This window comes from Epargyreus clarus, unplaced genomic scaffold (genome assembly GCF_041222505.1).
Source record: "Epargyreus clarus isolate Ecla_fem2 unplaced genomic scaffold, WU_Ecla_fem_2.2 ptg000009l, whole genome shotgun sequence".
Classification (NCBI taxonomy): Eukaryota; Metazoa; Arthropoda; class Insecta; order Lepidoptera; family Hesperiidae; genus Epargyreus; species Epargyreus clarus.
This window is the reverse complement of record NW_027332217.1, coordinates 3,330,162-3,618,519: the sequence shown is the minus strand read 5'-3', so window position 1 is coordinate 3,618,519 and position 288,358 is coordinate 3,330,162. Positions and strand designations below refer to the sequence as shown.

The following is a 288,358-nucleotide window of genomic DNA, read 5'->3' as shown; positions in this document are numbered from 1 at the left end:
ACAGTAATGGGTTGATGATGATGACGAATTTAATAAAGAAATTGGTTCTAAAAAGTTGCCACTTCTGTAGTACCTTCAATGTCATATTTCAGTTAATATCCAACATAATATTATTAAAGCGAGTTGGTTGTTACCGTGTTTTAATTATAGAAATATCGTTTCAGTCGGAACAAAACAGGTACCTACCGTGACTATTAATTTAGCACGCGACGAAATAATCTTCCATTAGCGTACCCATTATGCATATTGGCGGATAGACGCAAATTTACCTACTGTTGTACCTACCTATTTGTACACACTGGGCCGTATTTGGGGAGGGTGAGCGGGGTTACTGCCCCGAAACTACCAGAAGAGAGAGGCCCCACAACAGAGAAAATAATATCCAAACGTTGACGAGTCAGCATATAAGCAACTTATAAGATTTTTCAAAGCATATTGTTTTTCCAGTGCTGAAATCATTTTATTTGTTGTCAGTAACTTTTGAAACTTGACGAAAAAATATATCTTTTATTTCTGAAAATAGTTAGGGGCTTCCCCTCTTTCGGTGCCCCAGGTGCCTCCACCCCTACGCTGCCTTAGGCTGCCTCACACGTCTAAATTTGCCCCTGTATACGCACAATCTTGCCTAGTTACAAAATATTAGCAAAAACACGAAACAATAAGACAAAAATTACGCCTAATTAGCAGTATACAAATCACTCGATAATGTCTCATTGTTTCAAAACTCACTCAACAGAAAAATGTTTATGATTTGTGATGTGAACCTTATTATTGCATAGAGAAACGTATTCGAGGAAGTTATAAGCCGTAATTGTCGTCGTAACAATTTATGAGTCAAAAAAATTACTATGAATTGCCCATTCCCAACCCAACCCATAGCCAAGGAAGCCTTTAGAAGTTTTGAAGGTGGTAGAACACTTTGTGGTTCGACTCCAGCGGCACCACCGCCACACCTATTTCTACCTAATAACAGTAGTGTTAGGCGCTGCTGTGTTCCGGTTTGAAGGGTGTGGTAAGGGAGGCATACTTTTCCGAGGCGTTTCAGCTTAGTCCTCAGGGTAGCGGCGCATCTGTGGCCGACCTCAGGAAGGAATATCTAATCCTATCTGGGGTTGATTACAGATGTCCATGGGCGGCAGCAGCCACTTACCATCAGGTGGACTGCATGCTCGTCTGCTACCCTTATATTAAAAAAAAAGTCCTGATCTGTTCTGAGAAGTACTTAGAAGATGGATGTGGGCCTCGAAAAGTAGTTTGCTGTAGTTTTTGCATTTGATTGTGCGTGTCGGTAAACCCAGTACAGTTAACATCACAAAAAGACTGCCACCGAACTCCCATGGATACTGTCGATATTTTCATAATAGCAAAGAGCATGAAACCAGACTCATAGGATAGAAAGGCTAGGTAGGATTCATAGGTGTGTCTGCTACTAAATATAAAATTGAATCGCTTACATAGGTTTACCTTAGATTAGCTTACCTGTCACATTGCTTAAAACACAAAATTAAAAACACATACACCTTGAATTTTCGACTATGACATTCTATATTAACTGGCTGACATCACTATCACAAAACCGAAACAACAGTAGCCATGATAACCACAAATTCTACCACTTTCGTCAGTGAAATCGATAGTATAAATTATTTAGGACGAACTGGCAATTTATCGATTTCTGGAAAGCTGAAAATATCGATGTTTTAAAAATAACTCGCCACAAGTATAGCTTGACAGCTGACATATGACATATTATCACTTGTTACGTCACTGAAACGCGTCACTGATAGAATGATAGATGGTAAATAATGCAAAGATAAGAGCTAGGTTGTAGATTGATGGGTACATGTCAAGTTAGTACCACACGAGAATCTATATTTAACGCCACATGTTTACCATTGAGGTCAGCCAAATCAATAGAACTATCTTTATGATTCTTGTCATACCCATAGACTTGGATTTTTTTCGCTAAGACATCCTATATCTATGGTCATTCCAAACAATGCCCAACGTTGGGACAGTAATGAGTTAATGATAATCCGCGTTTTGTGGGGTTTTGACGATCCGCGTGGTGGAGCAGTCTCCTCACCAGTATGACGCGCAGAAGGTCCCTGGTTCGATCTCCGGCCAGACATATATAAAGGTGAATTCAGGTTCTGGATCTAGGTGTTTGTGTATTTGTCTCTGTGTCCATAGCACCCACGATACAGGAAATCTTAAGTAAGGGCTGTGACTGTAGAAAGCTTTTTATAACCCACTTTAGATAATAGGTCTCAACTTTTCGCTGATATAAGATTGAAGTAGCCAACTGAAGTCGTTGCCACCTATGGTCACCTGTAACCAACTCTATATAGAACAGGTGTTCTACCCGAATTCAATTACAGATACGTTGCCACTGATGCACTAATATGGCCGACATACATTTCATAGAATTATATCCTTATATTCTTTATTATATCCAGTAGCGATCCAATATGTTTCCTATGAATACGCAATACTCAATTACTACAAATGAACTGTTGACCCGATGTGGGCACAGTAATTGAGCGATTGAACGGTGCAATAGCTCATTTATTTGCAGCCATCAAGGTAAACTTGCAATAACGACATGAATGAGTGGGCAATGAACACAACGACACGTTATTTATGGCTTGGATTGGCAAGATCGGACATTAAAGCTTGTTTGTCTATAAACAAGCATATAATTGTTATCAAACATTTATTTCTTGCGAACAAAAATATTATTGAGTGAAGACTTAAAAGGAAATAGGTTTTAACGTCCATTATTAATACGCAATCTATCCAATATTACCTACCAAAAATAAAGTAAGATTTCTTGTAAGAAATTGTCTAATTTCGATTCTCCATAAGTACTTGGAATATTGACAAAAGCCGTTCTTTGGTTTTCATATAAAACATATAAAACGTTCAAACATTAAAAGTGGAACACAGGAGCGCTTAGCACTGCTGTTAATTCAGCACAGCTGTGTTCTGGTTTGAAGGTTGTGGTTAGGTGTCTCCCTATTTGGTGTATTTACTCGTAATATTTACCCGAGACTTAAACATGAATCTTATTGGGATTGATTACAAATTAGGGTTCATGGGCGGCAGTGGTCACTTACCATCAGGTGGACTGCATTCTTGTTTGATATTCCTATGTAAAAAAACATAAATGATAACAAACTTAACATAAGTCATAGGTGTGTCTATTAGACGTTTATATACAATTCGAAACCAAGCATTTATACCAACTCACCTTCAGCTTCTAGATAGTCTGGATATATAGAAAAAGCGGTAAACACAGCAAACAATAGAGTTTACACGTTTCCTGTTCGAACACAATGAAACGGACTGAATCAATTAACTGGCTTATTACTGCAATTATGCAAATTACTCCATGGTATGGAACTTACATGTTGTTACGGCGTGACTGAAACTCAAAATACTAAATTGCGTTTCAATTTTACATGTGAATCGGTTGCTAATTCACGAATATAAAGAAATAATAAACTAAGTAATAATTAGAGTTACTGAATGGATAGAATTTAAGAATTCATATGTTTAAGTGAGAAATCCAAAAAATGTATAAAAATATTGTCGGAAAATTAAAAAAAGCTGGGTATCGCCAAAGACGCCGCCTAAACTAGCCATGCCCTATGCCTAGGTGTAACTATGGCCAGCAATAATCCAGATGTCCTCATAAAAGCAAAAACAAGATCATCAAAATTTATTAAGCCGTTTCTGGTGAAAAGACTAGGTGGACCTTGAATTTTGACACTTGACATCTGTCACACAGCTTTACTGCTTATTCGGGAGCTGAGGACTAATTAAAACACCTTGTATAACCGTTAATATCTGTACTGGTAATCCACAGCCTGCAAATCAAAGAGAGCGCTTAAAACATTTTGTATTGCAAACAATAGGAAAAAAGATTTAAATAAACAACAACTCAAGTACTGTTTCCTGTTAAATTTAATTGTTACGTGACCAGATAAAACAATTGCATAACAGTATGTGAATGTAATATACGAGTAAATTGCAAGTATGGGAAGATAAGCACACAGTCCAGTTATCAATTACAAACAAATTACTACTGACCGGATGACGCAAAACATTTGCGTTAGCGTACCCCGTCAGATGTTTTTCATACTCGTGACGTAAGCATTAGATGGTATTGCAAGTTGATATTTAAATAAAGAGATATAGACAACGTAATACACTGGTAGACTTTCTTAAATTTCATCGTCATGTGGAAATCCATGGTAAAAAGTGGAAAGATTTCGTGGTTCGACTCCGGAAGCATTGCTGCACCTAATTCTGCCTCGTAGCAACAGTATTAAGTTCTACCGTATTTTAGTTTCACATTTTTTTTCGTGAGGAAACCCTGCATGGATTCGAGGATATGATATAAACATTTAGAACGCGATAGAAAAATGTACAATAATTTAACCAAATTTCCCCTGTGACTCTCCTCACAAAATCTTATTCTACGATCGCGCCTGGATGTAATCACATTTTGTCAGATATTTCACAGTACTTATACTACACTTACTACTCATACTTTCAAAAAGTCATTCAAAACCGGTCTTTAAATAAGATTAGTCGTTATATCTAATACAGGCAGTTAGAAGCGATCTGTGCTTATACCGATTATCTCAAATGCCTGAATCGAGATAAATATTCAACACCCAGTTATCAAGTGCAAACTTGCCAATGACCGAATGACGCAAACGGACGGACGTTACAGCTGTTTATATAGACGACTAGGTAATGGTTTTTGCTTAACACGTGTTTGCAGGTTAATTAGCGGACAGGTGCGGTTATATAGATGCTGATTTCATGTCTCGATAACAGTGCCTTCTACTCGTGTACCTCCTACTTCAATAAAATGTATGCGCTATGTTTGTAACTCTGTACGCGATGCCGATGTAATTGGCTGATTAATAATTTTGCATACAAGTATAAGGTAATTTGAATAACTAGTTTCTATAAGGACTAAATAAAAATGAATATTTTTCGACTGCATGTATGTACGAGTATGTTTCCTTCTTTGGCACGTCCTGTTGCCCAAAATAGATTTTTGTATATTTAATTAAACAGTCTGGCTTTCGCATTACGATTTTTTTAACTAGTATGTCTGATATAAATATGTTTCATCCATTAAACGGATGAGTGAAGGTCGTGCCTAATCCAGGTCTACTCATGATCCCCACTAGGGACATTTAGGATTGCAGTTCAATCTCAAGTTATTTCTTTTCGTATCAAAAATTGTATACCTACCATTAAAGTTGATAATAGATGCCCGTGACAGACAAAAACTTGTAAATCGTGGATTCGTGGAACCGATGTTCATAATACGAGTGAAGTGAACCACGTATCGAGCCAGTCACGACCGACCCTCACGACCCACGGAATCAGAATATTTACAAATTGTTCGTACAATCAAACGAACTTCGCATACTAATCCCATCAGAATAAGTAGATAGTAACTAAACTGTAATTATTTATTATCACACATTAACAAACATTTTAAAGTGGATTTTTGTATTTTCATATAGTGAGAATGTTACCTATTATAAAGTCTGAGCGCAGAAATAAATACCTATGAGTTTAATCACCAAATATGTTTGTTCAATCTAATAAATGTGCTTATACACATTAAAAGGCAGTAATAGCCTAGTGGTTAAGAAACTCGTCCTCTCGATCGAGGGGTCCGAGGTTCAGATCCCAGGCACGCTCTGATTTTTCAAAGTTATGTGCGTATTAGAAATTAATTTCCACTTGCTAAACGGTGAAGGAAAACATCGTGAGGAAACCTGCATACCTGAGAGATTTATAAAAAAAAACATTAGAAGCGATGTTACTCTTATCTAATAATTTTTAACGTATTTTCTAAAATACGTTAAAAATTCCGAAAAAGAAAATTATTTCAAACATTCATTATGTCACATTAAAGCCAGATTTAGATACTCGCGAATAATCGGCCAAGTAACTTGCAGAACAATGACCAGTGCCTATGTAATTGCTGCACACGATATCATCGCGAAATACTTGGACTCGTGCTGATAATCCTATTTACATCCTGCGGAGAACGGACGAGTGGCGTGGCGAGTACAGGGGTCCTACCACCATCTTTTAAAAACCATTATTGTTCAGGAAAGTTGTATCTCAATATTGCATCAACATTATTTTGTTTCGTACCATGATCTCCTTAAAGTTTAGTACTTAGTTTTGTTTTGTTTCTGCCGAGTGATGTAAAATAATGAGTAATTTGTCTATTCCTTATCCAAGAGGAAACGAGACATTTCAACCAACAGAAATTGTCATATTTTGCTTAAAAGTTAAATTTCCTGCAACAAAAGAATTAATAATTCGTCTGCCATCATACAAAACTATACAAAACAAACTTACTTCAACGAGGTCGTGGTACGAAATTTCAATGTATGATTGAAATAATATAGTTTTAAGAGATTGGTAGTAGAATCCCAGTGCGTTATTTACATGTACTTGCAGCTACTCGTCTGTACCCTTACCAGGAGTTTTTACGTTTCGACAAATATGACTGTTTTGGTATTTGTTTACGTATGGGTCAATACAATTTCTTAGTTCTGACACAATCCGCTAGGGGCGCTGATTGGAATTTGTATGGGCAAACACGTAAACAAATACCAAAACAGTCATATTTGTCGAAACGTAAAAACTCCTGGTAAGGGTACTGTACTCTGCGAATATGTAAACCTGGCATAAAACATCTGAGTAGCACGCAAGCGCAATGTGCCCTTATCGAACAAAGGGCAAACAGAGGGTCCCTTGTCGAACGTCGAGTGTACCCAATGCTGCCAAAATTTATTGTAAAACTTGTAGATATCGTAACGCAAGTTTGAAACTATTATTCCGAAGTTATCTGTGTGCCTATCGGTAGTGTCATTCACACTGATCCGATTATCTTAAGCCTACGCGAATTATAATCCATTAGCCGGCATTTTGAGTTTTTTACATAAAATAGCTGTGATAGCATTGTGGTAAGAATTTTAGTCTCATGCTGAAGATCAAAGGTTGAAACCCAAAAATGCAGCGAAGTTATGGGCGTATTAAAAATGTATTACGGAATGATGGAACGATGAAGAAAATGCGAGATTCTCTAAAATATTCCCAAAAGTGTGTACTATCGATCCACACTTAGCCCGAATGGAGGACTGTGGCATCATTTTCAGAAGAGACCCGTGCCCAGTAGGACAATATTGAGTTGATAATGATAACGACACAGACTAAGGTCTAAATAAGCCTAAAAGTTTGTGCTAAGTATTTTATACATACATAATTTTAGACAAAATTCAGGAAGCTTATTCTACATTCTACATCTACAAGTTCGTGGCATAAAAGATTACAAAGCAATTTGAAGACTGCCAATCTGAATTTGTGCTATGAGCCCGCATTGCGTAAAATTGAATTTGTCAAGTATGTGTAACTCCTCGTAATATACTGCTTATTAGAGCCGTAAAATTACTTTAAGAGGTAAAGTTCTTACATTACTTTTTGGATTCCATACCCAAAGGGTAAAAAACTTGGACACTATCACTAAACCTCCGCTGTCTGTCCGTTAGTCACAAGACTCTTTCTCTTGAATCGTAATAGATACGACACTTCGAATTAAAATAAAATTTAAAAATAGCCGCTAACAATAAAAATATTGAAAATAAGAGGAAGGTCATGTATACTCCGCGCCAAGCTAGTCCTTAAGTTGTTGCGAGCAGGTGTAGTCATACAATTTGCTATAGCGATGCGATTCATTCCTATATTCAGAACGGACTAGCAGTTTTACGCGGACTATACCTACGTATGGACAGTGGCGGATTAAAAAAAATAAGGTGTAGGCTGTACAGTTTTTGCGCCCCTGCTTCTACTATTTGTCATGTTTTAGTTTCTCGTTTTTTTTTTGCTCGTCACACGGTTCCCGTTTTTTTTTTTGCTCCTCACGCCCGCTCGTGACATGGTTCCTTTTTTTTTTGCTCGTCGTGCCAGTTCATGACACGTTTAAGGCAGGAACGAACTAGCAAAGAAAATTGGGTCCCCAAATTTGCCGCCCCAAAAATATAAAACATACCGCCCCAAAAAATATGCCGCCCTAGGCTGAAGCCTACTCAGCCTGCTGGTAAATCCGCCACTGCCTATGGACAAGAAATATGTATTTTTCAGCGTTTTATGATTTATCTACTGAACTGTATGTACACTTGTACACTTTTAAATTTCACAATGCACGTATTTCTTCTATAGTTAATGTTATAACAACAACTTCCTTACTAAAAAAACGTGGTGCTTGGTAGTACGGCACCCTCAGTTTGCAAGTTGGACTCACACTTGGATAATTTTATTTATACGTGTGAACTAACTTAAACCCAATAATAGTATACTGAATATTTTATGTGACTAACAAAATAGCCATTATTTGCGTTAAAGGAGAGAAATAAACCTACACACTATAACGTGACTATCAGGAGGCACGGCAGTGCCTCCGCCAAGTCGAGCCAAAGTTAAATTTTCTCACGACCATTCAACTCTTACCGTTCAATAATTCAATATAAGAACATAAACCGTAAGATAAGACGTGCCTAGAAGATTGAATGCCTATTGAAGATATTGTATAAGTTCCACAAAGATGACTTTATTAACTTGGGGAAAATTCTCGGGAAAATGTAAAATAATATTATAGACAAGTCGTCATTGCTTTTCCAACATTAATTTCTAGAAATCTCACGAACCGTTATTAAGATTCTTAGATTCGCATAGGTACATCAAAATAAGATTTTTTTTATAATATGGGAGTAGCAGACGAGCATACAGTCCACCTGATGATAAGTGGCTACAGCCTCTCATGGACATCTGTAATGAACTCTAGATAGGATTAGATATTCCTACCTGAGGTCGGCCACAGTTGCGCCACTCCCACTGAGGACTAAGCTGGAACGCCGCGGAAAGTTATTCTATATGTGCACGCAACGACACCAACACGCGGTATAGTCCTCTACAATATATCTTTTATATAAAATACTCGTGTCACAATGTTAGTTACCGAAACGGCTTTACCGATTTTCACCAAATTTTATATGCATATTCAGTAGGTCTGAGAATCAGCTACTATCTATTTTTGATACCCCTAAGTGATAAGGGTTGTTCACCCTTAACATTTTTTTATTTATATGCCAACACGTTTGCCGGTTCAGCTAGTTAAAATGTGAGAAGTGTATTATTCACCTCTTTGTTAAATACATATAAAAATTGAAAATCTATACAACTAACAAGCACCAATTTGACGAAAACACTCGCGTATGTATATTGTAATGCTAATCTCGATCTTATTGTGAACATTGTTACACTAAATGCTTGAAAATGCGAATAATTATGCTTTTGGTTCCCAATTTTTAGGGTTCCGTACTCAAAGCGTAAAAACGAAACCTATTACCAAGCCTCCACTGTCTGGCCGCCTGTCCGTCTATCATAGGACTCATACCCGTAAATTTCATTACCCGTAAATTTTAGTATGTATAACGGTATTAAAAATAAAATACGCTTCAAAATAAATAGAGGTCGCCATTTAAGGAATCGCTATTTTTTGACGTTTTTCACAATAGATATGTATTTAACTTGGTTTTTCAAATTTTCGCAATGCACTTACTTGTATGGTTGCGATAACAAGTACTAAAAATAAAACAAATGTTAATACAGAACCCTCAGTTTACGAGTTCGGCTCGCACTTGGCTTTTTATTATTCCGTACTGTATTCACGTCACGAGATATTCCGAGCATATTCAGTCAGACAATCGTAAAATGTGTTTTTAGCGGGTTTGTTTAGACTACTCGATATCACGGAGAGACGTGGGAAGTTTAAACTGCACAAATATTCACATTGAGCAAAAAACATTATGAACCGGATGCGCTCGGACTTATGAGGCGACTATCTTTGTCTTGAGGGACAACGCAGCTTTGATCGGCTTCGAATCCCTGTTCTATATGGACTTAGTCTTCTATGGGCGGCGACCTCTTACCATCCCGTGGACTGCATGCTTGTTTTCTACTTCAATGTCATTAAAAATAAATTATGTCTCGCGGTTTCACCCGCTTTTAAAAGCGAATTTTTTTGGGGTTTTAATTTCTTTGCGTGGAACTCTATTTCTTTTTTTTTCTAAAATAAAAATATCCTAAGTTACTCCTTATAACATCAGCTTACTATTAGTGAGTTACTTCAAATTCGGTCCAGCCGTTGTGGAGATTAGCCGGAACAAACAGAAAAATTATTAATGATTGTACTGTTGCATTTATATCTTGAATAACTGTAATTTTGGCATTACAAGCAAACACTTCAGGAAAACATCGTGAGAAAACTGGCATACCTGAGAAAACTTAAAAAAAAAGTTTTCAAAAGGTATGGTGAAGTTTAGCCATTCGCACTTTGGCAACGCGGTGGACTATGGCCTTATTCTTCTCATTCTAAGAGGAGATCCGAGCCCAGCAGTGGGACAGTAATGGGTTGATGATGAAGCAAACACTTTAATTCTATTTATTTTAATATACCTATAACATAAGAATGTAGTCGAGAAACTTGCGTCTGTTGCGTAACACAAGATCCTCCGAACGTGAGAATTGATGTATTCATCCTAACCTCTAACTGTTCAAACATATTCCGTCGTGATTAACAATAGTTAACGAGAGAATAACTGCATCGCGCTTTATTTCCTTAAACAGAGCGAGACACAGCTACTTAGAATGGTGTGGAAACATAAGGTCATGCTCTTCACGTAAGTGATTTCGTGCATGAAATTCTTCCGAACATTCAACTAAGGGTAGTATGAATTTTTACGTTTGTACAAAAATGACTGTTTTTGCTTACGTATTTCACATACATTTCCAATCAGTTCTGATACTAGGGGCGCTGATTGGAAATCCTCTAGGGGCGCTGATTGGAAATGTATGGGCAAATACGTAACCAAATACCAAAACAGTTTTTTTGTAAAAACGTAAAAACTCATACTAAGGGTACAGGATATGACTGTCTAAAATTGTAGAACGCTTGTCGTGCTTCCTCGTATCTATCCATGCTTATGTAATTGATTCCTATATATTTGTCCAGCTAAGTTCATAATTTTAGATCAGAGTAGAGCGACAATGTCTTAGCGCCCATTAGTTGACACTTTTTGGAGGACCTTTATTTGTTAATTCATCTTTGATACAGTTCTAAAATCTTTTGATTTCGCGGCATAAGACTTTGGAACCCCTTTCCACCCGGCACCTAGCTTGACAGCTCCTCACTCTGCCCTAAAGGCGGCCCTGTATTTATTTCATAGAAATAGCAAACAAGCATATAGCCCGACTTTAAGTGGTCATTACCATCAACAAACAATTTTATATACAAGTCCTACCAGAAATCGATCTGTATGATATTTACAGTGACGTATATAGAGAACACAGAAGTATAACTGCTAGTACACAGCAGAAAGTAGCAGCGAAGTATTTAATACCACCTTCTTAAATATAAGTTTCATGTATTGGGCTAACCCATTTGTTACAGAAAAAAGATTACAGAAAACTATAAACGCTTTCTACACTCACAGCCCTACACTAGGATTCCCTGTGTCGTGGGTGCCATGGACACACACACAGACAAATACACAAACACCCAGACCCAGAAACAGAAATCAAAATTCATCATTTAGATAGGCCGGGGATCGAACCCGGGACCCTCTGCGCGTCAGACCGGTATGGTGACCACCCATGCGGGTCGTCAGTAAAACTAACTTGCCTACCATGATTATGTATTTCTTTGTTCTGAATTGATTATATATTTGTTCAATATAACACGACATCCTTAATAGTACAATCAGAGTAGAGACAGTTATAAATAATACAAGAAATTGGATCAATGGATAACATCGTAATATTTTCCTCCCCCGCAACTGAGTAGGGCTTACTGCTCCGTAGAGTCTTATTGTAACAAAAAGTAAATAAAGAAATTGCTTTATGGAGAAAGTAAGGAATAATTTAACTGTCCCAAATCATTAGACTAGGTTTTACGACCCCGCGGCATCAATACGCTATACTTACGGGTTTGAAATATAGAAGGTTATGGGTTCAATTGCGGGCCAGATAAGCCAGTTATTTTGGACGTTTTGTATGTCCTTACATTACGTTTTTAAATATATAAGACAATTACCTAATAATCTCGTCTTTAATTTCAGTTTTTCTGCCTGTAACCCCTTTTTACATCCCACTATTATGCCTAGGTCTCCCCACATATTTGAACATATTCGAGGCATCTATACTATCTTATTTAGGAAATAGTTAAACCTATTTTGATGGATTTAATTGATACTAAATTAAAATTTACAATAATAAATTTTATGTAAGTATCTAGTATAATATACCCAATTTCGTACACATGCTTGAAAACAAACCTTATCGTATAAAGAGTGTTTATTATATCAGATACAAGCAGCTCAGCTGATTTTCCGAAAGATAAAACAGTAGGTACGTATGACAAACAATTTAGTTACATACAGAAGTATATTGCATGATACTAACCGACATATGGAGTCAACGTTCCTCCAACTAAATCCTTATACGGATGGTGTATGAGACCTATTTGCTATAAAAGGTAATCATAAGTAATTAGTGTTGGTAATAGGAGTTTGTTGAAAATTGGTACTATAGAAACCAACAGTTCATAAATTTTGCAATTACTTTACTATATTGTAAGCTATCGAAATATATCCTTAGGAAACTATTCCTTGTAAAATATATATGCTCAAATATTGAAATTTTATCCGAAAAAATATTTTACAGTTTTGGAATTTACATTCAAAGTCTAACTAACTAGTCTAACTAATTTTGTCCTGCTGATATGGTTAGGGAAATATATAGTATAGCAACAACATGTAGTAAATATCGAACAGACGTCAATAAATTCCCAACCTTGGCATCTATGGTTTTTCCCATATTATTAACGATTTCCGGCCAGATTGCCTGAAAGTTAATAATTTACGATATAGTCTAGCGTTAATAGTTTAAACAAATAACCGTGTGGAACGATTTGCTCGTTATGAAACGGAAAAGAACGTTAGGTGAAAGTACTATTCTTATGAAATGCACTACACTAATCTATTGTTGATTGGGATTGATGAACAGAAGTTATAATCAAACCCATTCTACTAAATTATATTCTAATTTAGGTTTCGTGAGAACTGTCTCAACATTAACACGTTACGCCTAATTTTACAAAAACTGTTTTAAGTTTTAAGGTCAGGTGAGAATATTAGATTATCCACCAAGCCAACCAAAGACCAGGCGAATTGACAGACATACTTTTGAGAATATTCTAGAATTAAAAAGAACATTACGAAGTCTCTAACAGCATGAAAGTTTCCTCACAATCTTTTTGTTCAGTATGAAAATAATAAGTTCTTTTTTAATGTGTACTTTAGTAACCAGATCTCCGGAGATAGGAGGCCAAAATCACGCGACTGTCAAATCGTCTCGCCAAAATACGACACGAAGTGCTAATTAATTTTAGACATGTCTATAGAAAAATATAGCATGAAGTAGGAAACAGTTTCAATGCCGCCGCCCACGATACATTTATCTTGAGTTTGCGATCTGGCAACCTCGCCGCACTTAGCGCCGCCAGAGACTGGCATCGCTCGAAACATTCGTTTATCTCCCCGAGATAAAGACCTGGGGAAACCTCACTACAATAATCTGATTAAAATAATAAACTTCACACTACTCTGTACAATAGGATCAAATCCTCGTATAAACATAAACTGTAAGCAATTATCCACAAAATTCTACTTTTTGAATTAATATAAAACTTGTGTGATTCATAGAAGTCAGACAAGTTTTGCGTTACAATATCCAGAGTTGCATAACTTAAGAAATCATACTTATGCGATTAATTAAGTGCAGACTTTGCACATTATTTTAGCTAAAAAAATTAATCACTGAAGAATTTTCATATTTTGACTATTACGGATTTTTATATAAATTTTCTTAACACCTGCTTATGAATGCGTCCAAAAGGCCTTCTGTAAATTCTTTACTTTTGCAATTTCGACCGGCTAGAGTCAATTTTCCTCCAATAAGTGAGGGGACGCCCTAAGCCGGCGTGTTTCGCTTTATTAGGAAGCTGCAGATTATCGCCCCACGTGCACTCTCCGTGAGCTGCCAAATGTGCGATCAGAATGTCTGTACGTTACGTGATGTACGTAATATCTTTAACGTACGTCTTCACGCATTAACCGAATGCAATGGGTGCCTGACGAGCATCAAACGAAACAAAAATAACCTACACAAGAATTACAAATCACTAAAAATATTTCACGGGCATTATTCATAAATCAAACAAAACTTTATACTGTTACATCGATATTTTTAATTTCATCGTAATTTTATGGAAGATCAATACATGGTGACAAATAATTACTGAAATTAACTGACTTTTTACACTTGAAATTCAATGCTGTAGGCACTCGATATAATAGATCTAAACGTGAACATTTTAACATTAATAAATACGCACAAATATAAAAGATTGCTCGCAAATACACAATACTGCCACACTAATGTTTATAATATCCGAAACTATTTTAAAATGTTCACATTAGAACATCCAGAGTGGATGACGATGAGTTATATTCGTGAAGCTACTGAAATTAGCTCTGCGTAGTTCAAAGCGGTATATCGAATCGCCTAATAATTTACCGGGGACACAATCACTCTAGATTTTATATACAATGATAGTGACGAAGGGTATACGTCATAATACCTTATTTATAATGCAATTAAAAAATGAAAGTAGCTCGCGACGCTAAGACGCGCGTTGCGCAAGGAACAGTATACGCGTGTACACATGACTCTAGAAACAAAGTTGAAACACCTTGACAAACAATGTCCAAACGGTGAATATGACTTTCATGAAAAACAAGCCAGTAATTACCTCTCGACTAGACAATAGAAAACAGACTTGTCTCTAAGAAACAATAGTTTGAAAGTGATCTGAGAAACTATTCATATATATTACATGTTCATTGAACATCACTCTAGTCAGCCGATATATTACGAATTTTCGCTTCTCTATATTATGTACAACTTTAAAATTCATTGAAAAGGCAACTACACGATAAATATCTACCAGCTTGCATCACAATCTAAAACACGGCCCAATAACTACACTGATACCTTTTAATATGTTAAGAATGTTGTATTTATAGATAACAATGAATAATTTTGGATTATAATGAGAGATCAAATCAACACTTAATGAATACAAGCTGTTTAATACTGATTGTGACATAGCAAGCATTTCACTGGTCTGGTACGTTTATCAAATGTGTATTTATCATATCAATACCAGTATAACAAACATGGTATGTCCTTGTGAACTATAAATTATGGCACCAATGATATAGTTAAAAAGTTTATTAATATATATATTTCAGAAATATGTTTCACCAGTTGAGACATTGTTTCCAATTATAATTTTAGTGCATATATAGTTATTTAAAGAATTAGTACACATAGGTAACTTATCTCATTTATTTATTTTGTAAATAGATAGCTCATGACTCGTGAATACAAAGCTTGGACAGGCTATATATCCATGAAAAATTTAGTACAATACATTATAGAATGAGAATTATTTTTGAATAGTATAATTTTTGATATGATTCCTTAAACTCTTACACAACTCCCCAGCTATTAGATTTTAAATTTAGAGCAAATACCAAATAAAAGGCAATTAATCATTCTAAGTGCATGTTTGATCACAATCACATTCCCCATAATCATATGCGAGATGAATGTGCCTAACATAGATCCAAATTATAGATATGCCCTTGATTGGATAATGGAATTGATTTTGAACATTATTACCAATCATACTGATGATGTATTTGATTATGTATGATGTATTTGTGGACTAAATTAATAGATTTTGGATTACATTTTTGGTATATTTGAAAATTTTTTTTAGTACTATGTTTATAATTAGATTTCTTATATAAATTGATTAGGATGTTTTGATGGACATAGTAACATTCAAATGTGAATATTAACATCGTTTTATAAAGAAAAATATTTTCCATATTGTATTGAGTATTTGTAATATGCACCAACCCACATTTGCCTGTGTAATAGACATTGGCTTTAGCTCTTCTCATAATGAGAGGAGGCCCGTGTCCAGCAGTGGGACAGTAATGGGTTGATAACATCTTGTTTCATTTAAAGATTTATTTGTATGAGTGTGATACACTATATGAGGGCATATCTATGACTTAAATATATGGTGCCTAAATTGGTTAACCTTTCATGATAATCAACCTAACATATATTTACCACATACGCGCACAATGTTTCACAATGTAAAATTCACTACAAATAACTAGATAGATAATTATTTGTACAGCCTGGATTCAAAGTACTACATCTAATAGCTAACAAATTTTTGTGCCTATCCACACATACCACAACCACATCGCACAACAACAATAGCTGCAATGCAAATTTGGATGAAAATACATACATTTAATAAAGTTGACCACACTTTGCAGTCAAAATCAACAGTGAGGACGAGACAGACCATCATAGCCACAACGAAATTGCTTACCATACTGAGTTTGAGAGAACAGTTACACACACGATTTTAGTCATCACAACATTGCCATTAGAAGGCAATGATGCTTGCTACTAACCACTGCTTGCCAACATTGTATCGTTGCAGTGTGGTGTGATTGTGGTAAACATAATTAGACACTTTATAGTAAACGGCCAGATGATCTCACACACTCCTGTATAATCAGCACTGGAAATTTAGCTTACTACTCTTATTGATAACATCAGTCTCAATGACAAGATACTGCCATGAAGGCATGAAGAATTTATTTCTAGGAAGCTAACACATTCCCACAATTAAAGCGATATTGGAATAAAAAAATTCTCTCTTTATTCAATTTGTGCTACTATAATAAAATATTATTGATACCTAAGCTCCAACGTACTGTTTACTTAAAAATATTTATAGAAATTGAATTTGAAGTAAAAGTTTAAGATGATTTTAGGTAACTTTTATTTCAAGTGATTCAATTTTTATAACAACATTGTTAAGTAAACAATATGTTAAATATTGCTTTAATTCTAGGAATATGTTTGTAAGTAAGTTTATTGCTTTTAAAAAACTGATGCTAGCAATAAGACCTAGTTGTAAAAAGTTATTTGAACTAATTCTATCTGGCTCGAGATGTGTTTACTTCAAAATAATAGTAAATAAAACTACAAAATAAGGAACTATACAAATTACACTTAAAACCCAAACAAATCCTCTCATCAGATCACAAACAGGTTGATTGCACTATGAACACAACTACATTCAAATGTAATAAATTAATCTCTTCAATACTTTGATGTAGTACACAAATACAATTCCCTAATTACAATATCAACTGATTTAACAATATAATTTCAAATAAAACCAATAACAAAATGTCAAATAATTAAATCTATACATAATATAACATTCCATGAATATTAACTTACACATTTTAAGAAATTAATTCAATACCTGACTAAATTAGTGATTGAATCTATAACCATGACTGAAAGTGATGTATTAATAATAAAAGTCGTAATTCAGAAATTCACTTGTGAAGAAGTTAATCTTAAAGCAACGAGAAAACCTTTTAAATATACAAATTGCATTGTTTCCATAAAAACAATAGAAAATACATAATAAAGCTTACCACATCCCAATGCGATAAAGGCAAACTACTATGTACTGAAAATAAATACTTAGTACTGACACCAATGCTCCACGCTCACTGTCACATCCATGGTGTGACACGGGAAGATCACCGAATGGAGGCCGTCCACGGCCTCAGCATCGCTGTCAACTCCAAGGGCACTAAGCAAATGAACGCCACCGAAATATCGGAAATCAGTTCTACTACCATCTCGCTTAAACTCCGAATTTGATACACCTGGCGCGCCAGCCTGGGGGCGCTTCAACGTCTATAATACCCAGAGCTGTCGGCCTAATGACGAACTTTCCTCCCAAGACACGTGTCATGGAAGATTCACTAAACAATACACCTACTCACGGGACCGCCCGGGCGCAGGCTGCAGACGCGAGCTCAGAACTCCGCGAACTCCTTGGCGCACTTCTCCGTCGACGAGATGCGAAGCGCCTCCTCCTCGTAGTCGTCGAAGTTGCTCGTGTCCCCGGGACCCTTGCAGCGGGGGATGAACGGCGCCTCGATCTTCTTCTGGAAGACTGCGATCCAGTCGGTGCTCGAGAACCATTTGTGACCTTTAATATCGTTCACGCCGGCCTTCAGGTTGCCGTACCGCTTCGTCAGGTCCACCTGCAAGAGGTTGCGCAGGAGGTCCTTCAGGTCGGAGCCGAAGTGCGACGGGAAGCGGACCTTGCCCGACACGATCTTTTCGTATATTTGGATCGGCTGGTCGGCGAAGAAAGGCGGGTAGCCGGCCGCCATTTCATAAACTAGAACTCCGAGCGCCCACCAGTCCACGGCCTTATTGTAGCCCTTAGAGAGGATGATCTCCGGCGCAAGGTACTCGGGCGTGCCGCACAGCGTCCACGTGCGGCCCTTGACGCGCTTCGCGAAGCCGAAGTCGGTCACTTTGAGGTAGCCCTGCGAGTCGATCAGCAGGTTCTCGGGCTTCAAGTCCCGGTATATGAGGTCGAGGTAGTGCAGGTATTCGAAGGCGAGCACGATCTGCGCCGCGTAGAAGCGCGAATGAGGCTCCGAGAACCGACCCACCTTCCGCAAATGAGAGAACATTTCACCTCCAGGCACATACTCCAGCACCATGTACAGATTCGAGTTGTCCTTGAAGTGGAACTTCAGGCTCACCAGGAACGGGAAATTGATGGCCTGCAGTATCCGCTTCTCGTTCAGCGTATGCTCCACCTGTTTCAGTTTAACCACTTTTTGTTTATCTAATATTTTCATGGCGTAATATTCCTTGGTCGGTTTATGTTGCACTATCATGACTCGCCCGAATGAGCCCGTCCCGAGCGTTTTTATTCGCTCAAAGTCGTTCAGTCCGGCGGTGTTAGTAGGATTCTTCTTCCATTTCTCCTCAAAATCCTCCTTCGCCTGGTCGAGAAACTCCTTGACGCTTTCGGCGGCGTCCACCTTTTTGTTCGCGGTGGCAGCATTGTTGCCCATGGCTCACACCACAAACTGTTCCTGAGCCTCGATTCGCCGTTATTACGGGCTGCCTTGTTGCACTAATCGATGCCTGCCTGTACGACCGCGTAAGAAACGGGCAGGTCACCACAAACCGATTTGAAACACGTACATTCTCTATTTTGTCAGCACGAACACACGTCACGAAAGACACACAACGCAGGCACACATTGACACCATAAGTTTAAATACGAGATATCCCGTAAAATAATTTTGTCACATTCACAAAAATAAAATGGCTTCCAGTACCGGACTCGATCGACAGAGCGAGACCGAGCAAACGATTTGCTCACGGGTGGCGGTCAATTGTGACAATGTTGCCTAGTTAGAAGACAAAAAAATACTATATTTTTGTAAAATCTACCAAGCACCAACACACCCCCAAAAAATTATTAAAATTAAACATCGTTGAGCATAATACAATACTCCTTAAGTACCAGTGGTTAATATCGTATATGTGGTAAAAGTGGGTCATTGATTTTCGCTTGCTCGCTGATTATCAGAATTTTACAAAACAACGATATATAAAGAATATTTGTCACGTTTGCCTATAATTCTAATAATTAATTTAAAATAATATAAAAGTGCTTAATATTAATGTAATGTAATGTAATGTAATTCAATATATTTAAAAACGAGTATTTCTCTCCGTTGTACTTTAAAAAATATAAACACACGCCATGATCGAAATAAAAAATAGCAAATGTAAAAAAAAATGAAACAAAAATTGCCATATTTACTTGGTTGCTCATCATGTGATATACTATTCAATTTTATAATATTTCATCATATTGTTAATATTTCAAGGATACTACAAAAACGAAAGCAGTCTAGTGCACACGGCAATAACAAAGTAGAATTGCAGTTATTAAATGTTTTTTGCAATAATATAAATATGCACGACTTACACTAAATATATACAAATTAGTTCCAATTAACATTATTTACATTTACACAAGGCATATCAAAATAGAAATATTCATTATAGTTAAGTATTAAAAAAATCATAGCCGTTTAAAATTTAAAATTAACGCCACCTATAAATAAAACACGGTTATGATCCAAAAATCTACCATTTATTATTAGGAACGCATACTATGGCAACCCGAAAATTTGATTACCATAAAGTCTCCTAGGTGGCAGCACTATGTACAAAATGTTCCGATAGGCATAACGCAGATCATTTTAATTTATATATACGCCCTGCAGTTATATGCTAAAAATAGTTTTTTAATAATTAGGATTTATGTGTTTAAAATAATTAATGTTGCAATTTAGGTAAAATTAATTATTTCTAACGTATTTTAATTAAATACATATTACAATTTTTATACCTAAAATATTTTCCTCTAGGCAAGTTCAGGGTTGCCAAATACAGTTGTTAACCATGATAGTCGATAATTATTATATCAGAAGAAATAAATTACTTGTACTTGTTACGTACAAATTTACTTCTTAGAATTTGTGCAATGAAATTATCGTGCTAACTAATAACATAATGAACGCTGCTGTTTTTTTGAATAAGCATAATACTTATCAAAATGTACAAAAAGGAAATAATTATTAAAAATAATAGATATAGATAATGTATGGATAGTAAATACCTAAGTATTATAGATATCTTAGATAGATGAGCAGTCTTAAAAGGGTTCAGATTAATATTATTGTTCTAAATCTGATAGACCAATACAAATATCGGTATTGTTTACGTTCCTTGCTAAAGCGCAAAGGTAAGGGCTGCTAATAAAATAGAACATGACACGGAAACTCAAATGAAATTGAATGAATGAACGATGTCGCGATGTCCGTCCATCGTTTTGCTGTGTCATGTTAGGGATGTCAATAGACCTGGATGTTTCGTTTCTAGGGCGTTCTATATCAAAATGTGCAAGGGATGTTTTGAATTATATTTTGGTCCAGCACTCAGTACAAGCCATTAAATATCCTTATTAAACTTTGAAGACAAATCACCATGTGTATAAAATTCAAACCAAAACATTTTTTTTAAATGTATGTACTTTTAATTTAAAATAAGTTGTTCAAAGACTGCTCGAATAAGACGAGTGTTTTTTTTAACTTTATTTAACCGTCCTCTGCTTTACTGTTTCTCCAAATGTCTTGATTGCTGCGCAATTCTGCATAAATTTTCATCGTAAATCCTGCATTGATGAATAAAGATTTAAGGTCGGCAACCCTAGTATCTACATTTTTTTAACCAAATAAGGTTAAAGGCCGCTAGACTCTAGTCATGAAAACGCCGCTTTTAAATTCTGTTGTGTGGCGCCATCACTACACGCGTAATCTCATAATAACAAGTACCTATAGCATTACTGTGGCTACAATAAAATTATAATATTATGAATTTGGTTCATTTACATTAGTGTAAACACATCTCTGCAACCACTACACTGAAAAATATGAAATAAATGTTGCAATACCGAGAAGGCCTCATAATGTCGTAATCATAGACCTGTATCTGTGGTCGTAATTGCAATTAAATAAAATATTACTTTTTATTATTCTATTCCTTCGATCACTAATAAAAACTTATTAGTGATCGAAGTTCTATTCCGCGAATTTAATCAAATAAATTAAAATGCAAAACAGACTTTCTTATAATTAAATAATCCATCAACCATATAAAAATATACTATTTAACTGAAATTAAATAATTACTTATTGCAAATCTGTGTCTTTAAACACAAAGGTCGTAAGAGGCAATTACTATGAAATGAACGCATTATATTTCCCGCCATACTTTCATAGAAAGAGATGAATGTATCGGCACGTGTAATGCGTCCCGCTTGCGCCTCGAACAGTGACCGCCACGCCACCTGTCATCACATAGAGTTGTTAAAATAAGAAGATGCGAGTCATACAATACACATACATATAATTAAATATATTGTTATCGTGTAGAAATAATGATGAGTTCTTAAAATTATCACTTTGGGCGTAATATTCCAGCGTTGAATTTGAATACGTTTTAAAATAATACTATTCAAATTTAATTTCAAAAGAAGGGTAAGGGTAAAAAGGGTAGAAAATTGGCATGCAAGTGGTCAAATGCGCATGGCGCAGTTGACTTAGATCGAATAAAGTCATGTATCTTTAAATGAAGAGTATATTTGTGGGAGAATGCTTCATTTCATATCTAAATATTCCGTTTTTAAAATCACATGATATTAATTTCGAACTACCGCTCCGTATTAACAATTGGCTACCTGTATCATGGTATAAAAAAGGGGCGCGCAACTGTCAACAGATCAGAAGTTGTCCAATAGTGGGCACGGCACGGTGGTGTTTTGAACTGTTTGGTATTTTGCTTGAGTGTTATTGTTACTGTGGTGGCACTAACGCTTATTCATTTAATTATTTTAACTATATTTTTTTATAAATATTGGTTAAATTAGTTGAATCGAAATACCATTGTAGATCTACCTACCGGCGCGCCCACATATTATATTTTTTTGCGTTGGAAAATGTTACCAGAACCGATGTAAGACACAATTTATTTGTACTATCTACTTTCTTCGTTCTTTATTCTACTTCATTGGCTGTCTTCTCAGTTAATTTTTGTTTTTTTTAATTCATAAGAAATATTATTTACGCGAAGAAAGTATAATTTCTCCGGCGCACACCTATATCTATGTAAAAGCAAACACACAAGCAACAATTTGTTTCCAAGTCACAAACACTTCAGATTAACTTATTAATATACATTCAATATAAACCATGTCTCAAATAAGTGGAATCGCCTATTTGATATACATTTGACCAACTGTTATTATTACTCTTTGTCCTTATGAAGCGTCGCGAGCCGTATTCGTCGTAAGCCCGGCATAACCTTGGGAACAACATAGCAACACAGGTACAGGTAGCAGTTGTACCTTGAAATAATTACAATTTATTAATTACGGAATAGCATTGCTGCATATTATGTAGAAATGTACAAGGCTCGCCTTTCGCTGATTAAGTAAATTATAACTGCATTAGTTAATTTTGTAGACGTCTTTAATTGATAGAAAATAGCACTAAGTACTGGCTGGTTACATAACATGTCGCTCAAGAAAAAATTGAAATTAAAAAAAAATCGAAACGTAATTTCATTATTTTTTCTCTTTTAATTTATGTAATTGTTTTTATCTTTTACAAAATGAATGAATCAACCAATTTATGACACCTAATTGACGCGAAAGTTAAAAAAGCGTAAGTAACTCAAGAATTTACTTTTGGTTTGGTAAAAAGTCGTCAGTCGTAGTTAAAGGGTATTAACACTGTTAACTAGTAAGCGAGTAGGTACCATTTGTAAACAAGAATGGGAAAATAAAAAGTAAGTAAGTACATTCAAACAATAATCACGGTAAATTTTATATTTTGTAGAATGATTTGTAAAAACGAACTAAACTGGGTTAATGGAACCTTTTATTTTTGTAGTTGTAAACATTGATATGTAAAGATACTTCGCCGCCTTGAAATTGAATGAAGTCACTAACGGCTTATTAGTAAGTTCTTTTTTTGAATTCTTGCGAATAAAAACATTTTTAGAGAAAATTTACGAATAAATAACTAATACTGCGTAATTTACATAATAAATAAATAATTATTTCAAATATTTTAGGGACATTTTAGAACGGAAACGTGGCAAAACTTTTTTAGGCAACTATTTCAATTCTCAAAACCGGGTACCTACATTTTCTTGTTAGGAGTGAGTAATCTATATTAATCTATGGTTGTAAAGAAAATCGTAATTGTTTTGCTGTACATAGGAAGGTTAGGTCGTTAAGTATATTTAAGTGACAATATTACTTTGCAATATTGATAATCAATTTACACGACACGCCATTGGCAAAAAAGTCGTACAACAATCCATATTTATAACAAAATAAATTACTCAAAAAATTCGCATATGTACCCATGATCTACCACGATCTACCCTGTACATGTTATAATAAGGTTCGTTTCTGCATGGTTCTTAGCTAGTATAGTTATAGCTATTGTATAGTTGAGTGACCTTTTTAGATAACCTCACATAATTGATTTGCTCTATAACAATTTCGTTCGAGGGTCGGACTCGACCATTCTAAAGATAACGCTTGCTCAAACCTCAGGTAATATAGCACAATACATATTATCTATCTATAGTTTTGTTTTGACCTTATTTGTTTAAATTGCAGGCACCTACCTATAAGTTAGTAATAATAACTCATTATAATTATCTATTAAGGTAAGTTGGGGTAATGTGGCGTTGAAGTAAAATAATGGATTAATTACAGACTAATTAGGCCATATTTAAAAAATGTGTAGAGTCTCATGTTGTTGTTTTGTAAATAAAAAAAGATCCAACTACCCTGCACCCTACACGTCAATTTTTCGAATCATGTCGTGTGGAAAAATCGCCATCTAGCGCAGGTTAAGGTGTATTCACAATGAAAATCTCAGTTAATATACCTTTGATTCCTTTACATAAAAAAATAACAGGAACTAAAATGAGTAGGAAACGATTTTTAGAATTCTTGTATAGTGATGTCTTTGTTCAACACAGATTTTACTTTGAGATGAATTTCTAAGCGCAACTTCTCACTTATTTTGCGAGTCTTACTTACCAATCTGAGATTCGAAGAAAGAAACACTTGAACTAACTTAATATATGTACATTCACTAACGATAGTAACCCTACAACCGTACAATATTATCGTGTTTTCCAAAATTCTATATACATGATTATGTACGGATGTGTTAACTGTGCCTGCACCACAAATTAATAAATAGTTACTACGTAACCTGCACATTAACAAATTCTCAAAGACGCATCAATTACTGCAAATGAAGAATGTTTAGGTCAATATTATATCTATCGAACAGCGTAACTACACATTTTTGGGAAAACATTTGGGTATACAATCCATATTGCACAATGACAAACGCTGCGCTTGCCGCCATCACAGTACCTACGGTTAGCGGTTTTAGCGGGACATCAACCACAAACCTTTATCTGCGGCTCGCAGCAAGAAGTTGTCCCACTAAACCCATATGCATGTTTCTCTACTCTTATTTAATCTGTTTGCGAACAACAGTTGTCTTAAAATGTCTAATAAACACATTTTGTAAGGTGGTAAAACGATATGGAAGTGCCACTGCCACACGTATTTCTAGCTTGAAATAGTTCTTGCATTTTGGTGGAAGGGTTTGGAAGGTGATACATATAATAATAATAAACATAAGCATACATAATATAAAGCGACCGTCTTTGTCTTCAGTAGTGACAACGTACCTGCAACCAACTTCAGATATAACTCCAATAATGTATATGGGCGGCCGTGAGTAGAGACCACCAGATGGACTCCAAGATCGTTTGCCACTTGAAACTTATAAAAAATTGTAATCTGTATCTGTATTACTTACTTATTGTACTTTCAACGTATTATTTTCGTTATCTACTGTTACAGTTATTTTGTAAACATTTTATTATTAGCACTACACATTGGATGACCTAATTGTGACGCAAATGGTAAATTGTTATTGGGTATGCACTTAACTACCAGCGCAAAGGATAATTATGTGTTAAAATTAAAAAAATAAGTAGCTCTGTCTTCTCTATATTCTAAGGTTAATGCCCAATATAATTGACCAACTCTAATTTTAATCATTGTTATACAATTATAACGACATTATTATATGCCTATAAGACAAGTATTAAAACTCTAGTCAAATACAATCTTACGATTAAAAATTGAACTTTTAAAAATAACGCGGATTTTGTAATCATCTGCACCTACTATATGTTTTGCAAAATTGCTCTTTTTAGTCGGGGACCGAGATCCTCCTGAAGCGTTTATGCATCTCATTCTCCCTTCAGGTGAGTAAGTGAGATAGCTACTTGTGCGTCACTTTGAGATATCGAGATTTGGCGCTTGGTGGTTTTCCTTTAATTCTGTGGTTGTCTAAGTTTAATAATTCTTGAATAATAACGAATTATTGTTACTGATGACCAGCTATTTTTGGTGTTTGCATAAACAATATCGAGCTTCATACGAAAACACAAATCTGTACAAAAGAAAAATGAATGGGTTAAAAATATCGATCGACAAAGTTCTATGTTCTAGCGTCTGTGAGCATTGTTCAGCGCCACTAATGGCGGGAAAGGTGTATAAGTAAAGATTCCATTACTTACCCGTCATTAATTATCTGTAAATTCTCAAACACACGAATCTATTTATGTAGTCTATGTACAAGACGCATATAATACATACTTAAATGAATTTTATTTCAAATCTAGCCATTTTTGAGTTGTTTGTTTGACCACGTTGAAGCTAAATATTTATAAAATAGTATCGCTTTCTAAATGCTGAATGTCAACAAAATAATGAAATATGTAGGTCTTTATCAGTGTGATATTAATAATATTGTATTAATAGGTAGTACATGTCGGCACTTCGGCAGTCAGGAGTAGCTACTACTTCTGTTGCTTTTTAGCGTCGCTGCGTTCTATTTCTAAGGGAATCCTAAGGCGAAGTTAGGTATTTCGTCGTAGTTTACCCCTGTGTGGTAGCAACACTAGCAACGCAAATAAGTACGACTCTGATTTACTTAATAATTCCACACCCCATAATCTGTACCTATATACTACAAAACTGTTTAATATCAAAATTCTAATACATACTTATAGGCTGTAGCGCTTCTCTGGATCATTTTTGTTACACGGTAAGTACTGAGCAAAACAAACATTTATGATTATTTACTTTATCGATCCGGACAACATTGTTACGTACCCAACCCAGAAAAAGCGGCGTTACTGGCGCATAAGCCTAGGTAGGTAGATGTAAAACTATTATAGGCAGTCCATTCAACGCAATCATTCATTAAAGCCGGTCATTAAAAGAAGGAAAGTGAACGATACGCTATGAACGATGCGTCGAACATAGAAACGTAGAATTTACAGTAGACAGAAGTAATAATGAGTAACGTGTTGTAGGTATTTGGCCGGAAGTTAACTTTGTAGGGAAGTATAGTCCGCGCCACATTGCTAGTCCACTCTGAATATAGAAACGAGTCTCGTCGAATAGCAAATTGTAGATTTAGCGGGACGAAAACAGCGCGGGATCCCTTCAGGCTTCCGTCCGCTTCCCGCTCTCGCTCACGGGTACGTTAGTATGCTGTGTTAGTATGCCTTTACGTTATTACGTTACTACGGAATTTTAACTTGTAGTTGTGCGCAACAACTTAAGAGTGGACTAGCAGATTGGCGTGGACTATATCTACTATGTCTATGGTTGCTGATTGTGTTTTCATAATGAATTGTACAATTAATGTCTACATACTTAGCTATAAAATATGTTTCTGATATATTTTATAATTTATATTACCCATCGTATTTGTCAAAGATGCACCGCGCGCGATGACGTTGGCGTGCACTAGTGAAGGCCTAATGCAATACAATTTTTTATTTTTATTTTTTTATTTCTTGACCAAATGACAAAGTGAATAAAATGAATGCTTACTTATATTGTCTTGATTACATAGGTAATACATTACATTACATACTAGGATAGCCTAGTAACTAAGTACTTGTTACTGAGGTAGATTGTTAGATTTTATTGTTCGCCTATTTTATTAGATAAACCGTAATAATAACCAATTTTTACTATAAAATTTAAAATAAAGATACAATTTAAAACATCGTTGAAAATACTGATTTTTAAAAGAAACTGCGACGCGAGTCGTAAAAAGATCAATGGAGCCGGAGCTGTTAATGCGAAATGAATTTTAAAGCCTTGTAATAAGTTTTAAAAAATGTGGCCCGGTACAACGTATTAATTACATTTGTGTATGCAAGTGCATGATTTTGGTTGAATCTGCCAAAGTCAAAGACACATCCAAATAGGGTTGTCACACCTGCCACCATTTGCTTTTTTAAAATAGGTAATAATATGGTACCTTTCAACTATTGATATACTTACACTATGTTAAATGTATAATAATAACCAGTAACGACTCAGGAAGTAGGTAGGTACTTAAGATAAGAACATGGTGGTACCTGGTGACTATCAGTTTTACGCTTCATGAATTTGGTAGGAACTGCCTACAACACCTATCCTGCCTACAAGCTATATAACATAGTTACTAGTCATTCGGTGTATTTCGTGTCAACATTTTTTTGTATATTACTCACTGAGCACCTGAAGTTGAATTATTCTTTGCATAACACTTGCCGATGCGTATGAGTGGCAACTGACAGCCCTACATAAGTAGTGAGTGTTCTGGTTAACGAATTCATATTCTGACGAAATCACCAACTAGTGCCAAGATTTCTTTCAAAAGGCAACGACCTATACACGGGCAGCGTTATAGCTGCGATTAGAGGAATCTTATGAGCGTTATCTTATACGATTAAGATTCAAAATTACGAAGCAATGCACCAAGGCCCGCACCGTTCTTGTTTCACGGCAAGGCTTGATGGTTTTCTGGCTCGAGAGGCAAAATCATGCTGGCGGAAAATAAACTCATGCGCATCGCAAATTACCTTTATTCTTAGACAATCTGTAAATAAAAATTAATTAAAAAATCTTTCATGACTAACGAGTATGACGTAGGTATAATGCGAATAAATTCGGGAAGTTCAAAATTTTTACAAGGTAACATGACAGAGACAACAGGTCATTCAACCTCAAAAACTACACGCGCGACTTATTCAACGTTTACTTTAGAATATGAATTATGTCTGGTAATTTTAATTATTTTAGTAATAAAGTATTTTATAGTTACACACCTGTCTCTATAGGGTAGGCATACAGAACTTCGTTGTAAAGACGCTTAATATTATATTGGATGATTAGTAAATTCATATTTCAGATCATATTACCTAACGATATACAAGAAATAAGTAGTCTGGTACAAAGTAAGCTTTATAAAGCAAACAGTGAAAAAACAAGCTCTACGTATGTTACGTAGAGCTTTTTACATAAAATAAGTATCAAATACTGAGTTCAAGAATTATTTTGAATAGTGTACAAATGTAGGCATGATCAGTGTGGCATATGCTTTATTTTATGGGGAGACCGAAACTCACTAGATCAGTAATGGAATTATAGAGGGACCTACCTACATAAATTTTATACTAATCTATGAAATTTTACAATACATACCCAGTAACTTAAATTACAATAAATGACGTAGGTAAGTAGGTAATATACGCAAGTACGTAAATTTTATATTACAATAGAGATTTAAATAATGCTTTGGGGAAATGTACCTACTATCAAGGTACCCACGCTTACTAGCTTGCTTACTACGCCATACTTACTACGCACTTCTAAAGTCAGTACTTATACGGCTTACGTGATTTTGTAATAAAAAGTCTTAATTATAAAAAATATATTAATTCCTACTTTTAAATAATTCGTTCCAATGGTGAAATAATGCTAGAAAATCTCATTTCATTTGGTATTTCCTGCGCGTTTATGTTTTGAAACAGGACAGAGCAAGGTAGATTATTCCCTGCCACCGCTTCAATAGAAATTCAAGGTTGTTTCAAGATGAATGTGAACTTGTATTTATCTCTCTCTCACGAACGCAACGCAGATAGCGTTGTTTCATATCCTGAAGTTGGTGCAAAAACTTCATGGTAAACGCGTTATACCGCGAAACGTTGCGCACGATGTTTTTTTCTGTCTTCCTCCTTCATTTGGTCGCCGGTGTTTGTGCAGTGAACGTTGTTGTACGTAGTGTGTAGCACGTGCAGTGTATATTTAAATTCTAATTTCAAGTTCTCTCTAACCTCATAACAATGGCAGACGCAGCAGTCGAAAAGAAGTAAGTTTTAAAAGTTATTAAGTCATTATTTACAAGTTTGAATTCTTTTACTTTTGGCGGCTTTGTAAACGTGATCAAAATGGCTACCTTTTATTATGTTTTTGTAGTTTTTGTCAGTTTTCTGTAGTATAACAGTGTCGGTTACTCGTCTGTGAATAAATAAGGCATACTTTGTTAGTATTCATATGGTTATCAATAAATTGGTCATACTCTATTTCTTACTAGACGCCGCTAGATTACACGCGGGAAATTCCCGCCATAGATAACTCGTAAGTAGGTAGTTAAGCACTCAGTGAAGGGCTAGTGCGTCGTGTTTTAATTGTGGGTAACTTTATATAGATGCTGTCCCTGTGGTTTAATCGAATCGTAATGTGGTCGTGTGAACGAGGAAATTGAAAGCACGCCGGCGGGCGCGGGCAGTGGTTCGGAATCAAGATGGCGCTGCGTGCGCGGTGCGCGGCGTGCCGGCGCGGTAGCGTCACCGGCGCGCGCTCGTTTCAAATTCGCCGCGACGAAGTTTTGCAACTCTGCATCGGCTTCAACGTTCGGCGGTTACGTTATCACGAGGGCGCGTGTTGTCATTAGTTATTTTTAACGCTTTCGAGTTTGCGTCTCGAGGCAATCTACTGGAGCGAGTAACGTATTCATTCAGAGGTGCTTACATAGGTGTACGTTCGTTTTCCGCGCAACTTTCCCACATGCAGCCTTGCGCAACGGCAGCAGTTTGTTTTTGTTCCGCCACACTTCCTTTTCTATAGTCTCGTTTGTTTGCCGATGTACCCACCTGTAGTTATCGTTGACGCCAAGTAAACGCAAAATGCCGAGCGCGCACAATGTATGTGTGTCTTAACGACTACAATATAAGGTTTAATTTAGAAAATACGAATAACATTTGCATGTATTGATATTCTCGACTATACGTTTACTGCACTCAACTACATTAGTAGCGCGATATAACTAGAAGAGGATAAACAGTTGAAACTTGAGATTCAATGTTATACTTATCACGGCAGTTACCTACATAACAAGGATTTTCGTTGCAACCGCGTAAAAGGTTACGAGCATAAATTAAAGTTAAATACAAATTAAGTAGGTATGTGTAAACTGTGTGAAGTGGCGAGTAGAAACAAAGACCTACTTAACATGTAATAATGGTGATTATGAAACTATATGAGAATGTAATTTTGATTACAGAGACGCCGCCGCACCCGAGGAGGTCACTTCGACTGAAGTGAAGGAGTCGCCAGTGAAGAAATCACCGGCCAAGAAGGTGGCAGAGCCTGCCGAGACCAATGGCAAGGAAGAAAATGGCAGCGGGGATGCTCCAGAAGAGGAAGAAACTCCAGCTGAGAATGGAGATAATGATGATGAAAGCAATGACGCTAGTGAAAACGGCGATGCCACAGGTTGGTAGTATAATAATTTGTACATTGATAGTGTTTTATTCCCTTGAAATTAATATTTGTTTACTAGTCATCAACAACCAATTACTGTCCCACAGCTGGACACTGATCTCCTCTCATAATGAGATGTCCACCGCGCTGGCCAAGTGCGCATTGGTAGGCTTCACATACCTATGAGATTCTTAGGTATGCAGGATTTTTATTGGTAAAACATAATATTTTTTTGTTTTCCAAATTACAGAAAAGACTGCTGTGAAGAGGAAATCTATAGCAGCTGATAATGGTGATGCGGAAGAGAAGTCCACACCAGAGAAGAAGGCGAAAGTAGCGGAGGAAGCGCCCGCGGGGGCAGAGGAGCCCGCCGCCTAAACCCCGCGTCACCAGCTTGGTTTACTGCAATGCATCTACGTTCATTAGGGCTCAACTCCCCACGACATATCCCATTTTTATATACACTTTTCAATACTGCCAAAACCATAGTTTTTATATGACAATATTGTAATTTTGTACTACGAGTTGGGCCCTATTGCGACCGCTAACTTTAGGTTTATAATACATTGTGTATTTAACTTACCTGAGAAGTACCTGTAAAGTGTAAATTTAATGAAACTGTTGTCACATCCGAGATGTGCATCGCAGTGAACTGAACGTTATTCATCATTTGATTTGGTGTTGTATGCTGTTTTTTGCGTATCGGTGTCTATTTCAGCAGACTTGTAGATGGGTTACTGAATTGATGATAAACACGCATCGGTATCGGAAAAATCCGCCAGTAGAGTACTGCCAAAGTAATTCACCCAGTGTGAAATCGATTCACAATCCGTTCTGTGAACGACGCGATTTTTATAAACAGCTTCCGAATACAAGGATTTTAGATAAACTAAGATTAATTAAATTGTTTAGATAATTAATTCAGTTATAAATTTAAGTTAGCAGTAAATGTCGCACATTTATATATTTCATAGGCATTATTACTTAACCATTTAAACATTCCTTTGACTTGGTTACGGTGCACTGTGAACCTTGTGTCGGCCGGAGCACGGCGGTAGTCCATTCGCCGCTCGGTTGGAGAGCGGTTCACATTGTAACACTAATTTTAAGATTGAAATTTAAAGTTCAAAGTTGACAAATAAGGTGATAGTTCATATTGACATACTAATTCTGCGTGTGCTATTTTGTAATTCTATGGGACTTCTATATTTTTTCTTATATCCTTTTTTTTTCTAATTTATTTTGCTTCTCATTTATGTGATAGATACAAACCTCGAATGTAAGGTAACCTTTATGGATACGAATCTTCATTTTATTCCGGTATGTAACACATTGTGTGTTCTAAGTGTGGAATATTAAGATTTTGATTAACTTTTTCAAACTACTTGACCATTGAATTGTTCAAACTTTGATTCGGAAAGTACATTTAGTATTAGAGTTTAGTAGTATGTACAATTTTAACACTACTTCTAAACTTTGGAGTCTAGTGTTTGTAAAACGTTTCTGGCAATAAAATAGTCCAAACAATATACCGTCTTTGTCTTTACTTCACATATACTCACAACGTCACAAGGCTTCATACAAATAATTTCAAAAATGATGGGTAAATATGTTCAACAAATTACACTTCTGTCTTTGATGTTTGACCGATATAAATGGTTCCAGAATATACATGATTACGATCGTTATCTATCGTGTTGTGTATGTACATAAAGTGGTCATAATACATCAATTACTAGGGTGAATCAAGGCCGGGCATCACCTTGGAGACTAGACAGTACACAACACGTGGCGATACTATCGCCACACTATCTAAAAGCGTTGGACGAAGCGGGTCGACGTACAACAAACGTTACTTCGCGGACTGATATTGTTCGCGATATGAAGTTCTTGCTCTTCAGTCAGGTTCTGTTGTCGCTAACGAGCTTATCAGTATCACAAACGACACAAAATATCAACGTTTGTAAGTATGAATTAAAGTAGTTTAAAACTGATTCTTCGTTATTTTGTCTTACCATATGTTTCTTCTAGTATTGATAAATGAGGAGAATAATGCCTTAGCGGAGAAGTCTTTTGAAGTAGCGAAGGAATATGTCAGACGAAATCCTACCTTGGGTCTCGCAGTAGATCCTATAATCGTGGTTGGAAATCGGACAGATGCAAAAGCATTTTTAGAAAATGGTAAGCTTTTAATAATTCAAGTAAATATTTCTAAAGTTACACACAGCAATAAATTCACATACAGCAATAAATTCGTAAAATTATTCGAAATTTATCTATTTGCGTCATGTGGGATGTTTAAATATTGTATGGTGTTGAAAACATTTCAGTAATTACAATACATTAAACAGTGTTGTATGTTAATTTCAGTTTGCAGAAAATACAATGATATGATATCGGCCAAGAAAACCCCACACGTTGTTCTCGATTTTACTATGACCGGGGTCGGGTCCGAAACCATAAAGTCATTTACAGCAGCATTGGCATTGCCAACTATTTCTGGATCGTTCGGCCAAGCGGGCGACTTGCGACAGTGGCGCTCTCTCAACGTCAACCAAACTAAGTTTCTCCTGCAAGTCATGCCTCCAGCAGACGTCCTCCCTGAGGCTATCCGAGCCATTGTCACCAAACAGGACATTACCAATGCTGCAATTATCTTCGACGAATTATTCGGTCGGTAATGATTAATGTAAATATTACTTAGCGAGCACATGTAAATTGTTAAATGCCTACTACATTTGATGACTCATTTACAGTCATGGATCACAAGTATAAATCGCTGTTACAAAATATTCCTACGCGACACGTAATAACGCCCGTAAAGAGCTACAGTAAGGATGAAATCAAGACGCAATTAAGGAGTCTACGGGAGCTAGACATTGTTAACTTTTTCGTTGTGGGAAGTTTACGAACCATAAAAAATGTTTTGGATGCCGCTGACGAAAATCAGTATTTTGGAAGAAAAACAGCGTGGTTCGCTCTATCTTTGGATAAAGGAGATATCGGTTGCGGTTGCAAGGACGCTACAGTTGTTTACATGAAACCTACGCCCGATGCTAAGAGCAGAGATCGTTTAGGAAAAATTAAAACAACGTACAGTATGAACGGGGAGCCAGAAATCACATCTGCCTTTTATTTCGATTTGTCTCTGAAAACATTTTTAGCCGTAAAGTAATAACCTCTTATTTGTAGTCCACGACACTTTATTTCTGTTCTAGTGCACCACGTGGTAATTTGGATCATCTAATTATAACCTGGTATATTCCATGAGTGTTGCGTTTTATGAATTTCCAGATCACTGCTGGATTCTGGCAAGTGGCCAATCGACATGAAATATATCACTTGTGACGAGTATGACGGTAAGAATACCCCAAACAGGACCTTGGACCTTAAAACTGCGTTTCAAGAGGTGAGCTGTCGTTTGATTCGTAAACTACAACACGTCATTACTCACTCGACAGGTACCATTAGGATAGCTTTAACACTTGCCAAAAACTAGTGGAATGTATTATATATTCTGGTACAATTCCATTAGTTCATTGAGATGTTCTGTCTTCGATAGTAACTATGATTCAAGTCAATCTACATGCCATCTTAAGTATGTCAATTATGATGTAATTAATTCAATATTCATTACATTTTAATTTTATAAATTTTGAATTTATATAATAAAAATAGCCTGGAAAAAATCGCGTGTGAGCCTACCCATAGCTGCGTTGATTGTTTTTTTTTTATTATGTACCTAGCTATATTTCGAGAATCAAACAATAAGAGTAGGTGTATCTAGCTAACTACCTCACTCATCTGTGGTTTATTATAATTATTATTAGTCTCTATCACGCAATGTATGCGTATCTAAGTAAAACAAAAATCGCAGGTAAAAGAGACTCCGACATACGCTCCCTTCTACATACCTGAAGACGATCCTATGAATGGGAGAAGTTACATGGAATTCAGCACTGATTTGGCAGCAGTGACTGTCAAAGATGGTGCTTCTATCGGCAGTCGCTCCTTGGGATCTTGGAAGGCTGGTCTGGCCAATCCGTTATCGCTAACCGACCCAGATAACATGAGCGATTATTCAGCGCAAATAGTGTACAGAGTCGTTACAGTCGAGGTGGGTAAATGAACCCTGCTTTTGTTAAAACTGTTGTTAACTTGATAAAATTTCGTCTGTACAGTATTGACACTTGAATAAATATTCGCATCTATTAGCTCTTTGTATGCGATGACTTGTAATTACTGAGGTGTCTGGATATTTTTATTACATTCTTGGCTTACTAAAATATTCCCGTTAAACCTTTCGTAGCAAGAACCATTCATTATACGAGATGACGAAGCGCCCAAAGGTTTCAAAGGGTATTGCATCGATCTTATAGAAGAAATACGGCAAATCGTTAAATTTGATTACGAAATAACGATGTCTCCTGACGGGAATTTCGGAAGTATGGACGAAAATGGAAATTGGAACGGTATTGTGAAGGAACTCATTGAAAAGAGGGCAGATATAGGGCTGACTTCGTTATCGGTGATGGCTGAGAGGGAAAACGTTGTTGACTTTACAGTTCCGTATTACGATTTGGTCGGGATCACGATACTGATGAAACTGCCAAGGACTCCGACATCATTGTTTAAATTCTTAACGGTTTTGGAGAATGACGTATGGTTGTCCATATTGGCAGCATATTTCTTCACAAGGTTAGTTTCTTTGTATCTTATCTTAATCCTTTCATGTATGGGTTTAATTAAAAATGAATTGGTAATTAAACTAATGAACGTCCAACGCACATACAATTGTTCAATAAAATTTAATACCAGAATAATTGTAGGTACCTATTAAGGATACCTACAATTATTCTGTATATGTTATTCCGCCTATATGGCGGAAAAACTAAATTTATCAGTACTTTCGACAAGGCTATTTATATCGCTTGGTAAACGTAAATTATTACTGATTCGGATTCTGCTTAAGGAACGCAGAAATACGAATGTTCCGAGGAGTTCCATCTTAGTTCTGAGTAAAAATAACATTTGGTTTCAGCTTTAGCTAGTAATGGTACTTCTTAATGTTAGCTACCGTAACTGTCTATGTCGCTATAATAAAAATTCAGGTAAATAATAATGTTGCTATCTTTAATTGTGGATAGTCGATGAAGCAATGAAACATGAGTAAGTTATTTCTTCACACATAGGTCATTCAAGTTCTTATAAGCGTATGACAAACCTGTTTACCAAGAGGCCGAATATGTCAGCTTATGTCCATCATAATATTGGTAGCGTGTCGTGGCGTGTGTAAGCTTTATTTATAAAAAGTATTTTTTGTACTGCTTTTGCCTCCTGATTGTGTCCGCTTTTATAATTTACATTCATAAGATAGTTATGTTTGAAATTTTTGAGCCAACTTACTCTATGATGCTCCTTTTTGAAGCCAAACTTGTTGGTGTTGGTATGTGTTGATATGTGAACTATATGTTGGTCACGGATTGTTGTGAAGTAGTTTTATCAATAAGATAGTTTACAACATCTTATCAAGATTAGTTTAGATATAGAGTGATGAAAATGTAACAAACAGACAAATTATCTTTACCATCGGTTATATTGGAGTGTCCTCCGCCACACTGCACAACGGATTGGTTGTGAAATTAAGATTAATAAAAATGAGGTGAGCGTTGTTAAACAAATGAATACCAATCAAGTTAGCTATTATGTTTGTACGTTATTATTATTAAGCGTTTGAAGTTTCTTATATAATCTCTAAATTTTTAAAATCTGAGGAAACATTTTTCCAGTCAGAAACATACTATGTAGGTTCAATGCATATAAGTCGTATAGATAATCTTTACCTGAAATTAAAGGAAAAATGCAGCTAGGCAATTACAAAAGTAACCTTAACATCGTTATCTTAACAAGAAGGTAAACATCGATGAATGATCAAAGATGGATACAATAAAAGACAAAACATTGGGATGCTTTAGCTATATTTATAGCGACATTGGAATACTTTTATATAAAAGAAATACTGAATTCTGTTGGTATTCCGTGAGCGAAGATTTACATGGGTGAAAATTAGGTCGATGGCAGATAGCACGATTTTAGACTCTAATTTATGTGACGCGGATGGAATTGAAGCAGTTTTAGCCTTTGATAATAATACAGTCGTTCTAATTTTATGATTAGACCTCGCAAGATTAAAAATAAATATTAGAGAAAAATGACATAACTTAAATTTTATTATGCTCCGGTGTGGACCGATGTGAAATATTATACTTATTGGTAATAATATTTTTTTCATTATTTTCGAAATTCGAAATACGCTTTTGTATTTGAACATCTGGATTTTGGCTATTGTAGAGAACCAAGTATCATATCAGTCACTCATATGATTCATTATGTAAATACACATAAGAATAGAAGTTATGGACGAGTCATCTCTAGTGTACCTACAGAATAAAATAAATATAGTTCAAAAAACTAAAAAACATGCTTTTATGATAAAATCAACTAAAAAGTAGAAAAGTATTCTATCATACGTGCAGGGTAAGATAAGGATGTATGTTGATCTCTTTCTACTGAAAAACGGAGTTACTCACTGACAAACATACAAGTGAAGCTAATATAAAGAGTGTAAAACACTTATTTTATCGGGTTAAGGTACACAGATGCCTTATAAACATTAATAACTCATCAAGGTAAATGTGATAGGTTATTAAAGTTATTCTTTATGACAAGGAAAATACCTTCCATAATATGTGGTGACATTTCAAGTCTTGTTGATTAAAATTTGCCTAAAAATAATTATGACTAGACCATTGATATAAGATTATTGGACTAGACATAAAGGTTTAATCTAAAATGGCGGCTTCAGTACCTACATGTTTCTCACTCACACATTAGATATACGTAGATACAGACGATTGATAGGTAAATAGAAATGTAACTTTGGATTACAATCTTTTTACAACTAAGAATATATTATTTTTTCAAAGACGATTTAAAAAACCTAATTGTGCGAATGTTTCCATTTATTTTGTTTATGGGACATTTTAATTCCCTCATTTTCTAAAATTCTTTAAGCCGTCGAGCCCAGATAGTATATAATTCTAGTTTAAATTTTGTGCATGCATTTTGTTAATAATAATACATCGCTTTATTGAATCTGCGTCCCCTTCACATCTGCACCCCTGGTCGCCTCTGTTACGCCCCTAGCTACGATGCAGACGGACTAAAAGCTCAATATTATGCATGATTCTGTACGTTTTCATCATTAATCCGTTATTGGTCACGCAGCTGGACACGGTTCTCTTCTCAGGGGTCTAGGCCATCGTCCATCTAACTGGACAAGAGTGAATTGGTACACTTTACTCGAATTTGAGAGCTTTTGTTTTTTTTTGTTATTTTTGAATTCTAAAGGTAAGTTGATTTCTTGCGAAGATTTTCTTCGACAATTCGTCAGTTTTGGAGGTACTTTGCTGGACAAATTTTGGCTCCTACATAGACCTAAGTGATTTACGGCAACTGGGAGCAATCGATTCCATACTTACAACGATGTATGTAATTTAAGTAATCAATTTTAGCCTAAACCAACTCATTGCACTTAGTGTTGAAATAAATTTTAATCCCTTTTTAAAATTCGAAAAAGCTTTGATCTCATATCTATTGGACTCTATTTGGATACTTCGTCCATGTTCTTGACATTTCACACGATTCGATCAATACTACGATGCCCACTGAGTAATTTTTGTGTTATCTGATTTTGGAACGAGGTCAAATAACTAGCCATGTCATGGGGTCGTTCAGTAAGTCGTTCCGTAGATATTTTAGAATGTTTCACTAGTCAAATATACAACACACAACAGGAATAAAATCAAGGTTCTGTTTTGAAATGGAAGACATGGATTGTATTGCATTGATTGACGGATTGTTGTTGTTCTTTTATTAAATCTCAATAAACTTTCTTTACTTTCATGAAAATTACAATTTTATACGTATATATTACTGAGTAATATAACGTGGCAAGCAAAGTAGAAGCGGGTAGCGTTCGAAGGGCCGAAGGAGCGGTCCGCCACAGGTGGCACGGTTTGGGGGCGGCAAACTCTATGTTTTTTAAGTATAATGTACATTTTATGTAAGATTTTTGTAAACTTAATTTTCATTTTAGAATTCCCTGTGTTATGTGAGCTATACACAAACAAGATAACTAAGCACCTAACTAGCACCTAACGCTACAGCACAAATTAAAATTTATCATTTTAATTGCATTCAACCAAACGTTTCAGTCTCCTAATGTGGGTTTTCGACAAATGGAGTCCCTACAGCTACCAAAACAATCGGGAGAAGTACAAGGATGACGAGGAGAAACGGGAGTTCACGTTGAAGGAGTGTCTTTGGTTCTGCATGACGTCACTCACTCCTCAGGGCGGGGGAGAGGCGCCGAAGAACCTCTCTGGCAGGCTCCTGGCTGCGACCTGGTGGCTATTTGGGTGAGAATTGTCATCAGATCAGTTGCATGACACGATATCACTAAACAATCTGCCACACGCCGAATATTATCAACATTTGTGTGAGATAAGTAACCAACAAATGCATTCCATTTGATGTTTAGTTGTAAGTGTGAATTTTATGTAACGGTTCTGTAGAAGCAGACCTCGATACTCGTTTATATCGTAACTGATTGAACAAATGACGTAATGTTAGCAAGTTATGAGTTGCAATTCCTTACAAGGGTACGTTAAACCATCAATCACAGGACAAGGTTAAATCTTCGGAAACGTTATGGGTGGTCAGTAAAAATTCGATATGGGTTGAACATTTACCCATATCGAACATATTTACTCCATGAATCTAATTTCCGTTATTTTTGGATTTGTATCCTTGAGTTGTAATGGTCAAATACAAGAGAAGCAATTATAGAGACACACAAACAACAAATTTCTAATCAACACATTTCTAATCTAAATCTGAATCAATTTTCAGTTTCATCATCATAGCATCGTACACGGCGAATCTTGCAGCTTTCCTGACAGTATCCCGCCTGGATACGCCAATAGAATCTCTGGACGACTTGTCCAAACAATACAAAATACAATACGCACCGTTAAACGGATCCTCCGCAATGACATACTTCGAACGTATGGCGCATATCGAAGTCAAGTTTTATGAGTAAGTTTAAATTATTAATAACAATGGATGGACTAGTAAAATAGCATGTAACTCACCTGAGATGAAGTGGTCACTGTCGTTTATGAAAGTCTGATTATGTTTTCCAACGCAAAAATCTGCGCAAAGGCAGTTGTCCAATTTCGTACCAACATTTCAGGCTACCCTCAAAATCTCTTAAGTACTTTTTGCGGTTGTCCGTTTCATTACTTTATTATGTGGCAGCTGTTCATATATTTCTTATGTTTTAAAATTGTACAATTATGTTATAGTAATTAAAATAATATAATTAGTTATAGTTCTTGTTTTTCATCATGAAACATTTTTTTTAACAAGACAATTTTGTATCGATGCTCTTAATTTATTTATTTTTAATTTATCAAAAAATAAACAAATCACCGCATTCTTTATTTCCACAGATAAAAGAAAAACATGCATTCTCAAGTAATCCGTTATGTGTGTTATCAGTCATGAACCCCTTATCATTGATAACGCCTTGGTATTGTTTCGTCTTATTTTTGGAAATCCTTCCACTTTTCGTTATTATTCAAAATTATTATGCAAATATTGTCTTGTAAAAGAAATATTTGTTAGTATAGGTGTGTAATAATTTTCAATCCGTTCCGTGCGGCACTTTTTGGGGTGGCAAAATATTCGAAATTGCACTTTTAACAGAGACTTTAAAGGTACTTTAAAGTCGTTCACGTATCTAATGATGGGGGCGGCAAATATATATTGCAAGCAACCTGGGTGGCAAACTTATCTTACGATTCATGCAAGGATTGCACCTCGGGCGGCAAATTGACATTGCCGTCCGAAGCGACTAAAACCCACGCTACGTCAGAGGGGCTAACGTTATACCAACCAATTCCAGAATATGGAAGGAAATGAGCCTGAACGATAGTCTAAGCGACGTGGAACGCGCCAAGCTGGCTGTATGGGACTATCCCGTGAGTGACAAGTACAGTAAGATGTGGCAGGCGATGAAGGAGGCAGGACTGCCAAACTCCATCGAGGAGGCCATTCAGCGGGTCCGGGACTCTAAGACATCGAGCGAAGGGTTCGCGTGGCTGGGTGATGCTACGGATGTGAGGTATGTAAAGAAGTAGAAAAATTAAATCACAATGTTGATATTTTTTCTGTTTGTGTCGTAATTTGAGGGGTGTGATAATGCAGAGACATTTGCAACATTAGTTGCAAATGTCTCTGCATTGCTACCCTTATGGATATTAATCCATAAGGGTAGCAATGCAAACAGTTGTGTTGCAATCACAGGGTAGACAACAGGCCTCGAATCCCTTCTGCGGTTGATTACAGAGGGGTGGTAGTTTAGTACTTCGCCAAAGGGAAGAGATCCGTGATTTGTCGCTATTTCAATATCATACAAACACAGTAACTTATGGGCCTTTGTGACAATTAAAAAAGTATTGGAATTCTAAATTGATTTTAACTAAAGACTTTCATCTAAGCTATCTAATCTAAGTATCATTGGCTTGTATACATCAACATAATGTCTATTTTACATTTTTTCCATGTTAAGATACCATGTACTGACCAGCTGCGATCTACAAATGGTTGGAGACGAGTTTTCGAGGAAGCCATATGCAATCGCTGTCCAGCAGGGATCGCCCTTGAAGGACCAGTTTAATAATGCGTAAGTATTTAAGGTGGAAAGGTGCTGAAGCCAATGATTCAAACGACCAGGTATCACTTCCACACCCATTTCCAATGAAAAGAAATTCTGTATTTCTATGGCAGGTTGTGAATGCCAGCTGACTTACTGAGAGTAGACTTACTTAGTACTCAGTAGCGGAAAAGTATCTGTAATCGACTATAGGCAAATTCTGTTCTTTACGGATTTGGTCACAGCTAGGTGGACGCCAATATAAACTCCAACTTTTGGACTTAGTTATTTTTAAACGTTAGTTAAAACATTTACGTAATCTGGGATCAAACCCGGATAATTTTGCATGTTAATTCAGTGAAGTAGGTATACTGCGTCACGCGTAATAAAGCCTTAATAAAGCCCTGTCTTAATAAAGCCCTTTGGTAAGCGCCTGGCAATTTGCCAATCTCACTATTACGCCATTATCATTCCTTTACGTCATTTCCCTGCCCCGAAAACACCTAAGTCATTCCTTGAATCACAGTTGGGGTACCCATTAACTCGTCATCGAGTGTGATAGCGCCATCTAGCTACTTTTAAGAAATATTAACAGTTCAGAGATCCGACAATAGATGGCGTATGAACGTGCAAATAGCGTGTTGAATAAGTACTTGTATGTACGTCCATATCTAATTATACCAACAATAAACGTAAACATAACACGGTGTTGTACGTAACATACGAGTATGCATCGTAAATGAACTAAACATAGATTCATAAAGTAGAATATTTCACATGAATATGTCTCAGCTAACTAAGATTTTGAAAGGTTGCTTTTGATTAGTTCTATTTGACTCATGTCATATTGGAGATTGGATGTATGACTCCTATATTAATTAGAGTCTAATTGTTATATGTTAGACAGAATCGTCACTTTTACGTATATTTTATCAATAGAATAGTTAGAAAATATCACAGGGCTTAACACAAACAAAAGTTCGTGCACAGAAATGCTTGAAAATCATAATATTTTATCACTTTAAGTCACGGTTTAAACAGATTGCGTTAGAATTGTACCAACCGTAAAATATGTAGGTTTACGTCGAACAATGGCTTGTTATACATGACTTGTTTCAATAAATATCAAAAATCCATAGAATGTTTGTTTCTCGCTTATACATTATAGAACATGAGCGAGAGGTGGATGGAACCACTGGTATTTTAGATTACACTCTTTATTAAAATAATGTTTTATGCATATATACGTATGTCGCCGAAAGGTGGCGGTGACCGCGTTGACATTGTCCGTCAATGCCCAGAATAAATGGTTTTATTCCACTGATCTTCAAACAAATAGTCGTTTGTTAAAATAATAGTAGCTAATATCTACACTATTATACAATTTTAACGGGGCTGTGTTTGTACATTGAAGATATTTTTTAAAAAGTCGTCTAAAGTACACTAGTAAGACAAGAACCCGAATAAAATATAATAATATGTTTAGACAATTATTTCTCTCATATAACTCGTTTCTACGTTATATGGAAAGAAGGATATAAATATATACAATTTAGGATTCGCTAGTATTGTAAAAGTACAGACTGACAATTTGTTAATTTTGTTCATTACGATTCTTAATTTTTTACTCATATTTTACAACCATACATGTGGAATGCATTATGATTCATATTGTACTGAAATATATACCTAATACTTTTTACAGATTGAAATATATAAAAGTATTTTACACTAACAGACAAATATTGTAAAAAGTTATTTATTTAAGAGTAAATTATCTAAAATATTGTAAATATTTTAAGATATGTTTAATGTAAAGGATATTTGCGGGATATATGTAATTCCTTTATCAAAAAAATCAAGAAGCCGCATTTATTCAGAAAACTATTATATTGTTGCTGCTTATTATAAGCAATGTTTGCTAACCAAATAAACGGAAATCGCACATAGAGTTCGACGCACTAAGAAGGTCAAATTGCTCATATTCGTAAATATCGCATTATACTAAGCAGTTATAACAGCTGTGATACTTAGTCTTATCACCAGAATAAATGTAATGTTACCTTAAATGGTGCAATATATAATTTGGATGATAAAATGATTCGATTTTAAGGTTTAGTATTAGGCATAGTATTAGACAAGGAAGGAAGGTGGTAGAACCCTTTGTGGTTCGACTCCGGCGGCACCACCGCCACACCTATTTCTGCCTAATAACAGCAGTGTTAAGCGCCGCTGTTCGTTTTCAAGGGTGTGGTAAGGGAGACATATTTTTCCGAGGCGTACCAGCTTAGTCCTCAGGGGTAGCGGCGCATTTGTGGACAACCTCACGTAGAAATATCTAATCCCATCTGAGGTTGATTACAGATGTCCATGGGCGGCAGTAGCCACTTACCATCAGGTGGACTGCACGCTCGTCTGCTACACCTATATTATAAAAAATAAGACGGGCTACCTGTCTGTAAGTAGGTAGTCACCGTCGTTTGTGGACATTTGCAACACCATACCTAATAGCCAATAGCCAATGCGTCGCTGGCCTTGAAGGAGAGATCATTTTGTGCCTTCTTTGAAGAGTACCACTTCATAGCGCTCTGAGAATATGTCAGGAGGATCTATTGTTGTAATGAATATTTTTCTTGTTAGCTAATCTTTCGTCTCTGGTCTACTATCTACCATCTGTACTTCTCGTCCCGTTTTTTCTCTCCACGGCTCTTCTCTCCACTTTTATACTCCCGTATTTGTAGCAATTTCTAGCCCCTATTATCCGCTCTTAGAACTACATGTTTCGTTAGTCCCATTAATATTCACTAAGTCAAATCATTTCTTATACCGTTACTATAAAAACACTTATTCTGTTTCCTATACAGCATCCTCCAACTCCTGAACAAGAGAAAACTTGAGAAGTTGAAAGAGAATTGGTGGAACAACAACCCAAAAGCAATGAAGTGTGAGAAGCAAGACGACCAATCTGACGGCATCTCCATACAAAATATTGGTGGAGTCTTCATTGTGATTTTCATGGGCATCGGCCTGGCCTGCATCACGCTGGGTGTGGAGTACTGGTGGTATAAGTGGCGGAGACGACCTATCATCGGGGATGTCACTCAGGTATTAACCTCGGCGTACTAGAGTATTTAGCCCATCTGATGTTGTGTTTTGAGTTTATAGGGCCATTCCAGATTCGATTGTAGATATAGATGAGGGACTATTGTCAAGTACTATCAACTGATGTAAGGGAGAGATACTGGTATGAGGTGTTTCAACTGGTAAGGTAAATAAACCTAATAATGCGATCTAACGTAGGTCAATGGTAGAAATTTGTGACCGACCTCAGATAGAACTTAAAATCTATTTGGATGTATTATGTGTTCTTTCCATGGGTGGCAGTGACAAATGGTCACTCATGGAAATTGTAAAACCGAAAGATTTTGTAAAAATGAAGAATGCTGTAATTCATTACAATTTTTTTCAGGTGGAGCCTGCAAAGTTAGTACGAAATAACGTCGAGGGCACAGCCAATGCAAATAACAAGCAAAATGACAAGTTCTCATTTCGATCCAGGACTTTTGGACTCTCCAGCTTCCGGAGGAAGCCTTGATTCCCACTGACTTGAAAATTTATCATTGACCTAACAACAATTGGATGTTTATATAATTACGAAAAAAATGTCTAAACAAATCATTTTCGTAAATATCAACATATGAAATCCCTTAAGTTTCTAATATCCATTAATTTGAGTCCTATTTTTATAAACTGTCGAAGTGATAGCTAAGTGATAAGAATTTTAGCCTCTAATATTAGTGGTCCGGGGTTCAAATCCCAGGCCACTCTCTTAGGCCTGAAGCTCCCAGGCCTCGTTCAATCTAGTCCAGGTTCTGATTTTCGAAGTTATGTATTACAAATTTATTATCACTTGTTTTAATGATTATATAAAACACCGTGGACACGTACTTACATGCTTTAGAATTTATCAAAGATGCGTGAAGTCTTAATTAACACTTGGCCAGTACGATGGACTATGGCCTAAACTTCCTCACATCTTGATAGAAGATTTGTGCCCAGCAGTACGAAAATAATTTAAACCGTGATTATTATATAGTAAATACGTCCAAATATAATACATGTAGAATAATGTATAAAAATAGAAACATAGTAATGTATGACTATTTTCACTTTGAAATGTATATTTTGCATTATCAATCTCACGAAAAAGCATTATAAATATTTGTTCCATTTTTCGGGCACATTACAACTATAAGTCCTATTGTAGTACTTTTTCAATTCTATAGCATTTTTACCTGTGACATTTTTGAGAACTAAGTTTTTTGTTGATAGGTCAATGTCATTCGTCTATGATGATTTAAGCGTTAAGAAATTCTCATTGTATGAAATGTATGATCTCACTACAATTAAGTTGTATTGAAGTGTAATTTTGAATGACTTATTTAATTTTGATGAATTTTCACGTGTGTATTATGAACACTACATACATGTGTGTAGTTTGAGTGCAAGTGTGTTATAATACTATAAACAATTTTGCACCTGAAGTATTGTTTCATTTCTTTATATCCTCAAATTTGCCGATTATTTTGTCTAGGAGTATGCGTGCCTCTGACAAAAAACAAAGACAGATGAACTGCCCTTATATGTGTATCTTAAATTCATAATATTAAAATATTTAGGACATGTATATAGATTAACTTGTTTCATTGTTTTTTTATTGCAACCATCTTACTATATTAAGGTAATGGTAAGTGGCAATTGCCCATGGACATCTTTAATCAATCTCAGATAAGATTAGATTCCTATCTTTGTTCGGACACATATGCGTTGCTATCTCTAAAATAATAAATAAATTATACATTTTCAAAATTATACACTTTTAAAGACGTATGAATTATACATTTTCTATTTTTTTATTCAAGGGAAAATGAAAGTCCGTTTACAAATTTTAGAAAATACTTTATTATCTACAATACATAACTCAAAAATATTTGTCGTGAAGTAACACATATGTCTAAGTTAGTTATTTAACAATCTAATGAATGTACAATAATTTAATACGTGATTAGGTGAGTCAGCCGAGTATTATACAAACTAGGGTGGGTTGCATTATGTAACTTTAACGTTAACAAAAGCCTAACAAACCGTCAAATCCATGGTTAAAAACTTAATTAGTTGCAGCATTTTAGTTGAGGTTCTAATTACGTTATAACTAAAACTTAACAGAAACCGCTCGATTTGGATCGGTTAAAGTTTTTTTTATTATTTAATATAGGTGTAGCAGACGAGCATACAGTCCGCCTGATGGTAAGTGGCTACTGCCGCCCGTGGACATCTGTAATCAACCCCAGATAGTATTAGATATCCCTACCTCAAGTCGACCACATATGCGCCGTTACTCCTGAGGAATAAGCTGGAATGCCTCGGTAAAGTATGTTTTCCTTTCCACACTCTTCAAACCAGAAATTAAATATAATTTATTCTATTTTATTTATGAGGCAGAAATAAAATGGATATTGTATTTGTCAAGTTCAAAATTTGTCAACGTCGACTAAAAATTGGTGACAGCGACACAAATGACATTTATAACAACTAAATTGGTGCAACACAGAATGGTTACATCCCATTTCTACTGTTATTTAACATTAACGCCAACTTTAAACGAGCTCGATGCAACCCACCCTTAGGCTAGGTTTAGATAACTGACGACCAGGCAAGATGATATTATAGTCTAGATATTTACAGGTCTTGACTAATGCTCGGTACACAAAGCTATATAATATAAATTTTCTTGTCTTATATAAAAATATATATTTTTTTTTTATTTCTATGTTTCTCTTTTTAAAGTTTACAATTATTGTCATTTGAAGGTAATCGATAAGAAGCGATTGATTTTGTACATATATCTATTTGTATATGTTGGTATAATTGTATAATAATTCAATTTGTTAATATTATTGTATAATAATTCGCTTTGTTTTGAAAAATGATATTTGAAACAGTTAAAAAATATTGGCAAATACTATTAACATATACAAATAATTTGTGTTATACAAAGCCTATTTTTAATGTATTGCCTCCATTGTGTTTTTTTAATAATTTAATATATTTCGTATTAGGTGTATTTATAGTTCATAGTATATTATATATTTAACATGAGTTTAAAATACAGCAGATATTTTGAAATTACAGTTACTTCAATTTATATTTAAATCCATAGATTGCCTTCTAGATAATAATTAATATTTTCATTAAGAGCGAAGCATCGTTAAGAAACTTAAATAATTGATTTTTCATATTTATTTCAAAGCTCAAATCTATTTTTGATCTAAACCCTTTTCATTCCTTAAGACTTTGTAATGTATAATTGTATAATTATCCTACAGTGTGTGTACCGAGCCTAAATAAATATTAAACTCTATTGAATTTGGCATTACAGTTCTATGGTTTTCCCGTGTTTGTTGATATTCTTCATGTTCTTGTTGCAGAGTTCCAGCTCTAGTCTTAAGCCATCCACCTCTGCCTCAAGTGTGCGAGTTCGTTTGAACATTTGCACGTAGTTCAGTTGCAACTGCTTCTGGTATCTTAGCACTTTGTCTTTCTCCTCCGACCATTTTCGCCTTTCGTTGTTAAATTGCGTTTCTTTTGATTCTAGCTCACATTTGAGTCGTTCCACTACTGCTGTGGCGGGACAAGGCCCATTACACGGATCTGGGAGCTCTCCATTGAGTCTTTGAACCTCAGCGTCTTCTAACGCACTGTCACTTGAAGACCAGTGGTACTCGTTCGTCTTACAAACATCGTATATCCCTCTCATGGTTCTCCCGCACTCGATTCCCTCGTATCCGCTGAGGGAAACGTCAGACAACTCCTGTCTTAGTTCCTTCAGCTCTGTTTTCAGTTTCTCTATCTCGTTTCGGCTAGACTCCTTCGTTTTGGTGAGATCTGAAACGCTCTCCATTAAATCGTTGGAGAGTCTGTCCACTTCGGATTGGAGTCGGTTCACGGATTTCTCTTTTTCGTCCGATTCTGCGCGCAATCTCATTATTTCCTTCTCCTTCTTGTCGAGAGCCTCTCGGAGTTGGCGGCAGTCGGCCTTCAGTGTGAGATACTCGTGGCCTTTCGCTGTTTGTTCATTCTGGAAACAGATAATTATTATAATAATTATAACGAATATTAATTATCAATCGACATTAATGTTTAATGAAAGACATTTAAAGGGAAATTTAGTAACTGTTAAAATTATAAATAAAACAAAAATAAGTCCTGTCTTTGAGGAAAAAATCGTAATATATAAAATAAATAATATAAAAATGAAGAAATTGGTAGTTGGAATAATTATGAGACATGACATTGCAAAAAAATTGCATAAATCTATTGACGAAACTCAGTAGGTACTACATATTTGAAGAATTATGTACATACTTATTAAAATTATGGATGAATAATATTTGGAATCTTTTGTATACATTAATGTAACATTTCAAAGTCACGTTCAAATGAGCTATTTCTTTAACTAAATCAACATTTCTCAATTCTACTCCTTTAGTTACTTATTATTTGAGTAAAGAAAATTATTGCTCAATTTATTTTGCGAAAACTTGCGTGTTTTTGTTTTAACCACGTAAATGCCTTATAATGTATATAACTCTTCTTAGAATCCTCGAGTTTCTTTGTAAAATTTCTTTTGAAAAAAATAAACACTGTCTTTCCAAATGGAAGATGAATGAACTGGGTTTTGTCCAAATACTTGTTATTTACAACTTAATTTAACTAGAGCTTCTTCTGCTTTGTCTTCTCCAGCACAAACTTGATGGCTTTAGAAAGTTCTAGCCTTTGCCAATTAAAGTTAGAATAATTTGACACAGTCTTTTTTGGTTGTGATATTAGGAGCGGCTTTCCGAATGCATTTTCTATATGATACCTGAAGCTCTATCTACTCACTCTCCACTTGGCGTACATGATCCGTTTCATATCCATACATCACGTTTACTTTGTACAAGACAACTCTTGTGGTAAAGTAAACGGGTATGTTATCCAACCTGATAGTAAATAGTCATGTGATTCATAGATATCGGTAACTGACTCTATACAGAAGAGGGGATTTACCTGAAGCTGAGAATAGATGTGGTTCTACTTCTGAGGATTATTGTTCTATAGTAAGTAAGCCGGCATTCTCACCCTTCCACTGAAATAAGTGTTGAGGTAATTTCACCTCTCCGGCCAAACTGTACTGGTTTTAGCACGTACGTACGTAGAATCGCGGTTCTAAATAATTAATCGATGCAGCATCAACTTACCCTGATGAAGCTCTATCATACATGTTGGTATTGGACCTATGCGAAGTAGTTTCTTAAATTTCTATCACATTACGTGAGCCTCCTTAAGCTGTGGTGACGTTGACCGGGTGGTGTGTGACGTTTTGGTTAGCGGAGAGGTCACCATACCGGTCTGACATACAGTGTAGTTGTATTCTAAGTTTCCACCAGGTTACCTGAGCCTCGTGTGATTTGATGGCTTGATCATATATATATACCTGAGTCCTCTTTGTTTGGGTGGGGATATAAGTGTACAGGGCGTATTACCTGAGCCTCCTTGAGCTGTGTCTTGAGCAGCGCGATCTCCCCCGCGCGCTGGCACAGGCTCCACTCGGTGTCCTCGAGACGTTGCCTCAGCAGCGCGCGGTCGCGCCGCACGCGCGCGAGCTCGGCGTCGCGCTCGTCGCGGTTCCGCGCGTAGCTCTGCACCATCAGCCGCGGGCCGCGGATACGGGCTTCGTGGCGGAGACGCTCTGTCGAGCTGGAATGTATCGCGGGTTCTTTGGAATACTTTGGCATTTAAGAATTTGGAACCCCCCTCGGAGGAGTAGTTTAATGGAAAATAAAAACCACCTGTTCAGAAGGAAAGCAAAAATCTGATTTGGTGAACGAACAACTTTCAATTTAGAAATGTCGATAGTAAATAGAGAGGCCTGGGCACGTGCCATGTGCCCTTAGAGTAAAGACGAAATCTATGTATCGCTGATATACGACTGCGCATAGGGATCATAAAAATTGTTCTCACAAATTTATTCCATTAAAACAATTTAAATAATATTAAAATAAATCCTTAAGAACCTATTAGTAACACACAACTTATTCGTCATTCAGATGCTTCGGCAAGCTGATATGAAGATGATTATTTCCCCACTAACTGTCGTATACGTATAGTGAATGGTAAAGACGTCATGTAAATAATTATTTCATAAAGATAAATTAGCAGAAATCTGCATTTTAATTAAAGTTGAAGGTTTTGATGACATAGTAGTTGTAATGATAATTATACTGATGAAGAATTATAAAACTTTGATGACTTGGTATTTAGATATATGATCTGGATAATCCAGACATAAAACGTTATAGTTATGGCTCAATATTCGCACTACAAATTGCATTTCCAGACGAGAATAACAATTAGGTACGTAAGGTAAAGACGGTAAAGAAACAAAGGAATAATGTGTCACAGTGCATGCGCAATTCTAAAACAATATGTACCACAAACTGCAATAAATGTACAATAGTAACAAGACGTACGACTCATGAATTTTAAAGCATGTTTACGACTTAATTGAACTTAAAACGTATTACGATTTATATAAATCAAGATTGTTGTTACCAATGTTTATCTACAAGGATCTGAATATTAAAACTTGAACATTGGAAACAAACCTTATATGAACCCTTTGTGGTTTGACTCCGGCGGCACCACCGCCACACCTATTTTGCCTCTTAACAGTAGTACTAAGCGGTGCTGTGATCTGGTTTAAAGGGTGTGGTAAGGGAGATATAGGTACTATTCCGAGGCGGTCCAGCTTAGTCCTTAGGGGTAGCGGCGAATCTGTGGCTGACCACCGGTAGGAATATCTGGGGTTGATTACGGACGTCCATAGGCGGCAGTAGCTTCCCATCAGGAGGTTTTGCATGCTCGTCTGGTACTCTTATATTATTTATAAAAAATATAAGTAGGTACATTCATATTCAAGACATATTTGTATTATAATGTAGTATTTCTCACGTTACATGATCGACTATGATGATACTAAATTCCATAGCATATTAAAAACTGTCCTTGATAAGTAAAGTACCTACTAAAACGTACCTTAGTACTAACTAATAAAGTAGTAACAATCCAGATCCTTTTTAAATTTTGTTGAAACTAGATGATTGGCTGCCGATGGTAAAGAAAGAATGATAGAAGAATTACCTATAGTCATGTTGATCGCGTTCCAACTCTGAGACTCCGGAGTCAGCGGGCGAAGGCGCCGGCACGGGCTCCTTGCTCTCCACGGCCAAACCAGATGTAGATTTTGTTCTGAAAAGACAATATTATAATATTTAGTATTCATTACATATTTTTTCTCTATTGTAATTTATTTTCTGTAATTAAGCATAGGTAGGGCGGCCGCTAGTAATCTATGAATTTGGTTTGTTACATAAAAGTGTGTACTAAAGAAGTATTTTACATAAGTTACAAGATTTTACAATTTTTGTTAATATGGTGTTGGTGAATGCATTGGTGTTGTTGAATTCATTTATAAGCTGTGGAAGTTAAAAGTCTATTACTGGAATGAATTCAATAAATAATTGGTGGTGATGATATTAATAATATCAGGAAAATCACGCACAATTATTATTGGTATGCACATAAAAACTTGGTAGTAGTCATTATTTTTATAAAAGAAAATTCATTGTTGATGCAACAGTACACACGGAGAAAAGGACCCAGATAACTGAAGGTGTGAATTAAGATGATCTTTATCTGAGAATTGCAGCAATCCGGCATGAATGGGAGGCCGAGAAAATAGTCGAATTCCGGTATACCGTTCACATATTCAGCATGCTCTACTGACTATCGATCTCGTTCCAACAGAGATAAGAAGATAAGGACGGCATCAGGTATTCCGTGAAATTCTGAGAGCGCAGGAACGGTGGCGGTACCATCCTCACTACACGTCTTACTCCGTAAAATGTTATCTGCATTTATTCGCTTTTTATCTTTTTAAAGCGTTTTACGATTGTAAATTGTGTAAAGTCGCTGTTTCCTTAAAACGGTAAAGCCTTTTTGAATATTTTATTAGTTTGTTTACGGCCGGTTTCTTTCAAGTTTCCGAGGTGTCCCAAATAGCCTTTTATGTGACAACCGCGACCGTCGGCGTAATTTTTTTCGCACATAACACCAACCTGCACGCTTTCTTTGATATTTTCATCGTGCTTTAATTGAAGCCGTTGATTTTTATGTTTGCTTTCACTGAAAGTATTCGGAGGAACGATATGCTTTTGAATTCGTCGAATAAGGAATGTTTTGTTAAGAAAACAAACCCTAGATTTAAGTAAGATTATATGTTTGTGCTTTGGATGCATAAGATTTACAAGCTTTTGTTCATGACTTCGTCCTCCCTGTTCCTGCCTGTGTTTGTTTCCATTTATGCATACTCAACGGACCTAAAATAGTCAAGAGTTACTGACTACAAAATCTAATCTCTGTATAAAAGTTCTGTCAGAATTTAATTTAATTTTAATAACTCATACAAATGTTACTGTTTTTTTATTTTGAAATCACAATCAAACACTGTAATTTTATATATGTAGATAGATAAAGCGGATATAAAACAAAATGTTGTAACTGATACCTAACTAGAGCATGCAATCTGCACATCCGCCGATGGTACAAATGCTGCAATACTCTGAATACTACACAAAGGAAACAGTATAGGCCTCATTATAAATGTATGAAATTCAAGTTACCAACTATGGGATTTATTTTTGCTATAAACCTATATTACTTAACTTAAAAATGATGTAATGCACGGCTTTTATAACAACGGCTTTGTTTTCCTCTACGAACTAAAATTGTAGTAAAACATTTTATTTACCTACAACATTGTATTATCCATTTCCATAATTTTGAGATATTATTGTTTATTTCTCTCAAGTTTCACAGCTTATAACGGTGCATACCTTATTATATCCACCTTGCTTCACTGTTTGTAAGGATCATACCTTTGTAAGGTGTCCCCTCTGTGTATATTAATCTTTGCGTATGTTATTCTTTGACACTTATGTTACCTTTATATTGGATAGCAAACTATAATAAAGTCAGTGTCATCCCAGCATTCCAGTCTATTATTTCAACACCTCACCGCCTACCTTACATGGCGACCGCGCCAGGGAGGTCTGTCATCCGAGCGCCGCGTATATGACACCAACGGCCGCCCGGTTGGCGCCTTTCCGTATAAGGAACCAAGGAATTTAGCAACGGCCTGGACAATGGAAGAACAATACTATACGACGCGGGACAGAACGGCAGCAAAATGGGCAAGCAGCAATCAAAAGAAGAGACAGTAATAGTGCAAAATGCAGCAGGAGGAGTGAACCAAACGAGCCTCGACGAATTCAAGTTCCATTTGACTACTACAAATCTTCTCCTGGGTATCATCGTGGTAACAATAATATTGGGCATATTGTACGTCGTATATCGTATCTACCATAGATGTCACGTAAGATGGATTCATCGTGAAATAAATGATCAAGTTTTGAGAAGATCGTTCTTTAGAAGACCCGACCCAAGTGCCCCATTCTCCGCCCCGATGCCGCAGTCAGCACCATAATAAGTAGTAGGTACGCGTAATAAGTGGACTATTTAAGTGTCAGTGATGTGCAAAGTGATAGTTGTGGTAAAAATTATGAACTGGTGGTGGTGATCAGAAATAATTATAGACTCATATTTTTAGAATAACTATGATTTTTTAGTTTTACTAGTTTTACATTTTTTAATTCACTTAAAGTTTTTATTATTCAATATTTGATAATTCAGTAAAGTAAATGTCTTTGTGTTAGCACGTACGTAACTGTTAATAATGGTTCAACTGCATTATAAATGTATTGGTAAGTTATGCTTATTAAATTAGAGTCGTTATATAGTGAATTAAAAGAAATAAGGGTTTATTTGATTAAAATTGGTCTCGCAAGAAGACATGGCCCAATATTAATAAGCAAGGCGATTGAGGCTAATAAAATATATGAAAAATATAAGAGTTGGTTATGTGATTTTCAAAGTCAAGTTAAGAAAGAAGATATTAGTACAGAAAATATTTTAAAAATAGATAATAAGTGTAAAGATTTTGAAAAACTTTATAACGAAACATTGCAATTGTGTGAAAGTGAAAAAATTGAATTAAAGTTAACAATGGATACCTTTGATTTAAAGACTGCTATGAGTTTATTAGATCGTATGACGGACGAGGAAGCAAATACAAAGCAATTAATAGATAATATAGAATATTATTCATCAATATTGAAGAGTGACACTTGCAAAGCTAAATTAATTCAATTTGTTCTTAAAAGTAGATTATCTCAGGCCGCTAAACTAAGATTAGATTCAAATTATTCAACTGTGTCTGGTCTAATCAAGGATATGCGTATTCATCTTTTAACACAAAAATCAGCCCCAGCTATTCAAAGTAAATTACAGATGAGTAAGCAAAACGATTTAACTATTCATGATTATGGGAAAGAAATAACTGAAATGTTCACAGAGCTCACGATTTCACAATCCAATGGTAACACGGACAGTTATAAAATTTTAAAACCTATTAATGAAAAATTTGCAATTAAAAAATTTGCGGATGGATTGCGAAATCGTAGGCTTGGCACTATTATTACATCCAGGAATTACACATCATTGAAAGACGCAATACAGGCCGCTAAGGACGAGGAAATTGGGACAGCTTCCACGTCAAGTGACTTCATGGGTATGTACCATCAAAATTCTAAGCGTAATTATTTTTCTTCCACACGGGGAAGACAAAATCCTCGTCATGTCACACGATATAATGCTTCTTATACTAGGAGTTCTTCAAACCCAGTTAGTCGCAACGCCAATTATCGCGGACAATACCGTGCCTCAACCGAAACCCGTCAGCCAGCATGGAAGGACAATGATCGTGGTTCGCACGAAGCTTGGAGGTCTCGGCCAATGTTTGGTGGGAGGCCTTGGCAACAAAGAGGTAGGTACAATTATAGAGGTAGAAATCAGTGGATACGTAACGGTCGTATGCGTTTGTTAAATGAAACTGAAAACTGTAATGACAAACCTTCAGAAATTAAAAACGAGTTTTTTCGTGAATAACTCCATTTTTGCAGCCAATAGTAATTGTTGCATTATATTAAATTTAAACAATATTCCCTACACTTGGTTACTTGACACGGGTGCTACTATTTCCGCTTTAAAGTATAAATATGCACTTGAACAAAATTTGCCGATTTATTATGAAAAGATAATTATAAATGGGATAGGTGGTAAAGTTCAACCAATTGGATATACATACTTACAATTACGTAATGATAATACTATTTTTAGCCATAAGTTTTATATATTTGATACGTTGCCCTGTCGATCTAGTGGTATCATCGGTCAGGATTTTTTAGATAAATATAAAGCATTGATAGATTTTAGAAATAACAATTTAACTCTGTGGACGGATAGAAATATAGAATGTAGGTTGAAACTGGTTCGGGCACTTAGGATTTGGGAAATAGCACCACGATGCGAATCCTTACATTATATTCAAACCGATTTTGAAGAAGAATGCGTAATATGTTCTAAAGAGTTAGACGAAGGGATTTATATGGCTAGTTCTATAGCGACGCCTTTAAATGGTTTGATTCCTATAAAAATATTAAATACCACTGAAAAAATGGTAACTTTGACAAATATAAAACCTACTATTCATAAATTAAGTGATTATACGATATGTTCATTTAAAGAAACAACAAAAAACGCTGATAGGGTAAAGCAATTATTCTCATTATTAAATTTAAAACATTTAAATAAGGAAGAGCAAATATCTATTGAAAATTTATGTGGTAAATATCCTGATATTTTTTATTTAAAAGGAGACAAAATGTCTACTACAGATATTTATGAACATCAAATTACCTTAAAGTCAAACGTAACTCCTGTGTTTACAAAACCTTATAGGTTACCGCGTTCTCAAAAAGAGGAAATTAATAAACAAATTAATAAGTTATTACAGGATGACATAATAGAAAAGTGTAACAGTTCTTGGTCTAGTCCGATACTATTAGTACCAAAAAAGATGGATAATAGCGGTGAAAAGAAACTTAGACTAGTCGTAGATTACCGTAAGTTAAATAATTTGATTGAAGATGATAAATATCCTCTTCCAAATATGTGTGAAATATTAGACGCGTTATCTGGAAGTATATATTTTACTCATTTGGATCTATATAATGGATTTTACAACGTTAAATTAGAAAAGGAAAGTAGAAAATATACTGCATTTAATTCAGGAGCATTTCAAATGACACGTATGCCTATGGGACTAAAAACAAGCCCAGGATCGTTTTCGCGAATGATGAATATGGCTATGGCTGGACTTACATATGAAAAATGTTTTATTTATATGGATGATCTCATAGTTTTCGGAAGTTGTTTAAATAGTCATAATAAAAATTTACAGGATGTATTTGAACGTTTGCGTAAAGTAAATTTGAAATTAAACCCCGCGAAATGTGATTTTTTAAAGAAACAGTTACTTTACTTAGGACATATTGTATCTGATAAAGGAATTCAACCAGATCCGGCAAAAATTGACATTGTGAAAAATTATCCCCAACCACAAACCGTTGACGAAGTTAAAAGATTTGTGGCATTTATTAATTATTATAGAAAATTTGTACCTAATTTTGCAGAAAAAGCAAGTCCATTAAACAGTCTATGTCGGAAAAATGTTCCTTTCATATGGGATGAGTATTGTCAAAAAGCATTTGAACACCTAAAACAATGTATTATCTCACCACCCATATTGCAGTATCCCGATTTTTCGAGAAAAAATGAATTTATTGTTCAAACAGATGCTTCAAATAACGCCATAGGAGCAATTTTATCAAATAAGGATCTAAAACCTATAGCTTATGCAAGTAGGAGCCTAAGTAAAGCTGAAAGAAATTATCCAATAATTGAAAAGGAATTATTGGCAATAGTATGGGCTGTAAAACATTTTCGGCCTTATCTTTACGGTAATTCTTTTAAAATTCGAACTGACCATAGACCATTAGTGTATTTATTTAATATGAGGGATCCGTCGAGTAGGTTGATGAAATTTAGACTCTTATTAGAGGAATATAATTTTTGTGTGGAATATGTGAAGGGTTCAGACAATGCAGCTGCAGATGCTTTGTCTCGAATTTCTTTACAAGACTTGAAAAATATGAATGAAAACATCTTGTCTGTAATGACAAGAGCTCAAAGAAGGAAAGAAGCTCAGTCTGTGCCAGATTCTTTGGATGATATCGACTCTCGTAACGATTGGTCTGATCAACCGAAAGTTGTAGAGGCGCATATCAAACCTCAGGATCACACAGAACTGGCATTTATTTCTAAAGATCAATTAAATAAATTAAGGAAGAAAATCAATATTGATTATGAAATTAAAACGTTTTGCTATAGTAAAGAGAATAAAGTATTGTATATAAAATGCATAGGATCTCCATCACAAATTACGCCAGTCGAATTTGTGAGAGAACTAGATGACGTATGTAAAAGAATAAATATTAAAGAGTTGTATTTTGTTATGGATAAAACAAATAATATTTTTGTTGAAAAATTAAGTAAAGAAATGAAATCAAGCGTAAGTAATACTATTCCTCGATTATGTGTTTTAAAGGATGTTATAAGAATAAATGATAAAGATGACCAAAAAGTAATACTCAACGACTTCCATCTTCTGCCAACAAGTGGCCACGCTGGCATTAGAAGGATGTTGAGCAATATTAAAAAATATTACTTTTGGCCATGTTTAGAAAAAGATGTAATTCAGTTCGTAAAACGTTGTGATAAATGTCAGAAATTTAAACATTCAGTACATGTAAAGGAACCAATGGTCATTACAACTACGGCACATACTGCCTTTGAAAAAATATATCTGGATATTGTAGGACCTCTTGATAGGGACGTAAATAGCTATTCTTATATCTTAACATTACAATGCGATTTATCAAAATACGTCGAAGCATATCCATTGATTTCTAAAACTACCACTGAAGTAGCTCGATCTTTTGTTAATAATTTTATTTTACGTTACGGAGTACCGAAGGATATTGTAACTGACAGAGGGAGTGAATTTATGTCTTCAACTATGAGCGAGGTTTGTAAACTTTTAAATATAAACAAATTAAATTCCACAGCTTATCACCACCAATCCATAGGTTCATTAGAAAATTCTCATAAACATCTCGGTTCATATCTTAGAATACAGTGTAACAACCATTATGAGGCATGGAGCCAGTGGCTTCCATTTTGGTGTTTCTCTTACAATACATCTGTTCACAGAGAAACAAAGTTCACGCCGTTCGAGTTAGTCTTTGGGAAAAAATGCTGCCTTCCTAGTAATTTATTAAATAATGTAGTAGATCCGCTTTATACTTTTGATAATTATCCACTTGAATTAAAGTACCGTTTACAATTATCCCAAAAAGAGGCCAGAGACAATCTACTAAACAGTAAACTAAAAAGAAAATGTAACTATGATTTAAATATGAAACCTGTAGTGTATAAACCTAATGATCTGATTTTAATTAAGAATGAAGTAGGAGGAAAATTGGATAGTATATATTTAGGACCATATGTAGTAATCAGAGATTTATCGCCAAATGTTGAAATTATGAAAGATAATAAAATTGATGTAGTACATAAAAATCGTACCAAAATTTATATTCCTGCTTAAATAATGTAAATTGTATTGTATTCTTGGTTAAAAAAAAAAAATAATAATACTAACTGTATTTTATTTTTTTCTTTTAAGGGGGGAGGTGTAAGGTGTCCCCTCTGTGTATATTAATCTTTGCGTATGTTATTCTTTGACACTTATGTTACCTTTATATTGGATAGCAAACTATAATAAAGTCAGTGTCATCCCAGCATTCCAGTCTATTATTTCAACACCTCACCGCCTACCTTACACCTTATTTTTTCCCACTAGCTACACAACGAATTTTTAAAAATTGCTATAAGCAGCAAATTTTATTTTCTTCCGACGTAGCTTCGTCTGTTTTTAAAACGATACTTCATTTCCCTTTTGTCTAGCTTCACCGTTTATTCATACTTTTTTTTATTTCCACCTAGCTTTACTGATTTTAAGATACATACCTCACCTGTACTTATATACCTTATTATTTCGACCTTGCTTTACCGTTTGTAAAGAGCTAATGTTTTCCCTCTAGCTTCACCGGTTAGTACGTTTTCCACCCGGATTCACCAGTGAGAAGTATACTTTATTCAAGCAGGCGTTTTTCTTTCCACGTCGTTTGAAAGGTACGGTCGCGGTCTGTGGAGCGTCTTGCTCCAGCGGCGAAGCGTGGCGTTTGAGGGCATCGCTTTACATATTAAATATGTTCTGTTATCTCCATTTTTTATTTTTATGCGATGTTATGATCGTTTCGGCTAGTTTACTGGTTAAGATTCGACTTCTAATATCACAAGGAGGCTTTGGGATTATCTACAAATAGATGAAGGCAAAAGAACCGTTTTTTCTTTTTATGGTCTTATTATGGCCTAATTTTGACCGCTGGGTGAACCTCGTCCGAATAAAACAACATCATATATTTATTTGGTACTCCATCACGCTTGTATTATATTTAAAACTATTTAGTTTATTTAGTGTGTTGGAGTTTGTTCAAGAGTATCGTAGACCTTTAGCTGAACGAAGACATTCAGTACTCTACTAAAACCTTACGACCAAAATATTATTTGGTCGTAAGTATAAAAGCGCAAATATCTAATGCCTCCATAAAACATAATAGCCTGTCCGTTTAAGTTTAACTTAATGTAATTGGTGATGTTGCATATTATATCGTTGTACTTTTATTATTAGATAAAATAGGAAACAAAGTTCGGATTAGAAAATGTATGTTTCCGCTTACCGGAATGTGCATAATGGATGTTTTAATGAGCAAATGGTATGCTATTCTTTCGTATGTATTACTAATTTATTAATTACAATCGACACGCACTCTTTTAATTAGGTTTAAATTTTTCAGACACCACATCTATATCTGTTTTCCCCTAAATTGGGGGTGGCCTGGAGCATTTGACGAGGGGTGTACTGTCGGTACAAATGCTACAAGTATTATTCTATTTCTGCTGGCTATCTCGGAATGAAAATCTATGAAAATTTGACACGGACTGACTTCGCAGACAACGTACGAGTATATTTGAATTTTTAGGAGCATAATTTTTTTGTAAAATGGATTATTTTATAAAAAAATATAGAAAATTCGTAAATCATAAACCAAAGCCCAAACCAAAGGTAAGCCCCCTGTTTATGGTCATTATGAAATACACCAGGAATATCTTATTTGAAGTCAAACGTAAAATTGATTCTTTACGCAAAAAAAAAAAATTGAATATTATTATGCATTGACTAACATACTAAAATACATAAGTAGGTCCACTAGGATTTGATCTGGTACTAACGCCCACAATAATTAAGGTCACTCGCGATTCTGAGCATGCGACCCAAATATTTAATTGCCCGACAGCATCGGATTTCGCAAGCAATTAAAATAATTATAATATACGGATAGGCATAGTTTCACTATTGCGTTATGAAAAACACTAGGTCGGGTGTAAGATGACACCAAAAATAGAGTTTTATAATATGGAACTATGTTTATTTCACGCACGATTTTTTTAAATTTTGAAATACATAACATTTTTCGGGCCGAAAAATAACCTTTGTATTGTGTCCTTGTAGTGTGTCCTTGTAGGTAATACCTTTATTTGCATGAAAGTTCTATCGACATCAGTTCTGCCAAATAAATGTTATAACATATTAAAGTTTGGTGTGGTAAGGGAGACATACTTTTTTGTAAGGGGTAGCTGCGCATCTTATCTAATCTTATTTGAGGCTGATTGTAGATGTCCATGGGCGGCAGTACATAATGCTATCCCTGTAGTGATATAAGAAACAAAGTGTATTTTTTTATAATATAGAAGTAGCAGACGAGCATGCAGTCCACCTGATGGTAAGTGGCTACTGCCGCCCATGGATATCTGTAATCAACCCCAGATATGATTAGACATTCCTACCTCAGGTCGACCACAGATGCGCAGCTACCCCTGATGTCTCCCTTACCACACCCTTCAAAACAGAACACAGCAGCGCCTATCACTGCTATTATAAAGCAGAAATAGGTGTGGCGGTGGTGCCGCTGGAGTCGAACCAAAATGGTTTCTACGACCGTAAAAACAACAAACAAACTTGTGTATAACAAACATCTTGTTGTACTTGTTGTATAACAAAATTAACAAACATCACTTATACCAAGGTGACATCAAATTATGAATGTAGGTGACATGAAATGATGATGTTCGCTCTATAGTTACATACTCATATCTGTGTCCTTTGCACCTACTATTTAATTAAATGACAACAAAATTGATTTAGTACAAGGTTTTACACGTTCTATAATAAATGAATTTCCGTCGATTATACTTAGACCATTTTAATATATTCCCCGTGAATACATTATGTTTTAGGGTCGAATCTAGCGAAGTGATATAACCGAGCGAGGCCTTGCGAAACCTCGTTAGCAAATTGTTTATAATTGTTTCGAATGTAGGATAGGGACATGCAAATCAAGCGGCGACGGAGCGTGCTTCCTGCCATCTCGTACAACGTAAATTATTGTTGCAGCTTCACACTCTCGTGTTGTGCTGTTTAATTAATAATTGTGCACTTTTGTTGGCTGAAAACTGGCTTATCACGCTATGTTTCAATAATAATCGTATACAGATACCTGTGCATTTTTTTAAGTTATGTGGCAATAAAAAAAATCGACTCGACTGAAATAGTAACTATTTTGAACGAGAAAATTTGGAATCTACTTGGACTGTTTCATATACAAAAATAACATCAAATTCATATAGTATATACCGACTAGTTTTTAAAATTTGTATTTGCTTGTTTCATGGCAATTATTTAAGTTGCTTTGTTTTCGATTCATCAGCTTTTAATTAAGTAAGTTTTTCTTGTCACGCCTTTTCGTATTCACGTGCGTGCCTTACCCGCACGCGAGAATTAGTTTTCTGCAGTCTCGCAGGCTGGCGTGTATGTATACGGCAAATATGATAGCAAAAGTACGAGTATCTATGAACCGATAAGATGCTAGTGGATGTGGACCAGATCCGTACACAAACCCGCGTGATAAGAAAAGGCCTATATCCTGTTTGAAGATGGTTATCGATAACAGTATTGATACGTTGAATTATCTAATTGAAATTGGTTTTATAATAATACGAATAATAAAAAAAGTTTACAAAGGTATGTGAAGCCTAATTCTACTCATTTTGAGAGGAGGTCTGTGCTCAGTCATGGGACAGCAATGGAATTATGGTATGATAATACGATCGTTGGCACAATTTAAAATATTAGTTTGTTGTGTAATAAGTTCAGTGAGTTGAAACAGAGCAAGTTAAGTAAATATTATAAAGATGTTACATTACATATTATCTGAACCGCAGATCTTTATATAACGTAACATACCGTCCACGTTAACGTAAACAGTAATTTGTTACGTAAGTAGATTAAACTTTCAGGAAACTTTGCACAATTGACGAGGAAGAAACATAGGTATCGGAAGTAGGTAAATGAGGTCTTCTTGGTTTTGTTAAATTAAATTGTGATATAGTTGTGACCACCGGTCTACCGTAATATTCGGTTCAATCTTCAATCAGATCTTCAATCTAGATCATAGATCATGTGAGTGTTCGTAACAACAAGCGTAGTTAATAAATAATCATAATGTGGGGATGATAATTTTTAAGCTTGAATTAAAAAAAAATGTGTATCATGTGTATATAAAATTATTTTTCATACTGTTTACTTGTGATTTATAAACATAAATCCCATAAAAATTGTATGCCAGTCTGTGATTTAAAATTAAGTTTTGTAAGTTTATTTCCACGATACCAAACTTACAAACCAGGTTTTTAAATAATTGTAAGTATTAGATTTTATATTAATAATAAAAAATATAAATTATGTATAATAACTGTCAACATTATTAAAATTTAGCAAAGGAAACGTATATTTAACAAAAAATACCATAGTATGGTTTTATGTCCGGTGTGAAATGATTAAAATATCTATATTTCTATTTTAACAAAATGTTACTTCCATTTTAAGATAGGTGTTAATTTTAAGCTAAAATCAATTCCGACGTTTAAGTTTAAAATACTAAAAACCTGTTTAGAAATTGTCCTCAAATTATTCATGATACACTTATATAGATTTCTATCTTAATTAACAGCTTTTGGACCATACGCTTATAAAGAAACAAGCCGTGCCTCGGGGTTTCACCCGCGTCTAAAAGTACTCTGGAATTTCATGTGGTTATTTTTTTCATGGATTGCTAATTATTTTTCTCAAATTAAATTAGGCTAAGTTACTACTTATAACATCAGCTAACTACCAGTGAAAGTCCTCTCAAAATGTGTCCAGCCGTTTTAAAGATTAGCCGGAACAGACAGATAAAAAAATGTTTTTTTTTGGTTATGAGTACCGTATATATTTTTATATGCAATTAGTAAAAAGTTATTATTTTGACATTACAAACAGACACTTGCATTTTATTTGTTTGTATAGAAATTCGATATAGTTAATTGGCTTGATTAATCGATCGCACTAGTTACAAACAATTATTATAATCGATCAAATTATGTAAAGACCTATTTGCTAAAACGTTTTCTAACATTAACGAGTTTTTTTATAAAATTACCGATCAATCTTTGTATGATTAAATCTTTGACTATGAGCCGTGTATCAAACACGCAGGGGCCAAACCGTTACGTATAGGGGTATTTCATATTATATCAACGTGATTACCGTCAAGAAAACTTTTTGATTAGCTTCAATTAACGACGACGTTAAAATTTAAGGCCGTTTTAACACTACTCCGTTTATTAGCGTTGTACCTACTTAAGTATTTATATATAGAACATAAGCGCGATAAAACACATGATAACGCAGCTCTGTGCGGGATTTATACCTAGATTCAACAGCCCGCGCTCCATCGCGGGGCGCAGAGCCCAAATGCCCTACTGCCGATTTCGTGTCGTTGAATATGGTGAAACCCTAATATGCCCACCCGCCACTATTTGCGTGTACTGTACAGCTTACGTTCGCGGTTTTCAATTTATTTTCGTACTTCCTAAATATGTTTTAAGCTAAAATGCAACTGCCCAATAATCTTAATAATAACGTTATTTTTTAATTAATGACGTTTAATTTTATGTACACTAGATTTATTAAAATACTGACTCTTCATTTTATTTGTATAGAATAGTATAGATGCACTATACAATAAACGGAAATGGGTATCTATAAAGCCCATGATAGTGCAGTGGGTGCTATCAAAGGAAATAACAGAACGATGACAGAGCCACGGTGATTCATTTCTGGGACGCTCTTCAAATTACCATAGAGCATACATATTCCTATGTAGCAACTATTCAATAGTTTTAACATAATGTTACAAACAACTTATATGGCATTGGCATTTTTTAAATTTGACTTAAGCATATTTATTATATAGGAAGCGCCATATATAAAAAGCTTGAACCACTATCCCTATTGTATGTCTAGGAATTAGAAATTGTGTAATTTCATACGAAGCTTTACTTACTGAAAATTTGTTTTTGTAAAATGATTTCCGTCAACTTAATAGTGGTGGTGGTGGTTCGACTGCTGCCACATCTATTTCTGTCGTAAAAGAAGGGTGTAAAACTGCTTTGATTTTTATTGCTACCCCGCCCCTTCACCCTTACCACAGCGAAGTAAAATTGTTGGTTTTTAAGTAAGTCAAGCCAATATATTTCCATCGGAACACCCGAGTCTCATTTTAAAGGAGGTATTCGCCTGGACGAAGTGCGAATTCATACGCTTCACACAATTATATCTTTGAAACGTTTTCCGTTCGAGTTTCAATCATCATCATCATCATCAACCCATTATTGTCCCACTGCTGGGTACAGGTCTCTTCTCAGAATGAGAAGGATTAGGCCATAGTCCACCGCGCTGGCCAAGTGCGTATTGGTAGACTTCACATACCTATGAGATTTTTTTTCTTATATAAATCTCCCAGGTATGCAAATTTCCTCACGATGTTTTCCTTCACTGTTGTTAGCAAATGAGAATAAATTTATGTATTTTTTATTTACTTATTGTAGTAGTTTTAGTTTAGTAATAAGTTTTAATTGTATTTAAAACTATAGTGTGTTTTGTTGTAAATTAAATAAATGTTTTTCTGGGTAGTATTTGATATATTTGTTGAAAGTTAAATTTCAAAGCATAAAAGATGTATTTAAGAAACTAAATTAAACTGTGACATTTAAAGACAATGACTAATTTCTTGGTAAAACAATTGAGTGCTTTAGTCTGATTGACAGTAAAATGCCTGCATTTTTACTGAATTCATTAGTCATTGTATTTCTAGCAAGTTGTTAATTATTATCGGTTTTACCGTTTATTGCCAATAGTAATCAAGGTTTCTTGTAATCTTATTTGTGTTAACGATCTAATTTAATCTTTTATCTGATTACTTAATAAAACGTCATAATTTCCTTTAAGCTATTTTGGTTCAGAATAATTTTCTGATTTATTTTAGAAGCAAATGCCTACCAAATATAGTATCACAAATATATATTAAGCGCAGTTTTTAAACTTTAATTTTACTACGTGCGAACGAATTGATATATTAATTTCATTTTACAAATGTTATAATATCGGAACATCCGTATTAATATGTCACACGGAAATAAAAGTATTATTTTCATCATTTATGTATCGTTTATTCGATATTAATATTATTAATACAATAAATCATGCACATATTTCCATATTTTATTAAATTTCTTTTTCTCATTTTTTAACAAATATATAATCATGCGAACATACGTACACGCGCCACTTTTGCATCTAACCGGCAATCGCATTAGGCATTAATATTTATTTATTTTTAAATATGCGTGACATAATCTTCTAGCCACTGACTTAACTTGCCTTTTATGCTGTTATATGATGCTAGTTATCAGAATACTCGTAATCTTAATAAATGTCAGTAACAAGACAATTAATTATTGTATTTCGAGTATTTCAGTATGTTTATTTCTTTTTAGTGGCATGATATATGTTCTGTTACATAATATACTGGTTGCTACTGAATTAACTTTTTGTATTCGCACATATTAGTCGTCTAAACGTTCATTGACCACAACGCGTGAAGGGTTATTAAACCGATTTTCTCTTGCGAAACGTATGCATAGATAGATAGATTACGGCACAATTCCTACCTGAAGTTATTCAAGGAGGATATCCTGTTAATATATTGGGATTACTCTCTGTACAGTGTTTCTTAAGGTACTTAATAGTTTTTTTTCAAGTTCTAGTATATCTTAAATTACATAATTAACAGTTCATTGATGCTCAGTTCCGAGCATCACCATTCACGCATCACCTCGCATAGTTCATCTAACTACTAAATATGGATTGGTAGACTTCAGATATTTTTGAAAACGTGCAGTGGGTACCTTAGTTTTCCATCCCACCTAAGTTTAACTTTATCTAGCTTCTTTCACCATAAAATTAGGTGATAATTATTTTTATTAACATCGATAAACTTACCTATACATGAGGATAGCCACACCACACTTCAGACTTTTCAATTATGTGCCATCACTGGCCACGATACACTTTCACTCTTAATTATTACTTACAACTCCACAATTATCACTATCACATATAAAACTATTTTATACAAATATCCATATATTTTCAGTGTATACATGTAAGTTCGCAAGTTAGGAGGTACTAGGCGCGCATAGAACTAAAGATGTTTCAGAACACTCGTTCATAAATAGAATTGTAAAATAACATAGGGGCCGTGCACACGCGCCGCGCGAGTCGTACGTGTATGGTGCATGTGCGGTACTGACGCGTGCGGCCGCTAAAATGTCGCTACACTCATCGATTTATCTCATGTTTACATTATTTGTTGATTTAAGATTATAAAGCGTGGGATATGGTTTATCGGTCTATTTTGGTTTTTTGGTTCATATTAAAATGGCTGGCCTATTAAAGTAAATAATAATGGTTACTTCCAATTATCCAAATTCCATCTATCCAAAAGGTACTTACTATCCAAAAAAATAAATTAGTTATAGACTAGCATGTTTACAATGAAGAGTTTTCTTGTTCTGTTAATTTGCAATTTTAATTGTAGAGTTATCTAATAAATAAGAGCTGAGATTCAAATAATTATATTTGAATGAATGAACTTAGTTTAAAAAATAACAATCACATTAATTTTGTTTACAAAACATCTTTATTTGCTTGAGTAAACAAAACTATTTATAAACACTAATTTATTTATAGAATATATTGAACTCAAACACAATTATTTGTTGAAAGCAACATAACAATGCTGTTTGTTTACTGAAAATAGCCATGACGCATGTTTTATATGCAACACAAGCGCTAACTGTTTTAATAATGCATGATCGGAAACCAAGCGGTAATACCCTTTTAAAACAATGGAATGTATCTTACTAGTTTTTGTTTTACGGTTAGACCCGTAACGATTCCTTCCTGCGTGTTTTTCTTGAAAGTTCTTTTGTTGAAGATTCATAATATACCAACATTAAACGATTACTGTTGGTTTACAGTAGGCTGTTTATTCAACTTTTTATTTTACTGTAGTTACGTATGCAAAAATGTAGAGTAATATAAAAGGTGTAAATTTCACGTGCTAGCAGAAATAACAATATATTGTATGAGATTTCTATAAATAAGTTAAGTAGGTACATATAGTGGTATACAAACAGCAACAGAAACGTTGAGTCGTTTTTGTTTTTTTTTTAATTACCTGACTCTCACTGCGTATTTACTTATCATTTTGTTTAATTATGTCTTCATATTTAATTTATTAAAATAGTAAAAGCAAAAAAGGCATTTTATACTCTGTTTTCTTGGGTATTTATGTATAAGAAATATTTTAAATATAAATATTAGGGTGATATGGAGAGAAAATAATATTTTAAGATGATCAAATCAGACATAGCAAACCGGTACTCTTTTATCGGTAATAATAGTCAATGTACACTGGTACATAATACTTTAAGCACTAAATCCGGTTTATGTCTTTTATTTAAGGTTACAATAATTTAGATTAGATTACAAAAAGCGTCATCTTATCGCATGGAGCGCCCATTCACGAATTGTCGTGGTAACGTAGTCACGCAAGTCGCGTTAATAACTTTAATTATGCGCTTAATGGAGAGCATGTAGAGAGCACGAGATGACTATGTGAAGATGTCAACGACAGCATAAAATTACTAAATAATTCCGACAGTTGGTACACACCTATCAGGGCTGTAATTATGATTTTCTGATAATTATAGTTTTGATAGACCTCTGGGAAGATCACCAACTAGGTGTTCTGACCAGATCAAAGGCCTCACCAAGATGTCTGTTACAGAATGCTTTAGAAAAGCAGACGACCGAGCACACTGGCTGGATATGCAGCACACCTGCATAAAAGACTTCCAAAGCAGGCACGAACATCAGCCATGAAGGAACGACTAAGAAGATAGTTTTGTGAAATTTTAGTTTCCTACGATTATTTTTAAACTGGATACATAGTCTATATTTAAAAATATATTATACTATAATTAGTCAATTTAGATATTAGCTATAAACATTAAAAAATACCTTAAAATACTTTTAAAAAAATGTGAGCCGTCACGGGACGCCTGGCAGATGTGAAACATCGATATTATTTTGTAAAAGTAATATGCAGAAAATAACATATTGTGATAGGAACTAAATATGTCATAATGATAAAATAAAATATTACGATTTTTTTCCAGATAACGATGACTATTTATTGAATTCGATTGCGCATGGCGACGCGTCGCCACAGCGTACACACTACTGCATATAGACTGTATATATATACCATCGTATAGCGGCATGCGTCGCCACGCCAGAAATCGGTTTTACGTGCGGCTATAGATGTTTCACATCAAAAATATTAATTTGTAATATTATCATCTATTTTAACAAAAGATTAACTCGTAGAAATAATGTGTATTTACCAAATTGAATTATCTAATAAAGAATACTTTGCAGACAACGCATTATCTAAGCCAGTGGTTCTAGAAGTATGAAGTTTTGCGTAGGAATATTTTAAAAAGTAAGTCTATGCACAACTATGAAAGGATTTTAAAAGATACCCTGAAGAACTAAATAGAATTATAATATTCCTAAAGTTTATATTACTTAATAATTACAAAGTTAACATTACATTACTGTTTCCGGTGACCAAAGAGCTGGCGGCTACTTTGCACAAAGATTAAGTCTTGCCGTGCAGCAAGGTAACGCCGCCAGCGTTTTGGGAACCATGCCTCACACGGCACTTTTAGAAGGCTTGTTTTACTTATAATTTTTAGATTTGTAAATAATTTCTTTTTTTAGTTTATAGGTTTCTTTTGTTACTTTTCTTACTTTAAATTTTTGTACCTATACTTTAAATTTTTTATACCTACTCGTAGTTAAAATCGATTCTGAATCGAATTCAGAAGTAGATAATATTTCATGTAACCGTGGTTACGAAACCCGAAACCGAGCGAGATCGGTAGCGAACTACCGACGATCGTGATCTAAATCATCCTTAGATCAACCATAGCCGCGGTTTGACAACCACTGAACCTGCTACTGTAAGTTAATCGCTCGTAAACCGCCGGTGTAGTTGCGGCTTAAGATTTCTTAGATGCCGCCTGTACGGTACTTAGAAATAGTTGATTGATCTTTGACTTTGACGAGTACAAGAATTTATGTAGTTATTGAATTACATAAACTATTTTTTTCATCAAGAATGTTGAAGAATGTAGAAGATACCTAATATTATGGGTGTATAAGTTTAGTCGTAACGGGCACTGAATTGCAAAATGCATAAACACGTGACTATGCGTGGTTTGTTAAATAAAATATATTTTTATTCTATTTTTACTTATAAACTCATCTCTCGTTTCCATGTGTCCTTCATGTAATGGATACTTAATTATACGGCACACATTTTTTTATTGATATTCATCGGGAATCAGATAAGGAACCTTGTGTATATTTGACGGGCATGATTAACACTACCCTCTGCCATTTGAGGTACGCTAAAATTGTAATTCTTCTTCTTCTTCATGTGCCTCTTCACTACTGAAGGTTGGCAGTTAGTTCCTTGAACCTCTCTCTATCCATGGCCAGGCGAAACAGTTGTTCCACAGAGGTGATGCCTGTCTACTCCCTGATGTTTCTGAGCCACGACTTTTCCGGTGCCCAGCGCGCCTATTTCCTTCCACATAACCCATCATGATGAGTTGCAGAAGATTGTACCTATCGTGTCTAAGGACTTAACCGAGGTATACGATCATGCGCTTCTTGATGGTACGTATCAGCCGGGTCATGTACACGCGCTGGAGTACGATCCGTTCCTGACCTCCCGCGTCCAACTGATGCGAAGCATGCGAGATAACACCACATCTCGAATGCCTCTAGACGTCTTCGAGTGTCTTCTTTAAGTGTCCATGCTTCGCAACCGTACACGATTTTAATTAAAACAACGAAATTTAGTACAAACTGGATCTGTATCAATGACCGCTATACCGATTATTTCGCATTAGAACTGGTATCGGCTGCGGTTTACTATTGATCTACTGGGTGACAGCTAATCGCTTGGCTTCACCGCAAGGTGGTGTTAGACCACAAAATGTACACTGAGGTTATGTTAATTTGATCCCCGTTAAGGCCGATCGACGGTACTGGTAAATATGTACTAGAAATTATACGTCTTTATTACATATTCAATCATCATCTTAACGTAAGGTTATAGATAAAGTTTATAAAACTAATACATATTATCAAAAACGATTACATATGCACAGAAGACGAGAATTATAGTACGATTTCACATTTTAACCATACCGAGTTTACTATACTTGGGTAGGTTTCATAATGATGTTTTTCTTTGCCGGAAAACTGAGTAACTAATATTTTTACTAAGTTTAATTTCGAAAAATTTAAAATTAAAACTGTCGTTCAACCTCTGAATCACGAGCCTATTAGGCTGATATTCCTCACCTTTTATTTTGTGGTAATAAATAAAATAATATACAATACAATACAATACACTTCCGAATATACTATATAGGTAAGTAATGTAGTACCTACTACTACAATAATAACAAACCTAATGTTTAAAGTTTTGTTCACTTTATGTCATTGCTGTTATAATCTATCCTAGATTATAGATAAAGCGATCATATCTGCGGTTAATCATATTCAATGTACATTAGAGATTCTCTGTGGAATCTGATAGATTATGCGCGGATGCTATCACGTAGTTCGCGATAACGCGAGCGGTAGTCGGATCGCGTCCATACCTGTAGCACTACCATGAGTTTACAAAAGTATTACTCGCTAGCGACTGCGTAAAATAAATGTATGAAAAATTGTACAGCGCCTCTGGTGGTTACTCGTAGAAGTAAAATCCGTAGTGGCGTAACTCGATACGTAAAAAACCTATCGAAATCAAATCGCTAGCGAATGTCATTATGATCTATTGCCATACAAATTCGGTCCCATGAGTCATTAATTTGACAGACGTTGTCAAGAAATACCGTAACGATAGTAGTTATGTTATTCACTAGCAAAATGACAATAGTTTTCTATTTACAATTTCTATAGTGGCGTTTCTATGCCAACTCATGGTAGTGCTACTGATGGTATGTTACAATACTTACATTTATTTACAATCATAAGTAAGTGAACGAATTTTTGATATTTTGAAACCCTAGGAATTGTTGTTTAGATAGCTGTAGAGGGAGTTTTAGGAGGTAAAATCCCACATAATGTGACCCCTCGGAGATTTGGCTATCCTTGGTTACTTTTGTCCACATATTAAATCCCGGTAAATATAACTTTGGTATGCATTAATTAACTAAATTTTAAAGATAGATGCTAGAAGCTAAGTGTGTGAAAATTTTTAGATCTAAATTAGAACGTTTCATGTTACACACTCTACTTACTTAAACCGGTAATTATAAGTATATTTCTTTTAAAATTAAAAGATATAAGTTTATATAAATAAAGTCTCCCTTTCAAATTCTGTAGCAATAAAAAGTACAACATAATGTATAACCTAATCCATACACATTCCTATGAACACCACATTCATTGATATGGTTTAGATCAGATAATCCACATTAATATTTATCCTCGCCATCTTGAGTTACGTGTTAAAATGCAGACATCGTCTCCCCATACAAAATTAACTCATTCAGTTTGATGTATGAAAAGTGTCTGGCAGCGTCAATACTACACACGATAGTATATGCACTAGTGTTATTGACGAGCGGAGCGGGTGATGGAGCGAAGTGGGTGACAGCGCGGAGCGGGTGACAGAGTGAGCGGGTGACAGAACGAGGCGGGTGACAAACCGGGACGGGTGATATACTTCATATGTATTGCTTAGTAATTTGAGTTATAAAATTGTGTTGTGTTGAATAGTTTGGTTTTTAATTTTATTTCTAGTAATTTTTGTAAATCCTAATGTATTTCGAGGCTTTTACTCGTTTTTTGGACTGTACAGATATTATTTGAGTAAAATTTTTAAATAATTTTTAATTAAAAAGGAAGTATATGTGATACTGAAATTTATGCTCATTAAAACGAGGGTTACATTGCTCGATTTTAAACTCTGTTGTTAATTTAGTATTTGTTAATTAACTTTAATTATATCATCGTAATTATTCTTACTCACAGTAATACCGACTATTATTATAAAGTAATTTGCGTGAAGTTTCAATAAAAAAAAATCACTTACACGATAGCTGAATGATGTCGCTGGTGAAGCGGTGCCGAGAGCGTGGAAGGCGGAAGAGCGGACAAAGACGCGGGCTGTGGCGACCCGCACCATCTTGCTTCGCGTACGTCTGAGGAACCTGGAATTTACATTATAATTTGATAGGTTTTATATATTTTTACAGCTGTGCTAATAAAAAAATTAAGGTATTGTAACATTTATCACTTTATTGTACCTATGTACCTAGAGTGTTTCCTTAACAAGCTTTATATTATTATTAGTAATTTACGTATGGACGTTTGTTATTCGACAGCGACGATGCCACAGGATTCTGAATCACGCTTTCAAAGGTTTTTAAATACAAACACAAGTTATCACTCTTTAGGCAGGATCTTCACACCTGGTGGTGGTCAAATAGGTATTTGTGATTGATTCTAATACAATATTTATAAAATCTACGTTTTTAAAATTAACTTTTCATGCTAATTTTCTTATTGTTAACCTTTTTGTAATAAACTTTCTAGTAGTAAGTAGCAACATAAAGTTCAGTTTCAATTGTCCATAAAAAATACTTACTACCATATAAAGTCATAAGCGACGGCGGTCGACTAGCCAGTACCGGTGTGGAACCATAGCGTTCACCCCCCGCTGACAAGCGGCCTCCGAGCGGCTTGAACGCTATCGGACGGATTACCGATTTACCCTGCAACAAAAGATAGATTGATTTACAATTGCTGTTGAATGACTAGATGAACTAATATCTTAAATAAACGACAACACTAAAATAATATAATCGTTGACGCTTAAATTTTAAAACAGCAAATTTTCATTATGTATACTTAAGAAATACCGCAGCAACTGATTTACTATAACACAGAGACACAGAACCACCCACCGAACTAAAATACCGATGCAACACATAAATGTGTTAGAAACTTGACACCCATTCAAGTTACTACTAACCTAACCTAACCTAACACATTTTTTTGTATCGAGGTTAAATTGATGAAAACTTGGACCATACATGCTTGCTTCGCTTTTATCGTTAAATCGCTTCGCTCATGTAACATGGACGTACCACAAACGATTTATCTATTCATCAAGCGTAACCAATTCTGAGCTACGTACATACATAATGCACCTTTAATTGTATGTATATGACTATACATGAATGCGTCTGCGTATTCGAAAGGAATGACTCAAGTAGATCATTAGCGATTTTGCAATCGTATTATAATATAATAATCGTATTATAGGTACATACATCATATCATACGTATGATGAGCATACTTTATGACCCATGAAAACGATAGTTGACAAAAGTAAGTTTAAAGGTAGAAATATATTTTCTGTAAGAGTCATATTTTCTACACTAGAACTCCTTATTTTTTATGGATACACAGACACATTGAAAAGAATTTCATCACAAAGATTTCCTTAACACTAAGGATAGGTACATGTTTTCAATTATGTTTAAGAAGACTATAATAGCTTTGTGCCTTTAGATAATAAGTTATACCTAGGTATCCTATTTTATTTAAAAAACGGGCTAAATGACTAAACTATCACGTGGCAGGACGGATGTCGCTTCACTTAGCACACAAAAACAAAAACATGTATCATACACAAGTATACATAGGCTTGTGTGAAATTACCTATGTGTTACACCATTACTCATTAATACTCATAACATGACACTATTTAAAAGCGGCTAGGCGCTCGCATACTTATACCAGACTTCAACTTAATACTTAAGGGTAGCAATACATTTGTGTTCAATATCAGGGGGGTTAATACCATCTCTTAAAACAATATTATTTTAATCATACATTGAAATTTCGTACCTGTTTTAAGGAGGTTGTGGTACGAAACAAAATGATGTTGATGCAATATTGAAATAAAATTTTACTGAAATATGATGGTTTTTAAAAGATGGTGGTAGCCCTCAGGATTCTTCCACTAACACCACCATTCGGTGGCCTGCATGCGCGTTACTTCTAACACAAAAAAACACTAGTTACCTAAGTACCGAATACTTTGTCCTTTTTTATTCGAACGATATACATTAGTTAAGTTCGTGGTTAAGATAATAATCATTTGCGACATATATATAATATTTCGGCATCTTACGTCAGCTGATTTTTCCTTTTATACATTTGTGTAACTGGCAAATTACAACGGTAATATTGTGGTTTTAAACATTCAAAATGTGTGAATACGTTACTTATTACGTAACCTTACTTATTTAGATTTAAGTAAAACAAAATGTCTTTTCAAAAAGTTTTGCAAGGTTGTATTATTCTTTGTGTTAAATTCGTATTCAACCTGTAAGTACCTAGATTAACTTTAAGTTTAGGTGGTTAAGCTTTTCAACGTTCAATTTCCCTAGTGTCACCTTCAAATCGAACATAGTACCTAGGACACTTTTGGAGTGGAACCACGAAGGGTTTTACCATCTACGACCTATTCAACCTTCTAGTAGAAGGCATTTACAACTTAAGTGATTTCACATGCAATGACAGCAATATATGAATTTGAAAGTAAAATGCTTCTGGTTAAGTGTAAGACGAAACATTACTTTATACTAATAGTTCTGCAACGTATTCTTTAAAGGCATCAGATAGGCGTTGTTTTTTGTTCCTACTTCTCTGTTTCATCGATAAACTTAAAAGGTACTTTTCCACTCTCGAACCCGTTCCAATTCATACATAAATTGCATTCGTTACACAGAATTTAAGCTAATAGTCGTCCTAATGTAGTTATCTCGTTCGCGGCGGCACGGAATTGACATTTGGTACGCAGCAGACGCAACGAAATGCCAAACACAAAGGTCAATACAGTTTTACGATGCATCCAACACATGTCTGGTACCGTTAGTGGCGATAGGGACGGCGGTAATGTAGAGTACCCACAAGACAGAGTATATTTATCCATTTTTTTTTTTCAGTTTATGAGGGGGAAACCGTTAAAAGGTACTCGACGACGTGGGAGCGACGCCGGGTTATGTGGGATTTTTACCGAACTAAAACCCCCCGATGGTTTTCACAACGCTTGTTGAAGAACTCCGGGATCTCAGACGGAACACAACCTGAGTCCTCCAAGCGCGATGCCCGGTCAGGTGTTTACGATGGGTATGCGACCACACATGAAGGAAATAGTGCAGATTGAATCCACTTTATCAAGCGTGGGTCCTGTCTGATTTGTGATTTGTGGTGTTGATTTTCAGTTAGCGACTGTTTTACTTCATTTAATATTTTTAAAATATTTCTTTAGGTAGATGTAAATTCGTCTTACCAACCAAACGCATTGATGGTAATGGGAAGCAGCTGGATTCTTAAGCCTGGATTCAAAAAAGGGGATCATGTAGTTACCAAAGGAGATACAGGAACGTCCTCCTTTCATTGGGACCTAAACATAACAGAATTTTCGACATTATTAACATGACCGATGATTGTCAGATGGAAAGACTGGTTCCAAAATTTCCTTAGAGTTAATCTCGTAAAGTATTCATATTTACATTTTATTTAAATGTAAGTAAATGCGTAGCTATGTAGCAAACAAGGATCATTTAAATTTAGACACAACAGAACTGCAAGTTCGCTACTCCCAACACAAAATCAAAAAACTCCAAACTTAAAACGAATCGCAAGCCATCAATCATAGTATTACTGAGTCATACCTAGTAGTGACGATCGGTGATTATGCAAATGGTCCCATTGTACAAGTCGACTTAATGAGAGCGGTGTTTGAAGTAGAGGCACGGTAATTGGATATTATATTTTTAAATTTATCATCGTTCCCAAACATCAAGGTAGGGCGCAGTAAATAAAAAACAGCGGGTGAGCGTATCAAATATCAACAAGAAGAAACCCGCGGGCGGTCGTTACTTATTAGAATAAAAAACGTTTTTAAGTGGTTAATAGCAAAATTTATGATCTTGTTAGAAATAACTCTCGTCAGCCTACGTTCAAAAATAGCGCACACAAATATAAAAATCATTGCAGAGTAACACGCAATCGTAATATATAAATTGAAATATGATTTTATTTTTAAATGTTCGGATTTTAAACACGACTTGGACGCAATACCAATAATAGAGCTCAAACTTCTTTCTTACGTCTGAACCGAATCGAATAAAATGTAAAAAATGTCAAATGTAAAATTCTATTATTATCTAATCTATTAAAATTCTAGTAAGTAGTAAGTCTTTTATCATTTGTGGAAAATGTGTGTCCCTATCCATTGTATGCCAGTACAATTAATTGTCATTAAATTCAATGGTAAAAGAGAACGTAATTAACACTGGTATTACGTGATGATGCTGTATGAAATAAATACTAATTCCAAAGGCATTTTCTAAATTTCTTTGTTACATATTGCACAAATAACATTCTCATATATTTTAGCAGAGTGGTATCTTCAACTTTTCTCATTCTCCCACGCCCAGCAGTGGGACAATAACACGTTGATAATGATCACCACTTATCTAACTTCAAGGCTATATTTCAGAGTTAAGTGGTTGTCAAGTTAGCATAATTGACAATGTTCGGTAGCAACTGACCGATCGAGCGGAATGACGCGCCGCATAAAAAACAAATATCTTGCACCCATTGATGTCGAACAAAGATGACGCTGCCACAAGAATGTTAGTCAGTGACAAAAACATCGACGAACTATTGCAAATGACCGGTTTATAAGGACTACCTACTGCAAAAGTTAGTCCTATTCACTGTTCTATTTCATCCGTGGGTAGGTCATAGATAAGTATAGATATCTCACCGCCTTGTAATTGAAACAAGCCATTCAGGAATGACTTAAATGGCTGAAAAATATGTCAGCCATTTATTGGCTATCATGGTGTAATTTACGTGGAACAATGCCGACATGTGCAGATAAGTGGTGCAAAAACACGAAATCGAAGAAAAAGTGCGGATAAATATCGTGTCATTCGTAAATGATCTAAAAACTAAGTTTTTTAAATATTTGTCAAACACGAAAATAGATGATAGTGGCAATTTCAATTGTCAAAGCTGGTTACATTTTCTTGTTAGGAGTGAGTAATCTTTACTAATCTATGGGGCAGGTATATAAATTGTGTAGCGCCACTGTGTTCTGTTCTGAACGGCGTAGTAATATGTATTTATGTAAGGAAGTATGAATTACATACGAAGTTCCTAATCTTCTCCAGTGCCTCTCCTTCCTTCCTTTTATATTTTTTACAGACTTCAAAAAAGAAGGAGATACGATGTTCGACTTAACGTTTGTAGTACTAAATGTATATAGCAGTAAATCAACATTTATATCAACATTTTTTTACTTTCTACTTACTTCGAAGGGCTAAGCCTGAGGGTTTTATATTTTTTTGTTTAGTCATGATTTGTGTACTTTGAAAAAAAAATGAAAAGAGATCCAATAGATGTTCTATTATTCAAAACATTTCATCAACTCACATTCATAAACTAAGGAAACATAAAACACTACCTGCTTTTGCACTTAACCGCAAAAGCATAGACGGTCAAGACAGACGGTATGAAAAACGCTGGGTGGCAACTGACCACGAGACACGACAAGTTGTCAACCGCAAGGGCAGTAGAATAATACCATTGTATAACGGGAACCAAAACGAAGATAAATAAAATCTTTGCTAACTTAAGAATTTAAGGCGTATTAAAATATTTTTTGCTTATATTTTTACTAGTGGTGCCCGCGGCTTCGCCCGCATTTTAAAGAAATAACAATACATAACATACAATACAAATGACATAAGTACATAAAACGGAAAATTTGTACCTGCATTGGAATGACAGTAGTGCCATCTGTCGAAAATTGGTCTTACCAACTCCCAAACCCTCGTGGGCTCTTGGACAACAACTTTGCTAAAAATCATCACTTGATCAAATGCATAGTTTCCGATGCTATAACTACTGACGAATTAAAAATTAACTAAAAAAATCTTTTCCTACGGACTAAATTGTGAAACTAAACCATTCTTAAAGTCCCCTAAGTCCCCTTGAACACACACAACAAATTTCATCAAAATCAGTCCAGTCGTTTAAAATAGGAGGAGTTCAGTGACATACACACGCACATTAGAAATATATGTATATATAAAGATACGCAATGAACCACGTAGAGTCATCGTTACACGTACAAAGCTCTGGGTTCAACCCCGGACAGAAAATTTTGTAAGTGATATTTTACAGAACAAAACAGACATTCTATCTCGGCTGTTTGAGTGTGTTCTTGAAACCCATAATTTACAGAGTTACTAGTATTATTAGTATGAATCAATTAATAAATCTTATTCATCATCATCATCAACCCATTATCGTCCCACTGCTGGGCACGGGTCTCCTCTCAGAATGAGAAGGTTTAGGCCATAGTCCACCGCGCTGGCCAAGTGCGTATTGGTAGACTTAACATACCTTTGAGATTTTTTTTTTTAATAAAATAAATATATAAATCTCTCAGGTATGCAGGTTGCCTCACGATGTTTTCCTTCACCGTTTAAACATGTGATAATTAATTTCTAATACGCACATAATTTTGAAAAATCAGAGGTGCGTTCCTGGGATTTGAACCTCGGACCTCTCGATTGAGAGGCCGAGTTTCTTAACCACTAGGCTATCACTGCTTGTAAATCTTATTAATTAATTATTAATTACAACTCTGCAATAGACTGCTAAGAGTTTAAGGACTCCTAAAGCCGTAACAAACAATAGTTTAGAATAAGGCGGCAACAGATTAGTCATCGCATTAGTCTTGAGAATTGTGTGGCGCTTGATTTTGCGGACTGACAACCTGTCAAAGATTTGATCATTACTGTGGAAGTTTAGCATTGCATTTAAGTAAAGGATATCAATAAGTGGACATTTAGAGCTTAAACCACTTTCTGCCGTATAGAAGAGCAAAGTAATAGGTATTCATTTTATCAAACTTATGGGAATCACAGATATTCCCTTACAGAGATTATTTACAATAGCTTATAGCAGTTACAGTTATAATTGTAGAATTAGGCACTTTTTTACATATGTTTTTTTTTTGGGAATCTTATTGATGATAAAAATAGTTTTACTTATTTAACGGATGAATAAGAACCTTATAAATAATTATGTAATAAATTAAATTACACAACTTACGTTAAAAATTTCAACATAATTACGGACCTTGACAGTATTCCAATTTTCATTTGCTTATTTTAGCGATACGGATTAAGATTAACTTATATGATTAAAAGTTAGTCCAAATTTAATCAAATATATTAAAAAATATTTATTTGTTTTATTTAACTTTTCTTTTGGTTTTTGTGCATTCCGTTTGCGTACTCTGTTTGCAATTGTCATTAAAAGTTAACATTGACATTACACTTTTTTATATATTTTCATCAGATACAGCGCAGCCTTCACCTTGAAGATTTTATTCGTATCGTTAATTATAAATTTCCAGTCTCATTACAACTTGCTCATTCAATTCGCTAAGCATCACTATCGAGCAAGTCCCTTAGGCGCTGCGTGCGAGCTGGCGATATAGCGATACAACGATATAGGTCACAGATATTAATTCTATCTCTAAATGTGACGACATGTATCGCCAACGCATATCGATGTCATTAGATAATAAGCCATTAAACGCACCGTCAGTCAAATGGCACGTGTGACCAATCAAAAGCTCATTGTCCAACGTCCTACTTGGCTAATAGCTTCTTGGCCAACAGAACTCTTGGCTAGATACTTAGAATTGGTAATTGATAATAGGCAATATGACTCCAAAATCATTATGCAGGTGTTTCGCTGGGAAATTTTATTGTATCCGCCAAAATGAATTCAATAAGTCGTTTAAAATTTAGTTTTATGGTTAAACATAACCTAAATCTGTAACAATAAACCTAAGTATTACCTAAAACGGGCAATTTATAATTACAGGTAACTAAATTTATTATTAAGTAGAAATGTACTATTGGTTAATTATTTGGTTAAATATCCAATATAGTGTCAGATGTATTTAAAATTGTCAATAAAATTTCAACGTTAAGGGTAGGTTGCATCATGTAACTTTAACATTTACAGAAGCCTAACCAACCGTCAAATCCATGGTTAAAAAATAATTAGTTGCACCATTTTAGTTGATGTTGGAAGTACGCCATAACTAATACTTAACTTAAACCGCTCGATTTCGATCGGTTATAGTTAGTGTATTTGTCAACTATCCTATCTGTCAGTTTCCAATAAAAATTGCGGTGACAGTGACACAAATGACATTGATAACTAATTTATTGGTGCAACAGAGAACTCTTGCATTCCATCTCTACCGTCAAAGTTAATAGTAATTTTATCAAAAGACACTACCTCCATACTTTTAAATTGTATTTCATATCTCGCAACAAATTGCCCATTCATATGTGGGTGTATCCTATATACCTATTTCCTGTATTCTCATCTTTGATAAGTAAAATAGAAAGATACTTCACCGACTTGAAATTGAATAAAGCCACAAACGGATGATTTTGTCATTTATTTTCTGAATTCTTTGCAAATAAAAACATTTTTAAAGACATTTTACGTATAAATAAGTAATACTACGTAATAATATTTCAAACATTTTAGGCACATTTTAGACCGGAGACGTTGCATCACTTTATTTACGCAAATTCAATTCTCAAAACTGTTTACACTTTCTTGTTAGGAGTGATCAATCTAAGTATTTTATTCATCTAAGACTCAGCTAACTCATCCTATCTGATCTGAATCGAGTATGCAAAATCGCTAAACATGCACTGCTCTTTAGTTTACGCAAAGTGGCGGCCACGAGCCATTTAATGGTCTTCAACGTATTATTAGTTCGCGATAATGCTAACTGCATTTGGATCTACTGGTAAGTACACCGCATTTGCACCTCGTAAGAACAGTTGTATGATAAGATATGTGTATGTTGATTATGTTATTGTAATCGTAAAAGATACTGGAAATAATGGATTTTAGCTGGGCGGTCATTATACCGATCTGATATGGAGTGGGTTCCGCGTTCGATCCTCTGGCAGCCGGAAGTAATGATGAATTTAAAATTCTGTTCTGGGTCTGGGTATTTGTGTTTGTCTGTGTGTGTACATAGTACACACGGCGCGTAAAATCCTAGTGTGAGGCTGTGAGTTTAAAGTTTTTTTTGAGCCAGAGCTCACAGACATGTCAGAGATAAATAGCATAAAAACTAGAAGAAAGAGAAGAAATAATAATAATTGTACTTTTTACCTAAATATAAATATTACCTTATATGAGGTGACGTTAGATGGCGTTACAAACACACTCATACTTTAAATTATTTATTTATGTGCTTTTTTGTAAACCTATCTAGATAAAGTACTAAAGGTGTAAAGGAAAACATTATTAAGTCGTCGCAGCCATTTCAAGAAAGCAATTGCATCATCGTACAAAGTTGTTAGAAAACATATAGCGGACCCTACACTTGAATCGGGAGTGTATCGATTTGTAGGTCATCCGTGACAAGGCCTTGGATAGACGCCCGTGACAACGCCGTAAATTGGCAGCGGTAGCGTTTAAATAAGCTTATTTCATGTGCATTTAAGGTGTCCTGAATACACTGTTTCATACAATTCTATTTTACAGTGTGATTTTTCTTCGTACATAATAAATTTAAAGTAGTTAATTAATGACTTTATTGGTTGTATTAGGTTTACTAACGGCTGTAACATTGTAGGTATTTACTATAATTTTCTTGGTAGATAATAAATTTAAGTAGTTAATTAATTACTTTATTGGTTTTATTAGGCTCACTAACGGTTGTGACATTATAAAATTTGATGGTATATGTCGAAATTGCAATAAAAATAGTTGCACAATAAAATATTGAGTCTTTCCTAATACTATACAATACTTCACCTTCTATTCTTCCTTCTGTCCTTCTTATATAATTCAAAAATATTACCATAGATGGTTAAAAAGCCTATGAAGCTAGGACGTTTAATAATCCTACTTTATAATATGTTTTGATTATAATTACATTTATAAGCGTGTATAATAAAATGCACTAATTCATTTGAAGATGGAAGAACCCTCTGTGGTTCGACTCCGGCGGCACCACCACCACATCTATTTCTGCTTAATACTAGCAGTTTAAAACGCAGCTGTTTTCCGTGGTAAGGGAGATATACTCGTACTGTCCCGAGGCGTTCAAGTTTAGTCCTAAGAGACAGCGGTGCATCTGTGGCAGACCTCAGGTAGGAATCTAATCCTATCTGGGCTTTATTACAGGTATCCATGGGCGATAATAGCCATTTACCATCAGGTGGACTGCATGCTCGTTTGCTACTCCTATATTATAAAAAACACGCATAAAACACAAATACATGTTAAATAAAAGTACTAATTTATATTTAAGACGCTGCCGCTTATGTTTTGCGTCGTATAACTGTGCAAAGTCGCCAGGCGGAACTTATAAGCTTGCAGTCTATTATCTGTGTGAGCTAAAACTATCGGCTACATGTAATTTGCTCATTGAAGATACAGTAAGTTGTTGTCGTGACACACTTCAAGTAGGGTTGAAGATAGCTTTTATAATAATATCGTTAAGAGGTTTATTTTAGGTAAGTTATTATTATTTTAAACATGTTAAAGAGTTAAAATAATTTTGTACCCACTGGTGGGCATGAGTCTCCTTCAAAAATGGGAAAGGCCCTGAGCATACTCCGTAATGCTTGCTCCTATTACTGATTGGAGTGACATTTGTGTTAAAGGTTAACCTATATCGGATCTTTTTGCCACTAACGGTCACCTATCCATTTCCCGACCGCTCCAGACATTGCTGAACTTTATAGATCAGTTACAAATAATACAAGCTTTAACCCTTCGATAAGTAAACTGTAAACATAAATAATTAGCATATAGATGTTAAAACAAATAGCACACTATTCTTCTTATAAACAAATAAAGATGATGAAACAACAAATAGCAAGTCTCAATGTCATTTTTACAATGAGAGATGAGAAAACGGTCGGTTATTTGCTGACTGTTGTCATCACCTGGACTCGTTTATCTTGTCATTGTTCAGACTGATGGCTTGAGGCACAAATGTTCTACTCATGTAAAAATACATAAGATTAATGGTGGAGCTAGCGAGGCGTGATTAACACGAGCATTGAAAGTGTCCGGTATTTTACGCAAATCACTCTTAGGGCTACCTCTGATGATTTAAGTTCACTTTTTCACTTTATTTCTTATTCTATTCTTTAATATATTTTGTGGAATTTTAGTGCATGTGATGAGAACTGTTAACTGTTGCCTATGGACGTCTATAATCAACTTCAAATAGAATTGGAGTTACTCGGATTTAGATCGGTCACTGTTAGGTTGCTTCTTATAAACATAAATCTGAAGTGTTTCTCCCTTCCAACACGTCTTAAATCAAACCTAAGCAATGTAGATGCCTAATCGGTCATTATGTTAGGGATGGGAAGCTAAGTACAAAGTTGCAGTTTTAATACAGTTCTCCATAACTATTAAAATAACAATTGTTGGTAAATCCTTCTCAACTTAAGAAATGGGAAACCCCTGACCAGCCAATGTGACAACGATGACTTACTTACTACCCATTAACTTTTGATGTTCATTCACAAATTTCAGCTTGGAGTTGAAAGTGGCATCCCCATATCGGTCTCTATCAAGTGAAGCCGTCCCCACATCACACTGGGTGGCATCACTATTAATTATACGGAACCGGCGCTATTAGATGCTATTAGCTCTTACTCACTTGTACTACATATATACGATGTGCTTACTAAAGTACGTAATAAAGATACATTTATTAGTTAACTAACTCATACTCGCGGCTTCATACGCTTTGTAACCCGTTGTCAATATTAGGTACTACCAATAAAAGCTAGATCTACTTTTTGCGTATTTATTTTTGCATATTGAATATTATTAAACCACAAGCCTAAATATTAATTTCCACATCACTAATTTTAAAAATCAATTTAAATGGAAAAAAGGTGAGTTAAATTTTTCATCAAGTTTACACCTTAGGGGATCAATTTAAAAAAAACTCCCTACCTTACATAAGAGTAAGTTTACCCTTACATAAGTCAATCTATAAAAGGAAAGAATCATTTTTTATGATGTTTATGATGTAACTATTATTAACTAAATAAAATCTTACCAAGAAACTAACTATATATATATGAAAAAAGCAAAACTGTCGCCTTTTGTGAATAGGCATAAAATCTAAGTAGCAGTCGTGAAATACAGTTATCGTATCTCATTTACATCACTGTGAGAATGTTCTGGCCGTTTATTGAGTGTAAAATATGTGAAATTGCCTTTCCAAAGACGCTTACTTAGACAATACTAGTAATATGCGCCACCATTTGTTGTGGAGCTTTGTGGGAGCGGAAGTGTGTATCGTTCCTTATTTGTGCTGGGGTAATTTGCCTGCCTGTTTGTTCGTATTTATGACTTACCAATTAAGTTCTCTGAAGGCGCAGTTGCTTCTAGCGCAATGATTCAAAATAGCTTTTGCGTACTACGTTAACTCAATAGATTTTTTACATCGAACAACTTTTTATTACATAGTTCACACCACTGAGATCACTCACATATCTCTTTTATTATTAGAACCCTTATTACCCTTGAGTGTTTCTTTTTTTATTGTTACTTTGAAATGTCATACCCCCAAAAACCAGAATACAGCAGCGCTTCAAACTGCTTATAAGGGAGAAACAGGTGTGGTAGCGGCGCCTCTGGAGTCAAATCTACCATCTTCTAATTTACTACACATAATTATAAATTTTGCAATTTTTCTGTATTTACTTGGTGTTTACATTCCTATCTATACAAGATTTAATAGTTACGATAGATATCAACGCTAGAATTTCTGTATCGCGTATGCGTCAGGACAGGACATCGTACCATAAAACCATAAACGTCAATTCCTATATGGAAGGATCTAATCGCATACGAATGCAACATTGTCCTGCAGTCATCTGACGGCCTTGTAAACATCCTGTTCAGATCGTAATCGTCTAATTTACGATCTCCTGTCGCACCACTATCGGGATCTTCTTTTATCCGGACACATGCACGATATTGTATGGATGGGCAAACGTGGGCATCGGTCACGAAACGTTTGAATGTTCAACAAGACAAAGTTACTAAGTAATTTTTAGACTGTATTTTTTGTTAATAAACTTTAGCAAATAAAAGTCGAGGAACTCTGTGTGGTTTCGAAGTAAATGCCACTTTTTACAGAGTTCATAAATGAAGTTATTCTGTTATGATTTGAGATTCATGTTTGAAAAATTTATTTCTGTTTGTCTTCGAGGGATATAACGGGGTATGTATAAAAAATAGACAATAGGGGTGTGCGAATAATTCGAACGTACGAATTATTCGTTCCGAATCGAATATTAATATTCGATTCGAAACTCGAATCGAATAATTCGAAAATTCGAATTATTCGAAAGTTCCCGAATAATTCGAAAAATTTCGAATAATTCGAAAATATTCGAATAATTCGAAAATTATCGAATAATCCGAAAATTTTTGAATAATTCGAATTTTTTCAGGGTTTCTTATTTTCAATTTTCGAATAAAAATTTAACAGTCAATAATCAATATACATTTTATTTAAACCATATAGTTACACAAATAGAACAATTAATATAGTTTTTTTTTTACTTTTTCGAATTTTTTAAAAATAGTAAAAATTGAAATTTGGGGATGCTCCTATTCTTGTAATGTTAATAAATAACTTATAAAAAAATGGATGGTAAAAATATTGATTGCCTTTTTTTACGGCACTTCAAAAAATTACCTGAAATTCATGCTTCTAGACTAGAATACCCCCTTAATTCGCGAATTATTCGAAAACTTTCGAATTATTCGAAATTTTTACGAATTATTCGAAATTTTTCGAATTATTCGAAGAATTTCGAATAATTCGAAAATTCGAATTATTCGATTCGAATTTCGAATCGAATATTGATATTCGATTTGAACGATATTCGCACACCCCTAATAGACAATTTATAGAAGCATACTTTAATCCCAAAAATATCAAAGTTAATAATTGTTATTCTCAACTTAATAAAATCCTGTATTTTAAAAACGGAAGAGAAAGAATTTAAACGATCACTTTACGCGGTATCTGGTAAGTTATGACGCGAACTCTCATTTTAAACAAAAGGAAAATGCATCCTAATTGCGGTCGCGTGATCAAACCGTAGCATTCGACCACGTGCGGAATTCAAAGCTGGCATGCGATGAATAATTAGGCATAAATTATTCACAATTCCGCACATTGAGGAATAATTTGGACGCAGCCTGGGATTCAGCTTGGGGCGTTTTCGAAACCTCTTGGAACTGCTGGGGCCGTCAGTAGCTGTGACTGTCTCGCTTTAGTGGTATGGAATAGAAAGAGGCAGCCTATTAGTTTATGGGTCGCGGAACACGTGTTTCTAACTGGCGTGCTCCGAGCGTGGGAGACGGCCTGGGGTGTTGCAAATCTGTAACGTTTTGTACAACATTATAGGCGGTTTGCTGTTACGGAGACATGCGAGCTAACAATGCCTGCTTGAATGCTTGCGGCCATTTTATTTCCCCTGTCCTTAAGAAATATGTCCTTTATACAAGTACCTACGTATCAGCGTTTAAGATTGGTTACGCAATTTATAGTAGCTTCCGTTCATTAGGTATTAATTAATAAGATTACGCAATAAAATTAATTAACATATCTTGCGAAGCTTTTTCTGTTTGAATAAACGAGATCACATCTCATTATTATTTTTAATTCGTCTCGATTACTTTTATCAACTGGGTTGGTGAGCACATAAAGTAAATTTATAATTTGATCAATAATAATTGTAGTAAACTAAAAAAACATGCAGATTACATTTATACAGGAATTTATCACACTTAAAAATCTTTACCGTTACTCTAGTTCCTTTTCAAAAATCAATTCTACTTTCATTCCACCACACATCTGTTTAGGGTCAAAAGGGGGCACGTGTCGGGCAGATGTCTCGCACACCCCATCTGCCCTACTTAGCTGAACCACCCTTCAAATTATGTATTTTAACTATTGAAGAGAGCGTGTTTTTGTATTTTTGAAGAGATTAAAATGCAGCTTGAATGATATTGAGGGTTAAATTTTATCACTCAGTTTTATTGTTGGTGTATGAATAAAAAAAAAATAGTTTCAGTCTGTTTTTGGACAATATGGTTGTGACTATAACAATTAGCTATTTATATTGCAAATATTTTAATTCACTGCTACTTTCAGATTTTTGGAGTTGAATATTTAAACACTTTTATGGCAATTCAAAAGTAAAATATGATATTTCGTACATTGTAGGTATACCATCTTTTAAGAGGTCCTAAAAGACTTTTCTTATCATTATTTTAGAATTTAATGCACTGCAATCCTATGCCTTCTGAATCCATTTGTTTCCCAATTTGTAACTAAAACGATTCCCGTGGTTGCCCCGTGATCGTACTGATACTCTTACCTTTTATTATGTGGAAATAAGAAAGTAAACAATTATTTCAGCAAGATCGATATAATGATAGTAACAACCCAAAACTGTCGTGTAAACCGGTATGCAAAACGTTTCTACGAGGCGTTACGAGCGTGATAATAACAATCGCTTGCTACAGGTCGTATCGACTTTTTGTGTTGGAGAAAGTTGCCGGCGATATACATACAAGTATATGATAGCGAGAGACAAGTGACGACAGGTATTCGCACTGATTTTTTACAAGCAATTTGCAATAGGGTTGGAAGCGTTGGTGATACTGATACACAAGATGCAGCTTAAATGGTTGAAATAAATGAAGACGGGTAATTACACCAATTTTATAAGCTTGTTACTAAAAAATTGACAATATTCAGCAATTTAGTATGCATTGTTGTAGCAGCCATAGTAATTATATTCATACATATAATTTACAAATTTTAAGTGTGCATATTACATAAATGTATCTATTACGGTTTAAAAGGTAGAGCCCTGTGGCGGAGGGACATTTAAGATTTAGTATTTTTATTTTCAGTTGATTACTGCTGCTGACTTATAAGATAATATTCTACGCAATAAAAATACTACAAAGAACTTTAGTAACTTAAGTCTGAAATCTGAAATCTTTGGTAATTTTTCCGAACCCTCGAATGCATCAACTCATATCAAACCCCACTTGATATTATTGATGACCCTTGCAATAGACTTTCGATTGACCTGCAAAAGCAACAATATCGAAAGTATTCTTTCCATTTCATTCTTACCGAATATAGATGTCATGAACTTTTTATAGTTTGCCATTAATTTCTGTCGTCGGATTTTTGTGTTGGAGAAAGTTGATGTCAACGATGTAGTCAGGTTGGCTGCCAGTTCAGACAAGCGACGACATATGTTCGCAGATCTTTGTAAGTTAATTACTTTTACAATAGACTTGATCTGTATGGTGCAGACTGTGTACCGTGTACTAAAGAGACATCAAAATGTTGAATTAGGATTTCTGTTGTGGGTCGGAATGTTTGTGTAGTTGTCTATGGGTGTTCATGACACCTACGAGATAAGGGTTCGTAGTTAGGATGGTGCTAGTACTGTAGAAAGCGTCGAGTGTTAAAATGTTAGTTACGAATAAAAATCGAATCAAATCAAATATCTTTATTTGCTTTAATTCCATTTTTAGAATTCGATCGAAAACTTATTACTATTTTAGTAAATTTTTTTTACTCGCTTTCATAGTTGAGTTAATGAAAGAGGGAGGATGATTCTCCATCTCTTCCCCAATTGTTAGTAGACACTCGTGACCAACAATGGTCTATAAAAATGGGCTGCAGTTACCCGACATTGCCTGGAGGAATTTAGATGTTAGTAACAAGGCCATGAACTATGGATATAGATACTCTAACAATAGGATATAAGTATATCGTTTTATTATATTTGTTAGCGTATTTATAAATAGACTTCAACGAGAATCTGATATATGGCTTACTAGTTTTTGCCCGCGGCTTCGCCCGCGTTTAAAAGAAAATAATATGACATACCAACATACATATAACTGAAAATTCGTACCTGCATTGGAACGACAGTGGCACCATCTGACGAAAATTGGTCGTACCAACTCTGGAACCTTTGTGGGGCTCATGGACAACAACTTTGCTAAAGATCATCACTTGATCAAATGCATAGTTTACGATTCAATCCTTACTAATATCGATTAAAATAATCGATTTTTTTGGTCCAAAAGATAAATTCTCCGATTAATAGATCTTAGATCGCCATCCCTAGTTTCCGTGGGATTTCTGGGATAAAAACTATCCTATGTCCGTCCTCGGGTCTCAGACTATCTTTGTACAAAATTTCATTAAAATCGGTTCAGTGGTTTAGGCGTGAAGAAGAGACAACCAGACAGACAGACAGACAGAGTTACTTTCGGATTTATAATATTACTTAGTAAGGATAAGGGTTAGATAAAGAACATATCCAATATCGTACATATACTTATTTACAGTTGACTACAAATCTTGTTCGCGACGGTGACCTCAAATTCGGTATTGTATGTGTTAGATACTCTGCTTTATGACGTTTCGATTGTAAATTTACAATCTGAATCCGGAAAACATATCGTAGACATAATTTTCCTTAATGGGTCAGACCTACGTATGTGTCTCTACAGAATTCACTGCATGCGTTTGTCATTTTAAAGTATGTATTTGGTGATTTCATTGTTATCTTTCCCTTTCATAATTTAGGATAATTATTATAATCACTAAAAAAATTTAATAGATTTCGATATATAAGGAAATATATTTATTTACTTGATCTCAATATTGATTTCTTATAAGAACCGCTCACGTCGGTTCCAGTGCATTCCAAATTAGTCCTCAGAGACAATATTGGTATTATATTTAATCTCGATCATACAACAAAACTAATGTCTATGGGCTCTTAGCATCAGAACCGATGCATCTTTTCTTGTAATTCTATTAACATTTTTCAAGTATTTTTGAATGGGTGATTGTTTAAGACATACTCCTTACCGGTTTTGTCAGAAACCTAACGATCCTTATTCTTCACTACGTAGCATCATAGCCACAATACATCCATTAAGCTGTTATTGTTATGAATAGTGCACATTAGTGAAATATAAGACCTTGGCCCGAATGTGGCTACTCGTGACAAGAACATAAGTAATCCGATTACAGCCACTCACGACGAAAACAAATGTTTTGGCAATAGGGCTACATACAACAATATAATTACTACATACTGTTTAAACATTTAGAACTGTCTAATTATTAAATTGATTGCTGCAACTGATTATGTCCATTATGATGATGTTACGGTTATTTGTGATTCTATGACGATTTTGAAAGGTAATTTTAATGTTTAAAGTTAATAGTTTGTTTTTTCAGAAGCTATTTTAATCTTAAACACTATAAACATCCTGTGGCATTTATAATTACTTTATCAATATTTATATTCTCTTGAGACTTAATTGTATTATTTTTAAGAATATTAAATAACAGTAAATTTATCAGGATTACCATTTTTTTTACTACAAGCAAAGTGCTTTATAATGTAGCCTGGGAGTTTATATTATTTTGACATTAGACATTATACCGCAGTTGAGAAATTGCATTTGCAATTCGCGACATCTTTCACGATTTGTCGATGTGGAACCAATGTTGCCAATGAAGATGTCCCAAGAATCGATTAATGTCACGACTATTATCAAACATATTAGAAACACGTTAAATTTACAAGAAAGAACGAAACTGAATATTGGAAGCCGTTACAAAGTAGGTATATGTGTCAATAGCAGAGAAAGGTCAATACGATCAAGTTTCGGAACAATATATTCGAACCCAACAAAATTTCCAATGAAAGTGAGACTACTCACGATGTGTATCTTTTTATTTGTTTAACTAGGTGTGTAACGTATAACATCGTTCACACGGAGATAAATTTAAATATTGCTACTTTATGTGACTTTAATCCCCGGAAATAATCACAAATATAAGCATATTAACTTTTCATCGGATCTTACATTTCAAGTCAAAATGAGAATTTTTAAGATAGTGTCATTTATTTTTGTGATACTGTTATACTCTTATCTACAGCAGAATATTCAAATTTAACTATAAATCAGCAAACAGCTTAACATGATACTAGAGTCTTAGAGCTTGTTTTATCAGAAGTAATCGTTCTGATAGCAGCTTACAATCAGGCTGTCTTGAGCTATTTCAAAATAAGAAAATCAAATTCAAAATAATTGTAGATACGCCCATCGATCATCTATAATGAGTACCAATCAAAGATCGTAAACCACAATTTGTTACAACGGAGGTTGTGTAAATGAATTTCGCAGCGTTCCTAAAGCTTATTGTTTTAGACACTGTGGGTGTGCGTTGGATAGCTGTCAAATTTGGTTAAGTGGAACTGCACTCCCACTTTTAGTAATAGCAATTGTAAAGAGAGATGGTGCAAGTCTTGAGATGTAAGCGTGAAGACCACGCCGAATAAATGATAGAACGTATCACATTAAAGAACACACCTTTTTATGTGTCAATGAAAAATTCGAATGTTTTCACAAATAAAATTAAAAAAAGCACTGCTAGAATAATTTCGAATATTCAAGTAACACTTGGTAATATAATCTGTAATGTGATCCATGTTAACGATAACGATCTGAAAAGTAGTAAATCTATTATATAGGTATAATAGATACATGTGATAAAGTAATGTTTTACAAACTGACATCACATCGAGATCTGTTTGGTTGTTTCAATATATTTAAAATTATGTGTTACGTTATTGTCTTAGTACATTTTAATGTATTACCAGTATAAATGATTTACCATGCCTTGATTGAAAATTATACTCGTACAGCAGTCAATGGGCTATTAGTGTTCAATTTAGTATCAAAGTAAACCAATATACTAACATAGATCTTAGATAAATAGTTCAATTTCACATCGCCCCTAATTAGGACTTCCTGTATCTGCGACTAATTGGTTGTGTTCACAGTATCTTCAATATTAATGGTGCCATTTAGTATGAAAGATGGTTTCATGTTCTGGATATATCGTTCTGAGGCCTTCATAACTTAAGTTGATGGCAATTTGTCAAATAATCTGAAAGTGAAATAGTTGAATCGTTCGGAGAAGTAATCGGAGCTGGGAAAGAAATATTAAGGCAACCATGTCTAGGGTAAACGAGTACAAGTCGCCCAGTAGTGGGACCAAAGATCTGCAGAAGGCGGCGAGAAACATTTGGATTCAGAAAGCACAAAAGTGGTGTCAATTTGGAAATACTATGTAGTGGACTTCAAAAGGCTCATGGATGGATGAATGACAGATGAAAATGAAAGTATTTTTTTTAATTCGTTAAATAATATATACTTATTTTTTATATAGGCTATAATAGAGAATAATATTTGGTTCTTGTGTTCTTGACAAGTAAGTTACGAAATCGCCAATTATACCTTAGTGTTAAGAAAAAATGGTATGGTGTGTGTATGTGTATGGTAGTGAAAATGATTTATTTCATTAAGTTATGCTTGAACTTGTTTGAATTAAAGTATAACAAATAACAATAACTCATTGCAGTGCGTATTATTACAACTTTTTATTGTGACGTAGATTTGGTGTCCTACAATTATGTTAATGTAAAACTTAATTATAAAAATACATACGCTATACACTACTACTTGGACCAACGCCATTCCGTGTCTCATCTACCCATCATAGAACAATAAGCAAATGATTGCATTTCATTAAAAACAAACCTTGCCCAATGAATCAACAATGGAGTTTAGTGAAAGTCATTATGCATTGCTTGTAATAAACAATATCGGTTTAACAATGCCCATAAAACAAATGTCATTCAAACAATAAATATTTTTTTCAATAGGTACTCGATTTAAATAGCTCGAATTAAATGATAATAACAATTTTGATTATGATTTTAAATTTGCCGATTAATCATGATTTAAAGTGTATACTTATATAACATGTGTCGTAGCTACTTAATGTCGTTTGAAAGAGTTACCGGAAGAGACCAACCAATTGTTGGATATGTTATAAATTGCCTAAAAGCTTTAATAAGGCATAATATGCAGCGCAACAATTCGGATTATTTGCTTATTGAATTTAAAGCGGAAAAGCTCATAAAATTAATCACGGTCTCCCATCCTTAATACTAATATATATACTGATTTTAATTTAAAATATACTGATTTTTCATTATAGTTATTAAATATAAACAAATATTGACTTACTTTTATTAATTTTGTCACAAATCTGGTAGTAAGAAAGTAAAGCGAGTTGCTGAAATAAAACAATACTCAATTAATAAACTGTTTGCATAAACATTAGTTATGGACGTCGATAAAACGATCATTTCCATATATGAAGAAAGTCAAGGCAATAAAATAAAACGGTCTTAATTGATTTGCAAATGACGTGCTAATAAATATTTGAAATATTTTTGAGACGCCCATATTCGCGGAATGATTTAAGTGCTTTTCGTCATGGTCATTGGCCCATGTGCACGTGGGATTTTGAATTAATAGGTTAATAGATAAAAATAATATAATTGTTTTGTTGGAGCCTCTTATTTCGAAAATTATAACTGTAGCTTTATTTATTGTTTCCTATCTCCATTATTACTTTGACGGAACTATAAAAATTAACTCAATGAAGAAATAAATAAAAAATATATATAAATTGTAAGAATTGAGCATAATAACTCCAAACAGGTGAAATGAAATTGACGTGCGACTCGTTGTATTTTATATCACACACAAAATCAATACGACAAAATAATACTAATAGCCTTGCTCTTGAAGAACATAATATAAAAATTGATGATGTGTCGAACAGCTTTGCAAAACATTAATTGGCACGTGAATATGATGCGGGCAAAGCCAATATTGTTTCTTTTGTGAACATTGCAACGCCTTACAGAGAAGGATTGAATTATCAAGAGCGAACGCTCGCATTAAAAGCTCGATTGCACTCTGACAACCTCACTGAATTACAATCTCGAGATCGTGAACAGAATTTTAATCGTTCACTCTACGCCAGAGAAAGTGAGAGTGACAAACGAACAAATGTATGAAACATTTTTGTTAATGGACTAACTTTAATAGAATCGAAAATGAAACCTAAGATTACGAATTCGTTTAGTGTGCCTTCACAGTTGAACTTAGATTTCTCTTATTACTTTAACTCATTTATTTCAGTGTCTGTTAACATTCAGTATAATTAGAAGAGAAGATAAAGCAAACTAAGTAGATGAAAGTTTAAAAAATAACAACAGCGATTATATACTTAAAGAATACTTTGATTTTTTATTTAATGAAATAGTTATACATTATAATGAAGTTTCTTCTCGTCAGTACTAAACAACGGATCGCGTTACACCGATGACAGTTAATCTCAAATCTCTTATGTTTAAATAGACTTGTCAGCAGATACTTAATCTGGAAAGCGTAGGCGAAGCAATCTGAGAACAGACGTCAACGGGCAAGATAGTGGACAAGCGTGAATAATCCGCAACCTTACTGAGTTGCCCAACAGCGAACGGGGATACGACAGGCGGAGCACAAATCCTTGGCGGAGGAATAAACAAATGTCATTTGAGTTCAGCCCTTAGACACGAAACAATATAAAAGACTTACATTTTTCTATTGACTGATCGACTGGTCGTTTATAGGATTGACAGGATAAATTTTGACAGGAGTTGTGATAAATTATTACTTGTATTTACATACAAATTATTTCTTACTTCCTTTACATAAAGTAGACATTTTTGTAGCTCATCTTCATCAATTTTATATGGAAAAAGTTCCTTGCATGTTACACACGAGGATAGTACTAAGACTGTTTCTTTGAATTATATTATTTCGTTTGTGAATGTTTTAATCTGAAAATTTTATTAAGAGTTATTGTATCTTAAGTACGTGTCTGGCAAAGAAATTTATAGTGCTGTTAATTAATAAATAGCAATCAATTACAATAAGGAAAACCGCATGTGTATGATTTAAGAAATAAATGTTATGTAAAGATTGTAATCAAGAATATCATTGGATAATAATAAAAGTTATAGGTTATAAAATAGAAACTTTCATCACCTCATTAAGGCAGACACCGTCATTTCAGTCATCTATAATTTTGTTTTCGCTTATCGAAATTGCAAACCAATCAAATTTGGTTTCAGTTCAGTTAGCAGTGGATTCCAAATGAAATGGCGAAACAAAAACCACGGACCCGCTACAAACGAAACGCAAGGCGGAAAAAAGGACTTCTAACGGTTAATTAACATAGAGTGTAGACGCTAGGCACGGTGCAACAGGTTGGCGGTACGACCGGAGATATGCAAATGTGCTCGGCCGGTGGTCCCCGATGCATTGCGCGAGATACAACACGACATTGTCTTATTTTGATCACTCCCTCATTCAGAGGTGTAGTGAGCATGCATGTTAACAATTCCCCGCAATAACCTTGGGGGCATGAATGCTCGTCTATCGCTAACTCTCAAATACATGCGCGGAATATGACGGCGAATAAATGTTTAGCATTAATGTGCATGATCCTAGATAGCATTAAAAGCTTTGAAGATACACTATTAATGTTAAAGCAATCGTACGAATTCACTTTGATAAAGAAATGACATTTATATCAGTGTTTAATTCGTTACCTGATTCGAAATCAGCTAAAGTGGATTGAATAAATGTTTCAATTTGTAGTATTAAAATTCAAGAGCATTACAAACGAGCTCTCAGAAGATCAGACGATAGGCGGGCAGACTATCTTTTTTCATGAATAGTCAAGTGAGAAGCTTTATAAGGCTGTACCTGCAGAACAAACAATGGGGTCGATTAATAAAACATCCAGTGTTGTTCTTATCTCACAAGTCGTATGGTTGCCTCAGGGCTTCCACACATCCTATTGGTCATTGGCGATCTTGCACTTGACTGTGCGCTCATAATTGGTTACTCTAAGTATGGCTCCATGGGTAATAAATATAACCAAATAAGTCATGCCAATTTTAATAAATTAGCAATTACAAAAGTAATAGTTTAAAAAAGATTTGAATCTTAAATCTTGGAATCTTCACTAGTTGGAAGAACTGTCCATAACCCATTTGATTTTAATCAAGGAAATGTTGTGACAAATAAAGTCGCGGGCCAAGAAACATCGCGTGTACATAAGGTTCATGTCTCTGGTCGCCTTACCGACGCGTGCGCTTTCAGCGCACATTTGTGGGTCACACGGTCAGCGGCTTTCAGATTGTATACACCTGTATAGATGTTGATCGTCAAACCAGCCAAGTTTACAAGCTTTTGATTAGCAGTGTCCGTACATCAGTGACCGAGACCGTGATAGCTTGGACGACGTGGGTGTGTTTACTGGGACAAACTTATCTACTAGACGAATCAAAGATAGTAACACTTTCCATCGTTTGTTTAATACACTTAGTTTCAATAAAAAACAGGTACAAGATAATTCATCTACTTAAAATTAAAAGTTCACTCAGCACCAATTTTATGTTACTATAATTATGCATAATAAGAAATAAGAGTAAATATTCGTTACGCTTTATGCAGGCAAGGAGGTCGTATTCAAGAGAGTTAACCGGTTGTAGCGTTAACTATTGAATTACTTCTTGAAGTTCAAATAAGTTTAAAAATAAAAATGAATGTTCAGAAAGGATTGCTTCTAGCTATATCATGTTATTTAAAAACAATAATAATGAAATTTAAAAAGAAAAGATAATCTCTTTGTCTATAGAAGGATTTACAGTAAGTAGGATGTAACTTCTGCGTAATGCTTCTCCATTAAAAATAAATATATCTCCCTTGAAGGTAATGAAAATTTTGCCTGTAGTAGGTATTAAGGAGCAAAAATGAGTTCCGGTTGAACGACCGATCTCACTGCGAATTAGTGGATCGTGACCGTGAAAATATGAATGGAAACGATAACATTGATAAAGCAATTTAGGAATTTCTAGGCATTCATTTCAAGTGCAAAAAGTCGTCAGTACCGCTTAATCACAATTACTTTTTAATCCTTGGCTAACTTCCGGTTCAAGGAACTAAAATGGCTATTCTTAATTCACTAGTTGACATTATAGACAAGAAAGATATCTCAACTAGCGTAATAAATAATTTAAACACAGTGACGTAATCATTAAAGCTAAGGAAACGACGATTTAACATATACGCTTTTAATACTTGCTAATTTATTCATCTACTAAAATCAACATGTTAATAAATTTATGATTTTGCAACATTTCATAAATTAAATTTAACATACATATACATATAGAGGCGACAATATTGTCAGAGTTATCGTTAAATCGTGTCTTATCAGTATTTGTAGCAGGATTGTTATGTAGCAATTATCGGGCAGTAAGGTAGACTCTAGTCGTGACCACCGGATCTCGAATCCGCCACTGGTGGCTGGCCTTGGACTATTTCCATGCAGCTTTGTACCGACAAAGGTCAATTAGAAAGTATCCGTGGACACAAAAGGCTCCGCACCGCTCAATAGAGCTGTTTAGCGCACCTAGCTATCTAGATCCTTGTCTCGAACAGAATTATAGGATAGGTCGAGATTAAGCCGGTACTGTGAACAATGCTAATGCATTTAATAGCAATAATTAAGTGTAACAATAAGTGGTTATCTTGTCCGGCTTTAAGCAAGCGAACGTGACTTTATAAAGTGTTACAAAAGTTTTAATCGCCGCTAAATTCAACGAACAAAGCATGATGTAACGACAAGGTCAAGTTCGGAGTCATAAAAATTGATTCAACACGCATATTTGAGCTGGGTGAAGTGATTTCGATAAATCGATGGCAGAGTTATATTAATTGCGCGGTCATTTTTTACAATGTCCAATCCGATGATAATGATGTCAGAGAATGCATAATTTTAAGTAAAGCTACAGATATGTGTTCAAACGTTTATGTTCGAATAAATTGTACAGTATCTTAATCGGGCCAGACCGGGCCCATTTATGATAATCGATTGGAATGTCTCAGTCAGGGTCCGATACAAGAGCTACAAGAGCCGGATAGGCAAATGCGTGATTTGTAGGCGGCCCGGAAGAGCGATGAGCCAAAAATTTAGTTTCGTGAAGCGGGGTCGATGTTATTGTTTCGGGTGGCAAAAAAATTTCTCGGCAATCAAGTATGGTGATCGATATTGATCCGTGGGCGAAGAGGTGCGAAGATGGTCATTGATATTCGTTTCAATACATAAAATTTACTAAAACCAACTGGTAGTCATTTAGTTACAATCGCGAACAATTTAATGCAATTATTTTTTATACTAACGTTTTGCATAATTTAGTGTCGAAAGCCTTTTGATAGTTTATACCGTTATTAACAAAACAGCTGAACCCAAAATATAAAATAGTAACTAATTATATCTCCACAATATTTTTCATTTGTTATTAGGTACTGGATAGTTAATGCAAGTTAATAATTTGCCTGTAATTGGTAACATCAGTCAAGCGTCACTGAGGAATCACTCCCACGTCGGATCTCACGGAGCTCAGAGATTCATAGTAAGGCAAGGAGCTTATTTGGTTACATTGCACAATGAAGCAGAAACTAATTAAAGCCACAATGGCATGCCTTCACGCAGTTATTTTCTGCACTTCTGATTAGCTATTTAAAAAACATTTTGTTTTTATTTGGTTGAATTGCACAAAAACTTAATTTACTGTGACTCCGTTTACTCAGACAAAAAGTCGAGAACAGTAGGAAAAATAATTCGTGGGAATTGATAGATTTGATCGTCATAAAGTTGATTCGATTCGTGATTTATTAAAATTCCTGTCATAATTCCGTTTGAACAGTTATCTCGAATTTCCACAAGGTCGTCATAAATTCCCAAGACATTCAATATCAAGATCTTGAAACTAAGACACGGCCGGGATCCGCAACAGTTGGAAAGCTGTTATTTGATGCCGTTGAAGTGTAGGCTCACATTTCTCAGCTCGAAGAAATGAGAACTCCGTCCGGAAACAAGTAACTGATATACAAACAAACAAGATTTATTTCAGGATCAAGTTCGTGATATTGAGTATGAAGTGTAAGTTATTTCGCATTCAGCTGTGAAGTTATTAGGATTACGCAACAAATAGGTTTGATACTATGAAGATGATACATGTTAATTAACAAATGTTACTTTACAAACTTCAACCTTGCTAATAGTAAAATCGTTTAATAAAAGAACATAAATTACACTAGTACTTTGAGTTTGTGAACGGAATATCCAATGCAAAAATCATCATTGACAAAATAATGATGATTACACCATAAAGTGACATCTATGTTTCATAAATGTCTTCCATATTTTTGAAAATGATTATTTAATTTGATTGAGCCTATTGTATCACCCTTATTTGGAATAGGAAATTTATAACTATTGGAGATGTCACATAAATGGATCAGGTTGCCATCTTCAGTTGGTAAATCCCAAACGTTGGCGTCGTGCGTATGTAAATGAGACGTGAATAGGATTTGATTCCAAAACCTCTATTCTAGGCACAAAAACGAAATTTAGGCTTTTAGCGTGTTCATTCAAGCGGCGGAGCTACTAAATTTTATTTAATGGATACTGGACGGAATTCTTATCTACCTACTTAATCGCATTCATCGTGGGTGCTCGCGAAGGCTATTTTTTATACGATGACTCACAAACGTAAACTCTGCTCTAATTGTAACTTATGCTCTACCTTAGTTTCGCACGGTACATCTTATACGAAAGATTTAAATTTTGAATTATTATTTAATTTGTAAAGTTGCAAATTAGTCGATATTGTATATACGTCTGTATAATTGCTGTAAGGTTTATCGACGATGACGTTTTTATTCACTTATTCTTATTTTACAACTTTATTGTATTTCGAATATTACAAATAAAATATCTTAAATGTGTTTTCAAAACTATATTTATCATTTCTTAATTCATTACAATATTTTTGTTGTATATCATAACTTGTTACTCAATAATTGCTGTAAAGTATGTTTAAGTAGATACTATGTCATACTTAAATTTATTTATATAAATATCATCCTGTATTTACTCTCAAGTGTGGTTTAAACTAGTTAATGAATGGTTCGTGTATAAAATTGCCCGGAAGATATTACGTAAAACGTGTAAAATAATTATGAATGCCGTGCACGTTGAGCTCTTAATGTTTATAACGTGATGGGAATTAGACTAGATTTTAAATGTGACATTGAAAAATATTCACCTTCATACATTAAACTAGAAATATATAAAGAGAGTCAGGAAACTACATAATTTTTTAAAAGAGAAAACAAGACATGTTAAAGATATAGTCGTTACTTCCACAATTAAGACGAATTCAACGACATCCCAAGTGGCAAAATCCATCAACCCGTATAACCTACAGGGCGTGTTAAATGATGAGATGTATATGCATGCAAACATTACCCTCTGCAGTCGGATAAAAACTAAATTTGAATTATATATTAAGTTTTATAATTACAAAGGTAATATTAAAGAAGATATTGTAGTTAGTATGGTAGTTATTTAAAATGTAAAACTTTATAAACAAATATCATTTAAATAAATAAAAAGATTTACTGTGTCCTTCATCAAAGATTTGTTTATAAACCTGGTAACCACGATGTGCCCAAAAGCGTGACGGTAAAAATAAAACAAAAACTCAGTACAATACTTAGTTTCACAATAAAGTATATTCTAACTTAGCAGTTGCTTGTATCAACAATAAGTAGAGGCAGTTAAGCTAGAAAATATTTATGTTATGTTGAGGATGTAAGCACTTATAGTAAATAGGAGACAACTATAGAAAGTGAAGTTGGTCTTGCAACTAATACTTTGTGAAGAGTAAACGGTCATGGAGTTTATCTCTTGTTGAGAGATTTCAGACTTATTAAATTAACAATTGTAACACACAACGATGATCCTTATCCATTATCCTCAACGAATGAAGAAGAATGTTATGTAGATATTGTTACCCAAATCATATTACTATGGGACTTTGAAAATAATTAGTCCTCAACATAAGTAAAAGAATATCTTTGAAAATAACCCAATGCTACCAAACCATTTTTTTACGTATTTTGGCGAGGAATCGTTTATCTTATATAGTTCATTCTTTCTTTGTATATTATCTTGGAACTGACAAAGACAATCCAGATACTCATAAGGAAGTTACTTTATTGTTTTCGTTTTTTTTTTACGTTTAAATACTTGAAATTACAGGAATGGAATGTTTTGACCATGAATATTGTGATTATCGTCGCCTCTGTATAATGAGTTTTATCTTTAGGATCTTTATTTCGTCTTTCTTTAATATATCTCTTATTTCCAATACACACATAAAGTATATTTTGACATTAATTGTGATTGAGAGACTAAAACATAGTACCCAAATAATAAGGCTTTCTCTCGCTAGTTATTGAATAAACACTTGATGATCATTATATTTTTTTCGGTCCTGTAATTGGATTGTGTGCTCATGTAGGCTTTCTTTAAACCAATTATTATAAAACCACTTATAAGTCACGCGGCAAGATTAATAGTTTTATCAATACCACACTTGCGATGGTACACTAACCTGAAACCATTAGATTCTATAACAGAGCTGGTTACAAAACCAGCTAAAAGCAATAAAATAGAATCGTATAGAGGTTACGGTGTTAGTGAATTAGCATCGATACGATTATTTATATGACTGGTATAGGTCAGGTATGTATCTTTAACGCTTTTACTTTAACATGTTTGCATTCTTGGAGAGATTATTTTTAATGGGAGTTTTAAGCGATAGAAATAAGCAAGCAGTTTGTCTGTAGTTAAGTGGTTAGCTATCGCGGGCTTCTGCAATTAACTTCAAATAAAACAGACGGAAGCCCCACTTAAATCTGATCACTGATCCATTGCTATCAGTAAGAGAGTATGCATTTTGTACAGTTTGTATAAATATTTTTTTACATTAGGTATTGTTATATTGTGTTCTATTTTAATGGAATGGAATTGGATGCAGACGCTTCTATAAAAAATAAATACAGTATTAATTTCCTTCTTTATGACGAAAATATACCAAAAGTTATCAAAGATATAAGCATAAACACCTAAAAACACAAAAACTGACATAAATAGAAAAAAATAAGAACAAATGTTTGTAATATGTTAAAATTTAGATTAAAATAACTTGTTTAACTAATTCATATATTCGGAGCAAATATTGTAACTTAATACTAAGACAAGTTACTTTGTAGCCGGTAATGAAATGAGCGTAATCGGAAACCTTAGGTCAAGTACGTTACAAGTCTTATAATGTTCTTACTTCTTACGCATAGTATTATTTACACGATATACGTGTTATTTGTAATCAGTATTTTGAAAACTAATCAAGGTTTTCAACAGGCTAACATTTTTACTACAACACAGTACAAGCTAAGCTGATTGCCAGGAAGCCTACATTTCTGAGAGATGTCATTTATCAAGGAGGACAAAATATAATGGAAAAATGTAATACTTGTTTCGTTCTGAAATTTAATTTAAAAAATAACGAGTTATGAGTAAAGGGGGGTATTCTTGAAGAATACATAAACTTGTACTGTATGTACTTGTACACGTACAGACTGTATCAGTTCTTATACAATCCGCTAAGGAAGCTGATTGGAAATGTATGGCCAAATACGTAAACAAATACCAAATCAGTCATTTTTGTAAAAAACGTAAAAGCTCATACTAAGGGTTCTGTTTCCAAATTCAAACGTATTTTGAAATAAGAACGACATACTCGTATTGCAGCGAAAATGTATCCTTGTAGAAAACAATCTTGTCCGATTCAGATATTCGAGAACGAAATCTGAGAAGAAAACGATAAACGTGTAACGATTCGATACTCAAAGGATAGGCAAGATCTCAAAAACTTTTGCCAATAAGTTACTGGGCGCGGCACGGTTATATGGCACCAAATTGTCTACGGTTATGGTCTGTCTAAGACATTAGTCGATATTGGTCAGGTCGGCGGCGTGTTCGTGTAGCATAATTTAGGAGATTTCCGTTTCTCATGGCTTGTTATGGCGGGGGCAGGATGACGGCATGCGATGACTCACCCGACAGGGCTCCATTCACCCACAGCATCGTTTCCGTTACTTATAGGGGTAAGGAACGGGAGCAAACGTCGATTAGAGGAAAGAAATTACAGTTTAAGAAAATTGATGTTGAAAAATAAAAGCCAAAATAGAAGAGGTAAAGACAAAAAATAAATCCCTACAAAATATGAAACAATCGCAAAAGAGAAAAAATCTAATGCATAATTGCTTTAAACTGATAGGAACATATTTTTCCCTGAGTTTTGTGGTAAGGTTGGTGTCCATGTTCCTAATATGTTAAATTCGTACATTACCATTTTTAGCATCACAAGGAAACCGTATAATAAGATTTGTATCCTAACCTAACGCTACAACTTTTCATATCGCTCTCAAAGTCTGAAGAATCTACCAAACAGCACTCGGTATCTACACTGATACTTTTTAATTTAAGTAAAAGCCCACGCCCAGCAGTGGGACAAGTGATGATGGGAAAGATCTTAGGGCGTGCCTCAACGTTCACTCACCTTGGGAGTGAAAATTAAGAAGCTATGAATGAACTGGCATAACGTGACTCATCTGTCTGACGTCATCCCAACCGCCATAACCCCATATCAATGTTTACTAATGGCGATATTAGAGTGTCTGTATTATTGATGAACTTTGTAACGATCAATGAAATAAAAAGTAAAATGTAGCACCTGTCTGTAATTTAAAAATAACTGCCATTCTCTGCGGTCTTTATTCCAATATCAACAATATTCGATTTTTAAATGTTTGGTCCTTTATTGCTTCATGTGTCTATATTTACGAGCTGTAGAAATAATAGCTTAGATAATATAACAAAAGTAACACTAAAATGTTTAACTTATTACATAAATAATTCTACTTTAACATATATAACTCTAGAAATACTTCGGAGTTACGAGACAGACAATACATTTACTGTCAATGTAATTGGTAACAAAATTTATTATTTATTGATACAGTATGTCAAGCCTTGAACGCGGCAATAAAACAAATTTGGAATCACTTACGGTGGCTAAGTCTTACAAAGTTGCAACGAATTTAACGGTCCATCTGACTCAGTAGCAACGTATGTGTAACGATACGTGTAATGTTATTGGCGAGCATGAAGCGACGTATTGGGGCTCTGCTTTATACCGAAGCACTAAACATGTAATACACGTATAATCGCTGTCAAAATGTCATTACTCCTCCATTTATTGTTCACCCTCATTAGGACGGCAAGTACGGCTTTTGTCGTTGAAGCTAAATTGTATGTTGTGATCGTGAATATATAGAATTGTATGTTAGCAAGAATATTCGTCTATTTTATATTACCATAGTATTCTCCTACTTTATCTATGGGGAAGTAGGAATGTTACTATTGGCGGTACCTGTTGTACAAATTATAAGGAACATTTATGAATTTCTGGATTGCATCAATAGTATTTTTTAGAAATATATCTGTGACCTAACTTGAAAATGGATTTCATATTAAGTGCAATGAGAACTTAACTTCCGGCTGATGGTACATTCATTTTCTTCTTCGACTATATTAGAACGAATCCCTTCAGTTTCTGAGTATGTTTAACTTTGCTCTTAAAGTGCTAATTCATGTCTAATACTTTTAAAGTCAGAGTTGGTTTCGAATTGAATCGTCACATTCATTGTCACCAAATAAATTGCCTTGCTTACTTATGTTACTTATCCGAACATTGGTATTACCGAAAATAAAGACATGATTCAAAATAAAGGTGAATTGACTCAATTTAAAAAGAAGCTCTGAGAAAGCACTTAGATAAATTAAAATTTCAACACATTTGTTTTAGTCACTTTAAAAACAACTTTCATCCTATTTAGTAAACTGCAGTAGTTGATGATTTGTATTTACAATAATAGATAACAGGCACTCAGAAGCTTTTAACCGTTACATCACAGAACTATTTTAAATGTTATGAGAAAGTGGGTTAATACCAAAATGTAAACTGTCACGACTTAATAAATCACCAAATATAAATAATAATTAAAAAGCTTTATAAGTTTTTGCTATTAACAAAGTAAGAAACTTGCACAATGATCTAGTGAAAACATAGACGATATGAAAATAAACTCTCCGGCGCCATCGCCACACCTATGTCTGCTAAAAGGAATCGTGAAGCTGTGTTTTGGTTTGAAGGGCTTGGTGAGGCAGACATACCTAACATATATAATGATTACTTTATGCATATGGACAAACAATTTTCTCAGGCGTTACATCCGATCTATAATAACCGATGTTTTAGGTTATTCAGCCTAATTAAGCACAGATTTTGGCAGGGAGAATTTAAATAAGTGTATTTCTATCAATAACTTAACCTGAGTACTAGTTTCAGTTTGGTGAATTGAAGAAATCAAAATCATAACTAAGAGATAAGGGATAGTTAAAAAAGAAGAAATACGCACGTAATTATTTCCATCCCCGTTTGCGTGTCAACACAGTTTCCATCAAAATAATGATCAATATAAAATAATTGCAGAGAAAGTGACCGTTGAGCATTGAAACTACGAATAATAAGGGGTATCGCACATTATCACAATTTTGCCAGGAGAAAGTGATATTGAAGTGTGCCAAATTCTTTCATTACGTTGACTATGTGTTGTGCTTTTACTGCAACCGGTCACTTTGATGAACAGAAAAAGTGGATTGAGGTATCAGGTCAAAAAAACAAGAGATAATTATGCTGTCATAGCGAATTTATATAAAACTAATTTTCGATTTGGAGGCGATCTAACTCACGTAAATAACAAACGCTTTTTTTATACTATAAGAGTAATAGAAAAGCATGCAGTTATGATGGTAAGTGGCTACTGCCGTCCATGGATATCTGCAATCAACCCCAGGTAAGATTAGATTCCTATCTGAGGTTGGCTACAGATGCGCTGTTACGCTTGAGGTTCAAGCTGAAATGTCTCGGAAAAATATGTTTCCCTTACCACCCTCTTCAAACCAGAACACAGCAGCGCTTAACACTGCTGTTATTAGGCAAAATAGGTGTCGCGGTGGTGCCTTCGCAGTCGAACCACAGGGGGTCATACCACTTATATTAGGGTTATTAGAACTAAGAGTTATTTCATAAGTTTATACGTAATCTGATATCTAACAGTGATTAGCTATCCATAAAGAGTATGATTAAAAGACGAAACCTATCAATAAATAAACTGTTGTAACATAGCAGGGAAGTGTGAAAAGGGACTCATAAATATTCCGAGTGGTCTTATGTGGCGATATCGATGATAATATATTTATAGCTATCTACAGTCAATATTTGTTTGTAACGGTCGCATACGGATATTGAGAGGTAACGGACCAGGCTTTGATAACGATTTTGATTTATTTTTTTATTCCGTTGGCAAAGATTTACTTATGGATAAGATAAACTATGGATTACCCATACGTTACAGATATGTAAAATTTGAAGAAAATTATGAAAACAGCTTTAAAAGTAGAATTCATAAATGTTAGTTGATTTTTTTGGGTTTTGCATTAATGGATTGGTAGTAAGAGGTCACAGAGGACAAAAAATCCGAAAATAGCAGTTTGAAAATGGCATACAAATAGGACGTACGAAAATGTAGTTTATACAAGCTAAATAACAGCAATCTGAGAAGGGGAGAAATCACGTAGACATAGTAAACTGCCGACAGAAACTTTTATTTTAATCAAAACGATCACAAATACGATAGACATGCTAGAAACAGTGAACAGATCTCTAATGAAATTATCAGGAAGACTGTCTAACTCAACGGTGCAGTCGAGTAAACAAAGTAGAGTAAACAAGAAGGTATGGGATATACTGGCACTGCACATGTTTTTAGACGGTTTCATCGTGTAAATATTTACCATACTTTTGGTAAATAGAGATTTGTAAGTTCTACTTTTTTTTGTAAGATTGGCGTAGCGAAAGAGGTTGCAGAAAACCTAATGGTTGCTTCTGCTTCCCATGGACCATTAACAACTCATTTTAAAACGGGTTCTATCTAAAGTTCATTTAAGATGACGATGATTTAAATAGACGAAAGATTAAGGTGTGCTCATAGCTTAAGTCAATTAGAACTCACTATAATAGAAACAACCAAAGTATCAATTCTCGAGATCAAACGACGAAAAATGAAGCTTGGGTAGTTGAAATGAATAAAATTTCCAGATAGTTTGATGGAGGAACATTCAGAATTCAAAAATATTTTTGTTTGTTTCAGTCATTAATAAGCTTACATTAGGTATAAAAATATTCAATACAATTTATTAATGCATTTATCGTTTCTTAACATTATAATTGAACGAGGTCTTAAAATCAACTCTAAAATTCGGACAGTCCTTGTAAAATTCCAAAATTTAGCCACCTTAGTGTCACTGAAGAACAGTCAACTACAATATGGTACAGCACCGATAATTAATGAGCAAACACTTGAATTACCATGAAGACGTAGACACGTGTCTGTAACAATTGAAATGCACACACGGAATATTCTAAGTACATTGTGTAATATTTCGAAGTTCTCGTTTCCAAATTATAGGACTCACGTGATGCTAATGGCCGAACGGAATTTAGTTGGCTTCCTCTAATTGTTCTTTAAATACCGAGGTCAAACTGGCTAACTGTTTTTTTTTATATATTTGAAAACTTTGTTTTTTAACTGTCTGCATTGGGGAAGTTATGTTTTTCTTATGTATGTGTGTATGCATGTATATTTGTATGTCCTTTGACAAGCTCTATAGCCTGCTGGATGGATGTTAATAAGTGAGGTGACGTTAGACTATCTTATCTCAGGAGTATTCCAGGATATATTTCATAAGCTGTCATACGTTATTAGTTAGGACCTCATTGTACGTGATTTTATTGTACATATTAAAAGCTTCAAACATGTACACGATACTTTGTGTATTCTGCGTGTAATTGCTGATTATTTTTGAAGTCATCACATTTTTAGATGACTTTTCTTCTTAATATTAGTAAAGTATAAAAACGGTTATATTTATCACAATATCCATCAAACACATGACTTCATTATCAAATCGAAAAAATCTTTTACAACAAAAACCAAAGTTCACACTATTAAAGGTAATTTCCGATATTAATCTCAAAACGGAATTCTCACGATACAATCAACCACAATTCAATAGTAATAGTAACTGTAAGTTCTTTTCAAGTGCCGTACTGGGTACTAATTGCTATATTTTCAAGCACCCCGGGGGTTCGAATGCAACTTTCAAGAGCTTTCGAAGTCATTGTGTAAGTATTATTCAAATCGATGAAGAAAGTGATTCATTATGAGATTTGTTCTATACTAGTTATGTCGGTTTGGTCGTAAATGTAAAAGCGAAAACTATTTATAATGAGAACATTTATAAAGTACTGAGAATAATTTTATTATTATGAGTTAGTTACAAATTTTGAATGTGATTTTTAATACAGGGGTTGTACTCAAAATATGTATTCTTTCAATATAATAGACGACCCTCACGGTCACTGTATTGGATTGCGACGCAAAGGGTACCAGGTTCGATCCTCAGTTAGGTAGACTTCCGTATGATGTATTTAGATTCTTATTTACTCTGTGTCTAGGTACTAATAAGTAAGTAAGGGTAAGGTACATTTTTGTTTCCATAATAACCACGACACATAAATCCTTGTGTAACACTTGTAAAAATGGAATGTAAAAGGTGTATTTTTTGTAATACGATTATTTCCTTAATAAGGTTTATACATTTTTCATAACATAATATATACTTTAAATTAGAGTGTCTGTTTGTATTTTCACAGTCTTTTTCAAATCTTACTTAGAAAATAGTAGTACATTTTTGCCTGAAACAACTGAATCGATTTTTTTTACGACTTCAAGTTACAACTGACTTACTTAAGGAGTGAAATAGACTTCTACTTACTCCAAATAATTAAAATTATACTCTTAAGATTAGAATTCTATAATTAAAATTAACGACTTATGGCTATTGCCTTTCTTTAACTTTATAAGTATTATTCTTGTGTTCATAACGAATACACATGTTCCTTTCATACGAGTATGTTTCTCGTAAGACAAAACAGTTTTAACTTGACCGTAGTTGGTCGTGACCTCGTCTGGCCGGCAGTTATTGTCTACATCAATATTTACGATGGAAGCTTCATAGTGGGAAATACAACTTACAGTATGTTAAAAATTTCCCGTGTTGGGATTTTGAGTTTGGCGTCTGTTGCTTTCTTAATCTTTGTTTATGTTCATGGTTAAGGCAAAGATTAATATTATCAAATTCAGTCGGAAATCGAATGCGACAAAGTAGAGCAGTATTGTACGTAATTAGATAGTATGGGTTATTAAAATAATATTATTGTTTCATGTCATTGCAATAAAATGGAAGCGTAGTCGACTTATTTCTTTCAAAATTGAAATATAGAACAAAGATGGCATATATGCAGTAGGTATCTCGTCTTAGTTATAATTAAATACGTAACATATATTAATATAACGTATGTGTATGTTACAATACGGATAATTTATTGTAACACGACAAGAATACAAGCAAGATCGTCTTCACATTAACATATAACTTACATAGGTATTAATACTTGGAGGCTCAAAGGAAACTATGAACATAAAAGATGACTTCACCATTCTTAAGTCCCATAGTATGGATAAATTATTGTAACATACATATATTACTGTAACATACGAATGTTACATTATTATATATAATTCACCGTAACAAGACAGTAATACAGGTACCATTGTTAATTCGTGACGGTACTGTTGCGTTACAACATTTCTAAAGTTCATACCTACATTACTAATGTTATTTACATTCACCGATCGAATTGTAAATCACACCTGATTGTGCGCTAGCGATCTGACCTGGCTTTGTCTGGATTTTGCTTACAAATAAGAATGCCTAACTGGTTATTCTCTATAATATATATTTCTCATCCCCTATTAATCCTTAAGTGGAAGCAGGGGATGAATTTCCAAAAATATTAGGACCACTAAAAATTAATTACTAAAAATGTTTTTTTTTAGTAATCAACTACGTTACTAGGAACTCCTGCCAATAGTTCGGGCTTATAGTATTTCTAGACTAGGCTTAAAGTGTAGGTATATCGACTGACAGTTTATATTACAATTTTATTAGGTAATCCGTAAGATATAGCAGATCTGTAGAGACACGATTCATTATTTATATGCTTATAATTATAATACTAAACAGTTTCATTCATACGTTACATACTTGTTGTTTTTTGAATTCCAATTTGTCTTATTAGATCCATATTAGGAGAGCACGTAAACGAGCTTATAAGTGATCTCAATTAAGTAAATAAATCGTACGAAATTTCATAATCAACGAACGATGATTACAATCTTATCCCAACAATCACCATTAAAATTCCACTTCACGAACACAAACGGACAGCAATTAGCAAAAATACTAATGTCAACACGAGCAAGTGGGGACCAGTTTACAAAACGAATTTCTCAACAAAAACCTAAATGCCAGTGCTAAATGTCGTGCACTCACCTCATGGTATACGGACGTCATCTCGTTCAGGACGTTTTACGATACAGGGATACACTGTCTAAACACACATCACACACCAAAATCTATTTACAGATTACCGAGTTACAGCCTCAAACAAATTTCATAGCAAAAAATGTAAACAACGATATTCGAACAGATAATACAACTGTCAAGCTTCCCGCCGACCGGTGCGCGCGTAAAAATATAAAAAGCAAAGGCGTTCGGATCACGCAGCCAGTCGGGGCGCGTGTGACGCGTTCCGTGTTTAGGATCGGCACTGAGCGACGGGCTACGACGGCGACCGGCTCAATGGATGGCGCTCAGCTGCCATGCTCAATGAACCATTCGAGTTCGGAGGTCACCGATCATCCTGACCCCGTCATTCCTGATCGGAGTTTCTCTATTACCCTACAAACCTATAATTTTCGAATTCTCCAAACAAACGGATAAAGATTTCTAATCGAACATAAATAATACGGGCGAGCAAGAATAATTTACTATCCCCACTAGAATATAAGCTCGCCGCTTATTATTATACGACACATAATAAATACAATCTACTAAGTTATTAATCAGTATTATTATAAAATGACAGGTACAAATTAAGGATGTAACACAGATGCGACTTCCGAGAATATATCTGCCATTGACTGCAAAAACTAAATAGATTAAAAAAAGCTTGGCTATCGACCTGATTTGAGCGAATTGGATAGTCGAAATGTTTTTATCGATGACAGAGATCCGAGTTCGTCGACTGTAATCATTCAGATTATTTGTCATAGAACCGGTATTCGGGTTCAGCTGGTTCCATATAACATGTTTGAGAAAACAATAGACTTAAAAGACATGCCAGACTTATTAATACATTTCATTAATTTCAATTATCTTCGATCGGAACAAAATGTAAAATAAAATGATTGGTATTCATACGAGCATAGTATTTATTACTTTTCTACTTCATTATTATTGTCAATTCTATCACATAACTTACATATAAATTACTATTTGGACTTAAATACTTTATTTTAAATTAATTAGCTAATATTTTATATTCTATAAAAGTTTTAAACATCAACTGAAATAACATTGACATTGATCGGACTTGATATGCAGTGCGGATGTAAAGACTGCGTCACACAGTAGCCTAGAATTGAAAATTGGCTCAATTAATCTGTGTCCGTGACAGTGAACTAAATTCTATTTATGTATCTACGTATGTAAGCATGGTTGAAAGCCGCAGATAACACATAGGGCGGGAAATGGGAGTACAATCACAGAATAAAAAAGTTTATTTGTAATTTATTTATCCTGTTTTTTTTTCAAATGGTACCCATAGATTAGTAAAGATTACTCACTCCTAACAAGAAAATGTACCCAGTTTTGAGAATTGAAATAGTTGCGTAAAAAAGTTTTGCCACGTCTCTGTGCTAAAATGTCCCTAAAATATTTGAAATAATTATTTATTTATTATGTAAATTACGCAGTATTAGTTATTTATTCGTAAATTTTCTCTAAAAATGTTTTTATTTGTCAGGAATTAAAAAAAAAGAACTTACTAATAAGCCGTTTGTGGATTCAATCAATTTCAAGGCGGCGAAGTATATTTACTAATCTATGATGGTACCTAACCACCGTAAAATGTCTTTGTATAAAAATGATCATCCCTTTCGTGACAACCTTGTAGAAAGGTTAAATTAGACTTGCATGCTATCTCGCAATAGATTAAGAGCATTATTGTCTGCACTTCAGGCACTTGTCTTACCACATTGAAACTTCCTTCAGGCGAAACTCGTTTTGCTTTTGTTCGGTAAAATGTATCTACAGGTTTTAAATACTTAAGTAGAAAAAAAAACCTAAGTAGTAAAATCGGTAACTGTTTTCTATTTTTATAGTTCCAGCGCATCAGATATTGGGTTTATCAAGCTAATAAATTATTTTCTTGCACGATTTTTAGAAAAAAATAGCAATAAAATGATCGTATTTCAACCAGTCTATCGTACACGGAACATATTTATACATCCCAACATTCTTGTAGCTACTTAACTCCTCAAAAGGAGCAAATCGTATACGAGCAGCCTTAGATGGAATTACGTCTTCATAGGTAACAAATATTATGTGTTGTAAAACAGTTTTAAGGGTACATGATGAAGTCATTTTTATTTGTGATTTCAATATTGCATTTTGTTTTTTCTTTCGTATAGTTTGGCATGTTTATTTGTGCGACACCAAAATTAGTAAAAGCTGTTATTACAGTTTTTGTCTCTCTATCTGTCTGTCTGTTTGTTTCCCTGTCTATAGGAATTAACCTTAGAAAGAACTGAATCTTTGATGGAACATTTTTTCTTAGAAGAACGTAGGTACATTGAGACGATAGAGAAAATTTCTGGAGTTCCGGATATAACTAGAATTTCTACATGAATGAAAATTCTACCCTGGGTACATTCGTGCACAACGGCGTTTAAAATCTCATACATATAAAATTAAAAGCTCTTGAAACCTATTTCCTCGTCGACAGTACAGCCATCTAGGGGTGGGACAGCGGAGGCGTTCCGTTATTGCAACAGCTCATTACTATACGGTTGCAATAGACGTTACACCGCGTTACGTGGCCACCGCTATTGTTCTAACTAGACGAAATAGAGCAAAAACGAAAGATGCACTTAACAGTTGCCAACACTAATTATAAGGAACGCCCAAGGAACTAAATTAGATTCTCATTACAACGTTAATTAAAGATGGTCCTATCTGCTAACAGCTTACCTAGTTTACTTTCATAGCGGGAATGATTATTATATGCTTAATAATGCGATAGATAATGATTATTCTTGTTTAAATTAAAATAGCAAACGAGCAGGTTCACTTGATGGTAAGTGGTCACTGCCGTCGAAAGATATCTAGTATCAATCACAACAATTTCTGTCGAATTTCAGTAAAAATAAAAGGAAAGGTGCACAGAAAAGAAATATGTATGTTATACTTGAAAATATGTGTTTAAATGACACACTAATGCTTCGCGTAAACACAACGATCTTGGTAAAAGTTTTGGGTTTGATCTTGGGTTAGGTGATAACATCTTAATGAGATGTTTATCTGTTCCAGGTTCGAATGTTTGCATTCTATGACAGTTTTTGAGTGTGTTATAGTGTTTCATAGAACCCTCGACATACACATAGTAATTTTTACGAATATGTCTGTTTAATAAGTGACGTCGCGAATTTCAAGCGGTTTTGGTTAGACTTTCAACATTGTATATTTGGTATTTCTAAATTACAAGGGTTCTACGCCCACAAAGTCGCAAGCAGATGCTAGTTTACAAAGTTAATTAACAAAATACAACTGACAAGCCAATTAAGGTGATATAACCAACGTTCGAACAGTTATTAAAATTTATAATTAATTACTTTGCACCTAATCTTTTAGGGAGCTATTTAACTGATTCCTACTCTTAAGTTCTGAGTTATAAAGATCTTCTTAAAATGAAACAGCGGTTCTAAAACAAAGGACGTTTTAAGTCAATAGACAGAAGATCCTCGCAGCGGCATTATATCTATCCATCAAGATCTCTATCTCAAATTCAGATGGGCTCTGCAATTTCCCGTGGGCCAACGCTTCTCAACAAATTGCGTGGTTGTAATAAAAAATAAAATATAGTAGCAAACATCGACGAAGCTATACCACTTTGACATGCATAAGGTTCCGGGCACGGTCCCTGGTTAATCAGACATTTAAAGATGAATTTACATTTATATTGTGGTGGTGTTTGTCATGCAGCTTTCAGAACAGTAGTCGAATATGAAGATATCACAAGCGTTGATACACTTGTAAACTAAGTTTCAACTTTTGATATAAAAAGCCCCACTGGAATTAATTCTACACATATTAGACATATTACGTAGTTATGTAAATTCTACACGTCTTAATACACATGTTGTAATAAGGATGTTATAATATTGATCATTTCTCTTCAAAAAGTTCCTTGTTTCTATTCTTTCTTCTATTTTAAAGAAAGTAATCTAGAAATGTCAAGGCTAAAGTTTAAGAATCACTGTCAAAGTACAAGCGCCGTAACTTGTAGCGCGGGGAATAGGGAATTATAGACGGAAAGCGGCGACATTGACGATAAACCAGTCTTCCCACGATTGTTTACTATACAGACTACACTACATAGTAGGTATACGTAAGCAGACGTAGTCTAGTCGAATGGCCGCCTCTCTAGAGGTTCCGAGTCTTAGATAAAAAGCATCATAGTTCAGGAAAGTATTTCCCTCCTTAAAACAGTAAAATATTACGTCATACACAGTTGAACAAACTTAAAACCTTATTAATTTTTCGCTTATCCATTGTATAAAACCAACTGAAATTGTCTTCTCAAAAAAAGTAATGCATGATTAAAATAATATTGTTTTAAGAGACGGTAGTAACCCCCTGAACGTGTTAGTTGTTATTGTCAAACGTTAGAAGTAGCAAACGAGCATGTAGTACATTCGATGGTAAGTCTGAAGCCCATAAATATATGTAACCAACCAACTCCATAACATAAGTACATACATAACTACATAACATAAGTTCTATAACTGGAGTTCTACCAGAAGCCGGTGACAGATGTGTTGCTGCTTGTGCTTCTTAAAACTAAGACCGTCGCTTCATTTGCAAGTGAGATAGTGTGTACATCCTTCCACCGAAACGCAGAGATACTTCAAGCTAGAAATAGATGTAGCGGTATTAATTACCATTAAGCTTTTTGTTACAATGGAGGAAAATAGAATGAATTGTCAGTGACAAAAGCTCAGGCCACAGTCAACCTGCGCTAGCTAAATGAGCATTAGTAGATTTCGCAAACCCTAAAGAACTTTTATAAAAATAATTGTGTAACTTTCTTCTCGATGCTTTCCGTTACCTTTTAAGCGAGTTATATTTAATTTTTCATAATATAACTCGAAAAATCCGAGGTACAAAGGATTCGAGGACATAGGACCTTCGAATAAGAAGACGAGATGCAAATCATTATGCTATCACTGCTATAAGTAATATTATGCCCATATCCATAATAACAACTTTAAGAACCACTGTCGTAGAGCAAGCGAGCTACGATGGTAGAGTATGGCGGCGACACTGGCAATAAACTAGCGGTGCCTTTGTGTTTTTTCCCACGATTGTTAACCCACGATATATCGATTGTCGTGGGAATACGACGAATTGTGCTTCTATCGACGGATTGGTTTTTACTATGTACATTCTATGACGAATGATAGAGACTTTTCTATGAAAGTGGTAAAAGCTTTCAATTTTGTATGAAAGTTTCGTCGATACCGTTTTAGCTGTTTCAAGTACGATACTTCGCTACGATCAAAATCTAGGAAGGAAAGAATGGTTGTTTTCTTATAGATTTAATATTGAATAATTTATATCAAAAAATGTACTACTTGCTGAAAAAAACTGATATTTTAAGGATCTTTCTACTACTATTATAATACTTACTTCTTCTTATGAAATCAGTCTATTTACTCTACATCTAATCTTAATCATTTACTTAAATAAAATAAATTAAATAATTCGTAACAAATCCTTGTATTTTAGACAATTAGGCACAATTTTAATCTGTATTATAACGCCGTATAGATTATTGCCAACTGCGATGAGGCAGACGTAAAGACAGCGCATTCGTGTAGACTGATGCTAGATGAACCATATATTTGGTATTAGGAGGATTTGTATTGATAGTTCTAAAATATTTAAAATACACATTACAATAAAAAGTAGTGCTGAATTCCATAGAAAGTATTTTTATACTTAACATGAATATATCGATTAAATAATAGTAAAAAAAGGTATTCTTTACATTTATTATTTTGCCGTGGAATGCAAACTTTTACGTACGTTACTAATAATAATCAATCTACGCAATGTTTTACGTACGTTTCTTGTGGTGTTTAGCTTAAAGATTGACGGAGTTACAAAGAAATTTTCAAACCCCATCACAAATTTTGGATATTTAAAGCAGATATAACGATAAGAAAGAAAATGCTAGAATGATATCTGCTTCAATTTACTTATTCCGACAATAGCTCCGAAATCTCCTAAGATCGCAGCCTGGTGACCCTAGCGGCTTATCAGAAGATCAGAGAACACAATATGGCGCCATGACGACGATTCTAAATCACCTGCTCACAGAAAAACCAGCCATTATCTGAACACAGTTATTAATGGCGGGCGGCGAATCGATTCTGTGTGATTCTCTATGATCTATGATATGAGCAAAGCTTGGAGCTTTGTGTATAGAAAAGAAAGGGTAACTAAATGACTAATTTATCTCTTTCTATTTAGGTACGATATACTCGAGTGCTAGTGATCATGTAGTACATACCTACATTAAGATTTAATTCTCTCTGACAATTATTACGTTTACGACTTAAAAAGTCGATACAAATACATAATTGTAATGATATACAAAGATGTTGTGCTTGTGTCCTATCATACGAACCACTTTTGAACAACGTCTAAACAGAGGAGGTATTTCGCAAAGAGATTTCATTAATAAATACGTATTACATATCCAGTCTAGAAAACGCTCAGCAATTACTAAATAGTAACAGATCGTTTAGCCTACTACATCCAAAAATAATTTCCCTACTTACGGTAATGATACAGTCATCGCTCACGTATAATTATGTCGTCAGCACACGTCAAAATATTCCACAAATAAAATAAATGCAATCGAAAAAAACATTTACAGTATTTCGCACAGATAAAAAATATTTTAATCTGCGCGTCTTTTCGTATATGTCAGTGCATTCATCCCAAAGACGTAATCGAATCTGAAGTAGTAAAACAAAATAAAGCAATACATTCAACCGGTAACTGTAACGAACTTGAACTTTTAATTCGTCGGTACAATGCCACCGGCGAAGCGTTACTTGATCGCTTTTTGCAGTTGCGTAAAATTTCAGTTTTGTACTGCAAAAACTGTAATGTTAAGATTTTATTACAAAAACTGTGCACAGTTCGTTAAGGTTTATTTGTGTAAAATATTAAATATTAAAAATACATTTATTTTGATTTAGACATTTATTTAAAACATAATACAATTCTTTACGTTAACCAATTTTATTTTATTTTGCAGCGTAATAATAATATTTTTACATTTTCAATTTTTTTTTTGTATGAATTGAGATGTGGTAATAATGTTTTTTTAGTAAAATACCTAACGATTACAATTGGCGTATTTATAACATTATTACATGATATTAAAGTAGTATAATAGATTCTATAGTAATACTATCGATCACAGATGCCACCCTACCTCTGACGACTTACGTTAGAAAAGCTGTCTGTCAATGTATGCCTTACTTAACACTAGCTTATTTCTGAGTATCTGATAAGTGCCCTCACCTGCCTCACCACATAAGTGACCTCAGGTACATGTATTGTACATATTCACTATACAATACATATTAGTACACAGCAGTACTACACTGTAATAGAATAAAACTATATTTCTACCAATTTACAACTTTTATTATTTCCGCGCAAAATACAACTCAAACTTCAAGACCGTCCTTTTTCTTTTTTATGCCAACTCATATCTACAATCATACCTGCCAGTGATTATATAAATAAAAACTTAATATTATAAAAATTACACATTATGAAAATTACACGAAATAATGAATTAAAATAATACTAATAATTAAATAATTTGAATAGATTTCTATCAGTTAGGTATTTCTAATACGTGTGTGACTACAACATTATCACAGTCATAGCTCTGTCACTTTTATAACGTCTCCATTAACATATAAACCAAAATCTTTAAATCTTGTCACAGACGTGTTAGAAAGCCGCATCTTTATCACAATCAATAAAACTTTAAATACGCGTAGAGATCATCACACAATAAAGAAATCAGTCACTTTATGACCATAGACAAGACACCGAATAGAAACGTCAAATGGCATTTGACAAATAGATAAATGCAAATTGCGTTAGTCTTTTATTCTTTAATTAATTAGTACAAGTTATACGAAACTTACTTCTTGACTTACATTCAATAATGTAAATATCTACCAATATTATCTAAGCTACAAGCTGAACTAAGTAAAGCGGGTAAAGTAAATTTAAATATTTTAACAATATTAACATTTAATGATAGATTTATAATAAACAACATTTGTAATGCAGCCCATTTAATATGACATAATGCCTGCAGGAAAAAAACACAACAACTAATTTAATTTGACAGATTACCAGAAAAAATAAACTACATAAACAGAAACAGAACAGTACCCTTACCATGAGTTTTTACGTTTTGACAAATATGACTGTTTTGGTATTTGTTTACGTATTTGCCCATATTATTTCCAATCAGCGCCCCTAGCGGATTATATCAGAACTTGGAAATTGTATGGGCCAATATGTAAACAAATACCAAAACAGTCATATTTGTCGAAACGTAAAAACTCATGGTAAGGGTACTGTAAACTAAATTCATCATTTCGATTTTCGTCTCTCAATCGATCGAATCTGAAAACCTCACAACATACCAGTATGATAACCACTTCACAGCTGCAAAAACCTTCACCACCATATACCAGATCTATTTGTTAATCGCACTGTGGTAATAAACACCGCTAAGTAGCTATTGGCACCAATAAAATCCATTAGCACTTGTAAGGGTACGGAGCGGGAATCTCTAGAAAGTGGTCGTAAAAACTGGATTAAAGCCGAGACGAACTCGCGAAACCCCACATTGCACGTGTACCACTTAGAATATAAAATATGCAGAAGCTACGTAACAACACGTGACGGTATTTTGGTAACTCGAGGAATTATCGATTCTATGGTTTGATTTTAAAGCATAATTAATTAGTATTTTTTAATTATGTCTTTCAGTTTCATTCATACAAAAAGAAATCATTTGAATTTCAATTATACTTCAAAAGTTTTCATAAACAAATGTTTATTATTTTTCTCTCGAAATCTTATCTCTTCCAAATCTTATATGTCCCATATTATCGAGGTGTGGGGGGTAGGTACATGAAAAATAATTAGTCCGCCATTTTAGGGCGTCCGTCATATTAGATTTAATATGACGACACTGAGGTATTCAAGAATTGTGATCTTAACCCAACGTCGGGTTTAGATCAAAAGACTCAATCGGTTGGAATTAACAGGTTTAAAATTCAGTTGCAAGATTTGACCCTCACATACATACGAACTAACAAAGTAAGGTACAATAAATAAAGCCTTGTATAAACACAAAAAATCTAAGTTTAGATTAGAACGTGAGAAATGGAATTTCAAAATTGGTTTCAATATATATGTACTTAGCTACTTTTTTCGTTATATTTATTTTCTTTTTATAATATATGAGTAGCAGACGAGCATGCAGTCCACCTAATGGTAAGTGGCTACTGCCGCCCATGGACATCTGCAATCAACCAGATAGGATTAGATATTCGTACCTGAGGTCGGCCACAGATGCACTGCTACCCCTGAGGACTAAGCTGGAACACCTCGGAAAAGTGTGTCCAAGGGACCACACCCTTCAAACCAGAACATAGCAGTGCTTAACGCTGCTGTTATGAGGCAGCAATAAGTGTGGCGGTGGTGCAGCCGGAGTCGAACCCCAAAGGGTTCTACCACCTTCAAATAAATTAACCTTCAAACTTATGTCTTCTATATCTTTAATATTCTATGGTGTACCCATAATTCGCGTAAGATGGCTTTGTGAGTTTTTTACGCTCATGTTAAGTATATTTGTGTCTCCATAAAAACTGAAGCCATATTTATGCATTATGATGCTAATAACCTCCTTTGTTTGTTTTTGAAATTAATATTGACTTTGGTTAAGTGTAGAACTACGTGATATAATTTTCTTTCAAAAGCAGTGTTCAGCTTTTCTTTGTTCTGGTTTGAAGAGTTAAGTTTTGTGAGGTAAGGGAGAGAAACTTATATCAAATGTGTCAAGTTTGTCTTAAGGAGGCCAGTCATCTGGTCGACCTTTGGATCGGATCTGGGCTCCAGTCCTATCTGGGACTGATTACAGATGCCCATCAGCAGAATTGTCCAGCTACCATCAGGCGGATTGCACACTATATACTTAGCAAGTTAGTTAGCTTACTTTTACATTATAAAAAAATGACCAAATCTATATAAACTTAAAATAACTTTTTCCCGGTATCCCATATAGCTACGTAAGCCACGATGATTCAAATTCCCTCGTTATTCTAGAGGCTATGTAAACCACGATGATCCAATTTCCCAAATAGCCAATCCTTGCAACCCTTATTGGGGGCATTCAAAGAAACTTCCAGCTTTTATAAACTTACATAGCTCACAGGTTTACTCTATAAGCTATAACTGTAACTTATCAATTACCATATCAAATATCAAGCGTCGTGACACGGATTAAGGCGTTTACACATGCGTCATTAGATGCAGAGTGATATTGATGGACATTAATGGAGTGTTCATCAGTGAATATTAATGAACGTTAATTAATAAGTACACCCGGCCTATTAAGCGGTAGATATGCGCGCGCGCATTTATTTCTACGATAGTGTCTGTAAATAGGAGAGCCATCTATTTACTTGAGCAAATATATCTTCTTTATTTAAAAAAATAAAATATTAATTTAATTTCATTATTTCTAATATTAATTTCATTATTTTAACGCAAATAGTAACAAATATTTAAATACTACTCGTATTTTAATAACGCTGACAAAAGTATTTTGGAAAATTAAAAACAACAAAATCTGATATTACAAATGATAATAAATAATAATGTTTTCTTTATGGATGATATCTCTATATAAGACTTTTCTGAATAATGTACTTGTAAATCCTAATTCTATTCTATCCCATCTTTATAACACCAATTTATTTAAATCGATTACGATCGTAAATCGCTGTGCGCTCACAATTTGGAACAATAAGGCTATAATAGAAAATGTATAAATTACATTGCAAAAATGTATCATGGAGACCCTAGCAAACAAATGATACTAGATACTTATTCGCCGGCACACTTATTTCGCTATCTGACCGTAATCGGAGGAACAAATTACCAGTCCTCGTGGTGTCATTAATTATTTTTATCATTGTGCCAAGGAATTATTGCATTCGCCGGCTATCTCTATCGATAGTCTTGGGAACCGTCTAAACGCTTTTTGTGGCCTCAGGGTTTTATTTATCGGTTATTTTTTTGCGCTGATCCTCCCTTGCGAACTATTTTGCATTATTAATTGGGAGTCCCTAACTATATTTGCAATAACTCTGCCCTTATTGATAAAGCCTTTTTATAAGATAAAGGTTTTTCAATTTACATCAAATTTTTCTTAAATTTTCATTAAAGGAGTAAAACATGTATATGTTTTTTTCTACCTCAATTTTTTACTTTTTAAATGACTTATTTGAAAACTTCACGGAACCACACGCAGAATTTGTCTAAGTACCTATTTGCAATCTAAGTAATCTGCAAAAAAATACAGATCTAGATATATTAACATAACCTTGATTATATTTAACTACATAATTATCAATCTTATTAACGGATGTAACAGATGTGATATAATTAAAACGTCTTTTAATAACCTAATAGGTGGCCGCAAATGGAGAAAATTAATAGCATTTGCAAGAAAACCGAGCTACCTTCGATGTTTCCGGCGTTTACAATTTTAAATACTTTATTACTGTAATTTCCTTTCGTGTTCCATTTTTAGTGTTTGATTTTTTAATTTACACTTCCATTTACTTTAACTAAAGTTATTACTTAAAGGTTTAGAATAATTAATTCAATGCTGTTTACATAATTACAACGCATATTATAACGCAACGCATACACATACGTAGTATGTCATATAAAAATAAAATGTCAATTATTTTTGCGATTTAACAAATTTCCAACTCTCAGAATACTTTAAAAGTTAATGGAATTTAAACTTGTGCGCTAAATATCCATTTTTCTCTCTACACTTTTCTAAATAACATTTACGAATTGCATTACGTGATAATCTTGGCAAAATAGGATTTATATTTTAAAAAACGACGTATCTTTTGTGCTATTGTTTTTATGTTATTATATTTCTTATCAATGGCACAGTATAAGGATCTATTTATTTGTACCGTGGCAATGGAATACAAAAAAATAGAAACTGGCTACTTATTTTGGAGTCTCTCTACATATAGAAATGCTTGCTTCCAATAACTTGTGTAAATGACACACATATAATAAACACATGCATATTGTATCATTTCTTCTCGACATTTGTTCTGTGGGAATCAGCATATTCTGTGATCTGAAGGTCGTGAGAAGATCGCTGTACCGTTCTGACATACTTGCGATCCATTGATGTATCAGAGCCGTATCGTAATGTTATAGCTATAAAGATATAGTCATTTGAAAACGGTTTTGTAACCGATATTTGGTTTTCATATCGGTATGGACAAACAATGCTTTGCCATTCTCGTATTTCGAATTAAAATATTTCTAATTAATTTTCGAAGTTTCGAATTTCGAGGATTTTCTCGGAAAATCCCAGTCACTACACCTTTGATTTGTCGTACTTATTTGCTAATTACAAATTAATTACCACTTTAAGTGTGAAGGCAAACATTGTGAGCAAACCTAACTGCCTTAGAATTACTTAGAAAAATATTAAAATTGTGTAACGCCTATCAATCCATACCGTACAAGTGTACAAAATCCTGTTCACTTTGTGGGAAGATCCGTGTTCGGCCACATAATGATATAGATCCTGTACGAACAGTTTGTGATAAACCACCAACCACCAACTAAATACCATACTTTTTTTTATAATATAGAAGTAGAAGAAGAGCATGCAGTCCACCTGATCGTGAGTGGCTACTGCCGCCCATGGACATCTGTATACAACTCCAAATAGGATTAGATATTCCTACCTGAGGTCGGCCACAGATGCGCCGCTACCCCTGAGGACTAAGCTGGAACACCTCGGAAAAGTGTGTCCCCCTTACCACACCCTTCAAACCAGAACACAGCAGTGCTTAACGCTGCTGTTATGAGGCAGAAATGAGTGTGGCGGTGATGCCGCCGGATTCGAACCGCAAAGGGTTCTACCGCCTTCAGATAAATTAACCTTCAAACTTATGTCTTCTATATCTTTTATATTCTAAGGTGTAATTCGCGTAAGATTACTTTGTGAGTTTTTACGCTCATGATAAGTATATTTATGTTTCCATAAAAACTGAAGCCATATTTATTCAAGTCCAGATAGGATTAGATATTCCTACCTGAGGTCGGCCACAGATGCGCCGCTACCCCTGAGGACTAAGTTGGAACGCTTCGGAAAAGTATATCTCCCTTACCAGACCTTTCAAACCAGAACACAACGCTTCACACTGCTGTTATGATGCAGAAATAGGTACTGTTAGTTACAACGCTATCGGATGTAATAATTTGTTTTATAAACTTAACGGTTAAGCGGTTGATTGGAACAACTGCTATAGTAATACAGTCGCCGCGGGAACTACTAATGAAAGTGTTACGAGTCGCCAAGAATCGATTAATCGCCGCTAGTTATAGAGGATTAATTGGTAAATATAAGGAGTATGGCGTATAGATGGAATGTAGACCTATTAGGTCTCGCCGGAAGCCCTTGTAAATAGGTGTTTCTTAGTAACACCTAATAAAATGTAGAAGTGAGAAGCGCATTGCTTGTGGCTTGTTGATCTATAAAGATTAGCGATCGCGCGGGTAGTTTGATGGGTGACCGTTAGTGGTTGAATTTCAGGCGAGTTTCCATATTTGGAAGTGCATGTTAAGCTGTCTTTATACGGTAATAATAGGTTAGGTAAAGATAAGGAGAAGAGATTATTCGGTCGATTTCTAAATTTAAGGGAATTATAAGGTGAGATTAAAAAAAAAACCTGTCCTTTAGCAAGAGTACAGTCTGGTTCGGCCGAAGAGGTACCACCGCATTTTCCTACATGAATCATTTGTTATGAAGCTTCTTGATGGAAGGGGCACCATATTAGGTCTCTAGTGTAGTAAGTAGCAAAATATCGGTTATCAGCTTCAAATAGAACCCAGGGGTTGTACATAGAATTGGCTACAGATGTCCACGGGCGATAGTCACCTACCATCAGGTGGACTGCATGTCCGTTTGCTATTTCATGAAAAAAAAATCATATTATAGTAATTTGAAGCCCCTACGCCTACACGATGTAAATAATAAAGGCTAAAAGACCGTTAGGTACTTTAAAAATTGACAAAAATCGTATTACATTCACCGTTATCTTTTAAAACACAATACGGGACGTGTGACAGTCTTAAACAATAAATTGCACGTTTTGTCCCAATGTCCCAATCTCGATTTATGCCCGAGTCGTCCCGTGGGCGAGCTGTGATATAGGGACGAGCAATTTGATACCCGATTGTGGAAACTTTGTTTATAAGCTTTCTGAGTGGCTATTCACACGTACCATGGTATTGAAATGAAATCAGTATGGTTTAACTGGTTATCTTAGTCCTCAGGAGAGGCAAGGCTGATCGACTTCAGGTAAAACTCCCCTTTTATGTGAGATTGATTATAGATGACCACGGATTGCACTAGCAATGGTTTACCATCAGGTGTACTGCATGCTCAATACTATTCCAATCTAAAAAGCAATCGTTGCAACCGCTGCAATTTCTAACAGCTTTGTTGCTATTGCAGTAAATACAAAAACGTGTCATTAAGTTAAGGTGTTCCTTCATCTACACTGTATATTTGGACGGCAAAATGTCGTTCATGTTCACATTTATACATGTTCATTGTTCATACTTTGCATCTCACCTAGTTACCGTTGTAGTATGGTGGTACGTGTGAATAGGCTCTAACAATCATAATACATGTCAGAGATATCGATGACACACGGGTATCTGTGGATGACACTGATTGTTCAAGGCTGCAACTTACGAGATTAATATGCATCATTTATTTAAAACATGACATGAAAAAGATTTCGTATGAAGAATGTATAAGAATTCGTTACAATACAAGTCACATATTTAAGTAACATATAGGTAATGTAATGAAGAGTGATCAGACACTCAGTCTCTGAATTGGGTGGTCCAAGGTTCGAATCCTAGGCGGGAACGTCTTATTTTGGATTTTATTTGGATGGTAAAGAAAAACATCGCGAAGAAATCTAAACTTAAGAGGAAAAATAACTATTTTCTCAAAGGTGCGCGAAGTCTATCATAATTCATAATTCTTTATTTGCACAGAATAAGGTTAACAAAGGTCTTATAGGTACAAATTTTCTCTCATTCTGCCGGGTCGGCGTGCAAATTTTGTACACATAGTAATTAAAAACCATTTACAATTGTCAATATTTAAAATAATTGATTGCAATATACCTAATTTGAATATTATACAGTTATCGATGTCAAGAAGCATTAGTTACATTATATAGTCTTTAAATGAAGTTTGTATGTCAATTTTCCTTAAATCTAAATAATCTTTAATACAATAAAAACATTAAAATACAATCATTTCGCACTTAGCGATTTTTGTCGCACTGCTGGACATATATTTTATCTTAGTGTGAAAGAAGATTAAAAGAAAGTAAATTAAATAAAAGCGTATAGTTAGTATTAGTAATATCACACAATACTCGGAGTGTAATTGTAGAATTTTAGGTCGCTGGTTTCTAATCCGATATATAATTTGGAACCCTTGTGCGCTAGTGACGATAGTGTAGGTGAATAAAATATATAAATACCGTAGAGTGGTGCGGTGCTCCCTTCGGCGACCGATCGACCGTGATGCACACACACTCGCGACTTCCAAATAGGTCCCCAGGACCCCCGTAATAAATATAAATTATATTATATGTCCCGTGACGAAATCTGAATACCGACTGTCTGTACAATGTGTGTTATGACAGAAACGTCAACCTTTAAATTTTGAATTTACTCCTTTTATTTATAATCAGTATTTCGACCAGTTCTAAATACTGAACAGTAATAAACATTTGGTAACAAGTAGCTTCAAACTACAAAGTCAGGTAAAGTTGCGGGAACTAACTATTATAGTAAACCTATTTCTGTTGTGCATCGCATTTAGTTATGACTAGGGTTGCCACCTTTGTTTTTAATAAAAATAGCATTTCTTAAAAAACATTGCAAAAAATATTATATAATAGATAGGTACTCAGAAAAAATATTGATACGAGAAACGATTTTTCACAGTAGAGACAAAACACATCTGAAATACCTATGAAAATGTAGTGCTTCTCTGTGAATACTATATTTTATAAGGTGGTAGAACCTTTTGTGGTTCGACTCCGGCGGCACCATCGCCACACCTGCATTATAATAGCAGAGTTAAGCGCTGCTGTGTTCTGGTTTGAAGGGTGTGGTATAGGAGACATACTTTTCCGAGGCATTCCAGCTTAGTCCTCAGGGGTAGCGGCGCATCTGTGATCGACCTCCGGTACGAATATCTAATCCTATCTGGAGTCGATTAAAGACGCCAGTAGCCACTTACGATCAGGTGGACTGCGTGTTCGTCTGCTACTTCTATATTATAAAAAAAAATTAGCCTTATTCTTTACGAGAGGCAACCCTAATTATGACAGTTGTGAAACAGTCGAACTGCAAACAGTTTCGGAAGCTGGGGTCGTTGGCCGCGTCTATTTGTGAACCGGGAAGCAACTCCTCCCGAATTGACAAAAGTTTGGAGAAACTTGACACGGGAGCGTAGGACAGGTTACAACTGTTTATTTAAAGACATCGAGAGAAAAGCTACAGAAAAGAACTATTATGTTGTAATCATTATATCTGTTTTAAGAATATTCGGTTCAAAGATAATAAGTACCTTTAACTTTTTTTAGTAAATGAACGTTCAACTCGGCTTATAAAGTGATCACTGTTTCTCTTAGATATGTTTTAATATAATTGGACTATCCCTGAAGACTATTTCATTTCATGATAATTAATAAATATTATCAGTATTTACCTACCCATTTACCAGAATTTCCTTATATCCCCGTAGGAAAATAATGCAGCCAATATCACTCCCAATTTAGACGAAACCTCCTCCACCTCCTATATTAAAATCCATTATGCGTTTGGGGGTAAGGTATGTCTGTCGGGAAAACATATTCGTTGTATATTTGGAAATCTATACATATAAATAAAATTGGAGTGTCTGTTTTCAATTTTAAAATAACCGCTTTTTACTACATGCATATGAATATACTCGTACATACGGTACATACATCAAAATAACATTTTTTACAATTTTGTCTGTCCGTTTGTTCTGGCTAATCTCTGAAATGGCTGGACCGATTTTGACGGGACTTTTATTGGCAGGTAGCTGATGTAATAAGGAGTAACGTAGGCTACTTATATTTTAAAACTAGCTGTGCCCCGCGGTTTCACCCGCGTTAGATTTACTTTTTAACGCGGGTACAGGCCGCAGGGCACAATTAGTATAAAATAAAAAAAAAACATTTTATTTTAAATTATAAACTCTATTAAGAGCCTCTATCTTCTTTTAACAACGACAAAAACTAATCGCTCTAAGATTTTTACAGCATCATATTACAGTCGCATCTATATAAATTTAATATCAATTACGATCGTATCGCCGCGGTCCCATTGTTCCTATGTTTATCTCGATCGGGTTAATGCTATCTCGCTACTGTTTGTAGATGTTGTTCTAAATTAACTTTATGGCCTCGTTTAAACTTTTAGTTACAGTTATGTTACAAATACTATTTGTACCTATATCAAAACATCTATCAAACAGCCTAGAGAAATAAAAACTCTTGTTGGGAATTCCGATCCTAGACACGAAAATCTAATTAAAAAAGCTCTATCATTCGTTTAACCGTTAAAAGAAACATCGCGAGAGCATGTAAGCATATATATGCGAATGTTCTATAATTTCCTTCAACGAGTGGAAACTCTACCAATCTACCACCTAGTCTACTTGGCCGGCGTCTATTGGCGTACAATTATAGTCTTTAACAAAACGAAACCCGAAATGTCTGGAATTGGACGGCCTCGTTGTCGTTAAACCATCATTCCTATTGCTGAGCAAGAGTCTCCTTTCAGTAATAGAGAGGGCCAAGTGCAAATTGGTCGACTTCACACGCCACATTTTTTAGAAATCTCCAGCTTATGGGTTTCTTCATGATAGTTTCCTTTACTGCTCTTATCAGAATTATCTAAATTATTTAGGGTTAGATGGTAAATCCAGAATGCGCCCTCGTGGAAAGCTCATTAAACTAAAAAACGATTCTGCACACAACTAACACTGTGATCACGCTTCTAAGAAGTGCACGCGGAAGTAGGAAGGCGGTTCAAGTTCGTTTCCTACGCTCGGTTGAGCCACGGCGTAAGGTTTACTAGAAGCACCCTAACTCGAGGGATATGAGCTGTAATGCGGGTACAAATTCGCTCTGAGCTGAAACTGATTACGATTTGCGTCACGGAGGTGTCACAATACCAGCACAAAGGGTTCCGGATTCGATCCCCGGCCAGACAGATTTCTAAATGATGAATATATGTAACTGTTCTGGGTTCAAGTGGATACCTATATCACAGTACAAATATATAGATTCTTATACTGTGCCTATATTGTCAGTTTTCATTAGATATTTAATAAGTAGGTAGCGACTTGGATTCGAATTCAGTTTCGAAGGTAATTCTCTATAAGTGATTTTGAAATGAAAACTATTCTATTATTTTCAAACGTAAAATAAAATAGCAATCTTATTTATATTCACAAAAAATACGTTTTAAAACCAATGTTCAGTATATCTTATCTTATATCTTAAAACGATTTTCATACGTAAGGTTAATTAATTTAAATCAACGTTATTATATTTACAAAATCGCATGATTTCGCAATGTAACATAATTATGAAGCAATGTTACATGCGTGTCGTATGTTAATTCGCAAACTGATGTTCTTACTGATGTAGATTCAAGGTAATAATTAAGGTTGTGGAAAGGTTAAAAGTTAACTAGCAGGCGTAGCCTTAATGTAGGACTGACTGGCTTATATGGATATGATAGATGTGAAAATATAAGCTGATGAAGTGAATACTTAAATGTATGGAAGATATTCCATTTTAGTTCTCGGAGATAGCAATGTATCTATGCACGATCTTAGGTAGGCATAGGCATAGGGTACCTCTTGAAAGTTTCCCCCTCATAAATAAAAAAAAAAGGTAGGATTCCAATTTTTTAGGTCGATTACAGTCTACCAAGGGTTGGTAGTTAACACATACTTACAGGCGAAAGAAAGCACATTTGCCACTTTCTTTTCCCAAAAAAAAAACAAGTATTATTTGTATGTTTTTTAAAGTTAATTGCACACTTTCAATTTATGTCAACATGTAATCAGTCAGAGAACAGAAACGCACACTCAACATAATTAATTAAGTAATTGCTCTCTAATAACTTGTATGTAAGTACAAAAAATATTTAGTCGCAAGAATTTATTATTGAAGTAAGACAGAGGCTACCTTTCTAGTATTATAAGTTATAATTGGCGAAGGTAGCAAATTATTACCAAGACCGATTTTGTGCGAAATCTAGCAACTAAAACAAGTGTCTGCCAAATTCATAAATATTTTTGATCTTAAGTATTTTATTAAATTTGCATCAATAATAATTAAAAAATTCAAGTGTCTATCTATTACGGTTCAAGAGGTAGGGCCCTGTGACAGACGGACAGACAGCGGAGTCTAAGTAATAGGGTCCCGGGTTCCTTGTTCCTGTAGTTCTGGGATCAGAATAGGGCTACGGTATCCTCTGCCTGTCGTAAGAGGCGACTAAAAGGGGGCTTTCGGGGTTACGGACGGCAAGAGTGGGAGCTCTAACCGCCTGGCTAGCGACCCCGGGAAGAACGATGGTATGTGTGACCTCATACCGTCGTACGCTCCACACGGAGTGGCGAGCTTCATAAGCATCTGGGCGGAGCCAGACGGGGCCACGCGCCAAGAGGACTCCGGTTGCGTTCCTTTGGAGGTCCCGTAGTCCTCTACGCAGTGCTGAGGACGGTCACCGGAGGGGTTTTAGTGCGGTAAAAGTCCCACATAACCCGTCGTTGCTCCAACGGCGTCGGGTACCTTTTGAAGGTCGTCAACAAAAAAAAAGGGGGACCCTTTTTTTTTGTTGGGTTCCGGGGTTAGTAATAGGGTACCCTTTGGGCACAGAACCCTTAAATGTATAATTGTAACTTCGTAAATCACTTCCAGTTACACTTTATATCTGTGAGGTCTTGTAGTGTGCGTAGGACTCCTAATTATATAAGTTAGGATTAGCTTAATATTAAACAGTCATAATAAAGACGTCAACCTATAAAGACGCCTCTTAATCCCTCAAGAGCCTGCGACATCACTACATGGCGACCCTGCCAGTCCGGTGCGCGTGTGGCGCGGCCACGTTGCACGCGCACCGGCAGGCGTTGAAAAAAATAATAATAAACATTAAGAAGACGAAGACAAGATATGTTACATATTAATAAAGAAGATGAATCAGAAAATACATATTAGAAGACAGAAGTTACCTACAGAACAATAGAAAATTATCACGAGAGAAAACACTCCGGAAAAGGAACACTACTCTTCGAAGAAATGGTCTACACTCTATATAGAAAATGTTGGATGAAGACAGAAGATGTTGAAAAAGAAAAAGAAGAAATATGAATAAAGAAGTTAAATATAGAAATATGCATTGGAAGACAACACGGATAAGGAACACACCATGAACATCCCTACCGAAGAATCAAAAAACTATTACGAAAGAAAACTCTTCGAGGAAAATGATCTACATAAAATATGTTAGATAATGTCAATGACTTCATCGTCAGCCGCAGTCAACGGTATGTCTTGAAAATTTGACACCTGCTGCGTAATGAATCATCGTCGTCATGAAAATCATCGTCTGCGCACTATGAGAATGAACGCCGCCCGCCCAGCAATGGTCATCGCAGCCCAGCAGAAAACTCCCTTGACTGACCAGTGGACTCCTACCCTAGCCAGCGCGATATTATTTATACGGTAAAGAAAACAAGTATAATTTTGTAATTTGTAATTTTTTTTTTTTTTTTCTAAAAAGATAAATTTTAATATAATATATAATCGTATTGCAGAATTTTGAAATGCTCATTTGTCGTATTATAAGTGTTATCCGTATTACTTATGATCATAGATCAAGTTTTTTTTTTGTTATCAAATTTTAACTTCTTAACACATTTTCTATTCTACTCATATGTAGCAACTAAATTAAATCTTAAAGGTTTTTGATTAAGTAATTTAAATGTATTTTATACAACCTTTATAATGAGTAAGTAATTTTGAATTAATGTTTTGTTGTAATTGGTTGTCGCATTATATTAAGTAACTTTAACTGCCATTAACTTTTCTAATCAATATTAGTATCATCTATGGTTAAAAGTATAATAAGTAAACACAGGTAGCAACAGTAGTTTAAAGTTCTTTGTTGTAATTATGCTGATTGTCAAAAACGTGTCGTGACTCCCGTTACACATCCTTTTAGGAATGGAATGTGTAAGATTCGGATTGCAATGCAATGTCGATACAGTTCTTATTACATGCGCATTTGTAGGTAACCATTGTCGCTATGCAAGTTTATGAATGTAAAAGTACTTACGATCTTTTATATTTTTGTAATTCATAACTTGGTAACTTTAATTTATGGCTTTGAGGTAGTTTTTGATTGAGGAAATGTAACATAAACTTGATTATGATTTGAATTGAACTGAAATTATATGATTTTTAATTTACATTTTAAAGGTAAATCAATATATAGACTTATGAAAGGAATGTATGCTTGGTAATTATGTATGGATTTCTTCTGTAAGTTAGTATTTTTAGTAATGATTGGGATTGATCCCCCGAGAGTTAAGAAAGTATCTAACGTACTGATGAAATATATTGATTGTTAAGTTAATGTTTATTGTTGGTTTAGACAGATTGTCTTGCTCACGCTGCATGATCTGCAGTCATCTGCGTGCAAGAAGTGGATGGAAAGAAACTGAAAGATGAGTGTTAGGATTATATTGAGAGTTATAAAAAAAAATATATAATTATATTGAGAAGTATACCTTTTACATTTTCTTGATCATGTAGTTACGCGAGCCGTATACGTGAAAGAAATGGATTGAAAGGATATTTGAGAGAGTTTTAATTATTGTAAAGAAACCGTTATCTTGATCATGATGTACGCGAGACGTCTTCGTGAAAGAAATGGCATTATGGAAGCATTATTATAAACTCAATGAAGTTATATAACGTATAAGAAGGGAAATGAAATATATGAAGTAAAGGATTAATAATTCCTACGAGAGAAATATAAGCAAAAATAATGATAAAAGGTGATGTGTCCCTAATTAATTTAATTAAATAAAATGTGTGATGTAGTACAAGGATTTTACCAACCTACAAATATGACAGTTGCTTTGATTTGACTATAGGCCACATGGTTAACTCAAACAAATGCATATAGTACTTGATTGATTACTTGATATTTATTCTTATATGAATGTTATGTTCTTATAATTATGATTATGAATATTACCGGATTTGACAAGTGTACACTAATTGAACTTTAAAGTTTAATTTAATTATCTTTAATAAATGGATTTGACTTTGAACCGGACAAGACAACTGTAACGCGTTTAGAATAAGTATTTTTTTAATTAATCTATAAACATAAAATATTTAAGAAAGGCTTTTTTTCATGTATTTTTTATATTCAATTATTAGTAATACCTTAATTAATATTATAAGATTAATATTATAAGATTTTTGTGTATTCTTTTTAATTTTTTAAAGAGGCCTTAACGTGCATTACACCTACCAAATCTGTGGTAAAATAAAATATTTATAAATAAAATTTTATTTTAAAATAACCCCGTAGGTGTAGTGTGCGTAGGACTCCTAATTATATAAGTTAGGATTAGCTTAATATTAAACAGTAACAATAAAGACATCAAACAACGAAGACGCCTCTCAATACCATACGAGCCTGCTTAGACATTACAGTCTTAAGACAATACGCATTGTTGGCTTTTTACAATTACGCATGCATTCATGAATGACCGAGTGCGCATTTACACCAGCTGCGCAGAAACCTCGTGGGATTTTATAGTTTATGGCTATTCGTCACTGATCCCACACGTTTGAACTATGAGATAATATGGTAAAGTCTCTATATATTCTAATTCTCTTTAATTATAATAATCTTTAATTATAAAGTACGAAGTCATGTGCAATCAAATTGAATTGTCATTTTCTAGACACTTTTATGAATCGTTTTTTTTAATAAGTTATTCTTGCCAAAAGAATTAAAATATTATTATTTGCGATTAAAAGTCTTAATGCTTGTTATTAGTTTAATCCAATTTTTCCCTACCTAAGATTCAAATTTATCAATTTCTGCTCACTAAACAAAAATCGCCTTAAAGTTGCCATTACGTTGGTAGACAAAAAATAGTTTGATTTTTTTTTATAACGGGTGAAATAAGTAACTGTTATCAATTCCGATTGAAACTAACGAATCCTTTAACTTATTATGTATGGATTTAGTAGCAAGAAATTAACTATACTGAGCATTGAACACAAAATTAACATGCAAGTTTAATACAATCATATTATCTAATGACAACCTGAAGTGCTGACACAAATTTGCGTACATTACGCATTGCATAAAGCGAGAACAAATAATGTTGCTTCCGTTACAAGACAAAAAAAACATACAACAAGTCAAAGATTTCTGCATCGATAGCCGAACACTGATTGAAGTTCCAATTCCGTTGAGTTTGAATTATATTTATACGTTACGTGATATTACGTAACGTAAACGAGATAGAAAGTTAATTATTCTCACTTGTAAATAAACTTATGTCATAAGCACATTCTTAGCGCTTTAAGCAAAGTAAATATGTTTATTAGTAGTAGAATTCGAAACATGTCTCCACGGAAAAGTTACGAGGTCTCGAGTAAGATGCACTGGCGCATCTTAACACTCACAGTACACCGTATTGTTATACTATTATACTATTATACTCGTAAATACATAAAGTTCAATGTGACAACTCTTTATAATATATCTTTATAATAAAATGGCACGCCTTTCAACAGCCATATAATTACGTCTTATGAAATACTGTAGTACCTTTACATTCGTATGATTTTTAATCCAAATGTCATTAACCTATACCTACTTTTTCGGTTAGAAAAGCTAACAAAAGTAACTCACTGTTATTATAACAAAATAGAAGGCAACAATTACCTAAATAAACGGAATTAGTTGAACTTGTACTCAATTGAACGGCGATGCGGGCCTTGCCTTCAGTTAATTGAACTCCAATTAATGAGGACAATGGGGGCTAATGAAGCGACCAGTTGACCAACAAGTGGTCAAGTAAAGCTTGATTAAAGGTTTAATAAGTCTAGGGTTGTTATATCTATTAAATTATATTATTTATTATAATTATAAGTAAATACTAAACATTTTTTAATAATTCTAAGTTTATAATTGCAATGGTAAGTGCTCCCGAAGGCCTATACAAAATAAATATATTTCATAATATATGTAGTAGCAGACGAGTATGCAGTCCATCTGATGGTTAATGGCTACTGTTGCAACTGGACATGTCTAATCAACACCGGATAAGATTAGATTCCTACCTGAGGTCGATCACAGTCGCGCCACTACCGCTGAGGACTAAGCTGGAATGCCTCAGACAAGCATGACTTCTATATCACACCCTTCAAACCTAAAACAGCAGCGCTTAACACTGCTGTTATAAGGCAGAAACAGGTGTGGCAGTAGTGTCACTGGAACGAAGCACAGAGGGTTCAAAAACCTTTAAATATATTTAAAGATAGAAATAAGTGCAGCCACGCGGGTATACTTGTCTTTATTATATTTACTTTGTAGTGATAGGCCCATTTGTTTTGCATTATTTTGTAATGCATTAGGCTTCAAGATATGTTTGAATATATAGAACTGCTTGAGTGATTTGCATAATAATCTGTTGTAGTTACAAGGCTATTTTATTTACAGTATGTAAGTACTACTTAACAAGGACAAAATGTGGTTATTATACAACATAATGGACTAGATTTGCACTGAGATGTTCTACATAGCATAAGTACTCGTATCTAGTAAGAACGTAATAAAAGAGTAGATACGACAATTACTTTTAATTTTAAAATCCTTTCAACAGTTTTTTTACGTTTTGTACTTTAGAGATCTACTGTGTGTGCACTGTGCACAAAGTCCGTAACTTTTTCCGCAGTTTCGGATATTTTATGCATTTACGGATATCCTGGCATATGACAGCTACACAAAACCCTATTGATTCTATTTTCTGAAAAATATTAGTAGGAAACAATTCAAAGGAGCAGAAAAAAAATATCTTATAAAATGATCAAAATAGGATATTCCTGGCATTAGAAACAGAGATAGGATTTCTGTCCGATTTTAGTTTCAGATAATCGGCAAATGGCCACATAAATAACAATCTGAATTCATGCTTTCATTATATTAATACCTATCGAATTTTCATGTAAATATTTATAACATAAAAACCTAACTGCTTAAACATATTTTCTAAAATAATAATCCTTAACCCTTCACTTAACTCAGCTTGTTACCAGCCCTTTTATGATGATCCGACACTACAAGACAGTTATGACCAATAACTTAGAGCTACTAGCAGTATTAACCAGTAAAGCTGTTTATAAGTGGTGCCTAATGTACCCTGTGATGATACAGGACCTGTTTCCAGGATTGGTTACGCAGAATAATCGTAACATATAGCTTTAAAGATATTGCACAAGCAATAACGTTCAGATTTTAATATTTTACAATTAGAGACTAAGAGCCGGTCCACACGGCGCGTTGCGTCAGCGTTGCGTCGACGTTGCGCTGTGGGTGCGTCGTTTTACATACTAATAATCATAGTGTTCACACGGTGCGCTGCGTCGACGCGCGTCGACGCAACGCGCCGTGTGGACCGGCTCTCATACTCGTATTGTCGACTTACTGATAAGCCGATGCTTATAAGATTTAAAAATAAATAAAGTTAAGTATCCCTTAAGGATTGTGAATGTTTGTCAGCGATTATGTGAATGTCGTTAATTTTATGCTTATACTTGTATAAAATACGTTAATTACGAACGATACGTTTTGTTGTAAGACTGAGAGACAGATAAGTCTGTTGTTCATATTTTGTCGACTTATTGATAAGTCAACGCTTACAAGATTTGAAAATAAATATAGCTAAGTATCGCTTAAGGATTGTAAATGTTTGTCGGCGATTATGAGAATGTCGTTAATTTTATGCGTATACTTGTATGAAATACGTTAATTATGAACTTTACGATAAGTTTTGTTGTAACACTGAGAGACAGATAAGTCTGTTGTTCATATTTGGCGACTTATTGATAAGCAAACGCTTACAAGATTTTTAAATTAAATATGGAAGTTTCTCTTAAGGATTTTAAATGTTTGCACACGATGATCTGATCATAGTGAAATCTACGTTTATGCTTCATTATGAACTTTATAATAAAAAAAATAACACTGAAAGAAATAGTATTGAATGTTTTGAGGTGTATGGAGGTATGTAGAAACTTATATTGAAAAAATCCCTACCAAACAATAAGATTAAACACAAAAATTGTCTTTATCGACATCTATACCTACCTTCGCATTACGATTTCTTAATTTACATCCCTAAATTAGTATATTAGTACTAAAATAGTAGTATAAGTATTTCCATATTTTAATATCGTGACCGGGAACCAAACCCGGAACTTTCAGCTGCCGTTCAAACAGACCGTCAACAAGTCATTACAACTCCAACAGCGCCCGAGTTCCAAACCTGATACTTTCCCACTTGACCGGCCGTCAATTATGCCATAAACTTTCGCTGGCACGCATGACCTTCATCGCCCCACTGCGCCACTGCCCCCGGCGAGAAAGGCCCATCCGAGTATATTGTTCGTAATCACAACAAACATGTGTTGAGTAGCAGACCCTTGATCAGGAAATGATTGATGATGATTTAAGTTTAGAGTAGCAAACGACCATGAAGCCTCTGATTCCATGGTTAAAGGTTACTGACGTGTAGAACAGGGAACCTGAAGCCTATCACAGAACGGATGCCTGTCACTTGTCGCTTCATATATCAGTCGGACAGATTTTGATTATTGTACTTATAGGAACATTTTCTTTCCTTTTTTCTCCTATTTGGCTTTATGGCACCCCTTGTGCGTGGACTTATAGTGACCGATTCTTTCACTCTCAGGGCCGGCCCTGCTCAAAGTTCACTGTCAATCTACCGCTACATATAGTTCTCGTCCTTGTCACCTAGTCTTAAACATGTAGCGCTGCTGTATTCTGGTCTGAGACAGGTGGTAAGGCAGGTTCACTTTGTGGTCACCGTCGCCAATGGACATCTATAATTAACCGCGAATTGTATTTAAGTCCTACTTAAGGTCGGTCAAAGACTAATTGCTGCCCTTATAGACTAAGTTAGAATTTTTACTTTAAATGTATCAGCCTAACTCCAACCCAGCTAAAATTAACACGACAGCGCCTACTACTGTTGTAACGTAAAATCAGGTACATTACTTAATTTATACCAGAACTATTTTTATGTTTTTTCTATTATTTAAGCAACCAATCCCACTATTCACCCAGCCGAAGTGCACACGTAAGTCGCGCCTTACATTTATATGCAAAGAGCAACCCGAAAGAGAGTGATCACGTCTTGTATAATGATGCCGATAGGCCTACGTGCTCATCTGAGGATTCGAGACGCGTCACTTAGAGGAGATAGATATTACGTCAGTATGCTGTACCTTGAGTGATTTTAATGATTGCATATCAGAGCGAAGACCTTATGAATTACACTTCGTCACCCCTCTTTTGACCAAATCAAATCAAATCAATTTATTTGTGACTAGCTGACCTGGCAAACATTGTACCACCTCAAAATCTATTTATCAAATATATTTCATATAAAATATAGCCTATGTTACTCGTGGATAATGTAGCTTTCAAATGGTGAAAGAATTTTTAAAATCGGTCCAGTAGTTTTTGAGCCTATTCATTACAATCAAACAAACAAACAAAGTTTTCCTCTTTATAATATTAGTATAGACTAAGGTCGTTAGTTGTTAAATGTGATTGTTCACAAAGTCTTATATGTTCAGAAAATAAATGTCATAAACATAAACATTATTTTAAAATGACATGCAGACAGATTCAGTTATTTATAAAAAATATAGTTTGTGGTAGACATGTCAATAGAGTATCTATTATTATTTATTTTTAATGAAATTTAATTATACGATTTGTACAGTTAGCTTCAATAATGTGTGGAATACATATATACATGGAATACATACAATGTATGCAATACGTAATCCTACAATAAATCCTAAATTTAATTACCAATATGGTACGATAAAATGTAAATTTGTACTGGTATTGCACACAATACGTAACTCTACTAATTTAGTAGTCGAGGAAGCCATTTCCACGTTTGTTTTCTTGCAACGAACCGAGAAGATGAAAGATATTATTTCTTGCATAATTATGTAGGATCGTATCAAATTGTCGGAAGCATTTTATTAATCTTAGAGCCGCACTCAAAAAGTACGGTTTTTGAACATTTAGCACACGACTTCCGGAGTTTACTTCGGTTGTCACTAACTTAACCGTCAAAGTAATAAAACCGGTATTATAAGTCTATCAATTAGCGCCACACAGAAGCGACGTGAGACGTGGCATAGAGTGGAGACATTATTGCCTTAACATAGCCATATTTCCATAAAAAGCTTACTCGAACGCAACATAGCATACGAGTACGATATTATCCAACCATATCGCTTATTCCCATTAAGTAATATTATCATTGACTAATGTTGCCATACTGCTCCTTTCATAATGAGATTTTACGCTATACGATACTACGCTAGTTGCTTCTCTATTTATATATTTTATAAAAATCTATGAAACAAGTGTCTATCGCGTCCTGCGTCCTGTCTGTCTGGCCCACGTCTTCTAGTTTCCAGATTTGTACATGGAATTATCGCATCGATTGACACTTCCGTATCTGAAACTAGGGGTGGCGATTATCTCAAAAAATAAAGATTCTTATATCAATTTGTTATACGAAAAGAATCGAAGATAAAAAATAGAGTTCTCAAAAATCAATATTTTCGATTAATTTCCTATTCTTTCCTGGAAAAAAATAATCAAGCGTCTTTTGATATAATTATACATATACATGTGATAATAGTGGAAAGTTTAAAGTGCTGATAACAAATAAGCCTTCAAAAAAACTATCAGTACTGGAAAAATAGCAAGCTTTTGTATTTTGTCATTTTGAACATTCGATTTTGATTGATATTGCAACGACAATAGAAATCGAATGTGTATAATATCAGAAATCGATACGCGAGATTAAATCGTAGCTTAATACCGAATATTTTTATTTCTGTAACAAAAATCGATTATCCGATTGACTTCAAGTCGCCATCCCTACCTGAAACCAAATTTCATAATATTTATTGCTGTCTGAAATGCACCTAATATTTGGGATCGCTAGATACAGCACTTTCGTCAGCACAATGGGCGGCGAGACCAACATCACGTTATTATTTGTAATACCGCTTTCACTGCCCGATTGATGGATACGTTGAAAAGGAGCGTATTCAAAAACTCGATCGATGTAAGGTCGAAAGCGTAATGCTGGATACACACTAGCCCGAGAGCCATGAGTTGCAACGCTCAAAGCAAGCGCTCTGCACTGCAACAGCGTCGAACGTTATAAACCGTCCGATTATAAAAGCCGCTACAAATTGTAGCAAAGTTTCCTTGAATTCGAAATGAATATAAGTCTTCTCATTCGGGTGTATGTTTCGTGCGCACTTGTAAGGAGACGATTTATGTGAATATTGGTAGCGTTCATTATTATCACTGTTATATAGGTATCGGTATCACGCTATTATAATTTTCTGTTTAGAAAATGTTAATTCTCATTTCAACCCAATTTTAACGATATTGGTTGGCTTGAACCGAAAGGTTTTTATATGATACGACACTACATGACGTGACATGAACTTACAGTTTAACATATGTACGAGTATGTCTGTATTAATAGACGTTGATGTCTAATTGACGGTTACACGTTTCTATACAACTTTTACAACCGCAAAACACTTTTTGTTAAAAAGTAATAATGACCTTGCTGTCACCGCAGTCTGGTAGAAAGCGACATGACATTATGTTATGCTTATGACAACCTGCGCCCACGCACAAGAAATTAGCGGACTGGTTTTGACAGATTTCGCTGACTTCAATTCACTTGTTGTATGCCATAATATGTTGTGTTTCATGTGGACCTAGTCGTGGGACATTACTTTCTTTTATAATTAAAGGAAGTGAGCTGTTAAGACGCGATAAGGATTTGTGCTATGTTTACTGGTATTTGCTATATAACATGAGTGATTCTTGGTTTCAAGTAATGGTAAGACAGAACGACACTTACTCGAGGCCTTACGAATTATTCTCTAGAAGTAGTAGGACCCTGATCTGAAGAGATCTGAAGCCGACAGGCAATGCGATTCTGATCCGATTTGAGGTTAATTTAAGAAAGAGAAGAAGAGAGCGCAGTGTTGAAAAAAAAAAACAAAAATAATAGTAAAATTCGTTGTCATCTGTTAAATATCATTACTCGTATTAGTATTAAAGCTGGGAGTGGATATTTTAGATTTTCCTAGTAAAGGCTAGTAGACGTTAGACAATTTTGAAGACTATAGTTCTTTACAGAGAACTCTTAATAAAGTCAGAGGGCAAATGTGGACCCAGCTTAAGCGATGAGCAGACGATCGGAGCGGACATCAAAACATCAATTTTTCAAGTGGAAGAATAGCGAAAGTTGTGTTTTCTAAGAACACAACGGCTCTCATTTTGTACTCGTAAAACATTGAAAGGCTAAAGCATCGAAGTCATTTTTCTTCAACAACAAACGTGAAATGTTACTGCCGTTTTTGAATATGACTTATTGTACAATACAGGGTTGTCACAACGTTATGGCTTATTACATTTTAACATACAATTTTAATGAATGCATTTGACAAATTATTTATATGGTATTAAACTTTGAATAGTCGCTGTACAGTTGTTAAATGAATATTTGAAGTAGAAGACGGACGTACAATTGATGTTAAAAGTTTATTGTGGCTATTCAATTGTACCAAGCTATTAGTAATACGAATATATTCATTTGCGCTTAACATGACACTTATGAATATATTGAGTATCTTACACTTGTATCTTTTGTCATACGTCGAATGTTAACGGAGAAAACGACACAGCATACAATAAATAATATTAGTCCCACAATCTTTTCCGTGCGTGTGGCGGTTTTCGAAAACTGTCATTTGTTATCTGCTTCTTCGGCTCTGAAGTCGCTTCTTTTTTACTTTGTAGTGACATAGAAGTCGGTTGTACTTTTTGTTAACTTTTTTTTTCACCCTCTTAGTGATGTCATACTAACATTTATATTAATATAATATATATTATAATTAAAAATAATGAAAAAAGCTTACAAACGTACTAGTCGCCCCAGCGATTTTTGAAAGTTCCCCTCAATTTCTCCGGTCTGCCATCATCAGACCCTGATTTCCTTATAATGGGACTACCTTGGTAATGTCTTCTTTTCAACAAAAAAAAATCGTCAAAATCGGTTTATATACGACGAAATAATCGCCGAACAAACATAAAAACAAAACAAATATACAGTCGAATTAAAAAACCTCCTCCTTTTTTGAAGTCGGTTAAAAATAAGACCTTTGATTCATCATAATACAAAAAATAACGAATATAATCGTTAAAATTACCCACTTCTTTTGACAACCTATCAACATTATGAAGGCCAGTGGCTTACACACACAGAAATCACTGTCTACACGAGACAATGTTTAAGAATAGTGCAGTTATCCAATATGCATTTGGCTCGCCAAGCTTACCTGCAACGTACACAGTATAAGTCCAGTGTATAATTGTATAAATAAAGGAAGTGTGTCGACAGGTTTGTGCGGCCGTGTGACACACTTTGATACTGTATACTTGTTGGAGACGTCACTTTGCACGCGGTTTTACTTGAAAATATCAAAATGCAGATAGAAATATAGAATTAATGAGAGAAGTACTAGAAGTTGATTTTGTTTATTATTTAAGCATTTAGGTAATCTTACGACTCCTTTTGATATTAGGTTTTACAACTTTTATGCGCTGTAATATGATAAACGGTTATATAGTATTTATAGCAAGGTTTTTTGGCATTTTCAAAACTACAATAAATATAATCAATTTTATACATATTTATAATAAAATGTATGTATGTAATTTAATTTGTTTTAATATTAAAAAACCAACAACATATTCTAAAATGAAAACATTGAAATATCTTTTTTCAAGATTCATTTGAGAATAACTTTTTAACTATTGAGACATCATGCTGTTATAAACAGTAACCCACACGTAGAGCGTTAATAAATTAAAATTTCTGTACAAACAAATCGACGTTACGTCTTCCTACACAATACGTACAACTTCAAACATAAACTAAGAACATTATAGCATTTATAGCCATTTCAATTTCATTAGCTAGACGTTTATGTCGCTCCATCTCACGAAGGTATTGACGTTTATGAATTTTCAATCTTATGTCTTTCAGCATTAGAAAACATTACGAACCTTTCTATACATACCACGAGGTAGCGCAATCAGGAATAAGTAGTTCTTAGAACTTATTAACTACTCCATTGTAATCGAGCAGGTAATAAGCCTTTATATTAGAACTATATTTCTTTTCAAGTTCTAGAATACACCATGATTTCTTTGTTCAAATTTAATGTAAACATATAAAATACTAAATAGAATGAACTCTAGATAGATAACAAGATTTATCTAGAGGTGTTACGATTAAAAGAATAAATGACACTTATAAATTTTGTTAGCATTTTATAATAGATAAAAGGTTAATAAAATGTTGCAATTTTATTAGTAAAGCAAACAATACGTAACTATACTTTTAAGGATAAAAAGAACAGAATCATTTGCCATCAAAAAGGACGGTTTTATAAAGATTAAAAATGCACAGATAAAAAATACATTTGTCTATGTTTTATACCGGTTCTGTCGCAAACGACGATATTAATGTTTATTCATAAATGTGTTTATGTGTGTGTATTCACTTCATTATAAGCCAAGTGTGTGTACGAATCGAATGTGAATGAATATTTAAATTCGTACGATCCATTCACGTTCTATCTGATGGAATAACGGTTTTTGTTTGTAATACGAGGTTTTTGCGATTATTTTATTAAGGCCGGTGTGAGAGGCTACCATTACGGATGCCAAAGTAATTTTTATTTTTTCGCGATGTTGCTATTTTAAGAAATTATTAAAATAATGTTCTTTAAATAACTACGACGATGAAGTTTTTTTTTTATAATATTAGAGTAGCAGACGAGCATGCAGTCCACCTGATGGTAAGTGGCTACTGCCGCCCATGGACATCTGTAATCAGCCCCAGATAAGATGAGTTATTCCTTCCTGATATCCTACCTGATATCGACCTGAGGTCGACCACAGATGCGCCGCTACCCCTGTGGACATAGCTGGAACGCCTCGGAAAAGTATGTCTCCCTTACCACACCCTTCAAACCGGAACACAGCAGCGCCTAACACTGCTGTTATTAGGCAGAAATAGGTGTGGCGGTGATGCCGCCGGAGTCGAACCACAAAGGGCTTCTACCACATTCAAAAGTATCTGTTAAAATAAATTGCATTGCTTCAAAAATTATAAGATAATTTTATCATATTTATTGGCTAGATAGCCAGATGGCTGTATTTACAGGCTAAGCTTCTAAAACTTATTTTAATCCAAAAACCTTGTCTTATTTTCAGAAGGATTTAAATTTGCTTTCTCTTTAAAACATCCTTCATAAAATCTATTCAACAGGTTATGTAAATCACTTAACAGTTATAAGTAAACATTACAAATGGTTGGAGCTTAAAAGCCAAATTATATGAATATTCAAAATAATAGCATCTCATTTAATATCTTGTTAATCATTAAAAAGAAGCAAACGGTAAATGCCGCCCATGGACAACTGTAGTCAACCCCAGATAGGATTGGAATCCTACCTCAGAAAGGCTACAAGTTTGTTGCACTCCTGTGGACTTTATTGTTCGTCCTTCCAGGGTTGAACCACGAAGAATAATTATCTTTAATACATCTAGTACCTACCATTACCACCTTTATTATACCAAAAATGTATTAAATACGCGATTCGATCCTAACATCGATCGTCAATCGAGTAATTTCATTCGTTTATTCGAATATCTCGCTCGCATCTTAATCTCTTGTGATAATTATCTTGTATTCATAAAGTGTTCGCACTAAAGTGGTCCGAATGACGGGCGTAAATTTAATTATCACTTTTAAGTGATGGTATTTCGTTTTTTTAGTATCGAGCTAAATCTGGTTAAATAATTTGTTGTAAGCAACTACGTACCTACTATATTTTTTTGGTATTCATGAATATTTGTCATGTGTTTCTATATTTTTTGAGATTGGCAACTATTTTCTGTATAGAAAGACTGATGTTGACATATTGTCCCACTGCTGGGCGTGATCTACGGTAAAGTATTCGTACAAGAAGTGTTAAGGGCATAGTCCACGATAGCTATATGCGGGTACCACAATAGCTTGATATACATATTATGGATTTGCAGCCGTAGATATATAAAAACTTAAAAACAATGTTATTCATAACTGAATAATAATTTATTTTGTTTAAAATAATTTTATTGAAGGAATTTAAAAGAAAATTAATTTAATTTTGTAAATTCAAAATTGTTTCCAAATAAAGAGCAAATTATATTCCTTTTTTACAGGAAAATTAAAAAAATACATTTTTTTATAATGATCAATTAAAAATTATTTTATTATTAACTTACCAATGCAAAACTCACGCGATCACTGTTGTATTATTTATTAGAATATATATAAATACTTAATACCCATTATCTTAAATATATATAACTCAAAGGTGACTGACTAACATAGTGATCTATCAACGCACAGCCCAAACCACGGACGGATCGGGCTGAAATTTGGCATGCAGGTAGATGTTATGACGTAGGCATTCGCTAAGAAAGGATTTTGATCAACTCTACCCCCAAGGGGATAAAATAGGGGATGAAAGTTTGAATAAATCTTCTTAGTTAATAATCTTACTTGGAAACGCGAGCGAAGCCGCGGGCAAAAGCTCGTTCGTTCATATAATTAGATAAACTCAAGTTATCACACAACTTACGTATACGACAAGTAGAGGACTTGAACCGACAGACAGACAGAAGAACATAAATGCGCATGACGTTACTATGGTTACCGAGTCAATTAAAGCCGCCGACAAACATTTTTTCTTCATTTTTTATATGAATTATATCCATTGAAATGTCATGAATTTGTAAATGTCGTTTGTTGGTGAGTACCATTGAAACATGACGTTGGTATTTTGCCCTATTAGTTCATAATAGTTTTACTATAAACGTAGCAACTATTAAAATCAAAGCAATGAATATAATCAGCCTGCTTTGTATTCGTATACAATCAGTAAGATACTGTTCAGATTTAATGCAAATAATAAGAAAACGGAATTCTTTCATTTTAATTATTAGGTACTCGAAATTAAGTAAAATATTCATGAATAGCTATTCTAAAACACGCACGATATTGCTTATTAAAGTGTTAAAAACGTGCCTGCTACCATTTACTACTTTAAAACCGCAGACAGAAACTTAGATTTTATTTATTTTTATGTTTATGTGGTATAGCCATAGATTAGTAAAGATTACTCACTCCTTACAAGAAAAGTACCCAGTTTTGAGAATTGAAATAGTTGCGTAAAAAAGTTTTACTACGTCTCCGTGCTAAAATGTCCCTAAAATATTTGAAATAATTATTTATTTATTATGTAAATTACGCAGTATTAGTTATTTATTCGTAAATATTCTCTAAAAATGATTTTATTTGTCAAGAATTCAAAAAAAGAACTTACTAATAAGCCGTTTGTGGCTTCATTCAATTTCAAGGCGGCGAAGTATCTTTACTAATCTATGGGTATAGCAGATAGCCATGCGTATACCTATATCGACTTAAAATTCGTACATTTATTTATACTTTTGTTTTTTTTTTAATAATTTGTTATACTTTATTGTTAGATTAGCTAGATTAGAGTGATTAAATGTATACAAAAATCATGACTATCAATACATGTGTAGGAAATAGCTTCGATATAACACAAGTCTAACGGTCTAACAGAAATATAAGAAAATAATTTTGATCTTTTTCAATTTTATTTATTGCTTTAGAACTTTCGAGCTTTATTATGACCACCACCACCACCATCTTTTAAAAACCAATATAGTTCAGGAAAGTTTTATTTCCTCCTTAAAACAGTAACATATTCCGTAAAAGTTGAACAAACTTAAACCCTTATTAATTTTTTGCTTATCCATTGTATAAAACCAACTGAATTGTTATATTTTGTTTAAAAAGTTAAATTTCTTGCAAAAAAAAAGTAAAAGTATGATTAAAATAATATTGTTTTAAGAGATGGTAATAACCCCCCTGGACTACATAATATACATCTTATAAGACTCTCTTACATAAGAAACTTCATAAGTATGCTGACAGGACACAAGTCATACATTTCAAACAAAATATGACTAGCGATTAGGCTTAAAACTACTTTAGGTTGTTTTGAGAGTTATTACAGGACTGTGCTCGAAAAATTGCTTAATGCAAGAAGTTACATAAAATATCAGGGCCGGATTTAGAAGTGTGGAGGCCCTGCGGCACCGAAAGCGTGGACCCAATTTTTTTCAAAATAAAATGATTTTTTTTCTTCTTTCAAAAATTAATTGCCAATAAATAAAATAAGACAAACAAAAAATCTAATATTTAGTGAAATACAAGTAATGATAAAAATGTGAAAACCAATATAGAAAACACATAATTGCTGACCCATCGAAATTTGGATATTTTTATCTCTATTGTGCGCCCCTCTTGTAGGACAGTAGCCTCGCCTGTCCTCCTCCAATTCCGGCGCTGTAGACATAGTTAAATACGTAGGACAGTTCCATCAACGACAACTAACAAGTCTCAAACCGCCGACATTGATAGATGTGTCACGCATACCGTGCTAATTGGCCATTTGCATGGACCGATGCAGTCCAATTAATATCAGCTATCAACGCATCGGACCTACTGTTTTACAGTTACTCTGTGACGTGTGCGGGCTTTTTCGTACTGTATCTCTGCTCTTATTTAGTTCATTATCGTGGTACTGTTAATTAATTCAATGGGAGTATTCAGTACTCTGTGAATGAGTATCGTTTGGTTTGTTTTGAAACAATATACGAGTAAGTTGGGCTTACAATTCTTTTAGCTTATAATAAATACTAGTCCATAAATATTATAGAAGGGTAGTAGAGTAGTATGAGCATTAATCGAAGATGGACAACAATAGTTACTGAATATTGGGGGAAAACATGAATTTGCATAATGCCATTCTTTTTAACAAATTTTCGTAATAACTGACAAAGAAAAGAAAATAAATTGGCGAATAAAAAGAAACAGTTACTCAACCATATTACCTTTGCCATTTATATACAGATTCAAAAAGCATTCAAATTCTTTCGACGAAGACAGCTGTTTTAAACTACCGAGCAAGTCTTTCATATTAACGTTTAAAGATTGGTAATTTTAATTTTACCATTCACAAATTATTTCATTCACAACTTTATTGTTTTACGCACCCATCACTATTTAATAAAAAAAAAAAACAAAAAACAAAACGTTAGTAACCCAACTCTAGTGGAAAAGCAACTGTAAGTTTACGTTTACGTTATTTACAATTAAAAACGGACAAAACAAACTGATTCATCCCACCGTATATTCCCGAAGTTGTTCTATTGTTTAGATTGTTCTATTCCTAAGAACAAAGAACAAAGCGGCCAAGAAAGTACTGTTAGTCTCGACAAAACGACTGGAATAATGACCATTTCGGGCAAAGAAATTAAAAAATACATTAGCTTCTTAACATGTCTTTCGTGATTCGACTCCGTCACATTTATTTCTGCCTTATAACTCTTATAAGAATAATGTAAAGCTGATGCATACTGGTTTGAGGGAAAACAGATATGTTATTAACCTGCGTGAATTAATCACCGTACAGTTCTTACTCGCAAAGTCTCAAGTTCGATCTCCGTTTAAGCAAATATTTAAATTAGAGTTGAGTCTTCTTTTTCAGTTCCACGTTCGCCTTTGCGTCCAGTGAAACACAAGTTTCCGTATGAGGCTTTGAATTTAGAAAGTGTCATTAAATAAGATGTTACAACTTAGTCCTCACCAACAGGTGGTAGAACCTTTGTGGTTCGACTCCGGCGGCACCACCGCCACACCTATTTCTACCTAATAACAGCAGTGTTAGGCGCTGCTGTGTTCCGGTTTGAAGGGTGTGGTAAGGGAGACAGACTTTTCCGAGGCGTTCCAGCTTAGTCCTCGGGGGTAGCGGCGCATCTGTGGCCGACCTCAGGTAGGAATAGGGTCCGGTACGAATATCTAATCCTATCTGGAGTCGATTACAGATGTCCGTGGGCGGCAGTAGCCACTTACCATCAGGTGGACTGCATGCTCGTCTGCTACTCTTATATTATAAAAAAAACATATGAAATCTACTTCAGGGGGTCCTAACAGCATAAAAAAGATAACAAATTACCATGACGCCGCCATACCAATTTCGAGTGAATCTCGAATGAAACACGATCTCTCAACACAGCATCAATAATAAGAGCTTATAAGCTTATTCTAGAAAATCTTTACCTACTTCAAATTACGCAATGAGCCATGACTAACTAAGATAATTTTATGACAAAAAAGAAAAATGGTTAATTTTTAATCCTACATAACTTATGGGCGTAACATGGTATATCCTAATTTCATCTACCGTTGCCGATCCGCTAATAAAGACGGATCAAACTCATTTTTCAATGCAAAGCTAAGCAACATCGTAACATAATTAAGAAATTGGGAATATGAAAATCGGAAGATGGAGTCCGTGACTTTTTTCGTAACCAAATTCTACTTTATTCTTTGTTGCTTTGTCACTTGTCCCTGTAGTTCCGGGACTAGAAAAGGGCTACGGTAACCCCTGCCTGTCGTAAGAGGTGACTAAAAGGGGGCTTCCGGGGTTGCGGGTGGCAAGAGTGGGAGCTCAAACCGTCCAGCACGCGACCCCGGGAAGGACGGCGGTATGTGTGGTCGCATACCGTCGTAAACACTACATGGTATGAGAGGAGCGAAAACTGCTCCCCCCAGGGTAGAGCCCGTTGGGCATCGCGCTTGGAGGGCTCCGGTTGTGTTCCGTTGGAGATCCCGGAGTTCTCCAACAAGCGTTGAGGACGGCCACCGGGGGGCGGGGGGGAGAAGTTTTGTGCGGTAAAAATCCCACACAACCCGGCGTCGTTCCCACGTCGTCGGGTACCTTTTGAAGGTTCCCCCCTCGAGAAAAAAAAATGGTTGCTTTGTCACTACCAGAAGTTATATGTAATTACGTATTACGAAATGTTGTTAAAGGAAAACATGACAATAGATCTCTTTCGACTCTGGAGTTACTATTACCAGAATAGTTTCTGTCTCATAACAGGTAGTGTTCTCATTTGAAGGTGGTACGGGTTATCTTACAGTGTCTATACTCGCTTAAGGCATTTTAACATAGTCCTTAGCACGCATGTGTGGCTAATCTCAAGTTGACCAATAATCCAATTTGGAGTGATTATATACAGATGTTTGAAGATGGTAGAACGCTTTGTGATTCGACTTCGGCGGCACCACCGCCGCACCTATTTCTACCTAATAACAGCAGTGTTAGGCGCTGCTGTGTTCCGGTTTGAAGGGTGTGGTAAGTGAGACAGACTTTGCCGAGGCGTTCTAGCTTAGTCCTCAGGGGTAGCGGCGCATCTGTGGCCGACCTCAGGTAGGACTATCTAATCCTATCTGGGGTTGATTACAGATGTCCATGGGCGGTAGCCACTTACCATCAGGTGGACTGAATGCTCGTCTGCTACTCCTATATTATAAAAAAAAGATGTCATTCAGCAGTATTTACCACACCGGTTAGGTATTACTTCAAATTCATTAAAATATTTAAGTTCGAGTATTAAGTTATCTAATTTCTAACCTTAATACGAAAAACGAAGCCATAAAATGTGACGTGGATTCTATCTATTTTCTAAATTCTGCGTTAAAACCGTAGGCGTGGCTAGCCCACGCTCGCCATACTGCAGGAAATATGCCCATTGCAATGCTCCACATTCAGCTAAGTGGAACGACAACCAACATTGAACAGTAAATGGTCGATCGTGATCCCCTCGCAGTACACTCCACGATTTATTGGCCTCTCTTCCATCATCGCAAGAAAAATTGTAAGGGCTAAGTACAGTCGGGCACGAAATGTGTAAAATAAATATAAAATATGTATTTAGCATTTTTTTATGTCACGAACTATCATGAAAAAGGATTAAAGATTTCAAATTAAAAAAGGATGGTAGAATTCCTTATGGTTAGAATGTGACTATACCTACTTATTGCTGTTTTATATAGATGGTATACAACTGAATTTATTGAAGAGCTTTTTATTTTTCTTATTCAGAATTGCATGTTCTGAATAAGTTAAAGTGATACTATTTTGAGCGGTTCCAAATTATTCTATAGAGATAACGCAATTGTGATCTCAGGTGACCTAGATCTTATACTTGGTCTTATTTGATGACCAGGTCATCTAAATGACAAAATAACATTTTTAATCTGTGTGTTTATGTCTTTATAGCATACATGTCATTCATATTAAATTGTAGCGTGCATTATAAATAAAAAGTTTAAAAACCGTTTAGTAAAATAAGCATACCTTCTAGGCAAACGGAATCCAAAGTAATTTATATTCCTTAACATTATTCAAACCCATTCCATTATCTTTTAAACGTGAGTGTACAGGTAGAGGGCCAATATTAATACATCCGCCGTTTATTTCGCAAAAAGCCGACTAGATACACCGTGTTTCTTGTTGCTCATGTATCCTGCTAAGCCGCCAGATCGCTCGTTTTCTATAAAATAAAAAGCAAATAACCATCTTGTGCCGAGGGTCAGGCGTGCACTGCCCCTCATTGTCTTCAATACGACGGAGTAATGCCCCGTCATGAGCCTTTAGCATCCAATAAAGTCTATAACAAAACGTACTTTCTAAAATTGACACTACAACTCCAGAATTCGACATACACGCCATTGTATGCAACTATGTACGTTATGCACTAGAAGGCGAAAATGTTCGCAAACGGAGATAAACTTTATAGAGTCGTACCGACGTGCCGCGTTGCTACAAAAGCGCGTCTAAATCAGTTATTTTTGCAATAACCTGGTCGTTTTGGTCGCTTCGTTTGGCACAAGACCTTGTACGCCGTTTAGAACTATCGGAAATCTTCAGCATAACTTTATAGTCCTCGTGCCGGCTGTTGGGCCAGATTTAGCTTACTCGTTTTCTACGTTCTACTTTGCGATTCTAAAATACAATGGAAATGATATGTGCACGCGAAATAGTAGGTTGCCATACGTTTCCATGTTCGTCGAAACATGATAAAATCGTGGTCGGTAGGCGGTAGTAACAAAAGATAATTGTGGCGCGAAGTGTGTTGAAACTAAAGGCTTTTAAGGAAATGAGTTTAAAATAAGCAGTGGGCCAAAAGCTGCACAGATCTCGGCCACGATCCGCGACGCATCAGTGAAATACGTACACACGTGTAACGGTTTTGCATATCCAATTAATGTTCGTAAATGCGACACTAAAAACTTAACATTATTACAGCTACATAATTACTAACGTATTGATAGCAGACGCATTAAATGAGATGTTATTGCGAGGCCGCTATTTCGTTTAAATTCGCAAATAAAAGTAACGGACGCTTACTGCTCGTAAAATGCTAATTATCTGAAAATGTTATGTACCGACATTCCTTATCATTTAATCGTTTGAGTAATTATGTTACAAAATAATTACGCACAGCGGAAAACAAATCAGGATGTTAGCTACCTTGCTATCAGAAATTGTAATCTATGCAGTTTATCTGTTACAATGTTACATAGTCTTAAAACAATTACGTGTGCTCCCACGTCAATTGAAACTGAATTTTATTGCGCAAAAGTAGTAAAAGTAGTAAGATAGTTTGTCTGTTTAGGCCTGTTTGCCCCCGAGTCAGCCGTGGGACTGCCGCTTCTAATAAGCGCTTAAAGCTCGCGAGCTGTTGCAATTTATGGGTGTAAGAAGTTTGCGCATCGCAATCGCCTCCCGCCGGCGTGGTCCGCTGCTTATAAATCGCGATCCGCGACTTACAACGGTCGAGTTTTAGCAAATCGTTATAGAATCTGATTATAGCTGACCGATCCGCAATAACGGGAGAATTACGACAATTATACAAGCGGTGTACAGTTAAACTGACCGGTTGGATTTATGGCGCGTCCTATTAGGCGATACGACAATGCGACGCCATCCATCACGTATGAAAGGGAAGCTCCGATCCGATTTGATTTACGCATCACTTTCGACCCGTTACCGCTTTCGAACTGGTGGCGGGCCGATAACTCGAAAGTCGGCAAGCAAGACAGATGTGGAGAGCGCTGGTTAATTTTATGATAATGGCCGCTTACCGCGTGTGAAGTGGAACGCGCCCTGGACAGGCAGTATCGGATTGGCCCAGTTATGGAGATGTGGAATATGATCGATGCGCTATTGGAATGCTTTTGTTGAATTCCTGTTTTATGGGGCTTAAATGGCTGAAGAACTTTATTGTACTTCAATATTCTACCATAATGCATAAAATTTTAAGTTGATATAAAATTCAGAATGCATTGGGAGAATTTTCACGGTTGCAAATTGCACGCATATTTCCAACAAGATGATCAATCACCAGATGCTTGCAATTAAGTAAACGTAACAGTCACGACGCGTAATCGCAACGATCTCGTTGCGTACACGCGACGGTCTCGCTTCGATTACGCTTACAGATTACGCTTGAAACAAGTTAGCTTTTCTGATAAGCCTGTGATAAGGTTAACTATTATAATTATACGGTAATATAAATTTGATCATGGTAGAGCTTGTTATGGTTCGCCTGGGGCGGAATGACTGTTACACCCATTTCTGCTGTATAATAGTAGTAAAGACACAGTGTATTATATTTTGAGAAGTAAGTAGTAATACCACTAATATAAAAAGTAAAATGATAGCTGGTATGCAATAAAATCATTATGAAATGTGATAGAGTTACAGTATAGTTCATCACCACACCTATTTCAGAAGTTAAGCAATACTTCGAAGAAATGATGTGAATATGCCGGCTGATTTAAATATGAGGTCCATCTCAGTCCTCAGGAGTGGCAACCCATCTTTGACCGACTTCGATTTTAGCCCTGTTATGTGGTGTTGGTTGTAGATGTCTATGGGCGGCAGCATCAGATACACTGCCTTTGAATCATATGACAATACTCGTACATGGGGCGATCTAACTTATTTATTAACCGACTTTAAAAAGGAGGTGGTTATCAATTCGGCCGGTATCTTTTTTTTATGTATGTACACGAATTACTCCGCCGTTAGTGAACCGATTTTAATAATTATTTTTTTATTGTGTAGAGACGGCGTTCATATTAGACACGCTGTTTACATCGTTATCTAACTAATTATATTGAGCGCCGACTTCAGAAATATGTACTAAACCAACATTTATTTGAATTATTTTTTACTTTGTTTTTTATATAGAAGTCGGTTGTATTTTTTTGTTAAAAATTTTTTCAAGAGCGGTAATGTAGATGTGATCCATCTCAAGTGGAACTTCTCTGCATTAATTACAAATGTTCATGGGTGGCATTGATCAGTTAACATAAAGTGGGTTGCAAGTAGTAAACGAGTGCATAAAAATAAATACATATAAATGGGTCATAAACACGATCTCGATAAAATAAGGTTCCATATGTTTATTACGAACTATTACAGATAGTTTGGGACCATTAAACCTTATCTTAAAAGATAATAGTACCGTATTATGATCGACAATACGGTTAAAAAATAGAGTACTACAACAATTATAAACAAATCATATAAAATGTAGGTACGAGAACATCATCATACATAGTAGGCACATAACCATAAAGGTATAAATCATTTTGAAGGTGGGACCCTTCGTGGTTCGACTCCGGCGGCACCACCGCCACACCTATTTCTGCCTATAAGCAGCAGTGTTAGGCGCTGCTGTGTTCCGTTTTGAAGGGTGTGGTAAGGGAGGCATACTTTTCCAATGCGTTCTAGCTTAGTCCTCAGGGGTAGCGGCGCATCTATGGCCAATCTCAGGTAGGAATAGATAACCTTTATTGGGGTTGATTACAGATGTCCATGGGTGGCAGTAGCCACTTACCATCAGGTGGACTGCATGCTCGTCTGCTACTCCTGCTATATTATTAAAAAAATCATATATATCTACTTATATTTCGCTTATAACTTTGTTAATTTAAAAATCCTATAGATATATCCAGGCTTAACAGCTAAGACTATTAATCGTTCTTAACACTAAATATATCACGCACTTTTGCTTATAAGCTATCAATACTCACATTGCCGAGGTAGCCGCTGCAGGGTTGGATGGGGGGCGGCAGGGGCGGCAGCGCGGGCGACCGGCGAGGGGTGCTCCGCCCGTGGGGCTCCTCCGTCTGCCCCATCAGTTCAGGACCATTACTGAAAGGAAAAGCTAGGTTAAAAAATTTTGTAGCTCAGCTTTCGCAAAATCACAAAAAAAAATTCGATGATTGAATAATGAGTTGTAACTTAAGACTAATTTTAAGTATTCCACACTACGTCCTGGAAACTATGAACTAAATATTAAAATGATGATCATGATGAAAAGATTTTGTTTTATTTTTAATCATAATAGGTATATGTTTATCAACAAAAACTTAAATTAACCCTTTTAATAAAAAAAAACATATCATTTTTCTATGAAATTTTAAAGACGTGATCGAAAGTGTTCTTAGCTATAATAAAAAAAAATGTTCACCGGTTTGAAGGTCATCATCTCTATTTTAGAAAGAATCATGTATTATTCAAATTTTAAATCAACTTACGATTTTCACAACTTAATACAAAAGATTTGATTGAAAAAACCGCTCAATCGACGTGAGATATTTTTATGAAAAGATATTAACACGATTTGTCAATCGGATTGCGGATGTGTATTGTGTATGGTGATTAGACCAACGGCTGGCCACCGAGGTCGTTTGTTCACCTCGTTTGAGGTGTGTCCAATAGTGTCTAGCTCTTAGCGTAAGGCGCATCTTACGCTTAGCTTCAAAAGATCAACAAATCTTGCAACTTGTTTAAATTGTGCTTTTAGTATATCATACCCAAAGAAAGAAAAGTGAATCTTGCAATATGTTTTATTTGTGTACTGTGTTTTTAGGGTTCCGTACCCAAAGAGTTAAAACTAGACTTTTATTAACAAGCTGCAGCTGTCTGTCCGTCTGTCATAGGGTTTTATCTATTTTATTATCAGAACCGCAACATACACTTGAAATTTATTTATTAATTTAAACAAATATTAGAAATAAGTATCTATGCTAATAACAGTAAACGGTATTTTTTACGTTCTTAGGTTTACGAGTATATATTGATCCGTAATAGAAAGATACTTTTAATTTTCATAAGAAAGCCAATATGGTAACAATACACTAAAAAATAAAATGGTACCCTCCATGTGCAAATTGAACTCGCACGTAGACCAATATTCATTTTTACAGGTTTTCTGATCATGATCTTGATCATCAGTCCATTAGAAAAAAGAGTTAGTTCCAGTTGTAACAATTAATTCAACCTCCATTATTACAAATTCCTACACAAATTATGTGATATAAGTTGTCTATATTGGTCTTTATTTGTTTCACTTTCTAACCTAGATACCTAAATAACTTTATAAACAGTGTAAAATATTGTAAATTATACTTAAGTTGTTATGTATTGAGGTTGCGTATGTAGAGCAACGGCAAATTTGAAAATGATTATCATATGCACGAAGCTGACTAAAACCGAGGCAAGGATGTCTCAAGATAATGAAGTTAACTAACATTTAAATTATGTACTAACTATACTGGGAAATATACTGGGAAATTACTGGGAATACGCTCAAAAACTACTGGACCGATTTTAAAAATTCTTTCACCATTCGAAAGCTACATTATCCACGAGTAACATAGGCTAAATACAAAGTTTGCCGGGTCAGCTAGTTATAGATATTATAGTACTTATTAGGGATTAGTTAGGTATTACTACTTCTTCCATCAAAATAAAGAACTGCCTTACTTTGTAAAATAAGAGTAGAAGTGATAGGTACCTCGGGATTTTCCCACTTCATAATACTAGCTCTACCACCTTTCATAAGATGATGCTACTTGAATACTAGTTGTTATACGTTTTACTTTACCGCCCAACTTCCTATTTGTAAGCAATTATCTGTAACTGTTAAGAAATTATCGACTTTATTTTATTTTATATTTCATATGACACACCAACAGCATTACATATAATTTATATTATACAAACTTATTATAAACACTTAAGACTGATATGCATGCCTGTTACGGGTGCGTTATCTTGTTAATCTTAAATATAGACCATTATAATATAAAGTATAACCGTAGTAGGTATAATAAATTAAAAAAATAACAACAAAGATCAGAAGATTTTCTTTCACCTGCTTCAAGACTCAATATCATTTGCGATATTTTCCATTCAACATTTAATTCAACTGTAAGGAACTTGTGCTCTGTTCAAGCAATGCAATATCCGCACTTGTAGATGAAAGTAAAATACGGTTACCGCAATAATTTATTTCAAATATAATTAGGGACTTCCTTGGAAAGGGAGAAAGTTGTCGCAAAAGTTTGTAAATCGCAGAATTCAATTACACTCGCTTCCTGTTACACTGTGAATTGGATTTGCAATGAGACTTTATGTACAGATGAATTAGAACAAGATAGTTATCTGCGAGACAGAATCTCGCTTAGATAGTTCCTTATGATATATCTATAATGTATATCTCTAGGTGCATCTGGGAACGCTTCCCTGTACCTCGGTTTGTTTACGGTAGAAATTATGAATCTAAAGTAAAGGGAAATTCTTATTTGCAAATCTGATGTTGTGTAAAAACTTCAATTTTCGAGTTTTGAGATAAAAAAACACAGTTTCTTAATGTTTAAAGAGAATAAGATTGTAAAAGGTTGAACCGTTTGGCGACTGTCACAAATAGGACCAAGGGCTTCTCCTAGAAGTGACGAAAGCATTAAAGGGGGTGATAGGTAGCAGCGTCTTTCTACAAATTTATTTATTAATTACTCATTAAGAGACATAAAAATTCGCGGTGATTACAACGATTTCTTTTTTGTTTATCTTTTAATTGATTTGTTTATTTGTAGTCTCCAATTGTCCAACAACTATCGATGAATCAATAGAGTGTAAATGTTCTCAAATAATTTTAATAGAGCCTGTTTATAGTACAGGTACAGTCAAAGGATATTTTTAATAAGCATTTTTTTTTATAATATAAGAGTAGCAGACGTGCATGCAGTCCACCTGATGGTAAGTGGCTACTGCCGCCCATGGACATCTGTAATCAACCCCAGATAGGATCAGATATTCCTACCTGAGGTCAGCACAGATGCGCCGCTACCCCTGAGGACTAAGCTGGAACGCCTCGGAAAAGTCTGTCTCCCTTACCACACCCTTCAAACCGGAACACAGCAGCGCTTAACACTGCTGTTATTAGGTAGAAATAGGTGTGGCGGTGGTGCCGCCGGAGTCGAACCACAAAGGGTTCTACCACCAGTAAATACCTACCTACCTACCTACTAAGTAGGTAGTAAAAATGGTAGTTACTCATTTCCAATAGATAAGTCACTTGTATAGATAAGTCAGTTTTATTTATAGCCATTATTTAATAGTTATGTATTGATGCACGGTGTGTGGGTCGGTGACTGTTCACAGGACAATCAAAACTAGTTGACTTCCTCGAGCGGCGTGGGAGTTGCGTGGAATAATAATGTTACTAAAGGAGATGAAACAAATTGCCTATATATCTTGTTCCGATATTAGTCTAAACTGACTAATAAATAATCCTGTTTGAGACTATCTATCTATTTAATTTCTGATTTAAATAATGAATAGGTGAGAATATTTTTTCCGAAAAGGAAGTATCACAAATCAAATCAAAATGTTTTTTGTTCAAAATAGGTTCTTTACAGAGTACTTTTTGAATGTCAATACAACTACCGCCACTTCACAAGGTGTTTCGTTATGGAAAAGAAGCGGCACTTATAGCATAGTGGTTGTAAATCGGCCACTCGATTGAAAGATCCGAGGTTCGAATCATAGGCACTAACCTCTGATTTTCAAAGTTATGTGGGTATAAGAAATTAGTTATCACTTGCTTTAACGACGAAGGAAACATCGCGACGAAACCTGATACCTGAGAGATCTTAAAAAGAGTTCTGAAAGGTACTTATTTGAAGCCTTTCAATACGCACTTAGGTCTAATCGTCCTCATTCTGACAGAAGACCCGCCCAGCAGTGGGACAGAGCGGGTTGACGACAATAACAACGACGGCACGGAAAGCTTTCCACAAGATGGAAAATAGTAATTGAATGGTATGAATGTTGGTAATAAGCCGTAAATCAGCTACGAACCTGATGTCTGCGAAATAAAGTGGGAATACTTTGTGGAAATAAATGTTGCTCCCTTGTCACACCTTTCAAACCAGAACACAATATCAATTTAATCCTCAAGTGTAGCAACGCACCCTTGTGGACTTTCACAGGAGTATGTCTTATCTAGAGTTGATTACAAATGTCCACAGGCTGGTAGCATTGTACGTGACCTCTCACCATCACGTTGGTTACATGAATAGTTTGTTGCTTCTATGTTGTAAAAATACTTACAAACAAAAAAAAACAAAACAATAAATAGGTGTTAATCTGTGGTGTTCACATTTAACTTGTCTTGTTTATATTACAATACAGTTATAGCCTTATGGTTAAGAAACTCGGCCTCTTAATCCTGGGGTCCGAGGTTCAAATCCTAGGCACGCATACCTCTGATTTTTCAAAGTTATGTGCGTATTACAAATTATTATCACTTGCTTGTACCGTGAAGAGAAACATCGTGAAAACAACTCAATTCTTCAATTCAATAATCATTGGATCAAGAATACCAATTGGTCAAGAATACAATCGAAGACTAATACGCACTTGGCCAGCGCGGTGGACTATGGCCTAATCCTTCTATTTCTGAGAGGAGACCCGTGCCCAGCAATGAGACAGTAATGGGTTGGTAATGATGTTTATACCACATTATTTAAAATACAAAGCTTTAACATAAACACTTCGTACTTAAATAGGTAAGGGCACTGCAACAAAGTATTTTATTAGGGTATGCCGAGCTTATAAAAACCATAACTAAAATTACAAAGGGCGGTTCGTAGTTAAACGAAGAGTCATGAAGTTGTTGGGAACATTTTGTATTTTTTACTAGCGTTAGACTAGATCGCAACGAGGCGGCCATTATTAAATGCGGTAAAAACACAGCCTTCGGATGCTTCGAATAGGGTTGCCATACAGAAAATTAACCCCATATTTTAGTACCTAGTCATATTTATTTTCCATTTGTTTTTAATATTATTTAGATTATACTTTTTGGATTATTTCAGATAACATTGAATTACTTTTGATCCTAGATGTAATTTTTTCTAAACTATCATCTTTTGTATTGTACGGAAACATTAAAACCCCTTTTACTTTTTTCTGTCTGATAATTTTATCATGGCAACAATCTGAAATTATTTTTTATACAAAAAACATACACCATATTTATGAATAAGTGTTAATATTTTATGAATATGTTTGCAGATTGAAAAAAAAACTACTGGCAACCCTTGTTTAAGCGTAATTGCGCGGGCGTCGCTTATACACAGCGTCTCAATCGCGACAGGAATTTATTGATTTTTATTGTGCTTCCAATTTCAAACGCATTATCATAAATGACGTGAGTGTGCGTTTGTATTGTGTCATACCCAGTCATACATCCACTTTTTTACGTTTTTATTCAACTCTACGGGAGGTCTTAATTCAAAAAATATATATTTTTTTATTTTTTTTTAATAAGTAAAAGTATAATATTTCCGGCCGAATCGTATGTAATATTTTATTTATCAGAAGCACATTTTGAAACAAATCATAATAAAATCAATGTAATGTTTTTTTTATATTTTTTAAATATGTTATTTTATATAAAAATATAATTCTTTTTCATGTTTACTAATCAATCAATAGGTACTTATTTATGTCCGTCTTACGCAACTGATTGTTTAGATGACTGCCATGGAAGAGTGAGTTCGATATCTTTGTAGTGTAACGGGACATAATTGTACTATTGTCTATGCCTACAGCATAAATATGTATTCTATGCAAATAGGTTGTACAAGAATGAGATACCCTTTTGTTTTATTGCGTTATTTTACCTACGTAAGTGCCATCAAATTTTAGGCCACTTCCGAGTTTGTGCCTTTTGTACCGATATTTAATAAAATATCAGCATGAATTATGATTATGATTTCTTTTTTTTTAAGTCTAATCTTATTTACTTCTTTACAAAATTAAGGTTATCATTATGTGCACATTTATTTTACTAACAAAGTAATTCTGAAAATACATATTTCCATTTTAAAATGAATTGTATTAAAATACGTGTAAACAGCGTTACCTTTGGCGTAATATTGAAGGTGAAATAAAATAAAAAGTTTGTCTAAGGCAGCAAGGCGGGAGGTTGACGCTTCACAAGTGTCATTAGTTCTCCAATAGACCGATAGAGGCGGTGATAAATAAGCCGTAATCGAGATTGGATCGCCCACCGTGAGAGCCTATGTTGTTACATGCGTTATTCGAGTCGGTCCTTGGGAATAGGACTTTCTAAGACGAAGAAAGGCAAACGACTTTGAAAAAGTAAATTTAAATAAATCAACGAAATATGTTACTACTTAAGTATTTATAAGTACTTCTAAATGATTTCAAAAGATTAGTTTTAGATTAAGATAAAATTTTGTTGTTAAACATTGCTGTATTTGTACAGAAAAAATAAAATAGGTAGTCCAAAACTAGAAAAAAATACGGGCAGTCAGATACGGATAACATAAACCTCCATATTACTCCATTAAAGGTAAAATAGTTTAATGCTAAATCAATTAATCCAGACAAGTCAAGGATTCTATTGTTAGTCAAACACGCAACCATCTTCGTTTTCTACTATTGCCCAATGTGTAGGATTTATATTATTTGCTAACTTGCTGCACCTATATCTTCATTTGGAATGAACTTATTTTTAGATGAACAACTTTTTGACGTCGACCTCAGATAGGCATACAAACCAATGTGGGGACCGATCATGTAAAGTCCGCGCAAAACTGCTAGTCCGCTCTGAATATAGAAATAAATCGCGTCGCTATAGTAAATTGTATGACTACACTTAGTCGCAAAAACTTCAGAACGGACTAGCAGTTTGGCGCGGACTACACCTAACTACGGCAGTGACCTCTTACTCTACGTCAATTTCTAAAAAAAAACTGCGCCATATAAATAAATATATAAATGCATAAAGGAACATTAACTAAAGCTTAAGTCGAAGCACCTTTGTAATATACTAAAATCTTTTCGAAATTACGTAGAAACATTAAACAAATTGTAATTGCTATTAAGGGTTTTCTGCTCCGTTCTGGGCACAAAGTATATAACGAAGAGTTTGCAAGTAACTTGAATGAGATGATGAATGACTATTATGAAAGCGTTAAAAGATTAATGAACGCTGGGACTCGTGGGAAATATGTCAGGACGCAAGCTAGCCTCTAACACAGATCACTTAAATGAGGCTGGATACTTATAAGTAGGTATAAGGTATAACTACATATAACAATAAATTAATGCTTATAATTTGTAAGTTTCTAGTTTAATTTTGATGTAAAAAAACTTTAAATTAAAAATTAATTAATAATAATAAATAATAATAATAACTTTAATTTAAAAATAGCAAAAGCAAAAATAAAATACATAATTGGAAATCATATAACAAAGAAATAAATTATAATTAACATAATTAAATGCAACTAAACAGTTTTTAAGCCAAAAAAAACGCCTTTTTTCAAACCCTTTAAAACGACACATGGGGACATAAGGCAGTAAAAGCTTCGGTGCAATAGTGATGTCACCTCAGTTACTTAAGACTACGCGGAAAACTTGAGGATAAAAAAATATAGTGCCTAAAATATTCGCGTTGTGTTTTTTCCTTACTTGTTTTATTTTAATTTTGAGTTGGTTTAAAAGCAGCAGATAAAAAATATTCGAGTCTTCTAATCTTTTCATTCTGCTCAAACTAACTATGGCTTTCCACATGGTTTAAGAGCATAGATTAGTATTTAAAACTATGGAATGTTTAAAAACTAAAACGATTAGTACGTGTTTATTTAGGCGTAAAAACAGCAACTCAATAAAAACTGGCATGAGTTACAGAGTTCTTGTTTTTCATTGGCGTGTTGTAGAACAATTTGCCAATTTACTAGAATTCAATTAAAATAAATTATTCGCACTATTGAAAAAATACATTAGGCAATCCATAGACAAATGTGTTGTTATTTCTAATTCAATAAAGATTTACTGGCATAACACTCAATTTGTAAAATAACTATAATAATGTTAAATGAAATCAGGCGTATCAATATATCACACGTTCATTATTAAGGCATTCTTGTAATTACAAAATTGTCATAATAACCCCTATGAGGTGCACTAGTATGCCCCTTAAAGTTTCTAACTTTCTACCCTCTTTGATCCGGGCAGCCCGTAGCTACGACAATCCAGATTAAAACACAGATTAACCCGCGAACGTAGCTAGTATTTCGACAATACAATATCAATCCACATTTTTTATCAACCAAAGTACTTACATACTTCTTTAACGAATTGAAACAAGAAGTATCTTCACAGATTTATCTCGATAACAATCTAATCTCGCCTACGATCGTGTGAGTTTAATTCCTTTATGAACACCGCGGGCGCTTTATTATACGGTGTCATTTACTATCTTCGTAGATCTGTAGAAATTGTAAAGCTTTATTTCATTTCGTTTGAACTTTGGAGTTCAAGTGTATAAAAAATTCAATGGTTCGATTTTTTTACGGATTTTATTTAATTATCGAACCGTGCAGAACGGCCGCCGTACCGGTCTAACTGAGGATTCCGAGTTTAATCCAGCAAAAATTTGGTTGTGTATTGTTTTATTCTTAATTTTTTATAGGATTGTTTTCTTAATTGATTGTCTTATTTATTATTAACTAGTTTTACAACCATGCAGTTTGTTTATTTATTTTTTTCTATTTGCAATTGTACTGTGTGTTGCCATATTCCTGAATAAAGTATTTTCTTTCTGTCTTTCAAAATAGACGTCTAAATTAAATTTAATTTAATTTTTGTTAAAACTCAGGGTATTTGTGTACATATCTTTGTGTGTTACGAATTTATAGTGTGCTTATATGTAATGTACACTATATGTAATTTAACTCATTTGAATCAGTCAATTGTGGTCTCATTGTTGGGTAAAGACCCAAGGTGTCACAATGAAACTATTAAAGGCTCTAATAATATTTTTATGCGTTTTTGTTTACCTAGTCCACACTCCACTCTTACTTCTATTTTACCACTAAGAATGGATCCTGCTTATTGACCTAAACAGTATTAGAAGTGGAATATAATTTTAAGTTATGTAACTATAAATTTAGCTGTAACTAAATTATCAGTTAAACAATAGGTACTTTGAGACCGGACTACTGTTTAGCTCTGATACTAATACTGATTGGATGTCGTCATATAATATAGTGATACTTTATTTGACTTAACAACAATAGAATCCCGTTGCTACTATCATATAAAATAGCAATCGTAAGCTACAAAGCTTCCCGAACGTTTGTCGGTGTGTTGGTGGACAAAGAACCTAATCTTACTAATACCTTTGAGGCGCCATCGGTTCTCAAACAATAGGTAGACTTTATACCCGAGCTTCAGAGTCGGAAATCGTACGTACATCGTATTATTCGGTAAATGTTACGTTATTTATGCCACTGTGCACCGTAATGCTGTGTTGCCAGATTGACGGTACCCATTTGGACTAAGCAGTGTTAAAACCGATTTAATGCAAAAAAAAGCTATTCTCCAAGGTGCAAACTCTACATTTAAAATAATCTTCCTTTTAGGGGAGTTAGTTAAAAAGTTAAGCCTAAATGATTTTGGAATTAAAAAAAAATCGTAAACAAACACGTGTGGTCTAGACTGTATTATCACTGTCGCTTTGTTGTTAAGAATAAGGAAAACAAAATTAATCATGCTATAATTGATTAAAAAGATTTTTGTGCTTGTTCAAAATGGTCCCATTTTATTAAGCCACAGATAGGACCAAACAGGAACTACATCTTTCATAATATACCTACATACATACATACGTAATGTCGTACATCTGTAATATACGAAAATTAAAAAAATGTTAAATGTACCCCAATATGGCAATACTGGCAATACGGCGGGTTTGACAAAGAGACCCAAAGCGGAATATCTGGCGATCATTCGTGACTCATCCGTCTGCGGCGATTATCTCCGCTGCGCCGGACGGCCCGTGGGATGCTGCGTTTGCTTCCAACACTATCCTTTTATACTAGCTACAAAAATAATTTTAATAAACAAGTCAAATTTTTAGAAATGGAAACATGTATTTGAATATGGCAATATATATCTGTAATCAACCCCATATATCTACTATTGAAGTCTATTGAGTCTAATCTAAGGTCGGCCACAGATTTACTGCAACTCTTAAGAAATAAAGTTGGAAGGCCAAACCCTTATCAATTATCAAACTTATCATATTATCAAACCCTTTGGACCAAAGCACAGCATGACTTTCCTTTTATAAGGCACGTATACAAATAGAACCACGAAGGGTTCTACCGATTTTAAAAGGTGGTGGTAAAGGTGATGGTCATTATAGTTTCACCGGGGAGTGACCACCATACCCGTTTCTAGCGTGCAGCATTTTGTTTCGGTGGAAGGACATTCCACCTCACTTACATATAGGCAATACAAACATCATAGTCCTGTGGAGTAGCAACGCATCTGTCTGACTGGCTTAAGGTCTTCGTTATCGAGTTGATCGCATAATTATGCCTATGGGTGTCAGTGATAACTTTGAAGGTGGTAGAACCCTTTGTGGTTCGACTCCGGCGGCACCACCGCCACACCTATTTCTACCTAATAACAGCAGTGTTAGGCGCTGCTGTGTTCCGGTTTGAAGGGTGTGGTAAGGGAGATAGACTTTTCCGAGGCGTTCCAGCTTAGTCCTCAGGGGTAGCGGCGCATCTGTGGCCGACCTCAGGTAGGAATATCTAATCCTATCTGGGGTTGATTACAGATGTCCATGGGCGGCAGTAGCCACTTACCATCAGGTGGACTGCATGCTCGTCTGCTACTCTCATATTATAAAAAAAAAAAACAAAAAAAAAACTTATAATCCAGTGAACTGCAATTTCGTTAGCTACTAAACTTTTATAAAAAAGATGATGTTCGTGAACTTCATTAAACATCTTAACTCTTAAACGTTCTCAAGACTCGTACATTATTTTTAAACGTTTAAAAGGCGCAATTGTGAAACCACTATTACTGGTATCGGAACCAAAAGTTAAATGAGGAAACGCTATCATCTGTTCCATCTTCATTTCGACATTGCGTTATTATGGATTGTATCGGATGAATGATGGAGGTTGCGTTTACGACACAACTTCTTTGTGTCTGCAGCTTCTGATGACACTTTCTGATGTAAAACTGGGAACAGTGATTTATTTTGTATGTCTAGGTGGAGATATGTAGAGCAATTCTTTATAATACTTTGTGTAATTCGCTATATAAATAACAAGTTTCATTTTTTAGTTTTATAGATTGACAAGATCAAATGGATTTAGAGAGTAGTGAGAGTAATGAAGTACACTAAAATAATTACGAAATGATACTTAGGCCTTAGGGATAAATCGTTTTCTTTTTATCAAAAGCATACATTTGTGCACTAATAAAAAAAGGAATAAAAGGGCTTGCCTACTCCGACAATTTTAACTCTCTGACATAAAAAAACACTTCTAAGAAAATAAAAAAAATATACACCTGTCAAAAATAGGTTTCAAGTCACGCTACTTCCTAAAGTCATTAAATCGAAATCAGTTCCTTTGTTTCAATTACTCACGTTTACATAATCCTTGAGAACAAAGGACAGTAAGTCCATTCATCGAAGCTCGCCTATTATTGACCTTTAGAACAAAGCTTCGCTATCCCGATCCTAAATACCACCGGCGCCATTTTGGGAAACGCGTGTTTAAACATTCTACTGTTCTTAGAACAGACGTGACCAAATAAAATGTGTACTTATAAATGGTCTGTGAACGCTTGTGTTTTCTTGATATGGTTTGAAGACGGTAATCTAGTTCCCGGAACAGGTTTGAGGCATCCCTGTGTTTTTCTAGGTACACCAGATATTTTTGGAGGAAACGTATTCCCTTAAAAATCTTTCGATTAAGAATAATTGATTCTGTAGTTTTAAAAATACAAAACATGCAATTAAAGAAGACAAAGAAATTAATTGTGTTACATCGCACCCTCGTCCTACCCTAAATTACGCTCGAATCTATTTTCCCAACCTATCTTTTTTTATAAGTAAAATTTTAAAAAGGACTGTTTGTATCGACGTGTTACGTAAGTAATTTGCGTATTACCTATTTAATACTGGATTTTCTAGATGTAACACAATGATTGAGAATTGATACCGGCTCGAACTTGGCATTTGATACATTGTAACTTCACACTCTGTAGGTACATTGAAATGAATACTTAATACTAATCTGGTGGTATTTCAAGGAGAAAGATATTAAAATACTAAGAAATAGACATGTTTAACACTATAAAAGTCGTTATAAATGTTTCCCTTCAATTATGTACTAGTAGTATGTCCCTAGAACAACGTATTGCGGTACGTAGTCATATACCTAACTACATATGTAATATGACAAAGTTTTACAAACGTAGTATAAAATAATTTCATTCTTCGTAGATAAGTCCACTTTCATAGATTATCATAACTTGTCACTAGTTTAACTTCCTTTTACCCGGTTTTTTCTTGATATCGGATTTGAAATCCAGTGACATTTATCATCGCACTAAAACTGTCAGAATGTGATTTGAACGAGCATTAAGAAACCAAGAAAAATAAAAGATTCTGCAGAGGAAACAGTAGACCTTTGACTATCCGCCCGTCAGTTAATATTGAACCCAGATTGTTATTCGTTAGGCAAATACTTTAAAATGTCGTGATAAACTTGTAAATATGAACATCCAAACATAAATGTCCTATTAGCCCTAAACCTAAGAAAAAATATTTACTAGATACTTTACTGTAATTTTATTTATTGCCTGCCTAAATAAAATTTATGTACCTACTTGCACTAGATTAACTGTGAGAATAGAGACCACGGATATTCAATACCGATGCACTAAACATTAAAGACGGCACACAAATCAGGGGGCTTATTAGTGAATGCAGATAGCAAGATAGCTACAAAAGCCAGCCGCACACTCGATGGCTCGCCCACACATAGCTGTTCAGAGCCAGTAATTACCGACCCATTGTCCACACCGGGCCGTAAACACGGCAGTATGCGCTCTTCCTAGATTCAAGATATCTTTGATATTTTTATTTTATTTATTTACGGATTTTTATCGAATGCCGTTGAAATTCGACACAGATTCCTATCGTAGTCAGCTGCAAAATGCTGTTGCTTTATATAAACTTAAAAAAGGTTTTTCTCTAGGCATTTCGCTTCCCTGTACGTGGTAGAGACTCCAATTAGTATATAAGTACTCCACCAGTAGACCATACAAGTAATACGTTATTTAACTTAAAGTACTATCATAATTAACCATACTTATTAGTACCTACAACAATATTTACCTAAGCTCACAACCTGTAACATATGCATAATTAAATCATTTTATGCAAGCTACGTACCTAATTAAGTATTAATTTAAACCATGTTGTCGAGTAAACGAGATTCGATCGGCACCGATAGCTCGCTTTCATTTCCAAATTAGTTTCTAGACTAAAATTCTAAAAAGTAAAGAAAGAAAGAAGGATAATGTAAGTAGGTGTAACTGTAAATAGACACCGCTAGTTTCCTGTTGTCTATATTTCGTAATGTTTATAAATTCGGGGTAATTTATTAGGATGATAAGCCGGTTTCGACTGCTATTATTTTTAGCAATATAAAAGTCAAGATATAGTTTGATGAGTCTACACAGAAATATTAAAAGGCAGGCAATTGTATGTATGTAGGTTAGTGTCTAATATGAATTGTTATAATATCATAAAATTATTTAAAGACATCTGATTTTTAGAACAAAAAATGCTATGAAAAATTATTCACAAGATAGACATCGCGAGTGAGTGTGTAGATAATTGGGTATTCACTAATTTATTTGGCTGCGATAATGTAAACGACAAGAGAATATATTCGGTAGAATAGGCAGATAATTTCAGTATTGATGTATTTATCCGAATTGGAAGGAGAAAAGCTTCTTTTTCATACCATAAGTCCAGAGTCGGATTAACCTTGTATGGGCCTGTAGGTAATACAATTTTCTAAAAAAATTATGACTTACATCACCCTTTGTAAAACATTCAACCAATGCAATTTCCATAGAAGTGTAAATTCAATTCAAGCTTCGGAATTATTATCGGGCTACGGAAGCTTACAGAACGCACCCAACGAATCGGGGATTCCCCCAAGTTGCGTTCCGAAGGATTATATTAGGTCTAATATTAGTTACTAGATGGTTCTGTATTTATAAAGTGTAACATGCGTTGAAAAAAACAAAGAATAGTATTGTTGATTATCATTTTCGATCCATAAAACTTTTTTTACGGACTGCAGTGGGCCCCTGTCGATCCTGGGCCCCTAGGCAGTTGCCTACTCTGCCTTAAGGTTAATCCGGCTCTGCATAAGTCTTACTAATGTAACCACAGCATATTTCGAATACTGTCTCTATTATAAGTCTTACTAATGTAACCACAGAATATTTCGAATACTGTCTCTATTATAGTGTTTAACAAATATAAGACAACCATAAATTATTTTTAAAATACTTACTCGTATCTATGAATTATTTATTTCATTATTATTGCTGGCGTCTGTCTGTGACGTCATACCTAAGTCCTATGCAATACGTTGCCAGAATAGTAATCCATAATCCCTAGAAAACACTGCCAAGTTTGTAGATATTACCTATTGTATGATTTATCATGCCATCAAGCTGTAGGTACGCAATTGGAACACAAGAGCCACTTTTGTAAAAGATCGTGTTCTAAGCATTAGTAGCCATCTTTAGTCGTCTAAACGGAGCCGTGCGGTCCATCACAGGATTACGAATTACGTCAAAGAGAATGTAAGTAATTTATGATCTGTGTGTAGTGAAATCGCTCTAGAAATTAAGACAAACGGAACTTGTTATCCCGATCGCTATCGTCGACGAAACACATTATGTCATCGTGCAGTATGTAATGCAATTTATTTATATATTATTTATGCTTGAACAGTAATACATGTTTGCTTTTAATTTGCAAATTAGTCCTTCAGTTATCACTCATTTAATGTTAATCTACTTATACACCATTAACATTACATATCTCTATTAACTAATGACTAATCCTAGCTTTTGCTTTGTACTTCACGTAATCGACATGATTTTTACCAATGTATAATTTATGTATGTAGTACTTACTAAAGCACAACTTTCGAATGCAATGACATTAGTTATAGATTAATGTTCGAATGTGAAAAATTTCGTATGCATCAATATATTTTCGAGAGGTTTGGTCTACTATTTTTTGTCTGAATCCTATAGCGAATATATAATGAGTTGATAAATTTAATCATGCTGCCTTGTATAGGTAAATATACTCGTAGATTAGATTAAAATGAAATGCTACCTAAAACCTAATGTTAAAATATCTTGCGAAAACGGTTTATAAATTGTTTTATTACTGCGGAAGCAATATAGAGTTTAATTAAAGTATAAAGTTTTATTTCGTGATTTAACACGCTTGACCTTCGCCTGCGTTTATAACATCAAGTCTTTTTAATAGGAAAAGCCGATTTAAAATTTTTTAATCAATATTACAGATATATGCTTATTTAGGAATATTTATTATAACTATATTATCATCGTAGTTCTTCTTTATTGTTCCTATTTGAGTCTGTCATATCTATTTCAAAGACTTATGTATTAAGATCTAAAAATATTACAAGAACGTTACTAATAGACCACCTGATGCTAAGTAGTAACTGCTGTCTATGGAATCTATGGGCTAACCAACCAATCTATGATTCGATTTCGGCGGCACCACCGCCACACCAGTTGGTGCACAGCGTTAAGGGCATTTATTAAGCAGAATAGTTTACTCGTAATCTCGACTAACAAAACCATCGAACAAGATTTAATGATCGATAAAGCAATATGCTCCCCGAAGCAAGTAAAATTAAAAACCACTCCTCATGTTCGCTCTTGTTTTCCCTTCCATTGATTGCACACATTTATTGTCTTGCTTCAAAAATTGGCGCTGTAGGTATTTCTAGATTGTCCCTGTAGTTCCGGGATCAGAATAGGGCTACGGTATCCTCTGCCTGTCGTAAGAGGCGACTAAAAGTGGGCTTTCGGGGTTGCGGACGGCAAGAGTGGGAGCTCTAACCGCCTGGCTAGCGACCCCGGGAAGAACGATGGTATGTGTGACCTCATACCGTCGTACGCTCCACACGGAGTGGCGAGCTTCATAAGCATCTGGACGGAGCCAGACGGAAAAGGCTACGCGCCAAGAGGACTCCGGTTGCGTTCCTTTGGAGATCCCGGAGTCCTTTACGCAGCGCTGAGGACGGTTACCGGGGGGGTTTTAGTGCGGTAAAAGTCCCACATAACCCGTCGTTGCTCCCACGGCGTCGGGTACCTTTTGAAGGTTTCCCCCTCGTCAACAAAAAAAAAGGTATTTGTAGATAATCTATCTATTAGAAATCTATTTGAATCTTCAAGAAATGGATTGAAATGCTTTTTTTTATTCTTTGAATCTTTTGAATATATAGACCGTTGCTATTTCCGTTCCGTTCCTTCCTTGACAACCGCTCAAACAGAAATATCTGTTTTTACCTTTCTTACTCGATGGTTAAAAGTATACGTGTTTAGTTTGTCCCAGCGGTTTATAACAATTTATCTAGAAATTCTCGAACACGTTGCTGTACGTAACAAACGATTGTATAGACGCTCCGATCTAGGTCTGTCCTTGGCTAACACGTGTGACAGGCTCGTAGGATACCCCTCGAACTTTCAATTTACCAACCAACCATTATTGTTTTATATCCTATATAAGAACAGATGATAGGCGTTTATCGTGAATGTCCTTGACAGTTAGAGAAGTTATGGTAGCAAGATATTATCAAATTCATTCTAACAATGGAAAGCCGCGGTCGAAAGTATAATATCACCTACATGTGTTCTAGTGCTATATCCTTTAAAATACTAAAAAAAAACTTTTAAGTCAGTTTTTGACATTCCTAAGTACTTGCGTAGCTATTAGATTTAGGTACTGTTACATACATAAATATATTTTAAGTATATATAAAATTAGAAATTCCGAATAAGCTCTAAAATTTCAATCAAAGATCAATCGGCGGTCAACCACACATTTTTCTTAGTCGGTTGGTAAGCCAGTTTATGAAAATTTTACATTCATCCTCATTTCCTTTTATTTTGAGAAAACTAAATAGATAACATATATTTTAGTCATAGTATAGTATAGACATATGCTTAGTAAATAGTTAGCAAATACATGAGTTAAGATTTAAATTTATTGATAAGCGTAACAAGTTCCGTGTGCCTAACTTTTTATATTTTATTCTCTAAACATCGTTGGTAGTAGCAATTGGCATATACGTACTAATTCTTTAACGGTGCTTCGAATTTACCAATTTGCCTTGTGCTAACAAAAAATATTAAGAAATAAATGCTTACCGAAATGACACTAATCTTTATAAAATGTTACTACGTTCTACGTCCTACTTGATAAGTTCCAAATATGAATTAGGCTTAAAGTTCACTGTGACGACTATTTATTATATTATTATTCTATATACGTACTCATCCTTATCATGAAAATGTGGTTTTGTATCGTTTTGTTTCACCTAGAATTCGCGAGAGCTTTGACCTGTTGTTGCACTGCCATAAACCTAGATTGCAGATTATCTATACTCAAACGGTCTGTGACCAACTACATATATTTATTACTGGAGATCTGATCAGCCGTAAAACAAATAGCAGCGGAAGATTCTAAAAATCAATTGGACGATTATAAATTAAAAAAGAAAGCTCGTGAGCTTTCAGAATACAGGTGCGTACTTAGGTACATTTTTGTAAAACACTAGATGAAAAATATGACAACTAAAATCTTGATCAATATTGTAACCAGTTACAAGAAGCGGTGTATGTTTATTAATGTTGATTAAAACTCACCTTATTACACAATAACAAAAAAATTGGATTTGTTAAAATCACTAAAATCCCAAATTTTCCAAAAGTCCAAAGCCACAATAATCACAATAGTTCACAACCCAAAAAGTCCGCTTTATAATAAGTGTCGAAATTTTAGTTTGACGAGAAGAGCAAACGGTTCACTGTTATTTCGAATCCACAAACCGGCGTGTCTCGCTCACGACGAAGCACCGCGTGCATTTCAATGGATGAAAGTGTAAACTGAGGTTTTTGTATAGCGCTCTCTCGTTTCCATGAACACGTGTGAAAGAGACGCACGAACCCGCCACTAGCAAGTTAAGGCTTCAACCGAGTGGAGACTTCGCCCACTATTTTATTGTTATTCTAATAAAATACTCAAACATCTTGAGATTTCACGGTTCGTCTGGTAAACTTCCCAGCGAGTGTACAGGTTATACGTTGAAATGAAACTAAAATATGGTTTATTATTTTTTATTTATCTTCCCACAGGTGGCAAGAACCAGAGTAGTGAGCACAACCTAAAGTAACGAAATTGGTAACTATTCTCAGGGATAACCACTTCTACAAAATTTGATGGGTACAATCTAGAATTTCAGTTTTAATTTTTTCATCCAACATCTACACTATCGACTACATTAATTAAAGAAATACATCGGTGCCAAGGAAATGCATCACATTATAAATTTTAGGTGCAAATTACAACATGAATGCTGCGTTATTACAAAAAAGTCGTGAAATCTATATGTAGATTTGCTTAACGGTGATCTTACATAATATTTTATTTAGATAGCTGTTGCACAATCACATGATACATTTTGGCACCAAAAAAAAAGACGTGAAATCCCTTGTATACTGCTACTACCCCGGCTTTATAAGATACTTTTTATCTCTAATGAATTTACTGATTCCAAAAAGAATAAAGAAATGATATAATTTGATATGAACTGTAACAAATATGCATGTAACCAAGGCCAGTTGGCAATCGGTTACAAGTAGACTTGTTTCGTGAGGAGAGAGCATTGCAAGATTTAGATTTAAAAATGTATTCTACATGCAAACATTTTTTTGTAACATTTTCTTTATATTTTTAATTTTAAAACCTGTGCTGAATAGCGACGTGTCCAAAAAAGTACGTACAGAAAAAGTAGCTGCTCTCAACTCAACATAAAATGTATAATTTCTATGTAAAACAACTCAATATTGCTGACAAGTGAAATGTTCCGAATATAGTTGATACACGCGCAATGACGAAAAGCTCTGCCACTTACAAGAAGGTGTGGCTTACAACGTGATCGTTAATATAGGGACAATCGTAATTAATAAGTACCCGCTTGCATCGATTTTTGTTCACGTGCTACAAACAATTTGGATGTCAGAAGTCGATGCAAGAAGATTTCAAGTTGCGTCGTCAACAAAACCAGAGGCGTTGCAAGCCTTTCGTACGTTCATTTCATACACGCGAATAATTTTGTTGACGGCGCAATATAACCGAGTTTACAATGGAGGCATGTTGCAAGTCCCCGTGGTTACTGCCATCGCAAACCCGTTCGTTGCTCTGTACAACGGCGCACATTGACAGACAACGCGTATCAATGGTGTACTAGATACGCCAATCAAGTGCATAGGCACATTACATTAGATTAATCGCTAATCAAACATAATATTATATGCGAACTTGACCTTAACAATACATTAAAACTTTTTTTTTGGATTTTCTAAAACATTTTTTATCGAGGTATCCTTTAGGGAATATCGTTAATGGAATAAGTACAATATAATATGAACTTACGACAGAACAAATGATAAGTGTGATAGGGAATCATAATACATTACGTGATACGAAAGAAATGATGTGAATTAGTTGAATGAATTACAAAATACCCAACCTCAGTGATGAACATAGCATTAGACATATTGAAGATGAACCGCTTCCACATCAGGTACAATTATATTTGTCAGCAAAGTTCAAAATTGTCTCATCCTGTACTGATGTAGAAACGGCTAGTAAAAACAATAAACAATACATGAACTGAAAATGCCTATACATTAATTTCACAATATATTAAATATATACAATGATCGCCTTTCCGATGCAATTTCTGTAATGAATTTTTTTTTACGCTTTTTATATTTTCAGTTATTACAAACAGAAACACACTACAGAAAAGAATGAATAAATAAATACATATAAACACGACGAAAAGTAGCGATTGTTTAATATGAAATTGTAACTAAGGAAGGCTTCAAATGAAATAAATAAAATTATTTCAGGGCACACAGAGTCGACAACGTTACGTTCGCCAAAACAAAGCGAAGGTAAAATTGTACTCTGTAATAAATCGTCAACATAACGACGATGGCGACGCCCCGCGAAAAATGAATATAAAATATAACATATACACTTCTTATACTTTACATAAACTATAATAACAGTTACGCCTATATGAACTGTTACCGTTCATATTTGCAGATGTAAATTATGTTACAATCTGATGTTGCCACTCTTTAATATCTCGTACCTCAAATAGGGAGGCACATCTTATAATTTCGCACGAATTTACTTCGACAACAAGGAACTACGGGGCCGTTACGGAAGAACCGAAGGCTAGTCAACAAGCGAGATTCTAAACAGTGGCAACAAGAGTTATCGCAATCCGCAGTACAAATCTTCCTTCCTAATTACACACTAGGGGGCGACACCGAGCGCCCCCGACTAACACTGTCCAACTTCTTATAAAACTTTACACTTTAATTACCACGGGCGGGCGGGTCCCCCCAGCCAGCCGATGTCCTACTTTTATATTATGCGGCCACTCAATAAAATCGCCGCGTATAAAACTTAAGACAAACCGGACCTTTCAACAAACCGTCCACTGCCAACCGATAACGATTTACCTACCTAACCATACATCGAACGGCATGGTCCGCCGCCAGGCTAGTCCCGGAATCGAACGCGGTCATCGATTGCAATGTTACAATGCTCGGAAAATCTGCAATGTTCTGTGACGTCACGCGCTGACGACGACGGACCGACCGATGCAATTTTTGTAACAGAAAACAATTTTTTCTCCTACCGTATAAAATTTAGAATGGAATTTAGATTGCCAGAAAACGTAAACGAAAAAAAATACTAACAAAAATAAAATACCTGTTCGACTAAGCTTTACATTAACGAATTATTAAACGACTCGGGACGATATTATTGTAAGAATTATATTAGAATCGTCCTATGTGCCCCGCGGAATGTCCTCGCCGCACCCGGTTGAATAATAAAAATCATAATCCCACGTAATCTCACGATAAATAAAATTTTTCGACTGCAAACGTCAGCCGGAGAGCCAACGTTACGCAAGTTTTGCGTCATCTAATGGATATTCACCCTTTAAAACTATCACGCGATGAAGGAGAACATTCCATGGGGCACCTCTATATATATCAATATAAAATCGCTACAAAGAAAACATTGAACTAAAATTAATGTTACATTAATTCACCCTTCGACATCTACAAATCGTAAGATATGTTAGCACTTAGACTGTTCCTTCCGGACAACATATATCGGGCTTCGCTAATTTTATCCTATTCTTATTATTGCTAACTCCTCCATTGTAACAAATGAAGCGGTCGCGAGGACCTCGAACCAGAGTGCTCTCGGCGGTGCATCTCGTTAAGAGTACATGTAGCATGAATAAATAAATACCCTGGCCGTGTCACTACGCACTTAACCCGTGTAGTATCACCACTAGCGTCTTACGTTTGTAAATCTTGATCTCGACTATATTTCGAATTACAATAAAGGCTCGATGAAGGGGTTATATATACAGAGATTGCAGCACGATCGTTTAGCAAAGGAAATTATCGATAGAGGCCACCTTGACACAATATTCACGTAATAGTGGTTTCCCGATAAATCTCGAAGGTCGCTCGGTTTCCTCTACGTGTTGCGTTACGTGCGGCGCACGAATCGTCAGTAATACTTCCTTTCGGTCCTGCGAATACTGTGTGAAAATGGCCTCCCGTCGGAAACTCGACGATCTCGACGCCGCGCGGCGCGCGTCGCCCGAGACGGGAGCGACCCGACGGTCGAAACGGGGATCCGATTCGGACCGCTGACAAGGTCGGATCGATCGGACAAGGCGAAAAAAACGAGACGAGCCCTTCGAAATGAAAATTGTCGGGCCCCGACGAGCGAGTTCGCCGGCGCCGTCAACATAAATATAAAACTAGGAATTGAAAGCAAACTGGCGTTCTTGTCAGCGGGAGCGGCGCGCGGGCGGTCAGCGCGTGAGCGGGCGGTCGAGCGCGGCGCCGGCGCAGTGCAGGAAGCGCGCGTGCGGGTGCGAGCAGGCGGGCGCGCGCCGCGCCGCGCTGTGCCGCCGCTTGCGGTCCGCCGGCGGCGCCTCCTCCGCGTAGCGCCGGTGCGCCGCGCTGATGTCCTCCAGCAGCTCCTCCCACTCGCGCGACAGCTCGGCGGCGGGCGGCGCGGCGGCGGGCGCGGCGGCCGGCGCGGGCTCGCAGCCGCACGCGCGCGCCGCGCTCCAGATGCCGCGCACGGCGCCCGGCCGCATGCGCTTGGCGGCGCGCCCGCACTCCTCGCACGCCCACGCCGCCGCCGGCCGCTCCGTCTGCACGCCGGCGTCGCGCTGCCGCACGGGGAACCGCAGCCGGAACCCGGGGTCGTCGAGGTCCGGGCAGCGCTGCGCGGCGGTCAGGTTCAGCCGCCCGTAGTCGATGGTCTTCGAGGCGCGGTACTCGAGGTAGCGCTCGCGCGTCTCGCCGAGGTACACGCCGCCGGACTCGCTGCGCTCGAACTCGACGCGGTCGAGGTCGCCGCGGATGTCGAAGGTGTCGCCGTCGGCGTAGCGCGCCGCGTCGGGCTCGCTCTCGCGGCGGATGGGGCGGAAGTGCGTGCGCGCGGAGGTGAGCAGGTCCTCGCGCTCGGGCTCGCGCGGCGGCGGCGGCGGCGCGGGCGGCGGCGCGGCGGGCGGCGAGCGGCGGCGGCGCGGCGGCGGCACCTCCACGAAGCCGCTGCGGTCGCGGCTGTGGTTGATGGCGGTGAAGGAGCGCATCGTCTTCGCGACGGTCGAGAGCGCGTCGTAGAGCTCCTCGCCCTCGTACAGCGAGAACGAGTCGAGCTCGCGCGGCCGCTCGGGCTCGGCCGCGTCGCCGATGTTGAGCGGCTTGAACCGATCGTGGAGCGCCTCGGCCATCCGCGAGGGGGAGTCGGCCCGGTCGCCGGCCGGGACGTCGGCGGCGTCGGTCGACCAGATGCTCTCCGTGAGGGAGATCAGGCTGCACTTCTCGGCGGCCGGGTCGGCGAACAGGTGGTCGGAGGGCGACGACAGGAGATCGTGAAAGTCGATCGGGAGATCTTGATATTCGTCATCCGGGGTGTTCTGATCCTTCGACCATAGGGCTTCGATGCTGCGATCGAATTTCGCCTCGAACTTTGCGTACAGCTCCTCCTCCATCGGCGTTCGGACCCGCGGATTTAAATCCTCGGTGATGACCCACTCGGCGGCGAAGTCGAGGCTGTCATCCCAATCTGGAACCATGTTTGCGTTCAATCGAAATTTGGCTTGAGTTATTTCTTTAATTTCGTCGGTGACAGTGTTCTCGCAAGTGCCGTAACCTTCATCTAATGCGATAGCTCGGATGAACTCCTTCACAGGATCTTGTGTTTCCATGTCCCAAACCCCCTCATGCGTGACCCATTCGGGCAGATTCTCTTTGCTCTCAAAGGAACGACTGTAACTGTTGCAACGTTTCCTATTCTTTCGCTGACCGTGGTAGGAATTTCGACGCTCTTTTCCAGATGAGTACTTCTTGTTTTTGGAATTCCAATCTTTGGACATTGACAGTTCACTTTGCATCTTGATCTTAGTATCGGGAGCTGACTTGCGACACCAAGCAGGCGGTGGCAGATAGTACTGCAATGGCGACTCTTGACCTTTCTTTAGAGCCGGGAATGCAGCGTAATATCGTCGTACAGCCTCTGTATGTTCTATTGAACACGTTGGCATACCTATACGCGACTCGCCTTCACGTTCCTTAATATCTTGAAGCCTCGTGCACAACTGATCAACAATGTTGTCCAGATTAGACTCCTGAAATAAAATTAAAATCACATTTTAAGACAACATTATAAATATTTATATCAAAAATAACATTTGTGAATACATTTATTATTTACAATGACGAAAGTTTAAAAAGGCGTTTTTTAAACAATTAGATGTTAATAGGAATTGGACAACGCAAGAAAACAAGGAAAACTAGCTCTGAAATTCGGCTGATAAATATAAATCAGCAGGACAATACATTTTACATCATACACAACTATCTAGGATAAAAATAATTACTCACAGCAAAAAAATATAAATACATTATACTAAATATAATTATGTAAATTAATGATAACAACTAGCATCACAAACAATGGAACAAAAAAGGAAGGAATGTGAATGCAATAAAATTAAGGTACGAGCAAATAATACTTCAAGTGCAGCCACTTCACAGGCAACATTTATAATTATTTCTAACAAAAAGCTGCATTCAGCAATTTTAGAATGTATCGTCACAAACTCGAGATAAGCCTAATCATGTTATCAATGTGAATTACCGATGTTGCCTATGAGTACTTTCATAAGGTGCATATCTATGCATAAAGTGCAATGGAACCGACCTTTTTATAAGGATTCTCTATATTGTTAAGTGTCTTCATATTAACGTTCCCGCGGTTACGGTCAGTTTCCAGAACTACTGAGCACTGCATATCCTCTTGACAGCAGAGAAAACAGTAAATTAGTTGTGCTATTCACTTTTACGACACAAAATAGGTTATCATTAAACAAATTGACCTTAATAGCTTCTTTTTAGAAATTCTAATGACACCAACTTAATTAGTCTGTGTCCACAATTCATAAATCAATAAATTAATGAATGCTGACCAGTTATGTAATTCAAGTTCAAAGTCTTGTTGACTCATGAACATTTTTGTTTACATATAACAATAATGATTCTATTTATCAAAATCACCCACTGAACAAAATGGCCATTTTTATGTTAATTTGTTTTAAAATTACACTTAAGTTTTTCTATGTATTTGTTTATATTTATGATAAACAAAGACCACACAAGAAATAGTATGTATTTTCATAAGACATTTTTAATCTATGTTTTAGTATCCCAATGACAATGTGCCAAACTGAGAAGTGGTAATTCCCCCATTCTTATATTTGTACCGCACAATATAAATGAGAGTTATGATTGGGCGGGAACACTGTATATTGTCAGACAACATTTATCATTTATCAACTTGAGTATTGTAGGTAAGGGAAAATCCTCACCTATCTCTTTATTGTAATAATACTACCAAGAAATTTAAGAAACCTCACTCTTTGATAAAATGTAATTATCTGCCTAATAGATAATGGTGGATAACATTTATTTAATAGCAATAATTAAGAATAAATATTTCATCTTTTTAGACATTAGATCAGTCAAGAATTGTTGAGTAATTATCTTCTATGAAATCATTTTATCGTGAACATCTATAGAAATAACAATAGATATCATGGCAATAAAATGTATTATGTCATCGTTATGTATTATGGCAATAAAATGTATGTATAAAATAAGACAACCACATACATTTATAGCCGCGGCTGGCTAAAGTAGTGTAATAATGGTAACACCTATTTTTATTAAATTGTTGGGAAATATTCTCCTATGTATTTGAACATTATTTAACCCATTGCCCCCTATACTAAAATAGGTGAACACAGAAAGCACACTACTAAAAAAATTGACACTTATATTCTATCAAGAATTTTCAACAAACTAATTGAGCACATTCACCACATACATAACAAAGATAACATTGTAAACATTTTGTTTACTATGTAATAACATTGAATCTAGACATTGGAGTGTCTGGGTTGCTTACCTGTCTGAAGTGAGCGGATATCAGATGCAGGGATGCGGGGTGAGATGCAGTTCTCTCGATGTGGCAGGCCAGCAGGCGTACGCCTGGCTCCCTCTCTTATGCTTACGCATCCTGCCCGGTAGAATCCTTGCCGTCAAACACAACCATAGTGCTCAGAAATCGAGTGTCCATTTTTCAATCGCCGTGGGCCGTGTGTAGATTATCGATCCTTCGGAACTCTTCCGTACTAATACATGCTTTTCTTTGGCCTGTTCTTTACTAGCGTTCCGACGTTTCGTTTTAGGCAGCGGTCCTCTTCAGCAAACTGTGTGCAATCGCATTGTCACTAGCTTTGTCGAATGACGCACTCGGTGCACCCCTTACTTCTGCAACAAATCAGATATATTCACGATCGTGTCACGTGTTGTTTTGTTACGATGATCGCTATGATTTGCAAGGACACAAAGAATTTCATGGAAACCTAAACCCGCCCCGCCGCGCTAAATGGGTCGATGGCGCCAAACCAACGTCACTCGGTCGAGGGTGAGAATATACCTTCTATCGTGCGACGCGGACTCATCGCGCCTCATTCTCCTATCTATCGACAAAGAATTTCTTTCCGCGCGTAAATACTTCATAATCTTTCAGCTTACTGCCAGTCATTAGGTACTTGCGAGTACGAAACGAACGATGCAATTTCACAAGAAGGCGACAGTATTACATGATACACTTTCACTGAGGAGTTGAGGACGCGCGACGTACTTCCGCGTTGGCATACTAAAAAATATACAAAGTCAATGAAAACTTACCCGTAATAGTTTATATGGGGAAAATATCATGATCAATTCTATGCACACACACCCCACATGAAAAAAAACATGGCAGCGCAGGAAAGTCAAAAAATATAATTTGCGCAACGCCGTCAAAAGAATGGAATGACGTCTCGTTATCGACCAATGACAATGCTTCGATTTTCAAATTTATCAAAGATGGCCGACCAGGGGCCTGTGATTTCATGATTACATTTTTTGTTCTTCGTGATTCGTGGAAATGTGTGCCTGGCTTCCTATTGGACACTGAATTACTCCCTAGCACCAATCACAATGATTCTGGTAAAATCGTCATTACAAGTTCGCGCCATTTAAAACCGCGAGTTTCAAATCGGCTTAATAAATTATTTTTCAACATCTCTTAATAGTGCAAAAAGGGTCACCTTGCGAATGTATTTCATTTTTATGCCGCGAGATATGATAATAATAGCATAATTCTTGCTCACTAACCTTTATTTATTTCTTTTACAAACAAAATTATTACACAAATAAGGTTACGTTCACCTTTCTTGGTGTAAACATACTGCCCGACGACCGTTCATTCACACGGTCATTGAGCTGCATCCAATATACGTAGATAAGAATGTAATATAGAAAAACAACTTTTTGTCAACGCATTCATAATATGGCAAGTAGTATGACTAATATTATTGTTTAGACAAGTTTTACGCTGCCTTTTGTTTCGATTACCATTAACTACATTTTGCTTGCCGCTTGCCCACTTGCTATTTATATTTTTGTAAAACCCTATCTGTATTTTTCTTATTCTCTAAATGAAAACTACACTGCTAAATTTTGTTTTGTGTATTTTGTTTTTAATTCATGAGAACATGCAAGGTAGAATGAAAATAATAATTAAAAAAAAATCCGTATTGGGTACTCTTTATTGGAATACAGTTGAAAATGAAACAAATGCATAAGTTACGACATTTTTATTCTCTTATAACTTTAGTTTTTCAGCATTCCTATTGGCAACACAATAAACTCATTCCATTATATTCATATACCAATACTAATACGACCAATAATGTATAATAATATAATTGGGATCTACCAAAGTTATAAAATCTCTTGGAACATCAACTTAATTGCATTTTATGCAATGCTGAAATATATCTAAATTTTATATAATACATACATCATTATGTATTACAATCGGAAAGTTCGAAAAGAACAAAGCGTGTTCGAATAGTAATATTAATAAATATATTAAATACGTGAAGTATATGTATGCACAGAATTTGAACCGGAATTAGAAAGGCAGATTCAACCAGAGGTTGACGTAAACTGATTATGCGGGAAACAACAATTTGTGCTAACACTTTAAACTAAAAAAAATAAAAATAAACTTACGACTGAACAGCGATCACAGAAATGCATAAACCATAATAATAAATCTCTGAAGAAACGAAAAAAAAAAACATTATTTTATAATAAATAAAGACACGACAATACAGACAACTTTGTACGGTGTGGAAAGTTTACGTTATTTACATATCTATGTGATTGATTAAGATTAAAATGTATACAAAAATGCTTATTGTCATTAGGGTAACAAATTACAATAACAACATTCGTCTACATATGTATGCGTATTCGTTAACGTTCGTAACTCCTTGTTCCCTGTAGGAGTATTGGTTATATTGGTGTCGAACGACATTTTTGCGACGATATGTTGACGCAAACGGACAGAAAAGCATAACAGTGAAAGCAGTCACATCACTTCATGTCATATTTACACCTTGAGCCAGTGGAGGAGTGGTTCATTGGCTCTCTGGCCGCTTGCCACTCGTGGGCTTGGCAACCATCTCTTCACTCTTGGGCATTGTTCTCTGTTCACCGAACTTCTCCACAGCTTTTTTCATCTCTCTTCGTTTCTGCGCCTCTCGAATTAAGTCGAATAAACTCTGAAAATTAAAATTTAAAACAAATATTTAATTCTATAATTAATTCAAGGAAAAAATTGAGAAAATTATTTTCCCCGTTATATATATATAATAGAAGTTACAGTTTTTTCAAATTGGTAGACTTCACATAACTTTCAGAACTTTTTTTTAATATACTTTCAGACATTTAGATTTCCTCGCGATGCTTTTACCGTTAAGGCAAGAGTAAATTTATTGTTATTTAATAAACATATAACTTTGTAAAATAAGAGGTTTAGAACCTCGGACCACCTCATCGAGAGGCCGTGTTTAACTATCGCTGACGCACTCGAATCCTATATCTAATATTTCAAAACTATAAATGAGATCAACCAAACCTTGAGCTGATTTATATTTGTAACCCAAAACCCACCTTCCCCTCAGATTCACTGGATTTATCCTGTTCTTTGGCAGCAACGGCGGCTTTGTCCAACGCCTTCTGAATCTTGCTCTCCACTTCTAGGATTTCCTCCTTGTCCAATAACTCGATCAGTTCCGCCATTTGCTTTTCAGACAAGTTCACGTTCTCGTTGCCAATTATCTCCAACATCTGCAAACAATGGAAGTTAATGACCCCAATGTAGGACATATTATGATACGCATCTTGATGATGCAAAGAGATATGATAAAAAAGGATTGTGAAATTGGCTTTATCAGAACAAAACACTGTTGATCTTTATATTTTTTATTGTTATTGTATATTATGATATTGTATCTTTAATTTACTTTAGGTAGGAGGAAAGTATTGTGCTATACTTTAGTTAGCATAAGAGCCCGAAATTAAGCAAAGTATTTGATTCCTCAAAGGATTACTTTGGATAGCTTTATATAAAAATGTGGCTTGCCACACTCTAAAACCTAAAGCACTTAATATTATCCCGGATACTGTAGGTACACTAGAATACCAGCTCTTCTGTTATACGGTAGAAATATCAGTAAATATAAGATTTATATTGCAGTGGTTTCTTTGTATATTTCTGCCTGAGAACAAGCCTCGAGGGCACAGTATTAAAACCAACATCATCAGTTAACTGTGGCCTGGTTTTTATAATAAACATTAAGAGTGAATACCCGTAATACCTCATAATCTTTCATACGAATAATTCAGTACTTTTACTATGAGATATGTGGGCTGACGGTTGAATACTATTTGGATGCTATAAGCGGACAACATTACTATAATTCGGGTAATAGTCAGTTGGAACGAGTCGTGCCCTTTATGTAATTGGCAATTACACAAATATGATACATAAGTTATATCATTATGAAATGTCCACGCTTTTACATAACGAATCGTTATCAAAATAATATAGGTATGATTATCTAACTTATAATGATAATGTTAACGTAATAACGCGACTCTTCAGCCTGTTTGACGCATTCAAACAAAAAAGTGTTATCATCACTTCAGAATATGTATTTTAATGATACAAAACTGACAAGGCTACTTGTAGATGCAATGAATTGATTTTATCATTATTGATAAAAGGTGCGAATCCGTTTTATAATAAAAAATATATGTGTATATTTTACAAAATGGAAATGATGAGTATTAGTTGAGGAATCTTAATAATAGGGACCCACTTTAGCAATTTGGGCTCTAAACCTTAAAATAGTCTTACCTTCAAAACATCATCAATCTTCAACTGTCCATCAAAGTCGTCATCTAGCCTACCGAGAACATCTTGAATGAGCTTCAGTTTGGCCTCATCCGGGACTTTCTGGAGACTCTTAATGGAATGCATGAGTTCGTCGATCTGGATGAGTTGCTCCTTAGCCTTTTGGGGTTCAGACTTGGTTTGCTCCAGAGTGTTCAGGAGCGCTTTCTCCTTGCTCTCGAGTTCTACCAACGCCGCGTCCAGTTTGCTTATCATGTTGTTCACGGCGCGATATAGCCTGGGAATTAAAGGTTGACATGTGAGAGGAGTAACTGGCATACGTGCAGCGCGACTGATAATAAGTATCTAGTCATCATTTTGGACAACTACAAATATTTCAGGGTTTAATAGTATAGAGGTATGTGAGAGAAGTACCAAGGTGGCATACATGCAGGGCGACTGATAGTAAGTACCTAGTCATCATTTTGGAAAACTACAAATATTTCAGGGTTTAATAGTATAGAGGTATGTGAGAGAAGTACCAAGGTGGCATACATGCAGGGCGACTGATAGTAAGTACCTAGTCATCATTTTGGACAACTACAAATATTTCAGGGTTTAATAGTATAGAAGTATGTGGGAGAAATAACAAATTGGCATACATACAGCCCGATTGATAGTAAGTAGGTACCTAGTCATCATTTTGGACAACTACAAATATTTAAGAATAGTATAGGAGTCCTCCTATCAAAGACGGCGTTAAATCTATTGCTTAATAGATCCCAGAACTATTATAGTTCCTTAAATCTGCCAATAAGCAGCACTAATTATTGTAATCATTACATGGCTGAAATAGGCGTGGCAGATTTAAGGAATTCTTTCTTTGTTCTGGTAGTATCTTAGTTCTATATTTTAAATCGACACTATGTTTTTTTAAGTATCTTGACCTTCAGACGCGTCAATAGTTTTGGTAAACTATAAATTTTATTTCTTTTTAAAACATTTCCGAGATGATGTCAACATGATTAATACGCCTATCTACTGCATCTCAGATACATATTATAAATGCTTATCAAATATGAACCGAATCTGCAAGATACAAGGCGTCTTTTTACGAAACATTTGCAATATGACGAAACTCACATGTTCACCTACAAAGTAATACGTGTTTGGGTTTAGTAATTGGACATTTTATTGTGTTAAAATATATCGAAACATGTAAAGTATTCGAGTTTTTCGATCTATGGCAATTTTTTTAAAGTTAACAATTGTGTTAACTTTAATTTTTAGTTTCAGTATTTTTTACGTTTTTAATTACAATCTAAAAAAATGTTTTTACGATCTACGGTACAGAGATATTGCAGTTAATATGTAATAAATGTAGCAATATAAATACATATATCATACAAAATTACACACTTAAAAAAGTGGTCTTGGACCCAAAATAATTATTACTTTACTAGCTGACCCGGCAAACTTCGTACCGTCTCAGAATCTATTTATGAAATATATTTCATATTTACTCAACTTTTAAACCTCCCCTAAATCTCTCCTTCCACAAATAATTTAAAACCAAAATTAGCCTAATCGGTCCAGCGATTCTCGAGTTTTAGCGAGAATTTTTATATAGATTAGAATACAGTAAACACCCTGCATATTGGCATATTACATAATTTCATAGATTGTTTATATGATTAAATTACTAAATCGAAAACATTTCCAAATAAGGAAGAATAAACGACCTTCAACAACCTCCGATAATAATTCTGATGAGTAATGCATCAATTAATATTAAAACAAATGCCTAAATAATTTAACACTATAGATATAACAAATCCGATAATACATAGTTGTTATGTTGTGATTTATCTACTGAGCGATAAAACAACCGACCTTGAGGTTTAACTTGACAGCACGAGTTTATTAATAACAATAAAGGAAATGTGTATTGTTGTTACACTGAGTGCATTGTATACTGCGGAATGTTTCTTTTAACTAAATCAATTATGTAGTTGATATTATTCGTTAAGAGTAACGCAGATTAGCTGGGCATATGAAAATCTCAACTAATAAAAGGATTTTGCACTATGCCAAACAAATATAGGTAAATAGGTTACAGATTACCATGGGCGGCAGTAGCCACTTACCATCAGGTGGACTGCATGCTCGTCTGCTACTTCTATATAAAAAAAACATATAATAAATAGGACATTTTGACAAACCCAAATTTGGACAAACCCTTGACAGTTTCTCTATATACTTTTCTTATTGCCTATTTATTTTTAAATATTCAAAATTATTCTTAGGTATGCCATGCTCGTAAAACTAATGTAAGTAGTAAGGACTCTTCGTACATTATTCTTTTCTATACATAGCGCAATTAACTAAAATATAATGCAATACTATATGGTATAGTATGGATATCAAACCTACTTACACTAAATGAAATAAAGTAGGTTAGAATAAGCAATGGGACGATATAAAATTTAAACAATTTTTAAATCCCTTACAAGTACTTCATAGTAAATTAAGTAATAGTACTTTAGCATAAAGTGCATAGTACTAAAAATTGTTGACTTACCTTCTGGCTCCCTTAGTCAGCTTGATGTCAGCCTGTTTGGTCTTCACAATCTCCTGCATTTCCTTCACATCCTCGCTGTAATCAAGCAACTCTGTCTTCAACTTCTGAATACTCTCCTTCTCGAGCAAGAGGGATTTCTTTTGTTGAGCTGAAATTTACCAAAATATTATGCAATCATCTAAATTTTGAATAAAATTAAATTACAGTTATTTACTATTTTGATAGTGAAATGGAAATAGGACATATTTAAGATACCCTTATTGGATATCTTAGAAGTGTATCTTAAAAACGTAAATTTTCTTAGTGTGAGAATAAGTAGGCAACATAAGATGTTATTATGTAGATATACTTATGTATGTTGTTTAGCAAAAGTATGCAATTGAATAAAATAAAAATCACGAAATAAATGTATATTAAACCACACTAAAAACCTATTATCTATATTTTCCTTAAATATGAATTCATTTACATTGGGCTATCCATAACACATTGTATTCAACAAGTATGTATTATTATGTATTATTTCTGTAAATATATTTTTTTCTAATGCTGTCATATCTTTAAAAATTTATATTAAAACCTCTACAGAAAAATGAAATTATTATACCAGGGTATCTGTAATATAAATAGTAACTTGAAATGATGTAATACACAAGACACAATAGCATTGTCTGTTCAAATGTAAATGTCTCATATATAAGAAAAAGTGTAAAATTCTATTTAAAGGAATCACTGAACTCAAACATTACAAATGCGGTAAAAATAACTATAATGAACTTTGCTGAAAACATTGTTAGAATGTATTACCATGACATTGGGTTTAGAAAAAACATGGCTGTTTGCCAATGTGACATGTTCTTACCTAATTTCTCTAAAGCATCCTCAATTACTTCAATGTCTTTGCCAGAGATACCTTCCTCAGTCTTCAGCTTTGTGTCAACTGCTATAATGGGTGCGGTATCAACCATTGTGGGGACACTCGTTTCATCAATAACAGGAGCCTTGTCTTTGAGTTCTTCCTTCTCACGTTTCTTTGCTTCAAGTATTTGCTTCTCTCTTTCCGCTTCCTGTAACTCTTGTATTTCTTCTTTGATCTTTGCCTCTTCCAGCTTGATAATCTCTGCTTTGGTCTGAAAATTAAGACATCATAAATTTATACTAAGATTAGTAAATTAAGATGATTTGTTTAAGGTAAAGTTCAAATAAGCTGCATATCTACCTTGAAGTCAACTTTGCCTTCCTTCTCTCCAATAGCAGCTTTAGTTTGTGTGGCCACTTGTTCAGGCAGAGCAGAGATAGTTGCCTTCAGCTTGTATGTTGTAGGCACATGATCAGGCACCATCAACGCTCTAGACAACAGCAACAATGATGGTGGTACTTTCTCATTTAATGACAAGTCTAACCAGTTCCTAAGCTCTTTCCGCAACCGCTCCTCAGACACACCATATGCCCTCATGCCTCGCGCCCTGCAAGCTTGCTGCAACTCACTGAAGTTTAAGCTGTCAACACCCTCCTTAGCAATCATTTTATCATCTGCTGCTAGTGATCTCAACTTCATTTTGAGATTGAACCGCAACATTGCACTTGTGCCTATTGTAGATACGTTGAGCACCTTACACAATGCAACCAGATGTGGTCTTTGTAGAGAATCCAGGGTGATTTCATCTTCAAACAGCTTAGAAAACTTCATTATCTCTTCACTCGTGGCAACATCGCCGGATGTACGAACTCTAGTGAAGAAACTTGAAAATTCTTTAGCGAGTTCAGAATGCCTGTTCTTCGCTTGCGGGGCCATCTGGTCCAATGTTTCTTGGAAGAACTTTGCCATCTCCAACTTAACTTTCAGATGTTGTTTTAATTTTGCTTCCTTTTGACTTGTACTTTCAAATGTGGAGGGCAGCATATTGGGGAACAACTTAATAAACAGGGGCAATGCAAATTCCAAAAATGGTACAACGATAAATACTATGAATGGCACCATTCTAAAAAGATCTCCTATGGTTGTGACGAAGAGCCTGTGTTCTCTCCGTGTCAATGAGTGGCCTCGGAGAATCTTGAAGAGCAGGGAAATCGATATTCTTACTTCAATGAAAAGTAAGCGAAAGCCATGATAATAGTGTCGTAACTCATCCATAATACGTTCCTTTAAGCTTTTCTTAACTTCTACTTTCTTAGGGAGCTTTTCTTGTTCTTCTATTCCCTTCTTGATAGTTTCAACTGTGGCTTCCACTTTTGATGAGGGTTTCAGGGGTTCCTTTTCATACCTGTGGCCGCTGGTGGTAATGAACCTCATATGAGGAGGGTAGCGGAACACCCGCGTGTTAAGGGGTTTCTGGGTAATGTCATGCTGTAATCCTATAGGCTGGGTTGTGTAATACGACAGTGACCTTGAAAGGGTAATGTATGGAAAATTTTGATACTGCCGCGCCTCCCATAGCAATGCTGAAATACACAATAAGAACAACGTTATCAACAGATATTAGAAGTGTTCCGGTAGTGACGAACAAGTGCAATGCACAGCAAAACTTTCACAACATTTTGATCATACTTTTAATTTATTGAGTCTCGTCAAAAAATCTGTAAACTCAGGGCTGTAGTACATAAAGGAACAATTTAAGTTATTAAAATAATATTTTTAAATGTTATAACCATGCGATACTTCAAAAATAAACAATGATTTAATTATTATTGTTATATTATACTATTTCGGTCGGATATAGAAAAAAATAATTCATTACCGCATTCTCCCTGGGATATTTTCGAAAATCGTAAACATATAATTACACATAACACCATGAAAGTAATGAAGTCATAGTACAATCAATCAATTTTTAAACTGATACGAAAGGTTATGTTAAATGTTTGTTTTGTTAAACAGACATGTTTGTACTTACTCGATTTCTTTACGCACCGACAGTGATTCAGGATTAATCTGTTCATTTTTACTTTCTATCACCTTAAAATATGGAAAATATGAAAATTAAAAACAAAATCAACCTTTATGCACCATGACAATCGAGAAGTTACAGATAAAAAATATTAATTTTGATCAATTTTATTTATTTTTAACAACAGGCAACGATTATTTTACATACAATCTTCCTAAATTAATTTAAATTCAAAATGTGACTCTAGACTAGTCTGGCCCAAAAAACACAGCTAGACCAGGAGTCCGCATGTGGCTCACGACTCTTCATGGCCCGCATTTCTCCTTAAAAGCTGTCTTTGCGGTTCATGGATCAAGATATATCAGAGGCTTTGTGTATTTTGATTTGACGAACTTGTTATTTCGTCAACATTTCTACTTTGTTTGAATGCCCGTGATTAAGTTCCTCATGTATCTACTATGTAGTCCGTAAGGTAACAAACTTAAATAAAAATTATTTAATTTTAGCGTAGTAATATTACTTCATATAAATATTGTAAAATATAACTTGAAATGATTTGCGTGACAATATTCCGCCTAGCATGCTCTATTCTGTGGAAAATATTCCATTTGTGGTATCGTTAAGAAATCTGTGATAGAAATTTAGAAAAGATCTATTATAATGAAAGTACAATAAAGTTAGGCTGAAAGGCAAAAAGCCAAGGCCGTAAAACACCATTTAAAAATAAAATTAGAAAACATCAGATGTCAGATATCACTAGGGATGTAAGAGTTTAAATATTAATAGATATTGAAAATATCGATGTGTATTTATTAATATCAATTTATTCATCGTAAGAAAAGTATTGATATTTCGACATATCCGTTATATGTGATAGCAATACTACCACATAAGAGAGAAACTAGAAAATAATCATAAGGAAAGGTAAGATCACATAGGTTACTATGCTCTTTGGGTAAGATTTATAGTCAATGGGTTTTATATTACAAATGAGACTTTTATTACCTTTTTGGATCTGTAATCTTGCAATTATAAATTATTTAAATTTACGTCAACGTATCACTTATTTCATGAATTGATGAGACAATGCGATGATACTCGAAAAATAATATACACTATCGGTATATGAAGTATGGAGATAAAAATATCGATGTTGTGGTATATCGATTCCTTTTCCTTACAACCCTAATCTATTATTCTATTCTATAGGTTTGGCGCCGCTGATTATATTTAAGGTTATTAAATTAAATTCGTCGGTAATATTGAATCCGTTTACTTCAATAGTTCAATGGAATATATGAAGATTTGATTAATATTACTGATAAGATACCTAAATGAGCATACTGCGTCAATTCTTCACGAGTAGCATTAAAAATATTCTTAACGCTGTGGTAAGGCCAAGTGGTGAGTTGCATTTCTAAAATATTTAAGAGCTTTTAAACACAATTGCGGCATTTGAGAGACCTAAGTTACAAGTTCTGTGTACAGATTACTAAAATAACAATTTACATATCTGTTCAGGGTCTAGGTTTTTGTACATTTCTTTGTGTGTCCATGGCATCTATAACACTAAAACCTTTTATTCGTTGCGAACAATCAGAGCAGACACAAGGATTCACTTTCTGCAAAGTATTAGTAGGCTAAGTGCGAAATAAAACTGCAGAATATGCAATCACAGGCACAGACAAAGTTTGAAACAGATTTCAATAATCTTAAAAATATTTTTGGAGAACTCAGGCATTTAGTTTACTTTACAATATCTTTCTTCATATGATCGTTTTAATTTTCATATGCATATAATATCCAAATAATTACCCACCGTGCCTGGGATTGTTTAAATTACTTGTATTTATTCTAATATAGAAATACATTCCTTATTTCAGTAACTCTAGTAACAATGAAACCATTTAGTTCGAAGAGTGCAGCACAACACATAGTATGGGTAGACCTAGAGATGACTGGGCTTGATATACACAAGGACCACATCTTAGAAATTGCCTGTCTAATAACTGATGCAGAGCTGAATATTGTCGCTACTGGACCTAATATAATTATAAATCAGCCAGATAACATTTTGGACAACATGAATCAATGGTGCATTACACAACATGGTGAGGTATTGATTTTATGTTATTTATCTTACATATAAAATTCTTGTGTCACAATGTTAGTTACCATACTCCTTCGAAACGGCTTTACCAATTTTCACCAAATTTTGTCTGTATATTCAGTAGGTCTGAGAATTGGCTACTATCTATATTTTATACCCCTAAGTGGTAAGGGTTGTTCACCCTTAACATTTTTTTAATTTATATGGCAACACAACGTTTGCCGGGTCAGCTAGTAATACATAAATATTAATATTTGATATAATTAGTGATATTAGTAAAATCATAATATAATTGAGACTTTCGTTTTTTTTATAACAGAGTAACAGATGAGTATGCAGTCCACCTGATGGTAAGTGCCTTCTGCCACCCATGGGCATCTGTAATCAAGCCCAGATAAGAGAGTTCTACTACCTTTAATTGAGACTAAAATTACAAAAATTGGTACAAACATTTTTGTGAAAGAATCTGTGTGTGTAGGTGAAAATTTCACTCTCATATTCTTTTATGTATCTAAAGAAGTGTAGTTTAAATAAGAATTATTTTTCTTGCACATTTATATTTTTTCTGTATTACTGGCACTACAAAGGTAGCTAGCTACATTTGTGAATATAGCTCAAAGAAAAAGATGCTATAAAGCACTATTAATGAACTACTACTATAATTTCATTTTTTTGTAAATAAATAAGTTGCTTTACATGCCTTTTACATTACAGAGTGGACTAACGGAGGCTAGTCGGAAATCAAAAATATCAGTTTGTGAAGCTGAGCAGGAAATATTGAACTTTGTAAGAGCTCATGTACCGGAAAAGAGGTGCCCTTTAGGTGGTAACAGTGTTTACATGGACAGACTATTTCTACGCGAATATATGCCTACTCTTGATGAGTATCTGCACTATAGGATCATAGATGTTAGCACTATAAAAGAGTTAGCCAAGAGGTGGTACCCGAGAGACTTTTCAAGAATACCACAAAAGAAATTCCAACACCGGTGTATGAGTGATATCATGGAGAGTATTGAGGAAATGAAGTATTATAGAGAACATATTTTTAAACAAAGTAATTAGTAGATATTTCTTACATTAAATAAATTGTAAAAGCTATGTTTGCCGAATACTGCTATACCATGAAAAAAATTTGTTGATGAATATATTCTAATGAATTAAGCTCTATTGAAATGTTATAGCGATAAGTTGCGAAATAGGAACAACAGTCAAGTACAGTAGAAATAAGGAGAAAGATTATTATAATCCTTAAAACAAATAACATATTAAGTACAAAACTTTAATATACCATTATTAGTACTTCCAGAAATGTGCTTAAATTAAGTTGGGCCCTAAATGTTAACCTTGACAGCTTTAGTGGCTTTGGCGTTTAACGGAATTGCAACACCGTTGCTTAAAATAAGTTTTTTTTTATAATACCCATCTTATTTCATGAAGTCTTTTCAAAAATAAGTTTTTAGAATTACCATAATATTTTACGGTGTTCATGAAATCTCTTGGATGATTGGCTTATAAATATTTAGTATATAAAACAGTCAGATTAAATACAACAGTTATGATTTGTTGCAAGTTTGTTGCGATATATGTGATAATTTAAAAATATTGAGAATCGCTATGTTGTTTTATTTACATTTAGAAATAACATGAATTCTTGTGTGCAATCACGGAACAGTAAGTTATGTGTAAGGGTTAGCCCTACACGTTAAGGCTGCATCTCGCAGCCCTACACCGTGCTCACGCTGCATCGTGTCTTCGCGGAACGGCCAACGCTGACGAGGCGCGTCCCACGTGCAGGTGGCCGTCCGCCATGGGAACAGTTTACCTCCATCGCGGAAAGTGACTATCTATCTCATATATTTCTTATTATTCCTTATTGTTACAAGTTGTTTCAAATTTAAATAAAGACTATTAATTCGTTCGCGAAATAGACTATTTCAATTCTTTCCTCGACGCCCAGCGCCCATAGCTAGTATACAAATAATAATAAGAAATAATAATAGAAATTGTCTTTAGAGACGTAGATGGTAGCGCCATCTATTATCAAGTGGAATTACGAAATAGTTAACGCTACTTGCCGATAGATGGCAGGAAGATGAAAATTGCAACAACAAAATAAATAAGTCTATCTAATTCGATCCTTGTAAAAAGATGGTTGGCTCAGTTTGGAAAGTAGATTTCCTATTAGAAATCCCTATCATAGTTGTTAATCATTGTATGAATAGTTCAGATTCTTTCGATACTTAATTGGTAATACGAGTACGTGACCTGTATATTTCATCGAAATTACTAAAACGCTAAAGAAACATGTCATTATTATGGCGTAATATAATTGTTCTTTCGTAGAAGCAGTAGACAGGTACTTACCTAGTAGCGTAGTGGAAGCTCACGTTGGGAGTCCAGGGTTCTAGGCACGTGCTCATCTCTATTTTTTCAAGTACATATACGTATTATAAATTAATTATTTTATACTTATGGTCTTAACTCATTCTGAGGGGACCCAGGAGAGCAATGGGACAGTAAATTGTTGATGATAATATATTTAATGATAAACATAAGTTAACTTTACATATCAATAGAAAATATTCAAAGATAATGTAGAACGAAAAATGCCGATGTCGCTGTTATTATGTGTCTGACCTTTTTTTCTGATATGTGGCCATATTCGATTCACGCCGCCGTTACATAAAATTCACTGACCAGGAAAAGTTCACTGATCTCTAATAATAGCCCTTTGATCGTCTTTATGCTCATATGGCAGAAATACAGCGATTTTTTATTCTTTTCGTTTATATATCTTTTGTGATAAAATATAGGGACGATAAATATTATACCTTAGATTTTTGCTATTAAGTATCTTGTGATAGACTTGGTGTCTCTTATGTGAGGCCTAAAGACCCACGTCTTTAGGCCTCACATCACATCACTAGATGCGCTAATTCAGACTAAGTTACTATATATATTATTTGCCTTGCCAATCCAATTATATTTATTGCTAATATTTTTGACTCGTTGCGCTCTCATATTTTTTCACATTTAAGTAGGTGCCTCATTTTTGACGTCTGACTAATGTTTTAAATCATCCGAAGAGCTGATAAATCTAATAAAATAAAGTTTTTTTCACAGTAGAACTTAGCATGCTTAGCTGGAATACGATTTATTAGAAATAACTATAAAAATCAGACGAAATTTCTTACAGAAAGTAGCGCATCTTTAATAAATCTCAGGTGCGCTTTCTATAATATGTGGATTCGTACACATATTTCTATGTTCAAGCTTAGTTCAAGCGAGATCTTAATGGATGTATTATTCTTAACAGCTTTCGTTACTTACATAAAAATAGCCAGTACTTACCACCAAACGACGAGGCAACACGCACAAATAAATAATTTACATCGTAACATATTAAAATTTTCTGGGAGTTGTAGGTAATAAAACGTAATAAACATGTTTCAAGTATGATAAGAAAGTGTACTAAATTTTACAAAGAACATTTAGGGATTACCTACATTAGATTCGCGTGGTCGATTGTAATTTCTTATTAACACTCGCGTGACACGGTACTGACCTGCCTAAGGTGTACTAACTAATTTAAACCTTGAATATTTTACAACGTAGCGTTTAGTTGCCTAGATGCCGAGGACGATTTTCACATTACGTTCAAGTAGGCAAGTTCTAAGACTTGTTATGGTACTTACGTACTTTTAACTTAAGTTGAGAGTATCTAATCTCCACTTAAGTTAAAAGTACAATTATCAATGTAAGTAGGTAATTTGTGCTCGTCAAAACATTTTATTATTAGGTTTCCTCCAAAACTAATAATTAAAAGGGTAGAACCCTCTGTATTTCTACTCTGGCGGCACCACCGTCACACCTATTTCTGGCATAAGGAAGCCATAATTTTTCGAGGCATTCCAGCTTAGTCCTCAGGGATAGCGGCGTATCTGTGGTCGACCTCGGGTAGGAATCTAATCTTATCTAGGGTTCATTACAGATATCCATGGGCGACAGTAGTCACTTACCACCAGATGGACTGCATGCCTGTCTGCTACTCTTATATTATAAAAAAAATATTTAGGTTTCGATTGAACTTCTACGTCGTACTTTACTTAAACTCTTGTCTTTCTTTATTTTATATTTTTATAATAGGTACATATGTTGTGTATGAAATCTAAAAACACTACAATACAGTTTTGTACTTTTAAGATAGTGCACACTTACCAGTTTAAGGTTTCAAGAACCTGTGGTAATTCTACTGTGATACAGACATAACATCAACTTCAACATAACAGCAGTAACGTGTTCTGGTTGAAAACATATAGTAAGATGCGGCTCTGCTAAAAGTAGGTTTCGTATTTCTTCAGGTTAACTTTAATTTTTATTAATGCTATATAAATAGCAACAGTGTCAAGTCTTGCCATTATGTTACGTAAGAAAATTTCAGCGATGTCAATAGGTCAATAGGACAGCGATGTGAACTCCACAGCAACAATAATGCATCTATATTCGAATTCAAGTGGAAAACGTATGTTATTTGGGTCGATGTAAAAATGTCCGTGGCCGGCAACGACCATTTTTCACGAGGTGGGCTGCATGCTCGTTTCATGCTACCATTACTCCTTATTTAGCAAATAAAGATCATATTATGATAACACAAAGACTAATTTTCAAATCATACTTATAATCTCGTTAAATCCGTTAGTTTCTTCCAATATAAAACCACTTATATTTACTTAGAAATATTGTTGTTGTTATTATAACGTTACAACGTATAAGTTGTTGTTTGCAATTAAACAACAAACATAGTGACGTCATAAACACATATCGGTACCTACCCGCGTAAAGAACTGTTATTTTTCTGTTGGAGTCCATTATCTGTATTTTTCATCTGAAGGTATCTATTCCTAAAGGGTCTTAAAAGGTAAAGAAAACTTCAAAACAATCTTTTTTAACTAAATTTATTTCCCAAAACTATCTTTTTAGAAATCCTACAATAGTATCAAGTTCAGTTTCAACACTGTTTTTGATCCAGGTATATAATATCTATTTTACGAGAAATTCAGATATTTGATCCATAGTAACATGATAAATCTTTGCATACAACAAACGAACACATTATAGATACTATTACTATATGCATCTAACTAAACACGAACATTCTATCATCCAAGCATGATGTTCTTAGCACTACGTTTAATTTATTTAGGGTTGAAGATTGATGAGTAGGTTTTGTTAGTATTAACTACTTACTTAGTATACCTACTCAAATGAAATAATTATTACTTGTCGTAGATTGCATATATTATATATCACCGTTTTTTTGCTAATTTATTGACAACTTGAATTGTGGTATTGTAGAACTAAAATTGCTTGCTTGCTTGCAGCTAACAGCAGAATAAATTATAGTTTTGTAGTCTTAGTCTAGTATCGAAATCTCGTATAGATTCTGTCTAAAATATACAAAGTTCGATGGGTAGTAGGTTCATCTGTTCAATGATTCAGAGCTACTTTCCCGGATAAAACTTTATAGACATCGCCTGAAATAGGTAAAAATCGTGGTCTCTACATTTGTCACTGTCGTCCTAATTCTGTGCTCGTATAACACACATATATAAACAAATGTTCATGAGTGCTTCTAAACTAAATAAAACCAAGAAACATTAAATGAAGAATCTCGCCTATTTACCGTCCACAATCAATTAATGTCAAGTAATTAAAAAGAGAGTAAATTGTTAACAAAACTTTCTTTATTGCTTTATTTACACGAAAGTTAAATGTTTTCTGTTTAAAATAAAATTTTATTCCATTTACTTGGACATTCAAGCTTTTAAAGTTAATACCGCAACAAGAAACCGCATACAAAGCTGTTTGAAGTTTTCAGTGTAGCACTAAGTACAGCTGTGCTACAGAATTCTTTAGCGGCATTTCGCGGATTATGCTTTGAAATAATATTGTCAAAAGGCATTTATTTTTAACGTTCTTTTTCCAAACGCCTGCTTTTAAATTCCACATTATTAAATAAATGAGGCACATATTTTCAAATTCGAAACTCTGGCAAAAATCTTTCTGTATTAAATTTAAAATTTAAATTTCTCAACACAATTTAAACTTTAAATTTCAGTAACATCCTTGACAGTTTTATTCCAAATTTAAACTTTGAAATATGTAGCTGTAGATTTCTCTACAACTACAATAATTGCTTTAAATATAAATAAGTTTTACTTCAAAGCGATCTTTTCCCGATCGCTTTAACATTTATTGGAATAATAAATTGAAGTCAAGATTGTTTTTCCAGGTGATTGGCAATACGCCTATTAACTTTTAAGAGCATACCTCTTACAATATCATTTGGCATTCAGCCATTGAAATAAAAGTAATAAAAATGTTATTCTGAAACTTATTTAAATAAAATATTAATTTGATGGCTTTTCAAATTTATGGTAAAGTATTTTGCAACTACTGTGTCTCGCTGTTTTGCCTGTTTTTAACTTAGAGGAAGAGTCGATATAATTATAAAGTTTTCTATAGTTGCACATAATATATTAATAGAAGTAAGTATTGAAAACGATCCCAGAGGTTTTGAAATATTCATTAAACCCAATATATATTTTTATATAGTAAAAATAGTATATTGAAGCGGTACCTAGGTAGAAAGCTTGTCTGTAATAGAAATTTTAAACAAGTATATCCAGACTCTACATTTTTATACAACTTTATTTTCTGTACTTGTATCTTTGCAAAGAATAAAATGAGTTTCCGGTACCAAATCAAGAAAATATTAATAAACCAATAAATACATATATTACATAGTACCTATATATAACAGTAATATATAGACTCTCTTTATTCATAACTAATATAGACTCAATGTTGTCCCTAAAAGTAAATCAAAAAGCCCGTGGAACCGGAAAGTCCCTTAAAACTCAAGTCCTCACAAATATTTAAATATCCCTAATATTTAACGACGTCAATTCTATGCCGGTTCCTAATATTTAAAGAGGTTTTTACTGTTAATTAAAATCCTCCGACTAAATGACGTCCTTCTTATGCAAATTGAGTAACTTTTCGTACTGCCTCAATTTCAGAATACCTCCATCTTTATTTTCAAATCATTACTCGGATATTTTCTGTCGACAAATACGCCGATATAAGATACTATCATAATCGTTATCAACATTTTTGTCCCACTCCTGGGCACAAGTGATAGGTAATTTCTTAACGCATACACCTAACTTACAAAAATCAGAACAATTTTAAATCGAACCCGGGACCGCCACCGTAAGAGTTCGAACCATTACGCTGTCACTGCCTAAGTATCAGATAACAGTAAAACAAATTATTACTTGAAGGTCTAAACGATATAACTTTTGCAAGCGTCAGTAGGTATCTGCCAACTTTCTGGTAACTTTTATACATTCAAAGTTATAATTGCGTCTTTATCGTGCTGCCAAAGTTGTTCGTTTTATATAAACTTTATATTGGAATCAGAACCGATACTTTATATATTAGGTATCGATGCGATGCAGTAAGTTATTTCGCTTTTTACAAAATTGCTACTGAATTCGAGCATATTGTTGTGTTACAAAATATCTCAAATAGGTACATTCGCCAGCTATCGGCATATGGCTATCGGGTCAAAAAGTATATTATCTGACAAGCTGTAATGAATCACGCTTACAAAATTTCATTCAAATCTGTTAAGCTATTTCGGATATTAGTATATAAATACAGTAACGAGATTTATATATATTATATATTCGGATAATATCTATATATATAAAAGAAAGTCGTGTTAGTTACTCCACTTATAACTCAAGAACGGCTGAACCGATTTGGCTGAAAATTGGTGGAGAGGTAGCTTAGAACCAGGAGACGGACATAGGATACTTTTTATCCCGTTCGACCGCGTTTCCTTGAAGTCATTTTATAACTCAAGAACGGTTGAACCGATTTAGCTGAAAATTGGTAAAGAGGTAGATTAGAACCAGGAAACGGACATAGGATACTTTTTATCCCGTTCGACCGCGTTTCCGTGAAGTCATTTTATAACTCAAGAATGGCTGAACCAATTTGACTGAAAATTAATCGAGAGGTAGCTTAGAAGCAGGAAAAGGACATAGGATACTTTTTATCCCGTTCGACCGCGTTTTCGTGAAGCATTTTATAACTCAACAACGGCTGAACCAATTTGACTGAAAATCGGTGGAGAGGTAGCTTAGAACCAGGAGACGGACATAGGATACTTTTTATCCTGTTCAACCGCGTTTCCGTGAATAAATAAGAGTTGAAAGTTTGTATTAAAGTCCCCCAGTTTTGATGCAAATCTATATGAAAATTGGTATTTGATAGGATTTCGATAGAAAGTAATTAAATATCTATTTTACGATATTTGCAAAATCAACCCTTAAGTTGGTTAAGTAGGGGTTGGATTGAAGGCGTTAATATTAAAATCCGTTAATTTGGAAGCAAAAACTGTAAAAATTTGCATTTGGCTTTAGAAGACACTTCGTTTAGAAATCGGCAGATTTTGAAGCAAAGTCTATGAAAATTGGAATTTAGCTTTTTGATTCAAAATAATAGAACACATATTTCACCGTTTTTGGAAAATCAACCTTTAGGGTCGTTTAATCGGGTATGGAACTTTAATTTAATATCCGTTAATTTGGAGCACTAAGAAAATTATCATAAGACATAATGAAGCATCTGAGTCACTGTTTGTTTTTTTAGATCAACCCTTAAGACTGTTATAAATCGCCTTTCTATTTACACACCTGTTTCAGCATTTTTAGCTATTCAACAACCCGATTAGAGTACTATAAGTAAATAAACTTTCTTTAAAAAAACCGTTATTGAAGTTATAGGTACTTCTTTTCGCGTGTTTGTAAAAAAAATAACAAAAAATACAACCGACTTCTATGTCACTACAAAGTAAAAAATAATTCGAACGAAATATATTGAGCGCCGACTTCAGAAATATGTACTAAACCAACATTTATTTGAATTATTTTTTACTATGTAGTGACATAGAAGTCGGTTGTATTTTTTGTTAAAATTTTTTTACCCTTTTTAGTGATGACATAATAACATTTATATTAATACAATATTAAAATTGTATAAACGTGATCATGAATTAAGGTACGGTCTGAATTTACATTGATTGGAACCGCCCGCTCGCAGGGCGCTGCCGCGCCCTGCCCGCTTAGTTTTATATTGTCTTATGTGTTCCAACCTAACCTAACTAAATAGTCAATGATTTGCAATTTCATTAGAACCTCCTACACCAAATATCTTCAAACACGACTCAATTATTCCCATCGGTTGAGGAGTTACATATTTTGTCTCCGAGCCACATTATCAGACCCTTAAATAGTCAATGATGAACTGACTTTGCAATTTCGTTAGAACTTACACCAAATATCTTCAAACACAACTCAAATATCCCCATCGGTTGAGGAGTTACATATTTTGTCTCCGAGCCACATTATCAGACCCTTAAATAATCAATGATGAACTGACTTTGTAATTTCATTAGAACCTACAATAAAAAATAACACAATAAAAAAATAATTATTAAAATCGGTTCACTAACGGCGGAGTAATTCGTGTACATACATAAAAAAAAGATACCGGCCGAATTGATAACCACATCCTTTTTGAAGTCGGTAAAAAAATAACAGAGTGCAGAGAGGTAGAGTGAATTTTATTTAATTGTATTTTTTATTTTCCTGTTCTCCTGTGGCCATTTCCTAATATTTACCAGTAGTTTATGGACATAATACATAAATTACACGAGTGAAACCACGAGGTACAGATAGTCACTCATAATTAGGTGGTACGAAGTTCACCGGGTCATCTAGTATATCTATAAAACAGCTCTCTTTCATTATATAACCGACAATAGATAATATACTACTTTCATTAAAATATTAAAAGTTATTTTCGTAATGAAAATAGATCGTGATTTCAAAATAAAGATATCGCAAAACAGAAAACTTTGTAATTAAAGTTGTTGATTTAATTAATGACAACGAGTTACGATCTACTTTATTCCATTTTCATGTTACGAGAATAGAATAAGCTACGATAGTCTGAGTTGATTAATGTAAGAGATTTTCAGAATAATTAGTGAAGTATTTCCAGAAGACTAGCTTGTGCGCCCGACTTTGCGTAGTAGCCACTCGTATAACAGATCAATCATGACTTATTTTTACTGTATATTAAAATCAAAGTGATTTTTTCGTAGCCTTACTACTGCCTGTAAATATCATTCTTATTTGTCCTTTAATTTTGTTCACATCTTTGTATTTCCAAAACTGACCTCCCCATTAATATTAAATTAACATGTAAATTTACATATTTTTTGTCATATATCCGGCCCCTGTTACGGTGGAAAATAAAATATATACCAATTTACAGGTTTTATCATAAGTTAATTTAATTAAAATCGGTGCAGCAGCTTTTGCGAGACTCTCGAACTAACAGACAACAGCTTTATAATAGATGGAAGATGAATTAGATTTCGTGGACTCTATTATTAAGGTTTCACAACACGCACTATACCTACCAATTGTGTTAGTTTTCATGAAATCGACTAACCATACAGCTTATTTTCCAACTATGTTACATATTTAGGTACATTTTATCGCGCTCATTTTACATTTGCATACAAACTCTCAGAAATTGAAATCGAAATTTTATCCTTATAACTATAAAATATTACGAGTATAAATAACTAGAGAGTAGAAAATGCATTGATCACAACACATCGGTCTGTTAGTGATAATACAAGTTAATTAAATTCACAAAATTTTCATAGCGACAATAAAGAATACGAAAATAAATTAAGTACACAAAATACATTCGAAGATATTTTTGATTATAATAATTTGGCAAAATTTATATAAAAACGTAGATATATTATAATTAATGTTATTTTCAAAATACACCGTAGAATATTAGAAATAAAACCTTTAAACAGATTTACATAGAAAAAATATAGTCACACCGTCATAGTACACATTATTCAAGTAGTCCTAAGAGGAGGTAACTTTTAACTACATTTTTTTATATTTTTACATTTATCACTATTACACTTTAACTATTGTAACTATTTGATACACGATACAGTTAGGGTTTAGTATCTACAACTCTATATCTAATATGATAGTTATTAATTATATATTTAGTAAATATCAGAGTTAAAAGTTAAATAAATACAATTTATCGACTCTACAATTAACATTCTGTTTACAGTAAAGATTTATAAAATAAACGTTAGTTTCACAAATTAAAGGAACGTTCAAGTTATCAAAATAATTAGTTATTAGTCATAAGAGTAGAGAAACGTAGAAATAACTTTCATTTATGTTCCTAATTTTGAATTACCTGCGATTGAATTACTCGCATGAATTGCCCCGCACCACGCGAGCGCGGCTTGTTTGTCGGCTCAGCTGACTCGATGTCACACTCGGAGTAGCGGCGAATTTATTCACGGACGAACACAAATTCGTTGTAGTGGTTCCAGCGGTTCTCCTCCGAGTCGACTCCCGGCTTCAGCTCGGCAGCACCGCCGGCAGTGCCGCTACCGCAACTCGCAGCCAACTTGAATCCGTTCTCTTGCAACATGTCGAACGCCTGCTCGATGAACGTGTGTTTTAGGAAAAATCTAGCCGTATACCTGTCCGCCAGCCCGTGATCCGGATCACGGGACTCGTTCAAAGTTTCCCCGAATACATCGCGGCACAGGGTCACCTTCCCGCACACCAGAATCCGCGACAGCTTGCGGAACTTCACGTCGGCGAGACCCTCGCGGCCGAACGCGAAGCTGCCTCGGTAGCCCACGGTGATGCATCCCTTCTCGCGGTTCGGCGGCTTCGGGTCGGATTCCCTGACGGCGCTCTCGAGCCCCGCCAGGCGGTAGTGGCGGGCCTCCCGCGCGAGCCGCTTGTGCTCCCTGAAGCAGTCGGGCAGCACGAGCCCGCCGTCGCGGAGGTAGTCGAGCACGTAGCGGAAGAGGACGCCGTCGCGGTCGAAGAAGATGCGGCCGCGGGCGTCGCGCGGGTGGTCGGGGTCCTGCAGCGCGGCGGCCGGCAGCGAGTCGGGCTCGCGGAGCAGCGTGTCGCGCGTGGTGGCGTAGTGCACGCCGCCCACGTTGAGCTCGAGGACCTCCGGCGGCGCGTCCGCCATGGCTGGAGGCTGAGGGCGCAGTGCCGCGGCTGCGCGCCCCCGCTGACCCACTTACCGCCCGCGCGCCGCCGCGCCCGCGCCCGCGCCCGCTCCCATCGATAACGCACGCCCGGGTTACTGACATGGACGTAATCGTTTCCTACCCCTTCGAGCCGAACTCCTCGACGGCCTTCAAGGTCGTCGTCTATTGTTAGCTAACAGATGGTTCATTATTCGCCGATGCTTCGGAAAACTTCGCACGCTTCGACGGTTTCGTTTGTGTATCGGGCGGATAATGACTTCGCGGTGAATCAACAGTTACCGCTGCCCGTTTATCTGTGTATTGTTGCTTCGCTTCGCATGAGGTGGTTACGTAAATTTCCAGTGGGTACGTGAACTCTTGACAAGTAAAACAGTAGCGTCAAGTTTGCGAGCTTTAATTCGGATGAAACTTTAATTACGAGGGAGCCCAAGTTTAATTTGATCGCATGGTGGGAATTCATTACGAATTTGATTACTTTTGGCCAATGTTTACTTTGTTGGGAAATAGAACATCTGGAAGTAATTTATGTCCGCATCTGTAAGGAGTCTTTATGCATATACAAGTACCGAGCGTATAAAACTCATACCTTGATTTATTTCAATGAATAGGGAGTATATATACGAACGAAAAAACTTTTCCGTGGGAAAAGTTCGTACGTTTCCACGTGCGGTCTTAAATATTTTCATTTCATCCACGCACGTATTTGCCAAACAGTGAATAGACGCTGAAATAACTTCGACAAAGTTTGCTTAACTTTTAGATAACTGAGCCCTCGGGAAAGCAAATATGAGTGGAGGCGGATTTAGTGCGGACATGGGAAAAACCCTTCTGGGGTCCCGCTGATGAAATTTGTGACCCCATAAAAGAATATTATTTTTGCTCGTATACAAATTTATCGTGAAAAAGATTTTTGCGATCTGGGTGGGGGGTCGTTCAAGTATTACGTAACGCAATTTGGGGGGGAGGGGGGGTCTTGTAAAACGTTACGATGCGTTACAGGGGCGGGAGGGGGTCTTCCGTAATACACGTTACGTAACATTTTTTTTAATAAAAAAATAGGGAATTAAAGCTCCTAAATTGGCAACCCTTTTCATTTACGTTTTACGGGAAATCCCTTGAATGAGTGGGTTCAGCCGACTTAGTTCGGCTTTTTCGGAGTTGATGTTTTATTAGTTTTTACTCTTATTCGGATTAAAAATCTCTTGTTTTATTTCTTAGTATTATAAAGTAAATATGTAAGTAAAAGTATCCCAAGGATAAAAACTATAACATAACTTTTTAGCGAGTTTAGGGTAAAAATTGACACTTGAGTGTTACGTAACGTTAGGGGGGGGGGGGTATAGAAAAACGTTACGGTGCGTTACAAGGGGGGGAGGGGGGGTCAAAAATCTTCAAAAATTGCGTTACGTAATACTTGAACGGCCCCTGGATTGCGTTGGTGGTTGCGATTGGATTGTGTAGTATATAAGTACTTTAACATGCCTAATACTAGTTGAATTATATTGTATGTGGGAGAATGCTTCATTTCATATATAAATATTCCGTTTTTAAAATCACATGATATTAATTTCGAACTACCGCTCCGTATTAACAATTGGCTACCTGTATCATGGTATAAAAAAGGGGCGCGCAACTGTCAACAGATCAGAAGTTGTCCAATAGTGGGCACGGCACGGTGGTGCTCTGAACTGTTTGGTGTTTTGCTTGGGTGTTATTGTTACTATGGTGGCATTAACGTTTATTCATTTAATTATTTTAACTATATTTTTATAAATATTGGTTAAATTAGTTGAATCGAAATACCATTGTAGATCTACCTACCGGCGCGCCCACATGTATTTATATTGTGAGCATTTATATTATATTTCAGAAATCAATAATTTCTCGGTCGATGAAAATTTGCTAAAAATTAAATATTGAACAAAAATTTAATTAATATTCAGTTTCTGCTTGTAGTTGAATTCGGAAAAACAAGGGAAATTTTCTTATATTATGCTCAATTCTTTCATCATCATAATCCGTTGCAGCCTTAAAGCAGAGTGCACTGAAGATTATGGCTATAGATCGTAGCACGGGATCGTAGCCTTTCTATTGCCCGTTAAGTCTGAAAGCAATTCGGTGTTTCTGAGTAATGTCTAGGAGAATAAGCTGAAACCTTTTAAAGGTTTAACGGTTTCTATTTTAATGATTTTGACGAAGAGAAAGAAAAAAAACTTCCGTGAAATAACATTAGCCTAACTAGGTACTAGAAACATATGGTGATGTATTATTAATTTGGTTAAAAAGGACTTGAATTTTTGAGAGAATATAGGTACCTAAAAGCAAACGTTATATCCAAATTAAATAATATTTACTGCTTCTTTGTATGTTATACCTACATTATTAAGATTATGACATATTTAAGTATGAAGCCAAACACATATTTCTGTGTTTGTGATTTATTGTAGATACAGCCTTTTTATATATTTTGTATTAGGCCCGGTTTCTTTCTGTTACTGAGTCTTTTGCAGCCTTCACAATTCGAGATAACTCCTCATTTGATTATCATAATCCCCTTGGAATACGGCTGAGCACTGGAGCAGATTATGGCAGATGGATCGCAGGCACGTGCCCATTGCTCATTGAGTGCTAAAGCAATTCGGTGTTCCTACGATATTACTAGCCTAATAACAAATTCCTTTATTAAGGTCATAATGTTAAGATTTATATTATAACCATGGCAAACGTTTTAATAATTACCGTTTATTTAATCTATGTAAATTTTAAGATTGAGTTTTTCTAGTACCTACTTATGATGAAATGTCGATTTTTGCAGATATTTGAGGCAAAACATATATTATAAAATAAATTATTTTTTATTTATATTTTATTTATTACGGCAAAATGCAGAAAAGGAAATTCCAGTCCTCCCTTAGCTGTGTAGGAATTTCTATCACTTAGTTCAATAAAGCAAAATATTGCTTATTTTGTATTGTTTATCCGTCATATACAATATTCAGTCTTCTTTATCTTCAAATCATCATAATTTATATTCTATCTCTCTCTTTCGTACATAATCACTCGTTCCATTTCGTTCGGTTCCAAAGCCATCATTCCCTTTCATAACCGTAATCTCGCTATGGTCCTCATTAGGGAATGGCGTTGAACGCACTCGGTCAGATTACAATTGGATAGGAAAATCACTTGAGTGCCTTTAAAATCAATGATACTTGAATTTTTATGTTCTCGACGAAAATACTGTTCTTTCAGGTGATATTTTAGGGGTTCACTTTCAAAGTTCGCTTTCAATATGGAATTTTGTTTGACGGGTCTCAGGTGTATTTTCGGGGGAGTCGCTCAATTTGTTAACGCTAGTCGGTAAAGATTTTTTCGTTATTCTGGTTTAAACCTAAAATTTAACGCCATACCGCGATTTAATTATCAATCTATCCAACGGCTTCAAGTTTTTATAATGTCTGCCTACTAGAAATAGTCAAGTTTCGATCTTTGGCAAATCAAATGTTGGATTGACTGATTAATGATTATTGATACCTCACAATGGGAAAGGAAAACTGAGGTCCGCTCAAAAAATAAAAAATAATGTATCATAATATTAAGATAATGTTTCTATGTTTTTTTTATTAAATCGAGGTAACCAGCGAGCTCACAGTTTATCTAATGGTAAGTGGCCATTGCTGCCTATATATTTCATGCCTAATTCTTTAGATTATCTTTTCTACTAACGAATTCTACCTTTAAAATCGCCACTGTCATAATCGCGAGCTTAATTGGATTAAAAGCTTCCATTGTTAAGTTTTATATTGTCGCATCTCCATTAAATTGAGCGCCACTCGAGTATATTAAAGCAGATGGACTGCAGAATCGCTATTGTCGGAATTATCAAAAGCAATTCGCTAAAGTTAGGTAGTTTATCTGCTGCACAAAACTTCATAATACCATAATTATGTTTCTTGTTTATAATAGAAGCAGAAAATGAGGATGCAGCCTGCCTAGAGTTCAAGAAATTGGTTATTGCTGTCTTTGGTCCTAAACTTCCATTATCACAATATTTAAAGTCGATTATAGACACATTGTTACCCGTGATAAACCAAAATACAATACCATAAATAATGTTAGAAATCCCACAGCGTCTGACAACTCATAACTCATGGCAACCCTTTTTATACTCATAGCCCCATTAGGATGACCAATCGTAGATGCAATGGACACACAAAAGCGATAACACCCAGACCTAGAACGGATTTCTATTATCAGTTACAGATCGATCTGTGATTCGAATCTGGAACTCTGCGTATCAGACGGATGTAGTGACTCAAATGTAGGTAATTGCATCAAAGTGCTCTTCAATATTTAAAATCAATTTCAACCTTATAATACCACACAGCAACAGCCAGGACACTAAGCGCCACTCAGGAAAATGGCTATAGTTGGTCTGCCCGCCATTGTCCCCGTCATCTAAAAGCAATTCAGTGAAACTACGTGCTTGCCGCGACCATAAGTAATCTTTATTACAAATCCATGGACTAGTAAACAAGGATTTTCATTACAGCGATTTTCTGGTAGCTCATTAGTCAAGAAACCATAAAGATTTTATTCATGTCTACTAACATTCGTTATTAATTTTTAATCCACCAAACTTTGGCTACTATACATCGTATTTTGTCATTTTTAATAGGCAGGATTTGTTAAATTTCAATCTTTTGTAGGCAAACATTGGATAGGTTGATTTTTACACAGGATAAAACAGAAAAATATTAGTTTCACGGCCAAATTACTTTACGTTCTGGGAATATCTTTGTTTACAACAACACTGTGTAGTCAGTCACATAATGTCGTCATGTTGGTTTTTGTTTAGTCTGGAATCGAATCGAGACATTTTTCTAAAATAGACAAAGGAGTTTCCTAAACAAATGGTGTTTTGTAAATTAAAATCAATCTACCAACAAAGGGAAGATGGACACACATTACAAAATTTTAATCACACAATTTTTTGTTAGAAAAAATGTATTCTATACAAAAATGTAGATGACCTATTTGATGGATAGTAGTTACTTTTGTCTGAATATTAGCAACACTAGAGTCGCCAATGGATCACTAGTTTTTTTTGCTTTTCAAAAGTTCCTCTTATTTACATTAAATAAAAAACATAATAACATACTCATAGTATATTAAAAAACAATACGTTTCACAAACAATTTTATTCAAAATATCACAAAAAATATACGCTAAAATAAATTAATAACGACAATAATGATGATGGATTACGATGACATAATGGGGGATGATATTTAGTTTTTTGGAATACTATTCAAGTATTATCTAATTATCTATTTTGAATAATAATGAGAGAAAATAATATGATAATACTAGAGTCATAGACTAGAGTAAATAATTTACTTCTAAACAAGATAACACGGAAATGTTGAACCTTTCACATTAATGTTGTAACATGTTTTATATATGAATCAAATCATTCAATGCATCATTAAAAATTACATCAAAATATAGTAACAGAGTTCATTAGTTCATATTAGCTCAAAACGTATGGGCATAACTATATGTTACTATTGAAAATTAATAGACAGAAAAGTAGATAAGAATTAATAGATAATTAAATACTTCAATGACTTCAGTAATTTACTGCTATTATAGATCTATCCATCTCGTCTAATCTCAAAATCATTGAACGAGTAATCAGAAACTTCTTTGTCATTCTTGAACTCTGCTTTATCTATCTTGCTGCTCGGACTGCCAGTTGTCTTGAGCCAATTCTTCCTATAAGGTAGTTATCATTTAATTGTCTGTTTGCAATCAAACTTGGGTGTACTTTGTAACAAAGATTAACTACATATTGACTGAAGTTAGTCATCAATAATGAAAGTTTTGCTGTGTTGCAATGTTGCCGTGAGAAAGATGACTGCAGATTTTTTCTGAGTAATCATTTCACAACAGTTCTTGTTACTTTTATCTTTTGTTTATTGTCATTGCTTTAAATGCATGTTTATCAACTTTTTATTGTATTTACTTAATTTAATTTATTTGTTTGTATGTTTATTGGATGAATAAATTGTTTTCTTTTGACACCGTCATTCGAATGTCATATGAAAATCTAAACAGGCATCTATTGCAGTCCTATTTGTAAAAGTGTACTTTGTATTTGATTTCATATTTCAGTATTTATATGTGTATAAAAAAATATATTATTGTAGATAATTAAATCAATTATTGTGTATCTTTCTCTTCCCTATGATACACTTAATTATGAAGTCATTTTCCTCAAACAATCCTAGCGAAAATATACGAACTGCAAACTAATCAACATACCATTTCAGGTACTTTGTAAATAGAATTAAAAATGAATTGCTTACATGGCTTCCACTTTGTCGGGTGGTCCTTCCATCTGTCCTTGCACTGTGCCAGCAGATGTGTTCCTGCACCATCCTCGCAAACCTAACTTGTCAGCTTCGCCTTTGGTATACTGTAGAAGAGTCAAGATCTTTTTATTAAATCAAATTATTTATTATTAACTTACAAGTTTATTTATACTTTATTTCTTTTATTTCTGTGGAGATATCTCTACATCAGGTTAATAAAATCAAGGTATCACAATAAAAATCTTCCTGAGTAGGGAGCGGCCAGATCAAACAATATTAAATTGTTTGCAATCTTGCATACCATGGGATGACAAGGGCAAAATAAAAATTTTGATATTCCTGCATTATTCACATATGAACAATGAAGTAGAGTAGTTTTAATATCAAATCAGAATACAGCAGTGTTATTAGTCTTCAGAGGAGGTAACGCAGCAGTGGCCGACCTCATTCATAGATAAGATTCCAATCATATTTAAGTTTGCTTACATATATCCATGGTACACTTATAATCGTACAATTAGGTGAAGTAAATGAACATGCGTATTCGTATTCTTAAAAAAAATGCAAAAGCCGCAAGTTGCGACTTATTGTCTGCAATTATATAAATACGACCTACTTTTAGGTATTGCGTAAAACTACTGGAAGCCCTGAATATTAGGTACCGTACTTTAATAAGGAAGAATCAATCCTGTACGATAAAACAAAAGGGAACTAAGCGATTAGTCTATTATTAACTTGAAATTGCAACGATCTTACCTTTCGGAAGAAAACTCCTTGAACCCGGCCGAAAACTTCGAAGTCTACGCTCTTCAGAGCCATTGTCACAGCTGATACGGTGGTCAAATTGTTCACTTTCAAACAATTTGTTACTGTTGTCAGTAATAATAAACGAAACATTTAAATTACTGAAGAAATAAAATCTTTAAATTCTTGCCGCATTGACGTTGACATTCAACAGTATCTGGTGTATTTACGAAGATCGTTTTAACGTTTGTCTGTGGAAGAGTATAAAATACTTCCAAAAATATTTAAGTAACATTTACGTAAATTAAATTCTTATATAAATGTGATAAAGGATGTATAACTAATTCCACCAGATATTAAATAGGACTCGCGAAAACGTATTAAAATCTGTTACTCAGTTTGTAAAATATTTGTAGCATATTCCGCAAATGTATTGACCTTTTCTGTTTTTCACTGACAATTTCAGAACTTCAAACTTGGCAGAATTCGACAGCTGTGTCTGTCAATTCGGTAATTTGTAAAATAAAAATATTATTCATTTAAGGATAATTCATAGGAAATTAACACCTAAATTACCACATTTAGTGCTGTGAGATATCCAGTAGTATTATTACAATGGCTTTCTACAGCTGCAGCAGGTAAGAAAGTTTCGACATAATTATGTAACGGAAAGGTTAGCTTGTTTTCTTTTTAAAATCTATAAAACGTGTATTGAAATATATATTTATGTATATTTGTATTATAAATAGTCTGGCACTTGAAATAAACGTTCTTAGCCAAGTAATCTTTATGTATACTTCTATGTGTATTTTTTACGTTTGTATGTTCAACTTTTCATTTCGTGGTTTTTTAGATTGGCCAGCCAGTCCTTATTATCAAATTTGCGCAAATTTCCATCAACGCTATGCAACGTACAGTATGCTAGCACCGCTGTACCCAAAGTGACATTTAAGAAGTATGAGCCTCCCAAACAAGAACATCACGATATCAGGAACGCTCGTCTGAACCGACCCTTATCACCACATCTGACCATCTACTCATTTCAGCTGACGTCTATGTTATCAATCACACATAGAGCTACAGGTAAGTGTGGAAAAATTATAAGGAAAATTATATGGGCCTAGAATTGTTGATGCAAATTGTAGTGATAAGAAAAGGAGTTACATGTTTTATGTTTGCATACTTGGCATACTTGTTTAAGTTATAGTCCGATTCATAATCAGGTGTCCAAAATGTAAACAAAGGTGTTGACCTATCAAGAAAATATGTGTCAAATGGCAGTTTCTTATTTTTGACAATATTAAATTAATACATCGATAATAAAATAATAATCTAAATAAATTAAAATCAATTCACATTTTCCAATATTTATATTAACTCAATTTCGTTTCATACAGTAATAATAATAAAAAACAAGATTTATGAGAGAAAATTAAATTGTGATAATGGTCACACAATCGGCATCCAAAACATTTTTTGTGCCGCCATTTTTAAGTTTCGTAGTTGATATTATTCATTTTCGTGATCGTGATCCAACTCGAATTTTTTCTAGTTTTCTTAGTGCGTTTTTCTAAATTGTGTGCAGTTATTAAGTTTTTGTTTTATGTTGAATTTTGTGAAATTTTTCGTTTCTTGTTAATTTATTAAGGTTTGCAATACCTGTAATCTAATTTTGACAATGACATTTCTTTGTTTACATTTTGGACACCTAATTATGAATCAGACTATAGATGTTTAACAAATATATTCTTTCTACAAATAAACAATCTATTAGCATGAAAAATGTATCAGTATCTTAATGAGTACTACATCATTAGAATAGTTAAACTGATGTTTAAGGAATAGTTACTGCGAAATACTAGTAGTGATTGCTTAGGACCTTAGGTTAATGGGTTTTCCCATTACTAATACAATTAACATTTTGTCATTTTATTTTTGTTGTAATATATTTTATTTTCCTATAATATCAATTCATATTTATGTACTTGTTATATATTGGCCTTAACGCACATAGTTAGGCATTCGCCTTAAACAAAATTACTAGAAAGATCCTGTACCGCCGCCGCGCCGTGGGAACTCTGACTCCGCACCACTGCTCCGTTTCCACCACATAGTCCCGAATGTGGAAATTCACTCTGGGCGCTAACATTGCCCCAACAAGTCACTTAGGATAGTTAGTTATAATTTAGGTTAGATTTAATCCAAAACATGTAATATTCGGTTTTGATTAAATACATATATATAAGTAATTCGGTCTTTCTGTATCCTGGCTGCTGCATCCCGACGCAATACATAACTTACTAATACAAGTCATTGTTATTAATTTCTTAATAGATATTATTTTTTGCTTTTCACAAAAATATGTACCGTTGACACATTAATTTACAATTTTATTTTTTCCTTGCAGGTATTGTGTTGTCAGCTTATGCTAGTGCACTGGGAATTGGTGCTTTGATGTTACCCCATGATATTTCCCATTACATTTCCATTGTGGAGAGTATGAACTTATCTCCAGCGACTATCTTCTTAGCCAAGTTTATCCTAGCTTCTCCATTGGGTTACCACTTTGCTAACGGAATTAGGCACTTGTACTGGGATACTGCTAAAGGATTAACTATCAAGGAAGTTTACTCGACAGGCTATGCTATGTTAGCCGCCGCTACAGCTATAACACTCTTCCTCGCAGCATTATAAATGGAAATAAAGTTAGGGTAGGACAAGCAATAAGCATACAACCTTTATATTTTTGTTGATTTATTTATTAATATTTGATGTAAGTGTCATAATAAAATTGAATCAGACTTTTGTGTTTCATTTACAAAATTAGGGTACAAAACAGTTACAATTAATTTGGTTATCTTTATGACTTATCCTTACACTATAAGAGATATTCTTTTGTTATTACAACTTATTGTCCTATGCCGCAATTATTAATAACGTCATGGATTGATTTGAATTTTTCGAAGTCCAATTTTTCTGTAGTTGCCAATCCCCTGGCAGCATTCTGAAATAATAAGATGCATATGTAATACCATTAATGACTATTATTAAATTATAGTAGGTCCATTATATTGTATTATAGGTACTTAAAATTACAATATAAAGAAAATTGAAATCGCCTCACTATGTTAATAGTGCATCTACTAGGTATTTATATATTTTCTTGTCAAAAAATATTTTTATAAAGCAATTAATCAATTTAAAAACTAAGATCCCAATAATTCAAATTAAATATCGTCCATAAATATTTAATTTTATATCGAGAAAAATCGAAGTCAAACAATACCAAAAACTAATGACCAGTATAGATGCCAATACCAAAAACTAATGAACCTAAAGTATGCCTATAGTATAGAATTGTGAATATTAAACAAGTTTATAAGTCGCGTGAGCTCGCGTGATGCTTCAACTTGACGAGCTTGAGTATAAAATTGGAGTGGATTCAGCGCTAACACTAATTTTAGGCACTTAGAACACGCTATATACTTTTAATTCACACTACAATCTGTGTAATCCTAATGGAAAATCCATATAAGTACAGAGCGGCATAAATCGGATTTCCCAAAGTCCTAGATGCCCCTAATTATCTTAATAGCCTTGGCTTTATCTAAAAAGAGGTACTTGTAACAAAATACATCAGCTGAATATAGGTATTCATCTATAGTTCGCGCCAGACTGCTAGTCTGCTCTGAAGTTGTTGCGAGCAGGTAGTCATACAATTTGCTATGGCGATGCGATTCATTTCTATATTCAGAGCGGAATAGCAGTTTTACGCGGACTATACCTGTGTCTAAATAAAGACAAGTAATCTATAAGCTTACTTATTAATTTAAACATAAGGAAATATCAAGAACCTGTAGGTACACCTTATTCAAATTCAAATTTACGACTTTGCAAGTGATAAAATGGTGGTCTACCATCTTCTAGAGTTCTGACTCTCCGTGGATCTATTCCTCAGAAAAGTTGTTGACTTAAGAGCAGAAAAGTTGTTGTTCTGGTGTGTTCTGGTTTAAAGAGACATTTGCAAGGATAGCAAACCATCGTGAGTGACTTCAGGAAAGAGTCCAACCTTACCTGGGTTTAGTATTCCAATCTGTTGAGTTTAGATGTCCATGGATAGCAGTGATCGAACCATCAGGTAGACAGTATAGACATTTAAAAAGGCAGTAGAACCCTTAGTGGTTCGACTCCGGTGGCACCACCGCCACACCTTTTTCTGCCTAATAACAGCAGTGTTAGGCGCTGCTGTGTTCCGGTTTGAAGGGTGTGGTAAGGGAGACAGACTTTACCGAGGCGTTCCAGCTTAGTCCTCAGGGGTAGCGGCGCATCTGTGGCCGACCTCAGGTAGGAATATCCAATCCCATCTGGGATTGATTACGGATGTCCATGGGCGGTACTCCTATCTGGGGTTGGTTACCGATATCCATGGGCGTTAGTAGCCAATAACCATCAGGTGGACTGCATGCTCGTCTGCTACTCCTCTATTATAAAAAAACCAAACCATACTTACATTGAAAATAACATTGTTATTCTTGAGGAATTCGCCATAAATGTTGAACAGGTCACTCCGTTTGTCCAGTAACTGTGCCAAGCTTAGCGGCGTGTGGGCTATCGACACATCTGAGAGGAAGTCTTTAGCTGACAGCCAAGTTCTAGAAGGTGCCATCGCGATATTACAAGTTACGAAGTTGGCTATACTGTCTCTACCACCGGATTCTCGGTTGAGGCAGAGTAACTCGTATTGGTTCGAGTCGAAGTTTGATAAGTCCGCACCTAAAATAGAGTTTATAGAATAGACTTTGTTTATTACGTTGCGTTTGGATTACGTAGGTAAGGTTATTTAGCCTACGTCGTCTGTTAGGTACTCGATTGAGGAAGTTTCTTTTGAAGGGAATTATAACGAACACTATCTACAGTGTGGTTGAAATGTTCACAAACATTAAAAAGTAAATGACGAGTACCATACCATACTATAAACATATGTTAATCCATGGAAGTAGCTATAAATTTGTTATTTTTCAATAGGTTAAAATTATTCCCAAATTTATCGATTATTTGTGACACTATATTATGGTTTTACGGATTTATTTATTTATTGAATTTATTGATTATTTGTGACTTTATATTTTTGCTGCTAAGGGAGTTGTACTTGGTAAGAGCAAGGGAAGGGGTGGTTTAAAATTTGATACTTACTAGACACAAAGGCTACGTCGCCGTTATTCTGGAGACATTGTAGCGCGGAGCTGTCTCCTGAACATTGCTTCTTGAAGTTGGATACGTCCTCACCTGAAAAGTTTCATATTTTAAATTCCATTTTGACTGAATATAAAGCGCAGTGTAATGTTATAGATTTAAGGATTTTTTTAAATAAAATTGAAGAAGTAGATCATTGTGCAGAGTATATTATGGTTATGGTCCTGTATTATTACTTATTACATCTCAGTATCAATCACACTTTCAAATTTGTCACGAAAATGAATGAATAAAAATGGCTATTAAAGTTATATATTTTTTTTTATAATAATAGGCAACTAAGTCTCACATAAAAAGGTGCATAAACAGAAAAATAACTAAAATGACAATAAAAATCAAAGAAATACCTTTAGGATTATTCTCGGGCTTGTCGACACCAGGCAAACATGATCCTCCAGAGAAGAAATTACCTAAATTCTTCACGCACTGTCATAGGAAAAAGTATATTTAAATAATCATCAATATTATGAAAGTAAGTTAAGATAAATTAGTCATCTATAATAATACTCCTTTTTTAACCGACTTCAAAAAGGAGGAGGTTATCAATTCGGCCGGTATCTTTTTTTTTTTTTTTTTTTTTTTTTTTTTTTTTATGTATGTACAGCAATTACTCCGCCGTTAGTGGACCGATTTTAATAATTCTTTTTTTATTGTGTAGAGACGAGCTGCGAATTGGTCCCATTTAAATATGGTTAGGATCCATCGATTGGTTCTGGAGAAAAAGAGGGGAACTCCTCCACCCAAATATAACAGCCATAACTTCGCCATTTATGAACCTATTTTAATGCCTTTCATTTCGTGTGTGGACAATTGCTACAAGTTGGTCCCATTTAAATATGATGAGGATCAGAGTGGGTTCTGGAGACAAAATATGTAACTCCTCAACCGATGGGTATAATTGAGTTTTGTTTGAAGATATTTGGTGTAGGTTCTAATGAAATTGAAAAACCAGTTTATCTTTGACTATTTAAGGGTCTGATAATGTGGCTCGGAGTCAAAATATGTAACTCCTCAACCGATGGGAATAATTGAGTTGTGTTTGAAGATATTTGGTGTACGTTCTAATAAAATTACAAAGCCAGTTCATCATTGACTATTTAAGGGTCTGATAATGTGGCTCGGAGTCAAAATATGTAACTCCTCAACCTATGGGAATAATTGAGTTGTGTTTGAAGATATTTGGTGTAGGTTCTAATGAAATTACAAAGCCAGTTCATCATTGACTATTTAAGGGTCTGCTAATGTGGCTCGGAGTCAAAATATGTAACTCCTCAACCGATGGGAATAATTGAGTTGTGTTTGAAGATATTTGCTGTAGGTTCTAATGAAATTGCGAAGCCAGTTTATCATTGACTATTTGAGGATCTGATAATATGGCTCGGAGACAAAATATGTAACTCCTCAACCTATGGGAATAATTGAGTTGTGTTTGAAGATATTTGGTGTAGGTTCTAATGAAATTGCAAAGCCAGTTCATCATTTACTATTTAGTTAGGTTAGGTTGGAACATATAAGACAATATAAAACTAAGCGAGCAGGGCGCGGTAGCGCCCTGCGAGCGGGCGGTTCCAATCAATGTAAATTCAGACCTTACTTTCATTCATGATCACGTTTATACAATTTTATATTGTATTAATGTAAAAGTTAGTATGTCATCACTAAAAAGGGTGAAAAAAATTTTTTAACAAAAAATACAACCGACTTCTATGTCACTACAAAGTAAAAAATAATTCAAATAAATGTTGGTTTAGTACATATTTCTGAAGTCGGCGCTCAAGATATTTCGTTGGATAACGATGTAAACAGCGTGTCTAATATGTGTGCGTGTCTAAGTCGGCGCTCAATATATTTAGTTGGATAACGATGTAAACAGCGTGTCTAATATGAGCGCCGACTTCAGAAATATGTACTAAACCAACATTTATTTGAATTATTTTTTACTTTGTAGTGACATAGAAGTCGGTTGTATTTTTTGTTAAAAATTTTTTTACATACTTAACATAGGATTTACAATAATGTACATAACATAAGTATAGGCAAAAAAATGTATCCGTTGATATCTTTTCAAATTCTCTACTGTTTAAAAAGTTAAAAAACTGTTTAAAAAGTTAATTTTTGATTTAATTTAATTTAATTTTTCTAAATAATAGCGCTGATTTTTTGTGAGCTTAATGCAAGTATTATCAATTTACAATCAGAAGAACATTTTAACTAACATGATAAAAATAAAATAAGTTAGCGTGTTTCAGGACTAGAAGGTATCGTACATGTTACATGTCTTTTATCTTTACGACCTAGGAGTATAGACTATAGACTTATAGCCAAAGACGAATTAAATAAACAGACTCCTAATATAATATACCTAAAATAATTAATTTCAAAAGATGACGTAAAGCACTAACTTTTACATTTAATCAGAATCAATGAACAATCAGTGACAATCAAACTAGTTTTACTAGCAAACTGCTCCAAATTCAATAGGTCCTAATATAGTCAATAGGACTAATATAGTCGCCTCATAATAGTCGTCAAAAGGCCCACTTTTCTAAAGTTTGAAGTTAACCAAATATTATCTCGATATCTTTACTACACATTATATATTATCTTACTTTTAAAAAGGCAAATCTATTGAATTAAATCGTAATCCAAAAGAAGAAAGGATGATGTGTAAAGAGATTCATATTGTTAAATGTCGTTAGTGCAGTACTATTCTTATCCACACTGCAATTTACGTATCTCTTTTAAATTAAGAGATGGGTATATTTACCATCTCTTCGAGTTTGGAAGACATATCAAAAGCAAATTCGAAGAGATAGGTATATTTGTACCTTCCTCTTTGAATTTTACCCACGGGTAAATTGCAGTACCGATAACATGTTAGGAGTCTATTCTGTTACTTATTCCCAGTTTATGCAAAGGTCACAGACCTGGTCTGAAGCCACTATCTTCTTGTTGATGAGGTAATAAAGCGGCGCCGTCAGACCGCTGAAGCTACCGAATGGATTGTGACACGACCTGAAATATTACACGGTTTAAACATCTATTCTAGGAGATTTAAGTTAAATTATATGCTTATTGTAGTGGTATTACAAATGTGTATTAGAAATTAATTATCACTTGCTTAAACGGTGAAGGTAAACATCGTGGGGAAACCTGCATACCTGAGAAATGGAAAAAAATACAAAAAAATTCTAAGGTATGTGAAGTCTACCAATTCGCACTCGTCTAGCGCGGTGGACTATGGCCTAATCCTTTGCATTCTGAGATAATACCCGTGTCCACAGCAGTGGGACAGTAATGGGTTGATGATGATTACTAATGCTGCCGTTGTGGCAAAAGTCTAAGCGCATAATTATATGCTTACTAGCGTTTTATGCACTTCTTATCGATCGGGGATATCGATGCACTATTATGACCGAAAATTAGGTATTCTTCGGGGATAATACTGCATCGTTAGACAAAGGAATTTATCTGAGACAAAATCCTTGATGAGTCCTTAAGTTTAGTACATAGACTATTTTTTGTACTTGATGAGTTGGTTCTACGGATATAAGCTACAATGTGACGCTGTCCTGATATGAAGGCAAGGGTTTTCAGGGTTAGTAAATGCATATGTGATAGATTTCAGGTCTATTTAAACCTGGTACCTCATTGTATGGGTCAGGTTAGGGAAAACAGTATGATGCAGGAAGGATTACATTTTTTTAGGAGACTCGGGTCTCGTGTTGGCAACAAATGGATGAGATAATAATTGGGAAATAACAGTCAATATCATTGTAATCACAGGTAATATTGGTAAAAAAAACTGATTCCAACTATGATCATGATAATAGAGTACTTACTTCTTTCCCCTCAAATCCTCGATCTTGTTAGCCGAAGTTCCCTTCTTAACAACTGCTACAGCGTAGTTGGGTGTTTTGGCGTCTCCGTACACTTCGTGGAAGACTGGATGCAAGTTGTATTGTTTTGATGCTGAGGCTACTCGCATGTCATCTACTCCTACTAGATCTGAACCATTGTCGAGTACCTGTTGGTTCGTTACAATAGTTTTAGGACAATCATTCGTCAAATGATTTATTCTCAGGAAGGTTTTTTTTTAATTCTTAAAACGAAATAGACCTTGACGGTCTCTCTCGTTTCAAGAATTGCCTGATGCCTGACTCAGTGGAGTTTCGTGAAGAAATATGATTTTTGTTTCATTTAAAAGCGGGATATTATCAAAGGGTAGAGGAAGTTTTCAATTTTTATGGTCTCCATGCAAGTGTCTTTTGGTCAATAGATTTGGATTTTAACCATAATTTTAATTGCACGTTTTAGTTTTTGTTTTACCTACCTACTATTGAGGTCTGTATATTATAAAAGTATATCTTTCTTGTTTCTCGACGTCTCATGGAATAAATTGTTTAATACAACAGTCTTGTGTTACCAGTAGAATGTTTAGTTTAACTCAGATCTATGGCGAATACCAAGAAGGAACAGAAATAAACGTTTGATAATAAAAGTTTAGATAAAACTCGGACGACGTTAAACAAATTTGTTTGATGTTAAAACTAAACAAACATTGAAAGTACACGATACGTGATTGTAGTCTTCAAAGCGAAAATAAAACAGAAGATTCCAAGAATGAAAACAATCAGCATACAATAAAATTATATGCTGATTGATATAATAATTATATTATACGAAGTCTAACTTTAGTCTAATACATTTTATAGAATCTATAGGCGAATACAGTGTATGCCTCTACTGATGGTAATAATTTTATACCTAACACAATAAGCTTCATCAGAATAGTTTTATTTGTGGTACTTTTTATTATATTTTCTGGATTATTTCAATTTTAATATGACGTTTGCCTGACTATTTTATCGTTACTTGGATAATAAACATACGCTTCAATTCACGAATGTATTCAGCAATACGTAATAAATCAGTCTATGAAATATAAATGTTTGACCAGAAGTCTATTCAAGTATTTTCTTCATAAGACACACATGAGCATATATATGTATAAATACTTACGTTTTTAAGACAATCATCCTCAGAAGCCTGTTGTACACAGTCCAATTTTGGCCGAATGTCTCTACTGAAGGCGAATACCGACATCGCACGACACTTCGCTAGAGCCACATTGGAGGTTACGCAGAGCCTGAATAAGGAGTAAGTAACATTTTTCAAATAATTCAAATCAACAATTCTCAGTAAAATACCTCAAACAGTTTTAAGTAAAACAAAAACAGCATATTATGCACCTAGTTTTTGGTATTCGTTGTAGTATCCGTGACACTCATGACTCAAGGGAACGTAAAAGTAGAAATATCTACTGTGAGGCTATGGGAAGTTTGCTCGACCTAGCTACCTGACGTCGGAAAACACGTGCATTGATGACTAAAGCCTACAATGTAATACTTTGTATGAAGTATGCATTATCGCACTCTTCAAATAAAAATTTGCAGCGTTAAACAATGTTGTTATACAGCATACAACAGTGTTAAGCGCTGTTGTGTTCTGGATTGAAGAGTATGGTAATGGAGACATACTTTATTGAGGCATTGCAGCTAAGTCCTCAGGGATAGCGGTGCATCTGTGGCCGACTGCAGGTGGGAATTTTATCTTATCTGAGGTTGATTGCAGATGTCTTTGGGCGGCAGTAGCCACTTACCATCAGGTGGACTACATGCTCGTTTGCTACTCTTATATTATAAGAAATATGTACAAAAATAATTATAGCAATATTGCTTTCAGTCGGATCACAAAAGGTTCCTTTTGTTTCTCCAAATGATCCAGAATTACGACTTATTCAACCATGATTGCTACGTATTGTGTTTTCATCCCCTTTTGCTTCGCATGACTACCCCTACAAAGAGAGTAGGTTAGCGTGTCAACAGGTGCGGATTGGGGGTAATGGACCACTCTCATTAGTGTTATATTTCGCATTCATTCGTTGCCGAATGAGCAATCATTTTATACAGGTGAAATTGACTGATGGCGAATGGAAATGAATGTTCAATTTTGATTTAACATTTTTGCATTTTTTCTCTTTTGCATCAGTGGATATTGTTTCGATGTAATTTGGCAAGATATGCAATCTGGTAATAAATGGTGTGTGATTTCAGGCTGTTGTAGAAAAATATGACCATCGTGGTTGATGAAAATGATTTGAAGATGCAGTAAATGAAGGCTTCTACTCTTCGTCTGCGGCATCGTCAGATGTTCTAAGCGTGCTATTTTTATTTTGTGTCTACTTGTGATTTGCAGGGTTTGTTAAGATAAGTAGTCGCCTCGATTGCAACATACTTCTAACGGTTAGCTTTGTATCAGTTGCAGAGTTCAGTAACCAGTTACCACCAAACGGGGTTTTGTTTTCCACTTAAATGTCGGAAAAAATGACACTGGATATTTCCTCTCATATTTCGCTATGATTTTATCTATTGTGGTTGTTATGAATACGCACTGAACCTGGTAAATAATCGACGAGAGCAAGACCAGAAAAAATAAATTCATCATTAGTACGGCTTGGCCTGAAATCCAATCAGTAGATTGTTACTAATGATGAATTTCGAAATTTAGTGGTTTTACTCCAGTGCCCAGTATGGCCAATTCTCCGCCATGAGCTCGTCAAAACAACCTACAAAATATAAGATAGGTTTAAAAGATAATTTCATGCAATTTACCTGACAAGTGGTTCCGGAGGTCCGTGGCCTCGTTCGATGACGTCAGTGTAGTTGGCTTTATCCAGGTAGTCCACTGGTACGATGGGGATGTTGTCGGCGACGTGGTGGATCTTCTCCGATAGTCCCAGGACATTAGTGAACCAGGATGGTTTCGTGGTTGCGCCTTTGGGAAAGTTCCAGAAGTGTAGTTATGTAGTACATAGTGCGCAAGAACGAATGGGACATCTTTTTCTTAGTAGGAATGTCTTCGTATTTTTTTAGAAAATCCTTTCTTTTGATAGGTACCCATGCCATAGGATGGATAAAAATAATAATTAACCCATCATAGGGAATCCGTCATATTGGTTTTAAAACGACTTTACTACACTAATCATGCATTGTTATTCAAACCAAACATGTTTTTGAAATTTCAGCTCAATCGGTTGGGTTTAACTGGTTTCAAATTCACATATATGAGATAACTAAGCACGTGAAGTAAAATCTTGAAAAAAAGATGCAAGTTAACGGAATTACACGTAACAAACAACGTAATAAGCAGCGCTTGCAATATTATGAGGATCTTATTTACGAGTATTCTTCAGTCTCTAAATTTCCCTTTAAAACACTTTCAAGTGAAGCAGAAATAGTTCAGCTCCCGGTAATAGTTCCGGAGACTAACGTAGTAAAGTTGTTAGAGCGATTTAAATTGCAAATCTTGCTAAAGCTATTTGCTCGTACGGTGGGCGGTTTTTAACAGCGTATAAAATGTGTGGAAATGCAGATTGGGGAATTCCAGTTTTGTTAATGCCGTCGTGTTTTTACGTAAAGAATTAAATAAATTATTGTGGTGTGTTTGTATTTGTTTGTCGGACCGTTTCAATCAAAGTTAAAATGGAGTGAAAACATAGCTTTTACTTTATAGGGCAATAAATAAAGATCTTCGTGGTGCGAATCATGGAACACTATGAGGGTCTATAACTATTTCTGCCTGGATAGTAGCGTTGCTGTTTTATGGCTTGAAATGAGGTGGACTATAATATAGGTATCTCTGGACACAAAACATTCTAACTTAGATTTTGGCAGTAGCGCTGTAACAAATTCATGCAGAGCTCCCCCTTTCTTATTATGCTTCCTGATCGGTTGTGGCAAACCTATTTAAAATATTGCTCATTATATTAATTTCAATGGCAACAATAGTAATTGGTCTATAGTTCTATACTACGCCCTTATGTTTCTTGTAAAGAAAATTGGACATAGAATACACGTTCCTTAAGTAAGATATAGGTAAGTGTGCATATGTGATTTGAAACGCAATTTGGTATAATAATGTAGAAAGAAAACATGCCCGTCATATTAGGTAACGTAGTAAATCATTCTCCCTGAACCCTTTGTATTTAGAAGAGATCTTTCCTTTTTGGATTAAAAATATACGATCAGCCTTTAGTAACCTATATAATATCTGTATGGTAGAAGGATGAAAAATAAGGTGGATATGTTGAAAAATAAGACTAGCAGTTTTCTTGAAAATGTTATATAATATTACCTAATTATTTAGACAATTATTTATAGTGCTATTAATTTAAAGTTTAGTAATTTAGAGACAATTGGCTAAAACTGGCTAAACTTCGAACTAGAAGTTCTAGCTAAAAAATATAAAGTTGGTACTTTCGTGAACGTTGTTTACGTCAATTATTGCAACACTAACGACCAACAACGACTACACTGCCAACGGGATTAATTTAATTTACGAATATCCAGGTTTTTAGCGAATAGCAAGTTTATGTCTTAGCAAGATATACACCTTATATCAAGCTTTAACTTTAGACATATAAAACTGTAGCCTTATTAGCACTTTTCACGGCAAAGTGACCTTATTTTAAAGGGAGAATTGCGAAGCGTTTTATGTTGCCTTTTACGGCCCTCCTAGACGTTTAAAGTCATCTTTACTTTATGAACGCGTTGGAGAATGAACAGGCTTGTTTTATGCCCTTATGTTATGCCCTGAATGTTATATTGGATCATGAAAGTATAGAACATTTAGGATGACAGCTAATAGCTTATTACTTGTAAATTATCTGAAATATCGTTCGTATAGATAGAGAAGTTCGTATAGATTTGATAATATTAGAACTGATAAGATTATCAGTTAATCTATACTAGTATTATAAAGAGGTCAAGTTTGTTTGTTTGTGTGTTCTTTTGTTCGTTCGTTCGTTCATTTGTTTGTTGGGTGAAATTGGGAAAGATGTGATACTTTAACGGCGTTCACTGACTAAACGGTTCGGTATAGATGAACATAATGCTCATATTAATAATGAAAAAACTTGCTTTCAATTAGTTCTTGCAACATAATTGCATCACAAATATATAATTAACGCTCAACGAAGTGAGCATGGGTCGGCTAGTACGAAATAAAAGTAGAAGGTTATAAAACTAAAACAAATCAACAGATTTTAGTTACATTAGACTAGACATAGTAGAAGCAAAGATGGTACACCTAGTATTTAAGCATCATCGCCACATGCATTCCTTGAATTAACAAGGGAAACAATTGCCCTTTGAAGGGCGTGATTCAGGCTGGTTTCTATTATAATAGACGCGACCATTGTAATCTTCAGGAGTGACAACTGAATGGAGTTTTTTATAGATGTCCATAGTCGGCACTCAGGTGGACTGACTTCTCATGTGCTTCGTCTTATTAATGCACCGATAGACAGTTTATCACTTATAACACTTTAAGTGGCCGAAAAGCACTTAACATAATCTTTTTTTTTCTATAATATAGGAGAAGCAGACGAGCATGCAGTCCACCTGATGGTAAGTGGCTACTGCCGCCCATGGACATCCGTGATCAACCCCAGATAGGACTAGATATTCCTACCAGTAATCGGCCACAGATGCGCCGCTACCCCTGAGAACTACACTGCTGTTATAAGTTAGAAATAGTTGTGGCGGTGATCGAAGTCGGAGCACAAAGGGTTCTACTACCTTCAAAATATATCTGCAAAAAGGACTTACCATAATCAGCGAGTTGCTTGATCTTCTCCCTTAAGGGCGTCAGTTTAGCCAAGACATCGTTGTGTCCCAACAGGCCCTGCCAGGGTCTGGCTGCCCAGGTGCAGGGCTTGTCCCTTATTGCCTTCTTACTGCCATCTACGCAAAGGTACGCGAACTCATCCGGGTTCTCTGTTGAAGGACTTGCTGGGATTGTGCCGACTGGGAGCTGCATAATTAGGGAAATTCAGAAAATTCCAGAAATTTTTAAGTAGTTCCAGAAATTTATCTTTTTGAAAGATATCGGATATCGGTTCTGGGCGTTTGTGTACGTGACTTTATGTGTATCCATCCAATCCATATTTAATGAATATGAATTTTCTAGTACACAGGAATTTCTAGTAGGAGGCCTTAAATGTAGAAAGAGAATGATCGAAAATATAGAAAAGTTTCCATTTTGGATTACAATATTTATTCAAACAAATCATAAATGTAATTTTGTTGATGACAGAAAATTACAAGTTTCTTCAACTCTGTAGGGCACAATTATTAAACTACATCTATATTATTGGTACAGAAATCGTTCCAATCTTTCATTTTTCCAAGTACGACCTCTTCGTCCTTTATAAGTCCTTGAATTATCGACGTAATCAATTTGTCTGGTTCGGAAACTTTATATAGGTACTATATTTACTATGGAGCTTTTTCATTAGATGTCTTTTATTACCAAACTATTGGAAGAAAAATATTACTACCTATATTTATATCTGAGTTACTTGATTAGATGTCTTTTAATATCCAATTATAGAGGTAGAAATAAGAATGTATCATACAACAATAGGAGTATTTCATTAAAAGATGTTTTATTTCTAGCTATACGATTATCTTATCCGAATGAATTTCCTCACAAAGATGACCCTAACGTAATTTTCCTAAAGAAATCTCCTTTAATAATAAAGGCCATTTCTTCCCCATTATGAGGCAGTTATCTATTTTTTTGGATGGAATCTATCATCAAATTGTAAGAAGAATAATTATGGTTTAAGACATTTATTTCTCATTCGAATACAATTCATTTAACATGAGAAATACAAATAGAACTTATGTAGGTACGGTACAGACAGTATTATAAAAATAACAACATTGTGGAGGTACATAGAAATATGCATGCACTAATTACATATTGGTTTACAATAGCAAGTGGATAGCAAGTGTAGTTGATTGCACAATTAAATAAACATTATGAAAGTACATAGTTATTTTATCAATGTGATTAAAATTTAGAAAAGATAATTAAAATTTAGAAAAGTCTTTTAAAATGTGGAATTTTAACGTTTTTTTAAATAATTGGAAAGATTGAATGTCTTTTATTTCATTAGGCAGTGAATTATAAAGCTGTGCTCATTCGTAAATAATGTTTTTCTTACCATATTTAGTTCGCGGTTTAGTTAAAATTATATTGTTTTTTCGTCTTGTTATTCGTTTCTGTATTTGGCCCTGCTTTGTGAATATGATTTTTGAATGCACTTCTTTATCTAAGATTTTTCTTACTAATATGCAAGTGTTAAATTTATATATTTGGCTTAAAGTCATTAACCTAGTTTCTTCGTAAACTATTCGTGTTGGAGTTAAGAAATCGTAATTGAAAAGTAATTTTATTAATTTATTTTGACTCGTCTGTATGATTTTTAAATTAGTTTTAGCGGCTGTTCCCCAAACTTCTATTAGGTAGTCAAGATGCGGTTTAATCATAGAATTGTAAATAAGATATTTCACAGATTTTGGGAAACATCGAGCAATACCACGAAGTCTACCCATTATGGAAGATAATTTTGATCTTAATTTATCCAAGTGAGGTTGCCATGTCAGGCGACTATCAAGATATAGGCCCAAGTACTTTTCTGAGTTCACTTTACGGAGTGTTTGTTTATTAATGTGTAAGGGAGTATAGTTGTCATATTTTTTGTTTTTTGCACTAAATATCATATAATTTGTTTTAGATATATTAATTGTTAATAAATTTCGTTGGAACCATCGATGAATCTAGATCGAATTGAGCTTGTTTGACTATTGGCTCAATTTTGCTACCATAATAAAATAAGCTTGTGTCATCTGCATAGAGAGTCAAGTCGCCTTTTAGTCCGATGTCATGAATATCATTTATATAAATTAAGAACAGCAAAGGGCCCAAAATTGAACCCTGCGGAATTCCGTATGTTAATAGTTGACGATCACTTTGGACTCCATTAATTCTGACAACTTGGTATCTATTACAAAGGTACGAACGGAAGATGTTTAAGGCAGTATTACTGATACCAATGTTGCTATATATTATTATATTCAGAATGGAGCTATTAGAAACTATTTCTAGGCACTTGTTTTCTAGGTGGTCAAAATTGAAAAAAGGAATATCGATTGACTACATATCTAGAAAAATGTTCTTAGCTGTTTGTCTTCGCCTAATTTATTTCTAGTCCAATCAACTTACCCCAAAGAACTTCCTCACAAAGATGACCTTAGTAAAAGCCACCTCTCCACCATTATGAGCCAGGCATCTTAAAGCACCTTCATACCCACTGAAGTTATCCGGATAGTCACATTTATCCGGATGTTCGCACAGTGCACACAGTTGTTTGTATTGGGCCTCTGTGAAATTGTTAATAATGTTAATGGAAAACGTTCAATGCAAATGACAACACCCGGCGGATTCAATTTAGTTGTGTTCAATTCCCGACGCGCAATTTTGTTTTTGTATTGAAATAACGAAATTCGCATGGTTTGTTATGTAAGCAGTGTGCAACAATGATATTGGCTCACTTTACACATAGACAAATAAGACAGGAATCATAATCTACATAAACTAGTTCGATCACAGACGCTTTAGCCATTGACGCTTCTTTATCTCAATCTTAAAACAACTCAAAACTAGAGAAAAACAGCTTCAAATTACTGAAGCTATCAGGTGAAAATAATAGTAGAAGTGGCGCCGCTATCAAAACGTGAAAGATTCTAGCCTCCCTGAAATTTTTAATTGGTGTCAACTCTATTGAAAATTTCAACCTTTTAAAGATTATTGGTTGTATTTATGGATGAAGGCTAGTCCTTAGCACACGAAATTTTAGGAATGATTAATTCCTCATATTAATATTAACATAATTTTACCCTATCTCATACCTTTCACACCGGAACATAGGTATATAATCCAATCTCCGGTTTTCAGCTGGCATTCTAGCGTTATGACAGAAAAAGGGTTCATAATGGTGCCCTTATTCCAAATACACAGTTCCCTTTGCCTTTATAAAGTAAACATACTAAACATGCTATCATAATATCCAAAAAGAGGTCATCATTAAGTAAGCAGGCTTAGCGATTATACGGCCTGACCTCATTTTTCTCATAAATAATTTAGCTTAATCTCAGTGGCAACACAAACCTCCCCAGAATCTAGCTCGCAATTTTATTATTGCGTCCTTTATTTATTTGCGTCCTTGTCGGCGTGTACAGTACCCTTACCATGAGTTTTCAAAACATCCCACAATTTTACCTTACGTTTACTCCATCCATTATTCTATTCCGGTTCCTTAAGTATAAGTAGACTGAGTAAACGTAACAATAAGTAAGTGCTCGAGTCTTTTTGTCTGCCTCACATGATCGCAAAAAGAGAGACAAAACATAAAGCGCCATTTTGTCGATTTAGACATTTAATGTTACGTTACTGACACTATAGTTCTGATACAATCCGCTAGGAGCACTGATTGGAATTTGTATGGGCAAATACGTAAACAAATACCAAAACAGTCATATTGTCCAAAACGTAAAACTCATGGTAAGGGTACAGACACCTATAGTGTGCGTAACCTAATTGAATAAACATTCTCTCTTTTCGTTTCGTCGGCCTTATTGCGTTAATAGTATTGACATTGCCTAAACGTTGTTTGGGATTCTAGGAACTTTCTGCTGGCACATTTTCTGTACAAATATTTTCTTCACCTATTTTATTACGTTTGGAAACACTTCCAATCCTGAAGAATTCTAACAAACAAATTCTACAAATATTCTATTTTTTTATTCTTCTACAAATAGCGGCCTTTAACTGGTAATAGTATTTTTGCGCTCTTATCGCTCGTGTCTACACAGTTACTTAGGATGTTGTGTAATCAAAAATACGAAACGTAATCGAATAAACATTATCTTTTTGCGTCGTATTAGTCTTATGGCGCTTAATAATATTGACACTGTTTTAAAGGCTGTCTTCGATTCTAGGAATGTTGTGTAGCACTTTTTCTGTTATGTTTATTATTACAGTCAACATGAATATTCTGCGCTGAAATTTCGAGTGTCATATACTTTTAGATGTCTTATTTTTGTTAGATTTTCAAAGACATGTATAATTTAGTAACGCGAAATTAGTCAATGAGGTGTATGTGCATCCTTCTCATTATGGGACGAGATCTGAGCTCAATCCCTCAATATACAATTTTCGAATGATTGATGAGAAATGTTTCTTGCAATGTTTTATTATTTATGAAATCACTTTCATGAAGAATTCCACTTCTAAAAGTACTGTTCCATACAGTGAAGTACTTTTCAAGTTTTCAGTTTCATTTACTTTTAAAACTACTTCCTCGAGTGCAGCACTAGACCCGCTTGGAATGTAAGTGCTTCAAACTTGAACTACCATTGCCGCTCACATAAGGCTTCGTATGAATTCTCTTTTATTCAAGCTTTTTAAATTGAACTACGACATTTACGGTTCTTAGAAATAGTTATATTTGAAATTTGCAGAAAATGTACCATTTTTCAAGAAAATTGTAGGATTTTTATGAAGAATTGTAGCATTAAATAATTTTATTCGCATAATAATGAACCTCGAAATGACTTTAATAAGAATACCTTTTAGTAAGTTTTGATAGATGATAGAATTTTATAGTTAGCAGCTTTCTGTCTGTTTCTGTCATTTAGTTTCATTTGCCATGATTTGGTTTTAAGATGCGTTTTAATTACATCGAAAGGTTACATTTGTGATCAACAATAGATTGGTATATACAAATTTCGCGCAGGTTTAAATTTAACATCAGAATATTATATGATTGCAGCTCATCTGATGTTAAGAACTTCTGTTCTTGTTAATAACAAATTAGTAAATCATTCAAACTAACTCCATGCAGAATTGGTCTTCGGGTCGGGCGACCATTCCCCTACGATGCAGGATTGCTTGAAGAATGTCGATAGAGCTCGCAGTTCGTTCTCCTTGGGAGAAATCGTACGGTCCGTCATCTTGGGGAAAATTTCACGCTTCATCATCATCGTTAGAGGGATCTGTAAGAAAGTTATAAATAATATTTAGAATAACTAATATTGTAGTTGTTTTATTATGATACTTTTAGTTCTACGTCTAATTGTCTAATAGTCTTTTGCATAATTAAATTAATTCCTTCTGCAAAACTTCAGTACAAAAATCCACGTAACAGTCGTCAATCTCTCTCTTATTTGAAGACAATATAGAAACACGGTTTAGTAGTAATAATTCCACTTATTACGAACATCGGAATGATATCAATATTTTGCATTCAATTTCCTGTTCACGAATTTGACCCAAATAGCCCATTAATATGAAAATCTATTACGTGACTTTAAGAGGCATCTCAAAAACGCTTTCACGCTCTCCAGTTATACATTTTTAAATTGGCAAAATAATTTCGCGAAATCTCCTTTTCCTCTATTAAATTAAAGATTAGTTCTTATTCGCAACTCCACCTATTTATCCTAAATTCTAATCCTAAAATTCCTTCAATTGCTTTCAGACACATTTTTTCAAAAAAGTAGTAGTAGTAAAAAAGTACTTATGGTAAAGTTTGATGTTAAATAAACTATACGAAATAAATGAAATATCAATATCCTATAGATAGATTTGATCAAAGCAAAGGAATATAATTCAGCATAAATATCTATGATTGGGTCGGTTCCCTTCCTTAACATTCTTGACCTATATAATGGTATCACGAGATAAGTTATGCCATTTTCATTCCAATTGGAGCCCCTCATTTCTCTACTTGGTTTACGATTTTGACCCAAAAATCTCTGTTGAAAGTCCTTATAACGCTTTCAAACTCTCGAATCACATTAAAATGATTGCCATACTTTATTTTAACGATATTCAAATTATTTCTCCGAATCTTTTCCTTTATCATTCTTGAAATATTTTCTCTTTTATCATTTTACTTATAAGATTGACCTATATATTGTAAATTATTTCGCCATCTACTTAGAAATGTCTTCTTAACAGCATTTTCATGTTCTTACATATCACAAGAGGAACATGTTTAGGTATTCCCTTTGTGTAATTGTAACGTGTAAGGCAAAATATAGAAATAGAATGATAAAATAAAAAGTATAGAAAAGGATTGATGGCACAGTAGTCAGCAATATCTAACCGTTGGTAGATTGAGATTTACTTCGTGTTATGGTATTATGTCACCAATAACAACAGGTGAGGTATGGATCACGATTTAAGTTTGTCTCAGTATTACGATCCCATACAATCAGTTTCCGAACCTGAAACATCTATTTTATTCAATTTCCCGAGAATCTGAAGAACCCAATTCATTTCATTAAGTATCCTTCACCGTATTGTAAGAAAGAATTGCGAGTCTATTCCACGAAATCCCAAAAAATCGCGAACGAATTCGTAGAGTTAACTTCGTTATTCTCACATCGTTTCACCCTTATTTTATTTCCGTAGAAGTCCGTCTTTTCCTCACTCTTTACGAACTTGACCTAAATATGCCTCTTGCAAATATTGTTCCTGCCCTGAATTCTGAAGGGCCCTTAGCAGTGCGTTCACGTCGCGCCCCATATCAAAACCTGACGGACTTTCCTTGATAAGAGGAATATAATTTCCTGTGATATCACTTGAGCATCTTTATGGTGTTGAATATATTTATAACTGACTTTTTGGACGGTTAAACATATAAAATACTTACTAAATCATAAATCAGTCTTACTAAAAAGTAATGTTGGTTCAAGAGATAAATAATATGTGGTGACTAAGACTGGTGTCGAATAGCCAGTAAGATTAATTTTAGAATTGGTATTATGTTTATTTTGTAAAAACGGAACAAAGTTTATTTATGTGTATATATATTTCTTTTTATAGTTGAGCCTAACGACAGACGTGCTACCTGATGGATAGTTTACGTCGCCTATGGACATTTGCAACACCAGAGGAGTTGCCAATGCACCGCCGTTGACTGAGAGCTCTATTTGCACTTTTCTTAAAGACTTTTGAGCTTTTTACATATTGTGATAATTAGAAACATGACTCTCCTTTTCTATTTATACAACATGTAAAGGCCCTTAGCTCCCTAAGGACCTTCCTTGTATATATAGTAGAAGATCCGAAGCTAAATCGAACTGCACCGAGCTGATAATAGAATGAAACTCATTTTATAACGAAATTAGTACATTGGGTAATACATTAAAAATGGGTTTGCTAAAAAAATCCTGGACAGGATAATTTTAATTATTTTTTGAAAAATTAATTTTCATTTTGCAGACAACCCTATATCAACGTGTTCACAATAAAACAGCGCTTCTACTGATATAAAATTTTATCTATTATCATCATGAGTGAAAGTAGTTGCCAGCGAAATACCTGTTTATACCTGACAATCCAGTAGTTCGTCCACGTAAATAATAGGCAACCCAAAGCCTGCACATTCTGTATGTTTTTAACATTCACTCAGAATAGAATTTTCTTATTATCTTGATGTTGCAAAATTTAATTTTTAATTAAATTTTAATTTTTCAAAAAATAATTAAAATTATCCTGTCCAGGATTTTTTTAGCAAACCCATTTTTAATGTATTACCCAATGTACTAATTTCATTATAAAATGAGTTTCATTCTATTATCAGCTCGGTCCAGTTCGATTTAGCTTCGGATCTTAGACCAATATAAACCTTATGAATATGCGGCCTTTTCATTTAACAAAATTAATCAAAACTTTAGTAGAGGACATTGTAGTAAGGGAGATACAAACGCTATCGAGGCGTATTGTATTTAGTAAAACTTTTCTTATTACGGGTATCTGCAAATTAAACTTCTTCATGCGGGCACGTTACAACAAACTAAAAAGTTTGTTCTGAGTTTTTCGGTTTCGAAAAGGTTCTGTAAATAGTAAACTTATCTAATGGCAATTTTTCACCAACGGCCCTCATAGTACCGAATTAGTCTGCCGTTTAAACATTGTGGGTTTAATTCTTTGGGTGAGGTGAAAAAGAGAGTCTAATGCTTGGGTATACCTAACGTTTATATGTGTATCGATGATATACTCGTACCACAACGTTGACATACTTTTAGGTCCATATACCCAGTATGACATAGGTATAAGTAACTTTTTTCTAACTACCTGATAAGACACTAACATTGAAAGAAAATAAAGAGGTTAAATTGATTCTGCACGCATGAAATTTCGCATAAGTACAACCTTATGAGCCGTACGACAGGATTGGTAAAAAATTGTTCTTAAGGGTGCTAAATAATATATGGAAACTTGTATTTAAATATTTATGGAATTTTTAACAATGCAAGGACATGTATAAAACTGATCAAGTTTTCCATGTCGCGTTCAGTGAGCATTGTCGTGTATTGAATTACAAACATCCGTAACAGTCAAGTCTGTTTAATCGATTCATTGCACAGACATCCGTTACTGATATTTATATCTACAGTAAGTAAAAGTGAAGGTTTTGTTTGTGATTGCAAAGGAATTGCAACTTTAAATAAAATCATTTTAGGTAGTGTCGAATAAACTATTTTCTTCATTTATTTTCTACTTAGGTTCATATGCCTTATAAGGTAGGCCTCGCTATGAGTATAGCAAGACGTACATTCATTACTATTTCTCTATATTTACTTTGACTTACTTGTTAATTTTACAAGTTTTCTTTAAGTTAATTTTGAACAGACTGTCAGGAAGATGTGTCGTATACCTAAAATTTACTTCGAAAAACATCTACATTCTTATCATCTACTTAAAGTATATTATCATCCAAACCATCGTTTGCTGCTGTGTTCTGGTTTGAAGGGTGTGGTAAGGGAGACCTGTGGGAAGAGAGATCTGTAGCCGACCTCAGGTAGGTAGTATATCTAATCTCATCTGGGGTTGATTACGGATGTACATGGGCGGCAGTAGCCACTTACTATCAGGTGGACTGCATGCTCGTCTGCTACTCCTATATTATAAAAAAGAACACCAAACAAATGTATCACATTACTACGGTTATCGATATACCTAGTTAGTAAAATTAACATTATATTTATAGTTTCTATAATCATACAGCGCCATTTACCGTGAATGTCAATGGAGATTAGAAAATATTTTGCACCAGATATTAAATGTCGTATTAGTCGTTCGGTTTTCTATAAAAGGTCACAACGAAAGGACATAACATTTAAGTAAAGTACCTCAGTCCTCAGGAAGTATAATGCTTATAAAAATGTTAATCAAACAAACTTTTAGCGCACTTACTGGAAATAAATAAAAGGCATGTGTTTGCCGTCAAAAAAGTCTACGGTATTAGCATCCCACAAAACAACACATACCTACAAACAATACAAAAACACTATCGAATACCAGCAAATGCAAAATTATAATCTGTCTGTACATACATTCATGTAGTACAGACAGATTTTAATTTAACAGAGATATCGTGTTGTCTCTGTACAGAACTACAGAACGTACATTCATGCACATATGTACAGAGAGCAAACATAACTTTACACTTATAACAGTGTTCACAATTTTTGTTTGTTATGGTTCGATGTTTAATGTGCGAATACACGTTCGAAACAGATTTGTTTATCACAATCCCACCTCCCTGTTTTAATATTTATGAACCATTACCGAAATACGTGTTGGAGAATCCCTTGAAATATAAGTTCGTGAAATTTCCGCGCCAAAACACGGCATAATGACACTCAGATGAGATTTTTTTCTGTTACAACCATTCCATTTTATGCCGAGACTCGTCCGAGAACATTGCTCTATAGACGCCTTCTGTATTCGAAATTTAATTGCGTTTGTAGCGACATTTCTTACGCTGTCTTTTATTAAATTGTTTAGTAGGTACATACATTTTTTATCTGTGTTATAAGCTACACGAATAAGTGCGTCACTTTTACTAATTCCCTTGTTAAGGTGGAGAATAATTTAATTGACCTAATTTATTAAGAACATTTAGAATTACTGAGTTCCAACACTTATGAACTACAAATTAATACTTGTCACTTAAATAAATAGGTATTCGGAAAACGGAAAAGTAACTAAAAATTTGTTTGCTGGCAAATAGTCATTTATTAAAGAAATTTAGAATACTAATCAAGAAAATTTTGATTACTTTTTGGCATTTTAATAGATTCAAACAAGTCTCATTATATTTTTTCCAGACCAGTAATATTTATTGAAGATGGTCTCAATAAAAGGAGACATGGAATAAACGAGAAATAGTTGTCAAATTTCAGGTCAACAAATACAAGAATCCAATTTAATGAATGTCAAATTCAAATAGTTGCTTCGGAATAGAATTTGGGTATTGTAATAGGAATTTCGTTAATTCAAATACCTTGTAGCCGACGTTTCGGTTGACCCCAGTGTGGCACGACTTGAGACCCTTGAGCTGGTCCAAATTGTTGATAGCCAAGTCTTTGTGAACCACTATGACCGCCTCGTATCGGAATTCCGCTGAAAAAGTAAGGATTAATGTAATTTTTGTTTGACTTCGTCACTCATATGGTGTATGTCAAGAGTTCTTTATCATAGGTAATATATTCAAAAGTGTGGTTATAGGGGTTACATCGTGACAGCCTATTTCTTAGAAACTTGGCCTTTTATCCGGAGACTACTTAGGTAGTCCTGATTCCTGATTTAGCGTTGGGTTGGTCACCTATGCGCGCTCTGCTAGTCATTTACCTATTCACTGGCTTTGTTAATTATTAATTATGAAATATATTTAATATAGTTGGACTTTAACTATTATTAAATAATCAATAACGGGTAGATTAAAAAGCCACCGCGCAACGTCTCCTACATGCGACCATCCTGAGAATCAACGTGTTGTGTGAGAATCAACACACGAGGTAATTTCATAAAAACAGGTAGAAATTTATTTCCAATTGAACGACACAGAAGATTTGTTAGTCGCAAAATATTCTTACAATAACGGGAGTTACTTTAAGAATAATGTGAACAAACAACTGCCGTTAACGAGGTTACCCCTTATATATTGTGTAAAGACGCTATATTTTCCCTGTACCGCTACAGGCAAGCCTGAAATTCAGGCTGACTAATGAGCGGATGTTCGCGAAACCGAACAATACACGACAGAGCTCGCTAATTACTTCGCATTGTGTGGAGTTAGTAAACTGTTAAGTTAATATTACATGCTGAGAATTATTTATTGTAATAGGGGAAATTTTGGCTAAATAAGCTAGTTATTACCTACTCTGTTCAATTTTCATACATATTAGGATCACCCGCGTAGCAAAATTGAGTTAGTAAGTCTGTTTCCCATGTTAGTTACAGAATTCGACATCTTAATACTCATTATGGTATGTGTATTTGTTTTATATTATGACGTCATAGAATAAGTACCTACATTAAAATAACGTTTATCTATTGCCTAAAAATCTATCTACCTTAGATAGCTAAAAGACAGTTCTTTAAATATAATGCTAAAGATAATATCTGTATAATCTGTAGGTTCGGATATCGATATTCATGTTCCATTTTTAGCAAGAAAGTAAATCATTCATATCCGTCCTTTCAAGCCAGTTTAATTTGACTACAAAACGTTCATAAGCTCTAAAGCGGGTAGGGACTAAATTATTCCCAATTCGAAAGCGTACCGTGTACGGTCAATAGGAATTTTCCCTTACAAAGCTGGCACGTCCACAATTGAAGCCGGGAGTATGAATAAAACCCAAACCTCGGTAGAATGTCGGAAATCCTCCGGGACAGGCCGGCCCACAAACTACGATAAATCAAACGAATCCTCAAATAGATAAAGAATTCCCTTAATGAGGGTTTCTTTCGACAGTGACAGGCGATTTCGGCTTAATCCCCCGATTGTGTTTAGTTCTATTTTCCTTATTTCGCGGATAGATAAGTAAATGTGTCTGTTACGTGGTAGGAATAGGAATGGCTACGAAAAGGAAGCCGCACCTACCTATTGATTATATTATACTACCCGAGCACGATAACTTGAGGTCTGATAGAAAAAATATTATGGGATGGATAGTAGACTTCAATCGATTGTTAAGAACAGTATTACTCTACTTAAATTAAAAAATGTCGATTTTGTATATGGAATAAATGATATATAGTGAATTATGTGTGGGATGTCACATTCCACTCAGATCACGAGTTATCGCACATAGGCTGTAAATATAATTTTAACACATACAACTTCTAACATATATTTCAATTTGAGATTATTAAATGAATAACAATACATATATAAAATATCTTGTTCCTATGGTAACCGCGTGATACAAGAACAGATTTCTATTATTTTTTCCTCTACAAGCCAATTAAAAAACTGCTCTTTTTGTCGCAAAGTAATTAAAATGCTATAACGAGTGTTATCCATATACATATCCATGTGTTAGAAGTAGAAAATTAAATGCAATGTAGATTTATACACATACATACTACATATATAGATCTCTGTTTGTTTCTATGTACATCTTAACAATATTTTCCTGCATTGATAAAGGCAATGATAAAATTAAATTCTAATACGCACATGTCTTACAAAATCAGATACAAAGGTTTGAGATTCGATCCTCGGATCTCAGACTGAGAGGCCGATATCAAACCACTGGGCATTCACTGCTTTGCTATTATCAAAATATAGTTTTGACATAAAACATTTTTATATACAAGTACTAAGGGCGGAACATAAAATAAATTCTCAACGGCAAATAAATAAACTACAGAGTAAATCTATTATGCAGATAACTGCCAGAGGTAAATATGTTCCACACAATGCAGTAATAAGCGCGCTCTGTCGTATTGTCCCGTTTCTACCAACTAATTAAAGTAGGGAATTGAAATACGAGCGTACTTTTATATGCCTATTGGTTTTAATCAACTTTTAAATTAAAATGTTGTGTGAAGAGAACGTCATGTTAATTTATTGTTTCTCAATGCTACGTTTGCAGCTTCTCAAATAAGACGGCCGGTGTGATGAAACGATCACCATACCGGTCTGATTCGAATAGGTTCCGGGTTCGATGCCCGACCAGACAAATACTTAAATAATGAAAGTAGATTTCTGATTTGGGTCTGGGTGTTTGTATATATGCGTCTTTGTGTGTGTTCATGACAACCCACCATATAAGTAAAATCTAGTGTGATAAATATAGAAAGCGTTTACAATTTTTATTGATACCATTTCAGTGGTTCATCAAAGTAGCTAAATACAACTTGATAGACTTCACTTACTTTTGAGAAAATTATACAGAACTCTTTGCATACCTCACAGATATCATAAAATCAAATGATATTTCGCTTATACTCGTACTACTGCGCTATAGGTAACTACTTACTGGGCTCTAACTACAACTTTTGGTGTAAAATGTACGTCTATACGTATATACTTTGAACGTATTACAATATATACAACGTAGTACATGTCATTATTGCGTTTGCAAATATATCTTAGCACTCGTTTTGTTTCATCGTCAATAAAGGTAAATAGGGTAATAGCTCAGAAAATGGGATATAAACAGTACTTTATTAACGATATAAGTTCTTAAGAGGCAACGTTGCAGATTTCAATGTTGTTAGAACGTGTTTTATTGCGAATTAAATGTTTTTATTAAACAAAGTTAGCACAGAATAAATAATACTACGAGTAGAAGCGACAGTTTAAATGCATAAAAGTGAGTCGCTTATTTTATTGAGGTATTATTTTATTATGAGTCCTATGTTTATGATCACGATATTGCATAGATGAGTCTACGCTTAGTGGTTTCTACAAAGGTCTACAACATAGGTACGAGTTCGCTCCCCGTCCAGGCAATCATTAAACTATGAATTTAAATTTCTATTCTGATATTTATACATATACAACACACATACGTCTTTGTGTATATACATAGATACATCCTATGACACCTACTATATGTTATAAATAAGTGTACTCTTCGTCATTATTTTGCTCTACTCATGAAGATGAAAAATGAAACATTTTAAGGTTTTCAAATAATATGACCTATTTATTAGAATATATAAACGAACATTCAATAAATCTCCTTTGATATTTCAATTCCAAACGTATAAACCTATGAAATAAAACCTTACCTTAAAACATCAAAAGATCTCAAAGATATAACCCGCATATAATCAGCCCATGAAAAATTCCTTTTAGAAACAATTTCAGCGCAAAAGTAGCGCAAATATTGAATAGCCGCCATTTCATGAATACCTGAATAGCGGTGAGTTCAGTAAGAGCATTAATTCCGATCAGAATGTAGAAAGGTGTTTATTTTGTGATGATGATGAGGCTGATTTTTTTTATAATATAGGAGCAGCAAACGAGCATGCAGTCCACCTGATGGTAAGTGGCTACTGCCGCCCATGGACATCTGTAATCAACCCCAGATAAGATTAGATATTCTTACCTGAGGTCGGTCACAGATACGCCGCTACCCCTAAGGACTAAACTGGAACGGCTCGGAAAAGTATGTATGATTATTTTCGTTTTCCTCATATTGAGGTGAAAATTTATTTAGCGGCGTTGTGCACTTTTTGTGACACGTCATTTTTGTGCACGATAGCGCAATAAATGAATATTGTATTTAACTCATAAATGATAGTAATTTTATACTGATAATTAAAGCAATTCGTGAAAAATTATTCTCTAACCATTCCAAAATATCAAAATAGCACAACGTTACTATTCAAGTTTTCACTTCTGTCGGCACTCCCGGAGTGCAACCAGTTGATTTTTGATTGCTGATAGCTTTCTTTTAGTTTATTTACTCGTATTTTAACTATTCTTAGCATATTGTCTTATAGCATTTTTCTGAATACGTAGTATGTAGATAGTTTCAGCTTACTCCTTGTACCAAAGCTTTTCTTTATCATCAATAGATAGAAGGCGATATCTATACTAATAATAATATTATAAAGAGGAACACTTTGTTTGTTTGTTTGATTGTAATGAATAGGTTCAAAAACTACTGGACCGATTTTAAAAATTCTTTCACCATTCGAAAGCTACATTATCCACGAGTAACATAGGCTATATTTTATATGAAATATATTTGATAAATAGATTTTGAGGAGTTCATAGTTCTTAAACTTCCACACTTTGTTCAATTATTTATCCCTATTAGGTCTTTCCATGGTATCGTATTTCTCGTTCTTGGCATGTATCGTAACATAAAAAAATCTATAAAACTTAGAAACGTTTATTTATATTGTTATATTTCTTGACACGCAAACAAGTAAGCGATAACGATCTTCTAACTCACAAAACTTTTTTATCTTAAAAGTACTACAATTTCAAAGACGAACAATTTTATTTTGTAAACTTTCTCTCATTTGCATATTACGTAACTAGAAGAAGCTGAAAGCGTTTATCTTTTTACTCAACGGTCTCAACTGCCTTAGTCTTGTTTTAAACTGTCTCTGGAGGAGTACTTTCTTAATTTCTGATTGTAAAGAAATTGTTCAATAGCCAGAGAGGAGCGATGATAATAATTATGATAGTGAGTAGATGTTATAGAGAACACCCTACATTATTTTACTATTCTACTTTAATAAAGAACTATCTACGCTTACGATAGAGAGCTTTTTTATCGGACTACGCCACTGCTTTTCGCACCTTCTTAAAGTAATATCTACACCTCTGGCTAGGAGTCGTTTGCTTGACTGCAGATACTTGGGCTATTCTTCATATTCACCTATTTACGTTATTCTACTCGATAGTTATGTACGTAAGTATGCTAATCAATTTTATATTAATATCGCAGCGGACTACCTTAATTTGGCATTCATTTCCTGATATTCAGAAGACTAATTCATGTAAATTTAGACCTAACTGATATTCATGGTTATTACCTAATACAATAATCAAGATGACGGTGACAGATGACGTTAATTTAACGGCTCATTGATTTAGTTGGATGCGTCATTTATATCTCTTCTTGACTTTCAGGGATACGATTAATAAGTAGCACCGTTAATATGAAACTGTTGAAATTGAAAATGATTCCACCGTTTGATTTTATTTCTTTCAATGAATTCTCTCTATCGTTTATCCCATCGCTATCGTGAAAGTCCTTATAATGATTCTCTAACATTTATTCCGGGAGCTTAAACGTTGGTAATTTAATCAAAATTAAGACAGCTGGGAAAATTCTCGTACAAAAATGTTTGTTTTAGATAATTAAAATATATTTATTGAGTATGACGTTCTTTTACAATTTAATTTGGTTCTTAATTTGATTCCTGTTTATGTTAACTGTGATATCAGTTTCAAAGTAGTCTAATGGTAATTTTACACTAGTGCCACATCTACTTTGCATCGTAGGTGTTGAACAATGCTTGGTTTGAAGCATGTAGTAAGATAAGAATAAGACATAAGTAAGTGTCTTATTCGAGACGTCATAACTTAGATAGTAACGCACCTGGTTCACCTCAGATAGGATTAAAATTTTATTCGCGCACGGAAGCTAGAACTTCGGTAAAACGCTATTGATGCTGGCTGACTCTCACATAAGGCTATCTTAGTCCTCACGAGTGGCAACGGTGGTAGGCTTCAGGTAGATCCCTTTTCTATATGGAGTAGGTAACATATGTGTCATGGGCCATTGACTACTTGTAATTTGGTAGACTGCTTATTTGCTACTTCAATATTATGGAAAATATGAGCACAACTAACTTTAATTAACGTTTAACGTTTTCGATTCAATCCATGTTAATTGTAAATTAATACGGACTTCGTATTAAACGGAATTCGAAGTATTATAAATTGTTGTCGTTATTTGGGTATTTGGAAATATTAACACAGATCAATATTCATTCATTTCTATATTCAGAGCGGACTGGCAGTTGCGCCCACGACGCACCGTCCGCGGCACGCCGTGTGCGGCGCCGCTGTGGCATGGCCCCGTGCCGTGATACGGTGGCGGCGTAGTACCGTGGCACGATGGCGGCGCCGCGCCGTGGTGATGGGGACGCAGCCCTATACTCCTATATGCAATAATTCACAAACAATCTGTTTGTGAATTATAGGTTCTAATTTAAAAACGTTTAATCACAACCAATAAAACGTATAGGTATTATTATTGTATGACTTCAAAATGCTTATGTAATGTTACAACATAAAACTGTTTATCCATGTAATTTTGGACCGAATCGCTTGTGACCAGACTTTATAACTACAATGACAGAGGGCACTATAAATGTAAAATTTTGCCAGAAAAAATTTGAGGTCCTACACATAAGTTAAAAAATCCTTTTATGCTAGTGAAAGGCATGCAGATCAAATGACGGAGCCTTTATGTTTGCACAAAATAAAATCAAATATCGTTTTTTTATAAACGAGGATACAAAAGATAGCCCAAAATATAATCCAGTTACATTTTTCCGTATCAAAGGAGGTCACATATCGAACAGCTTTTATTATTTCCGATCTATTAGTCAAACGGACCCATATAGTTATCTCATCTGGCCTCACAATACCCAATCCCTTATCTTAATTCTATACGGGTACTCGTAATATCTAATGGATCCGACAGTATACGATTCGCTTATATACATATTTGTTTAGGATAGTAGGACTCTTCGTAAATTAAGGTTTGGTTTTCTGTTTATAATATGGGAATCATATTATGTTATAATTAATACTAGCTGCCCCGACAGACGTTGTGTTGCCATATAAATAAAAAAAAATGTTAAGGGTGAAACCCTTATCACTTAGGGGTATGAAAAATAGATAGTAGCCGATTCTCAGACCTACCGAATATCCATACAAAATTTGGTGAAAATCGGTAAAGCCGTTTCGGAGGAGTACGCTAACTAACATTGTGACACAAGAATTTTATAAATAAGAAAATTTTATAATTGAAATAACTTAACAGTAATTTAACGTGGTATTTAAAGATTTTATTGTCTGCGTGACTTGATACATCTACGGACATACCTACAATCCTACATCTTTTATTACATTGAGGAAATTAATTTTACCATTCATTTAACTTGTAATGACGTCTAATATTGTGTTTCGTTTTCACGAGTCCAAACCCCTGTTAAAATATTGTATTTAATTACAGTTTGTCATTGACAAAGCGCGGTTTCTTTCGCCGAGTAAGTAATAATTACAAAAGTTAGCTTGTTATGGGCCCGAATACCATTATGTTTCATTGCGACGAATAATTATACTTTGTGCCACGTTAATCCATTGTCGAGGGAGATAATACTCCGTTTGGAGGTAATTTTAACTCTACCTTTGTTTCCTTTAGGACGGGTTGCACCATGTAAGTTTAACGTTCACAAAAGCTTAACTAGCCGTCAAATCTACGGTTAGGCAATTGATTAGTTGCACCATTTTAGACACGGTTAACATGACGTTATAGCTAACACTTAACTTAAGTCTGTTACTGTTATTGTTTTTGTCAACTTCCTTATCTGTTAACAGCGACTAAAATTGTGGTCACAGTGACACAAGTTATGTTAATGATAAATTAATTGGGCGCAACACAGAGTTTTACAGTCCATCGCTATCGTCAAAGTTATCGTTATAGTTAACTTTAACGCAAACTTTAAACGAGCCTTCGGTGCTACCCACCCTTAAAATATACCCATAAAATTGTGTTGTTTTACGGAAATAAAAACAATTTAGTTCCCTTTAGGGTTGGCGCGGTGTTATGACTGTTACACCGTGTAAATGTTTCTATGATAATTATAATTTAGAAATATGTTAACATTAAGCTTACCATCTGGTTCATCATCAGTCCTGTATTCTTGGAAGACCACGAAGTCCTGGTTGGGGATCTTCGAAGCCACATACATATCCTCTGGGTCCACAGGGACGAGGTCAGCTTGGCGCTGCTGTACATAGTTAAGGCAATCCACCCTAAAAATAGATAAAAATGCTTTAAAAATGGCAATTATTTTATATGGACATAGTTAAATTAATGTTTTTTAATAATTTAATAAAAAAATAATGAAACCAAGAAAGAGTAATTTCAGATGTACGAAAATTAGTAGATTTCTACATTTTTTGGTTCTTTTGTGGTAACACCACAACCATACACAATTCGTTTTTAGAATAGTGTAAAGGCTTACGTTATTATCTATGCAATGTAAAAAAGTATCTAGTTATAAGTAGACATAGCAACACAGTAGCGTCACAATAAAGGCAAATAAATTAAACAAAATGCGACAAAAACAGACGCTAAAAATGTGGAACTCTGCTTGAACTGTAGACAGAACGGCTGTCTGTTTGCAAAGTGCTTCTCCGTTATTTTCAATTATAAAACGAAACTGAATAGCGAGACAATACGACGGAAACAACAATAGCCAACATAATGTTCTTATTTCGGATCTGTATTCGCTGCCTGCGCTCAGAAGATACGTGCTTGGATTTCTACTATTCACGAGTATGTGTTAAATTTTTGCCTTATTTTTTCGTAGGCATTTTATATCCTTATCCTCTGAATGTGAAATGAGGTGGATATTGCGTGTGAGTTATTTTTTAAAGACGACAAGTAATCCATAGACAAAGTCAAGGCATACATAAAGATGAATAAACAGGAAAATAACAAACTAGAAGTCAAAATTCTTGACTTCATTGTCTGTAGAGTCGGAGATCGAATACAGAACAATTGTATGGTAAACTGTTAGTAATAAAATTGCTATGACATTTTGCTTGTTAAAATCTTTCCACATGGACTCTATGAGGAAAAACACACTCTTAAAAGCAAGATGAACAAATTTCCAGATAAGCCACTTGATGGTAAGTGGTAAATTGGCCACTGTCGCCTCACTAATAGCACGGCCAATTTAATGCGAGTACTGCGTGGCCGGCTGGCTATAGATTTACGCGTTTTTTTGTGAATAATAAGTTGCGACAATATGTTTAGTAAAATCTCTCTTCTTCAGACTCTACTAAATTATAACACAAATATTTGTCTGAACAGAAGTATTTATGTGTGATAATGATTATATTTGGTTAAAATTTAGTTTAATCAATAGGCTGGCTTGATCCGAAAACTGTCATTATTTCAATATAAGCCATATTGACTGACTTACGACTACTTTGGAATACTTAATCTATTGTTTACTTTATACCTAGTGCTAAAACTGGTCAAATATTTAGCGAGGATCCAGAGTATTCGTACTACAAAGAGCTTTATCATTATACGTAAAAAACGCAAGCCAATCATTCCATAATATGGTCTATAAAGAGTATTTTTTTATAATATTTTGCAATGAATAAGATAGAAAAGAAACTATTTTAGTCTAAAAAACTGTCTGTACAGAAGAACTACCATTAATAATGTAGAAAACTATTACGGCGACCGTCTTTAATCTGTACACAGTTGAATGACTTTTATATTCTATAGGACTGAAAATAGGCCTCCCTGAAGGCGGGTCCACCGCACATTGTATATCATAGAGCTTGTATTATTTAGAAATGGCGTTCAAGGGTAAGCATGAATGTGGGCTTGGTACTTCAGCTAATTGAGGCTGCTAGAACCAGAGTGACCTAACTGCATTTTAATGACTTTTGACCTATCTGTATTTTCGTAATGTATAAGAGGCCTCTGAGGCTCTGAGGCTGTTAGAACCAGAGTAGCCTAACTACAAAAAAATGATTTACAATATGGAGATTAAAATACAGTTAGTCCACTCTGGTTCTAGCAGCCTCAATTATACTTATATAAGCTTTCTACTGCCATGTGCTCGCTTAAATATTTTCTGGGACGCTGATAGCATAAATCTTCATAAAAAAAAAATAATAGATAGTAAAAGTCGCAATAAATCACAGACACAAATAATTTTGAAACCTTTTGTATTAAACCGGTATGACAATCTCATAAGTTCATGTTATTTACATTTTTATCCACGACTAATTAACGTGTTATGAAGTGTGTTGTGGTGGAAATTTTGTTGTAATATATTTTCAGAATTCTATATGATGTAACTTTTTAAATATTTTAAGATCATATCTTATATCAAAGAAAATAATAAAAACAATACTTCGCAACAAACAATTGTTTATCTATAATGTGAACTGTTTTATCTCTTAAGGTTGTTTATTTTTATTATGACCACAAAGTTTATTTTATCTACGCCTGAAGTCATTTCTACGTATTAGTACTTCTGTGTTCTATTCAACCAGCGACCCTTATTCAGCAATTGCCAACTTTGCCATAGGGCATTCGTTGCTCTCCATTTTGTTTATTCAGTTTTTATTCAGTGTAGGTTTAAACATACTCTTAATTACCTACGACTCAAATAATTTCTATTTTTACCATAAAAAATAGAAATGTGACGTAGTGACGTACATATTTTTTATTCACATGTACGTCGCTTATGTTTTTAAATAACACAAAGTTTTGCTTTTAACCGTAGAAAACATGTGCACTGGAGCATCATGGTGGGGTACGTTCTAAGTTTTTTCAAAATATGGGTAGACGTAGCTCAGAAGTGGCACATAAAGGTTCGTGGCCAAATAGCTATAATCTTCTTTATTTGGTCATTTATTGACATATTTACTAAATTCACAGCTAAGTTTATATATGATATATAAAATACCAAATATTATACAACAATAACAAATGAGATTTCACTTGTATAACAGTTATAACATAACATACTGGTGATATAGTCGATGATAGAGTCGGCTGAGATTGGACCGAACGATCCTTTAGAAGTGCTTAAGTGCGTGTTTTGGGTTACAGGATGTCTCGTGAAAGCGGAGAGCCGGTCCATTAGCGAACGGAGCCGCTGTAATGGCTCTCATCAAATATCTTCGTCCACAAGATACATTATGTTGCTTTGTTGGAAGTGTTGGACGTACCTACTATATAAGATTGACGAAGAAGAACAACGAAGATTGTTATGAAATCTTTAATATCAAAAATATTATTTTGAGCATAAATTGTGTGGAGATTGATTTTGTAATTAGCCCGAGAATCCGAGAGGAAGAGATCGAATAAATTTTCCATTTTCATTTTTTTAATTTAAATAAATGTAATAAGTTACTTCCGACCTTGTAGTTAAGTAAACGCTTAGATATTTGTAATTTTCTTGTTCATAAGCCCACCTATTCATCTAATTGTATAGCAAAACATATTCATTAGACATGCGCTATTAATTTACTAAAATGTCACCTCCCCTTCCTCTAATTTGCCCGTTTTGTCTTATTTGGCTGCAAAGCCAACTAATCTATGGTTACTTATAACTATAATCTTGCACAATGTTCAAATATGCTGACGTCCGGTTATTTTTTGCTAGTTAAATAATAGACGAGTACATTATTTGAGTGGACATAGACCCGAAATAGATGGTCGCCTACAAGTAAAATATTAAAGATCTAGTCTTCTTTAGAATATTCTAGGTAACACATTACGTTCTAAATATGGAATTTAGATACTTTTTAGAATCTCTGTTCTATATTTAGAACGCAAAATATAATTTTTGGTAGGCTTGATAAACTAATTAATTTGTATGTAGTTGACAACTACACGAGAAATTGTAACTTTTTTCCAAAACTAATTTAAAATTTCTTACCTATACTACACTTTTGAAAGTAGCATAAATTTGAACCCAACTTACGACAACTACTATTAAAAGCTAATTTTCGCATCGTTCATGAACGAGACACTATAGAGCTCAAAAAAAAAATATATAAGAAATTTAATACATATAATAAGTCAGCGCAAGATAGAGCATATACTATCCGATATGTATTTCTATCTGTGTATATTTGTTTTGACTTAGATAATAAAGTTGTCTTACCGATCTCTAGCCGGCACACATTCCAAAGCTGCTTTGCTCTTGGTAGGCACCTCCAACATTTCCTCGCATGCCTTCAGATATTGCGACGGCACGCATATTTTATCTAGAAACCGTTTTATTATGTATTTTATTTACGTAAATAAAATGTCAACAGGTTAACAATGAGTAAAAAATATCAACTTTCATAATAAATATTATCATCGAGTCACTTGTATGCTATTGGAGTTTTAAAAATAATCTGTGACCAAAAGGTCAAATGTCTACAAAATTATTTTTACGTAATTATCGCAAATCTATTTAATGTGTTCTCGCCAAGCATAACTTAAAATCAACGCTTATTTAATTTAGTTATGTTGAAGAATAAATTTAAAATATGAATAATTTTCGTTACGTAGGCGTAGCTAAGTTGTCAGTGAATAAAAAAAAAAAAACAAAATGCGCGCGAATTGAGAACAATAGTATTATCTGTGGTAATCAATTTTTATCAATGATTTGTAATGTTTTTATTATATCTACTTACCTATTTATAAAATATCAAATTATTTATTTATGTTATTTACTTAAAACGTTAAACATTTACAAGCACTTATTTCTTGCATGCACTAATATTTACAATTTCAAAATAATAAATACATAAAGAACAATTTGCAACATACATGCGGATTTACAGCTGACATTTACACTGGTCAGGGCCACTAGAACTAAAAGATATATCAAAGTCATGGTCACACGGGCGACCACGCAAACGTGTAAACACTACTGGACGACGTTAAAACGACTTCTTATATATATTCATGAGCTATCTTTGTTGTTATTATTCTTCATTCGATATCGGCGGAGAAAAATACAAAATTTATATGCCTACAGTATTGCTGTGATAAGCTTAGATGATTAAAAGTATGTGTAAAGACTTTAGCTGTATGAAATAAAAATAAAATATTAGTGTCACTTTTTTAAATTTGGAAGAGTAAACATAAAAATTATGTTGACCTTGACAAGAGACAAAATTTGTCGCGTTCTGCCAAAGTTAAATTTTTATTTGGTTGTTTATATTTAAAAATATAAAAATATATTTAATCAAAAATAATAATTCCCATTTTTGTGGCATTAAAATTCCAGTGTAAATAACAATGTCTTACAAATTTATTTAAATATAAACTTTAATTCCGAATACCTGTAAAATTAAAAAAAACAAATGCAGTTTTAACGCATCTTTGCATTACAATTAAAATTGAAGTTTTAAAAAGTAACGAAGTTGCGCAGATTAAAAACAACGAAGCACTTAAATTGCTAGTTATGATCTGAAGGCTATAAATATATTAAATTAAATGTTATTGTTGTAGAAATATGGATTGGATACATTGTAATAATTGCTTTATTCAGTTAGAACCTGGAATTACTCTTCATCTGACATCATGCGGTCATATGTTTTGCAATAATTGCTTGAATAATGGTTTGTATCGAAGAAGATATATAAACTTATATTGCTTTTAATTAATTTCAATATCAATAAATTAATATATTTCTTTAGAAGGAAAGGAAAGTACCTGTCTGGTTTGCCGGGCACCTTGTTCTGTTATGAAGCTAGTACCTGACGTAAGTATTTAATGAAATTCTCATTTTATTTTTTATAAATAACTTTTTAATGAATACTTATATTAATTGCAGATGAATCCCGAGATTCAAGACTATTTCACGGATCCAGAGGAATTAATTAAAAAGTCCTGCGAAGTCATACAGTTCCAGAGGCAGCACAGACGGCGGTTATTGTCTTATTTATTGCAGTCGGTAAATATAATTGGTTATTTGTTCTTCTTAATTTAAGTTTATCAAGTGATTTGCATTTGAAAATTGTTTTTCTCTGTGATCTATTTTTATTAAAGATAGATTATTGAAGGGGTGAAGGGTTATAAAATAAACTTTATGTAGAGTGGTCATCGCTATCTATATACTAAAACCAATATTAAATGTAAAAAAAGTATGTAAAGAATATATTTAATTAATTTATTTTTAAAACCTAAAACGGTACGTGTTCATCATTAACACTGCTATAACAGAAAATAAATAGGTGTGACAGTGGTGCCACATTGAATCTTGAAGAGTTTTAAGTTCTACAATTTTGACTTAGACTTTCACCATATTCATTCGCACTTGACCAGTACCTTTACCAGGAGTTTTTACGTTTCGACAAATATGACTGTTTTGGTATTTGTTTTTGTATTGGCCCATACGATTTCCTAGTTCTGACACAATCCGCTAGGGCCGCTGATTGGAATTTGTATGGGCAAATACGTAAACAAATAACAAAACAGTCATATTTGTCGAAACGTAAAAACTCATGGTAAGGGTACAGTATAGACTATGATTTAAATCTCTCTCACTCAGAAATATCACCCCTGCCCAGCTGTGGGATCGTACTAAGTTAACGAGATTCTTCTATATGTCCATCTAATTACATATTACACAGATAACAATATATAAAAAAGTTTTATTCAAGTCTCTACCAAGGGGATAACGAGCTTGAATATTATGTATACTTACTTAATATTACTTTCGTAGTGAACGTAATGGTTCATTTCTGAGCGACCGAAAGCTTATCTTTTAATAAGTATTTTGTAATGTAATAGCTTGGGAAGTACTATATTACTATGTTATCGCGGCCCTAAATTAAGATTAGAAAGTTCAATAATTTTTAATTAATGACGTGATTAAATCTATGGACGAGTGGTATGTTAATTTAGTGTAAGTAGTACCTAGATATCAAACAAATAAAAAGGTTTTGTAAGAAATAAAATCATTCTGTATACAAAATCAGCTTTCTCATAGTTTGTGTCCGTTAAATGTAAAAGTAGTTAATGGAATAGCTTGAAATTTAAAAGATACGTTGCGTTTCTATATAAGAGTGTTTTATATATGTTTCTACCGAAGTTCTTATAGGAATATAATCTATTAGACAGTGAATCTGAAATTTGTCAAAAATTCTAGACATGTGTACAATATTTTTATTAATTAGTGAGGACACTATTTTCCATTGAAGATAAAAGATGAATCATGAATAAGTGATACAAATTTTCTTTGCAAGGTTTCTTTATTTTTTCACAAGTAAGATCATTCCTCTAAAGCCGTAGGATTAAAAGGTACTTATTGATGCAACAATTTCTCTAGTGCAACTGGCATAACCATTAGGTATCTAATATTAATAACTGTCTATAAAATATATCTTAAAACCGGGTAAAGAAATCATGTATTCGTAACTTTGAGCAAATACGTTTTTTGTAAAGTCTTATCAAACGTGACGTAATTTAGTTTTCACCAACATTTAGTTAACCTGACTCGTATGAAACGAGGGTTACCTGTTACCGAAGGTAATTAACTAACCTAATTACCCCAGCCCGGCCTTCTACCGACGAATTTCATTACGATGGACTTCACTAGTCCATAGCTAATGAAATTCTAGTGTGACAGTCTAGTGATGGGCATTTACTTCCGTTTGAATTTGGAGGGAATTTAATAAGATTTTGTCGTAACGATTCTTTTTACCACGCTTTTATTAGCTTGGGTTGTATGTATGTATGTAACGGAATCTTTGAACTCGATTTTTTCCCACTTTGAATGATCCGATTTATTTAAAATTTTGAACAATTATTAAGAACCGATGACAGTGCACGATTTTAATAATTTTATCCCATTCTCCTCATCACGATCGTCAGGAACCAGGATTAACAATTTTCCTTTTGCGATTTTAGCGTGGTTTTATTTTTTAAACTATAATTATTTAAATATAGTTAATTATTTAAACATATTCTACGTTACGGCGTCGCGCCCCATGACGATATGCCGTGATATTTTACGACGAAAATCATAGATTTCAACGAAGCAATATTGAAACTTTTCATGTAACGTATCGTGTTTATATGTTTTCGCCGATTAGTATGAGGTAAATTAAAAAGTAAGATGAAGTATGGACTAAATACTATAATTTTCCAAATTTTAGTCTTCAGCAGACAAGCAGTACTTACATTGATATATTAATCATGGACGTATGTCAATATATCAATAAAATATTTTACTAACTTTTAATAATATTTAAGGCTTCTGAAGATTGAATGCCTTAATAATTGTAAGCAATCGAAGTGTCAATCGCGCTCTACAATCGTGTCAGTCTAGATACAGCTGACTGACATACCGTTCGTGATAGGTCGGAACTTGTAAAGTTACTGAAGCTCAGACATCTATTACAAACCCTAACAGACTAGGTAGAATCTAAAATCGATCACGGATTCTACAGTTACGTAAGCATTTCTAGCTTGAAACAGTTTGTATGTTCTTCGTTCTTATGTTCTACTATGGATGAGTGTGGATTCCGGCTGACTTATATATGAGCGATTTTACTCCTCAGGAATGGCAACGCTTCTGTGATCGGGTTCTGGTGGAAACCCTGTACTATGTGGAGTTTGCTACAGATGTTCATAGAGGCAATGACCATTGGCCAATTCCCATCAGTTGTACCTATTGTACCTACTGCATGTTCTTTTGTTACTTTAATTTTACAAGTTAAAATGTTGAAATATAATAAGTTTCACTAGTTTTCAACTTTGAACTTAAAAACATTTTATAGGTATTCATATCAACAGGTAAGACGCCGTATAAAAGTAATTGGTTTTTCTATCGAATTTCGTATCAGTAGAAGTCATAAACAGTGTTATAATGAAGTATACGTCTAGATAAGAGAATTGAAAGCTAATGAGATATTTTTCGACGTCATGGAGAAAAGAGATGAAGTTTTATGATTGGTCTGAATTTGATATGGTAGTTATTTTTGTATACAGTATTGCTACGTAACACTCAAAGACTCTCAAATAAGTATTAAAAGTAGATTTACGTATATCAATATATGGAATGGATAATATGGAAACGCTATTTTCCATATTGACGATCCACTTGGCGGAGCAGTCACTAGGAATTCTAGTGAGGGTCGGTGAATGTAGAAAGCATCTTCTTATTTCTCCATCAATGTGCATTAGAGTGGCGTGGTAAAGTATACTTCAGGCCACGTTCAGTTGTAGCGAGAGAGTCGTATCCAGCGGTGGTGTATAATAAGGGTTGCATCTAAAAAGAGTGTTAAAACGGAACAACATAGTTTGAACTTCCTTCTAAGGTTTTTGCATAACGCTGTAGGGTTCTTCCAGATAGGTGCGAATAGAGCTCTTCTTCAAAACCGGCGAAGCATTGGCAACTTGAGCAGCAATTATCATATTGTGTAATTTTAATTGATGTATTTTAATTTATGTTTAGTTTATTTGACATTACTTTTATATCATTGCATGCCGATATTGGCCAAATGTGCAGAACATTGTCAAAATATACCATCTAATGTACCATACCATATTTGATGCAATGAATAAATGAATAAATAAACTTTGGTGTTACAAATGTTCATAAACGATGGTGACTGTTTTCCATAAGGTAGCGTCGCCCGTATAATTGCTAATTGCTTATTGTTCGAAAGTTAACGGAGCGGGAATATCAGATTTTACTCTTGTATGGATTGTGTTTCAAGATCGGAAGCGAAATTGCATCGCCAGGAAGATATTATTCGTACTACCGTATCAATTCGCGGTTATATGATGTGCTAATTAACCCCATCGAGAGAATAATGAAAGAGATTAAAAACATACCTATTATGATGTTGTACATAGTTGAATGCGTTTGAGAATAACACTATCTCCGGAGTGAAACAAAAGTCAAAATTTATATAAATAATCTTTTGAATCATTTCGTTTTTATTAAAAATAAAAAATAAATGCATGAAATAATCGAGTCGAGATCTGTAAATGTAAAAAGGAAATGTTGGAACAAAGAAGATAAATGCATTGAGCTCGCTTCGTGCTCCATTTGCATTGTGGTTACTGGGTGAACTGTTGCTCTACATTGCCTTTGTGTAATATTGCTGTTTATTGCTACCACTTATTATGTTAGATGAAGCATTTCTGAGATACCTTTGAAAGGATTTTGTTTCAAATTGATTTAGTAGACGAGTATGCAGTCTTGATGATAAGAAGAGTCCTACCTGAGATCGGCCACGTATAAATTGGAACTTCTAGGCTTAGTATTACTCCTTTACACACCTTTTAAACACGACACAGGATTTCTCAAAGAATTTATTTAGTTACTGGGTGGCAGTGACTTGGATGTATTAAATATATATTGTGCTACTTTTTACTCAACTTTATGAAAAGCAAAACTTGTCGTGTTGTTAAAATGTACACATTCCTAGGTCAGTTCGTGTTGCTTTTGCATTGTATTGTTTCTTACTGGGTCAGCGTTAGCCACAAATCAATGCTTTACCGTGGTACTCTACTATTGTGAACGTAAACGGTAATTTAACTGGGGCTATGTAGACTCCTGAAACTGTTATTGGTACGAAAAATATTTAAAAACCATGGTATTTGATTAAGTGTTAAAATATGCGAGATGAGTTATTGTAAATTAATTATTTAGTTTTTGATAAATAGCAAATTACTGGTGATAATCGGTGCGAATTCCACACAAAATACATTTCTCATACCTCATACCTAATATTTGTTGACACTTATCTATGTACTGAACTAAAGTAAATATATATTCGCTTTAGTTAATGCCTTGTATATTGTGGAAAATCACACTATCCTACCTAACTAAAACCAACATATTTTTTCTATCAAACTTTTCTACTTCGTTAGTCTTCGTTTATGTGAAATGTAAGCTTCCTAATATAAATATAAATACGTCAAGATTCTTATTGAAGAAAGATAATTAAAGGATAGACACTAGACAGACATAAGCCTTTAACCATAGAAAAAGTTAATAAACATCCGTTCAGTAATTATCGCATGATATACGTTCAAAAATACAGTATTTTGATATAGATTACTTATGAACCCTAAATATATAAGAATATTTTTAACGTTAGATTTCAGACAATAATTAAACATTTTCGATAAGGTTATATGCGAAATATTCGTACAAACTTCGTGCATCCTTACGCACCTGCATGCATTTCGCAAATCCATAATTACGTGGTAAAGGTTACGTAAAGTAGGTTCATTGGCAACTGGTTGGACCTCTGCTCATATCATTAAATTTGCAAAATTACCTATGGTATGGTTTGGTAATCATCCATGTTTTAGGCCGTCAAACTTAGGTAGATTGTTATCATAATATTTAGCATGTTATAATTTGCTTATTTTGTGCACAGTTTTCTGTTTTACAAGCGTGTTACATGCCTAGCGACAAGAAGGATCGCTGACGTTGCCGTGTTCATCGATTCACGTGTAACCCAGATGCAGATTGATTCATCGTTCGTGTCAGCATTTCATCATCTCTTTAATTTATAGATTCAATCTAGATTAGTTAATTTTAAGACATTATTATTTGACACCCAGCATCGGTCAGACGATAATTAGGTTTAAGTTATATTGTAATTTTATTATTAATTAAAGTTAGTTTAAATAGTCTTTGGTTATTTTAAGTCCTCCGGTTGTCGCTAACGTAATTAGCGTTTATTTAATTTGTAATGTTTGTGTGTATATGTATATTACGTGTGTATGTTAATTAGTATGCATTCAACGTTCAAATCCTAGATATAGACTTTAAATTTTGGAAGTACGGTTTCTATTATAAATTAATTATCACTTGATTTATCGTTTAAATAAAATATTGCGAGGAAACATGCATGTCAGACTTTTCTGAAAAAGATCTCAAAGTTGTGAGAAATCTATGAATTCCTACCTAACCTTCAAAAGGTGCCCGACGACGTGGGAGCGACGCAGGGTTATGTGGATTTTTTACCACACTAACCCAGGTGGTCGTCCTCAGCGCTTGCTGGAGAACTCCGGGATCTCCGACGGAACACAACCGGAGTCCTCCAAGCGCGATGCCCGGATCGGGCTCTGGGGAGCGTTCCCTTCTCCCACAACATCTGGTGATTACGACGGTATGCGACCACACATACCGCCGTCCTTCCCGGGGTAGCATACTGGACGGTTCGAGCTCCCACTCTTGCCGCCCGCAACTCTGGAAGCCCCCTTTTAGTAGCTCTTACGACAGGCAGGGGATACCGTAGCCCTATTCTAGTCCCAGAACTACAAGGACAGACGAAGTATGTAACTCGGTACCACCCTCTAAAGTTCTACAACCTTTGAAGAACAAACCTGAGTCATAGTAGAAATATGGCACAGTAGAAATAGTCCATATTTTTATTGTGCCTGAGTGCTTAGCTGTAGAATAATCAAGGCTTGACGATGAATCTACATCTCTTGCTTTTACCGTCTCATGTTAAAACATAACATAATAAGTAGCCTTAATTTGATACTATATAATTTGTAAGGCCCGACTTGTCCTTCGCTCTACATTTTCAATAGAAATTGAGGATAATGAATGCCTTCTCGAGTAGCAGTTCTCGAGGGCAGCTAATGTAAAAGGCTAGTTAGTCGTTAATCTGACTTAATTGTTTCAGACTAAGAAGTTCTACACGGCAAGAACAGAGTTGAAGCGAATGACTGAACTATGTCAGAAGCAACACATACAGTTAAAAGAATATCATAAGATTATAAAGAAACTTGAAGCGCAGCTAAATCAGCCCAGTGAGCTCTTATTAGCTTAGTAGCTTATTAGTAGTTTCTTATTAGCTTAGTCTTACTTAAATAAGTTATTTAAAACAATTAAAGAAGGATAAAAGGAGCTTGCGGTGTACCGATCGTAGTAAATTAACCTACGTACATTTTTAATCAATGCTTGATAGGATTGGAGTCCTACCTGGGATCGACCACAGATTATTATCATATTACCCCTGAGGAATAAGAAATTTATAAGTAGGTACCTCTTTTTGACCACATTCTTCAAACTAGAACACAGCAGCGCTTACCACAGTTGTTATAAGGCATATTGCCGCCTTGCCTTGCTGTGGCACCTTTAACCCTTAAAAACATGGCGACTAAAGAAGAAGAAGAAAGGGTATTATAATGGGCTACAATATGTATTGAAACATTTCGCACTCGTTCTCGTATCTACTTTGTTCTCATGTTCAACCCATTACTGTCACATACATAGGTTAGAGTGTCATCTCATAATGAGAAAAGTTACGGGTCTGTAAATAACCAAAATTGATCGGGTGCGGTTTCATGAACTTCAAACAAGTTTGAGAATATATTAGAGCACTCAGTCACGTGATCTGACGATGTTTCCTTCATCATTAGATGGTTTAGTATGCAAATTATTTAATAAAGAGAAGTTGGCAGGAATTATCATGATTTGTGCCTTTTTAAATTAGAAATTATTAATCTGTATTATTTATTGTCCTTAAATTCAAGGTTTAGGAAGGACAACTTATTAGTTTATTACACGTGATATTGTCTACGAGTTAGCACTACTACATAAAAATAGAAAATCGTTCGACAAAACAAAAGAGACTAGAGAATTAATATAAAAAACCCGATTACTTCACAATATAACCTATGTCATTCCTACACTATAGACAAATCTATCGACACCTCAGTATGTTAAAATCCGTCATTCATGGATTTTGGCTGCAGACGGAGTCAAAGAATGAGACATACACATGCTCGAAAAACAAAAACAAGCTCTGCAGTTTATTTTATCAATTAGAAAAATTGTTAACAGACAGACATACTTACTTAAAATGTACATTAATTACACTTATGGATTTAAATTCAAAACATTACACTTACAAGTACGCATACAAATTAAAAAATCAATTCACAAAAATAAAATCGCCATCAAAGCCTCGCATTGGCTTGATAAAAAATTCTCATCGCGTCCAATTTTATCAACAGAACAAGCATCCCCATTCAGCGTGCCCATCTCGCCGGGGAGTCATTTATCGCCCAGCTTCGTACAAACCACCCCCACATACAAGCGACCCGCGAAGAGCACACCCTATAATGTGAGTCGGGTACCTACTTTCATGATAGACATGTTTTATAACCGCTTATTTAACTTGCTTGTTTAGATCACTGAAATCAAATCTTTTAAGTGAATTTTGAACTATTTAACCTCAACCGATTGAGCTGTAACTTTGTTTTCACATTTCATTTAGATGGTAATGCATAATAAGCTTAGTGACGTCATTCTAACTACAAAATGGCGGACGCTCCGAGATGGCGGACCAACTATTTTTCATGCATTACCACAATAATTATGCGATTCAAGGAGTTTTCTAAGAAGAACATGAAAAAAGCTGCTTTAGAAAAAATGCTATTAAGTTAATTAACTTCATGGTTCATATCGATATGGAAAAAAGTTTACTTATATCTATATAGCTTATTACTGATTGAACGTGAGTAAATGATGTCCCATGAAGAAATGTATATGAAGCTTTTGTCGGGACTATTTTTCGAAACCCGTCGGAGCAACTATCTAGTTCCACCAATTCGGTTGTTGCTATTTAAATGATATGCGATTTAATTTATTAATTAGCTTACTTTTTTTCAAATAGAACATTACAACTAAATCTGAACTACAAAAGGTACAATGCTAGTCTTTCTTGTTCTCTTAGGTATTACCTCATGCATAGGATATTGGTATTATTTATTTTAATATGCCTAGATGTGGACGTCAATCATTATCATTCTAAATTCTACGATTACCTGACCTTCACCTTACATCATGAAAATAGAATTATTTTAATATTTCTGTAAAAGGGTATTTCCCAATATTAATGAGTAGTAACAATAGAGGTTATATAAATAAAGTATGATAACGTTTATCATAGCAGCAACCGTATCAGTCGAGTCTGGTGACCCCTTCGCGGATAAGCAAGCAAAGGTCGGCAAACACGAGCTGTTTGAGTCAGGTAGGTTCAAATTTTGGACATTTTTAATGAATTATCTTTAAATTGTTATAAGTGACACTTGTCTGTTTTGACTATCTTAGGCTTATTGCCCATTGGTTACTATTGCGTAAGTTACAATCTTGTCGGTTAAGTTACTGAGCAGTCGTTTAACTCGCTGCCGCTCGGGCAAGCACTTTGTTACTTGACGACCGACGAGCGGTTCATGTTTGATTTTATTCGAAAAATCTGTCAATAGTCGATTGTCTATGCATCTGTATTTAACTTTTTAGAATTGCGAGAGATTATTTAAATGCTCAAGCTAGTTAGTTGAGCAGTAGTAGCTTGTGGAGCTACATTTTTATTTTCTATCTAATCGTACATAAAAAATTTGTGGTTCCCCTTGGGCATAGACCTCTTTACAAAACTTACTTTTAACTGTTTACAAATTTTTGCTACTTTTTACTCATGGATATTAGTAGAAAGTAGCGAAAATGTTTAACCAGTTATTATCCGGTTGTTACATAATGTGTTAAAAGATAATATAATCTTTGTACGTATAACATGATCAAGCAAAGGTTGCAAACCAAAATAGTAGATTTTTTATTTACATTTCAGTCTTTAAAAACAAAAAAATTATAACCACCGTTTTCTAGTACAATTTTTATTAAGTTTTATATTTTTATTACGTAATACTTATAAGTTTATTAACTCTTAATCAGATCTATAGGCGTCATCATCACATATATCGTGAAAAACTGCGTAGACTTAATCACGTATTCCTAAGGGATACGAATATATGATTGCGACAGTAATAAACGACACTCCCCAAATTAAATCTTAAATTATAATTCGTGCCACGCCGCCGAGTCGTGTAATAAGGCAGCCTAATGTTACAATTTCTATTACAATTGTGTCCTTACAATTATAATTGTAGGCTTGGCTTATTCTCTGGATATCTTCTGTTAGTGTGACGAGATTTATGTTGTTTATAAAATATTACATAATGTATTTGTACATAATATAATTGTTATTTAAAGTATCAAATGGGCTTGCAATTGACTTAAGGTCCACTGTCGCCCATGGACTTGTCCTACTTGAATTTTAAAGACTTAAGTTGAAATGCCTCGTGTACTTACCTTAGTGGCTTGTAAGCCAGAAACTTTTTGTTGGTTGATATCAGTGGCTTCACAATCTATCTATTTCTAATCCTTTATCAGAGTATTCTGGTGTACACGGGAATGGTAAGAGATATTCTGTTACATGAAACATTCCAAATTAGTCCTCCTGGGTCATCAAGTGGAACTACAATAGAAGTTGTCCGCGGCTGCGCCCACGGTGGCCTCATGTATGATATGTGTTAATACAGGTGATAAACTGTGTGCCTATCAAAAACCCATCAGTAGTTTTTGTGTGAAAGAGTAACAAGCATGCATCCTTAGCAACCATCTTTAGCAACTTTTACGTTCATGATAGCAGTAGTATCATATTTATAAGATACTTAAGAAGTAAGAAGAGATAAGTAAGAAGTAAGATTTTATTTACAGAAATCGAACACATCGAACAAGATTTCGTCGACAGTAGCGACACCGCCTACACCGGAGTCGGCCGGGTACACCTACTTTTTAAAGAACCTCTAACAGAATGGTATTGAACGTATTGTAGCTCGCGAGGATGCGATGCGAATTCCATTCTTAAAGTCAACATTCCAGCTCTTAATTCAAACCCGAGGCCGGAGTTATTCAGACAGTTTTCCTCATTCGACATTTTTGTATTGCGTGTAAAGTTAAATAGTAATACCTAATTGTGCTTCCATTGAATTATTTCGTTCTTTTGTATTTGTTCTCAAATATTCATCTAAACGTATTAAATGAAGTGAAAAATATAGAGAAGTTAGAGAATAATAAAATACATCGCAATTATATCTTTAGATGAAAAAAGTACATTTTTCCATTTTAAAATTGGAATGCTAAAGCAAGATTTTCTTTTTAAATATTAATATTTATGCTCTGCCTGATAAAATTTTAAAATCATATTTCCCGCACCTATCCTAAGACATTTAACCTCATTATATTATTCTTCAGGATTTGAATCTCTCTATATTGTGGATCCTTTCAACGCCTCATAACTGTGATTTCTTTGGATTCAACTCCACCGTTCGACGACAATGAGTTAATGATATTTAAACATAGTTAACATACTTATTAGTTGCTTTACACAGTATTTTTTCCTAGGTTTAGCCAAAGCAGCGACGAAGGGTACTTATCTAACAGTCCTTGGGTGAAATCTCCGAACATTGTATACTGTAATGGTTATACACGTAAGTGTTCACTAAATAAATACAAAAATTCCTAAGCTTACTGATTATTTGAATAAAGCGTATGATTTTGTGTTAGATTGTTTGAATAAATTAATATTTTGTTGATGGTAACATTTCTTCCTGCATGAGTTGCATGTGAATTTGAATTTTGTTCTCTGTTGAATACATGATTTTTTGTTTCGGTGTTGTTTTATTTATTTTCCCTTCAATAATATAATTGAATCATAGCCCTGGGGCTTGTGTAGACCATTAGTTTAGTGTAAAGGTAAGAAATGCCGGGGGCGATTGGGAGCTGTATGCGTGACCATTAGTGAGTTTTCATGTACAGTGACGTACTCGTATTTCAGAAGGTACATTACATTAGGTTCTGCTTAATTTCATTAGAAAACATTCATTGAACCTTGACCACAGTACAAGTATCTTATAATGTGCCTTGACGGAGGTCTTATCCTCCCCACCAATCTGCATTAGATTAGTGCGACGGTCCTGAAACTCCAGGCTTGTCCCAGTTGTGAGGAGAGCCTGTGATCAGCTTTAATTTTGCTCGTGAAAATGATTATGGAATATTAAAATTAAATGGGTGTTGCTCACTTTTTCTTCAGAACTTCATCTCCTCAAAAGTCTCAACACTCCAAGTAGAAGTTAGTCTAGTAATAAAACAAAACTGTAACATCGCAAGAGTATATTTTCATACAAAAAGCAGTAATCAGTGACAGTAGAGCGGAGTGGCGTATTAGTTGATGGGCAAGATGCCCTTATTCTGCTGGAAGCCGCCGCTGGCCTCCTGGTGTCCGTGCACCGCGTGGGCGCCAAGGTTATTGAATTTTTCCAACTGCTCCGCACCACCCTTGTAGCCCTTCTGCAGGAACTCACCCTGTAGACATAGAACACAGTATACTATAAGTAAAATTTACGAGTTACGTAGGTACGTACGAGTAACATTACGTGTGTAGATTTATTTATAAATGTTAAATAAAGATTTATCCGACGAAGAAGTATCCGACTGCCGCCAATAGGCTATCTGGGATTTATAGAGGTCGAACATAGATACGTTACTACCCTAGAGGTTTACGTCGTAATAATTGGCTTCTTTATGTGTTTTCTCCTTACCATACCCTTCGAACCAGAAAACAGTTTAATACTGTGTATTACACAGACAAAAATAGGCATCCGGAGTGAAACTACGAAGGATTCTACCACCATGAGATGTATATATTTTTATTTACTCAGCACTGCAGTAAAAAAAAAATAAAGATCAGAATTGCAACTTCATGAATACCGAACCAAGTGCTACACAAAAGCGCTTTCAGCGTATTCAAAGCCAAAACCACAATAAAGCGACCACGTTTTAGCGAGCGCTGAATATATTAATTTTGATTTCATACATAAGGCATAGTTCTTCTCAGTTGTTGCCTATTCAACCGCACTATGCCAAACTTGGTTTGTTTGTGTTATGAATTGACTGTTTTATTGCAGAACTTCAATAATGTATAAATAGTTTCAGCACAAGAAATATGAAACAGAATGTATTAAATGACCTTTTTCTGTCTATCGCGTCCATAGAAGAGAAACTTCTCAGTTCCATGATAGCGTTGTATTAAAAAAATAAACATGTTTTATAAAAGCAGTCGATATGAGAATGACGTTTCTTTTAATTCGGTAAAAAATAGAAAATGTTTTTTACAGATTTAAGATGCCAAATTTATTTCGAAATTTTAAACTTAGATGGACGATGGGCAAAGTCTTTTGCTAACCTGTGGAATGTACTTGACCACTTTAGTAAATTACATTTACAAACATACAATAACCCACATCTGCAATAAACATGACACATTTATAATTTTCATAATGGTCAGTCAGGTTTTATTGCATACTTCATGCACGTAAATGAAAGATCGGTTGAAATTGCAAAACGGGCCGAGTACAATAGAGATCGACACGGTTCAGTTATCAAACGCTCTCTACAGGTCCGCAGACAGTATTGAACCACTATTGTAGTTGCGTCAACAAAGAAAGGTTTTATTGAAAAATGAATAAAAAAGTCGACGGGGGAGAAATTATGAAAAATAACGCTTTAGGTGGGACTATATTTAAAAATCCTAATGGCAATGACCACATAACTATAGATGGACTGTACTCCGGATTGTCACTTTTGCAACATAAACCAAATTTAATAGTAAGTTGGAGAAACAGTGATACCAAATAATTATTTATCTTTTATAGGAATGATAAATGCTTATTACAAATAATATAAACGTAATAAGTAGAACATAGATGGAATTGACGAGAATCCTTAGCAGCTCTTTAAATATTACGATTCGGTAAATCAAGTCGACCCGCCTATTCTGTGTTCCTCGAATAAGTTATTAAGCATTCTACACGATTAAACAGTAAATTATTTAGTAATAATTCATAATATCCTGCATAATTAATTACCCCGACAAGGCCTTGTAATTCAAATTAGCGAAGCCGAGTTGTCAGCTTTAATTTCAATCTACCCCTTTGCTAATTTAAATACGTAAGTTGAATGCAAAATCAAGAAAATTAAGTTTATTATTTCGAATTTTAACAACCTAAGATTATAAAGTTTTATTCCCTTTTATTATATTATATAAATAACTATAATTACGGACAGAACATTTTTGTAAAGTTATCATCATTCAAAACAGTGAATACCTGTCGTCAAGAAACCAGGGTAAGTACTCTTTTTAGTTATGTTATGTATGGAATTTTCCTTGTGGTATTTGAATATCTTATCTCAGCTGTCAGGTGTAGTAAGTCACACCTAACTTGTTATAAGGAAAAGCCAAGTATCATATTGGTGATACCGGCACGATTACGATTCTTACGGCGCCAAAATTTGAATGCGGATCCTTATAGATCTCGACGAGACAAGACGAAAAGTAAGAATAAATTTTTTTGATATCTCGCTTAGTTTTCGAGATATCGATATTTAAAAATCGAAAAATAAAAAAAAAAATATTCTTTTAATGATGTATTTAGATAGATTTTTGGAAAAGAAAACGAAAACAAAGAATATTTTTTTTCGATATCTTGCTTAGTTTTCAAGATATTAATAAATACATAATTAAAAATGTTGGAATTTTATTGAAAAATTTTTTTGAAGATATATTTTATCCTTTATTATGATTATCACTATTATTATGATAATAATAATAATAATAAAAAAAAACCTAACCTAACCTAACCTAACCTAACCTAAACCTAACCTAACCTAACCTAACCTAACCAATACCAACTCAAATTTCAATCACCTCTAACTTCGTTGTCCCTTGCCCGATTTCTAATTATTTTATACCATCGTACTCGTCTCAACGATACCTTTTCGCACATACTACTTCCGTTTCTCTCCGTTTTCTAAATTTTTAAATATAATTTTCTCCGTTTTTCAAAAATCAATTTTTGGTTTTTCTTATTTTCCTCCGCCGTTTCTCAACGAATTCTCTTCATTTTACTTCTACCGTATTCTGCACGTCCTCCCCTATCCGGAGATAGCAGTCGCACCCGTTTCCGCCGCGCCGTTCCTCGGCAATTTCACTTTTAAAACGCAAAGAATCGAAATTTTCGAATAATTTTTGAGTATCGATATCTCGAAAACTAAGCGAGATATCAAAAATATTTATTCTTACTTTTCGTCTTGTCTCATCGAAATCTATACGGATCCGCATTCAAATCTTGGCGCCGTAAGAACCGTAATCCCCCCGTGATACCATTATCTTCCTCCATGTAATTAATATGCCATTAGGCAGATGTTTGTTTAACTTGAATTGCTTTATTAATGCTGTAAAATATACTCTACTTAAGTCACGTACCTTATTGGCTTTAGCATCATCGACCTTATGTTCAGAAACATGGTGTCCCTCTTTTCCTTGTGCATTTGCATCCAGTACTTTCTCCTCATGAGCACCTTTGAAGCCTTGTTGTGCCTTTTCACCGAAACTACCAGCATTCTGTCCAGCGATCTTATGATCTGATTCATCGTGAGCCTCGTCATAGAAACTCTCGGATTTCTCCTCCTCATTCTTGCTGCTAGATGTCTTGAAACCCTTGCTTACGTGACCCTTTTTGTGGCTTTTCGCTTTTTTCAATTGCTCTTCGTTGGCGCCTGTTGGTAAAATTATAATTAGTCAGCACTTTCTCCGATGACTTGATCTGGACATGCTTGTCACGTTAATTTTAATGTCTTGTTTTATATTCGTTTTAGTACGAGAGTAGAAATGCTTTTCACGGATGAATTATTATAATGTTTATATTGATATAATCTTTTATTTCAGTTTTCCTATACATTTGGATGTTGGTTAATAAATTTCAAATCCATGATCCCGTGGTAACGAAACTAAACAAGATAAAAATGTAACGTAATTTAAAAAAATGTTTATGTTTGGTTTTTACGTACAGTCACGAGCATAAATATATGACTATGGGCAGATCAGCAAAAATATGTGACCCAATAACGAGTTCAATAATATATGCCTGAACGAACGCAGCAAAAATATCTGACATTTATAGGCAGCAAAATATGTGATGATAACGTTGATCAAATAATTGTGACATGTGTTATGACATGTAACGTCAACTAAAGTGCAATAATATCTGACATAATTTATAAATATATTTGATGTAAATATATCAACCTACTGGTCAAAGGGGCCAATGTATTTTGCCGTAGAAAGAATATGAGCAAAACACACGTAAAAATATTTTCTCATATTTTTTTTATTTAAGAAAGAAAATAACAGGGTTAAAGACAAAGACAGGATAATTAATGAATTTTAACAGGGTGAATTTTCCAAATCCGAATCTATAAGGATTGGCGAAAAATGCTAAAAGGAGGTACGAGGCCGATTTTGATAAAAAAAAAACGAATACTGCATCATTAGTTTTTAGGGGTCCGTACCCAAAGGGTAGGGAACCGCAAAAAAAGTATTTTACTTATTTTTATCAAATAGTAAACATCTGGTGGTACGGAATCGAACGAGTTTATTTTGAAAAAAAAATACACACCTTATATTATTCCACTATCGGATAGTGTTCCCTATTAAATTCTGGGATTAAATGACAAATTAATCCCAGAAACTATCCTATGTCCTTTCTCGGGTCTCAGACTATCTTTATACACAATTTCATTCAAATCGGTTCAGTGGTTTGGGCGTGAAGAAGAGACAACCAGACAGACAGACAGACAGACAGATAATATTAAGTAAGGTTTAAACTAAAATGGTCACGAATATTCTGCTAAGACAAAAATATAAAAAAGAAGTTACCGCAACAGTTAATTGACACATGTAACATTAATTATTTATATTAGCAATACCAAGTTCTACAATTAGCAATATTATCGGAGAAATAGGTTGTATGTTTTTGATATCGCTTTGATATATTTTTATCGTTAAAAAGTGGGTAGTAGATCTTTTTATCCAACGCTGCCGTGTAACGTTTCGGAATTGTTTGAAAGTGTATTATTAGAAATCTATTCAATTTTATTTTATTTTAGTAGATATTATTTTAATTAATTATTTTGTATTATTTTCATGATGTGTTATTTTTATAATAATAAGTTCTTATTTATAAAGTCACTGGCTGATACGATTCTATGACTTAGCATAAAAAAGAAAAAGAACGCGGCTTGACGTTCGAGTTGTATTTTGAGCCGGAATAACAAAAATGAATAGATTATTATTGTCACATATTTTTGCTTCGTAAGGTGGTCACAATTATTTGATCAAAGTTATCATCAAATATTTTTGCTGCCTTTAATTGTCAGATATTTTTGCTGCGTTCTTGCAGGCAGATATTAATGAACACATTCTTGGGTCAGATATTTTTGCTAATCTGCCCATAGTCATATATTTATGCTCGTGACTGTACATTGTTATAAAGTTAATTTCCCACCGATTTGCATGGGAGAGACTAAAATTTATATTCTTCTAATAAGAGATATAAAATAGTTATATAGTATATTATATAGTATAGTATATTTAAAAAAAACATACCATGCTTATTGAAGTTCTGTCCGCCTTCGTAAAACTTTTCATCACCAGCGGCTTTTTTCTTTGCTTCTTCATCCTTGTAAAAACTCGATTCTCCCTTTTCTTCTTTAGCAGCTGCAGCGGCTTGTTGAAAACCTTCTTGACCATGTTTCGCTTCTTCTTCTACTTTCTTCTCTATTTTTTCAACGTTTTGGTCGGCGCCTTTCTTCTGCGCGGCGTCATAAGCTTGTTTGTCAACGTAACCACCGCCAATCTGTGATCCTAAGAGTGGGTGGTACAGGAGACCATTTCCGAGCCCAAGTCCACCGACTCCAATTCCTCCGACTCCAATGCCTCCGAGTGCCGGGTTGATTAAGCCAACTCCGTTGGCTGCACCAACACCGCCATTTCCAATACCAGCACTATTAATACCACCGAGGCCGATGCCTGCCCCCCCAATTCCTCCTACACCTAATCCTCCGACGCCTCCTATACCTAATCCTATTCCTTGACCGAGGCCTATACCTCCTAAGTTTCCAAGTCCACCAAAACCTAAGCCTTGACCATAGCCAAGCCCACCGACACCAGCGACTGTGTTCAGAACCGTTGATGCTGCTCCTTTGTGATCAGGGTAATCTTCACTTTCTTCCACCTCATATGAGTTAGATAATGGTAGGCCGGTCAAAGGATCAGAGCCGACTTTGTCCAATTGTTCCTTCACGTAATCGTAGGGCGTCTTGTCATCCGAAAGCTCCACTTTTTGTACTGCTTGCGTCACCGTTATCATCACAACACCGAATGTGAAAAATGTTGACAACATCTTACTGATTGCTTATTGCTGACACTTTCCGACTGATGTCATTTCGGAATCGCACCGTTTATTTATAGTGAAGTTAAATTTGGTGGAACGAAGTGGTGTCTTTGTGTGGGTTCGTGATAGTTTTCGTACGACTTTTGAGGTCTGTACCCTATGTTTCCTTCCTGTGCTATTGTTTCAAACGGTCCTAATGAGAACACGACTGCTAAATACAATGAGCAGACCAGAGACCTTGTTTCCACTTCATTGGAGACGACAGTGGGGCGATTTGCGCAACTTTTCCGCGCGACACGTTTTCTGCAATAGACACTAAAAATTCCTATGTTCGTAAAACTTCTGGAACAATATTTAATATCATTTAAATATTTACTCAGACAGCGAATATCCTAATAAGTAACTAAGATGGTATATATCAAACATGAATGCATCGGTTGTTATAAATGGTTATGGTAATAGTAAACTCGCGTATGAAAACAGACATGCTTTGATTTTTATGTATTCACAGCAACGTTTCAAAAGATAGAAAAAGTCTCTGTATTCAGACGATGAAGATTTTTAGGAATTCATTAAATCATTTTAATAAGAAGTACTTAGTTTATTTTATATTTACAATTTTCTCACTAATAGACTTGACTAATCGGTTGCAAATCGATTACCGTGCTCGCCTATCACCTTATTTCAAATTAATTGATAACTTATAGTAATTGAGCAGGCGTCAATTTTTCTGCGACCTTGTTTCAAATACAACGATTTCACGTTATTGTTTTCTTGTGCGTAAAATATATGTCGAGGGCTAATCAAAGGTTACCTTGAAGTATTATGTTATGTATCAATGAGCTACCCTCGTCAAAGTGGATGAGAATTTTGTAAATGAAAGCGAAAAGTACTTTTATACATATGTACGCAATATTTGTAGGTAATAAAAGGCATATATAAAATGCCTGTATTTTTAAAGAAGAGGATTTTACTTATTTATTCAAATGAAATGCTGATAATTTCTACAGTAAATAAGTTCTATTTATAATACATATTAGGAAACTACGTATGTAGAACTTAACGTACTCGTACGTCGTACAGGCATGACCAACATAATATTAAATATAAGAGTTAAGCTCATAAAAAATTTAGGTAACATTTGTATTTTAGGTAACATAAGGAAGGAATATTTTAGGAAATACTGAAATGCTAAAAATAGTGCTCCATGGGATCGTAATCCTGTGGTAACAATAGCTGAGGCACTTCTTTTTGCCTAGATTATAACCGCAAGTCGTAAGCAATTATTATTATTTCTTTGTTTTTTATCTCTTTTGTGTATTTTTGTTATGTTATATTTAAAGAAAGAACATGTTTATTTTTAAGTTTCGATTATATTGTTGTAATTTTAAGGCAATAAAATGTTTTATTATTATTCTAAAGTAGCATTCCATACTTTAGTATTTCATGCAAGTAATGAAGAGCTAGTTCATCTTTAAATATATCAACTATTTAATGTCTCAGTGTGATTGGGACATTAAGAAAGAGTTAATGGAATTTTTTTACCTGTGGTACCAATGATTTCGTCCTTTCGTTTTCTCTTTTACCAGATATCTTGTATAAATATGATTGTATGTCATATAACATTGCAACCTAATGTGGATTGTTAACGACATATCTACATAGCACCTTTGAAAGAAATACGGAAACTTCTCAACCGAAAGTAAATATTTCCTTACGACGTTTTCCTGAATCATTAAAACAAGCGTTAAACATTTTATTATTATATCAATCACATACACAAGAAAGTCTACATTCTGTTTATCAATAAATTACAAAATGGACGTCGGACATAACTAAAAATGCGTCAAGTTCCTACTTATGTAAGAACCCTTGTTCCTGGAATAGAATAAATTAATTACTAATGAAGCACTTAGCACTCAAAGAGTGCCCTAGAGTGGCTTTACAAACATGATTAAGTAATGGAAAATTTAACAGCGATTATGAGTACGGAACGGCAACCGCCTGAATTGTTTATGAGGTCGCGCTGCGCCTGTGTTGTGAAATTGTAATAACGCAGAGTTGTGTTTCTGCTCGTATCAAATTGAAGGCGTTGGAGTTTCTTTTTTATTTTTAAAACATACCCACGATTTCATATAAAACATAACACACGATTTCAGATAAAAACAGCCATTTTTCGTGGGGAAATCGTTGGAACGACTTTCTATCTTATAATAACAGTGTCAGGTATATTGTGTTTTGTTTTAAAGGGTAAGCCTGGGTAACGTATACTCAAGTACATAACAAGAGTTATCTCAACTTAGTATTCAGGCGTTGCAATGCATCTGAAACGTCTTCAGATAGGACTTGAATCCAATTTAGGGTTGGTTACAGAAGTCCACGGCAGTGATTACTTCTATTACGTAGAGTGCATATCTGTTTGCCAATTCATTGTATTAAACAAATCTAATTTCGTTTCGATTTTTATTTTGTAGGTACTCATTTTTTAAGTAAAGGCAAATAGTATTAACCCCTTTGTATTAGAATGGATTTGCTAACGAACATTTTAGTTAGTTAATTGAGCAATAAAACAAAGAAGTTAACCAAAACCTATTTAATAATACTGGCAACTTCATATGTTATTTGTTAATAGATTGCGCCTGAACAAATTGAAAAGCAACATTTATGTGCGCCGCGTGTTGTAATTAAAAAGGCGTTTTTGCTAATTGCTTAGGTATCCATTGTTTACTAATTATTGATATTATTACTTGATTTATAATAATTTAAATATTACACAAGAAAAAATTCTTAAATGGGTAGAAATTGTTCTTTTTCGAAAGAAGTAAGACATTCTATATTTCTGCTTCATAGCAGTGTACCTTATTTTAAGATGTAAGGGTGAGCAAAGTTACGGGAAATGTTCCATTATATTCCAAGCAATTATTAATATATTTTGGATCTACTTGGATTTTGATGACAGATGTCTATGGGTGGCAATGTTCTCCGAATGGATATAGCTTTAGGAATTATTGGAAGTTGATCATTAGTGGCGATTAATATAATAGTTAAGGGATCACAGGGATCCATATCTAACGCGCCCACTCAGGAATCTTATTCAAGCAAAGATTTTTTTCTACTACATTGATAAACTATGGGTACGGTGTAGATTTATACAGCCCTGGTGGTGCAAATCTCCATAGGCGAAAGGGACTGCTTTCCATTCGGTAGATCGTCTGCTTTTTTGCCAGTATACATGTAAAATAAAAGCTAAAAAAATAATACCTGCTTGAAACACTACATGAGAACATTTCTCAGCAAATTAGCAAATTTGTTAATGTAGCAATTTCGTTTGTAAAATTGTATTGTCATTGTTGGTATGCTAATAAGGATCTTTTAACTTTCGACACTTGAACAGTGGGTATTCGCTCAATACACTTGCTTTCTACAGACCATACGTCCGTAATTTCAATATTCAATCTTATGCTACGGTCATGGGAATTATTTTAAAACGGGAGATGCTTTTGGCTGAAACTTATTCAGTGATGCCTTCGATGGCTATCAATTCATCTTTAAAGTGCACTTTCTACTATTGTTATGTTACCGAAATATAATGTAATCTTTCTAGAACTTTCTCCGTTACAAAAGGTGCACGTGAGACAATAATTTCTGACTGCTTTTTGTGTTCGTTTTCAAAAAGATTTATTCATAATTGAAGTCACATCTCAGGTTGGCATGTGATTTAATCATTTTTTTATACAAGACGACGATCTTGCATAAAAATATTGAATTATTAATAATAATTGTATTCTTAACTAATTTCTGTATACCACTCATCTAAATTTTAGCTTTATTATAATGGAAGTTACTTATGCCATAAATTATGTTGCTTAAAGTATTACAAAACGACAGCGGAGAATGCTTCTCCGAATTGCTGATAAGGCGATAAAAAAAGTTCACCAAATTCTGATGAATATTTCATAAGGTAGCTTCAGAGGATTACCTAGGTCTTGTCTTAAGCTCTGCCTTTTCTGTATAATATTGTTGAGGAAGATTTATCGACTTTAGGTTGTAAGTATATCCTTTTTATTCACTGCGGACTGTGGAGGGTGGGTACTAGGTATGTCTTTAGGTCTTCAAGTACATTTATGTCTCATTCTATACCACGCTCTGCTGCCAAAAAAAAGCAAATAAGTAAGGAAGAAAACCTACGCATCTAAAATATAAATTCTCCACAATATTATTCGCAAGTATTTTTAATCCCCAGTGAAGACATGTGGGAGTAAATAAGCAAACGTCAGAAAGATCCGTCTGAAGGCAACATATGTAAAAAATCGTTGGCAGATACGTAATTAACAGACAAAAAAGTTCTACGAATAGCAAATGAAGCGAATACTTAGCGAAGGAGGCGTTGAGAAGTACCTACTCTGAATTTAATACCATTGTCTGCCATTTGGAGTCTCGAGAAAACGCAAATTGGATTGGTCTCTCCAATGCTAATGGAGAAGCCTAATGGTATAAATTTCGGCCACACCCAGGTTCAAATCCCAGGCGCTTCTCTTATTTATAAAGTTTTTGGGTATAAGAATTTAATTCACAGTCTTCAACAGCTAGTAATCGGCATCAGGGAACATATACACCTCTCTAGAACACTTTTGTAAAAATGGGTGAAGTCTACCAATGGTTGAGCCAATTAATTTTGAAACCGATGAGCCTCTAATATTCCTTGTTTATAAATTGAAGTGACTGTTATTGCTGTCCTACTATTAAGGTCCACGTAGCGGCTTTTCAGGGTTCCGTGGATGTTTTTTGAGTCTACAAGGTGAATATTTATTAGTTACTTTGGTGGTGGTAAATCTAATGAACTATAACTTACATATGTAGTTGAAATTCAGACCATATTAATCTTATTGTTAATGTCATAACACTTTTCGATCTGTACTGCTGGGCACATGTTCTTAAAAACGGGTGCTTATATGCTTGGCCAGGAATTAAAATCGGAAAACTTCATAGCATACATCATGATAGGCTAGTTGATCACAGTATTTTGTCACCAAGTAATCATGAATTAAAAACTTCTTCTTTCTTGGAATTTCTTAAAACATGTCCGTCAACTCCAAACTCAAGTTGAAGAAAATTACGTCAATTATGAAACTGTTGAAGGGAATCTGACGCCGTTGATTAAGTTTATTGGACCAGAGCAGCATGAGATGCAAATTGTGGGTTGTCGCGACACCTGCCACTTAGGCCAACTTGTTGACGGACAGCAGTACAAATGCCAGTTACCATAATGAAGATAAGATTTTAATGTTTAATTAATTTCTAAATGAATAAAGAGTAAATTGTAATGAATTTTGTCTTTTCACTTTGGTGGGGCGGGCCCCGTATTATGTGTGCATTTTTATTCTTTTCGTTGGTGTACTCTTTATCTGCGGTTTTTTAGAGAATAAACTAATTATGTAGTGACATGTAAGAGGATATAAGTTCATCATCATGTTTGCAAATATGTATGAAGTTTATCCAATTCACGTAGTTTTTATCCCATGGCGGAGGGTACGGTTTTTCAGGCGTTTGCATTTATATTTCATACTTTGGCATGCTCTACATCCAAACTGCTTGATGGATATTATCATATAATATGTTGTTGGAATATTCAAAATTGGTTTAGTGACCATGGTCTATATTTTAAAGCAGTCTGTCTTTTATAATTGTTAGTCGAAAAACATTTGTTCTTAGCAATGGTAAATATGTATTTGGTTATAAGGTATATACTGCATATCAGACTATATCTACTATGACATAATATCCACCGGACGTACGAATATTTATTTCAAGAATATCCTGTTTTATTTTGAAACACTCGTTATGCTCATAACGTAACTGTGTTGCGGCGTAGTCGGCTATTGTACTATTTGTAGTATCGTCTGTGCAAAAACTAACTCAATCACACATCTAAACCAGAGACAGTTATTTGCCTACTCAGGGCCGGATTTGGAGTTCTGGGGGAGTTGGAGCAACGAAGGAGTGGAGACCTCTAATAATTCTTCAAATATTTTTTTACGTCAATTCATTCAAATGTTGTTGCGAACTAGTACAAGTATTTCACCAAAGAATGTAGTAATTAGTTAAGTGCAAGTATGTACGTGGGTAAGAATGCGAAAAAGTACTACTTGGAAAAACACGAAAAATTTACGGAATTTGAAATATTTTATCTCTATTTTGGAAGCCCCTCTGTCACAGAGGTCTCGAAGTACTACCCTACCTGCCCTCCCCCAAATCCGACCCTGTGCCTCTTACGCAAAGAACACACAGTTCCTCGCAATATAATACACTTTTTGTTGAAGCGTCATTGTTTTTTCACTTATTTCTCACCTGCGGATCGTATTGTGATATGAACCACAATGGCTGTCATTGTCGACGTGCAATCAAGATAATGCGTCAGAGTAAACAACAAAAGAATTCGGTAAGATACAACTTCGTATTTTTTGCTACCGTTTTTTGTACAATAATCAAGAACGGAAAAAGTGATAAGTCTTTGACATTTGACTGTACTATAAATGCTACTTATTTCTAGTTAATACTAGTAATGTAGCGATTCTGTGATCGTGTGAGTTAGAAAAATGGTAAACCAATAAATAACGTGTAACAGTTCTTGGATTTCAATTGAAGAGTGTCGATACCGGCTGACTTACATATGAAGTGAAAAGTACTAAGGACCTTAGGAATAATACATCTGTGATCGGCTTTAATAGTAGGAAACCTGCACACCTGGGAGATTTATAAAAAAAAAAATCTCAAGGGTTTTTGAAGTCTACCAATTCTAGTCTACCAGTCTACTTGGCCAGCGCGGTGGACTATGGCCGAATCCTTCTCATTCTGAGGGTAGACCCGTGCCCAGCAGTGGGACAGTAATGAGTTGATGATGATGATGATGATGATCGGCTTTATAGAGCCGTTGTATCGAATAGATTTGGTTACAGATGTCCATGGGCGGAAGCAACCACTTATCATCATACGGATTGCCTGCCTGCTCGTTTACTAATTAGATATATGTACTTCAATATATAGGAAAAAGTGGAAAGGCAGATTTACTTTTCCTCCTAAGATATCATGACTCATGTTCAATATGAAATGAGGTTAACACTCAGGTTCGCGGCAATATTTTCAAGAACCTCGTCCATCTGTGAGCGGTGCGATAAAGGAATCGTTATGTAGAAACTATACCGAAATACTTCATCGGGGCACTGTAAAGTCTATTGCAAAAATCAGATCCATGAGGAGGTACAAAGCATTATGCGCGATACATAAATTTTACGTATCAATTCAAAAGTACTTTATTATAGTGCATAGTGCAGACCAGGACTTACTAAAGGCTATATTAAGCTCGAATATAACCAAGTCAAGAGTTAAAATTAGTTTACTAATCTCAGTCGCTTAATATCCAAGCCTTACCGGTCATCAACTTCCGGTGTGTCAAAGGTTTCGTTCATAAAGCGGAAGCGGGTTAATGAAAATGAATTTACGGATAAAGCCCCATTCACACCTACCAGCCCTTAGATAATTAATTTGTACCCTAAGTATGAGTTTTTACGTTTCTACAAAAATGACTGTTTTTATAGTTGTTTACGTATTTCCCATACATTTCCAATCAGTTTATGATACAGTCCGCTGAGGGCGCTGATTGGAAATGTATGGGCAAATACGTTAACAAATACTAAAATAGACAATTTTTAAAAACGTAAAAGCTCATAATAAAGGTACTGACTCGAGACACTTGTGCGACGGGCATTTTATATTATTTATTTTTAATATAGAAGCATCACTTGATGGTTAGTGGCCACTGCTGACCAGGGACACCTGTCGCCAGTCCTAACCATGATTGGAGTCCTACCTGACTACCTTATACACCATGACATTGCAGCGTACAATACTCTAGAGTATAACCACAAAGAGTTCTGCCATCTTTGTGCGACTGTGTGTGTCTATCATTTATGGTGTCTGTGAATGTACTACATTGATCTTTATACGAACACTAGCTGAGCCGGCAAACGTTGTGTTGCCATATAAAAAAAATGTTAAGGATGAACAACCCTTATCATTTAGGAGTATGAAAAATTGATAGTAGCCGATTCTCAGACCTACTGAATATGCATATTATAAAATTTGGTGAAAATAGGTAAAACCGTTTCGGAGGAGTACGGTAACTAACATTGTGACACGAGAATTTTATATATAAGATCATAGATTAGTAAAGATACTTCAGCGCCTTGAAATTGAATGAAGCCACAAACGGCTTATTATAGTAAGTTCTTTTTTTGAATTCTTGACAAATAAAAACATTTTAAGAGAAAATTTAGTAATAAATAACTAATACTGCGTAATCTACAATTACAATGAACAATTTACATAATAAATAAATAATTATTTCAAATATTTTAGGGACATTTTAGCACGGAGACGTGGCAAAACTTTTTTACGCAACTATTTCAATTTTCTAAACTGGGTACATTTTCTTGTTAGGAGTGAGTAATCTTTACTAATCTATGTATAAGATAATAAAATAAATCTATTTCTTCGACCAGTTTACAATTATTATTAATCCCGCGTAATATACCCCGCCAAGTGCGTTCTTTTTTTTAATGCTAATGCATGCAATCGTCTTACACATTCAGCCAGTGACCATATAAATGGGCACTTATTATAAATATGTGTTATATTTATAATAATCAGGAAAATAACATAAAATACTATAAATTAATAACTTGAATATATTTCTAACAAACAGGATAATCCAATCAAGAGTCATTAATCAGATCACTCTAGGATCTTGATTAAAAGCCCTTGAAATAGACGAAGGATAAAAAGATTGATGAATCTGGCTATGGCTCTGGTAATGGATAAATTCAATCAAACCTGTTCATTAGAAGTAGATTAAGCCTTCATTTTCGAAAGTTTCAAGTAGTTCATGGAACCCTTAAGTGGTAGCGTTGTTCGAAGTATTGGTACCTAATTACTGTTAACAAAATTTTAATTATTCTTGACATTATTTGTAATTATAGGCTGTTTTTTGAAATGTCATTATGAAAGTATCTTTTTAGAAAAAAACTTCAAAAAGATAACAGGTACCTACGTTTTGTGTAATTTTCGATCGCGGATGCGTTACGTGTCCAAAGGTTAGTGGATAATTATGATAGTACATAGTTGTAAAGTTAACATTAAGTTAAAATTAGGTAACATGTCACATGTTACCTAATATTAAGTTCACATATGCTACAGTCATAACATTCTACCCCTATTGTTTACACAAGATAATTCATTCTTTCATTCATAATCTCATCTATGCTCATAACATACTGTAGAACTCTGCTATTCAGTATGAATTGTGAATAGAAAAATGTCATTTTTGCTCTGGTCCCAGAATGTCTATAAATAGCTACATCTGTATTCTGAAAGCGAGCTTCGGACCGTGGCTTCGTTTATCACTGTCGCAGCGAAAACGCAGCGTCACCGCGGTTACGTGCGATATATGTGTAATATATAATATGTACCTGCTAGTGTGGCCATATGAGCTTGAAATACGAGATTTTTGTGAAAAAAGCGTCGATGGCACACACAAAACAGATACCTAAAGTTAGATTTTTAGTTTAGGAAACGTATGTGTTTTTGAATAAAGGGACATGAATAAAACCCTTTTTATATTATTACGTAGTCCATCTGATATATAAAATTAAGGATATACTTGAAGGTAGGTATTGTTTTTTTACATGACGAGCATACAATTCTATCATGTTAGAACCCTACGAAGGAAATCAATGCTACTCGTTGTTTAAAAAATCTTATAATACGATACGGTTAAAAGTCGCTAAATCCGTAAATAGTTGGTAATATAGTAACACTAAAATGCGATTGTTATTCGGCAATCCTTTCACCCATCGGGGATATCGATACATCATTGTCTTTCAAAGTTATGATATTATCGTAATGGTTAAATCGAGCGGATCCAATATTTTGAAATTCGTACGTTGTATGGCAATTCGGTAAATGTGTAATACCATTATGTATATTAAATGTTATATTATTATAACGAATATTAGCATAATTCTTATAGGACCGACATTAACTATAGCTATTTTTTTTGTTTAGTGTAGTTTTAAATTGCATTTAAGAATAAAGACTTGTTTACAATTGTAAGTAGGTATACGTTTTACGAATTATTTGAAAAAGATAAAACTCGAAATAATAAAAAAAACGCAATAGTAGATTGCTAAATAGATTTTTGAAGGTGGTAGGACCCTTTGTGGTTCGACTCCGGCGGCACCACCACTATACCTATATCGGTCTCTTAACAGCAGTGCTGCTGCTGCTGCTGCTGTGTTCTGGTTTCAAGGGTGTGAAAAAGTAGACTGTGATAAGGGTGTGAATAGGGAGACTTTTTCGAGGCGTTTGGCCGATCTCAGGTAGGAATATGTAATCTTATATGGTGTTGAATACAGATGTCTATGGGCGGCAGTAGCCACTTACCATCAGGTGGACTGTATGCTCGTCTGCTACTCCTATATTATAAAAAATCATAATTTTCCTTTACTAATATAATATTCGTAATACGTAGTATATATTTATATCGACGTGTTCGCGAGCCCTTCACAATGGTTTGTGGTTCAATGAGAGTTGTAATTAAATGTCAAGAGTGACTCTTTCCCGACGTACTTGTACACAACTTGTAAACGTGTTCATTTGAGAGACCACAGAGTAGATTGCTTGTAGAGCGCAAATATATATTTAATCCCTACATTATGTCACGGAGTTCCTTGTACCAGATTTTCAGAGTCTCTTGTGATTGCTGCGTAACCTGTGAAAGAATATCAAAACTTTCTTTGGTTTCTTCCACGATACTAAATAAACATTTGGACATTATAAGGTTAAGATTTCGTTATGTACCTACTTAAGTTCTCTTTATTTTTTAAATCAAAAAATTCGCGTTTCACCAAATGTTTATTAGGCATTTCCATCAGGAGTTACTTAAAATATTATACTGTAAAGTGAATTGTTGTTATAAGTAAAAAAAAATCTTTTTACAACATTTGTCTGTTGTTTCACTTATCTGTAAGCTTAAATCATGTTTGTTTACATAATGTGATCGCATACGTGTACTGTTTAACGATTATTTACTTTTTTGGTCGCACACATAAAATTTATACGGTTTCTTTTTGATCGAAATTTCACCAAATATTAAGGTTAAACTCAGATCTTTATGTTAATAACAAACTCATTTCAGCTGGTAAATAAATAAGATTGAGTTACTTTTACTTTCAAATAAATATTGAAACTGATGTGTTGGTTGTTTTCTTCAGAAATAAATATTTGGTCACATGATATAAAGTCGTACATATAAATATTTAGCTTTAGTATATATATGGGTAATTACAAGGCATCATTGTTTTTAACCGACTTCGATAAAAGAAGAGGTTCTATGTTTAGCAATATCCTTTCTGATTTTACACAATGGCAGAGAACCATAGACGAGGAATTAATAAAACTTTTTCTTGCTCTGAATATAAACAAAGTTAAAACGTAGAATTTAAAAAAATACTAGCTGACCCGGCAAACGTTGTGTTGCCATACAAATAAAAAAATGTTAAGGGTGAACAACCCTTATCACTTAGGGGTATGAAAAATAGATAGTAGCCGATTCTCAGACCTACTGAATATGTATATAAAATTTGGTGAAAATCGATAAAGCTGTTTTGGAGGACATGAAAAAACCCTTTTTATATTATTACGGTAACTAACATTGGGACACGAGAATGTTATATATAAAATATACGTGTGCAAATACCTACTAAATTCCTTATTTATTGCTTGTAGCTAGAGTGAATAGAAAAGATAAAAACGAGAGGATTAAGGGATGACATAAATAATGTCCAAAATCCAATCACCTTTTGCGGAAATCAAAGAAAATGGTAAATTAGATTACAATTCCCTTAACTTGGGGAGGCAATAAAACCTCCTCAATAGGCTTAACCTTTTCTCATTCGACCTTTCAGAAGGTAATGACGAAATTGATTTTTTATTCGTAGACTAAATTTGCTTTCCTTCACTTAACTGAGTAAACAAAAAGCGTACTTGCAAACATTTCAACCTTAAAATAGGATAATGTTACTCTTCCTTTATGTTATTTTTGTATTTATATTTTTTATTAAGGTTTCTTTACGTTTTTTTGAAATTGAAGTGCCAAATTACATTTAAATTTAAAGTGTGTACTAGGGCAGATATGCACATAAAAATAAGTGCTCAGGGGCAGCAATACAATTTTGGCCTTAGCTACAGGTTTAAAATGCTCTATTTGGTATCGATTACCTACCAATTAGCGCCCCTAGGGGACTGTATTAAAACTGATGGAAATATATGGGAAATACGTAAACAAAAACAGAAACAGTCATTTTTGTCAAAACGTCAAAACTCATACTAAGGGTACAGATGTCCGTAGCCAACAGTGACCACTTACTATCAAATGGACTGCATTATTATAAGATTGTAGTAAACAAGCATGCAGTCCAAGTCCAAGTGGTTACGGCCCATGGCCATTTGCATCATCATATAATACAGGGGTTCAATCTGAAGCCTATCACAGATGCGTTATAGTCCGAGCCAAACTGCTAGTCCGCTCTGAAGTTGTTGCGAGCAGGTGTAGACATACAATTTGCTATGGCGACGCGATTCATTTCTAAATTCAGAGCGGACTAGCAGTATACGCGGACTATACCACTGTTGAAGATAAAGAGGGTCGCCTCGTATGTGTATAACAAGAAGATCCTATATACATGTTAGTATCCTGCCCAGAGTGGTTTATTTATTTTGCTATTTAAATAACCAACTAATGGTAGCTTTTACAAAATAAGCAATCTGGCTGGATGAGCCAGTAAATGCACAGTAGCGCTCACCCACGGGGCATCAAACGATAACATTGAGATTGAACGAGATCTTTACTACGTACTTTATTAGAGGGATTTATGTAAAACCACTGATAGGTTATTTATTAGAAATTTGGTTTCGTATCCTGGGAGTTTAGTGTTGGAATCTTAGGTTATACTTATAATATATTTCGTATATGCTTATTAAGAATTAAATCTCTTTTATGTAATGTAAATTGTATCACATATACCTTTTTTTTTGGTTGATAGGGAGAAAACTTTCAAAAGGCACCCGACGCCGTGGGAGCGACGCCGGGTTATGTGGGACTTTTACCTACAGTACCAACTTAAGGACGTTTTATAGTAGTGATAGCCTATATGTAGACATTTGACTTCTCAAACGAGTGCTCCGAGGTTGAAATCCCATTCCTCTGCCTTCTGATTTTTTAAAGTTTTATACGTAATAGAAATAAATATCATTTGTTTAAACGGTGAAGGAAAATATACTGAGGAAACTTACACACCTGACTTTTAAAAAAGGAGTTTGAAAAAACTTCGCGTCTACCATCACCAGTCGCTATTAGCCAGTGCGGTAGACTAAAGCCAAACCTGTTACCTGACTCTAAAAGACGACCCGTTCCCAGCAGTGGGACAGTAATGACAAAAACAAAAGCACTTTAAAACAAAGTACGTTACATTACCATAAACCGCGAAGCCTTGCCTTAATGAAAGAATAGGTTTATAGGTTTAATTAGCGGAATCGGATCGCGTATGCTCCAATTACGTTGACCGGCTTATTCTGCGGTTGTGGTTAATTGCGAATTTATTTATATTAATTAAAAAATAAATAACATTGTGGTATTTGGGTTGTACGCTGGTTACAAGCGCAAATGAGTTAAGAATTAGACAATACGCGAAGCTTTTGTGTTAATTTCCTTTGTTTTATATTGGAAACTTGGGATTGTTTTTACATAAGAATTCTAAATATTTAACCTTATCCTTGTTTCTTAGTGATCTGTTAACGTCAAGTAGATTGCAAGTTCAATTCTTAGAGGAAATAAATTTTAATTTTACGCGAAGAATGTTTTGGTCCGAAATTCTTTTCAAGATGACTTTGAGTAGGTATTTGATTAAATTGGTTTATTAATTAATAAAATGTAGTGTATTTTTAACAAGTTTATCATAATTTTACATTTAAATTCTTTCAAATTTAACATCGAAAATTAAAACCGCGAATTTTGTGTTTATATTTATCATATTATGTATTTGTGTATAAATAACACACCTGCTCACATTTCCACTCATATCATTATAATGTACAATTTTACGATCGTATTAATGATACTAAAAATACGTTTACACGGAATAAAGTCGGTGCGCAGGCAATGGATATAACCGATATGGGCTGATCCAGCGATAGTGAACACGCGTCCGTTGTTTGTAAACTTACAGAGATATATAGATTATTGAGGAGACGGAACTATCCGTCTCCTCAATAATCTCTGTCTGTTAATGTCTGTGTCTTCTGTAAGCCACTAGGCTTTGTGTTTGCTTAAACTTATCAATCTCGCGAAATCTCAAAATCCATGTTCTTCGAGGGAACTTCATAAGAAAATTGTACAGAAATTTACTAAGTGTTTAACTTAGAAAATAACAATAACGAAAAGTCGATAAATCATATTCTGGATATACATAGGATTTTTGTTTTTTTTTTTAATTAAAAAGTACACACCTGATAAACAAATACTTATTGTACAAACTTTATAAAATGTATCAATTAAATATTTTGGAGAAAATAGATTTTATGCAAACAATAAAGATTATTCCATAAAAAATTTAAATGGTGTCACTTTTGTGACACGATGAAAATAATTATTTTATATAGACACTTCCAGTATTTTTAAATTCGCGTTGTTTTAATATGGCTAATTAGCCATTTGAAACTGAACTTTCATTGTTTCACTGTTGATTTTAGATTGTGACTACGCACTATTTGCATTGCGTAGAAATCTGTCTGCATTTTCTTGCAAATGTTTATTCAATTTCTCCAGAAAATACAAATTTGTTTAAATTTAAAATTATGTGGCGAAGAAAGTATTTCTTATCAATTTACATAATATAAAATAAATTTTAAATATGATTTTCTTGAAAATAATTGAGGATATAAAAGAAGAATTATTTTTTCTTGACTGAACGAAGACTTTTGACACAGTTTCATTCTCCATCTACTTCAGTAAGTCTGTATTGGTCAAAATAAGACGTGATAAATATATTTCTGTATAAACTGTATTAATAAGGAAGAACTCGGCGACTCAAAATTACCTTTATATCAATGAGAAAATGCTAATAGAAATTGTTATACCACAAGGCAGTATTTTAGGTCCTATGTTTTTCATTGTTTTATTTATTTATATTAATAAAATATATTGTTTAAATTAGTACTTTATTAAACAACTACAATCGCCTGTACAGAATTATAACTAGACGCAACTATAAATTGAAAATATTTAGTTCGGCGAAGAGTCTTACTTTCAACATGACGAAGCACAGAAAAGTAAATACAAATATTATCTTTATTTCATATTT

General features: G+C 34.7%; 14 protein-coding genes across 20 annotated transcripts; 6 read left to right on the top strand and 8 right to left on the bottom strand.

Moving 5' to 3' along the window:
* Nucleotides 1-14,392: 14,392 nt before the first annotated feature.
* On the bottom strand, nucleotides 14,393-19,571 carry Pka-C1 (Protein kinase, cAMP-dependent, catalytic subunit 1). Its single transcript, XM_073076440.1, has one exon. The coding sequence runs from the start codon at nucleotides 19,227-19,229 to the stop codon at nucleotides 18,168-18,170; it is 1,062 nt and encodes a 353-aa protein (XP_072932541.1). The 5' UTR covers nucleotides 19,230-19,571; the 3' UTR covers nucleotides 14,393-18,167.
* A 10,331-nt stretch (nucleotides 19,572-29,902) lies between these two features.
* LOC140744780 (uncharacterized) lies at nucleotides 29,903-32,983 on the top strand. Its single transcript, XM_073076439.1, has 3 exons — nucleotides 29,903-30,062; nucleotides 31,257-31,468; nucleotides 31,707-32,983. The coding sequence occupies exons 1-3, from the start codon at nucleotides 30,037-30,039 to the stop codon at nucleotides 31,832-31,834; spliced, it is 366 nt and encodes a 121-aa protein (XP_072932540.1). The 5' UTR covers nucleotides 29,903-30,036; the 3' UTR covers nucleotides 31,835-32,983.
* A 93-nt stretch (nucleotides 32,984-33,076) lies between these two features.
* Ir25a (ionotropic receptor 25a) lies at nucleotides 33,077-46,780 on the top strand. 2 transcript variants are annotated; one of them, XM_073076438.1, is made up of 13 exons: nucleotides 33,077-33,419; nucleotides 33,488-33,637; nucleotides 33,827-34,129; nucleotides 34,213-34,627; nucleotides 34,751-34,865; nucleotides 35,334-35,573; nucleotides 35,766-36,154; nucleotides 39,733-39,936; nucleotides 40,430-40,615; nucleotides 41,487-41,705; nucleotides 42,153-42,266; nucleotides 45,101-45,341; nucleotides 45,706-46,780. In XM_073076438.1, the coding sequence occupies exons 1-13, from the start codon at nucleotides 33,338-33,340 to the stop codon at nucleotides 45,829-45,831; spliced, it is 2,784 nt and encodes a 927-aa protein (XP_072932539.1). In that variant the 5' UTR covers nucleotides 33,077-33,337; the 3' UTR covers nucleotides 45,832-46,780. The 2 variants fall into 2 exon arrangements, with proteins under 2 accessions (XP_072932539.1, XP_072932537.1); XM_073076436.1 differs by lacking the exon at nucleotides 33,077-33,419 and having other exon boundaries at nucleotides 33,494-33,637.
* A 1,828-nt stretch (nucleotides 46,781-48,608) lies between these two features.
* Nucleotides 48,609-176,051, bottom strand: LOC140744773 (uncharacterized). Of its 2 annotated transcripts, XM_073076429.1 has the most exons (7): nucleotides 175,811-176,051; nucleotides 157,705-157,825; nucleotides 74,783-74,909; nucleotides 74,228-74,345; nucleotides 52,479-52,586; nucleotides 50,822-51,035; nucleotides 48,609-49,374 (listed from the first exon to the last, which is right to left on the bottom strand). In XM_073076429.1, the coding sequence occupies exons 2-7, from the start codon at nucleotides 157,807-157,809 to the stop codon at nucleotides 48,670-48,672; spliced, it is 1,377 nt and encodes a 458-aa protein (XP_072932530.1). In that variant the 5' UTR covers nucleotides 157,810-157,825; nucleotides 175,811-176,051; the 3' UTR covers nucleotides 48,609-48,669. The 2 variants fall into 2 exon arrangements, with proteins under 2 accessions (XP_072932530.1, XP_072932531.1); XM_073076430.1 differs by lacking the exons at nucleotides 157,705-157,825; nucleotides 175,811-176,051 and adding an exon at nucleotides 112,878-113,159.
* On the top strand, nucleotides 54,285-56,723 carry LOC140744774 (uncharacterized). The gene has a single exon (XM_073076431.1). It carries the CDS (start codon nucleotides 55,167-55,169, stop codon nucleotides 56,400-56,402), a length of 1,236 nt encoding a protein of 411 aa, XP_072932532.1. The 5' UTR covers nucleotides 54,285-55,166; the 3' UTR covers nucleotides 56,403-56,723.
* A 216-nt stretch (nucleotides 176,052-176,267) lies between the features above and the next one.
* On the bottom strand, nucleotides 176,268-184,705 carry LOC140744772 (uncharacterized). Of its 4 annotated transcripts, none has more exons than XM_073076424.1 (4): nucleotides 184,544-184,705; nucleotides 183,756-184,120; nucleotides 182,493-182,587; nucleotides 176,268-181,917 (listed from the first exon to the last, which is right to left on the bottom strand). In XM_073076424.1, exons 3-4 carry the CDS (start codon nucleotides 182,580-182,582, stop codon nucleotides 180,088-180,090), a joined length of 1,920 nt encoding a protein of 639 aa, XP_072932525.1. In that variant the 5' UTR covers nucleotides 182,583-182,587; nucleotides 183,756-184,120; nucleotides 184,544-184,705; the 3' UTR covers nucleotides 176,268-180,087. The 4 variants fall into 4 exon arrangements, with proteins under 4 accessions (XP_072932525.1, XP_072932526.1, XP_072932527.1 ...); XM_073076425.1 differs by having other exon boundaries at nucleotides 183,756-184,117; nucleotides 184,544-184,700; XM_073076426.1 differs by lacking the exon at nucleotides 184,544-184,705 and adding an exon at nucleotides 184,290-184,473.
* A 776-nt stretch (nucleotides 184,706-185,481) lies between these two features.
* On the bottom strand, nucleotides 185,482-193,723 carry Letm1 (Leucine zipper and EF-hand containing transmembrane protein 1). The gene is made up of 7 exons (XM_073076422.1): nucleotides 193,563-193,723; nucleotides 191,888-193,110; nucleotides 191,531-191,798; nucleotides 190,669-190,816; nucleotides 188,112-188,385; nucleotides 186,863-187,039; nucleotides 185,482-186,471 (listed from the first exon to the last, which is right to left on the bottom strand). Exons 1-7 carry the CDS (start codon nucleotides 193,606-193,608, stop codon nucleotides 186,328-186,330), a joined length of 2,280 nt encoding a protein of 759 aa, XP_072932523.1. The 5' UTR covers nucleotides 193,609-193,723; the 3' UTR covers nucleotides 185,482-186,327.
* Nucleotides 193,724-194,837: 1,114 nt separating this feature from the next.
* LOC140744768 (probable oligoribonuclease) lies at nucleotides 194,838-197,282 on the top strand. Its single transcript, XM_073076421.1, has 3 exons — nucleotides 194,838-194,960; nucleotides 195,440-195,672; nucleotides 196,381-197,282. The coding sequence occupies exons 1-3, from the start codon at nucleotides 194,891-194,893 to the stop codon at nucleotides 196,729-196,731; spliced, it is 654 nt and encodes a 217-aa protein (XP_072932522.1). The 5' UTR covers nucleotides 194,838-194,890; the 3' UTR covers nucleotides 196,732-197,282.
* Nucleotides 197,283-205,529: 8,247 nt separating this feature from the next.
* On the bottom strand, nucleotides 205,530-208,793 carry Ktl (BTB/POZ domain-containing protein Ktl). The gene has a single exon (XM_073076420.1). The coding sequence runs from the start codon at nucleotides 207,850-207,852 to the stop codon at nucleotides 207,151-207,153; it is 702 nt and encodes a 233-aa protein (XP_072932521.1). The 5' UTR covers nucleotides 207,853-208,793; the 3' UTR covers nucleotides 205,530-207,150.
* Nucleotides 208,794-213,258: 4,465 nt separating this feature from the next.
* Nucleotides 213,259-215,221, bottom strand: LOC140744777 (acylphosphatase-2). Its single transcript, XM_073076435.1, has 3 exons — nucleotides 215,005-215,221; nucleotides 214,243-214,352; nucleotides 213,259-213,649 (listed from the first exon to the last, which is right to left on the bottom strand). The coding sequence occupies exons 1-3, from the start codon at nucleotides 215,143-215,145 to the stop codon at nucleotides 213,529-213,531; spliced, it is 372 nt and encodes a 123-aa protein (XP_072932536.1). The 5' UTR covers nucleotides 215,146-215,221; the 3' UTR covers nucleotides 213,259-213,528.
* A 230-nt stretch (nucleotides 215,222-215,451) lies between these two features.
* Nucleotides 215,452-217,793, top strand: LOC140744776 (succinate dehydrogenase cytochrome b560 subunit, mitochondrial). Its single transcript, XM_073076434.1, has 3 exons — nucleotides 215,452-215,630; nucleotides 215,846-216,075; nucleotides 217,400-217,793. The coding sequence occupies exons 1-3, from the start codon at nucleotides 215,608-215,610 to the stop codon at nucleotides 217,684-217,686; spliced, it is 540 nt and encodes a 179-aa protein (XP_072932535.1). The 5' UTR covers nucleotides 215,452-215,607; the 3' UTR covers nucleotides 217,687-217,793.
* Nucleotides 217,730-253,749, bottom strand: Tf (transferrin). The gene is made up of 15 exons (XM_073076423.1): nucleotides 253,593-253,749; nucleotides 252,937-253,039; nucleotides 248,904-249,043; nucleotides 240,518-240,636; nucleotides 235,052-235,211; nucleotides 232,381-232,538; nucleotides 229,917-230,121; nucleotides 226,920-227,082; nucleotides 225,268-225,394; nucleotides 224,088-224,272; nucleotides 223,173-223,260; nucleotides 220,593-220,671; nucleotides 220,186-220,278; nucleotides 219,503-219,765; nucleotides 217,730-217,996 (listed from the first exon to the last, which is right to left on the bottom strand). Exons 1-15 carry the CDS (start codon nucleotides 253,657-253,659, stop codon nucleotides 217,901-217,903), a joined length of 2,046 nt encoding a protein of 681 aa, XP_072932524.1. The 5' UTR covers nucleotides 253,660-253,749; the 3' UTR covers nucleotides 217,730-217,900.
* Nucleotides 253,750-254,185: 436 nt separating this feature from the next.
* LOC140744775 (E3 ubiquitin-protein ligase RNF212B) lies at nucleotides 254,186-266,135 on the top strand. 2 transcript variants are annotated; one of them, XM_073076433.1, is made up of 8 exons: nucleotides 254,186-254,389; nucleotides 254,468-254,532; nucleotides 254,605-254,724; nucleotides 261,434-261,560; nucleotides 262,770-262,879; nucleotides 263,711-263,788; nucleotides 265,312-265,411; nucleotides 265,999-266,135. In XM_073076433.1, exons 1-7 carry the CDS (start codon nucleotides 254,284-254,286, stop codon nucleotides 265,402-265,404), a joined length of 699 nt encoding a protein of 232 aa, XP_072932534.1. In that variant the 5' UTR covers nucleotides 254,186-254,283; the 3' UTR covers nucleotides 265,405-265,411; nucleotides 265,999-266,135. The 2 variants fall into 2 exon arrangements, with proteins under 2 accessions (XP_072932534.1, XP_072932533.1); XM_073076432.1 differs by lacking the exon at nucleotides 265,999-266,135 and having other exon boundaries at nucleotides 265,312-265,557.
* A 674-nt stretch (nucleotides 266,136-266,809) lies between these two features.
* Nucleotides 266,810-273,201, bottom strand: LOC140744782 (uncharacterized). The gene is made up of 3 exons (XM_073076442.1): nucleotides 272,099-273,201; nucleotides 269,918-270,210; nucleotides 266,810-266,958 (listed from the first exon to the last, which is right to left on the bottom strand). The coding sequence occupies exons 1-3, from the start codon at nucleotides 272,892-272,894 to the stop codon at nucleotides 266,818-266,820; spliced, it is 1,230 nt and encodes a 409-aa protein (XP_072932543.1). The 5' UTR covers nucleotides 272,895-273,201; the 3' UTR covers nucleotides 266,810-266,817.
* Between the last annotated feature and the right edge of the window lie 15,157 nt (nucleotides 273,202-288,358).

Coding starts and splice junctions, on each gene's coding strand:
- LOC140744780 (XM_073076439.1), top strand. CDS start 30,037: ATGGCAGACGCAGCAGTCGAAAAGAA. Junction 30,063..31,256: donor GACGCAGCAGTCGAAAAGAA/GTAAGTTTTAAA, acceptor TTTTGATTACAG/AGACGCCGCCGCACCCGAGG. Junction 31,469..31,706: donor TGAAAACGGCGATGCCACAG/GTTGGTAGTATA, acceptor TCCAAATTACAG/AAAAGACTGCTGTGAAGAGG.
- Ktl (XM_073076420.1), bottom strand. CDS start 207,852: ATGGCGGACGCGCCGCCGGAGGTCCTCGAGCTCAACGTGGGCGGCGTG.
- LOC140744782 (XM_073076442.1), bottom strand. CDS start 272,894: ATGTTGTCAACATTTTTCACATTCGGTGTTGTGATGATAACGGTGACG. Junction 270,211..272,098: donor ACAGAACTTCAATAAGCATG/GTATGTTTTTTT, acceptor TTTTACCAACAG/GCGCCAACGAAGAGCAATTG. Junction 266,959..269,917: donor ATGATGCTAAAGCCAATAAG/GTACGTGACTTA, acceptor CTATGTCTACAG/GGTGAGTTCCTGCAGAAGGG.
- LOC140744768 (XM_073076421.1), top strand. CDS start 194,891: ATGAGCATACTGCGTCAATTCTTCACGAGTAGCATTAAAAATATTCTT. Junction 194,961..195,439: donor CGCTGTGGTAAGGCCAAGTG/GTGAGTTGCATT, acceptor TCCTTATTTCAG/TAACTCTAGTAACAATGAAA. Junction 195,673..196,380: donor GCATTACACAACATGGTGAG/GTATTGATTTTA, acceptor TTTACATTACAG/AGTGGACTAACGGAGGCTAG.
- Ir25a (XM_073076438.1), top strand. CDS start 33,338: ATGAAGTTCTTGCTCTTCAGTCAGGTTCTGTTGTCGCTAACGAGCTTA. Junction 40,616..41,486: donor ATCGAAGTCAAGTTTTATGA/GTAAGTTTAAAT, acceptor AACCAATTCCAG/AATATGGAAGGAAATGAGCC. Junction 41,706..42,152: donor GGTGATGCTACGGATGTGAG/GTATGTAAAGAA, acceptor TTCCATGTTAAG/ATACCATGTACTGACCAGCT.
- Tf (XM_073076423.1), bottom strand. CDS start 253,659: ATGACTTTGATATATCTTTTAGTTCTAGTGGCCCTGACCAGTGTAAAT. Junction 253,040..253,592: donor TGTCAGCTGTAAATCCGCAT/GTATGTTGCAAA, acceptor AACGGTTTCTAG/ATAAAATATGCGTGCCGTCG. Junction 249,044..252,936: donor TGTGTGCCGGCTAGAGATCG/GTAAGACAACTT, acceptor ATCTATTTTTAG/GGTGGATTGCCTTAACTATG.
- LOC140744777 (XM_073076435.1), bottom strand. CDS start 215,145: ATGTTTCGTTTATTATTACTGACAACAGTAACAAATTGTTTGAAAGTG. Junction 214,353..215,004: donor AAGGAGTTTTCTTCCGAAAG/GTAAGATCGTTG, acceptor ACTCTTCTACAG/TATACCAAAGGCGAAGCTGA. Junction 213,650..214,242: donor CCCGACAAAGTGGAAGCCAT/GTAAGCAATTCA, acceptor ACTACCTTATAG/GAAGAATTGGCTCAAGACAA.
- Pka-C1 (XM_073076440.1), bottom strand. CDS start 19,229: ATGGGCAACAATGCTGCCACCGCGAACAAAAAGGTGGACGCCGCCGAA.
- LOC140744774 (XM_073076431.1), top strand. CDS start 55,167: ATGCTTATTAAATTAGAGTCGTTATATAGTGAATTAAAAGAAATAAGG.
- LOC140744773 (XM_073076429.1), bottom strand. CDS start 157,809: ATGGGGCAGACGGAGGAGCCCCACGGGCGGAGCACCCCTCGCCGGTCG. Junction 74,346..74,782: donor GCTTATGACTTTATATGGTA/GTAAGTATTTTT, acceptor TGTAAATTCCAG/GTTCCTCAGACGTACGCGAA. Junction 52,587..74,227: donor CGACATCATTCAGCTATCGT/GTAAGTGATTTT, acceptor TTGTCTTTTCAG/AACAAAATCTACATCTGGTT.
- LOC140744776 (XM_073076434.1), top strand. CDS start 215,608: ATGGCTTTCTACAGCTGCAGCAG. Junction 215,631..215,845: donor GCTTTCTACAGCTGCAGCAG/GTAAGAAAGTTT, acceptor GTGGTTTTTTAG/ATTGGCCAGCCAGTCCTTAT. Junction 216,076..217,399: donor AATCACACATAGAGCTACAG/GTAAGTGTGGAA, acceptor TTTTCCTTGCAG/GTATTGTGTTGTCAGCTTAT.
- LOC140744775 (XM_073076433.1), top strand. CDS start 254,284: ATGGATTGGATACATTGTAATAATTGCTTTATTCAGTTAGAACCTGGA. Junction 254,533..254,604: donor TTATGAAGCTAGTACCTGAC/GTAAGTATTTAA, acceptor TATTAATTGCAG/ATGAATCCCGAGATTCAAGA. Junction 261,561..262,769: donor AGCGCAGCTAAATCAGCCCA/GTGAGCTCTTAT, acceptor TTTTATCAACAG/AACAAGCATCCCCATTCAGC.
- Letm1 (XM_073076422.1), bottom strand. CDS start 193,608: ATGAACAGATTAATCCTGAATCACTGTCGGTGCGTAAAGAAATCGA. Junction 193,111..193,562: donor TCGGTGCGTAAAGAAATCGA/GTAAGTACAAAC, acceptor TGTGTATTTCAG/CATTGCTATGGGAGGCGCGG. Junction 191,799..191,887: donor AAGGCAAAGTTGACTTCAAG/GTAGATATGCAG, acceptor CTTAATTTTCAG/ACCAAAGCAGAGATTATCAA.
- LOC140744772 (XM_073076424.1), bottom strand. CDS start 182,582: ATGCAGTGCTCAGTAGTTCTGGAAACTGACCGTAACCGCGGGAACGTT. Junction 181,918..182,492: donor TAGAGAATCCTTATAAAAAG/GTCGGTTCCATT, acceptor ATTTTATTTCAG/GAGTCTAATCTGGACAACAT.